This window comes from Mercenaria mercenaria, chromosome 9 (assembly GCF_021730395.1).
Source record: "Mercenaria mercenaria strain notata chromosome 9, MADL_Memer_1, whole genome shotgun sequence".
In the NCBI taxonomy this organism is placed as follows: Eukaryota; Metazoa; Mollusca; class Bivalvia; order Venerida; family Veneridae; genus Mercenaria; species Mercenaria mercenaria.
In genome coordinates, this window is record NC_069369.1 from 71,570,705 (window position 1) to 71,818,953 (window position 248,249).

Consider the following 248,249-nt stretch of genomic DNA (forward strand, 5'->3'; position numbering starts at 1 on the left):
TAATGTTATAATGGTAACAACAAAAAAATCTGCACATACAGTGTATCCCTATGTATCCTATGTAACCAGGATACAAAAAACGAAGGGTGTGGAAAGTGTTGTGTTTTTGGGTCATATATGTTTTTGGCTTATGAACACTATAGAGATCACACTTTGCAGTCAGCATAAATCAAACTTGCACACAACTTGTATTGGCATAATATCTCAGTTCCTTTCGAAAATTGGCCAGATCACATCATGGGTTCCACAGTTATGGCCCCTTATAGGTCCAAAATTTGCTATTTCAGCTTTTGCAGCCATATAGAGACTTCATTTATGGTTTGATTTGATACAAACTTGCAAAATATCTTCAACAACAATAAATCTTGTATTCCATGATGAATCTGTCAGAGCCAATCATAGGTTCCAGAGTTATTTTATATCTGATTACCTCCCCTGATTTTAATCAAAATGGATTTATATCAGTAAGTACTTACAGGACTGATTTGAAATTTCATTATTGTCATTAGTTGGACTGAGACAATCAGGGTAGATAACTATGGACTGATTTTATGTCAAATTACCTCCCTTTATTTCAAATTAAAATGGGTATATCTCCGTAACTAATGAAGACATATATGGCCAAAAATAGCAAATTTTGGTCCTTTCAGGAGCCATAACTCTGAAACCCATGATGGGATCTGGTCAGTTTTCTGAAGGAACCGAGATATTATGCCAATACAACTTGTATGCAAGTTTGATTAAAATTGATTGCAAAATGTGTTCTCTATCGTGTTCACAAGCCAAAAATAGTAAATTTTGGCCCTTCCAGGAGCCATAACTCTGGAACCCATGACGGTATCTGGCCAGTTTTCGAAAGGAACATAGATATTATGCCAATACAAGTTGTGTGCAAGTTTGATTAAAACTGTGGTCTCTATCATGTTCACAAGAAATTGTGGCAACGACGGACGGACGGACGAAGGGCGATTGCAAAAGCTCACCTTGTCACTATGTGACAGGTGAGCTAAAATAAATCAGCATATTAAAAGCATGAAAAGTAAGACATATATAGTTTTCCGTCATATTAAATGCTGACATGTTGACGTATTAAGCTGCTAGAGAAATTTGGTTAATTTCAGATTTTCTTATTGGAGAAAAAAAACAACAACATTTTGTTCTATGCACTAAGTTTGGAAATTTTCAACTTTTGAACATAAATAAGCGTTTCTTCTTTCATCGATTCTATTACACACATTTTATGTCAGATCTGAATTATTATTTGTACAATACAAATTCAATTATTGTAATGTAAAACAAAATCAATAACTTCCTAATATATTGCAACATTATGTGTACTGTTAATCATGGAAGTGGACTACCCCCAATAAATTTGAGTGAAAATGCCATTTCCTACAAAACACATATATGTAAGGGAAATTTTTCACCAGATATCATACATTAATCTCAATTCATCCAAAGGTAAACATTGATAGTCTTTCAGTGAATGGAATAAATCTTTCCTGTTTTCTCTTATATCTCAGTGAAATAATTTGGTCATTTGCTTAACCGGAACAAACTTTCCTTAGTATTTGACCCATTATCACCAAATTTTAATCAAGTAATTTTGTTTTTATTGGGTTTAAAGTCACACTGACAAAACTATGGGTCACATGGCTACTTTCATGGTAGAAGAAATCCCCAAGTTATCCTCTGGACATTATTTCAAGCAATGGCATGCACCTGGTTGGAACCATCGGCCTTCCTCACTTTCTCACATGAAAACATCTACATAAAAAGCGAGCTTTAGAGCCCATAGCAATTCAAAGTCAATGACCTTAACCACTCGAACGCTGGAGGCCCCTAAGATCATGCAAATACGGTTCTTTATGATTATGGCGTTGTAATAAAGCTCCGCATAACATTTCAATATGCCCAGTCAAATTTTTTTTTTTTGCTTGGATGCATTCTACGCTTGCATAGGCCCTTCTTATAGACTTTGTTTTGTCATAATAGTGGATTGGGTTCATTGTAAACTAGAGTTGTCACAGGAGTGACGAATTATACCCCCCACAATATGGCCTTATCACAGAACTAAGCCAATGTCAAAGCTGAACTTGCTTGACCTTTGACCTACTGAACTCAATATCAATAGAGATCATCTGCTGGTCATGATCAGCCTCCCTATGAAGTTTCATGATCCTAGGCCCAAGGGATCTCATATTATTGTCCAAACAAGAGGACCATGATGGTCCTGAATCGCTCACCTATCCCCACATGACCCAGTGTTGAATGAACTGAGTATGACGTCGTCTATTATTTGACATAGTGACCTAGTTTTTGAGCACACGTGACCTAGATATCATCAAGATAAAAAATTCTGACCAATTTTCATGAAGATCCATTGAAAAATATGGCCTCTAGAGAGGTCACAAGGTTTTTCTATTATTTGACCTAATGACCTAGTTTTTGAAGGCACGTGACCCACTTTTAAACTTGACCTAGATATCATCAAGATGAACATTCTGACCAATTTTCATGAAGATCTTATGAAATATATGGCCTCTAGAGAGGTCACAAGGTTTTTCTATTTTTAGACGTACTGACCTAGTTTTTGAAGGCATGTGACCCAGTTTCGAACTTGATCTAGATATCATCAAGATGAACATTCTGACCAACTTTCATAAAGATCCCATGAAAAATGTGACCTCTAGAGTGGTCACAAGCAAAAGTTTACGGACGCACGTACGGACGACGGATACCGCGCGATCACAAAAGCTCACCTTGTCACTTTGTGACAGGTGAGCTAAAAATGGTAACATATCCTGCACTACTTTTGGAGCTAGGCGCGACACAACACTAAAATGACCAATTTCTACAAAATCAGGGGCCATAACTCCTACAAAGCTGAATGAATCCAGACGCAAAACCCCAGGTGCACAACTACACATGCTGACCAACATTCCTGTAAAGTTTTGTGACTCTACGTCAAATACTTTTGGAGCTAGATGGACAAGGGCAAATCTATATCCCCCCCACACAAAAGTGGGGGCATAAAAAACAAAGTCCCGTAACTCTGCAATTTTTTTTTCTGAAAGAACCTTACATGCCCCATGCACAATTACTGTTGTTACTGATCCTTTGTGTGAGGTTTCATTAAACTGTGTCAAGGGGATGAGGAGAGATGGTGCGCACAAGATTGTGTCAATGTATATAGTATAGTAACAAAAAAAAAAGTCCCGTAACTCTGCAATTATTTTTTTTGAAAGAACCTAACATGTCCCATGCACAACTACTGTTGTTACTGATCACTTGTGTGAAGTTTCATTAAACTGTGTCAAGGGGATGAGGAGAGATGGTGCGCACAAGATTGTGCCTATGTATATAGTATAGTAACAAACAAGAGCTGTCAGTGGACAGCGCGCTCGACTATTCTCAGTGCTTGATAGTATAATATAAGCAATGAGTGAAACTTTAACATTACAATAAGCATATTCCAAGTCGAAAAGGGGCCATAATTCAGTCAAAATGCTTGATAGAGTTGTCTCATCCTTTTTACAGACTGGGGTCATGATGGTAAACAAGTATGCAAAATATGAAAGCAATATCTCAATGGACTGAAAATATTTGTGGTGGTACGCAAACTTTAACATTTATTCTAAGTCAAAAAGGGGCCATAATTCAGTCAAAATGCTTGATAGAGTTGCCTCCTCCTTTTTACAGACTGGGGTCATGACGGTAAACAAGTATGCAAAATATGAAAGCAATATCTCAATGGACTGAAAATATTTGGGGTGGTACGCAAACTTTAACATTTATTCTAAGTAGAAAAGGGGCCATAATTCAGTCAAATTGCTTGATAGAGTTGCCTCCTCCTTTTTACAGACTGGTGTCATGACGGTAAACAAGTATGCAAAATATGAAAGCAATATCTCAATGGACTTTGAAAATGTTTGGGGTGGTACGCAAACTTTAACATTTATTCCAAGTTGAAAAGGGGCCATAATTCAGTCAAAGTGCTTGATTGAGTTGCTTCCTACTTTTTATAGACTGGGGTCATGATGGTAAACAAGTATGCAAAATATGAAAGCAATACCTCAATGGACTGAAAATATTTGGGGTGGTACGCAAACTTTAACATTTATTCCAAGTTGAAAAGGGGCCATAATTCAGTCAAAATGCTTGATAGAGTTGCCTCCTCCTTTTTACAGACTGGGGTCATGATGGTAAACAAGTATGCAAAATATGAAAGCAATATCTCAATGGACTTTGAAAATGTTTGGGGTGGTACGCAAACTTTATCTTTTATTTTAAGTCAAAAAGGGGCCATAATTTAGTCAAAATGCTTGATAGAGTTGCCTCCTACTTTTTACAGACTGGGGTCATGATGGTAAACAAGTATGCAAAATATGAAAGCAGTATCTCAATGGACTTTGAAAATATTTGGGGTGGTACGCAAACTTTAACGTTTGTGTGACGCCCACCCTAACGCTCACACTAACGCCAACGCCCGGGCGAGTAGGATAGCTCCCCTATTCTTCGAATAGTCAAGCTAAAAACAAAGTCCCGTAACTCTGCAAAAAAATTTTTCTGAAAGAACCTAACATGTCCCATGCAAAACTACTGTTGTTACTGATCACTTGTGTGAAGTTTCATTAAACTGTGTCAAGGGGATGAGGAGAGATGGTGCGCACAAGATTGTGTCTATGTATATAGTATAGTAACAAAAAACAAAGTCCCGTAACTCTGCAAAAGAAATTTTTCTGAAAGAACCTTACATGTCCCATGCACAACTACTGTTGTTACTGATCTCTTGTGTGAAGTTTCATTAAATTGTGTCAAGGGGATGAGGAGAGATGGTGCGCACAAGATTGTGTCTACAGACAGACAGGCAGACAGACGGACAACCTGAAACCAGTATACCAGCCCCCCTTATAACTTTGTTGTAGGGGGGTACAAAAACAAGTTTTAAAACAGTGTGTAGCTTCGTTATTAATTTATTTTCAATCCGGCTTGGTTGCACATCCAAGACAGGCAAAGGGAGGTTTTTTTACAAATACATATTTCTTATAAATTTCAGCTAGATATATAATATTTACATCTTCAAAACTATAACACAATAAATCTTATATTCATATTATTCCTTAGCGTTAACAAATGTACATTTATGCTCTGCTCTATAAAACTAGAGCTACCACTAAAATCAATTAATACTTCCAGATGCCAGTTTGATACAGTGAAATAAAATGCTGTGATAACAACATTTGACTTCCGAGTGTGGTTCTGACCTTGGACCTAGTAACCTGTGTTGTATCATCCTCAAGTCCTCTAAATGAGGTTAACAAATGATGCTTGTGTTCTGAAAAAGGCCAAGGGCAACTGGACTCATACTAGGTGGTTTTATACTCATATTATACTTGTACCACTATTGCAAAAATTAAAATTTTGGTAAGCGGAGGTGCCCAAATTTTGATAAACTGAAATTAAAAACAACAACAACAACAAAAAACAATTCTATCTTCTTAAAAGTCAATGTCACTAGGGGGACAGGACTCATGCATGGAAATGTAAAATGAGTTTTTGAAGCATCCTATAAGGTTGAAAAGCAATAAATGTAACAGTTTTTGAGAAATTGTCAATTTTGTGAATTTTCAAAGGCATAAAAATTTTTTAAAAATGTTACCTTCTTCAAGGTCAATGTCACTAGGGGGCCCAGGACTCACCAAGGAGCTGTAAAATGAGCTTTTGAAACATCCTACAAGGTTTCAAAACAATAAATGTAACAGTTTTGAGACATAGTAATTTTTGTGCATCAAAAAAATCAAGAAATGCTAATTTCTACAAGGTCAAAGTCACTACTGGGTCAGGACTCACTGTAGGGGTTTAAAATTAATTTCTAAACTAGAAAATGCTTTTGTAAAAAAGCGCATGTCTCCCCCAATGCAAAGTCCTATAGGCAAGAAGTCAATAGGGGTCAGGAGCAAAAGTCAAAGAGACACTGATGGTTGGCTGCAGTAGGGATCATCTACTTGGCATGTCCAATCATCCCGCTAAATTTCAACACTCTTGGCCTAGTAGTTCTCAAGTCACTGTTCAGGCTTCTGTGACCTTGACCTTTGATCAAGTGACCTCAAAATAAATAGGGGTCATCTACTCTGCAAGTCCAATCATCCTATTAAGTTTCAACATTGTAGGTCAAGTGGTTCTTAAGTTATTTCCAAAAAATGATTTTACATGAACAGGCCACTGTGGCCTTGACCTTTAATAGACTGACCCCAAAATCAATAGGGGTCATCTACTCTGCGTGTTCAATCATCCTATGAAGTTTCAACATTCTGGGTCAAGTGGTTCTCAAGTTATTGATCGGAACTGGTTATCAATGTTCAGGCCCCTGTGACCTTGACCTTTAACCAAGTGACCCCAAAAACAATAGGGGTCATTTACTGTGCATGAACAATCATCATATGAAGTTTCAACATTCTGGGTCGAGAGGTTCTCAAGTTATTGATTGGAAATGGTTTTGCATGTTCAGGCCCCTGTGGCCTTGACCTTTAACAGAGTGACCCTAAAATCATTAGGGGTCATCTACTCTGTATGACCAATCATCCTATTAAGTTTCAACATTCTGGGTCAAGTGGTTCTCAAGTTACTGACCGGAAATGGTTTTCAATGTTCAGGCCTCTGTGACCTTGACCTTTAATGGAGTGACCCCAAAATCGATAGGGGTCATCTACTTTGCATGTACAATTATCCTATGAAGTTTCAACATTCTGGGTCAAGTGGTTCTCAAGTTACTGACCGGAAATGGTTTTCAATGTTCAGGCCCCTGTGACCTTGACCTTTAATGGAGTGACCCCAAAATCGATAGGGGTCATCTACTCTGCATGTACAATCATCCTATGAAGTTTCAACATTCTGGGTAAAGTGGTTCTCTAGTTATTGATCGGAAATGGTTTTCCATGTTCAGGCCCCTGTGACCTTGACCTTTGACAGAGTGACCCCAAAATCAATAGGGGTCATCTACTCTTCAAGACCAATCATCCTATGAAGTTTCAACATTCTGGGTCAAGTGGTTCTCAAGTTACTGACCGGAAATGGTTTTCAATGTTCGGGCCCCTGTGACCTTGACCTTTAACTCATTCTGCCCTAAAGCGTTATCTCCACTTCTACTCTGCTGATATTTATCTGTCGGCCACCTAGGAGGCTGATAAGCCGATCTACCCTGAATACCTAGAGATGTTTTGAGAGATAACATTGATTTTGTAGTTTTTTGCTTGGGCTATTGTTGTTAATTAGTGAGATATGACATCAAATATGTGTTAATAGTTATGGAATTTGCACTTTGTAAGTAAATTGAAGTAGCTACGCAACAAAGATAATTTCATGCAGATGTGTAATACATTCATTTCAACAGACTGTTGAATAGACACAAAACATCAGATTTTGTTTAGGCTTAACAACATTTATAAAATGCTAAATTTTATCATGCACGGACTTAAACAACAAATAAGAACAATTCTTAAAATATTTTTAAATAAATACGATTGTCATTTTCTAACACTGATTTTACTCAGTTATACGCATCCAGACAATTAAAACGCATCAAAATAAAGTTATTTCTCATAAAAAATAGTGTATTTATCTAATATGAAGATGTAATTAAATGAAAATAGATTAATATTTTAACTATTTTAGACAAAAACTACAGCGCTGAAAATGGGATTTATTTATTCATTTATTTATTTACTTATCTTTTTTTTTGTTTCGATCATATAAAGAATCATCCGTAATATTCAGGCTTTCGAGAAATCACAAATTATAACTCGAACGACGCCCGGTTTTACAGCTTTCTTCAACGAAAGCATTTATTTTTCCACAACATCCGGTTTTATTTATGTTTTAAAATGTTACGCAACAAAAAATTTCATTGGTCCAATTTATTAGAAAGAACATTAAGATTTCATTTAAGACCAATGAAATGCGACGACTGAAAAAGTCACGCGGAATTCAGAGCTATTACTGTAAAGACGCATGTACGCGGCGTGCGGTTTCCAGATGTAGGTAACAACACCGCCTAGAAGCGGCACGCGGTATTCAGATAAGAATCGACCGATGCATAAATGCGTCGTGCGTAAAGAATGAGTTAATGGAGTGACCGCAAAATCAATAGGGGTCATCTACTTTGCATGTACAATCATCCTATGAAGTTTCAACATTCTGGATCAAGTGCTTCTCTAGTTATTGATCGGAAATGGTTTTCCATGTTCAGGCCCCTGTGACCTTGACCTTTGACAGAGTGACCCCAAAATCAAAAGGGGTCATCTACTCTTCATGACCAATCATCCTATGAAGTTGCAACATTCTGGGTCAAGTGGTTCTCAAGTTACTGACCGGAAATGGTTTTCAATGTTCAGGCCCCTGTGACCTTGACCTTTAATGGAGTGACCCCAAAATCGATAGGGGTCATCTACTTTGCATGTACAATCATCCTATGAAGTTTCAACATTCTGGGTCAAGTGGTTCTCTAGTTATTGACCGGAAATGGTTTTCAATGTTCGGGCCCCTGTGACCTTGACCTTTGACGGAGTGACCCCAAAAACAATAGGGGTCGTCTACTCCAGCAGCCCTATAACCCTATGAAGTTTGAAGGTTTTAGGTCAAATGGTTCTCCAGTAATTGCTCGGAAATGAAGTGTGACGTACGGACGGACGGACGGAAGGACGGACGGACGGACAGGGCAAAAACAATATGTCTCCTGGGGGAGACATAATAATCCTTAAAGATTTCAAAGCAATATATGTACAGGTTTTTGAGTTATTCTCAAATGATGACACCATCACTGCCGAAATTTAGATCACTTAGTCTGGCTTCAACTAAAGGTGGGCAAAACAACATCCATCCAGTGGTTACGGGGTTTAATTTAAGCTAATTGATCTAAAACCTCTAAATGTGATATTGACCTTATGACCCGAGATTTGCATTCTGTTTGTCATCTGGATGAGGTTAAGAACATATGCTAATTCTATGAAAATCCTTCCACATGGTTATAAAGATGCAGAGTGATCACGAATTTAAGCTATTGATCTTTGTCCTCTTAGTAAACCTTGACCTTGAACTTAATAAACTGGGTCATATGCTCTGCGTGTTGTCTTGATGAGGATACAAACTAATATTAGTTTTATGAAAATCTTTCAAGTGGTTCAGAAAACATGGAGCAGACACCAAGCTAAGCTATTCAATCTTTGAACTCTGACCTTGTGTGACCTTGACCTTGAAATTGTTTGTGTGTGCTGCATGTCACCATGAAGAAGTGTTAGTTACTGCTAGCTTTATGAAAATCTACCCAGTTGTTAACAAGATCTAGAGCGGAAATTAAGTTGAGCTATGAGACCTTTAATCTCAGTGTGACATTGATATTGGCTGTAGTGATCTAGTTTGTGTGCTCTGCACATGTCTTGGTAAAGTTAGTAATTGATGCTAGTTTTATGAAAATATTTCAAGCGGTTGAAGCGATATCAATCAGATAGGATGTTAAGCTATTTGACCTTCGACCTCAGTGTGACTTTGACCTTGAACCTAGTGACGTAGGTTTGCTGTCTTGATGATGGTAACAACTGATACCACTTTTATGAATATCTTCCCTGCAGTTTAAAAGATACTGGTATGGAGTGGACACTATGGGTACATGAATGGACAGATCAACAAACAGACAAACATGCGTGACTCCAATATAGCATATGTATCTGGAGATATAGTAACTCTATCTTGGTTGGGCAACCAAGATAGGAAAATCAAATTTTAAAAGTAACTCCAGTGAAAATCTCACAGGTATAAAGCATACGGTGAATATAATTACGAGCAAATGATCAGTTGTTAAAGCTTCAAGCAAATCCATTTCTTCACAAAAATCTGAATAATCACCTTTAAACCCAATTAAACTAAACATAACACTGGGTAGTATTTTATTATCAATTTTAATCATCATCATAATTCTGGGAAAGCTAAACAAGAGCTGTCTGATGACAGCGCCCTCGACTATTTGAAGAATTGATTGAAGAATGGGGTCATAATATTTCCACGGATATTCAGACAAAAGAAATAAATAGATTAGACAAACAATGTTCCTGTATTACTTTGATTTCAATAAGTCTTGCACTTAATGGCAATATATGAGCCAATTTCAAAGTCCAAAAAGGGCCATAATTCAGTCAAAATAGTTATGTACTCTTGCCTACAGATGTAAATCATAATGATAAGCAAGTGTTCAAAGTTTAAAAGCCATATGTCAAATAGTTTTGACAAAACATGGACTTGTATGAAAACAGAACCAATTTCAAAGTCCAACAAGAGCGCCGCCAAGCGGGGCAATATACGCCCAAAGGCTTACATCATAGGATGGGAGCAAAATTTTAAGAACTTGACTGTTGTAGCCCCAAAGGACTGGAACAACAAAAGGAAAACTTCAAAAAACAAATCTAAGTCCACAAAAAAAATATTCAAAGTCTACAAAAAAATCCTTATCAGGTACAGGTATGTAAAAATACACCTTAAAATTGGAGGTACCATCCATGTTGTACCACAGAAAAGTGGTCTCCGTTTTTCCCTACGGCCAATAATAAAAAAGTTTCAAAATAAGCTATTTATAGTAACATAAAAGGGAAGTAATTAAAACAAAAATTATTGTAAGTACAAAAAAGAGATCTGCCAAATAAAAACAAGAGCATTGCAATGCAGAGCAATATACACAAAGTCATATATGACCTTTGACCCTTAAGTGTGACCTTGACCTTGAAGCGAGTCATCCGGAACATGCGCTCTGCACATCGTTACAATGTGGTCAACATTTCTGCCAAGTTTCTTTGAAATCCTTCCAGCAGTTCAAGAGTTACAGAGCGGACACGAAACAAACTGACATGACATTTGACCCCTAAGTGTGACCTTGACCTTCAAGCAAGTCATCTGGAACATGCGCTCTGCATGTCGTCTTGGTGTGGTGAACATTTGTGTCGAGTTTCTTTGAAATCCTTCAAGGGGTTCAAGAGTTACAGAGCGGACACGAAACAAAGTGATATGACCTTTGACTCCTAAGTGTGACCTTGACCTTGAAGCGAGACATCCAAAACATGCGCTCTGCACATCGTCTCGGTGTGGTGAACATTTGTGTAAAGTTTCCTTGAAATCCTTCAAGGGGTTCAAGAGTTACAGAGCGGACACGAAACAAAGTGATATGACCTTTGACTCCTAAGTGTGACCTTGACCTTGAAGCGAGACATCCAAAACATGCGCTCTGCACATCGTCTCGGTGTGGTGAACATTTGTGTAAAGTTTCCTTGAAATCCTTCAAGGGGTTCAAGAGTTACAGAGCGGACACAAAATTGCTAACGGACAGACGGACGGACAGACGGACACCAGCGTCATAACATAATACGTCCCTTCGGGCGTATAAAAAGGGCCATAATTCAGCCAAAATAGATGACAGAGTTAATATGTTCTCTTTCCTACAGATAGAGACTATTATACTAAACAAGTGATAAAAGTTTCAAAGCCGTATGTCAAACACTTTACAAAAAATATTAACTGGTACGAAAAACTTAACCAAGATTTCTAAGTCAAAAGGGGCCATAATTCCGCCAAAATCCTTGATGGAGTTATGTACTCTTGCCTATAACTGAACATGGTGATGGTAAACAAGTGTTGAAAGTTTCAAAGCTTTATCTCAAAAGACTTTGTCTAAATATGAACTGGTACGAAAAACTAAACCAAGATTTCTAAGTCGAAAGGGGCCATAATTCAGCCAAAACCCCTGATGGAGTTATGTACTCTTGCCTATAACTGGAAATGGTGATGGTAAACAAGTATTGAAAGTTTCAAAGCTTTATCTGAAAAGACTTTGTCAAAATATGAACTGGTACGAAAAACTAAACCATGATTTCTAAGTCAAAAGGGGCCATAATTCAGCCAAAATCCTTGATGGAGTTATGTGCTCTTGCCTATAACTGGCCATGATGATGGTAAACAAGTGTTGAAAGTTTTAAAGCTTTATCTCAAAAGACTGTCAAAATGTGGACTGGTACGAAAAACTTAACCAAGGTGTGACGCCGACGCCGTGGTGAGTAGGATAGCTCTACTTATTCTTCGAATAGTCGAGCTAAAAATGATATGCATCTACAACATTCACACACCCCTTGTGTTCATCTTTCACTGGAAGATGCTTTTCAGAGACTAGTTTTTTCATACATTATTTTCAAATGGACAGTTTTCTAACCCATTTAGTACTGCTTGAAAAGCATCCTCTGGAGACAGTTGCTTCATTAAACAATAGGCGCATGACTGCTCTGAAACACTCACCCATCATAGTTCTTACGCTATATGACCTTGTATCCAATATGACAAAGCTCTAATGTAAAAAGAAACATTTTGACCATGCAAAATGTAAATCAGGTAGAAGGTGTTAACAAAACATGCCTATGCTTTGACTGAGTGATTTAGTTTTTGACCTTAGATATTAGAGTTTCAAACTTGACTTAGACTTGACCAAGAACATTCATAAAATGCGACCTTTAGTAGGATTTATTGATTTGACTTAGTTATTTGGCTTCTGATCTCAGCTGACCCAGTTTTGTAATCAACTTAGATTTCTTAAAGACAAACAGAGTGACAAAGTTTCATGAAGGTGAAGTAAAAATGTGACTTTTGGAGTGTTAAAACAGACTGTCTAGGATCTGCGCTAGTTTTTAACCCCAGATTGGAACCATTTGGACCTTGGTCTATATTTTATCATTACAAAAATTCTAACCAGGTTTTATATAGAACAAGAAGAAAATAATGCCTACATAGTGTTAACAAGGTTGCTCTTTAATTGAATCTAGTGACCTAATTTTTGACCCAAGGTTAAAAAATGTGACCAAGAGCTTTCTATGGTTCTACGTAATGACCCAGCTTTTGGTCCCATATGACCATGTCTCTAACTTGACTTGACTGTAAAGACTATCATTCTGACCAGGTTTCATACAGATTAGTTAGAAACTATGGCCTACAGAACATTAAATTTTTTTTATATATTTTGACCTAGTAACCTAATTTTTGCATCAATATAATCCAGTTTTGAAGTTAATCTAGACTTCATAAAGACAAACATTCTGACCAAGTTTCGCATAATTAATCTGTAAGAAAATATAGCCTGTGGATCGATGTATGTTATACCTTAGAAAATATTGCTTACAGAGTATCAAAAAGGATTCTATATGTTTAGACCTACCGGTAGTTACCTAGTTTTTGAATCCAGATAAACCAGAAACTGTTTCAAACCTGACCTAAATTTTATTAAGGCAAACATTCTGACAAATTCTCATTCAGAACAAATGGAATTTGGACCTCTAGAGTATTCACATTTTTTTATGATCAGACCTAGTAACATTGTTTTTAAACCCTGAAAAAAACAGCCTAAAGTTTGACTTAAATTTTATCAAGGCAAAAATTCGGAAAAAAAGTTCATAAAATTAAGAGTAAATATGGAGTCAAGTTTTCCTATGATACTATTTACCTAGTTTTTGTTCCCTGGTAAACCAGTTTCAAACTCATCCAAAATTGTACCCAGGTAAACATTCTGACCAAGTTTAATGTGTCAAATTTGTAACCGCTAAAATGCTATTAGTAAAATTATGGACAACGATGGACAACAGAAACAACAATAGCTCACAGTAGCACTCTGTGCTCAAGTAAGCTAGTAACAGTATCATCACAAAAGTTTGGCTACATACTAACAAAGGCCAATAAATCTGGGACTTGAAATATAAAGGGTGTTCATATGTGAAACGAAAGAGGAGTTCAACACATAGGATTTTACTCACATACACACTATTATGCAAATAAATAACAAATGCCTTCCCTTTGGAAGGACTTTATGGTAAAATAAAACAACATCATCATACCAACAAATACTTTAAATTCTGATTTCATTTCTGATCTGATAGCTTTGAATCCATCTACATTTTCTTAATTCATTTTAAGATACAATAAATCACTGCTATTTGGGCTATTATAAAAATCAAACCTAATTTAAATCTGTCTGAAATCAGAAGACAGCATTCTCTAATTATGTCAAAGTAACATCAAAAATAATACTGCAACTGAATGATATTTAACAATCCATTGCAAGCGGGTATTTTGACAAAACTTTAAAATTTAATAATCATACATAAAAGATATAATGTCTTTTGACAAAATCCTAAAATAAAATAAGCAACCGAGTTAATGATAGCCACATACCATCTGCAATAAAAATAAATGTAGAACTCCCTGTTTATCACTTCAATAGCAACAATTAAAAATATATATGCTTGATTCGAGCCTCTTAAATCTTTTATGGTTGTGCACATTTTTGTAAACCTGTTCAATTAAATAATTTTTGTTTTTTGTTACAAAAATATTTGCATTTAACAATGGACAATAAAGATTACAATGTTACCAATCTTTTATATGCACTTTTTTGCACGAGACTGAAGGAGGTCAAACTCCACATCATTTTAAAACTTTCTCATCGATTTGAGCCCTTTGTTTGGTAGGTCAATAAGTGTTAATGTTTGCACAGCCTATTTCCATAAAGCAAATTTCTATCAAGATTGACTTCATGTTCACTCGTTACAACAGTCGAAATATGCTCAGGATGCTTTTAATTTGAAATGGGCTCACAATATTACCCACTGTGTAATTTCTTTTTGATGCAAAATATTAAAACAGGTACTTACTCAATTTTTCAGCGGTTTCAGGGCTAATATTTTCCAAGGCATTTTAAAATGTAAATGACACAAGTTTCTGATGGAAGAACATGCTACATGAGCATGAATTTTACTAAAACACAAGAAAGCTCGAATCGACGAGAAACAGGCATATATATGGGCCGTTCCATGATGAAACCTGTTAGTGACAAAAAAATCAAAACTGAGATAACAAAATATTATCTTCACTATTTCAAGTCTCAATCCTTTTAAGTAAGTCATCTAAGGCATTTAGAGACATGACATTAAGATGTCATGAAAGCAGAATGACAACGTCGTGCATGGTGTATGTTTTTCATGTCCTTTGACAAGTTGTGCATATCACTACCTAAACATCATACATTTGAATATCTAGAAAGTGTTTAAATTAATTTTACTGAAAAATTTACTTAACCTAACACATAAACATATAATTTCTTGTAAGATCCTAATTTGTGGTTATTTCTGTGTATCACATGGACTTGTGTATAAATAGTGTTCAAACACAGTTTTGCTATAAATTATTTCTATTCTAATAAATCTTTTATTGTAAAATTTAGACAAAATATGAAAGAACTGTTTACTGATGCATGTATGTCGCCAAATGGTAGATCGTCACACTCCTTTGATTATACACGCCAGGACCGGAAATGGTAATACGTCTTGCGAAATAATTCATTACGGCGCAAATGATGGCGAATTATTCTGCACAGCTAATAACTGTGTGTGAGTAAATTAATAAAGACAGTTACGCTATGTGACGTTTCTTTTTAAACATGTATTTAAGTAAAATATTTGATGAATTTGAAAGCACTATTTCTTGATGGCACTTAACATCACATCAACGTGACATCAACACAATACTGTCGTGATGATTAAAGCATTGTTAGTCATATAAACTGATCCACAGTTGCAAAAATACATAAACAAACTAACATTAACCAAACAGGGGAAATCACTGCTCACTCCACTGTCGGAAAATACATCTCTTGTGAAAAAAAACATATGTAAATTTATCCTTTTCTCTTAAACTAAAATAAAAGTCATTCTAAAAACATTCCAAGATAAAAAAAAAAACAAAAGATAGGAATATCTAAAATCTCATAAACTTTATTTAAGACAATCCTGTAAGAATTTAAAGTAACTGTTAGCTGTCAATTTGTTTTAAAATAGATTTTTCACTTCTGACTGTACATGTACATAATTTATAAGATACTGTATTTTTTAAACACAGAAGGCCACATTTGGAACAATATATACATAACTGTATATTAATTAATGCTACCTGCCCTGCTTGGGTAAAAAATTTCAAAATATTTTTTTTTCCGCCAAGTTTTGCACAGAATGTATATATAACACTAATGATAAAGTATGTAAAATAAAAGTTAGATATTGCTAAAAATGCAAGAAAACTGTAACATTTCTGCATTATTTCAAAAGCGTTGCAAATACCACCTGGCTGCCCAGTAAATTCAATAAACATAACATTTTTTCAATAATAACAAGAATCTCCATAAAATGCAAATAACTTGAATCAATATATTAATTTAATATAAATAGCTGAGCGATATGTATTATAGAGATATGGTAATTTCTATACTATCATTACATCAGTCTAATTACATTTTTGTTGTATTTAAAGAAGCATGCCTCCAGATTTATGCAGAAGTTTTCAAATCATATAATTCTTTCATAAACTAGACATATAAACAGTATTAAAGCAAAGTAATTTAGAGGGTTCCAGTTATTATTTAAGGAACTGGATTAGTATTTTCCACTTGGGAATGAAATATATGGGTGCATTTAAAGTATGTAGATGCTAAAATCATAGTTTGCTTATGTTTGAAGTTATAAATCACTGGAAAAACAAATCTGACAACTAATGGAAGTTATTGGAAACAAGAAAACATTTTGACATTGTGTCACAATACATCCTTTTTGTAAGCACATTGTGACAACTGATTAAACAAACCTGACTAATCAAACAGTGTTACCTGTGAGGTATTTTGCCCTTAAGTTCAATACATTTCATAAGAACTGGAATGCAATAGCTGTACTAATAGTTTCAACAAAAGACTTTCTAAAGTTTGAAAGAATTGAAACAATAATGTACTAATAGTTTTAACAAAATATATATTATATTATACCAGATTTATATAGTGCCCTTTTAAAGATAAACACCTTCAAAGGCACTTTACATATAGCAAATGCAGCCACACAGGATGCAAAATTCTTACCTCTACTAGTACAGACACAGACGGATCTGACCAGAGGGACAGAGTGAGATAAAGCCCCCAGAACAGATAGAGAGAAATCCTTTTTAGATACAGGCATGTCCAACTAACTTAGCCTAGCTCTTTGCGAAAAGACAGTCTGGTTCTTTAACGTGCCCGGTGTATAGCACCGATACATGTGAAGCCGTCTTTCCTGGAAAGAACCAGTACAGGCCTCTTAGTTAGGTGGGAGACACTCAAGAGCATCTCAGAAATTTCCAGTGCCTTGACTGGGATTTGAACCCCGGACCTCTGGACTGACAGTCAAGCGTGTTACCACTAGACCTCCAGCCCACCAACAAAAGACTTTCTAAAGTTTGAAAAGAACTGAAACAATAATGCACTAATAGTTTCAACAAAAGACTTTCTAAAGTTTGAAAGAATTGAAACAATAATGTACTAATAGTTTCAACAAAAGACTTTCTAAAGTTTGAAAGAATTGAAACAATTATGTACCAATAGTTTCAACAAGACATTCGAAAGTCTGAAAGAATTGAAACAACTAGAGTTGTCACAGGAGTGACGAATTATACCCCCACAATATGGCCTTGTCACAGAACTAAGCCAATGTCAAAGCCAAACTTGCTTGACCTTTGACCTACTGACCACAAAATCAATAGAGGTCATCTGCTAGTCATGATCAACCTCCCTATGAAGTTTCATGATCCTCCGCCTGAGTGTCTCAAGTTATTGTCCGTAAAAGGTTTAATGACCTTTGACCTTTGGAACTCAAAATCAATATGGGTCATCTGCTTGACATGACCAACCTCCAGATTAAGTTTCCTGATCCTAGCCCCAAGCATTCTCAAGTTATTGTCCGAAAACTGTTTAAATGTTCCGGGTCACTGTGACCTTGACCTGTGACCTACTTACCTCAAAATCAATAGGGGTCATCTGCTAGTCATAACCAACCTCCCTATCAATTCTCATGATCCTAGGCCAAAGCATTCTCAAATTATCATACGGAAACCGTTTAACTGTTCCGAGTCCCTGTGACCTTGACCTTTGACCTACAGACCTCAAAGTCAAGCTTGACCTGCATTTCATGATGTTACACCCATGTACCAAAATTTATGACCCTAGGTCCAAGCGCTCTCAAGTTATCATCTGGAAACCGTTTAACTGTTCCGAGTCCCTGTGTCCTTGACCTTTGACCTACAGACCTCAAAGTCGAACTTGACCTGCATTTCATGATGTTACACCTGTGTACCAAAATTTATGATCCTACGCCCAACTGTTCTCAAGTTATCATCCGGAAACCGTTTAACTGTTCAGGGTCACTGTGACCTTGACCTTTGACCTACTGACCCCAAATTCAAACTTGACCTGTATTTTCTGATGTTACACCTGTGTACCAAAAATTATTTAAATTGGTCAAGCCTTTCTTGAGTTATCATCCGGAAACCATGCAACACCAACAGACCGACCGCCCGCCAAGCTCACTCCTATATACCTGCCTCAAACTTCGTTTTGTGGGGGTATAATAATGTACAAATAGTTTCACCAAGACTTTCTAAAGTTTGACAGAACTGAAAGTATGAAGCACATCTGGATACATGTGCCTTTAAACAAGTAATACAAATATATAAATGATTCATATTTTCAGTGTGGGGAATGGGGGTGAGGAAGGTTTACAAACTGGCTAAAAGGTGCAGAAGTATCTAACATAATGTACCAAAGATTATACCTTTGTGTAAAAAAAAAAATGTAATGAAGTTATGGTAATGCCCATCACAGGTTTAACCAATTAGGTCAATTGTCTGAAATGGGCACAGGTAATCTATGTAGTGTGAGGAGTTTAAAGAGACCTGTCTCTGACGTATCTATTGTCAATTTGAATTAATAACTTTAGATATAATTTCATGCTTTAGAAAGCTCTTACATACAATCTAAAATGTATGCCTTCCTTCTTAACCCGAGTAACTTAAAATCTTTTGCGACTCCTATGTATTATCTATTTTGTTGTTTAAAATCTGTTCTTTGTTTACTAACAATTGGAAAACCAGAAAGAAATCAATGTACATGTACATGGAATTTATAAAGTCTGTATAATACATGCCTAAAGAGCCACTCTATTTATATATGCATGTTCTAAATAAATAAAAAAATATTAAAAGCAAGTTGAAAGCACCAGTGCTTTACTATCTGTTCTTTTTTTTCAGACAAGATTGAAATTTCATTACTCTTCGAAGTATCACAGAACAAGAGGGCCATGATGGCCCTATATCGCTCACCTGTTATCATTGCACTTGAGGACAAGAAGGTCCTCAGTAAAATATCAAAGTCCAAAGGACAGGAACAACAAAGGGAAGAAATTTAACCAAAAAGAAAAAAAATCCTTACAAGGTATAGATATGTCAAAATACACCTAAAAATTGGAGGTACCATCCATGCTGTACCACAAAAAAGTGGTCTCGGTTTTTCCCTACGGCCAATAATAAAAAAGTTACTAAAAATAAGCTATTTATAGTAACGTAAAAGGGAAGTGATTAAAAAAATAAATATTGAAAGTGAACAAAAGAAGGATCTGCCAAATAAATCTGTTGACATAAATGAAATTTCAGATCAGTATCTTCATTAGTTATGGAGATATACCCATTTTAATTTGAAATAAAGGGAGGTAATGTGACATAAAACCAGTCCATAGTTATTTTCCCTGATTGTCTCTGTCCAACTAATAACAATAATGAAATTTCAAATAAGTCCTATAAGTACTTACTGATATAAATCCATTTTGATTACAATCAGGGGAGGTAATCAGATATAAAATAACTCTGGAACCTACGATTGGATCTGATTTGTCATGGAATCCAAGATTTATTGTTGTGGAAGATATTTTGGAAGTTTGTGTCAAATAAAACCATAAATGAAGTCTCTATATGGCTGCAAAAGCCAAAATAGCCAATTTTGGACCTTTAAGGGGCCATAACTCTGGAACCCATGATGGAATCTGGCCAATTGAAGAAAGGAAGCAAGATCACGTGGTGATACAAGTTGTGTGCAAGTTTGGTTAAAATCAAATCATAAATGAAGCTGCTATTGTGCAGACAAGGTCAAAATAGCTAATTTTGGCCCTTTCAGGGGCCATAACTCTGGAACCCATTGTGGGATCTGGCCAGATCAAGAAAGGAACTGAGATCTTATGGTGACACAAGTTTTGTGCAAGTTTGATTAAATTCATATCATAAATGAAGCTGCTATTGTGCAGACAAGGTCAAAATAGCTAATTTTGGCCCTTTCAGGGGCCATCACTCTGGAACCCATAACGGAATCTCGCCAGTTCAAGAAAGGAACCAAGACTTTATGGTGATACAAGTTGTGTGCAAGTTTAGTTAAATTCAAATCATAAATGAAGCTGCTATTGTGCAGACAAGGTCAAAATAGCTAATTCTGGCCCTTTAAGGGGCCATAACTCTGGAACCCATAATGGAATCTGGCCAGTTCAAGAAAGGAACCAAGATCTCGTGGTGATACAAGTTGTGTGCCAGTTTGGTAAAAATCAAATCATAAACTAGAGATGCTTTTGAGAAAAGCGCATGTCTCCCACAACTGCCCCTATGAAAAATGTTAGTTTCTCTAGATGTTTTAGACGAGTGGATCCAATTAGATGGTCTGGATGAGTGGATCCAATCAGTAATTCAAGGGCCATAAATCAAAAGTGCCTGGGCGGATTTGGCTAGTTATCGAACTTGGGTAAGGTCTTATGGCCAAACACATTTTGTTCAAGTTTGGTGAAGATCGGATGAGAAATGTTCGACTTAGAGAGCGGACAAGAGTAAACAGATGGATTTTTTCGGTAATTCAAGGGCCGTAACTCTAAAATGCCTGGACCGATTTGGCTAGTTATCGAACTTGGCCGAGGTCTCATGGTCAAACACATTTTGTTAAAGTTTGGTGAAGATCGGATGAGAAATGTTCGACTAAGAGTGTGGACAAGAGTAAAAAGGCCGATTTTTCGATAATTCAAGGGCCGTAACTCCAAATTGCCTGGACCGATTTGGCTAGTTATCGAACTTGGCCGAGGTCTCATGGTCAAACACATTTTGTTCAAGTTTGGTGAAGAGCGGATGAGAAATGTTTGATTAAGAGTGCGGACAAGAGTAAAAAGGCCAATTTTTCGATAATTCAAGGGCCGTAACTCCAAAATGCCTGGACCGATTTGGCTAGTTATCGAACTTGGCCGAGGTCTCATGGTCAAACACATTTTGTTCAAGTTTGGTGAAGATCGGATGAGAAATGTTTGATTAAGAGTGCGGACATGAGTAAAAAGGTCAATTTTTCGATAATTCAAGGGCCGTAACTCAAAAATGCCTGGACCGATTTGGCTAGTTATCGAACTTGGCCGAGGTCTCATGGTCAAACACATTTTGTTAAAGTTTGGTGAAGATTGGATGAGAAATATTCGAATTAGAGTGCGGACAAGAGTAAAAAGACCGATTTTTGGTAATTCAAGGGCCATAACTCAAAGACGCCTAGACCGATTTGGCTAGTTATCGAACTTGGCCGAGGTCTTATGGTCAAACACATTTTGTTCAAGTTTGGTGAAAATCGGATGAGAAATGTTCGACTTAAGAGTGCGGACAAGCTTTGTGACAGACACACACAGACACACGGACACACAGACACACTGGAGTAAATCAATATGTCTCCCACACCACTGTGTGGTGGGAGACATAATAAAGCTGCTATTGTGCAGACAAGGTCAAAATAGCTAATTTTGGCCCTTTCAGGGGCCATAACTCTGGAACCCATAATGGGATCTGGCCAGTTCAAGAAAGGAACCGTGACCTTATGGTGATACAAGTTGTGTGCAAGTTTGGTTAAAACAAGAGCTCGTCGAACACGAAATGCCCCCCTTGATGCATTTAGTAATTGCACAAGGAACAGAAATTATATGCACACTGTAAATAAGTATATGTAAACCATGTGACCCACAGGGCGGAGCCATATTTGACCCTTGGGGAATAATTTGAATAATCTCAGTAGAGGATCACTAGATGATGTCATATACAAAATATCAAAGCCCTAGGCCCTGTGGTTTTGGACAAGAGGTTTTTCAAAGCTTTTTCCTATATAAGGCTATATAAACCATGTGACCCTTAGGGGTGGGGCCATATTTGACCCCAGGGAAATAATCTGAACAATCTTGGTAGAGGACCACTAGATTTTGCTACATACCAAATATCAAAGCCCTAGGCCCTATGGTTTTGGACAAGAAGATCAGAAACCATTTAACTGTTCCTGGCCAATGTGACCTTGACCTTTGACCTAATGACCTCAAAATCAATAGGGGTCACCTGCTGGTCATGACCAACCTCCCTATCAACTTTCGTGATCCTAGGCCTAAGCGTTCTTGAGTTATCATCCGGAAACTGTTTTACTGTTCAGGGTCACTGTGACCTTGACCTTTAACATACTGATCTCAAAATCAATAGGGGTCATCTGCTGGTCATGGCCAACCTAACTATCAATTTTCCTGACACTAGGCCCAAGCGTTCTTGAGTTATTGCCTGGAAACCATTTTACTGTTCCTGGTCACTGTGACCTTGACCTTTGACATACTGACCTCAAAATCAATAGGGGTCACCTGCTGGTCATGACCAACCTCCCTATCAACTTTCGTGATCCTAGGCCTAAGCGTTCTTGAGTTATCATCCGGAAGTTGTTTTACTGTTCAGGGTCACTGTGACCTTGACCTTTAACATACTGACCTCAAAATCAATACGGGTCATCTGCTGGTCATGACCAACCTCCCTATCAACTTTCATGATCCTAGGCCCAAGCGTTCTTGAGTTATCATCCGGAATCGGATAGGTCTACATTCCGACCGACCGACCGACAGACCGACCGACATCTGCAAAACAATATACCCCTCCTTTTTCAAAGGGGGGCATAATAAAATCATAAATGAAACCACTATCGTGCAGACAAGGAATTGTTGACGCACAGACGCACGCAAGGACGGACGACGGACGAAGGGTGATCACAAAAGCTCACCTTGTCACTATGTGACAGGTGAGCTAAAAAAATGCAGACTTAAAAAGCAATGTTTTCTTAGTCCTCTATTATATTAAGATTTCCTGCCTGATTTCCTGTCTTTGGAGGTGGCGGTTTGGGTGGAGGGGCATTAGTATTTTCATGATCTGATTCTCCATCAGCTTGAGCAGAAGCGTTCTGTGGACTCGGAGCTCTATCTCTTCTACTATTCTTTCTTGGATTCACATTCTGTCCCCCTCCAAGACCACTAGAACGCTCACCACCACTATGAACCTCTTCTTCTCCTCCATCTTGTGACCTCGAAAAATCTGACTTTGGATTCGACCCAGACTGGCCCGTTTCTCTGTATGAATTAGAACCTTTTACTAGTCCAGCAGCATTGTATGTTCTGGAAGAGGACTCTCTTTTGCTCTGATTGAAGTCATTACCTGTCCTTCTCTCATCATCACCACTAGAAAATCTACTACCACCACCTTGGCTACCTCCTGAAGCACCTTGTTGGACACCAGCCCCAGTATCAAATACTTCTTCTAACATTTCACAAACATCTGGACTATTATTAACAAGGTGAATATCTGTCACTTTTGCTTTATTGCCACGATCTTCGAGAAAGCTATCAATGCCTTTCAAGAGTGCCACACAGCACTTTCTTAAATTATTTTTATTTGACTGAATAACTCCTGAAATGGATAAAAAGTTTTGTTTTCCAATACATGTTGGTTTGTTTTTACATTTACAATAATGTTGCAGTAATGATCTAACATATTTGTGTTTTAGTTTAAGGTAGTTCTGCAAGTTTGATAAACCGGAAGTGATGGCATAACATCATTTATCCTGAAAACGCAGAATAAAGCCTGGATTCGGCGTACGGAAATGAAAATCAGTTTATGAATTAATGTCAACCCGTGTTTAAATTTTAATATCAAATTGTAACAGTTACTATCTTTGTAAAGTTAAAATATGATATTAAAACATCTGACATGTTAAATAATTCAAAATAATGTCTTAAAATTAGCTTTAAACAGGCGGTTTACTTTAATCATCGTCAAATATCTCAGAAATAAGCACATGGACCTATACATTTTATTTCACTATATTACAGGCCATACGTTTGTTTACGACTGCGAGATTTATTAAAATCTACATTATGGAAAATTTTCTATTCGAGAAAATGTTATGAAAGTTGCTATTTTCCCATAGACTCCCATTATGAAACAAGAGTGACAGACTGTCACAAAATACACCAGTCATCGAACCTGGCCTAATTCAAGGGCCATAATCCAAGAGTACCTGGGGACATTTGGCTGGTTATCTATCTTGGCCAAGATATTATGCCCACAAACATTGTCAGCAAGTTTGGTGAAGATCGGATGAAAACTGTTCGACTCGGAGAGCGGACAAGTCTAAATTCGCATATTTCATGTAATTCAAGGGCCATAATCCAAAAGAACCTGTTGCGATTTGACTGGTTATCAAACTTTGCTGAGATATTATGTCCACAAACATTATCTGCAAGTTTGTGGAAGACTGAATGAAAACTATTCCACTTAGGGAGTGGACAAGGCTAAATTTGCAGTTTTTCGAGAAATTCAATGGCCATAATACAAGAGTGCCCGGGGCGATTTGGCTGGTTATCGAACTTGCCCAAGATATTATGCCCACAAACACTGTCACCAAGCTTGGTGAAGATCGGATGAAAACTATCTGACTTAGAGAGTGGACAAGCTTTTACACGCTGACCATCTGCCCGCCATGGGCGTTCACATAATACACCCCGCTCTTTCAGTGACGGGCGTATAAAAATGAGAGAGGTCCAAACTTTTCAAATCAGGCCAGCAAAAAATCAAGCACACGACCCTATCCTTTTTATTTGCTGAATTTTCTAGGTATATTCTGAAGTAAAGTAAACTAAAATAAGAGTTTCACCAAATTCTACTTTGTAGAAAAAATTTTGATCCAAATGTGCAGAACTACCTTAACTCGTATTCTCTTGCAGCCATCAGCTTAACTCAAAAGGGAGAGTCAGATCTACAGATCAGAAGGTTGTGAGTTCGATACCCAGGTGAGGGGTATGTTCTCCGTGACAATTTGATAAAAGACATTGTGTCTGAAATCAATCGCCCTCTATCTCTGATTCATGTGGGGAAGTTGGAAGTTACTTGTGCGCACAAGTTTTACTGCTACAGAATCCAGGAACACTGGTTAGGCTAACTTATTTTGTCTAGTTTAACATCACACCAACACAATTACAGGTAATATGGCAACTTTCCAGCTTTTATGGTGTAGGAAGACCCCAGGTGCCCCTCCATGCATTATTTCATCACAAGCGGGCACCTGGGTAGAACCACTCATTTTCCGTAAGCCAGCTGGATGTCTTCCTCAAGCCCCAAGTGAGGCCTGAACCCACACTGGTGAGGGGCAAGTGATTTGAAGTCAGCCACCTTAACCACTCGGCCACGGAGGCCCCTTGGTTAGGCTAACTTCCCACCATTACATACTGTTAACTGAATACTGTAGAACTAGAATGTGTCTATAGGACACAGGGTGTGCCCCCACTGGTATATTTGTCACAAATAAGGGGCAATAATTCGAATGTTTGCAGTCTTAAGGGGGTATAAATAAAACAAATATTTTACATAATGGATCCATTATTCTAGGCCATACTTTTTGAGCTATGAGCATCACAAACAAAATATCCACTATTTTGGCTATTTCAAGGGCCATAACTCTGTAATTAGCACTAAAATCTATGAAAACGAATGCCAAGCTTGCAAGGTCACATCATGATAAAGACTCATGCAAGGGGCATGAATTGACATCAAATACTTTTTAGCTAGGCAAAATACGAGGCGAAATAAGCATTTTTGACTATTTCAGGGCCATAACTATGAAGATAGGGGGTGGAGCCAGATGAAAAATAGGAGGTGCTTAAGTTCATATCATGATAAAGACTCATGCAAGTTTTCACCAATTTATATCTTTTACTTTTTGAGCTAGGCGCGTCACAAGTTTAAAATGTACATTTTTGACTATTTCAGGGGCCACAAATCTGGAAATAGGGGTCGGAGCCAGACGAAGAATAAGAGGTGTGCAAGTTCATCATGATAGAGACTCATGCAAGTTTTCATCAATTTGTATCAAATACTTTTTGACCTAGGCATGTCACAAGTTGAAAATGTGCATTTTTGTTAACTAGTTTTTCCTTTAATTTGACCTAGTGACCTAGTTTTTGACCCAACATGACCATGATTTGAACTTGACCTAAAGATCATCAAGATTAACATTCTGACTAAGTTCCATGAAGAAACAGTCATAAATGTGGCTTCTAGATTATTAACACACTTTGCTTTTGATTTGACCTGGTGACCTAGTTTTCCACCCTACCTGACCCTGATTGGAACTTAACCTTAAGATCATCAAGATTAACTTTCTGACCAAGTTTCATAAAGACACGGTAAGAAATGTAGTATCTAGAGTGTTCACTAGCTTTTCCTTTGATTTGACCTGGTGACCTACTTTGTGATCCCACATGACCAAGATTCCAGTTTAGTCTAAAGATCATCAAGATTAAGATTCTGACCAAGTTTCATGAAGATACAGTCATATATGTGGCTTCTAGACTGTTAACAAGCTTTACTTTTGATTTGGCCTGGTGACCTTATTCTTGAACCCGCCTTACCCAGATTGAAACTTAAGCTTAAGATCATTAAGATTAACATTCCGACCAAGTTTCATCAAGATACAGTCATAAATTTGACCTCTAGACTGTTAACAAGCTTTACCTTTGATTTGACCTGGTGACCTAGTTTTTGACCCCACATGACCCATATTCAAACCTGACCTAGAAGTCATCAAGACAAACATTCTGATCAATTCCCATGAGTTTTAAACTTACAATTAGGTCTCTAGAGTGTTAACAAGCTTTACCTTTGATTTGACCTGGTGACCTAGTTTTTAAACCCACCTGACTCAGATTAAAAATCTGACCTAAATATCTTCAAGATGAACATTTTGACCAAGTTTCATTAAGATATGGTCATAAATGTGGCCTCTAGAATGTTAACAAGCTTTTCCTTTGATTTGAACTGGTGACCTAGTTTTTGACACCACATGACCCAGATTCGAATCTGACCTAAAGATCATCAAGATTAACATTCTTACCAAGTTTCATTAAGATACGGTCATAAATGTGGCTTATAGTGTGTTAACAAGCTTTTACTTTGATCTGACCTTTTGACCCCACATGACCCAATATCTAACTTGACCAAGATTTTATTGAGGGTAACATTGACCTGGTGACCTAGTTTTTGACCCAGATGACCCGATATCTAATTCGTCCAAAATTTTATTGAGGGTAACATTCTGACAAAGTTTCATTAAGATTGGGCCAAAATTGTGACCTCTAGAGTATTAACAGTCAAACTGTTGACGACGACGGACGAACGACTGACGACAGACACAGGGTGATCACAAAAGCTCATCTCGAGCACTTCGTGCTCAGGTGACCTAAAAACTGTTACAAAACAAATGAATGTTACACATTTTACCTGTTCCAAACATTGGTATCACCAACTGTTTAAGATTCAACTCGCGTGCTTTCTCTAGAATTTTCTTTACTGCTGCTTTGTATTTCATAATTTCTCCCTCATTTGCATAGACAACTCTTTCCATCACAATAAACATAACATGATCGACTCCTAAATCTCCAGCTTCACATTTGAACACATCTAGTGTTTTTACTGAAAACTTGTATTTGTCAACCATTCTCTGCATACTGTTTTTAAATCTAGACCCTCCTGCCTTTTTCAGAGCCTCCATGATGTATCCACGTGCTTGAAGAGATTTGTCTGTCCCACAAACAACTGCATCCATGTTTTTGGCCTTATCAATTTCCCCTTTGAATACTTTTACTTTTATCTGACTATCAAAATCATAAACCTGGGCCACACCACCCCAGTGAAAGGTTTCTCTATCCGTCTTTTTTAAGGTACAATTCAAGCTGAATTTTGAATCTACTTTCATTCCATCATCGGAACTTTCATTGCTTTTGCCATATGACCCACTGTCACCACCTTGATTTGTTCCATGACCCCTGCTTCTACGTCCCCTATGCCTGTTGCCACTGTTATTACTTGAACCTGGGTATGATATAACATGTGGATTGTCCTTTAAATATTTTTCAAGTGTAACATCTAGTTTTATCGAGGATGGACTTCTCTGCCATTTTTCTACTGAAGCTTTAACGAGATGTAAGATGCTTTCATCCACATCAATAATGTGTAGCTCTTCAGGGCAGGCGTATTCACCAATACTTAACTTCTCACTAAAATCAACAGCAGCCTTTACATACATATCAGCACAAAGTTCTTTTGGAACAGCAAATATACCTGAAACAAAAATTTGGCAACTTTAAAATGTATTCTATATTATAATACCAATCACACATAATCTTTTCAAGCAAAATTATTATTTACCTGAAATCTCAGTTTTTCAACTATCACAATCTCCTCTTTAAATGCAGTTAAGATGTTTTTTTGTTAGGTAATACCAAATTGCACCATAGCCACAATCGCAGTATATTTACCTCCAATTGTACATGTTAGAAAGATGCAATACCATTTTGTTATAATAATAAATTTAATCTGAATCTGAATTATTTTGTTGATACATGTTTGTTTTTTTTTCAGGAAAAATGGCCTATAAACAACAAAGTATGTTTACTGCATTTTTTAAATAATCATGAAATGTAAACTGCCACAGGAAAAGCATTTTTAAAACATGTGCTTCTATATAGCTCTGGGCTGACAACTTGATAGTTCTGTACACAACAAAATACTACCAACTAGAGCTATCACTAAATGTGATTCATTCCCCCCACTAAAGGCCTTGTCAGAAAAAGTTATATTGGTAACAAATAATATTCACTACTTCATACTGTACATTACATGTTTAATATGTGCAGCAATTTTGCCTATATTCAAGAAAGAGTTAAGTGCTTGTGCTTTTCAGTTTACTGCAGAGGGTCACAGAAGGACCATTTGTTGAGCAATTTGTAAAGGTTTCCACTATACATTGTACACACCCTGCGTTCATGTTTTTTGAGGAGTCAGAACAATTTGAACAATATTGGTAGAGAGTCACACAAGGGCCATTTGTATAAAATTAGTTTACAATCAGACCAGCAATTTATTTAATACAATAGTACAAAAATGTATTTTTAAAGTTTCCGCTTTCACACATATGGGGAGAAGTGACCACACCCTCTTGTGGCCAAGTTTTTGGACCCATCGGTATAATTTGAACTATCTTTGTAAAGTACACAAAGGAGCATTTGTTTGAAATCATTTTAGAATTGGACCAACAGTTTAATATAAGAATTTTTTCAAAGTTTCCACTATATACATATAGGGAAAACTGACCAAGTTCCTGGGCGGCCATGTTTACTGATGAATCAAAACTATTTGAACAATTATGGTAGAAAATTACAAAAGGACCATTTGTGTGAAATTATCTTAAAATTGGACAAGCAGTTTCATACAAGAAAATTAAAAAATATTCTGCTATATGCATATATAAGGAAAAGTAACCACCCCATCTTGGGGCCATCTTCATTTATGAATCGGAGCAACTTGAACAACTTTTGTAGAGGGTTATTCAAGGACCTTTGTGCGAAATTATTATAAAATAAAGCCAGCAGTTTTCATACAAGAAGATTTTTAAAGTTTCCATGTGAGTGATCACAATAGCTAACCCTGAGCACAATCTTCGTAAAATAAGGATTTAGTTCAGTGTACCTGCACTTATAGCTGACATTCCAACTGTTCTAAACTTCCGCTGCTCACATCTTGTTAGAATTTTAAAAACGCAGTTATATAAGTCTTGTAAACAATCAGTTTTGTTGCTGAAATAAACAAAATGGATTTTGTGATATTTACTCTTGTCTTAATGATGAAACTTTGTCTGAAATTCCCATAGTCATGAAGAAAACTTGGTAATTCACACAATTAAAGAACTAGAGAGCTATGATGGCCCTAAAACACACACCTAAATTATGTTGCTAGCTTGAACAATTTTAGTAGATGGTTCTGCAAGGAAAATGTCAGTGAAATTATTTTGAAATAGTGAATAGTGCCAGTGTTTTTCAAACAAGAATATTTCAAAAGTTTCTACTAAATAAATACAAGCATGTAGTGAGTTTGTGCTATGGGAAGTGGTAGGGCATTGCTGAAATGATGACATAGGATACTAAGACACAAGAAGATTTTGAAAGTTTCCTCTTCATATGTATAGGGAAAATGACCACATCCCCTGGCCACCATGGTTTTTGACGAAACAGAATAGTTTGTACTATGTACAATATTCCTGAATGGTCACCAAAAAAAAAAAAAAATTAATAAAAAATAAAAGAACATTTGTGTAAAAATTACCTAGATCTACTGTCCTGACAAAAAGATTTAGATATTTCCAATATAAACATTCCATGCCCCCTGGTGGCCATGTTTTTTAACCAATCAAAATAATTTGAACAATCTTGGTAGAGTGTCACTAAAGGACCATTTGTGTGTAATTACTTTAAAATCAGGCCAGAAGTTTCTGACCAGGAGATTCTTAAAAGTTTCCACTATATATACATACATCCAAGACAAAAGTTGGAAGAAGACCGCCCACGGAACACCCAGGCCAAGTTTCATCAACTTCCATTAAAGGCTTTAAAGCAGCATGCCTCCAGTTTTGGCTAAAAAATAATCTTTCTTTCAAATTGAAGTCTGGTCATATTATGAACATTAGAATATGAATTTTTGTTTCTAAAATATTTTAAAAGTTCCAAATCAAGAAAAAAATATGACCGGGCCGGGAATCGAACCCCGAACCACCGCAGCAATAAAGTCATTTTTCTGTCGTCGTAACCAATAGCGCTATAGCTGAAGTAGTGAATAATGACTTCAAAATATAGATATTTATAATCGAGACAGTTTACCTGGAGTAAAAGCGTGACAAACGCTTTTCGATTTTCATCGTAAAAAGTAGTAAAAACAGCAAATTCTCAGTGTTTCCGTAACATAAAGTTTGTCAGTAATTAAGTTTTAAAGCCTTCTTAAGAAATATAGCATTTATTTCAAGAAATCTGAAAAAAAAATTAATTTTTTGTTGTCGAACGATCTGGAGGCATGCTGCTTTAAGAAGAGATGTTGTTTGAAGAAAAGTGCAGACAGATGGATGACAAATGAATGATGTGCTCCGGGGAGCTAAAATTCCGAAGACAGTTTTGCATTCAAATCTCCTAGCAAGCATATATTTTGTGTTAGTTATCGGTAACTAACAATTGCTCAAGAAAATGAATTTCCCATGTGTTAACCATGTGAAATACAACATTTTTTGTTCACTCAAGTGTCCAAACTCTTAAGTATTATTTGAATAACGTTGCACATTATCAAACTTGTCTGAGCTAAATGTTGTAGCCATAAACATTCTGTGTTAGTATATTGAAGATTGCTAAAACACTGTGCATCTAATATTGTAAAATTGTAAACATGAAGCACGGCAACACAATACAGGAGGTTTTTTTCAACATTTGACTTTGACTCCAGCAGCCCAAGATACAATCCACAATAGATCCCCAACTATGCTTGATGTACAAACCGGTCAGGATAAAGCATTCAAACTTAAGTTATTTGCAAGAAACAGTTTCCCTATTTTTAGCAATAATGACCTATACCTTGTCCCAGTGGTGAGAAGTACAACTCCCAGGTAGATCAGCACATAAGCTTGCTATGCACCAAGTTTGGTAACAATATATCAATCTGAACTAAATTTTTGGCAGGAAACCTGTGTTATATTTAGTAACAGCATCTTGTCACCAGCAGTCCTCATAAGCTATCTGTTAACCAACTTTCATCACAATACCTCACTCTTTAACATATGACCCTGCAATCTAGTTCTTGACCCAAGAAGAACAAGTTTAAACTTGACCTATCAAGACAAATGTTCTGACCAAGTCGTAAGTAGATAATTTCTGTGTTAACACAGTTTTTCTCTATTTTGACCTAGTGACCTAGTCTTTGATCTCAGATGGTCCAGTTTCATAATTGATCTAGATTTCATTAAAAACAAAATTAATATTCTGACCAGATTTCATGAAAATTGCTCAAGAAATGTGGCCCCCAATGTGTACAATTTGAAATATGACAATTTTGACTAATTCAAGGGTGATAACTCTGACTTAACTTAATTATGAAACTTGACTAAACTAGTGTAGCCATATACACTCAAGAAAAGTAAAAACACAGCATCTACCATTTGTTATACTGTCGAACTTCGATGGCTCGAACTCGAGGGTCCCGTTGAAATAAGTTCGAGTTTTCCGTTGTTCGAGCCATCCAAATGGCGGCCATTTTGAATTTGGAATTCAAGGGCATGATGTGTTACAAACCTTACGTCGTAATATATTGTCATATTGTACCTACATGTGTGTATGATACGATGATTTGTAAAAACAAACGCTGAAATAATCTTTATTATTTATTTTCAAACATGACATAGATACGAAAAAAACATAGATAAAACACTAATATATAATCATAAGAATTTGGTAAAGACAGCATCAAATAAGAAGACATGAATAGCAAACCTTTATGAATCATAGTCCAGTGCAAATATTTTCAAATATAAACACGTTAAAAGGCAAACAATTAATTCACGGACATGTACACAGAAATATTTGAAAACAGTACTACATGATGTCACATGTAGACATAGGCTATAAATAGACACAAGAAATCTACACAACTAATAAGCATAGGTCAGTTTATTCATAATATCAGTGAGTCATGTACAGTATACAGTTTTACAGTTGTTTTTTTTTTTAATAAATCCTTGATGGAGGACTGAACCGTCGAACGTTTGTTGAACTCTAATTTGGAAAGAGATTTGTACATAGTTCTAACACATGAGATTGAGTGTTCACATTTGATGATGGCGTTATATATTTTGTTTCTAAAGTTTTTTGATCTTATTTTCGTTTTGTTCCTTGCTTTCCAGTACCTGATTTTGCTATCCCCACGTTTCCGGGTCCTTTACTAAGTTATTCAGCCATGCTGAAGCAGTATGAAAGTTAACATCGAATCTCTCATTTTTATGCAGAAAAAATAAAGACAGACATTGCTCAATTATTTTAAATAATTTTATTCGTATTAATCAAAGCCCATTAAAGCACTGCAGTGAACGAAAGTCACTTTGTTTAATTTATTTGTCGTATACCGACGCTAATTACATAAGCGTGTGAAAATTACGCACGCGCCGGTTAAAGGGGAAGCTTGGCGAATGTCAGGCAGAGGTGTGAAAAACTTTGTAAACACAAGCCATTCCGGCGACAAATTGGCTGTTCGACTGAATAGGTGTAATTATCACTGTAATTGAGCCGAAGGGACCACCAAATGAGTTCGAGAGTTCGAATTTTCGAAGTTCGAGCGATCCGAGGTAGAACTATATAGAATAAAGAAGGAATAAATTCGGGACCGGGCGAAGAGTTCGAGCGATCCCTGGTGTTCGAAAGATCCGAGTTCGAGCCATTGAAGTTCAACTGTACTCTGTTTAGGACCAAAATAAGTTTTTTTTTCAAAAATCTTTTGTTGACTTAACATTTGGTTATTTTGGAATGGTAACTGAATTTATCAAAAGTATTCTGACTTTTTCAATATATGCATGTGGAGCTCGTATTCAGATGAATTTTATTCTGATATAGGGAAATTTGTCTGTCAGACTCAGTTACAAAAACCAAATATCCAGAACAGTTAAATTATTAAAAAATTGACGAAAACCTTCTGTCTGAGTTGTTTTTAACTTTGTGAAACCTTAACTTTATAATTTATAAGGCCTAAAAAAAATTCTTTGTTTACCGTAACATGCTAAAAAAAATTAGGGTAGGTAGGTCCGAAATTATTTTTGTTTTCGATTTCTTTTTAATAAGAGAGACTTTTCGGAAATTATTTTTGTGTAAAAAAATGAATACAAATAAGGGGGTTATGCCTTTAGTGCATCAGTAAGTTGATTTCTAACATCAATGACCATGGTTAAAGCATAACAAGCGTGCCAGACTGTCACAAAATAAGCCCGCCTAAATATTCAGTTACATATCATAAAAAGATTTCGAGTAATTCAAGGGCCATAATCCAAGAGTGCCTGGCTGGTTATCAGACCTGCCCAAGATATTATGCCCACAAATATTATCAGCAAGTTTGGTGAAGATCGGATGAAAACTGTTCAACTTAGAGAGCAGACAAGGCTAAATTTGCAGATTTCGAGTAATTTAAGGGCCACAATCCAAGAGTGCCTGGGGAGATTTGGCTGGTTATCAGATCTGTCCAAGATATTCCTGTGCAGAAATATTTTCCTGTTCTCTTAGCAAGGCTGCAAAAAAGTCCTGAAGACTGGACTTTAACACTAAAAGACAGGACTTTAACACTGAAGACAGGACTTTAACATTGAAAGACAGGACTTTAACACTAAAAGACAGGACTTTTGATAGAAAAATTGTCCTGTTCACAGGAAAAACACAGGAAATTTGCAGATTTCGAGTAATTTAAGGGCCATAATCCAAGAGTGCCTGGGGCAATTTGGCTGGTTATCTAAACTGGCCGAGATATCATGCCCACAAACATTGTCAGCAAGTTTGGTGAAGATTGGATGAAAACTGACTTGAGAGCAGACATGCTTTTGGATGCCGCCCACCCGCCGACAGATTTTGTTCTGATGATATTTTTGCCACATTATCTGAATATCTTTCTACGCATACAAAACTTAGAGATGAGACGAGAAAAACAAGAGCACCGCCTTGCGGAAGCTGACGCTCATCTGATTTTTTTGTATAATAGAAATATTGTCCTACCCATGATTTTCTAAGTCTAAAAAGGGCCATCTTTCTTGCAAAAAGCAGGACAGAGTTATGTTTCTTGATGTACAGCGTCCGCTTATGATGGTGAAAAACTGTTGCATGTTTTAAAGCAATAGCTTTGATAGTTTATGAGAAAAGTTGTCTTAAACATAATACTCAACCAAGAAAATGATTTTCTAAGTCCAAAAGGGGCAATAATTATTGCAAAAAGCGGGATGGAGTTATGTTTCTTGCTGTACAGGGTCAGCTTATGATGGTGAACAAGTGTTGCAAGTTTCAAAGCAATAGCTTTGATAGTTTAGGAGAAAAGTTGACCTAAACATAAAACTTAACCAAGAAATCTGATATTTTCTAAGTACAAAAGGGGCCATAAATCTTGCAAAAAGCAGGATGGAGTTATGTTTCTTCCTGAAAAGCTGACCTAAACATAAAACTTAACCAGGCAACACCGACGCCGCTCAAGTGATGACAATAACTCATCATTTTTTTCAAAAAAATCAGATGAGGTAATGATGTAAAATCTTCGATCTCTGTGTGACTTTAAAAATTGAGAGTAAGGCATACACATACGATCTACTTATGAAGAATATTGACTTCTCAACGGCTTTTGACTCAATTTCTTGGACATTTATGTACAAGGTCCTAAGATTTTTCAATTTTGGAGAAAATTTTATAAAATGGATTTTATTATTTTATACTGATATTGTATCAAGTGTAACCATTAATGGGCATTCATCAGATTGGTTCAGGGTCCAACATGGCTGCCGTCAGGGAGATCCCCTTTCCCCTTATATTTTTATACTTTGTGCTGAGATATTAGCAATTTTAATTAAACAGAATGAAAATATTAAAGGAATCAGATTAAACAACATAAAATTTTTACTATCCCAATATGCTGATGACACTACTATAATGTTAAATGGAACTGAAAAGTCTTTGAAAAATACCATGCAAACTTTAAATGTTTATGCTAAACTTTCAGGTCTTAAAATCATTGTAGAAAAAACTAAAGCTATATGGATTGGTTCAATGAAAAAAAGCAACTTAAGCATTTGTCCTGAACTCAATTTACAGTGGGAATCAGAATCTTTTAAGTTACTTGGAGTTATTTTCACTGTTGATCTGAGTAACATTATTGAAACTAATTATTTGTTGAAAATTGAAGAAATTAAGAGATTATTTATTCAGTGGCCAAAAAGAAAAATCACTCCAAGACGGTTCAAAAACTATATGCCTCCCTTCGGGGGCATAAAAAAGAATATTTACTTAAGATAGTCAAACAAAATATTTCACTATACCCGTAATCATGCCATATTGGTCCAACAGCATGGATGACACCTCTGTACGGTAGTTTGCCAGCAGTTGTTACTATATTCTCACTGACCTTTACTTGACCTCGTCTGTCCACATAATCTCTACTTTCTTTGTCTAGATCATATCCTGCCGCTTCTGAAATCACTCTGGCCACTCCGCCTCCATGCATCATAGTATCGTTAGCTGCATTGACGATTGCATCAACTCTGAGACGTGTAATTGAAGCCTTGTACACCTTCAAAACCAGCCCACCTTCCAATGTGGTCTCAAACTCAAATTTTTCTAATGATGAGGCTCTATATGAAGAAGAGCCTCTCCATGTTGATGACCCAGATGTGTTGAAATTGGTGGACTTACTACTATACCCCTTTGTCGAATTACCATAGCTAGAGTTTTTCTTTAGTAAAGGATCAATATTTGAATACGGTCTCTCACTTTTTCCATTTGCAACTATTGATGCATAGGAACTACTGCTGCCATCAGGGTCTGAAACCTGGCGATTAAATCTGCCACTTGTAGTAGTTATAACACCAGTTTTAAGCTGAAATAAATATAAACAAGCGTTGTTTGTAAAACATGAATGATGAATGCCCCAAAGGACTGCCTGTCCCATTTTTAGTCCTGGGATAACTGTGACCTTGCCGTCTGACCTACCAAGCCCCAGAACACTAACCAAAGGCAACCATTTTAAATCTGAAAACTGTAGGCAAAAGCAGCCTCCTGGTCCAGTTATCAACCTTTAACCAAATGTCAGTCCAAGGACATTGTGACCTCGACAAAAGACCTATGACCCCTAAAACAATAGGGATTATCTACTGATCGATGGCAGTCCTCCTAAGAAGCTGATGACTGGAGGCCAAAGCATTCTTCAGTTCTCAATTGGAAGCTATCTATAGCTCAGTCACCATGACCTTGACCTACTGATAAAGTCTGGAAAGTAGATCCCTCGGAAGTACCGAGACCAAGGCAAACAGTGAAAATTGCAGACTCGGTTTGATTGAATCTGTTCATGAGCAGTAATGGAAAATGCAACACTGCCCTCGCCCCCTAGCACCGGCTTAAGCAGTATTCAATCTTCAAATCTAAATGAGTGGAAATCAATGATACCAAAGTACCAGAAAATATAACAACACTGAGATGAAGTCGGGGCGACTTTTTACGGCCGCCACACAGCACTTAACACCCGCTGTTGTGAAGTAAATAAAATCTGGAAAGTGGATCTCTCGGAAGCACCAAGAACAAGGCAAACAGTGAAAATTACAGACTCAGTTTGATTGAGTCTGTTCATGAGCAGTAATGGAAAATGCAACACTGCCCTCGCCCCCTAGCACCGGCTTAAGCAGTATTCAATCTTCAAATCTAAATGAGTGGAAATCAATGATACCAAAGTACCAGAAAATATAACAACACTGAGATGAAGTCGGGGCGACTTTTTACGGCCGCCACACAGCACTTAACACCCGCTGTTGTGAAGTAAATAAAATCTGGAAAGTGGATCTCTCGGAAGCACCAAGAACAAGGCAAACAGTGAAAATTACAGACTCAGTTTGATTGAGTCTGTTCATGAGCAGTAATGGAAAATGCAACATTGCCAACGCCCCCTAGCATCGGCTTAAGCAGTATTCAATCTTCAAATCTAAATGAGTGGAAATCAATGATCCCGAAGGACCAGAAAATATAACAAAACTGAGATGAAGTTGGGGCAACTTTTTACGGCTGCCACACAGCACTTAACACCCACTGTTGTGAAGTAAATAAAATCTGGAAAGTAGATCCCACAGAAGCACCGAGAACAAGGCTAACAGGCAAACCCCTCAAAACAATATGAGTCATTATACTGGCAAAGGCAACCAACCCTAGAACTTTATGATTGTGGGCTAAAGTGTTCTCAGTTATTGAACAGAAAGAGATTTTCGGCTAAAGGTCACAATTACCTTGACCTCAGCTGACCTCAAAATCAATAGGGAACATCTGTATGTTACCACCAACCTGTCTACCAAGTTTGAGGTTCCTGCACTGAAGCAAACTTCAGTTATAGATTGGAAACAAGCAAATTCGATGAATTGGTATCCCCCGCCAAAAAGGTTTGTGGTGAGGAATGGCAAAAAAATATATCCGGCAGAAAGTTAAGGATGTTAATAAGAAGCAAATAATTTCATTAGTCAAAATCGATTTAACAAAAAACAAATGTTTAATTAAAGAGTACATAATAAATGTATGATACTTTGATCCTGACTACAGAATTTATTTTGAATGGGATATGCTTACTGTAATAAGCTTAGCTTTTAAAATTAAATGCAGTTAATTGAAATATGAGCTTGAAGTTTAACTGGAACGAAATATTGTCTTTGAGTGGTTTGGCACCAGGTGTTGCTGTTTAACATGTACATTTGAACTTAAAAGAACAGATGTCCTTAAGAGAACACAGGTAAGATATCTTGAACATGACTGAGGGCAAGGTTTGTGCAGTCACAATGTGTTGAAGGTTTGAACATTTAAAAACAAGAGCGCAAGAATGTCACAATATACGCCCGTCGCAGCAAATTAGCAAATAGCAGCTGTGTTTGCAAATGGAATCTTAACTTTGTGGTTGTTTAGTATTTATTGTATTTCTTTTGTTTTTCTATGTCCATAAAAAAACTCCTTACCAAGTAGAGATACCTTAAAATACACATAAAATTTGAAAGTAACATCTATGTTGTACCACAGAAAAGTGATCTTGGTTTTTTCCTATGGTCAATTATAAAAAAGTTACAGTATAGGTTATTTATAGTAACAACTAAGGGAAGTTAATCTTAAAAAAAAAAAAAAAAATCCAAAAAAAATTTGTAAGTCCACACAAAAATCCTTACCATGTAGAGATAGGTCAAAATACATCTCAACACTGGATGTAATATGCATGTTGTACTACAGAAAAGTGGTCTCGATTTTTCCCTACTACTAGTAATGAAAAGGTTGCAATATAAGCTATTTATAGTAACAACAAAGGGAAGTAATTCTAAAGAAGGAACCTGCGCATGACACTTCGTCTCATGATGGTGTAAAATTGTGCCAAGTTACATCAAAATCCCTCCATGCATGAAGAAGAAATGCTTCAGACAAAGTCATTCTTGTACATGTATCTGACCTTTGGCCTCTAAGTGTGACCTTGACCTTAGACCTAGGGACATAGTTCTTGCGCAAGACACTCCATCTTGTGATGGTGAACATTTGTGCCAAGTTATATCAAAATCCCTCCATGCACGAAGAAGAAATGCTCCGGACAAAGTTTTCATTCTTGTATCCTTTGACCTCTAAGTGTGACCTTGACCTTAGACCTAGGGACCTGGTTCTTGCGCATGACACTCCGTCTCATGATGGTGAACAATTGTGCCAAGTTACATCAAAATCCCTCCATGCATGAAGAAGAAATGCTCCAGACAAAGTTTTCATTCTTGAATATGACCTTTGACCTCTAAGTGTGACCTTGACCTTAGATCTAGTGACCTGGTTCTTGCGCATGACACTCCGTCTCATGATGGTGAACAATTGTGCCAAGTTTCATCAAAATCCCTCCATGCAAGAAGAAGATATGCTCCGTACAAAGTCATTCTTGAATTTGACCTTTGATCTCTAAGTGTGACCTTGACCTTAGACCTAGGGACCTGGTTCTTGTGCATGACACTCCGTCTTATGATGGTGAACAACTGTGCCAAGTTTCATCAAAATCCCTCCATGCATGAAGAAGATATGCTCTGGACAAAGTCTGTGGACGCCACCCACCCGCCAGGGGCATTCCCATAATACGTCCCGTTTTTCAAACGGGCGTGTATAAAAAAAAAAAACAAGAGTGCCAGAATGTCACAATATACGCCCGTCACAGCAAATTTCTTTACTCTAGCTGCTGTATTGCAAATGAATTTTAATTTTGTGGTTGTTTAGTAATCATTGTAAGTCTTTTGTTTTCCTAAGTCCACAAAAAAAAAAATTCCTTACCAGGTAGAGAGACCTTAAAATACACCTAAAATTTGAAAGTATAAAAAGGAATGGAAATATATATATGTATATATATTTATTTTTTTAGGGGGGGGGGGGGGGCGGGGGGAATGGGAGAGGAAACAAAATTTCACATGCTGATTATAAATATTGATGGAAAATTAAAAATGAAAAAAAAAAAAAGGGTAAAAGGGTGAAGTTGGGGGGGGGGGGAGGACAGAGGATGCATGATCAGTGGTGGGCATGACTGGGTGGAGGAGTGAGGTGGGGGAATGGTACAACTTGTATGTTGATAAATAATCATGGAAGGTTTGAAAAAAATCTAATTTTTTTTTTTGGGAGGGGGGGGGGGGGAAGGTGGGTTGGGAGGGGAGGGGGTGTGACCAAGGCAAGTGGGTGCGCAACTTCACATGTTTATAATAAATGTTCACAGAAAAGAATGAAAGAATTTTAATGAAATTCTGCCAAATGGTCAGTTTGTTATGTACAAATATGTGGCTTTTTAGACAATTAAAGGGCAATAACTCTAAAGTTACAGAAGAAATCCATAAGAAATTGTGTGTGCACAACCACGTTATAGTGCTCTAAATTCTGTTGAAGTTTCATACATGTAGTTCAAGGTCAAATATATCAAAAGTTATGATGCAGAAATTGCCATATCTACAGTACCCTATATATATTATAGATAACACTAGAAACTTCTAAGGGTTTAACTCTGGTGTTACTTGGGCAATCTGTCTGAAACTTGATGGGCCCCATAACATCATAGTGGTGAACATGTATATGAAGTTTGTTTGAAAAAAATCTAAAATAAAGAACGAATTTAAAAAAAAAAAAAAAAAAAAATTCTGGTGTGTGTGTGTGTGTGGGGGGGGGGGGGGGGGGGGGGGGGGATCGGATCGGGAGGGGGAGGGTGTGATCAAGGTAAGGGGGTGACCAGTGTGGGTACACAACTTCACATGTTTACAATAAATGTTCATGGAAAAGAATGAAAGAAATTTAATGAAATTCTACCAAATGGTAAGTTTGTTATGTACAAATATGTGGATTTTTATACAATTAAAGGGCAATAACTCTAAATTTACTAATAAATCCGAACGAAATTGTGTGTACACAACCACATTATGGTGATCTAAATTCTGTTTAAGTTTCAAAGTTCTAGGTCAAATATATCAAAAGTTATGATGCAGAAATTGCCATATTTACAGTACCCTATATAGTTAACACTAGAAACTTCTAAGGGCCATAACTCTGGTGTTACTTAGGCAATCTGACAGAAACTTGATGGGCCGCAAGAACTCATAGTGGTGAACATGTTTATGAAGTTTTAAATAATATTTCCAACCATTTCCTAGATATGGCTCCGGACGGACGGACGGGAAGACGGACGGAAGGACGGACAACGCCAAAATTATATCCCTCCGACTTTCGTCGGGGGATAACAAAGGGGATAGATAGACAGATGGACAGACTGATTACCTTCAGGAGGCATAACAAGAAATGTTTGGATGATAAATAAGTGTAAAGTTTTGCATAATTGAAAAACTCAATTCAATAATTTAAACAAAAATATCAGTTTCATGCAAATAGATTTTTATCTGGTCACTAGAGTGTTACAATAATTAGTATATATCTCAGGCTGGGTCGAAAGATTCAACATCTAGATGAAATTTATTTTGTAGGAAAATACAAGACTGTTAGCTCAGACAGTCACTTTAATTTGGTTACTCTCACTAAGGAAAGCTCTGTACGAATCACAAATTTACTACGGGAAAGGGAAAGAACTCTTTATGACAATCTGATAAAAGACTGCAACCATACATTCCTTCTTCAACGTAAGTTCCATGTGCAGAAGCTGTCTGATACTTGTAGTAAACAGGAATAAGAGGGCCATGAAGGACCTATATCGCTCACCTGACCTACTGATCTAAAGATCATCAAGATTAACATTCTGACCAAGTTTCATTACAATATGGTCATAAATGTGGCCTCTAGAGTGTTAACTAGCTTTTCCTTTGATTTGACTTGGTGACCTAGTTTTTGAAGCACATGATTCAGATTCGAACTTGACCTAAAGATTATCAAGGTTAACATTCTGACCAAGTTTCATGAAGATACAGTCACAAATGTGGCCTCTAGAGTGTTAACAAGCTTTAACTTTGATTTGACCAGGTGACCTAGTTTTTGACCCTACCTGACCTAGATTTAAACTTGACCTAAAGATCATCAACATTAACATTCAGACCAAGTTTCATTAATGTGGCTTATACAGTGTTAACTAGCTTTTCCTTTGATTTGACCTGGTGACCTAGTTTTTGGTCTCATCTGACCCAGATTTTAAGCTGACCTAAAGATCATCAAGATTAACATTCCGACCAAGTTTCATTAAGATAAGGTTATAAATATGGCCTCTAAAGTGCTAACTAACTTTTCCTTTGATCTGACCCGGTGACCTAGTTTTTGACCCCACATGACCCAGATTTGAACTTGACCTAAAGATCATCAAGACTACCATTCTGACTAAGTTTCATGAAAAATAAAGTCATAAATGTGGCCTCTAGAGTGTTAACAAGCTTTTCCTTTGACTTGACCAAGTGACCTAGTTTTTGACCCTACATGACCCAGATTCAAACTGGACCTAAAGATCATCAAGATTAACATTCTGACCAAGTTTCATAAGATACAGTCATAAATGTGGCCTTTACATTGTTAACAAGCCTTTCCTTTGATTTGACCTGGTGACCTAGATTTTTATCCCAGATGAACCAATATCGAACCCATCCAAGATTTTATTCAGGGTAACATTCTGACCAAGTTTATTAAGATAGGGCCAAAACTGTGACCTCTAGAGTGTTAACAAGCTTTTCCTTTGGTTTGACCTGGTGACCTAGTTTTTGAACCCAGATGACCCAATATTGAACTGGTTTAAGATTTTATTGAGGGTAACATTCTGACCAAGTTTCATTAAGATTGGGTCAAAATTGTGACCTCTAGAGTGTTAACAAGCTTTTCCTTTGATTTGACCTGGTGATCTAGTTTTTGACCCCAGATGACCCAATACTGAACACGTCCAAGACTTTATTGAGGGTAAGATTGGGCCAAAATTGTGACCTCTAGAGTGTTAACAGTCAAATTGTTGATGATGGACAAATGGATGATGGACACAGGGTGATCACAAAAGCTCACCTTGAGCACTTCATGCTCAGGTGAGCTAAAAATGTGAAAGTCTAAAAAGCTTGAGGCACAGGTTACCTTCAGCTTGTGGGCTGCCTTATCTACTTTGTCCTGATGTAGTCCAACAATCCTTACTTTGTCACTAGCTATGTCTGGAAGAACTAAAACATCTGGATTGTCTTCAAATTCTCTATAAAAATCAGCCAGACCACTCTTCTTATCAGCTGGAATAAGAACTTCTTTCTCAGCTAATTCTCTTACTTTTGACTTCAAGCCATCCACATGTGTTTCTACAAATTCAGCTTTTTTCACGTTATATTTGATAATCAAACGCTTTGTCGGTCCATCAGTTTGTGGTTCCTTTGTAACACGACCTTTGTAACCGATTTCAATCAAGTCGTTATTAAAAAAATGTTTAATAATTCTTGCATCATCTCCATCAAGTACTATTTCTCTATCCTTTTCTTCTTCTGGGACAGTTGGTTCTGAAATGGTAGAATGATTAAAGGATAAAAATTTAGCACAAATCTAATAAGGAACTACATTTTCTAAAATTTGATATAACTTAACCATCTTGTTAATAATAGTTGAAGTATTATTAACAAGAAATATCTTTAAAAAAGATGGTCGGCGAATTGTAATAAGGAAAGAAGTTTATGAAATTTTCATCTAACATTCATCTTTCATCTAACATTTTTCAAATTGCAAAACTAAACACCGCACTTTGTATGGTTCTCTTTTAATTTTTCACAAAGGTTTCGTAGGGTTGCAGTTTTGTTTCGTTTATCCTTAGACGAATAATTACAGCAGTAGTTTGATGAAGATTCATCAAGCGGTTCATGAGAAGAGGTCATTAAAACTGTTCATATTTTTAGCTAAATTGGTCCCTATCGCCGTCTGTAACAAAATAGCAGGAGACCTTACGATATTGTTACACACCAAGTTTGATAAAAATCCATTACATTTTAGTGGTTAATGCGAAGAAAGGCATATCTACTTTTAGCTACAGTGGTTCCTAATAGGGCCCAAGTTCCTATATAAATAAATTTGGAAGAGGACCTTATAATGATGCTCCAGACCAAGTATGACAAAGATCCATCAAGCTATTCATGAGACGCTGTCTAAAGGCATTTCTAGTTTTAGCTCTAGCAGCCCTATAAGGGGTCAAATGTCCCAAATGAACAAAGTTGGCTGCGGGCCTAATAAAGATGCTACAAATCAAGTTTGATGAGAATACATGGGAAACAAGAGGACCATAAAGGCCCAGTATCGCTCACCTGACCTATTGACCTAAAGATCATCAAGATTAACAGTCTGACCAAGTTTCATTAAGATATGGTCATAAATGTGGCCCCTAGAGTGTTAACAAGCTTTTCCTTTGATTTGACCTGTTGACCTAGTTTTTGACCCAATATGACCAAGTATCGAACTTGTCCAAAATTTTATTGAGGGTAACATTCTGACCAAGTTTCATTAAGATTGGGCCAAAATTGTGACCTCTAAAGTGTTAACAGTCAAATTGTTGACGACAGACGACAGATGGACGGACGACAGACACAGGGTGATCACAAAAGCTCACCTTTGAGCACATCGTGAGCTAACAAGGAAAATCTTTTAAAAAGCACTTCTCTACACAGAAGACTCTTATCACATCCTTATTCATGTTATACGCAGACCGTATTCAGCTCTTTCTTTAATTTGATATATGTTGGTATTTGAACAGGTTTTTATCATATTTATTAAACTTACGGTACTTATAATTTTGAGATATATCAATATTCTTGCTAAATATACTGAGCCAAAGTTAGCTTTAAAACTGTGAACAGCGTCGTTTAGGATAAACACTTTGTCTACATTTCACCCAGCGTAGCACAATCAGCAGAGTGAAACAAATTGACACTCTCGCCGTCCAATTAGGCAGAGTGTTGCATAAATCTTTCATTTTGATAAATTATCTATAATGCGTTATCAAGTAGTTTGATTTGCAAACTGAGGTCACGTGGCATGGGTCAGTCAAGGTCACGAATTCGTTCTTATAACGGCATTTGCCGAAAAACAGCTGTAAGATAGATAGCAAGGGGGCCAAGATGGTCCTAGGTCGCTCACCTGAGTAACACACCATAACAGTATAACATGTTTTACCTAGTGATTTCAGGGAGACAAATATTCTGACCAATTATCATTAGAATTGGACCAAAAAAAGTGGCCTCTAGAGTGTAAACAAGCATTTTCTTTGATTTGACCTAGTGACCTAGTGACCCAGATTCGAACTTGTCCAGAATGTTATGAAAACAAACATTCTGACAAAGTTTTGGGAAGATTGGAGCAAAAAAAGGGGGCCTCTAGAGTGTATACAAGCTTTTCCTTTGATCTGACCTAGTGACCTAGTTTTTGACCCCACGTAACCCAGATTTAAAATCATTCAAGACTTCATAATAAACATTCTGACCAAATTTTATGAAGATAATATCAACAAGAGGGTCATTGACCATAAAGTGCTCACCTTTGTACAAGGCTTCAAGTGTGTTTGTATAAGTACAGAGTTAGGTTTCTTCTGATAGCCTATATACATGTCACACACACTTTTGAACTTAGGGCAATAATTTGAACAATTATGGTAGACATTACAAATCTAGTATCACAGGCCAAATATCAAGGCTCTAGCTATTATTGATTCAGAGAAGAAAAGTGACCATGCATATAGGGAAAAGTGACCACGCCCTCTGGCGGCATTGTTTTTTGACAAATCAAAATAATTTGAACATACTTGGTAGAGGGTCACACAAGGACCATTTGCATAGAATTTTTCTAAAATTGGGAAAGCAGTTTAGGCCACACCAAATTGATAAGTTGTTCATCGGATTTTTTTCTGAAAAAATTGAGGCGGCGAGCGAAAAAATAATTTAAATATTTTTTTTTGGTTTTTGAGAATATCAGGAGCGAGCGAAGAGCGAAGAAATATATTTGTCTTCATTTGGCTCTCGGCTGACTAATAAAAACCTTAAAATAGAATGTATAGCCCTTTTAGATTAAAAAGTAAGTCCCAAAGGGATTGAGAAAACCTGACCTCCAGACACACAACAAAGCGAACTCGTGAAAAAAAGTAATAACATTGTCATACAGTACACTGTAATCAAATAATGCATGCTTTTGAAAATGCTGTTAGAAAATATGTAATAAACAACAGTGCATAACCTTACGCCATACGTATGTGAAAATGTAGCATTTTTAGCTGGCTTTACAATGTTTTTGATCCATCATAAATCTCTGTGAGTGTTACTAGATCTATTAAAGCTTTTGATTTGAAACTTAGAATAGTTATTTACTGTCAAAGTCTACACCAGGAGAAAAAATACTCAAGTCTTAATCTAAACGGAGTTATGCCCCTTTTTAACATAGACTATTTTTAATTAATTTTTATGTAATGACCAATAGCTCTGTTACTTTCAAAGCTTCTGACTATTATGCCCCTTTTACTGGCAAAGCTCTGATTCAGAAAAGTCGAGCATGATGTCTTATGCACAGCTCTTTTTCTAACTTTTATACACTTTTATGTCCGTAAAAAGTAGCGCACCAAAAAATTTTGGATTGATTTTTTTCAATGGGGCGAGCGCAAGCCAAAAACAAAAACAAAATATTTTTTTTGTGTTTCTGAAAATATAGAGCGGCAAATCCGATGAACAACTTTTTACTTTGGTGAGGCCTTAATACAAAAAGATTTTTAAAGTTTCCACTATATACATATAGGCAAAAGTGACCACGCCCTCTAGCAGCCATGTTTTTTGACGAATCCAAATAATTTGAACAACCTCGGGAGAGGGTGACATAAGCAATGTTGGGCGGTTAAAACCGCCCCCGGTTTTAACCAGCGGTTTTAACCGGTTAAAACCGCCCCGGTCAATACTCCCTGAAGTGGTCAATACCGGTCAATACTGGTCGATTGGTCAATACTGGTCAATTAGTCAATACTGACTGTTAAGATATTTTACAGAGTTTATGAACAATTAAAATAATGACTGTTTAGAGCTTGATGAAGGTGTTTGCATGCATTATATTTAGTTCAAGCAACCAAATTAATTCCCAAATTAGTCAGAAGTGGTCAGTTTTTCAGCACTGGTTGATACTGATCATTAGACTGCTAATTTAACTGAACTTCATTTGTAGAAAGTATTTTATAAACTGTAGCAGTTATTAAAAGTGTTTGATTCACAAGTGATAAATCTAATTATTTTTACTAGTATTTAATTCAATGAAAAATTGCTGCCTACAACTGGACCCTTTCACTGAAGTGGTTTAATTGTGTTTTGATAGCAAGTGTCACATAGCCTAATTGACACCATGTCTTACAATATACAACAGATTATATGTTGCAGGCCTGTCCATCTAGTTACTAATTAGCTGTCATGATCAATAATCCCATTGTATTAATGAGATGCTTGAACATGGTAACTTTATCTAAAAAATTAATTATGCAATCAAAGTATTTAAATGACCAGTATTGACCACTATATGTGTTGATCAAGGATACTGTGTAGGACCAAAATTTGAATTGACCAGTACTGTCCATTTCAATGAGTGTAACTTATAGTAATATATTTTTTTTAATTAATTTAAAATAAAGGCTATACTTTTAGGTGATAAAAGCATTTAATAAACTAGTATTGACCACTGACTAGTCTAAGTATATTGTCCAGAACTGAGCCTGACCAGGGCACATTGCCAAGGACCAAAACTGAATCGACCAGTATTGACCACTCATTCACTACATTTTTTAACAAACAAAATTATATATTATTCAGATTGCTTTATTATTTTTACAGTACTGTTACAGCTATTGACCGGCTTTTTGCCAACATTGGACATAAGGACCATTTGTGTGAAATTATTTCAAAGTCAGACCAGCGGTTTAGGAAGAGATATCGTTTGAAGCTTTTTTGTATTTTCAGCGCTGGCTGCCTCATGTGCAACCAAGCGAAATCGCCGTTTGAACAACTTTGGTCGTGGACCACCCAAGGAACACCGTGGCCAAGTTTCATCAAAATCCATTCATTGGTTTTAGAGGAGATGTCATTTAAACACAAAATGTTGACAACAGACGGACGGACGACGGACACAGCATGATCACAATAGCTCATGAGCATTTCGTGCTCAGGTGAGCTAAAATTGTGCCCCCCTAGGGTGTAACAAGCTTATTCTTTGATTTGACACGGTGACCTAGACTTTGACCCTGTATGACCCAGTTTCAACTTTGGATTAGAAATCATCAAAATAAACATTCTGACCCATTCTGACCAAGTTTCATGAAGATAGGGTCATAAATGTGGCCTCTAGATTGTTAACAAGCTTTTCCTTTGATTTGACCTGAATTGACCTACTTTTTGACCCAACATGACCCTGTTTCGATCCAGGCCTAGAGATCATCAAGATAATCATTCTGTGCAAGACTGCCTCATATCACAGCATAAATGAAACCTCTATATGGCTGAAAGGGTCAAAATAGAAAAGTTTGCCCCTTTCAGGGGCAGTAACTCTAGAACCCATGATGGAATCTAGCCCGTTTTCAAATGGAACCGAGATCTTATTGTGACTTTGTGAATTTGTGTGTAAGTGTGGTTATAATCAAATATAAAATAAAATGTCACTTCTATCGTGTTCACAAGGCAAAAACTAACAAATTTTGGCTCTTTCAGGGGTCAGTCAGGGGCCGTAACTCCGGAACCCATGATTGGATCTGACAGATCCATCATGGAATCAAAGATTTATTGTTGTTGAAGATATTTTGATAGTTTGTATCAAATCAAACCATAAATGAAGTCCATATATGGCTGCAAAAGCCAAAACAGCAAATATCTGCCCTTTAAGGGGCCATAACTCTGGAACCCATGATGGGATCTGGCCAGTTTTCGAAAGGAACCGAAATATTATGCCAATACAAGTTGTGTGCAAGTTCGATTAAAGCTGATTGCAAAATGTGGTCTCTATCATGTTTACAAGCCAAAAATTACAATTTTTTTGCCCTTTAAGGGGTCATTACTCTGAAACCCATGATGGGATCTGACCAGTTTTCAAAAGGAACCGAGATATTATGCAAATACAAGTTGTGCACAAGTTTCATTAAAACTGATTGCAAAATGTGGCCTCTATCGTGTTCACAAGTCAAAATAGCAATTTTTGCCCTTTAAGGGGCCATAACTCTGGAACCCATGTTGGGATCTGGCCAGTTTTCAAAAGGCACCAAGATATTACGCCAATTCCAGTTATGTGCAAGTTTGATTAAAATTGATTGCAAAATGTGGTCTCTATCGTGTTCACAAGAAATTGTGGACAGACGACGGGTGACGGATGGACGAAGGTTGATCAAAAAAGCTCACCTTGTCACTACTATAAAGCGAGGGTGGATATATGATTGGGGATTTATCCCTATCCCATAATTCCAAATGTCCTTGACCTTTGGGTCTCTAAATCAAAAGCAATCTTCCCTTTCACTACCACCTGTTCCTATAATTAGGAGTTTCAATAACAGGGGCTGTAGTTAAAAAGATTTTGTTCACAGCCAACTGTGCCAATAACAAGAGGACCATGATGGTCCTGAATCGCTCACCTCTTCCCACATGATCCAGTTTTGAGTATGACGTCGTTTTTTCTATTATCTGACATAGTGACCTAGTTTTTGAGCTCATGTGACCCAGTTTTGAACTTGACCTAGATATTATCAAGATAAAAATTCTGACCAATTTTCATGAAGATCCATTGAAAAATATGGTCTCTAGAGAGGTCACAAGGTTTTTCTATTATTTGACCTATTGACCTAGTTTTTTAAGGCACGTGACCCAGTTTCAAACCTGACCTAGATATCACCAAGGTGAACATTCTGACCAACTTTCATGAAGATCCATTCAAGGGTATGGCCTCTAGAGAGGTCACAAGGTTTTTCTATTTCAAGACCTACTGACCTAGTTTTTGATCGCAGTTGACCCAGTTTCAAACTTGACCTAGATATCATCAAGATAAACATTCAGACCAATTTTCATACAGATCCCATGAAAAATATGGCCTCTAGAGAGGTCACAAGGTTTTTTCATTATTTGACCTACTGACCTACTTTTTGACGGCACGTGACCCACTTTCAAACTTGATCTAGGTATCATCAAGATGAACATTCTGACCAATTTTTATGGAGATCCATTCACAAGTATGGCCTCTAGAGAGGTCACAAGGTTTTTCTATTTTTAGACCTACTGACCTAGTTTTTGACCGCGCATGACCCTGTTTCGAACTTGACCTAGATATCATCAAGATGAACATTCACACCAACTTTCATGAAGATCCATTGAAAAATATGGCCTTTAGAGAGGTCACAAGGTTTTTCTATTATTTGACCTACTGACCTAGTTTTTGAAGGCACGTGACCCACTTTCAAACTTGACCTAGATATCATCAAGATGAACATTCAGACCAACTTTCATACAGATCCCATTGAAAATATGGCCTCTAGAGAGGTCACAAGGTTTTTCTATTATTTGACCTACTGACCTAGTTTTTGATGGCACGTGACCCACTTTCAAATTTGACTTAGATATCATCAAGATGAACATTCTGACCAATTTTCATGAAGATTTCATGAAATAGATGGCCTCTAGAGAGGTCACAAGGTTTTTCTATTTTTAGACCTACTGACCTAGTTTTTGACCGCACGTGACCCAGTTTCGAACCTGACCTAGATATCATCAAGATGAACATTCAGACCAACTTTCATACAGATCCCATGAAAAATATGGCCTTTAGAGAGTTCACAAGGTTTTTCTATTTTTAGACCTACTGACCTAGTTTTTGATGGCACGTGACCCAGTTTCAAACTTGACCTAGATATCATCAAGATGAACATTCAGACCAACTTTCATACAGATCCCATGAAAAATATGGCCTTTAGTGAGGTCACAAGGTTTTTCTATTATTTGACCTACTGACCTAGTTTTTGATGGCACGTGACCCAGTTTCAAACTTGACCTAGATATCATCAAGGTGAACGTTCTGACTAATTTTCATGAAGATCTTATGAAATATATGGCCTCTAGAGAGGTCACAAGGTTTTTCTATTTTTAGACCTACTGACCTAGTTTTTGAAGGCACGTGACCCAGTTTCGAACTTGGCCTAGATATCATCAAGGTGAACATTCAGACCAATTTTCATGAAGATCCATTGAAAATTATGGCCTCTAGAGAGGTCACAAGGTTTTTCTATTTTTAGACCTACTGACCTAGTTTTTGACGGCACGTGACCCAGTTTCGAACTTGACCTAGAATTTACCAAGATGAACACTCTGACCCATTTTCATAAAGATCCCATGAAAACTGTGACCTCTAGAGATGTCACAAGGAAAAGTTTACGCACGGACGCACGCACGGACGACGGACGACGGACGCAGCGCAATCACAAAAGCTCACCTTGTCACTTTGTGACAGGTGAGCTAAAAAATATTTGACTCAAATGAATCTGACACTTATCTAAAATATGTCTGCCCATTAGGCCATGTAAGGTCATCATCGTCATCATCATCTTGAGTAATCACCTTACTCTAGAAGAGTGTACTTGCGAATTGATTAAAATACTGTACCTGTATAATGTTTGATGATAGATAATAAAAGCAGGGAAGATACAAAGAAATTGAACAATGTGCTACAAAGATGAAACCTGAAAGCAACACTAGCAAGATGAGTACGATAACCCTTTATATTATATACATACAACCTTTCTGTCCAAAAGTCCATTTTGGCTGTTGTATCACTAGAAAAAGGTACATGTATATGTATACAGTAGATTTCCACCTAATGGGCACGCCAAAACAACGGACAAGCCTAAATTGCGGCCACTTTTTCATAGTACAAAATAAATTTGTTCTTTATTTATTATACATATTGACCAGTACAGTGGGCACGTCGCTAATGCAGCATTGTGGCCACTTTTTGTGGAACAAATTGCTTATTTACTATGTGCTAACTGACCATAATTATGGGCAGACAAAAAGATGGACCCAGACATCCTTTGTTTATTCAACACATTGACCTTGTTTATTTAACAGAGTGTAAATGATCCCCTGCCTCTGGCAATTTACAACAAGGTACATCGATCAAAACGTGTATTTCAATCAGGTACATTTAATCGGTATGGCCTGGACGCTTTTTATACAAATGTAAGAGCAAATTCAAGCGTTTACAGATCCATGATGAAATGCTGAAATTATTTTGTCGATTTTGTTGTGAAAACTTTAATTGTTGAGCAATTAGCAGCAGTTATCCTGATCTAAGTATCATTTTAACCTTTTTGATCTCAAAGAAGAAATTAATTGTACTGAATGATACAATAATTGTGTCATTTATGCAGGGGATTTTTGTTCTTTAATTTGGTTTGTAGGCCTAATTAACTTTATTGAACATAAAAGATTATGACAGTTTGCACACATTCTTCAAAACATCATAGAAATTGATTCCTTGGGTCTTTTGTTGGAATCACTTGAGCAAGTCCAATTAATTTGCTGATTAAATGCATGCAGATTTTGGTTTCATTCTGCATTTTGCATTCTTACAAAATAGTCAATTACATATGATATTGTTCTCTGTCTAAAATCATGGCAAATAAACAAAAACACAAAGAATTAAATCTTCAATATGTATCTAGACAACTAACTACAATCTACATGTACATAATTGACCCAAAACATGGATTAAGATCAAACTCCACATCCAAATCAAACATAAATGAGGGATTTTAAGTATGACACTACATGGTTATATCTAGAAACATCATTATAACCTCATAGTACAATGGTTGTTGACCGATCAGGAACACGCGAAATCTCAAATTCACTATTAAGGCCAGACCACTATTAAGGCCACTTTTGGTCAGACCACTGGGTGCCCTTAATAGAGAGAATCTACTGTATAATAAAAGGGTCATTAAAGCAGTACCTTGATCACAAAGCCCCTCGTGGGACCCAGGACAGGCAAAGTTAACTTGAGCCAAATACGACATTGCAGATCACAGTACTACTACAGTAACCCTAATTTATTTCTGTTTTTAACCTTAAGCTTTTTCTTATAAGAAAATATGCTTTTAATATAAATAAATATCAAAACTTAAATAATATAGTACAGACTGTTTTTAATTACTTAATATCTATGCTGCTAGTTTGCAAATGAAACTGAAAGTAGCCCTGGCACTGATAATTTTCTGTACCTAGTGTAACAAACTGCATTAAAAGAAATGACTTAAATATTACCTTTTTATGTCTGAAAACAAAATCAAAATAAAACAGTAAATTTTGCTCATATGTTTTGTTTTATAAAATGTTTTATATTTGTCCAAAACCTAATAGGGATAAAGGACTTAATTTCAGCCTGCAGCAAGTGACATATTAATGTCCCTTGCATCCAATCTAGCCCAATACTGTCAGAAATTATATTACTGAATACTACAAACTAGTCATCATATACGTAGCAACCTGGAATAATCAACCTGGGTTATCAGCTTCACTCTCAAACCAGCTATTCACCTTGCCTTTGGTTTACTTTAAAATCATTTAATTTATTTACAATGCCATAAATGTATTGTTCATTTAAACTCTTTTTAATATGAATGCTCTCTTTCTACTTGATCTGCAAAATTAATGTCCGCTCACTTAGCTCAATAGGGAGTGTGCAGATCTATGGGTCACAGGGTCTTGAGTTCAATCCTTGGGAAAGGCCTATGTTCTCTGTGATGACAGACAAAAGACATTTTTGTGTCTGAAATTGTTCGTTCTCCACCTCTGAATCATTTGGGTAAGTTGGCAGTTATTTGTTAAGAACAGGTTAGTTCTGGTATATAACCAAGGAAAACTGGTTAGCTTAACTGCCTGTCGTCAAATACTGTTGAAAAACGACGCTGAACCTAAGCAAAACAAGAGCTCTGCCAGCAGGGCAATATATGCCATAAGGGTTATATCAGAGGAGGTCAGAAGCAAAGCTTAAACAAAAAGCAAAATTTAAAGATTTTTATTTTTTGGATGGGAGGTGTTGAGGGGAGGGGGAAGCAGGTTGTGTGTGTGTGCAGTGGTGGTGACAGGATACTACATGTATAGGGCAAGAAAATAAATAACCATCTGCCTGAATTCCACGTTTCAAGTCAATACCTTTAATATTTTTCAAGTTATGCTCTAGACACAAATATGATGGGCAGACCTTGCTGTGACCTTGACCTTTGACCAACCGCCCTAGTTCAAGCACTCTGCACATTGTCTAATCACCACCTACCTACATCCTACTACATCCTAAGTTTGAAGTCAATATCTTGTATGGTTGATAAGTTATGCTCCGGACATGAAATATGACAGACAGAATTGACATTTGAACTCAATCTGTGACCTTGACTTTTGACCTACCTACCCGGTTTATGTGCACATCATATCATCACCACCTACCTATGCCAAGTTTAAAGTCAGTAACTTTAATGGTTATAAAGTTCCAGAAAATTATGACGGACAGACAGAAGCACACGGCATCAAATTTTATAAGTCCAGTTTTTTACAAAACAGGCATGAAAAAAAAAAATCTAGCTAAAGCAAAATTAAAAGTTGTCTCAGCTTCAAACTACTGTTATCTGCTTAAATATTTATATCCAGTTACAACAGTTCTGTGGTAAGGTAACAGATGGGAGTGGGGATAATGTTTACAATGAAAACTTACTGGTTTCTTTGCTGTCATCATTATCTCCAATTATATTTAGGTTGCCTTTTTTATCAGCGGCCATGCTTGCATCTCACCGTCTGAAAAAAAAAATTAACATCATGCAAAAGCTTCCATGGCTGATTCACTCATGAATACAAACTTACTGTGTACATACAGGTCCTCTGACACGGCAACTTTCAAGTTTACATAATCATAATTTCCTGGTACAATGTCAAAAAATTCAGAAAAAATTAATTTGATGATATCCATTTGATAACTCAGCAACACAAATTGCGAAGCATGTACTGGTATGTTATTTAATGTTACTGGAAGCTGAGGTTTGCAAGAGGCTACTAAATGGAAACTATGACTGGAGTTGTTTATTTTTTTCCAGGATGTATCTTTATTTTGTTGGATTTAACATCACATTGAAACAATTATAATTTATATGGCTACTTTCCAGCTTTTGATGGTTGAGGAAATTCCAAGGTGCTGCTCTGTGTATTTTATCATCACCAACCTACTGTAAGCCAGCCGGATGGCTTCCTCACAGAAAGAATTCTATTTTTTACTCTAATGGTCCGTAAAAGGGGTCAAACAGAACCCATTTCATTATATTAGTAAGAGGACTTTACAAAGATGCTAAAAACAAATTTGATTAAGGCCCACTACGTGGTTATTGGAAAGATTAAAGCAGCCAAGCAGAACCATAGAGAGATTACTGCAAGGATGCTACAGACCACCTTGGTGATGGTCCATTTACTGAACATTGAGAACAATAGGGCCATGACTGCCCTATATCGCTAATACAGCATTCCCACTGACTTTTTGAAAAGTGGGTACATGTACCCACGAATGTGTCACTTTATGTACCAGACACTTTATGTACCAGCACTTTATGTACCACTTTGGACACCTTATGTACCACATATATGATATATAGTGGATGATCATTTTTGTATTGATTTGATGAAAATGTTACATTTTATGTTACTTGAAATGTTTTTTACTAAATTTAAGGTTAATTTTCATAACTAGTAAGGTAAAAGTTAACAACATTCTATGAACTTGAGCTGATTAAATCAAAGTTGTTTTCACAGGTAATTATCACATATTCACAGTGCTACATTATGAGACAATTACTATATAATATATAGGTGGTACACTAAGTGTCAAAGTGGTACATAACGTGTCTGGTACATAAAGTGACTGGTACATAAGGTGTCGCACCCGTACCCACATACTTCAGAAAATGTGGGTACATGATAAAAAAGTTGGGTACAAACCATACAAATTGAAGAAAATGTTCCAACTGAAAAAAATTTATAAAGAAGTATATGGGAAGTGCTTCTATTCAGCCTGTGTTATAATGACTTGGTTTGTTTTACACATGCACCACAGGGATACAGCGTAGAAGTCACTTCTCCTTATAGAAAAGTGGAGAGACTTCTAGTTGAAAAATAGAAATTTATCATTTCTAACTCTCAATATACCCCCTCCCCACCCCCACCACCACACACCCAGCAAGCTTGTGAAGCAGTTTGAAAAGATGGCTATAATTTTCTTGTTTATGGATAAAAACTATTGATGTGACCATTCATTTTCTTAGATGCATCATTTTTACATGCAATGAGTTTTTCTTTATTCCATAATTCTGAAAAAAAAGCTGTTTTCAAAAATTCAAGCAGACGCTGGTAGGTATCACCCGCCGAGTTTTTATAACATTTTTTTTTGCTGCTATATCTTGCTGCAACATATAGCAACAAAAAATTATAAAAACTCGGTGGGTAATACTTATTTAGCAGGAACAGTATCGGACTCGAATAAAAATGAAAAGTAATTTGTAGAAAATTGCCCGATGAAAGTCAGTCTGCCGGTCATTTTGTAAATATTTATAAACAAGCGGCTTACGAGTCTTTCTTTTACAATGGAGACCAAATAACTGTGTAGTAGATGCCAGCTGACCACTTAATTATTCAACAACTTGTTGAAAAAAACGTCCAAAAACATTGCACATGTTGACAATTATCGGAAAGTGTCAAAGATGTAAAAGCGTCGTTGATTGGCTATTACTATCGCGTCTAGTTTTACGAATAATTTGATTCGCTGTCACAGTTCTCGCGAAAATCTCACAAGTACCTGGAGTAGGCGTAGCTTAAATTATGCTATCGGCATGTAAATTCAACACGTCTTGACACATAGTAAATTGTCAACAGTGTGTAATGCGGTAATTTGCGTGTGCGGATCAAAAATAATGTCTGGTTACTTGAATTTCGGCTCTTTATGGACGAACAATGTATTTTCTGTCAGATTATTTACGCGTGCATTGTACCCGTGGAATTTTAAAACTTGCGCGCAAGTGACTTTTTATGCGTGAATTACGCGGATTTTTGCGTGAATGGGAATGCTGCGCTAACCAGAGTTGATCTGGCCTACTGACCAGTCTTTAATCCCAAATGACCCAGTTCAAAACTTGACCTAGAAATCATAAAGACAAACATTCTGACCAAGTTTCATAAAGATAGGGTCACAATTGTGGCCTCTAGTGTGTTAACAAGTTTTTCCTTTGATTTGACCAGGTGACCTAGTTTTTTACCCCACATGACTCAGATTCAAACTTGACCTAGAGGTCATCATGACAAACACTCTAACTACTTCTCAGGAGTTTTAAACTTAAATTGTGGGCTCTAAAGTGTTTACAAGATTTTCCTTTGATCTGGCCTACTGACCTAGTTTATGATCCCATATGACCCAGTTTCAAATTTGACCTAAAGGTCATCAAGACAAACATTCTGACCAAGTTTCATAAAGATTGGGTCACAACTGCGGCCTCTAGTGTTCACAAGCTTTTCCTTTGATTTGACCAGGTGACTGAGTTTTTGATCCCACATGACCCAGATTCGTAGTTGACCTATAGATCATCAAGACAAACATTCTAACTAATTCTCATGAGTTTCAAACTTAAATTGTGGTCTCTAGAGTGTCAACAAGATTTTCTTTTGATCTTGCCTACTGACCTAGTTTTTGACCCTACATGACCCAGTTTCAAACCTGACCTAGAAATCATCAAGATAAACATCCTGACCAATTTCATAAAGACAGAGTCACTAGTTTTTGACCCCACATGACCCAGATTCAAACTTGACCTAGAGATCATCAAGACAAACATTCTGAAAAAGTTTCATAAGATTGAGTCACAACTGTGGCCTCTAGAGTGTTCACAAGATTTTCCTTTAATCTGGCCTACTAACCAAGTTTTTGAACCTAATTCAGTTTCAAACTTGACCTAGAGATCATCAAGACAAACACTCTGCCAAGTTTCATAAAGATTGGGTCACAACTGTAGCCTCTCGAGTGTTCACAAGCTTTTCCTTTGATCTCGTTTACTGACCTAGTTTTTGAACCCACATGACCCAGATTCAATCATGACCTAGAGATCATCAAGACAAACATTCTGACCAAGTTCCATAAAGATTGAGTCACAACTGTTGCCTCTAGTGTGTTCACAAGGCAAATGTTGAGGCAAATGTTGACGGACAACGCACGCCGGGCGCCCCTGGACAATGACTGGTCACAATAGCTCACCTTGAGTTTGTGCTCTGGGGAGCTAAAAAGTCATTTAAAGGGATTTTTTTTTCTACTTTAAGTTCTGACTGCTCCTTAATGTGGCTGAGCAAAACCATTTAAACAAGAGCTCGTGGAACAAAAAATGGCCCCCTTGATACATTCAGTAATTGCACATTGAACAGAATTTTTTTGGTCTCTGTGCACTGGATACATGTTCGACATACTGACCTCAAATCAACAATTATGGATCAAATGTGATCTTAAACCAAAGCATTCTCTAGTTATCTGGCAAAAAAAGTTCTACTGTTTTGGGTCAATGTGACCTTTGACCTACTGAACTCAAAATCAATGGGGGTCTTCTGCTGGTCATCATCAACCTCCCTATTAAGTTCCGTGATCTTACGCCCAATCGTTCTCAAGTTATCATCCGAAAATGGTTTAACTGTTCCGTGTCAGTGACCTTGACCTTTGATCTCAAAATCAATTGGGGTCATCTGCTGGTCATTATCAACATCCCTATAAAATTTTGTGACCTTAGGCTCAAGTATTCTCAAGTTAATGTCCCGAAAGGGTTTAATTGTTCCCCGTCACTGTGAACTTAACCTTTGACCTACTGACCTCAAAAAACAATACGGGTCACCTGTTGGTTATGACCAACCTCTCTCTCAACTTTCATGATCCTTAGGCACAAGTGTTCTCAAGTTCTCGTCCCTGAAACGGTTTAACTGTTCCAGGTCTCTGTGACCTTGACCTTTGATCCACTGATCTCAAAATCAATAGGGGTCATCTACTTTGCATGTCCAATCATCCTATGAAGTTTCAACATTCTGGCTCAAGTGGTTCTCAAGTTATTGACCGGAAATGGTTTTCCATGTTCAGGCTTGTGACCTTGATCTTTAATAGTGACCCCAAAATCAATAGGGGTCATCTACTCTGCATGTTCAATCATCCTATGAAGTTTCAACATTCTGGGTCAAGTAGTTCTCAAGTTATTGATCGGAAATGTTTTACCAAGTTCAGGCCCCTGTGACTTTGACATTTAACACAGTGACCCCAAAATCAATAGGAGTCATCTTTAATAGTGACCCCAAAATCAATAGGGGTCATCTACTCTGCATGACCAATCATCCTATGAAGTCTCAACATTCTGGGTCAAGTATTTCTCAAGTTATTGATCGGAAATGGTTTTTCATGTTCAGGCCCCTGTGACCTTGACCTTTGATGGAGTGACCCAAAAAACAATGGGAGTTGTCTCCTCGAAATCCCTCCTAAAGGTTCTAGGTCAAATGGTTCTCCAGTTATTAATCGGAAATGAAGTGTTACAGATGGACGAACGGACAGGGCAAAAACAATATGTCTCCCCCAGTGGGTGGGGGGTTCAATAGCTCTACTTTTTCTTTGAAAGTCAAGATAAAAACTGTAATAATAGGCCCATGGGCTGCAATGCTTAAGTGACATCCTGAGTCACCCACTCCAGCTTCATAATCAGTTCGTTCATAATCATTTTTCCTTCTACTATAATTATGAATTCTTTAAAATAATATATGTCCTACTTATATGAAAAATACTATTGCACCAAAATGGAAATATTTTGACATCAAACACATATATGGCCAGCACTGAAACCAGAGGCCTCTGTAGGAAAGCGTCTCTGCCCTCTCAACCGATACGTCCACACATCAAAGTTTAACTGTGAATAAATAAAATTTTGCCTGCATGACAGTAAGCTTCATTTTTCGATTCCTAAATCTTAATTTTCCTTAAAATGTTAAGCCTTATAACTATGTGATCTGCTAGTGGCTATGATCCGCTATTGGCGACATGACTGTATTATTGTCAGGCTTTGCTTTATGGAAGAGTCTAGTCGTAACAGTTTGACCTGTCACAATATAAAACAAACTGTATGCGTCGAATTAGTTCTACTAATTGTAGAGGTGACATTGATGTAAATACTTATTGAAACTGGCGATTTAATACATCTGCTTTGTCCTTACTATCTGTATGGAGTTCATCATTCTCTAACAGTGGAAAAATACCCTTTGACAGGGATATAAATTAGCAGGGGCCCAGTAGACCATGATCCCTAGATTTTGGGCTGGGTCCCTAAATTGCTGGAGAAAATGCCCATATACCTAATGTTAAACATTTATTTTTGACACTTTGGGCCCCTAAATAAAAATAGCTAGTTTATATCCCTATGTGAACCCTGTTTTGCACTTTTTGTGAGGGAGAATAATTTTTTACAATGAAAGTTTTTACCTCTTTGAGGGTTATCTAAATCTATTTGATCAGTTTGAGATTGCAGGATATGTTCTTAAATTACATAATCATTATCTGCTCGATGTTTCTTTGGACTTGATTACTGAAGTTGTTATAATGTTGCTTGACCTTTAGACTGGCATTCTTTTTAAGCTTTTGATATAACCTGTTTCTTTTTCTTATTTGGCATTTTATGCTTTGGGAAATCCAGGGAAGGGTTGACTTTGAACTAGTCTCATTTTTTTTCACCTGTAAGGCACCGCTTCTACAGACTGACATTTATCGTATGTTTGCCTCTACTGACCTGTGCCAAAAGGCAGTGGCTACGATTACGGTACCGTAATCCTAGCCTCCAATTCTAGGGTTACGGAAGTTTCGTATTCCTAGACAATCCAATGAGGATAGGCTAGGATTACGGAAGTATGTAAGAGGCATCAAGTGTATTATAGAACATGCATGTTATAAACTTACTTATTTCACTTAAAATAGCGATTTTTCATGCCTGTCGTACATACTGGTGTTGATTTCGCCCAATTCTATATGCACGGAAATCTAAAGTGACAGGCAAAGACAAATCATACAATTTATAATAATGGTTTTGGAAAGAAAAACGTGACAAGCAAACTAAACTCATAAAACTTAAAGTATAGAATATTTTTTCAATCTAACTTTAACCCTCATATTTCTATAAGGCCAGAGTTTTTTTATTTATTGTTACTCGGATTCTGGGCAGAAAAATGTTGACAGGAGGGGGGAAAAAAAAGCAGTAAAAGTTACTAAAACAACAGACAATAAGTTATCACTTCAAATGTGTTGCCTGAAAGGATTTTAACACTAATTTAATACGCATTTAACCTGTAATACAAAGAAAATTACCACACTGTGTTTAACTTTTTTTATTATCTTGAACATAAAATTGATAATTTCAAAAAATTTAACAAAATCACTCTTAGGTCATGGGTACAATTTGCCCTGGTCATAATATCCCTGGTGAGTATTAAATTGATGACTTAATAGCAAACCATCTGTCATGGTCAATTTTCAATGGTCTGATCAGTTGGTTTCATTTTAAATATATTTAACATGTACATACTTTTATTTTTAATTCACAAACTTTTCTGACCAAGATCTTTATTTAATACATTTTAATATTTATTTGTTGTGTTTTAAGTCAAACTGACACAATTTTATAGGTCATATGGTGACTTTCCAGATTTAAATGGTGCAGGAAGACCCCAGGTACCCCTCCGGGCATCATCTCAGGCAAGAATGGGTATCTGGGTAGAACAGCCTACCTTCCGTCAGCCTGCTGGAATCTCACATGATGACCTGAGTGGGGCTTGAATCCACAGTGGTTAGGGGCAAGTGATTCAAAGTCAAGCCACTCTTTATTTTATATTCAATGGTCAGAAAATGACTGAAAGCATGAGTAGCTAGATAGGTCCCTGAAGGGGATTTGTATGCAATGGAATATACATGTATAGATAAATACCTCCAATCAGCCAACTTGTCATATGCCTTCATAAGCATACCACTGGGTTTTTTTCCCTTCATAATAGGGTCCTTCCCTCAGAAAATATCTTCTAAATTATGTAGTTTTCCCCAAAAATTGACTTTACATCAGGTTTTTTTATTTCCCTTTGCCCAAATACCGGGCTATTTTTGCCCCAAATCACAGGCCTGGGCCCATTTCCCTCCTGATAAAAAAAAAAACACCCCAAAATCTGAAACGGATGACTCCTTTGCTTGGAGCTCTTTGTTGCTCCTATACCTTATCCCCATGTTATAAAAAACTGCCAAAGGCATATCAAATTCACATTCAGTGTTGCCGTTGTTATTTACGTCAGGTAAATCTATGTTTTTCTAGCATTCTGAGACACCGTTAACTGACTGTAACCGTTTCGTTATCTAAACTTCGCTGAAGTTTTTCTTGCTTTCATCTTCTTGGCCTTTAAAGAACTTGTTCTTCGTCGTTTTATTGTCTATATACTAGATCACAAACCAAATATTCCGCTTTCCATCGCGCATAAATTGTTCAAAGACAATCTTAAATTCCATACAAGTTTTTATTTATGTACGGGAGACGCTTCCATTTGATCGGAAATTGCGCCTATATGACACTGACGGAAAATGCGGGGACGAATATCGATGCTGTCATCGTCAGAATGCAGCAAAACATTGATCGACGCCCAAAAATAATTCTGAAATTTTTTTTTCCAGAAAATGACGAAAAATAGGGTCGGCGGGTCGGAGTAACGAAAAATCAAGAACTCTGACCAAATATTTCCGTGCGCCGCCATTAATATATCATTTAAGATTATACTAACCCAAAATGGCAGATTGATAACACAAAATACATGTAATATGGTAGGCATGGAAAAATCGCTATTTTCAGTGAAATAAATAAGTTTACAACATCATTTATCCTTTCCGCAGCCTTAATATACTAAAACATATTAGCATCTGATGGCCCTTTCACGCTTCCGTAGAAACAACATTTATTACACGAAATTTATTTTGAAAATATTTCTGAAATGCCTAGGTATGCAGCTCCCAAATACGGTTATATCTTACATCTCAGAGGCATATACTGACACTGTCAGACAACATCAAAAATGACATTTCGAGCGATTTGATGAAGTTCCAAATTATCAATGTACCCTTAGTCCGTTACGGACTCCTGTGGGATTTGTCTTTATCCCAATCTCAAATATCTTTTTGTAGTTGAAAAGCTGACATGCCATACTAAAGCCCAGGTAATTTCAATTCGTAAGAAAGTGCTGAAAATTGACTTTCCAATAGCAAAAAAAAACAAGAGGGTCATGATGACCCTGGATCGCTCACCAGAGTAATATGTTTCAAATGTCAAACTGATGATTTTTAGAAAATTTTCCAATGTACAATCAAGTAACCCCTAGGGCGGGGCCAATTTTACCCCAGGGGTCATGATTTGAACAAAATTTGTAGAAGTCGCCTAGGCAATGTTACATATCGAATATCTAAGATCTAGGCCTTCTGGTTTATTTTAAGCAAATTTATGAAGATTTCCCTATGTACAATAAAGTAACCCCTGGGGCTGGGTCAATTTGACCCTGGGGGTCAAGATTTGAACAAATTTTGTAGAGGTCCACTAGGCAATGCTACATGTCGAATATCTAAGCTCTAGGCCTTCTGGTTTATTTTTAGAAAATATTGAAGATTTTTCTATGTACAATCAAGTAACCCCATGGGGCGGGGCCAATTTGACCCCGGGGGTCATGATTTGAAGAAATTTTGTAGAGGTCTACTTGGCAATGCTACATGTCAAATATCTAAGATCTAGGCCTTCTGGTTTATTTTTAGAAATTTTTTGAAGATTTTCCTATGTAAAATCAAGTGACCCCTGGGGCGGGGTCAATTTTGACCCTGGGGTCACGATTTGAATAAATGTTGTAGAGGTCCACTAGGCAATGCTACATGTGAAATATCTAAGCTCTAGGCCTTCTGGTTTATTTTAAGAAAATTTTTGAAGATTTTCATATGTAAAATAAAGCGACCCCTACGGCGGGGTCAATTTTGACCCCGGGGGTCATGATTTGAACAACTTTAGTAGAGGTCCACTAGGCAATGCTACATGTCAAATATCTAAGCTCTAGGTCTTCTGCTTTTTGAGAAGAAGATTTTTTAAAGTTTTCCTATGTAAAATCAAGTGACCCCATGGGGCGGGGTCAATTTTGATCCCGGGGGTCTGATTTGAACAAATTTTGTAGAGGTCCACTAGGCAATGCTACATGTGAAACATCTAAGACCTAGGCCTTCTGCTTTATTTTTAGAAAATTTTTGAAGATTTTCCTATGTAAAATCAAGTGACCCCTGGGGCGGGGTCAATTTTGATCCCGGGGTCATGATTTGAACAACATTAGTAGAGGTCCATTAGGCAATGCTACATGTCAAATATCTAAGGTCTAGGGCTTCTGGTTTTCGAGAAGAAGATTTTTCTATGTAAAATCAAGTGACCCCTGGGGCGGGGTCAATTTTGAATCCCGGGGTCATGATTTGAACAAAATTGGTAGAGGTTCACTAGGCAATGCTTCACACCAAATATCTAAGCTCTAGGTCTTCTGGTTTTTGAGAAGAAGATTTTTAAAGTTTTTCCTTTCGGTTGCCATGGCAACCAGAGTTCTGCATGGAATTCAATTCTTTGAACAATATTTAGAGAAGACCATCCAAGGAACATCCCTGTGAAGTTTCATCAAAATTGGCCTGTTGGTTTAGGAGGAGATGTTGTTTAAAGGAAAGTGTGGACGGACGGACGCCGGACGGTGAGCAATCACAATAGCTCACCCTGAGCACTTTGTGCTCTGGTAAGCTAAAAAAAAACAAGAAAGAAATCCACGTGCATACATTTAGACAGGGTGACCCCTGCGCGTGACCCCTAACTATATATCTATGAATCAAAATACAGCTTTCGTTTTCAGGTTAAGCATTTCTACTTTCATTTTTTTTACTTCCGGCAATAGCTGAAGGTTGAGTGACGTCATTTTCTGTGTTATCAAAAACATACATATGCCTGGTGAGATTGCATAAATATGTGCTGGCCGTCCTATTTAGGTTATGCATGTCCTAACTTATTTCCATAATCCTAGACTACCATAATCCTAGCCTATCCTCATGACCTATCCTCATAGGGTTGTCTAGGAATACGGAACTTCTGTAATCCTAGAATCGGAGGCTAGGATTTCGTACAGTACTGTAATCCTAGCCGCTGCCATGCCAAAATTATCACACTATCGCGACCAGCGTACAATTATTTGACAGCTTTTAGCACTTTAGTTGGGATGAATAATTTCATTCCTTCATGAAGTACTTCCTTAAATTCTGGGAATTGGCTATTCCTACGGTCCCGTAAGAATAGCCTCACAGGCTATTCCTACGGCTCTCCCGTAAGAATAGTGAAATAGCCCGCAGGTGGCTATTCCTACGGCTCTAAAGACAGTTTTGTAAGTCCATATTGTATTGCATTGTACTGAATTAATTCAATTGGTATATTTTCGAACAGCCTTTTCCATTATCAGGTCTTTGAAAGTGACATATTTACAGATTATCTGTAAATTTAAAGATAATCTATAATTTTACAGATTTTTCGATCTATAAATTTACAGATCAAATGTTTGAAAACTTCTAAAATCAATTTCATCAATTTTCGTACACACAATCTGTAAATTTACAGAGAAAAATCTGTAATTTTATAGATTATTTGTAAATTTAGAGATAATTTGTAAATGTACCACTTTCCTAGACCTGATTATTCGATATCACTTCCTGTTCTCCCGATGTGATAGTGAAAAGTAAACAATTTCTTCTAAAATATATCTTTTGAATTAATTAAGTACAATGCAATTCAAAATGGACACACAAAACTGTCTTTAGAGCCGTAGGAATAGCCACTTGCAGGCCATTTCACTATTCTTACGGGAGAGCCGTAGGAATAGCCTGTGAGGCTATTCTTACGGGACCGTAGGAATAGCCACTTCCTAAATTCTGACCTCCACTGACTTTGTCAAAGTTTGTGTCATAACCTGTGAATAAGGATGGGGACATGTATAATAAATTGCTGAAACTTGACCCAATCTGATTTTATCTGTTTATGTATAAGGGAACTAATCGGGGTTTTTGTTTGTTTTAACATCCGAGAACTGTGTAAACAAGTGTTTTAAATGATATTCCTACGGTTGATATGCGGGTTGGTTGTAGTGACTGCATCATGCACTGAGAAAAAACTGTCTGAGAAAACCTACTTTGACGAAATACAAGTTCTACCGTGGAATAAAACCTAACCTTTCGTCTCTACTTTCGTTTTCGCCGGACTGACCCCTGGAATGTCCGTTGCCCAGAATGCAATGCTAATGGTACCGGGCTTCAAATCAGATAATGATTACAGTTTTACAAATGAACCGGATACCATGTATACATTGACAGATGGCGCGTAAACATGTCAGACGGGGAAAGTCCAAATATTTCTAAGAATAGATATGTAACTCTCCATCTAGTTTCTCTTCTGCGCAGACATTTTGTCATCTACAAAAATTGGTAAGCTTTTTTTTTTAATTTACAGAGTATAAACTGTCAGTTTTGTTATTTGATTAAGTAAATTAGTTTTTTTTAAATTGCGGTCCAAACTGCATCAGTCCGGGAAATGTTAAAATTCGACAACGTTGTAGTTTTTAATATTAAAATTAATGAAAAGTGCTGCTATTGATCAATGCTGATGCTTGACGTCATGGTCCTCCCTGCAAACTTGCAAAGGTAAACAGTGTGGGGGTGGAGGGGACAAAATACCAAGGTACCATTTTGGGATCGAACCCAAATCCAACAAATTTGACACAATCTTAGGAAATATTGAGATAACAATGGGCAATACCTCCAGTCGTGTCAAACACTTTAGTCTACTGGTTTCGAAGCAGTTTCCGTCGGCTAGTAGTATCCGTCAACGCGTTATTTTACGTTTCGTGACGTTCTTCACAATGAAGTCGAGATTGTTTCCATAACGCTACCCTGCAATCCAGAGCTCTGTGAAATTTCAGCAACAAAGGGTAAAAACTTTCCAAGAAAACTCGAATTGTTCATTCCATAATTGTTTTGTTCACATTCCGCACATGGGGGATTTCACGTGCAACCAATGCGCATGCGCAAAGAATAACTCCGTAATCCCCAATTAAGTTGAAAGTTCCTCCTTTTGGCTGTCGAAACCTGATGATTTACCAAAAATACATAATAAAGATAAAAATGAGTCATTTTTGTGCATCGGTAGAACATCGGCTTCACAAGCATGAGATCGCGAGTTCGAGTCTCAGGTTTTGCTTTTCTTTTTTACCTCCTATTTTCAACAAGCCTAATTTAACACATGAACCTTCAAATTTCTTAAAATTGTATTAATTAATTTCACCAGAAAGATTAAAAAAAACACGGATGGTGCTTTTCTAGTCGTATTCACTGTAAAAATGTACATAAATATCAAAACAAAAACTGATGACGGAAACTGCTTCTGTAGTCAACCGATTCAGCTCTATTTATTCACCCCTTTTGGAGCCCCTCTGCGTGTTATCACGTGCGCTAGACACTATTGATATTCATGTTTTCGTAAAGCAGAAGAGCTAAGGTGTTTTCTTTGGGAGCATTTTACGGAACTGAAACGTTCAAGAAAAAAGATATTTTAAAAACCTTCATTTTATGAAGGAAACTGCTTCGAAACCAGTAAAGACCAAAATACTGTACGAAAAAATTATTTCATTGCTGAAATTTTCATTGCTGCCGATTTTAAATGCCGATTATGTCACAAATTGACCATAAATTCAAATAATTATTAACTTAGCTTATCAAAAGGGAAAACAATTCCTCATTGATTTATATAAAAACTAGATCTGCTTTTGAGAAAAGCGCATGTCTCCCACAACTGCCTAAATAATCATCTGAGTAGTAAGTCTGTCTTTATATACTGTTTACTCACAGAAAATATAACTTTGATAGTTTTGGAGTAAGCAGCCTATCGGTAATTCAAGGGCCATAATTTCGAAGTGCCTGGGCCGATTTGACTAGTTATCAAACTTAGCTGAGGACTTATTAGCAAACACATTTTGTTCAAGTTTGGTGAAGATTGGATGAGAAATGTTCAACTTATAGAGCGGACAAGATTTGTGACGGATGCACTCACACACAGACAGACAGGAGTAAATCAGTATGTCTCCAGGGCTCCAGATCATTTTTCATGCAATGAGTTTTTCACTACTTGATTTTTTTCGCAATTAGTTTTTTCACAACCAGATTTTAAATTCAATTAGTTCTATTAAATTTTCAATTAGGTTTTCATCGCAAAAGTTGAACCTTTCAGTTTTTTTAGCTCACCTGAGCCAAAGACTCATGGTGAGCTTTTGTGACTGCTCATTGTCCGTCGTGCGTCATGTGTCCGTCAACATTTTCTAAAAAAATCTTCTTCTTGAAAACCACTGGGTAGAATTACACCAAACTTCACAGGAATGATCCTTTGGGTGGCCCCCTTTCAAAATTGTTCAAAGAATTGAATTCCATGCAGGACTCTGGTTGCCATGGCAACCGAAAGCAGACATCCCAACTCTCCTGATTCTGGTTGTAAAACCTGTTCACCCCGATCAGAAGTGTCAATCTGAAATTATCCACTTCTTTGCGCCTATCTGATACTGTATCACTACTGACGAGTTTGTAAACAACAGCTTTCGGATATTTTCACACCTTATTCTACCCTTGCTGATTGTTGTTTATTACACGATTTAACAAAGCCAGGTGTTGATTAATGTGTCACAATTGAAATTAAAATCCAGACAACAGATATCTACTTAAATTCAATCAAATTTAGATTAGAAATTATACTGGCTTTACCTTTTTCTGTAAGTTTTCGAAATTGAAAGTAGATGGTCACGGAGTCAACCTGCTGGGTTTTAAAAAACATTTCTCTTAAAATCATTTTAATAAGAGGAAATATCATGGTAAATTTTAATATCACTTACTATCAAATGCTGTTAAACTGTCTTTGCATCATCGCAATTTGCCAAACACATCCTTTTAATTGGAGATTTAGGCAATGTCTACGAAAGTGTAACAATACCCAGACATTCAATTTTGGATAACAGGATTTTGATCAATAAAAGTATTTGAGCTAAGGGTTTTAATTACTGGTTGACAGGGATGAGAATCAAGCAGTAAATTTTCTATTGCTTGAACTTTTATTCTTTTTAATATAGCTATATACATTTTGTTTTTACAGTTCTAACAGTTGCACTGTTCGTCATGTAAAAATTCACCTCAGAGTCTTCTTTCCAACAAAAGAAATAAAAGTGCAGGTTTAATTCTCTGAGGAGTTTTGAATATAGACATAGTGCTTCAAGTACCATAAATATTTAATTTTGCAAAGAAGGCTTCATGTATATTTGTTTCAAAACATTAAAAATGCATGAATAATAAGATATAGACATAAGTGAAGACTAGTGATTTTATATAAGGGCAAATAAGTTTATTAACCAGGTTTTCAACGAAAACCTGAGTTATTAGATTGGGGTATGTCGTTGGTCGGGCGGGCGGCGTCAAACTGGTGTTTCCGGTCAATAACTTTTGTTTCGGTAAAGATATTTGAATAAAACTTGTATGTAGCTTATATCAAGACAAAGACTGGGATTGATTTTGGGGTTTCTGGGGTCAAGGTCAAGGTCACTGATACTTAAAATAGAAAAAGGGTTTCCGGTCAATAACTTAACTTAGGAATGAGCTATCATGATGAAACTTGGTATGTATGTTGCTTATATCAAGACAAAGGCTGGGATTGATTTTGGGGTTTCTGGGATCAAGGTCAAGGTCTTTGTTACTAAACATAGGGTTAGGTTAGGGTTAGGGTTAGCATATCTTCTACATGCATGGAGGGATTTTGATGAAAGTTGGCACAATTGTTCACCATCATGAGACGGAGTGTCATGTGCAAGAACCAGGTCCCTAGGTCTAAGGTCAAGGTCACACTTAGAGGTCAAAGGATACAAGAATGAAAACTTTGTCCGGAGCATATCTTCTTCATGCATAGAGGGATTTTGATGTAACTTGGCACAATTATACACCATCATGAGACGAAGTGTCTTGCGCAGTTCCCTTCTTTAGAATTACTTCCCTTTGTTGTTACTATAAATAGCTTATATTGTAACTTTTTCATTACTAGACGTAGGGAAAAATCGAGACCACTTTTCTGTAGTACAACATGCATGTTACATCCAGTTTTGAGGTGTATTTTGACCAATCTCTACCTGGTAAGGATTTCTGTGTGGACTTACAATTTTTTTTTTTTGTATTTTTTTTTTTTTTTTTTTTTTTAAAGATTAACTTCCCTTAGTTGTTACTATAAATAACTTATATTGTAACTTTTTTATAATTGACCGTACGAAAAAACCAAGAACACTTTTCTGTGGTACAACATAGTTGTTACATTCTAATTTTAGGTGTATTTTAAGGTATCTCTACCTGGTAAGGAGTTTTTTTGTGGACTTAGAAAAACAAAAGAATTACAATGATTACAAAACAACCACAAAATTAAAATTACATCTGCAAATACAGGTGCTAGAGTAAAGAAATTTGCTGTGACGGGTGTATATTGTGACATTCTGGCACTCTTGTTTATTCTTATGAAAAGTGTTGAAAACCTGGTTTCGTGGCATTGCCGCGTTACTTGTATTATCATTAGATTTGTTAAATAATCTTGTTTCGAAAATGGTTTTGTTTTGGTGTCCGATTTCAGTGTGGATTAACTTCATACATACAGTAGTCTGAATAGAGTCTTCATCAAACTATAAAGAGGGGTTCCAAATTATCAGGCGTGAAATGTTTGAAAAGCACTTGTTGCTACGCTGTCCTTTCACATATATTGCATCCACAAATTATTAGAAATCACTGACCAGTGTTTTACATTTAGGAAAAAAAAATGTTGCTGTACAAACGAAAACTTATATTCCACCCCTACTCTAAAGAGATGATAAGTATAAACCTTTAAAAAGCCCTAGATCTAGACTGTTAGCAGTTTGGAAAATTAAACAGAGTTTCGAGAATTTCTATGTTCAGTGTTTTTCTCTGTGTAAATCTCTGATTAATAACTTCTTAAAAAGTTCTTGTTTTGAATTTCTTTTCAGACAGAATTTTGATTTTCTTCACAGGAGTATCTAGCCCTAGTTAGCAAAGTTGGTCAGGCGTTACTGTGAAATCATTTAATTTCATCGGCACGAAATTTCGTGGTTTTGCCCAAAACGGCTGATTCATGAGGACATAAATTCGTGGATTTTCAATTTTTGTAAAAATAAAAAAAAATATAATTTCCACAGGAATAGATCTACTAGTACTTCTGTCCTTACATGTGCAACCTAGACGTGTCAAACAGCGCTACCATGGTTACTGAAATTGCCATCTACGCCGTGGGAGATTAGCGAGTGATCATGTGCCAGTTAACGATCGTGTTATCCATAGTTATACAATCCCTAATTTGCAAAACTTTTTAAAACTGTGAAATATTCAATAAGAAAAGTTGGCGCCAATTAAAAAGTGTCAAAACCATAGCACCTTGCACAATTAGCATTCATAATCGAAACAAATATACAAGTTGATTATTGATCATTTCATCGTGTTTTAAACAAGAACTAGTTATTGTACTGCAAATTAAAACAAACTATTATAGAACAAGAGGACCATGATGGTCCTGAATCGCTCACCTCTTCCAACATGACCCAGTTTTGAGTATGACGTCGTTTTTTCTATTATTTGACATAGTGACCTAGTTTTTGAGCTCATGTGACCCAGTTTTTAACTTGACATAGATGTTATCAAGATAAAAATTCTGACCAATTTTCATGAAGATCCATAGAAAAATATGGTCTCATGAGAGGTCACAAGGTTTTTCTATTATTTGACCTATTGACTTAGTTTTCGAAGGTACGTGACCCTGTTTTGAATTTTACCTAGATATCATCAAGGTGAACATTCTCACTAAGTTTCATGAAGATCTCATGAAAAATATGGCCTCTAGAGAGGTCACAAGGTTTTTCTATTTTTATACCTACTGGCCTAGTTTTTGACCACACGTGACCCAGTTTCGAAACTTACCAAGATGTCATCAAGATGAACATTCAGATCAATTTTCATGAAGATCCATTGAAAAATATGGCCACTAGAGAGGTCAAAAGATTTTTCTAATTTTAGACCTATTGACCTAGTTTTTGACCGCAGTTGACCCAGTTTCAAACTTGAACTAGATATCAATAAGATGAACATTCAGACCAACTTTCATACAGATCCCATGAAAAGTATGGCCTCTAGAGAGGTCACAAGGTTTTTTTATTATTTGACCTACTGACCTAGTTTTTTAAGGCACGTGATCCAGTTTCAAACTTGACCTAGATATCATCAAGGTGACCATTCTGACCAATTTTCATGAAGATCCATTCAAGGGTATGGCCTCTAGAGAGGTCACAAGGTTTTTCTATTTCAAGACCTACTGACCTAGTTTTTGATCGCAGTTGACCCAGTTTCGAACTTGACCTATATATCATCAAGATAAACATTCAGATCAACTTTCATACAGATCCCATGAAAAATATGGCCTCTACAGAGGTCACAACGTTTTTAGCTCACCTGTCACAAAGTGACAAGGTGAGCTTTTGTGGTCGTCCGTCCGTGCGTAAACTTTTGCTTGTGACCACTCTAGAGGACACAGTTTTCATGGGATCTTTATGAAAATTGGTCAGAATGTTCATCTTGATGATATCTAGGTCAAGTTCGAAACTGGGTCACGTGCGGTCAAAGACTAGGTCAGTAGGTCTAAAAATAGAAAAACTTTGTGACCTCTCTAGAGGCCATATTTTTCATGAGATCTTCATGAAAATTGGTCAGAATGTTCACCTTGACTGTATCTAGGTCAAGTTCGAAACTGGGTCACATGCGGTCAAAAACTAGGTCAGTAGGTTTAAAAATAGAAAAACCTTGTGACCTCTCTAGAGGCCATATTTTTCAATGGATCTTCATGAAAATTGGTCAGAATGTTCATCTTGATGATATCTAGGTCAAGTTTGAAACTGGGTCATGTGCGGTCAAAAACTAGGTCAGTAGGTCTAAAAATAGAAAAACCTTGTGACCTCTCTAGAGGCCATATTTTTCAATGGATCATCATGAAAATTGGTCAGAATGTTCATCTTGATGATATCTAGGACAAGTTTGAAACTGGGTCACGTGCGGTCAAAAACTAGGTCAGTAGGTCAAATAATAGAAAAACCTTGTGACCTCTGTAGAGGCCGTATTTTTTATGGGATCTTCATGAAAATTAGTCAGAATGTTCATCTTGATGATATCTAGGTCAGGTTCGAAACTGGGTCAACTGCGGTCAAAAACTAGGTCAGTAGGTCAAATAATAGAAAATCCTTGTGACCTCTCTAGAGGTCATATTTTTCATGAGATCTGCATGAAAATTGGTCAGAATGTTCTTCTTGGTGATATCTAGGTCAGGTTTGAAACTGGGTCAGCTGCGGTCAAAAACTAGGTCAGTAGGTCAAGTAATAGAAAAACCTTGTGACCTCTGTAGAGGCCATATTTTTCACCATCTGCATGAAAATTGGTCAGAATTTTTATCTTGATGATATCTAGATCTAGTTTGAAACTGTATCAACTGCGGTCGAAAACTAGGTCAGTAGGTCTAAAAATAGAAAATCCTTGTGACCTCTCTGGAGGCCATATTTATCAATGGATCTTCATGAAAATTGGTCAGAATGTTCACCTTGATGATACCTAAGTCAAGTTTGAAACTGGGTCACGTGCGGTCTAAAACTAGGTCATTAGGTCAAATAATACAAAAACCTTGTGACCTCTCCAGAGGTCATATTTTTCATGGGATCTGCATGTAAATTGGTCAGAATGTTCATCTTGATGATATCTAGATCAAATTTAAAACTGGGTCATGTGCGGTCAAAAACTAGGTCAGTAGGTCAAATAATAGGAAAACCTTGTGACCTCTGTAGAGGCCATATTTTTCATGGGATCTGCATGAAAATTGGTCAGAATGTTCATCTTGATGATATCTAGGTCAAATTTGAAACTGGGTCACATGCGGTCAAAAACTAGGTCAGTAGGTCAAATAATAGAAAAACCTTGTGACCACTCTAGAGGCCATATTTCTCATGGGATCTGTATGAAAGTTGGTCTGAATGTTCATCTTGATGATATCTAGGTCAAGCTTGAAACCGGATCAACTGCAGTCAAAAACTAGGTCACTAGGTCTAAACATAGTAAAACCTTTTGGCCTCTCTAGAGGCCATATTTTTCAATGGATCTTCATGAAAGTTGGTCAGAATATTCATCTTGATGATATCTAGGAAAAATTTGAAACTGGGTCACGTGCGGTCAAAAACTAGGTCAGTAGGTCAAATAATAGAAAAACCTTGTGACCTCTGTAGAGGCCGTATTTTTTATGGGATCTTCATGAAAATTAGTCAGAATGTTCATCTTGATGATATCTAGGTCAGGTTCGAAACTGGGTCAATTGCGGTCAAAAACTAGGTCAGTAGGTCAAATAATAGAAAATCCTTGTGACCTCTCTAGAGGTCATATTTTTCATGAGATCTGCATGAAAATTGGTCAGAATGTTCTTCTTGGTGATATCTAGGTCAGGTTTGAAACTGGGTCAACTGTGGTCAAAAACTAGGTCAGTAGGTCAAGTAATAGAAAAACCTTGTGACCTCTGTAGAGGCCATATTTTTCACGGGATCTGCATGAAAATTGGTCAGAATTTTTATCTTGATGATATCTAGGTCTAGTTTGAAACTGTGTCAACTGCGGTCGAAAACTAGGTCAGTAGGTCTAAAAATAGAAAATCCTTTTGACCTCTCTGGAGGCCATATTTATCAATGGATCTTCATGAAAATTGGTCAGAATGTTCACCTTGATGATACCTAAGTCAAGTTTGAAACTGGGTCACGTGCGGTCTAAAACTAGGTCATTAGGTCAAATAATACAAAAACCTTGTGACCTCTCCAGAGGTCATATTTTTCATGGGATCTGCATGTAAATTGGTCAGAATGTTCATCTTGATGATATCTAGATCAAATTTAAAACTGGGTCATGTGCGGTCAAAAACTAGGTCAGTAGGTCAAATAATATGAAAACCTTGTGACCTCTGTAGAGGCCATATTTTTCATGGGATCTGCATGAAAATTGGTCAGAATGTTCATCTTGATGATATCTAGGTCAAATTTGAAACTGGGTCACATGCGGTCAAAAACTAGGTCAGTAGGTCAAATAATAGAAAAACCTTGTGACCACTCTAGAGGCCATATTTCTCATGGGATCTGTATGAAAGTTGGTCTGAATGTTCAGCTTGATGATATCTAGGTCAAGCTTGAAACCGGATCAACTGCAGTCAAAAACTAGGTCACTAGGTCTAAACATAGTAAAACCTTTTGACCTCTCTAGAGGCCATATTTTTCAATGGATCTTCATGAAAATTTGTGAGAATGTTCATCTTGATGATATCTAGGTCAGGTTTGAAACTTGGTCACGTGCGGTCAAAAACTAGGTTAGTAGGTCTAAAAATAGAAAAACCTTGTGACCTCTCTGAAGGCCATATTTTTCATGAGATCTTCATGAAAATTGGTGAGAATGTTCACCTTGATGACATCTAGGTCAAGTACAAAACTGGGTCACATGCCTTCAAAAACTAGGTCATTATGTCAAATAATAGAAAAACCTTGTGACCTCTCTAGTGGCCATATTTTTCAATGGACCTTCATGAAAATTGGTCAGAATTTTTATCTTGATGATATCTAGGTCAAGTTCAGAATTAGGTCACATGAGCTCAAAAACTAGGTCACTGTGCCAAATAATAGAAAAAACGACGTTATACTCAGTTCATGTGGGGACAGGTGAGCGATTCAGGACCATGATGGTCCTCTTGTTTCATTATTTGACCTACTGACCTACTTTTTGATGGCACGTGACCCACTTTCGAACTTGACAGAGATATCATCAAGATGAACATTCTGACCAATTTTTATGGAGATCCATTCACAAGTATGGCCTCTAGAGAGGTCACAAGGTTTTTCTATTTTTAGACCTACTGACCTAGTTTTTGACCGCACCTGACCCTGTTTCGAACTTGATCTAGATATCATCAAGATGAACATTCAGACCAACTTTCATACCGATCCCATGAAAAATCTGGCCTTTAGAGAGGTCACAAGGTTTTTCTTTTATTTGACCTACTCACCTAGTTTTTGATGGCACGTTACCCACTTTCGAACTTGACCTAGAAATCATCAAGATGAACATTCAGACCAACTTTCATACAGATCCCATGAAAAATATGGCCTCTAGAGAGGTCACAAGGTTTTTCTATTATCTGACCTACTGACCTAGTTTTTGATGGCACTTGACCCACTTTTGAACTTGACCTTGATATCATCAAGTTGAACATTCTGACCAATTTTCATGAAGATCTCATGAAATATATGGCCTCTAGAGAGGTCACAAGGTTTTTCTATTTTTAGACCTACTGACCAATTTTTATAAGGCACGTGACCCAGTTTCGAACTTGACCTAGATATCATCAAGATGAACATTCTGACCAATTTTCATGAAGATCTTTTGAAATATATGGCCTCTAGAGAGGTCACAAGGTTTTTCTATTTTTAGACCTACTGACCTAGTTTTTGATGGCACCTGACCCAGTTTCGAACTTGACCTAGATATCATCAAGATAAACATTCTGACCAACTTTTATAAAGATCCCACAAAAAATGTGACCTCTAGAGTGGTCACAAGCAAAAGTTTACGGACGCACGGACGGACTACGGACGCCGCACGATCACAAAAGCTCACCTTGTCACTTTGTGACAGGTGAGCTAAAAATAATGTTGTTTTTATTCCGTAGTACTAGTATAACCCTAGTAATCCTTACATAAACTATTATAAACTGGTCCGGTTTTATTTTTAGCTCACCTGTAACATAGTGACAAGGTGAGCTTTTGTGATCACCCTTCGTCCGTCATCAGTCCGTCCGTCCGTGCATCAACAATTTCTTGTCTGCACGATAGTGGTTTCATTTATGATTTTATTTTAACCAAACTTGCACACAACTTGTATCACCATAAGATCTCGGTTCCTTTCTTGAACTGGCCAGATCCCATTATGGGTTCTAGAGTTATGGCCCCTGAAAGGGCCAAAATGAGCTATTTTGACCTTGTCTGCTCAATAGCAGCTTTATTTATGATTTGATTTTTACCAAACTGGTACACAACTTTGTATCACCATAAGATCTTGGTTCCTTTTCTTGAACTGGCCAGATTCCATTATGGGTTCCAGAGTTATGGCCCCTGAAAGGGCCAAAATTAGCTATTTTTACCTTGTCTGCAAAATAGCACAACCTGTATCACCATAAGATTTTGGTTCCTTTCTTGAACTGGCGAGATTCCATTATGGGTTCCAGAGTGATGGCCCCTGAAAGGGCCAGAATTAGCTATTTTGACCTTGTCTGCACAATAGCAGCTTCATTTATGATTTGAATTTAATCAAACTTGCACAAAACTTGTGTCACCATAAGTCTTGGTTCTTTTATCGAACCGGCCAGATCCCATAATGGGTTCCAGAGTGATGGCCCCTGAAAGGGCCAAAATTGGCTATTTGGACCTTGTCTGCACAATAGCAGCTTCATTTATGATTTGATTTTAACCAAACTTGTACACAACTTGTATCACCACAAGATCTTGGTTCATTTCCAGCGATTTTTTTTGCCATTTTGGGAAAGCGTCCGCGTCCGGACGATTTGGGAAAAATAGCGTCGTCTTCATCCTAATTGGGAATTTTGTGTAACATACAAAATTACAATAACCCCTTTCCTGGATCTAATTGAGTTACACTAGAGCTAGTGTTCTGATCATCACAACATGATACAGTGGCCTGACTCTGAGATAACGATGGTTGTTCTAAAGGCACACACTGGCACAAATTCAACCGGAGTTACACAAGAGTTCTCCTGACTCTGACATGAAAACGACACCGATGTCGACAATTCAACGGACGTTTCCTCAGTCAGAACAGGCTGTGAAGATGCCCGTGAGAATCTGAACTCCACAAGGCTTTTGCAGCCAGCAAGCTTGGATTTTGTTAGCCTTTGAACATTATATTTGCTGTTGTAACTCATTGTTCTCACAGTTTGTCACTGGTTCTACAGAAAAAGATCGTGGAAACCGGTTACCGAAAACAATGCATGGTGCGATTGATTAAATTCGCACTTGTGATGACAGAGAACGTGCTCTGAATTTTAATCGAGTATTTGCCCTTTGGTCAAAATTAGCGAACACTCGATTAAAATTCGGAACATATTTTCTATAATCGGCGAATTTCACGATGCCGGGACAGCAGCCGTTTCAAAAATGTTTGTAGGTCATTTTTGGGAATAATTTGGTCTGAAATTGGGAAAAATGGTCATTATTTTCAATTGGGAAAGGGTCCGTTTTACGGACCCTATTAAAGAAGGAAAAAAATCGCTGATTTCTTGAACTGGCCAGATTCCATCATGGGTTCCAGAGTTATGGCCCCTTAAAGGTCCAAAATTGGCTATTTTGGTTTTTGCAGCCATATAGAGACTTCATTTATGGTTTTATTTGATACAAACTTCCAAAATATCTTCAACAATAATAAATCTTGGATATCATGACAAATCAGATCCAACCGTAGGTTCCATAGTTATTTTATATCTGATTACCTCCCCTGGTTGTAATCAAAATGGATTTATATCAGTTAGTACTATTAGGACTTATTTGACATTTCATTATTGTCATTAGTTGGACTGAGCCAATCAGGGTAGATAACTATCGACTGATTTTATGTCAAATTTCCTCCCTTTATTTCAAATTAAAATAGGTATATCTCCATAACTAATGAAGATACTGATCTGAAATTTCATTTATGTCAACAGATTTATTTGGCAGATCCTTCTTTTGTTCACTTACAATATTTTTTTTTTAATTACTTCCCTTTTACGTTACTATAAATAGCTTATTTTTAGTAACTTTTTTATTATTGGCCGTAAGGAAAAACCGAGACCACTTTCCTGTGGTACAATATGGATGGTACCTCCAATTTTTAGGTGTATTTTGACATATCTGTACCTTGTAAGAATTTTTTTTTCTTTTCAGATAAATTTCTTACCTTTGTTGTTCCTGTCCTTTGGATTTAGATATTTTTTCTGAGGACCTTCTTGTCCTCAAGTGCAATGATAACAGGTGAGCGATATAGGGCCATCATGGCCCTCTTGTTTATATAATTTTTTTTTGTTGTTCTGATAAAATTACAAGCTGTTGAACTTTTGCATGTGTTATTTCCTGCCGAGAAACGTGTAATGTGAATTAAGTACTAATGTATCGGACGCAAATCTAGCAATTAGATTGTCTAATAGCTCCAAAGTCGTAGTATTTTACTACAAAAAATAAAGGCTAGCGTATTTATATACATTGCATAGAGGCGCCGAAAAAATCAAATAACAGCCGTATTATAGCGACACTACGTCAAACTGCTATTTTTAGTATCTACTTTTACTTTGACAAGCATGTCATAAACACACCACGGGTACATTTCTAAATGAAATAGTCGGTTTTGTTTTCACGCATGTCAATGTTTATCTTTGATGGAGCCTCCATAAACTATACGAAAGCTGCAGGTTAGTACTGCCGCATGCATACAACTATGGATCAGATCGAACGGCTTTTTGGCGACTTTGCGTACAATTAAAAATAAAATTATCGTGGGCACAATTTGTTCGTTGGGACTTAAATTCGTGGTTGAGCTCAACCACAAAATCCACGAAAATTAATCCCCCATGAATAATAATGATTTCACAGTATTTCTATTGTTTGATGGTCGCATCTGATAACTGTAGCGAGATCCGTATCTGTACATAAACTCTCTAAAGCTGAAATTGTATTGTTCTTGCACTGTATGTCTAAAAAAGTGTTTGTTTGTCTTGGGTTTAACGCCGTTTTTCAACCGTATTTCAGTTATGTATCAGCGGACAGTTAACCTAACCTAAGAATAAACTAGTGTTCATGGATTCTGTTTGCCACTTTCCAGGACAACCGTCCTTCATTGCTTTCAGCCCTTTGATTTTCGTTTTCGGCGATTTTATGCGTTTTTTGAAACGATTGACATTGAAAATCAATTCGTTTTTGAATGACAGGGTTTGGAATTTAATTTGTTTTTTATGAAAATCATGTTTATATATTGTACACAATTGACATTTACCATGTCTACATGCCAATATGCACAAGCGATAAAACCAAACAATACAGGCACTCTAACCATTTAACCGCTTCACTAAAAAGTCATCTCAACAGCAATGTTGTGCCTAGCCTTACTTATTTGGCTTATAGCGATGACTTGCTTTTATAATATTATATGCCTGTCTGAAAGACGGGACGTACATTTTTGTATTATGGGAATGCCCTTGGCGGGTGGCGTCCACAAACTTTTTTCAGAGCATTTCTTCTTCATGCATGGAGGGATTTTGATGTAACTGGGCACAATTGTTCACCATCATGAAACGGGAGTGTCATGTGCAAGAACCAGGTCCCTTGGTCTAAGGTCAAGGTCACACTTAGTGTTCAGGGGTCAGAGACAAGAATAACAGTATGGCAGTAATCAGCTGGCTTCTTTATTAATCAACTTCTTTAGTTACATAACTCAATATCATAACAAAGATAAAGGAGGTGACATCCGAGGCATCAGGCAATAAACCATGTCAAACTTTAAGTTACACAATAATGGGCACAGTTTAATTCCCACATTCTGGGGACCATGATGAAAAGTTAAAGTTATACAAACAATGCTTCATGGCTGAAATAATTAATAACTAAAACTGCTTATGTAACAGTTTCTTAAACATGTATTAAAGCCCAGAATGTTTAAAGTCACTTTGCACATTTAATGAATTTTCTTCATACCACATTTTAAACTCTTGTAATTTCGAGTCAAACACTGTCTCTTTGTATCATAGCAGGCAAAAAGCTGCCTTTACACATATACGCAGCTGTGTTATGAGAATCTGGCAAGCAAACTATAAAATTGCTATTCCAAAGTATCATATCTGTTTTGTTACATTAAAGCAGCATGCCTCCAGATCTGGCTAAAAAATAATCTTTCTTTCAAATTTGACTGAAGTTTGTTCATATAATGAACATTAGAATATGAATTTTTGTGTCTAAAATATTTTAAAAGTTCCAAATCAAGAAAAAATGATGACCATGTTGGGAATCAAACTCCGGACCACCGCGGCAATAAAGACATTTTCCCGTCGTAACCAATAACGCTATAGATGAAGTAGCGAATAATGGCTTCAAAATATAGGTATTTATAATCAAGACAGTTTACCTGGAGTAAGAGCTTTCATTTTCATTGTAAAAAGTAGTAAAAACAGCAAATTCTCAGCATTTATTTCAAGATATTTAAAAAAAAGTATTTTTTTGTTGTTGTGGAACGACCTGAAGGCATGCCGCTCTAAGTAGTCTATACATTGTAATCATGCAATGGAGATTGCTCGGTATACAATCACTGCTTGCTTCCTTTGGAAGTTTGTATGCAGTCTTTTGTTTGAAGTATGCATACATTCTTAGTTACAGTGATTCAAAATTTTCAGGATTTTCAAATGAAATATAGAAGACAAGACCTGTGCTTATAGACCTATCATGAAAGTGACCGTAATCTTGTAATATCAATGATTAAATGATAATTTGATAAGGCATCATGCACCCGGTAGTGAATAAATTAGTTGCTTTCTGATTTACAGAGAAATAAAATAGTATAAAGTCTAATACCTACATTTATCGAAAAATAGAAATTTTTCCCTTAAAAACTGCAAATTTAAAGGGGGTCAATTACGGGAAGTTTTCGGCCCCCGTATATTTCAAAAATAGGGAGTTTTACGGGTTTTATATTAAAAATTTATACGGACCAAAATACGATCCCGTTTTCCGGAAAAATCGGGTATACAGGGAACCCTTTTTATTTTTCATGCAAAAAGGGGAATCCCGTATACCCCGGAAAATACAAAAATGTTTTTTTCCCGTTTTATATGCAATAACGAATTTTAAAAAAAAAACCCCTAGAAATGGTGTTTTTATTCGTCCGGGTTTTTAAAACAAAAGTTTCATTTTCAGAATTCAAAGGGGCCCTTGAGCCCCTTTTTTTCCCTTATACTTTCCGTTTTTTAAAGGAATTTTTAGGAACCTTTTACGAGCCTTATTTTTCCGAATAAAACGAAAGTAAAGGGACCCGTTTTTTTGTAATATAGGGACTTGTTTTTCATTTTTTTTAAACGGGGCATTTTGGGACTTGTATTTTCTAAAAAAACGGGTTTCGGTTTTTTTTCCGTATACCTTTTGATAAACTAAGTATGGGAAACCCGTACTTTTGCAAAAGGGGGCATATACAAAACTGTCCTTTTTGTATAGGGGCCTACGGACTAGTCCCGTTTTTCCAGGGGGTTAATCCCGCAATAAAGGGACCCAACTTGTGTATTTTAAGGGGGAATTTAACGAAACTGTTTTTTTACTATACGGGCCCGGGAAAAAGGCCCCTTAAAAGCAGGGTATACGAAATTTTAAAACGGACCCCCGAACTTGTTCATCTAGGGGAATGAAAAAATTTGCTTCTGATAACGGGATATACAACCGTAGTTTTTGAAAAACGGGCCGGGGTTTTTCCCCATTTTTTGCAAAAAAACCAGTGTATACAGTTTCCCAAATATTTTTTTTAAACTTTTGGGGGGGTATTAAACGGACCAGAAATTTCAAAAAGTTTACATTTACCGGGGACTTTCCCGTATATTCATTTGTGTAGTATACAAAACCTGAATTTTTTTTTTTTTGTAAAACTGATTTTAAATAGGGGCCCACACACTGAAAGATGAAAAAAAAGGGTTTGACAGCCATCCCCTCCAGCAATACGGTATTTTAAAGGAAAAAAGCAAGACGAAGACAGGGAAAGGGAAAAATTCTTATTTTTAAATTTTTTGGGGACATGTCAGTTTAAATTTAAAAATTTTTTAAATTAAACTTTCAAATACTTTTTTAAATCATTTTTCAAACGATTATGAATCATTTTAAATTTCATGTCCAAAAAATGGCTAATTTAAAAATGTGAGTAATAAATTGCAAAACCTTTTCTTAAAAAACTGAGCCGCCCCATGAGAAAACCAAAAAATAGGGGGTTTGCGACCAGCATGGCCCAAGACCACCCGCATTCATCAGTCTGATCGGGATCCCTTTTTCGCTAAAATTTTTCGGTAATTGAAAATAGATTTTGAAAGCAAAAAAGCATGGATCATGCCCAAAAACTGCGCGGTTTTGCGCGGCTTGTCTAAATTTCCATGCTGGCGCAAACCCACTATGGGGTTATCTCATGGCAGGGCTCAATTATGTTCATTTTTTTAAATTAAAAAACTAGAAAATTCCACATTTATTTCTGCCCCTTTTTGACTCAAAAAATCATTGAGTATCACTTCTTTTACTTACTGTTTTTACATTTTTTCTTTAAACCCCAATGAATGTTGTTTAACCGCTTGGTTTTTTCGTTTTTCCCCGTCGTAAGAAACCCTTTCCCCCCTTTTTCTAATGTCTGAAAGTATTAAAACCCCCCTTTTTTAAAAAACGCATGTTGGTTCTGTGCTGGAACCCCTATGTAAGCGGGTTTTACAAATGATGAACCCCATGGAAATATTCAGTTTCTGATCTAAATAAGAAATAAACTTTTTATCTGTTGTTTCGAATGTCACGAGAACAAAGGGCTCACCGGGGCCCTGCCCGCTCATCTGTTTAAAAAAAACTAGTAAAAAATTCACACATAATATATTCTTTTTTGGGAAAAATTTTCCCGGGTTAAAAAAACCTCTTGGGGTCAACCGGAAAATAAACAAAAAATGGAGCATTAAAAGTTATAAAAATGGACTCTTGAAATTTCATAGATCCTGTTTAATTTTAAAAAAAAAAAATGTTGTAAAAATTATGACGAATAAAATGAAAAGTGGGCAGGGATGCCCCGACTAAAGTGTCAAAACGCACCAAAACTCTTTTCGCGAGGGAAAAGAAATTAGTTTAAAAAAAATTTCCTTTTGATTTTTAATTTAAAAGTTATCTACAGGGGTTTTTTTTTTTTTTTTTATTTTTTTTTTAGTTTATTAAACAAAATCTATCTCCCAAATTATTTTTTAAAAAAAAATGCAGGGGTGTTCTTTGTGGCGCCCACACTTTTTTGGGGCCAATCCTCCCCTCTTTTTTTGATGGATTGTCTTAAAACGAATACAGTAATAAAATAATTAGGGAAAGAAAAAATTTTTTTTTCAAGATAGTTTTCCCTGTCACAAAACTTAAAAAAGCACAAAAAGTGGGGGTTAATGGGTTTAAATAACACCCCCCATTTTTTTCCCTCCCAAAAAATTTTCAGTTTTTCCCCCCGGGAAAAAATTTAAACCAACGCTAGGTTAACGTAAAAACTATGCTAAATTAGGGGTTTCTTTAAACTGCCGTAAATTACGCAACCCTCCGGTTTTTTTAGAACTTAAAAAAAATCAAAATAAATCTTTTGTACGTTTTGATAAATATATCAGGGGGTGCCCAAAACCCAAGTCGCGTTGTTAAGTTTTTAAAAAATTTTAATTTTTCAAACATCTTTTTAAAAAATTTTGTGACTAAACAAGTTTGAACGATTTTATTTCCCTTTAAACATTTTAATATTTTAAAAAATTTAAAGGGTTTTCCGGGGAATTTTCCAAATTTTGGGGGGGTTCAGTAAAAAATTTTCATCAAAAACGTCTAACTTTTTAAATTTTCAAATAAATGTAATGCCCCCCGGGTTTTTAAATTCAGAAAACCCAGTTTTAAAAGAAATAAAAATAGAAAAAAACTGTAAATCTGGATTTAAAATTACCCAAAATTAAATAGTTTAAAACCTAACAAAAAATATAAAAAAAAATTTTTGAGACAATATATTTTAAAATTTTCATTTTAAAAGGGAATATTCGATAAAAATTATGAAACAGTGAAACAAAAGTCTAACCCTGCATTTAAAATAAAAGAAATGGTACTAGTTTGTTTGTTTGTTTGAAATCAAATTTTACAGACATACCGATTTCATTTCAAAAAAATGACCACTTTTTTTTCAGAATGTTTGGGTTTTTTCAGGGAGCGCATGCTAAGGCACTGGAACCCGGCCTGGCTAGAGTAACAAAAAAAAAACGGAAGACATGCAAAGTTTGGCCTTTCCCCGGAGATGTTTTTTGTTCTCAAAATTTTGTTTTTTTCAAAATTTTATCGCCCCTTAAAAAACCCTTTTTAATATTCCTTAAAAAAATTTTTCAAAAATTGCACAGGATAAAATTTTTAACAAAAAATTCCCAAAAATGCCCTCTACGGGAAAAATTTATTGAAAGGAGGTTCGTTTTAAAAAGCAGAATTTACAGTTAAACAAGGATCCTTTTAAGCTGAATTTGTAACTTTAAAGAAACTTAAAATGGGAAAAATTTTCTTTTTTTTAAAAAACTATTAAAAAAACCTATATAGAAAAAAGTTGGTCCCGGGGAAAAACAAACCCCTTTCCCGCAGCAAAATTTTAAAAAAGGGTTTTCCGCTGTCTTCCCACAATGGGGGGTTTTTAGTGTTTAATGCGCTTTAAAATTATACAAATTTATCAAAAAAATTTAGTTAAAACATCTAATTCCCATGTGTTTCCCCCAACATTTTTGCTCCCCGTTTTCTTAGCAATACACCTTTTTTTTTCCCCTTTAAAATACTTAAAAAATAAAATGCCGTGCCAAAAAAAACCCAAACTTAGGGGGTTTGGGGCCCAAGCATGGATCGAGACCCCCTGCGAATCGGGATCCATCCCTTTTTCGCTTTAAAAGCCTTTTGGAAATTTTAGAGAAACTGTTAGCAAAAACAGCAGGGAAATCTTGAGCAACTGCGGGGATGCGCGGTTTGGGTCTCGATCCATCCCCTATTTCGAAAAACCCACATATTTTGGGTTTTCCCTCGGGCCCGGCGGCTAAAATTATAAAAAAAAAAATTTTTCCCTTGGGGACGTTCTGGAGGCCAATGCCTTTTTTTAAGTTTTCCCTTTTTAAAAATTGCTTTTATTTTTTAAATTTATTTTTGCCCCAAAATGCATATGGGTTTCATTAAAAATAAAAAAAATTTAAATTTTGTCAAAATTTTTAAACACCCTTTAAATTTTTATTGTGTATTACAATATTGCCTGGGGTAAGAATTTTAAGCTGGGGCCCTAAAGGGTAATTTTTAAACCCCATTTCTACAAGTGATAGGGAACTTTTTATGGGTTTTTTGCTTTTTGCTTGAAAAATTTCATATAAATTTTTTTTTTCTGTCTTTTTTAAAATCTTTTTTTCTTTCCTCGGGGGGAGCTTTCCTGATTTTTTCACTCATGCAGGGAAAACTTATGACAGAAGGAGGGGAAAAAAATCCCAAAAATATTACCCGCCTTTGAATTTAAAAGTAATAAGATTTCGTAATTTTGGGCTTTTAATAGAGTGGAGCCCGGGAAAAGCGCAGGGTTTAGCGCGTTTGCTTCATAGCCGGGGGGTTCCCTGAGTTCAAGCCCCACCCACGCCCCTTGGTATGCCTTAGGGAAGACCCTTTAAAAAACCCCACATTTCCCCTCCCCCCGGGGGGGGTTTTTTTCTAGAGTGAGATTAAATGTCTACGTCCCGACAAAGGGGTTTGAAAAAAAAAGGGGGGGAAAAAATAAAAAAAATAGAGTTGCAAAATACGAATGGAAAATTTTGAACCCGTAAAGTCATGGGCCCAAAATTTTGCGGAAAAAAACTTTAAAGGGTTTTTTAAATTTTTTCTGGGGTAGGGGGGTAAAAACATGGGGGAGGGTAATTTTAAAAACCCCAAACCCCCTTTTTGCTGAATTTTTTGGATTATATAGAAACGCTACTTAGAAAAACCCGTTTAAAACATCCATTTTGCGCCCTGTGGGAAAAAAAAAAAGTTTTTTTGGGCATATTTGAAAATTTTCAGCTGCAAAATGGAAATAAAACAAGAAATGAATAAAAACCATCAATCCCGGAAAAAATCGCAACTTTTAAATTTTTTTAAAAAGTCATAATGGGCGTTAAAAATCGATTTAAAACAACAGACAAAAAAAACTTAAATTTTTTGTAAAAGTTTTGGTCCCAATGTAAAAATTTTTTGTTTTTGATGTAAATTTTGCAACGCTTTTTAAATATGTTTGGGAAAAACCCAAATTATATTTTCAAGAAATAAATATTACTTTTTTTGACAATAAATATGAAATTTAAAAATATTTTACTTTTCCCCAATTTTACTTAAAAATTAAATTTTAAAATTCCCTTTAGTAAAATCTTTTAGTAAACCGTTCGCCGAAAAACAAAAGTAAAAAATTTTTTAGGAAAACCCAAAGGGTAAATTTTTTTTTCGATTTTTAAACCCCCCCCTGTGTTACTTCAAACAACAAAACTTAGAAAGGAAATGACAATTGGATTTTTTGTTCTTTGGGAAAGCTCCCCCGCTTTATCGGTTTTTTAAAAAGTTAAATAAAAGTTTGGGTTTTGCCAAAAAAACTATATATGTATGCATTTTAGGTAAATAAAAATTCTTAAAACTTTTAAATTTTAAAAAAATTTTTACATAATAAAAAATTTTTTTTATTACCTACCTTTTTTTTATATTTAAAACTTTAAAAAAAATAATAAGCATCACAAACCCCTTACATAGACTTTCAAAAGTTGGAAAATTCAAATAACGGGAATTTGTATTAAAAATTTTTTCATACCCACACGAAATTTTCGAGAAAAAATTTTTTTTCTCCCAAAAAAAAGAGGCAAGAGATGTTTTAAAATTTTTTTTTTAAAAAGTGCCCCTAGGGAAAAGCGTTAATTTTTTTCAGATTAAACCGGGAAACCCCTTTTTTAAATAAAAAAAATTTTAATTTTAAAATTCATTAAAAGCTTTTCCGGGGATTCCCGTTTTGGGGTCCAATGAATGTGCGTGCCCCCTTATTCAGCTACCTAGCTTCCCACGAAATAAAATTCTATCAGGGGTTGTTTTTTTTCTTGCAAAATTTAATCTCGGTTTTAAATTTTCCCCCCAAGCTATTCATCAAAAGAAAATTTTTTCACAATATTTTTTTTATTTCCCCCCCCAAAAACCCCTTTCAAAATCCCCCTTTTGGTGCTGACATCCTTGTAGACTAATTTGGGGAAAGGAAAAAATGAAAAAAATTGTTAAATGGGTTAGTTGTGAAAAAAAAGATTTAATCGAAAAAAAGAAAAATGGGAAAGAAATTTTTAAAAGGCATTTAAAATTTCTTTCTTATACAAGATTTTCAAAAATTTAAATGACCTTTTTTTTTGGCGCCTTTGGGAATTTTTTAAAGGGAAAAAAATGCCAAAACCCCTGTCTCCGATTAATTGAAATATGGCTGGTTTTTTCACAAAAAAAACATTTTTTTAAAAAATTTAAAAAAAAAAAATTAAAAACAAAAAGTACTTTCTTGACTTTCCTTTCCCCCCTTTAAATATCAGTATACAAAATTATGCGGCGGTCACTTTTACCCGAAGTTTTTCGCCCGGGGAAAGGGAAAGGGGGCGAAGCGTGTTCCCCAACTGATTGGACGGAAGAATCATGCATTAAAGATCCCACTTAATTTGCTCTAATTTGTTTTAATTGGCATTCATCGAGTTTCTGAAATTGTCAATTTGCAGGTAGAAAAATGTTAGAAATTATCATATTGGATTACCAGGCTTAGGGTACATGGGCTATCTCAGGGGTCACACTGGGAATTTTTTTCTCTGAGCCACTGCTTTTTCCGAAGATAAAATTCTGAGGCCAACAACGGCGAAGCGCATAGCATTGACGTTCTTGTAGGACTACATTATATGTACCAAAGTACTCATACTACTCGTACTACTCAAGAAATTAATGTAGTTATTACATATTTCTTAGTAACCCTTTAAAAAGCTATTTAGAAAATCAATTTGTGTTAATTTCTAAAATTATCATTTTTATAAACATCTGCCATTTAATAAAAAAATTCTGAAAATCACATTTAAAATAAAGATGTCAAAAAAGAAAAAAAATGGTTTTAAAAAAAACAGTGTCTTATTTTGCACATTGCCTATAAGTGGGTGGGGTTCGATGCCTTCGCATGTTTTATTCTCGAAAATTACTTCAAAATAAGAGCTCCTTTTGCAATATTTGTCATATTTTTCTTAAATGTAGACTTTTTATTGGTTTTTTATTAAGATTGCACTAAAAAATCTCGCCAGAAATGACAGAAATATCCGAAAATCACGGTCGCGAAAACGGGTGACAAATTCGGAAAACGTAAGTTAGAATTAAATATTTGATAAAATACTATGTTTTATTGTCTTTTCTATCATCATAGCTATTCAATACTTACAATTTCTGCTTGTCTAAAGCATTTTTATTTGTTTTTGCCCAAACTAACCCTCGGCCCAATCATAGAAAATTTGTCTAAACGGCCGACTGCTCATAAAATCGTATCAAGTGCACAAAATGAAGATTATAATTATCCAGTTTGTTATTCAATAATCTAATTATCGCCAATTAACTACCTGATCAAATAAAAAATTGCAAATTGGCTCCTCCCTTTCTATAACGGATGTTGTGTCTACACAGATTATCGATTTTTCACACCTTTTGGTTCGTAAAACTGGCAATATCCGTAGTTTTGCTGACAGACATAGCTTCGGGCCATTTTCGCCAATTAGAAAATTTCGGAGCCACATTTATTTTTTTGTCGCAAATGGCTCAAGTGGCGATCGACAGCGTGACCCCTGCTATCTATCTTTCCATGGGAAAGTTAAGTTTGTAATGTTGACTGCTGCTTTGTTTGTGGCATAAAATCAAATTGAAAAGTATGGCGTGCATGAGAATTTGAAGTACTTTACTTTTGCGAAAGAATTTTTAAGATAGCATGTACAGAAGTACTTGCTGTTTTTGCTACATATTGGCGTGGCAAATTAAAATTGGCGGCCATTTAGTATGCATACTTTTATTATCAATTAATGATGCAGTAAAACTGTTCGGCAGAAATTATATGTACAGTTTATTTTCGTGGAGATTGGTAAATCCAAAGAAGTATAAAATATTAAACATTATAAATATTATATTATTTTTATAGCTCTTTGGTTAATCAGTGTAAATGCTTATATCATTTGATTTAATGAAAGGCACTCATTAATCTTTGTCAATAGTTTTCGAGCGTTTTCGTTAATTTTAAGCAATATTTGTATTTTATACAGTTAATCTGTGTCACGCCATCCACGTTACCACGGTTATCATTTCTTTAAAGTAAAGTAATGTGATGTTATCGCTACCTGTTTTATCTTTATGAATTTTAATTATTTTCTCTTAAAGTATTTAGTACGCTTGTGACAGGTAATGTGTCTTTTTGTCTAGAATATTTTAAATAATCGACATTTTTACAACGGGCGAATATGATAACTTTTAATAAATGGACCATAAATATCACGGTGCGTTTGACAAAAAAGTGGAAAGTTTGCAAATAAAATTTAGGGGAAAATGTATGGCCCAAACTCGAACCCACTACCCTGATATTGGCAGCTAAACGCTTTGCCGCTCAGCTACCTGCACATGCTACAGTTTATTTATTTTTGGATTTAACGTCGCAGCGACACAAATATAGGTTATATGGCGACTTTCCAGCTTTGATGGTGGAGGAAGACCCCAGGTGCCCCTCCGTGCATTATTTCATCACGAGCAGGCCCCTGGGTAGAACCACCGACCTTCCGTAAGCCAGCTGGATGGTTTCCTCACATGAAGAATTTAACGCCCCGAGTGAGGCTTGAATCCTCATCGATGAGGGGCAAGTGATTAGAAGTCAGCGACCTTGACCACTCGGCCACGGAGGCCCCCATGCTACAGTATAATATCAACTAAGAATTATATATGTAATATTTGCAACGCTATTTATGTTAAGACATTGAAAATGAATTTACGGAAATATACGAAATATTCAGATGTGCTAGGTCAATACTAAAGGACACTACATCCACGAGAAATAAAATAGTCTTGGAACAGTGAATACTACGATGGAATAGAGGGGACATACGAAACATTTTATTTATCACGTGCGCACGTGTTAGCACCACATTCGCACATGTTAGATACCACGTGCGTATGTGTTGATTAACACGTGCGCACGTAATAACTATCTTACCTAACACGTTCGCATGTGATAGCTATCACGTTCGCAGTTGTTAGCAGACACGTGCGAACGTGAAAAATTACCAATGAAACTAATCGAGATATCAGCCTTTTTTTTTAAAAAAAAACAAGAAACACTTACTTCGTAAATTACAGCTAACTATAAATGCGTACCTGGTAGTATAACGTGCGAACATGATAGCTGTCACTTGCGCACGTGATAGTTATCACCCGTGCACGTGTGAATTACCACATACGCACGTGGTAGCTAACACGTGCGCACAGAAAAAATAAAATATTTCCTATGTTCTCGCTATGCCATCGTACTATACATAGAACATCTGCAGAATTACTTCGAAACAAAAATTAACGGATATGAAAATATTTTTTGCTTAATTAAGTAACAGCTGAAAGTGAATATTGAACAAAAAGGTATAAAATACATATTTTATAGCTCTTTGAATTATATTAAACTGAATGACTTCGGTTAATTATGTGCTTTCTTTATTACCAAATGCTATGTTATCTACATGTTGATTTAAAGGTCCGACCTACCCGGAGTGGGTCTCCGTGGCCGAGTGGTTTAGATCGATGACTTCAAACCAGTTGCCCCATAACCGATTCAGAGTGTTGAATTCTCCATGTGAGGACGGCATTAAGCAGGTGCTCGCTCGTGATGAAATAATGCACGTTAGGGCCTATTCCTTCACCAAGAAAACTGGAAAGTCGCTAAAGGACCTATAAGTGTGTCAGCGCAACGTTAATCCAAACAAAAAAAAACAAACAAACTAAAAACGACCTACTCTGTCGCTAGCAGACGATACTGTATTAAATCGAACGAAAGGCGTTTGTTCGAATCTTTGGACGCAGACGCATTATATCGATTATTTTGCGTCTGTAAAAAAATTAGAATTGATTTCATAAGTAAAGTATCAATACATGTCTTATATACTTTTTCAGTACAAAATATAAATGAATTAGTTCCTCTTTTTTCTATATGTATGTGGATTGTATGCACAAGCGTTGGAAATGTGCAGAAAAAGAGTTAATTTATGCTTGCATTTGATTATTACAATGCCGATGATCCACGGATGTATTTATCACTGCAAATAAATAGGAATGAATTGATTATTCTTTTTCTTTTCTCAATCGGCTATTTAGATTAAATGTTAAAATAAATCGGGAACGCGCTAGATGAAATGATGGATTCATTCATGTTTGATTTTATACCTGTTTTGATCCGTGAATACTTTTTTTCAGTTCATGTCATATTATTAATGAATCGCGATAATTTCATTTTAACGGTACTCGGTAAAATCCAAAAACAGGTAAAGCAGGTATGTTATCCGATAAGTGGTGTTAATTTGTATATTGTAGTATTCTTAACTCTAAATACGATCCTTTATTCCAAAACAGATTTGTAGTCTAGTGGATAGTGTGTCGGACATCTATTCTTTTTATATTTGTATGGTGTAGGTTCGAGCCCTTCTTTTTTTAAAATGATTTTTACTTATTCTATTTTGCAGGTTTTTGTTTATATCGTCTTTTGTATTTTTTCTTTCATTTTTTTTATTTATGTATTTGTTTAATTATTATTGCAATGTATTATAGATTCAATGTCTATTCTAATAAGAGATCCTCTGAAAAATGTCATAAGTACTCATAAAAAGTGCACGAGAAAATCATGATATAAATAGTTTTTCATGAATTCCTTCTCCAGGTAAAAACATGCTGGAAAAATTAAAAAAAGTAGCTCGTCCTGTATTCGAACCAGCAAGTAACTTACAAATCATACGTGTTACCACTAGACCACGCCGCAACTTGCATTGGTTTTGCGATATAAGATATTTGTCATATAATGTGTCCACCTTATTCCCTATTTCATTGTTATGGGTTAATCCGGTATTAGTAAATAAAGGCCACAGTTATCGCGTTTTGTTAATAGTATTAAACATTTCTTTCTTTCCATATTGGCATTCATTCTACATACACGTACAAGTTCGAAAACATGCAAAACGTTTGACCTTTGAAATGGCCGGAGAATATAATTTTCACTACACATATTGATTGCATCCCGTATTTTTGAAATGCCTAAATTATTTAAAATCCCGTATTTCCGGCATATACGGGAAATATACAGGGTAGTATACCAAGCATATACGGACATATACGTCCCATATTTTCGAAATATACAAATTATTTAAATCCCGTATTTCCGGCATATACGGGAAATATACAGAGTTGTATAAGAAGAATATATGGGAAATTTAATCCCTGTATTTTCGAAATATACAAACTATACATATCCCGTATATACAGAATATATGGGAAATATACGGAGTTGTATACAAAGAATATACGGGAAATGTAAGTCCCGTATTTTCAAAATATACAAATTATTTAAATCCCGTATTTCTGGCATATACGGGAATAATACGGAGTTGTATACCAAGCATATACGGGAAATGTAAGTCCCGTATTTTCGACATATACAAATTATTTAAATCCCGTATTTCCGGCATATACGGGAAATATACGGGAAATTTAATCCCTGTATTTTCGAAATATACAAACTATACATATCCCGTATATCCAGAATATACGGGAAATATATGGGGTTGTATATGAAACATATACGGGAAATATAAGTCCCGTATTTTCGTAATATACGGATTTATGTATTCCCGTACACCAGACATATACGGGAATATACGGTGTTGTATACGATCAGAATAACCCTTTTTAGAATTTCCCGTATTTCAATAATATACGGAGTATCGTATACTAAGAATTCCGTATTTCATAGTATACAGAAATCCGTATTTTATTAGTATACGGACATTTAAATATACAAGCCCCGTACATGCCCGTATTTTAGTTTTCCCGTATTTCTTCCCGTATACGGGTAATATACGGGATCCCGTACACTCCCGTATATTAACTCTTTTTTCGCAGTGAAAGGCACTGACCTCCAGATTTGGCTAAAAAATAATCTTTCTTTCAAATTGAAGTTTGGTAATATTATGAACATCAGAATATGAATTTTTGTTTCTAAGATATTTTAAAAAGTCCAAATCAAGAAAAAAACATGACTGCATTGGGAATCAAACCCTGGACCGCGGTGGCAATAAAGACATTTTCCCGTTGTCATAACCAGTAGCACTATAGCTGAAGTAGTGAATAATGACTTCAAAATATAGATATTTATAATCGAGACAGTTTACCTGGAGTAAAAGCGTGACAAACGCTTTTCAATTTTCATCATAAAAGGTAGTAAAAACAGCAAATTCTCATGTGTTTCCGTAACATAAAGTTTGTCAGTAATTAAGTTTTAAAGCCTGCTTAAGAAATATAGCATTTATTTCAAGATATCTAAAATAAATATTTGTTTTTTGTTGTCAAACAATCTGGAGGCGTGCTGCTTTGAAGGACATTGATATATCTCATTTTAAGGTATTCTAACTATTTTTCAGTACGAAAGGGAAGTACTCCGAAAATCTTTGAGAACTCAATCGGTCTGAAACATAAATCATGACATCGGCGCTACCCCACCCACCGCATTACCAATATACCATATTTGTAAAACGTGATAGAGTAAAGAAATAAGCATGTCATGTATTAAGAATGATTTACTGGTCACCGCAAGTTACCATACAATGAAGACAGTTATTCAGTGTTATATGTGATAGTTACTTTGTTTAAATTTCGATGTTTTTCCAAGAAAATATTTGCAGGGATAAACTTGCCGAGGCATTGACACCGTGTAACTAGTCTAAAAGCCAATGCATGTGACTTTGGTACCGTATTCGTGGCAGATACTTTGTGATGTTTCCTCATCCTTTGACGGAATTTTATAAAATACAATACGTCAAAGTGACATATTCTCTGCCAAACATCCTCAGTTTTTTTAAGAATACTCTGTCGCGGACTGAATGTGTACGTTATGTGATCGCTGAGATCGAATTTCCCGCATGTGTAGTACCAAAAGGTCAAGCGGGTTGGACACGAATATTTTATTTCACTGGCGTTGTACTTTTATAAAGTTATATGTTCTCTTCTGATGTTAACAAAATTTCATTTTGAAATGTTTTTTAAAAGACCGATTTGCCATTCTGGTTTTCTTTATCATTCGGGTTGACCAGTCCATTTTTTTTCTTCTTCTTTTTTTTTTTTTTTTGTACAGTCGGTTGCAAAGACGATTTTCTAACTTATTTCAACTGGAGGCCCAACAAATGAATCATGTAATTTTTTCAAATCAAGTAATTATAAAATCTATTTATATCGGTTTCCCGTGTGATGTCTCATTAAATGCAGTGACCGTTTGTTTTTTTACCAGTGATTAATCATAGCCTTTTGAAATAAACCATCCGTCGGATTCTAAACCCCGTCGAAAGCATTTGGATCCAGTCAGAAACATTTGGAAACCAGTCAAAAATGTTTAATACATCGCCTTAATACATTGAAGTCGGCTGTCTGCAAACATTAAAGGATGTGCCGTGGGAGCACTGATTGCGTCACGTGCTAATTACGGACCGATTATCAAGGTGACAATCAGACCGTTTGACACGTTTATTGATTATCTGAGGGTGCTATTAACAATTTCCTGCTTGGCAGGTGGTCATGTATTGAGATTTCAGACTGAAATTTATACTTTTCTCCATTTTTACGGGACCGATTTTTTTCATTTTTTCACTTCACGAATCGGTCTGAAAAGTCAAAAATCGGTCCCAAACCGGCAAATTTCCGGAGCCCTGCTATTCGCTAAGTTGACGTCATGAAAATGTTGCTGTTCTTAAACGAAAGATAACAAATGAAACATTTTGCAAAGGTTACAGATTTTGTTCAGTTGTTGCATAAACATTATCTTTCAAAATTATGAGTTTGTTGACTACTCAGTTTGAAGTATTTATGACACAAGTCTCTGTAACAATCGTAGTATCTATACTTGTGGACTTACAAGACCATTTTATATATGATATGTATCTTGAAAAGTATATTCAATAATATGGTATTTGAATTTATTACAGTCAACCATCTGTTCTGTATAAATACTGTACACAAATATACGGGGAAAGTCACTAACGACACATTGTACTTGTGTATTTCAGCATGTGCTATGGACTCCAGACACAAAGAGATCCTGACAAGGAATTTACCAGACTTTGTGGACCAAGTGAATCCTCAACAACTGTTAACGTATCTGCCATGTTTATCACAGTATAGCAAGGTACATGTATACTTCTGTTTTGAAGTCAGCAATGTTTTTGTATTTTAAATGATGGGATGGTCTGTTAGTAATGTTTACATATCAGTATGATTCAATACGATATATATGGGATAATGATTCATTTAAACTACAAAAAAAATGTACCACCTTAATAGTCGTGACAGTAAAAGGAAGTGTTGTTTTTAGTGTTGTGACCGCTTGATGTCTGTCGTCCATCAACAGTTTCTAAAAAAATCTTCTTCTTCAAAACCACTGGGTAGATTTACTTGAAACTTCACAGGAATGTTCCTTGGGTCGTCCCCTTTCAAAATTATTCAAAGAATTGAATTCCATGCAGAACTCTGGTTGCCATGGCAACCGAAAGGAATTTTTTAAAAAATCTTCTTGTCCAAAACTTAATAAGGCCTATGGCTTTGATATTTTGTATGTAGCATCATCTAGTGGGCCATTACAAAAACTGTTCAAATTATCTCCCTAGGGTGAAATATGGCCCCGCCCCGGGGGTCACATGGTTTATGTAGACTTATATAGGGAAAAACTTTGAAAATCTTCTTGTCTAAAACCATAAGGCCTAGGGCTTTGATATTTATTATTCAAAGAATTGAATTCCATGCAGAACTCTGGTTACCATGGCAACCGAAAGGAAAAACTTAAAAAATCTTCTTGTCCAAAACTATAAGGCCTATGGCTTTGATATTTAGTATGTAGCATCCCAAAGTAGGTCCCAAATTTTACATATTTTTTTTTAAATCTTCTTGTCTGAAGGTTCAAGGCCTATGCCTTAGATATTTTGTATTAATCATTGCCTAGTTGATCTCTAAGAAGTTTGTTCAAATTATGCCCCTGGGGTGAAAGAGCCCTGGCCTCAGGGGTCACTTGATATATGAGTTATATAAGAAAAATACTTAAAAAATAATCAGATCTTATTTCCTAGACTGTTTAATTATAATTACCTGATAACCCCAAATGATAAGGGTCACTGGACTGTGACCTTGACCTACTTTCTTCTTTTTTAAGATACAGCCTTGAAATTTGGATGACATGCACAATTTTGCACACCGATCGTAAAACTGACTTTCATTGACCATGAATATGACCTACTGACCTGATTTCTTGTTTTTAAAGCTTTAGCAAAGAAATTTGTTCAAGCGAGCAACTTAACTCAGGTGAGCGATATAGGGCCTTCATGGCCCTCTTGTTTAAGATACAGCCTTGAAATTTGGATGACTTGTATAGTTTTGCGTATCGATCTTAAAACTGACTTTCAGTGACCATGAATGTGACCTACTGACCTACTTTCTTGTTTTTTAAGATACAGTCTTGAAATTTGGATGACATGTACAGTTTTGCACATCGATCTTAAAACTGACTTTTAGAGGCCATGAATATGACCTACTGACCTAGTTTCTTGTTTTTTAAGCTTTAACAGAGGAATTTATTCAAGCAAGCAACTTAACTAAGGTGAGCGATATAGGGCTATCATGGCCCTCTTGTTGTGAGACAGTGAGCGTGAGTTTGATATCTGTCAGAGTTGCAGTATTTTTTTTTAAGAGTATTTTATTCTCTTTAACTTAGCATTGTGTAAATTTAATCCGTATATTGTGACTGTGCAGTATAATATGCAACCTTATGTATATTAATATTAGGTAATTCTTTATTTGTTCAGGAAAATTACACATGTCTATGAGGTCTTCAGTATGTTTTTAATAGGGCAGAATCTCACCATGTGTTGGGTTATCTCACTTTAATTTGTTAAAAATATTTAACTTCCTATGCTTAATTTATGCTTAATTTCACAGTGTAAACACATGTAGCAGCATTTCTTGAACAGTCATATCCTCTCCCCTCCCCCAACACACACACACATGTACACATACATGCACACACATCTCACTGTGCCGTATTTATTTGTTAGGGCATAACAAATCAGCTACTGTAAAATCATTTCATTTTGTGGGCATGAAATTTTGTGGTTTTGGTCAAAACTGCAATTTCGTTGGAATATGAATTTGTGGATTTCAACTTTTAAACATTTATATAAAATGAATGGGAATTTTACTTGTTTGTTGGGATAAATTTTGTGGATTGACTCAACCATGAAGACCACAAAAATTAGTTCCTCATGAATATTAATGATTTCACAGTATTAGTAAAAATGATAAGGTCTCAAGTTAGAAGGTTTGGGTAAAATAATACAAATTAAGAGTTAAGCCTTCTACAGTGTTCATTATACTTTAAATTAAACCTTGAATAACTTACTTGGAAAAATATTTAAGTGAGGGATAGTGACCTATAGGGTAGGTAGGTCGGAAAAACTTTTTTTTTGGATTTTTTTAGCTCACCTGAGCACGAAGTGCTCAAAGGTGAGCTTTAGTGATCGCCCTGTGTCCGTCGTCCGTCGTCCGTCCGTCCGTCCGTCCGTCCGTCCGTCGTCAACAATTTGACTGTTAACACTCTAGAGGTCACATTTTTGGCCCAATCTTAATGAAACTTGGTCAGAATGTTACCCCCAATAAAATCTTGGACGAGTTCGATATTGGGTCATCTGGGGTCAAAAACTAGGTCACCAGGTCAAATCAAAGGAAAAGCTTGTTAACACTCTAGAGGTCACAATTTTGGCCCAATTTTTATGAAACTTGGTCAGAATGTTACCCTCAATAAAATCTTGGACGAGTTCGATATTGGGTCATCTGGGGTCAAAAACTAGGTCACCGGATCAAATCAATGGAAAAGCTTGTTAACACTCTAAAGGTCTCAATTTTGGCCCGATCTTAATTAAACTTGGTCAGAATGTTACCCTCAATAAAATCTTGGACGAGTTTGATATTGGGTCATCTGGGGTCAAAAACTAGGTCACCAGGTCAAATCAAAGAAAAAGCTTGTTAACACTCTAGAGGTCACAATTTTGGCCCGATCTTAATGAAACTTGGTCAGAATGTTACCCTTAATAAAATCTTGGACGTGTTCGCTATTGGGTTATCTGGGTTCAAAAACTAGGTCACCAGGCCAAATCAAAGGAAAAGCTTGTTAACACTGTAGAGGCCGCATTTATGACTGTATCTTCATGAAACTTGGTCAGAATGTTAATATTGATGATCTTAAGGTCCAGTTTGAATCTGGGTCATGTAGGTTAAAAAACTAGGTTACCAGGTCAAATCAAAGGAAAAGCTAGTTTACACTGTAGAGGCCACATTTATGACCTTATCTTAATGAAACTTTGTCAAAATGTTAATCTTGATGATCTATAGCTCAGGTTCAAATCTGGGTTAGGTGGGGTCAAAAACTAGGTCACCAGGTCACATCAAGGGAAAAGCTAGTTTACACTGTAGAGGCCACATTTATGACCTTATCTTAATGAAACTTTGTCAAAATGTTAATCTTGATGATCTATAGCTCAAGTTCAAATCTGGGTTAGGTGGGGTCAAAAACTAGGTCACCAGGTCACATCAAGGGAAAAGCTTGTTAACACTCTAGAGGCCATATTTATGACTATATCTTCACGAAACTTAGTCAGAATGTTAAACTTGATGGTCTTTAGGACAAATTTGAATCTGGGTCATGTCGGATTAAAAACTAGGTCACCAGGTCAAATCAAAGGAAAAGCTAGTTAACACTGTAGAGGCCGCATTTATGACTGTATCTTCATGAAACTTAGTCAGAATGTTAATCTTGATGATCTTTAGGTCAAGTTTAAATCTGGGTTAGATGGGGTCAAAAACTAGGTCACTAGGTCATATCAAAGGAAAAGCTTGTTAACACTCTAGAGGCCACATTTATGACTGTATCTTCATGAAACTTAGTCAGAATGTTAATCTTGATGATCTTTAGGTCAAATTCGAATCTGGGTCATGTCGAGTCAAAAACTAGGTCACGGGGTCAAATCAAAGGAATAGCTAGTTAACACTTTAGAGGCCACATTTATGACCATATCTTAATGAAACTTGGTCAGAATGTTATTCTTGTTGATCTTTAGGTCAATAGGTCAGGTGAGCGATACAGGGCCTTCATGGCCCTCTTGTTTTTATTAAGGGAGACTTTTCAGAAATTATTTTTGTGTCAAAAAATGAATACAAACAAGGGGGTTATGCCTTTAGAGCATCAGTAAGTTGATTTCTAACATCACTAAACATGTTTAAAGCATAAAAAGTGCAGTTTTGCAACTTTCTATCAAAAAGTTGAAAAAAAAATCTCCAAGGCCATAAAAACATTTAGGGTCGGGCCAAAAATTTAGGGTTGGTCGGGATACCAGAAACAAAAAAATTTTTTTTACGCCTGATGAAAAAGGCCGAGCGTGTAAAATTGTAAAACTTTTCTTTGTTTTCTTACTCTAGGAAGAGATAGAGACAGCACAGAACTCAAAGTCTAGAAGTTACGCAGCTCAGGTGCTGCACAATCATCTGATAAGAAAACCAGAAGCATTTGAGCAGCTTATTGCGGCACTGAGACACGACAGCGTTGGCTGTACAAAACTTGCAGATCGTCTTGATCCAAATCATTCATGTGATTATACTAATGGAGGTAATGATAGAACTATGAAATATTTTATGTTAGTAGAGGACTTCTTGTTTGTGGATATCAAGATTTGTATTAATACATGAAATGAAGTCTGAGAAAGAAATAAGTTTCCCATTGGATCTGAAATCATTTGATCTTGTGACATTTTGTGATTTTGGCAGAAACATAAAGTGGATTACAACTTTAAAAGACGACATGGATGAGATTTGTTGCTATCACAAAATCTTTGTGAATGAGTCCCTCATGAATATTAATGAGTCAACAGTAGTTTGTCTTTGAAATTTTGAAAGTATAAATTTATGCCTCCACTGAAAAACTGTTTTAGCTGCAACCAAGAAAATTTTTGGTAACAAAATTGAATGATTTTACAGTATTTGATTTGTTTGGTTTCACTTTTGTGTTTATGAATTATGTTGATTAAAGTTTTCTTTGACCAACATTTAAATTTTGACTTTTTTGTAAGAAGTAGAACAGAAAAGTTTTTCATAATGACTTTGGAAATCAGCTTATGAAACAGTATATTAAAATAAAACCTTTGAATTGAATCAGAATTGATTTTGAGTTGATGCTCATTATTAGTTTGTGTGTTGATCCCGACCTCATGACTTCTGAAGTACCATGTGAAAATCCATCTTGTTTTGTTTTTGTTAGCAACAGGTGGACAGGCTGATAGAAGACAGAGCCAAGCAAAGAGTTGCCATGTACCACACAGTAGTCCACCAGTATCACCTGGTGCAGAGGGCTGGTGTCCTAGTCCACAAAGGGCAGTTGAGATGCAGGCTATGAATGGCAGACATTTCGGATCACCATCAAGGTGTGATCTTGATACACCCTGGGAAAAATTGCCTGCTGGGGTAAAACCTATTCTGAAGAAATTTGATGCTCAGCAGTCTTTGAAGAAGATAGATGATTTAGCAGATAAATTGGGTAAGTTTCAGAGTTTTAGGATCTTTGGTTGTCAACCATCTGTCTTATCCATGAACAGTTAGATTGTTCATTCTTCAGCATTAACATTGCTGAAGCAATTTTAATCAACTTGGACACAAGTTTATTGGTCATAAGTTTTTGGTCAAGAAGGATTATGGGATAAATGTATTTGGTGAGGAATTATGGCCCTTGATCTGCTGGGGAGTTGGTTGGAGAGAAGCATTATAGTTACATACTAAACACCTCAATTTCTCGACCAGTACTAGATATATGAGAATAACCTTAAGACATCTCTCAGACAGGGTTGGAAGGATTTCAAAAAAACATGGTAGAAATATTAACTTTCATAGGGCCAAAATTAAAATTAGGTTTGTTTGCTGTCTCCCGACCGACCCGCGAAAAACACCGCGATCCGAATTTTTTTATTGGCCCACTGAGCAGAATATATTTTCTTATCAGTTCCGATCAGCTGCAGAACAATAACCCAAACTGCATTCACGTGATAGAGCAGCACTTTCAATTAACCCCGAATGTCTATCACTTTCAGTTAACCCCCGAATTTCTATCACTGGCCGATAATTACATCAGCCAATGTGTTTGCATCACAAGGTGTGAAAAATATATTAGATGACTGATGATTGCTGCATTGACAAGCTTACAAAATTTATTTCATGTTGCTGACGAGTGCAAAAAGCTCATTTTCAAAGCACGAAATACCATACTTAGTCAGACTGTTAAAATACTTTTCTAGATGTAAAATGCTATTTTTGCTCCTACATTCCAATGATTATGTTGCAAATAAGAATCAATCTTTTATAGAAAGCGTCGTAAAAAAGAAACAACTATTCACGTGCACAAAGTCGTCTGCTGCGATATTGCTGTCCGTTTTAAAAAAAAACTTATTGAACCGCAAAAAAAAAAAAAAACTATGTAAAAAACTAAGAACCTCTAGTTCAACATCTTAGAATACTTTTGGTGAATTTGACATGAGATCAATTGTGCACGCTTTTGAAAATATTTACGCTGTAGGTACGTAATTATAATTTTGGCGGGAAAGAAGCACGTGCGTTTCATGACTGATACTGTTTTGCGGAAGGGTTACTCCAGTCTCTTTTTCAGGTCAATATGAATCAAAAGAGTATTTACATCAGGAACTATTATTTTCTGTCCATTTCTGGTTCTGAGAAGGGTTACCTGTCTTATTCATTCTATACACCTCTCCCGATTAAACTCGTAGGCGCTGCCACCGAAAACGTTATGGATGCCGCCATTTTTATGCCGCCCTTCGAAGAAGTGGGGTATATTGTTTTGCAGATGTCGGTCGGTCTGTCGGTCGGTCGGTCGGAATGTAGACCAATCCGTTTCCGTATGATAACTCAAGAATGCTTGGGCCTAGGATCATGAAAGTTGATAGGGAGGTTGGTCATCACCAGCAGATGACCCCTATTGATTTTGAGGTCAATATGTTAAAGGTCAAGGTCACAGTGACCCTGAACAGTTAAACGGTTTCCGGATGATAACTCAAGAACGCATAGGCCTAGGGTCACGAAAGTTGATAGGGAGGTTGGTCATCACCAGCAGATGACCCCTATTGATTTTGAGGTCAAAGGTCAAGGTCACATTGACCAAGAACAGTAAAATGGTTTCCGGGCAATAACTCAAGAACGCTTGGGCCTAGTGTTAGGAAAATTTATAATTAGGTTGGTCATGATCAGCAGATGACCCCTATTGATTTTGAGGTCATTAGGTCAAAGGTCAAGGTCAGATTGGCCAGGAACAGTTAAAACGGTTTCTGATCTTCTTGTCTAAAACCACAGAGCCTAGGGCTTTGATATTTAGTGTGAAGCATCATCTAGTAGTCCTCTACCAAGATGATTCAAATTATTGCCCTGGGGTCTAATATGGCCCCGCCCCGGGGGTCACATGGTTTATATAGACTTATATAGGGAAAAACTCTGAAAAACCTCTTGTCCAAAACCATAGGGCCTAGGGCTTTGATATTTGTTTGTGACATCATCTAGTGGGCTTCTACTAAGATTGTTCAAATTATCCCCCTAGGGTCAAATATGGCCCCGCCCCGGGGGTCACATGGTTTACATAGACTTATATAAGGATAAACTTTGAAAATCTTCTTGTTCAAACCACAAAGACTAGGGCTTTGATATTTGTAATGTAGCATCATCTAGTGATTCTCTACCAAGTTTGTTCAAATTATCCCCCTAGGGTCAAATATGGCCCAGCCCTGGGGGTCACATGGTTCATATAGACTTATATAGGGAAAAGTTTTTAAAGTCTTCTTGTCAGTAACCTACAACATTTAAATTTTGACCACATGTATGGTTTTGAGTTGCAAGATGAACCTTGACATGAGTTGACGTTGACCTTCACCTAGTGACCTACTTTCACATTTCTGTAGCTACAGCCTTCAAATTTGGACCACATGCATAGTTTTGTGCACCGAAAAAAATTTTGACCTGGACATTGACCTAGTGACCTACTTTCACGTTTTTGAAGGTACAGGCTTCAAATTTGGACCACATGCATAGTTTTGTGTCAGATTAAACCAGAATTGTAGAACTTTTGTTTACAGTGAGCATATAATTTCTGTTCCTTGTGCAATTACTAAATGCATCAAGGGGGGCATTTCGTGTTCGACGAGCTCTTGTTATTCAGTGTCGCTGCGCAAAATTCATCAATTTATTGGATGTTAATATGAAAGTAGCTCAGAATCTCATGTTTCACGATTTGAAATACAGACATAAACAAAAATCCTGAACTATGAGCACTAAAATGAATTTATTGCTGAAGCACTCCGTATGATATTTTGGCGGGAAAACAATACATGTGCGTTTCATGTCCTAAGTTTTCTGTTAATTAAATGTGTGAATAATTTCCTCGTAACATATGCAAATAGATTTCAACATTTAGAGGCTTATGTAAATTACTTTAAGTAAAGTTTCAGAAATGTAGATTGTCTTAGCACACAGTATTTATAGAAGGAAATTTTTAGATTGACGTCTGGAGATTGGGAGTGTGACTTTTTTCGGTGAATCCTTTTAAACTACATTACCATGGATCCGTAGCCTCATCAGATATCACTCTCTCTCCCCATACATTAACTTCATCTATTAAAAACACACATTAGCAAAATTAAATTATCAACAACAAAAAATCAACCCTACGAAATGAAATACGTTTTACACCACCACACATCCTACCCAGACTGAGGTCCACCTCTTCCAAATAAAATGATAACAACAATTTAGAATTTCAGTCATTGTTGTAAAAGAGCAGAAAGAAGTTTAATTGTATCTTTTAAAATTTTTTTTTTAAATATTCGCAGAAGTATCAGCAAATCAGATATAAAATGACATAAGATATGTTTTCATATTTTATTCATTTATCTTCATGAGAAATATAAAATAATTAGTTTTAAGTAGCACTGGAATAGAAAAAAATAATTTGCCTACCTACCTACCAGGGCTTCGGAAATTTGCCGGTTTGTCGGTTTTGGACCGATTTTTGACTTTTCAGACCGATTCGTGAAGTGAAAAAACGAAAAAAATCGGTCCCGTAAAAATGGAGAAAAGTATATTAAAATTTCGGTCTGATATCTCAATACACGATCACCTGCCAAGTAGGAAATTGTTGGTCGCACCTTCAGATAATCAATAAACGTGTCAATCGGTCGATTGTCACTTTGATAATCGGTCCGTAATTAGCGCGTGACGCAATCAGTGCTCGCGCGGCACATCCTTTAATGTTTGCAGACAGCCTACTGCGGTGTATTAAACATTTTTGACTGGTTTCCTAATGTTTCTGACTGGATCCAAATCATTTCGACGGGGATCCACTTCTTTTATTTAGAATCCGACGGATGGTTTATTTCAAAAGGCTATGTTTGATCACGGTAACAAACAAATGGTCGCTGCATTTAATCAAAGAGCTATAATTGTACATTATAGGTCTTTGATTTAATGAGACATCACACGGAAAACCGATAAAAATAATTTTTATATTTACTTGATTTGAAAAAATTACATGATTCATTTGTTGGGGCTCCAGTTGAAACAAATGCAGAAAATCGTCTTTGCAACCCGACTGTACAAAAAAGAAAAGAATGGACGGGCAACCACGAATGATAAAGAAAACCGGAGTGGCACTGTTTATCAAATCGGTCTTTTAAAAAACGTTTCAAAACGAAATTTTGTTTACATCAGAAGAGAACATATAACTTTATAAAATGTAGTTGCTTATTGAAGTACAACGTAAGTGAAATGAAATATCCGTGGCCAACCCGCGTGACGTTTTGGTACTATACATGCGGGAAATTCGATCTCAGCGTTCAAATAACGTACACATTCGGTCCGCGGCAGAGTATTCTTTAAATACTGAGGCTGTTTAGCAGAGAATATGTGTCGTGTAACTCACTTTGACGCATTGTATTTTATAGAATTCCGTCAAAGAATGAGGAAACATCACAAAGTATCTGCCGTGTATACGGTATCGAAGTCACGTGCGTTGGCTTTTAGACTAGTTACGCACACGGTGTCAATGCCTCGTATTATCTCGGAAAAACATCGAAATTTAAACAAAGTAACGATCACACATAACACTGAATAACTGTCTTCATTGTATGGTAACGCGCGGTGACTGGTAACTCAGTTTTAATGCATGACATGCTTATTTCTTTATCCTATCACGTTTTACAAAATATGTAATATTGGGAATGCGGTGGGTGGGGTAGCGCCGATGTCAGGATTTTCGTTTCGGACCGATTGAGTTATCAAAATTTCCGGAGCCCTGCTACCTACCCAACTTCACAGAGGAGGCTCGGGAGACAGCAAACAAAGACTTTTTAGCTCATCTGATTTTTTGAAAAAAAAATGATGAGTTATTGTCATCACTTGAGCGGTTGTCGGCGTCGGCGTCGGCGTCGGCGTTGCCTGGTTAAGTTTTATGTTTAGGTCAGCTTTTCTCCTAAACTATCAAAGCTATTGCTTTGAAACTTGGAATACTTGTTCACCATCATAAGCTGACCCTGTATAGCAAGAAACATAACTCCATCTTGCTTTTTGCAAGATTTATGGCCCCTTTTGTACTTAGAAAATATCAGATTTCTTGGTTAAGTTTTATGTTTAGGTCAACTTTTCTCCTAAACTATCAAAGCTATTGCTTTGAAACTTGGAATACTTGTTCACCATCATAAGCAGACCCTGTACGTCAAGAATCATAACTCCATCTTGCTTTTTGCAAGATTTATTGCCCCTTTTGGACTTAGAAAATCAGTTTTCTTGGTTAAGTTTTATGTTTAGGTCAGCTTTTATCCTAAACTATCAAAGCTATTGCTTTAAAACTTGCAACACTTGTTTACCATCATAAGTTGACCCTGTATAGCAAGAAACATAACTCCGTCCTGCTTTTTGCAAGATTTATGGCCCCTTTTTGACTTAGAAAATATCAGATTTCTTGGTTAAGTTTTATGTTTAGGTCAACTTTTTCTCTTAAACTATCAAAGCTATTGCTTTGAAACTTGCAACACTTGTTCACCATCATAAGCTGACCCTGTACAGCAAGCAACATAACTCCATCCTGCTTTTTGCAATAATTATTGCCCCTTTTGGACTTAGAAAATCATTTTCTTGGTTGAGTATTATGTTTAAGTCAACTTTTCTCATAAACTATTAAAGCTATTGCTTTAAAACTTGCAACAGTTTTTCACCATCATAAGTGGACACTGTACATCAAGAAACATAACTCTATCCTGCTTTTTGCAAGAATGATGGCTCTTTTTAGACTTAGAAAATCATGGGTAGGACAATATTTCTATTACACAAAAAAAATCAGATGAGCGTCAGCACCCGCAAGGCGGTGCTCTTGTTTAAATGTGGCCTAGGGCAATATGGCCCTGCAAGTTTCATTAAGGTTGGCTGAGGAAGACAAGATTTATGGCCCTTGTATACGTGTATAGTTAGTACATAAATAGTCCATTTTCTGTCCATTCAAAGTCGTATCTCAGGCAAGGCTAGAAAGATTTTAATAAAACATGGTAGAAATGTGAACTGCTATAGGATTATGCTGCCCCTGGAAGTTTAATTCAGATTGGTTGAGGAAGACAAGATTTATGGCCCTTTGCAATTATACATATGTAGTACATGTATAGTGTTTTTATTAGACTTATATCTCAGAATTGGTTAGTGTCATTTCAGTAAAGCAGCAATCTTAACTGCTATTAAGAAATGCAGCCCTGCAAGTTTTAGTTTGATTGCTTGGGGAAGATAAGATTTGTGGCCCTTTGTACTTTACTTATATATATATATAGAGAGAGAGAGAAAAAATAAACAACATTACATGAGTAACATTATATTTGCCTACCGGTTTCGTTTATACTCATCGGGGCAAATAAAACAATATGGCGTCAATAAATGTGTAATTGCTAAGCAACGTCATTTTTGCGTACACATGTGTACACAACGTTAATATTGTAACGTCATCAGTTTTGGTTAAGTTTCGGTTTAAAAATATCAATGAAATAGCGTTCTTTAGATAACCTAGCTGAAACATCATTACTATGAAATTTGTAAAAAGGAAATATAGAAAATTTAGGAACGGTTTTAGAGCATAAATCTAAATGAGTACTTAAAGGTAATTGTCTTGTTGATGGGTCTCTTATTTGTTGGTCATGTACTGTCCTTCTATTTCTGAGTTTATCTCCTGTTTGACCAATATAAAATTCATTACATCCATTACAAACCAATACATATAATACATTTCGAACAGTACAGTCCATGCTTTCTTTAACATGAAATATTTTATTATTTAAACTGAAAGATGACCCTTCAATAATACAAATACATAAACTACATCTAGGGTCATTACATTTTTGTACTGATGGAAAAGTTCTGTTTTCATTAAATTCTGATTTAATAAGAATACTTTTTAAATTCGGAAGTTGTCTTTTACATTTTATGATTTTCGTGTCGTTTAGTATTCTTTTCATAGTATCATCATTTTTTAAAATATCCAAGTTACTTTTTAATATCCCAAATAGCTCCCTGCTTTTAGGATTGAATGTAGAAATGTATGGTATAATATTTACACTTTTATTATTCTGAACGCTTAATAATGTACTTCTAGGTATTTGTATGGCTTTAATAATTCCTGTTTTAATAACTTGTAATGGGTATTTTCTTTCTACCAGAACCGCGGCCAATTCTTTCAAACGTGCTTTAAGTATATTTTTGTCTGAAACAATAGTACATATTCTCCTACCAAAGAAAATGGAATGTTTGTTTTTGTGTGTTTAGGATGGCATGATTTGAAATTTAGATACTGCTTTGAATCAGTTCTTTTAAAATATATATCAGTGATAATTGAAGTTCCATTCTTAATTATCATTATATCTAGAAATGGTAATTTAATTGTGCTCTGTTGCATTATGAATTTTATATCGTTATGTAATGAATTTAAAGTTTTTTCAAAATAAAGTAAATCTAAAATTGACTTTTCCCAAAATACAAAACAGTCGTCTAAAAATCTTTTCCATTGTTCTTGAACATATTTAGCAAAATTTTCATCTTTTTCTTGTTTGATCTTTTCGTATAGTTGTTCTTCCAAGTAACCGAAAACCAGAGTAGCATAAGTTGGAGCAACTTTTGTGCCCATGGCTGTACCTTTTGATTGATTAAAATATAGTTTATCAAATGAATATCAAATTTAATAAGAATACTAAACGACACGAAAATCATAAAATGTAAAAGACAACTTCCGAATTTAAAAAGTATTCTTATTAAATCAGAATTTAATGAAAACAGAACTTTTCCATCAGTACAAAAATGTAATGACCCTAGATGTAGTTTATGTATTTGTATTATTGAAGGGTCATCTTTCAGTTTAAATAATAAAATATTTCATGTTAAAGAAAGCATGGACTGTACTGTTCGAAATGTATTATATGTATTGGTTTGTAATGGATGTAATGAATTTTATATTGGTCAAACAGGAGATAAACTCAGAAATAGAAGGACAGTACATGACCAACAAATAAGAGACCCATCAACAAGACAATTACCTTTAAGTACTCATTTAGATTTATGCTCTAAAACCGTTCCTAAATTTTCTATATTTCCTTTTTACAAATTTCATAGTAATGATGTTTCAGCTAGGTTATCTAAAGAACGCTATTTCATTGATATTTTTAAACCGAAACTTAACCAAAACTGATGACGTTACAATATTAACGTTGTGTACACATGTGTACGCAAAAATGACGTTGCTTAGCAATTACACATTTATTGACGCCATATTGTTTTATTTGCCCCGATGAGTATAAACGAAACCGGTAGGCAAATATAATGTTACTCATGTAATGTTGTTTATTTTTTCTTTATAATATACTTGATCCGGTACAAACTTTTGCATTTTTTATATATATATATATATATATATAGATAGATAGATAGTCAATTTTCTTTCAGTCTGAAGTCATATTCCAGACAGATTTAAGTCAAATCTCAGTAACATACAGTAGAAATGTTAAATGCAGTAGAGAAATGCATCCCTGCAAGTTTCAGACAGATTGCATTAAGAAAACAAGATTTCTAGCCTTTTGTACTTACATACTTAGTAATCCCCCGCCACAAGTGGTAACACTCGTGTCCACTCCATATCTCCTATACCTCTTGAAGGATTTTCATGAAACTTTGGTCAAATGATGACCTCATCAAGACGATGGGCAGAACTCATGAGTCAGCCATGTTGGCTTAAGGTCAAGGTCACAACTAAAGGTCAAAGGTTTTAGTCTTCAATTTCGTGTCCACTCTGTATCTCCTAAACCCCTTGAAGGAATTTTTATGCCCCCCTTCGAAGAATGAGGGGTATATTGTTTTGCAGATGTCGGTCGGTCTGTATGTAGACCAGTCCGTTTCCGGATGATAACTCAAGAACGCTTGGGCCTAGGATCATGAAAGTTAATAGGGAGGTTGATCATGACCAGCAGATGACCCCTATTGATTTTGAGTTCATTTGGTCAAAGTTCAAGGTCAGATTGGCCAGGAACAGTTAAATGGTTTCTGGGCGATAACTTGAGAACGCTTAGGCCAAGGGTCATGCAAGATGATAGAGAGGTTCATCATGACCAGCAGATGACCCCTGTTGATTTTAAGGTCAGTAGGTCAAAGGTCAAGGTTACAGTGACCCAGAACATTTAAACCGTTTCCAGACAATAACTTGAGAATGCTTAGGCCTAGGATCATGGAACTTGATAGGGAGGTTGATCATGACCTGTACATGACCCCTGTAGATTTTAAGGTCTGTAGGCTAAAGGTCAAGGTCACATTGAGCCGGAACAGTTAAACACTTACCGGACAATACCTTGAGAACGCTTGGGCCTAGGATCACTACACTTAATAGGGAGGTTGCACATGACCAGCAGATGGCCCCTGTTGATTTTGAGGTCAAAGGTCAATGTCACATTGATACAGAACAGTAGAACTTTTGTTTACAGTGAGCAATTAATTTCTGTTCCTTGTGCAATTGCTGAATGCTTCAAGGGGGGCATTTCGTGTTCGACGAGCTCTTGTATAAAACTTGTGTCAAATGATCACGTCATCAAGACGATGTGCAGAACTTATGAGTCAGCCATGCTGGCTCAAGGTCAAGGTCACAACTTAGGGTTAAAGGTTTGAGCCTTCCATTTTGTGTCTGCTCTGTATCTCCTAAACCCCTTAAAGGATTTTCATGAAATTTTGGTCAAATGGTTACCTCATCAAGATAATTTGCAAAACTTACGAGTCAGCCATGTTGGCTCAAGGTTAAGGTCACAACTCTGGGTCAGATGTTTTAGCTTTCCACTTTGTGCCTGCTCTGTATCTCCTAATCCCCTTGAAAGATTCATATGAAACCTGGGTCAAATGATCATCTCATCAAGATGATGTGCAGAACTCAAGAGTCAGCCATGCCAGCTCAAGGTCAAGGTCATAAAGATTTCAGCCTTCCATTTTGTGTCCACTCTGTATCTCATAAACCCCTTGAAGGATTTTCATTAAACTCTGGTTAAATGATCACCTCATAAAGAACTCATGATTCAGCTATGTCAACTCAAGGTCAAAGTCACAACTCAAGGTCAAAGGTTTGAGGTCTGTATCTCCTAAACCCCTTGAAGGATTTTCATGAAACTTTGGTCAAATGATCACCTCATCAAGATTAATGCAGAATTCATGATTCAGTCGTTTCAGTTCAAGGTCAAGGTCACAGCTCAAAGTCAAAGATTTACCCTTTCACTATGCATAACAGTGGCGGGGGGATTTATCTGTCTTTGAGACTGCCTTGTGTTACTTAAATATTTTTTTCTGTTTTCTAAGCATCCAAAGTCATATCTCAGACATGGTTTGAAGAACTTCAATAAAACATGTGATAATGCTAAATGTAACTAGGAAATGTGATGATGCAAGTATCAGTGAAATTGCTTCAGGTGAGTGATCCAGGGTCAACATGACCCTCTTGTTAAAGATGTCAATTTCTGCCCCTTTCTGTTTCAGAGGTAAATTTACTTTGAACAGCAAGAAATCACTTCAAATGAAAAAAAAATCACTTTTATACAATAAATTAATAAGAAGTCTTGAAACAAGAGGGTCATAATGAAACTGGATCGCTCACCTGAGTAATATAAGCTACATGTATCACAAGTCAACCTGATGCGAAAATATAAAGAAAGTAGGTAAGTAGGTCACATTCATGGTTACTGAAAGTCAGTTTTAAGATCAGTGTGCAAAACTGTACATGTCCAGTGTGCAAAACTGTACATGTCACCCAAATTTCAAGGCTGTATCTTAAAAAACAAGAAAGTAGGTCAGTAGGTCAATTTCATGATCACTGAAAGTCAGTTTTAAGATAGGTGTGCAAAACTGTACATGTCATTTAAATTTAAAAGCTGTATTTCAAAACACAAGTAGGTCAGTAGGTCACATTCATAGTCACTGAAAGTCAGTTTTAAGATCAGTGTGCAAAACTGTACATGTTATCTTGGTAGAGGACCACTAGGCAATGCAACATGCCATATATCAAAAGCCTAGGCTTTCCAGTTTCAAGCAAGAAGATTTTTAAAGTTTTTCCTATATAAGTGTATGTAAAACTATGGACCCCAGGGCAGGGCCTCTTTACCCAGGGTAATAATTTGAACAATTTTGGTAGAGGTCCATAAGGCAGTGCTACATACAAAATCCCAAAGCCCTAGGTCCTGCTGTTTTGGACAAGAAGTTTTTCCCTAAATAAGTCTATATTAACCATGTGACCCCTGGGGTGGGGCCATATTTGACCCTAGGGGTATAATTTGAACAAACTTGGTAGAGGACTATTTGATGATGCTACATACCAAATGTGCCCTGTGGTTTTGGACAAGAAGATTTTCAAAGTTTTTCCCAATATAAGTCTGTATAAACAATGTGACCCCCGGGGAAGGGCCATATTCAGCCCTAGTGGGATAATTTGTATTATTTTTACAGTAGAGGACCACTAGATAATGTTACATAGAAAATATCAAAGCCCTAAGCCCTCTGGTTTTGGACAAGAAGATTTTCAAAGTTTTTCCTATATAAGTCTATGTAAACCATATGTCCCCCAGGGCAGGGCCATATTTGACCATAGGGGGTAATTTGAACAAACTTGGTAGAGGACCATTAGATGATGCCACATACCAAATATCAAAGCCCTAGCTACTGTGGTTTTGGACAAGAAGTTTTTCTTTTCAGTTGCCATGGCAGAGTTCTGCAGGATTTCAGTTTTTTGGGGCAATTTTGATAGGGGGCCACCCAAGGATCATTTCTGTGAAGTTTAGTGTAAATCTGCCCAGTGGTTTTGAAGAAAATTTTGAAGATTTTTGAAATTTACAATATAGCCATATAGGATAAATAAGCCCTGCCCCATGGCGGCCATGTTTTTTACCAAAACAGAATGGCTTAGGCAATTTTGGTTACCTAGAGATCATATCTACAAAATAATTTTTAAATCTGGCTGATTTTCCTTTCCGTTGCCATGGCAACCACAGTTCTGAATGGATTTCAATTCTTTAGGCAATTTTGGAAGGGGGTCACCCAAGGATCATTTCTGTGAAGTTTAGTGTAAATCTGCCCAGTGGTTTTAAAGAAGATTTCAAAGATTTTTGAAATTTACAATAGAGCCATATAGGATAAATAAGCCCCACGCCCTGGCGGCAATGTTTTTTAGCGAAACAGAATGGCTTAGGCATATTGGGTTACCTAGAGATCATATCTACAAAATATTTTTGAAGTCTGGCTGATTTTCCTTTCCGTTGCCATGGCAACCACTGTTCTGAATGGATTTCAATTCTTTGGCCAATTTTGGAAGGGGGCCACCCAAGGATCATTCCTATGAAGTTTGGTGTAAATCTGCCCAGTGGTTTTGACGAAGATTTTTTTACAAATTGTTGACACACGATGCACAATGCAAGATGGACATCAAGCAGTCACAAAAGCTCGCCTTGAGCCTTTGGCTCGGTTGAGCTAAAAAAGTAAAAACGTACTGGAAAAAAAATGGAATATAATGGGGGAAAAATTTGGTCCCAGTGGAGCTTGAACCTATGGCCCCTGAAAAATTTAAGTCAAATTAGGTGAATACTATCAAAAAGGAAGTATACCTGGTCCATTACTTGGGTCATACCTTAACTCTCTTGACTGCTAAATTTATAAGATGGTTATTTTAGACACATTCCTTGAGCAGATCATAAATAATAGGGGTATACAGATATTGCAGATGAAGGCCAGACTGCATGTAAGACCAGGCTGGTCTTAGTGTATACTATAATCACAAATAGGCAGGCTGTATCCCCAGCCAGCAGGAGTGAAGTACTATAACAAGCAAATTCAATGAATTGGTATCCCCCGCCGAAAGGGTTTGTGGTGAGTAATGGCAAAAAGATATATCCGGCAAAAAGTTAAGGATGTTAATAAGAAGCAAATAATTTCATTAGTCAAAATCAATTTAACAGAAAACAAATGTTTAATTAAAGAGTACACAATAAATGTATGATACTTTGATCCGGACTAAAGAATTTATTTTGAATGGGATATGCTTACTGTAATAAGCTTAGCTTTTAAAATTAAATGCAGTTAATTGAAATGTGAGCTTGAAGTTTAACTGGAATGAAATATTGTCTTTGAGTGGTTTGGCACCAGGTGTTGCTGTTTTACATGTACATTTGAACTTAAAAGATCAGATGTCCTTAAGAGAACACAGATAAGATATCTTGAACATGGCTGAGGGCAAGGTTTGTGCAGTCACAACTTAACATGTTGATGGTTTGAACATTTAAAAAAAAAAAAAAAAGGATGGAAATATATATATCTATATATAGATATATGTATATATTTATTTTTTTAGGGGGTGGGGGTGCAGGGGAATGGGAGAGGAAACAAAATTTCACATGCTGATTATAAATATTGATTGAAAATTAAAAATTAAAAAAAAAAAGGTAAAAGGGTGAAGTTGGAATGGGGGGTGGAGGGGGGGGGGGGGGGCAGAGGATGCATGATCAGTGGTGGGCATGACTGGGTGGAGAAGTGAGGTGGGGGAATAGTACAACTTGGAAGGTTTGAAAAAAATCTAAAATAAATGAAAGAAAAAAAAAAAAAAATTTGGGAGGGAGGGGGAGGGGGTGTGACCAAGGCAAGTGGGTGACCAGGTGTGAGTGCGCAACTTCACATGTTTATAATAAATGTTCACAGAAAAGAATGAAAGAAATTTAATGAAATTCTGCCAAATGGTAAGTTTGTTATGTACAAATATGTGGATTTTTAGACAATTAAAGGGCAATAACTCTGAAGTTACAAAAAGAAATCCGTACAAAATTGTCTGTGCACAACCACATTATAGTGCTCTAAATTCTGTTAAAGTTTCATAGTTCTAGGTCAAATATATCAAAAGTTATGATGCAGAAATTGGCATATCTATAGATCTATAGTACCCTATATAGTTAACACTAGAAACTTCTAAGGGCCATAACCCTGGTGTTACTTGGGCAATCTGTCTGAAACTTGATGGGCCCCATAACCTCATAGTGGTGAACATGTATATGAAGTTTGTTTGAAAAACATCTAAAATAAGGAATGAATTTTTTTTTTAAAAATTTTTTGGGGGGGGGGGGTGTCGGGGGATGGGGGGGGAGGGGTGTGATCAAGGTAAGGGGGCGACCAGGTGTGGGTACACAACTTCACATGTTTACAATAAATGTTCATGGAAAAGAATGAAAGAAATTTAATGAAATTCTACAAAATGGTAAGTTTGTTATGTACAAATATGTGGATTTTTATACAATTAAAGGGCAATAACTCTTAATTTACAAATAAATCCAAATGAAAGTGTGTGTACACAACCACATTATGGTGATCTAAATTCTGTTTAAGTTTCATAGTTCTAGGTCAAATATATCAAAAGTTACGATGCAGAAATTGCCATATTTATAGTAGCCTATATAGTTAACACTAGAAACTTCTAAGGGCCATAACTCTGGTGTTACTTGGGCAATCTGACTGAAACTTGACGGGCCACAAGAACTCATTGTGGTGAACATGTATATGAAGTTTTAAATAAATATTCCCAAGCATTTCCTAGATATGGCTCCGGACGGACGGACAACGCCAAAACTATATCCCTCCGACTTTCGTCGGGGGATAATAAAACAAAAGACAGGCAGTTCCCCCAGCAGGAGTGGAAGAGTTAACAAACATTGCCATATCCGTTAGTATATACAGTCGAAACTCGGTATCTCAAACTCGCTTACCCCGAAATTCCGCTTAAGTCGAAGAAATTTTCAAGTCCTATCAAATTTCCTTTTTTGTATGTATAATTCAACTCCGGTTACGTCAAAATTTGACTTATCGAGACTCTGGGTTTCTCGAAAGGGATTTTCAGTCACGTCAATAAAATTCAAGTGCATTGTAAACTCGATAAGTCGATTTGAGAAAAATATGCGATAAATTTCACACATCTCATTGTGAATGTGGTTGTTTTAAACACATGTCCATGGTTACTGCCTAAGCAGAAAGCATCAGAGGTGCGGCAATTATCAAAGTGAGATGATGTCATACTTATTTTCACGTGCCATAATGACAGTTCTTTGAAGTAAATTTCTTTAATTAGCGGTCATTTGGGAGAGAAACGTTGTACAAAAAGGAAACTAGACTCATTTGAGGTCTATATCATATTTATTCTTCGAAAAACTGAAAACTTAATTAGCGGTCATTTGTTTTTGAGACGTTATGAAAGTTGCATTTAATTTAAACTAGTGAATTAATTACTTTTAACAGTTGGGATCTTTAATAAGGATTAATTAGAGGTAATGGTGATGCAACTGTATAAAAACTGAACTTCTTCGGGGAAAGCATCATTCGTTCAAAATGTCAGGTCGAAATGCTATCAATCCTTCGGGAGAGAAACGTTGTACAAAAACTCATTTTTGGTTTGTATCATATTTATTCTTCGAAAAACTGAAAACTTTGATAAACACAAACTGTACGGAATCGTGGGCGCGTAAAGAACCGACAGCGTATACACGGCATGAAGGACACAGTTTGTATTTTTAGCTCACCTGAGCACCAAGTGCTCAAAGGTGAGCTTTTGTGATCGCCCTGTGTCCGTCGGCGTCGGTGTCAACAATTTGCCTGTTAACACTCTGGAGGTCACAATTTTGAGCCAATCTTAATGAAACTTGGTCAGAATGTTACCCTCAATAAAATCTTGGACGAGTTCGATATTGGGTCGTCTGGGTTCAAAAACTAGGTCATGAGGTCAAATCAAAGGAAAAGCTTGTTAACACTCTAGAGGTCACAATTTTGGCCCAGTCTTAATTAAACTTGGTCAGAATGTAACCTTCAATAAAATCTTGGAAGAGTTTGACATTGGGTCATCTGTGGTCAAAAACAAGGTCACCAGGTCAAATCAAAGGAAAAGCTTGTTAACACTCTAGAGGTCACAATTTTGGCCCAATCTCAATGAAACTTGGTCAGAATGTTACCCTCAATAAAGTTTTGGACGAGTTTGAAATTGGGTCATCTTGGATCAAAAACTAGGTCACCAGGTCAAATTAAAGGAAAAGCTTGTTAACACTGTAGAGGCCACATTTATGACTGTATCTTCATGAAACTTGGTCAGAATGTAAATCTTGATGATCTCAAGGTCCAGTTTGAATGTGGGTCATGTAGGATCAAAAACTAGGTCACCAGGTCAAATCAAAGGAAAAGTTTGTTTACACTGTAGAGGCCTCATTTATGACCATATCTTAATGAAACTTGCTCGGAATATTAATCTTGGGGCTCTATAGGTTAAGTTCAAATCTGGGTCAGGTGGGATCAAAAACTAGGTCACTAGGTCAAATCAAAGGAAAAGCTTGTTAACACTCTAGAGGCCACATTTATGACTGTATCTTCAAGAAACTTAGTCAGAATATTAATCATGATGATCTGCAGGTTAAGTTCGAATCTGGGTCATGTCGGGTCAAAAACTGGGTCACCGGGTCAAATCAAAGGAAAAGCTTGTTAACACTGAAGAGGCCACATTTATGACTGTGTCTTCATGAAACTTGGTCAGAATGGTAATCCTTATGATCTTAAGGTCCAGTTTGAATCTGGGGTATGTAGGATCAAAAACTAGGTCACCAGATCAAATCAAAGGAAAAGCAAGTTTTACACTGTAGAGGCCACATTTATGACCATATCTTAATGAAACTTGGTCAGAATGTTAATCTTGATGATCTATAGGTCATGTTCAGATCTGGATCAGGGGGGTGAAAAATTAGGTTACCAGGTCAAATCAAAGGAAAAGCTTGTTAACAGTGTAGAGGCCACATTTATGACCATATCTTAATGAAACTTGGTCAGAATGTTAATCTTGATGATCTTTAGGTCAATAGGTCAGGTAAGCGATACAGGGCCTTCATGGCCCTCTTGTTTATTAAATCTTTTCATAACTTAACCAACAATTTTTTTTCATCATTTCTTCCATGTACGTTCCTCCTCATAACTTGAAATTCGAGATACCGAGTTTCGACTGTATTTTTATGCCCTCCTTCAAAGAAGGAGTGGTATATTGTTTTGCAGATGTCGGTCGGTCGGAATGTAGACCAATCCGTTTCCGGATGATAACTAAAGAACGCTTGGGCCTAGGATCATGAAAGTTGATAAGGAGGTTGGTCATCACCAGCAGATGACCCGTATTGATTTTGAGGTGTGTATGTCAAAGGTCAAGGTCACAGTGACTCTGAATAGTAAAACGTTTTCCGGATGATAACTCAAGAACACTTGGGCCTAGGATCATGAAAGTTCATAGGGAGGTTGGTAATGACCAGCAGATGACCCCTATTGATTTCGAGGTCAGTATGTTAAAGGTCAAGGTCACAGTGACCCTGAACAGTAAAACGATTTCTGGATGATAACTCAAGAACACTTAGGCCTAGGGTCACGAAAGTTTATAAGGAGGTTGGTCATGACCAGCAGATATTCCCTATTGATTTTGAGGTCAAGGTCACAGTGACCAGGAACAGTAAAATGGTTTCCAGGCAATAACTCAAGAACGCTTGGGCCTAGTGTCAGGAAAATTGATAGTTAGGTTGGCCATGACCAGCAGATGACCCCTATTGATTTTGAGGTCATTAGGTCAAAGGTCAAGGTCACATTGGCCAGGAACAGTTAAACAGTTTCTGATCTTCTCGTCCAAAACCATAGGGCCTAGGGCTTTGATATTTGGTATGTAGCAAAATCTAGTGGTCCTCTACCAAGATTGTTCAGATTATTTCCCTAGGGTCAAATATGGCCCCACCCGGTGGGTCACATGGTTTATATAGACTTATATATGAAAAAACTTTGAAAAATCTCTTGTCCAAAACCACAGAGCCTAGGGCTTTGATATTTTGTATAAGACATCATCTAGTGGTCCTCTACTAAGATTGTTCAAATTATTCCCCTAGGGTCAAATATGGCTCCGCCCTTGGGGTCACATGGTTTACATAGACTTATATAGGGAAAAACTTTGAACATCTTCCTGTCCAAACCACAAAGACTATGGCTTTGATATTTTGTAATGTAGCATCATTTAGTGGTTCTCTACCAAGTTTGTTCAAATTATCCCTCTAGGGTGAAATATGGCCCCGCCCCAGGGGTCATATGGTTCATATAGACTAATATAGGGAAAAACTTAGAATCTTCATGTCCATAACTTACATCATTCAAATTTGGACCACATGTATAGTTTTGAGTGGCAAGAAGAACCATGACATGAGCTGACCTTTTTATTGACCTAGTGACCTACTTTCACATTTTTGAATGTACAGGCTTCGAATTTGGACCACATGCATAGTTTTTTGTTCCAAAATAAAATTTGACCTTGATTTTGACCTAGTGACCTACTTTCACATTTCTCAAGCTTCAGCCTTCAAATTTGAACCACAAGCATAGCTTTTTGTACTGAAATGAACTTTGATCTTGTGATTGACCTAGTGACCTACTTTCACATTTCTGAAGGTACAGGCTTCAAATTTGGACCACTTGCATAGTTTTGTGTTCTGAAATAAAATTTGACCTTGATTTTGACCTAGTGACCTACTTTCACATTTCTCAAGCTTCAGCCTTCAAATTTGAACCTGATGCATAGTTTTGTGTACCGAAATGAACTTTGATTTTGAGATTGACCTAGTGACCTACTTTCACATTTCTCAAGCTAGAGGCTTCAAATTTGGACCGCATGCACATTTTTGTGTTCTGAATTGAAATTTGACTTTGATTTTTTAGCTCACCTGTCACAAAGTGACAAGGTGAGCTTTTGTGATCGCGCGGTGTCCGTCGTCCGTCGTCCGTCCGTGCGTACGTGCGTCCGTGCGTCCGTAAACTTTTGCTTGTGACCACTCTAGAGGTCACATTTTTCATGGGATCTTTATGAAAGTTGGTCAGAATGTTCATCTTGATGATATCTAGGTCAAGTTCGAAACTGGGTCACGTGCCATCAAAAACTAGGTCAGTAGGTCTAAAAATAGAAAAACCTTGTGACCTCTCTAGAGGCCATATATTTCAAAAGATCTTCATGAAAATTGGTCAGAATGTTTATCTTGATGATATCTAGGTCAAGTTCGAAACTGGGTCACGTGCCATCAAAAACTAGGTCAGTAGGTTTAAAAATAGAAAAACCTTGTGACCTCTCTAGAGGCCATATATTTCACAAGATCTTCATGAAAATTGGTCAGAACGTTCACCTTGATGATATCAAGGTCAAGTTCGAAACTGGGTCACGTGCCTTCAAAAACTAGGTCAGTAGGTCAAATAATAGAAAAACCTTGTGACCTCTCTAAAGGCCATATTTTTCATGGGATCTGTATGAAAGTTGGTCTGAGTGTTCATCTTGGTGATATCTAGGTGAGGTTCGAAAGTGGGTCACGTGCGGTCAAAAACTAGGTCAGTAGGTCTAAAAATAGAAAAACCTTGTGACCTCTCTAGAGGCCATATATTTCATGAGATCTTCATGAAAATTGGTCAGAATGTTCATCTTGATGATATCTAGGTCAGGTTCGAAAGTGGGTCACGTGCCGTCAAAAACTAGGTCAGTAGGTCAAATAATAGAAAAACCTTGTGACCTCTCTAGAGGCCATATTTTTCATGAGATCTGTATGAAAGTTAGTCTGAATGTTCATCTTGATGATATCTAGGTCGAGTTCGAAAGTGGGTCACGTACCTTCAAAAACTAGGTCAGTAGGTCAAATAATAGAAAAACCTTGTGACCTCTCTAAAGGCCATATTTTTCATGGGATCTGTATGAAAATTGGTCTGAATGTTCATCTTGATGATATCTAGGTCAAGTTCGAAACTGGGTCAACTGCGGTCAAAAACTAGGTCAGTAGGTCTAAAAATAGAAAAACCTTGTGACCTCTCTAGAGGCCATACTTGTGAATGGATCTTCATGAAAATTGGTCAGAATGTTCACCTTGATGATATCTAGGTAAAGTTCAAAACAGGGTCATGTACCTTTGAAAACTAGGTCAATAGGTCAAATAATAGAAAAACCTTGTGACCTCTCTAGAGACCATAATTTTCAATGGATCTTCATGAAAATTGGTCAGAATTTTTATCTTGATAATATCTAGGTCAAGTTCAAAACTGGGTCACATGAGCTCAAAAACTAGGTCACAATGTCAAATAATAGAAAAAATTACGTCATACTGAAAACTGGGTCATGTGGGAAGAGGTGAGCGATTCAGGACCATCATGGTCCTCTTGTATCTATTACCTACTTTCACATTTCTCAAGCTGCAGCCTCCAAATTTGAAGCATATGCATAGTTCTGTCTACCGAAATGAACTTTGACCTTGAAATTGATCTAGTGACCTGTTTCACATTTCTCAAGCCACAGCTTTCAAATTTGGACCACATACACATTGTTTTTTACCGAAATGAAATTTGACCTTGATTTTGACCTTGAGCTAGTTTTGATGTTTAGAACATTCAAAAATGGCTCAGTGGATGGGGCCAAGATCACTCTGTAATCTCTTGTAAGGTTAATAGGTTAAAGGTCAAAGTCAGATTAAACCAGAATGGTAGAACTTTTGTTTACAGTGAGCATATAATTTCTGTTCATTGTGCAATTACTGAATGCATCTAGGGGGGCATTTTGTGTTCGATGAGCTCTTGTTAATAAAGGTGTTATAAAATTAGGAAGTAAAATTTAAAGTAGGTGGAGGTTGGCTGAACGGGAGGAAGGAGGTCGACATATACAAACAAGTGAATGAAGTATTGCCATGCAATACAAAGTCCCCTACTGGAAGGCACCTTATTTTTCACTGCAGTAAAACATAAAGAACTGATATCTGTCAGTGGTGTATAAACAATATTGTACTGTATATATATAATATGTTATAACAAAACACTAGGATTAAAATTTGCATATATAAAAACCTACAGTTGTTTTCATATGGAATTTTTTTGGCCGATTATAAAAAAGTTATCATATAAGTTATTTATATTAACAACAAAGGGAAATTAATCTTAAAATACATATATAGAGCCAAAGGCTCCATAAATCTGGGCAGATTCTTTTGAATTCCAGTACCGTTAGTATGCCAACATTTACGGTTCCATTTCTTTAGTATCTGCCCACTTTTACGGATTGAATCTTAAGATCTTAAGATCAAACATATATCTGCCCTATATATATAAGAAAAAATAAACAACATTACATGAGTAACATTATATTTGCCTACCGGTTTCGTTTATACTCATCAGGGCAAATAATACAATATGGCGTCAATAAATGTGTGATTGCTCAGCAACGTCGTTTTTGCATACACGTGTACACAACGTTAATATTGTAACGTCATCAATTTTGGTTAAGTTTCGGTTTAAAAATATCAATGAAATAGCGTTCTTTAGATAACCTAGCTGAAACATCATTACTATGAAATTTGTAAAAAGGAAATATTGAAAATTTAGGGACGGTTTTTGAGCATATATCTAAATGAGTACTTAAAGGTAATTGTCTTGTTGATGGGTCTCTTATTTGTTGGTCATGTACTGTCCTTCTGTTTCTGAGTTTATCTCCTGTTTGACCAATATAAAATTCATTACATCCATTACAAACCTGAGTACATATAATACATTTTGAACAGTACAGTCCAGGCTTTCTTTAACATGAAATATTCTAGTATTTAAACTGAAAGAAGACCCTTCAATAATACAAACACATAAACTACATCTAGGGTCATTACATTTTTGTACTGATGGAGAAAGTTATAGACTAAACAGGAAAAAAATCCTATTGACCTTTGATCTCAAAGTGTGACCGTGACCTTTAAGCTAAGGTCCTGGGTGTTACACATGACACATCGCCTCATCAATAGGAATATTTATGCCAAGTGATATTGTAATCCCTTGATGGATGACAGAGTTCTGGACTGGACAGGAAAAAAACCCAACTGAACTTTGACCTCCAATTGTGACCTTGACCTTTGAGCTAGGGGTCCGGGTTTTGTGCATGACACGTTGTCTCATCATGGAAAACATTTGTGCCAAATAATATCAAAATTCCTTCATGGATGGCAGTTATGGACTGGACAGGAAAAAAAAACTGTTGACATTTGATCCCCAATTGTGACCTTGTCTGGGATTTGAGCATGACACGTCGTCTCATGGTTGTGCCAAATGACATTAAAATCTCTTAATGAATGACAGAGTTATGGACCGGACACGAAACAGACCCTGTACATGCCATGTTAACATTTGACTGCTAAGTGTGACCTTGACCTTTGAGCTAGGGGTTTGAAAGTGTGCATGACACATTGTCTTATCATGAGGTACATTTGTGCAAAGTGATATTAAAATCCCTTCATGGATAGGAGAGCTATGGACCAGACAGGAAAAAAGTCCTTTTGACCTTTGACCTCCAATTGTGCTTTGAGCTAGGGTTTTGAAAGTTGTGCATGACACATCGTCTTATTATGAGGTACATTTGTGCCAAGTGATATTAAAATCCCTTCATGGATGGGAGAGTTATGGACCGGACAGGAAAAAAGTCCTTTTGACCTTTGACCTCCAATTGTGACCTTGACATTTGAGCTAGGGGTCTGGCTTTTGCGCATGACACATCATCTCATCATGGGGAACATTTGTGCCAAGTAATGTTAAAATCCCTTAATGATTGACAAAGTTATGGACCGGATACGAAATTGCGGAATGACAGACGGACGGAAAAGCGCATTCCTATAGTTTTCAACCAGTAGGGGACTAATAAATCTTGTTAACATGAATGAAGAAGTTTGGCAACATATAATAATGGTCAGTGAAAATTAAATTTTGGTCAGGGGAAAGTCAGGCAAGTTTAGTTCTCCTAATTTGTGGAAACCCTGTAGATGTGAAAATCTGTTTCCAGACACATACATTGAGCTTGAGTAAGAATTTTTAAGAGTGCAAAAAAACTCCAAATTATTTAATTACAAAAAAAAGTGATGGAAAAACCCAAACTTAAAGTATCCATCTTCTTTTACTAAGTTTGATAATTGGGGCCTCCGTGGCTGAGTGGTTAAGTTTGCTGACTTCCAATCACTTGCCCCTCATTGATGTGGGTTTGAGCCTCATGTGAGGAAGCTATCCAGCTGGCTTACGGAAGGTTGGTGGTTCTACCCAGGTGCCTGCTCATGATGAATGCACGGAGGGGCAGCTTGGGTCTTCCTCCACCATCAAAGCTGGAAAGTCGCCATATAACTGACCTTAACTGTGTCGGTGCAACATTAAACCCAACCAAAAAATAGTAAGTTTGATAAATGTTCAAAACACAAGATTCATCCGACTGGTTTTCTTAGGGCACCTGGGATCTTCTTGGTCGAAACTGGAAATTCACCATGTGACCAACAATTGTTTTTTGTGTTGTTAAATCCAATGATATCCAGATTTCTTGCTGAAATACTGTTGTTTGTATTCTTATAACTTCAGTATTATCTCTTTTTTGCAGATTTTAATGTTGAAGAAACAAGTGTGATAAAAGCGGAGGTGCCACCAGGAGAAAGTTTAACATTGGCCTTTTTAGAACGTTGGATAGGCAGGCAATCCAATTCAGTGACACTTAGGGTTATCATGAAAATATTTTATGACCTCGAAAATATACATATTGTTCATGAGTTGGAAAGAAAGACCGGTGTTAAGTTCGATGGACAAGAAGAAAGTGATGTATCTCCAGAAGGAGGTACTTTTTCTCAAGGTGGGGCAGGACTTTCAGGCCAAGAGAGAAATAAAGTTGTAGATGGTAGAACTCGTTATAATCCTAACATCAACATGCCCGATGAAAAGAATTCTGAAACTGACAAAAGAGTGTTGGATGTTGCAAAAAACAGGCATATTTCAAACAGGCAAAGCCCACATGAGGTGTGTCCTGGCAACACAAAAAGTGTACAAGGATTGAGCTCAACATCCTCTGAACACGATAACAGAAACTGTAGGCAAATGTCGCAAAATGACAGTGCAGATAGTATTGAGGAAACAAAAATGGATAATTTGGAAAAGTTCAATGGTTACAGAAAACAAGATATTTTACGAAATAGCTGGGATGATGCGCATAACCAAAGAGATGTTCAACATGTTGGGAGAGACGAAAGGTTTAAGGTGATTAGTAAAAATGTGACCTGTAAACATACCAGGGAATTGCCATCTAGACGAGCCAATGAAGGTTTCCTAATACATCGGACCAGTCAAGATGATGACCAAATTAAAGTGGAGAAAAATAACCTGGATAGATCTGACTCAAGTTGCAGTTCAAATACTGAAAATTCAGCATACGACAGCATGCCCGATAGCAGTAATGTGAATGACCTTGATTCTGGAGATAACAAAAGGTCAGTCAATCACCACTCATCCAACATCAATAATACAGGTGATGAACCAGAAAATGCAAAAAGCGCTGCAGGTAGTGTTGAAAAAGTAACTAAAGGGAATTCAAAAGAAGATATGATTATTCACAATTTCAAAGTAGAAAAAACAGAATGTTCTGAGAGATTGGCAGAAATGAACGCAGTTGTAGACAATTCTGAAAATCTTTTACATCATTCAAAGCACATTAATGGTGACGAAGATGTATTAAAAGCTGAATTTTCGCGGATAGCATTTGAAGAAAAGATATTGAGAGCTGGGCAGAATTTTAGTGACATTATCAGTCAAAGTGATCCACCAGAATCAAGAGAAACTTCTATATCTGGTATTTCTGCATCATCATCTTCACCTGCGGAAGGTAAAATAAAAATGCCCTCAACAAAACCGGATTTAAATAGTTCAGAAAACTTTGTAGACCATTCTTTGGAGGATGATAAGCAGGCTGCTCCAGAAGAAACAAATTACTCAAAAGAATGGAACAGCATTGAAAATAAGAAAGCTGGAAAAAAATTGCCAGGACATGACATATCATTTAGTAGTGCTGGTGTAGAGATTAACAATAGTTTTGGTGTAGAGATTAATAATGGTTTTGAAGATCTTACTGGAAGTTTTAACATTGACTGGAATCTTTCAAGAAATGAAGAAGAAGCAGTTTCTATGGATGGAGAAACAGGTACAAGAGATGACAAAACTGAACAGCCATTGTTAGCAAATCAGCTATCGGACCAACAGCTTGATCAGTCAAGTCATGAATTTTGCAATCTGGCTCTACAGCGTACTGGTAATGAGGAGATGGAAGTAACAAGAAGAGGACCATTGTCTCTGGATTTTCCAGAAAGTGCAAGTAATCAGGTGCACAAATTTAAAAATGTTGGTGACACTGTAGGAAGAAACATGTCAAGTGAGGGAGATGTTATAGGGAGCACAACAACATGTTCAGAACCTTTGACAATTTACACAACAAGCGCCGAGTCTGTGTCATTTAACTGCACAAAAGGTGAAACAGTGACAGTGAACACAGAGCATTTACAAAGCAGTCTGACTGAAGCAGAAAACGAAGTGCCTGATGCAGTCATCTACAGAAATAACTTAACAGATAAAGACCCCAAGGAATTTAGTCTGAAAGATTCATTTAAAACTATGTACCATTTTGTAAAAGTAGCTTATGATAGTTTTTTGTAATGGCTATGTTGTACAGTTGTGACAAGAAGTACAGAATTGTAATTATTACGTGCATTATTAACTGTGATTAAAACTTTATTGGGGATAATGGTAGATGTATATTTATAGATTGATAGACCCCCATGCTGTAAAGGTCAAGGTCACTCTCATCTGTCAAAGATATTAGGTCATTTTTTTTTTGTCCAGACTGGATGGACACTTAATAACTGGGCACAAACATTAACAGAACAAGATGTGTCATGTGATGTGTGCAAAACCTAGACCCAAAAGGTCAAAGGGGATATTGATTTGTGGTTTAAGATCAAAGAATGGGATTTTTATGCCGCATGTGGATTTGCCCTTGTCCGTCCATCTGTTCGTCCTTCTGAGAATGTTGTGTCACGTCTGGCTCCAAAAGTGTTTGATGTAGAGTCACAAAACTTTACAGGAATGTTGGTCAGCATGTGTAATTGTGCACCTGGGGTTTCGTGTCCAGATTCATTCAGTGGTGTAGGAGTTATGGCCCCTGACTTTGTAAAAATTGGTCATTTTAGTGTTGTGTCGCGTGTAGCTCCAAAAGTATTTGACCTAGAGTCACCAAAGTTTACAGGAATGTTGGTCAGCATGTGCAGTTGTGCACCTGGGGTTTTGCGTCCAGATTCATTCAGTATTGTAGGAGTTATGACCCCTGACTTAGTTAAAAATGGTCATTTTAATGTTTTGTCGTGCATAGCTCCGAAAGTATTTGACCTAGAGACACCAAAGTTTACAGGAATGTAAACCAGGTCAAATCAAAGGAAAAGATTGTTAACACTCCAGAGGTCACAATTTCGGCCCAATTTTAATGAAACTTGGTCAGAATGTTAATCTCAATAAAATCTTGGAAGAGTTTGATATTGGGTCATCTGGGATCAAAAACTAGGTCACCAGGTCAAATCAAAGGAAAAGCTTGTTAACACTCCAGAGGTCACAATTTTGGCCCAATCTTAATGAAACTTGGTCAGATTGTTACTCTCAATAAAATCTTGGATGAATTTGATATTGGGTCATCTGGGTTCAAAAACTAGGTCACCAGGTCAAATCAAAGTAAAAGCTTGTTAACACTCTAGAGGTCACATTTTTGGCCCAATCTTAATGAAACTTGGTCAGAATGTTACCCTCAATAAAATCTTGGATGAGTTCGATATTGGGTCACCTGGGGTCAAAAACTAGGTCACCAGGTCAAATCAAAGGAAAAGCTTGTTAACACTGTATAGGCCACATTTTTGACTTTATCTTCATAAAACCTGGTCAGAATGTTAATCTTGAGGATCTCAAGTTCCAGTTTGAATCTGGGTCATGTAAGATCAAAAACTAGGTCACCAGGTCAAATCAAAGGAAGAGCTAGTTAATACTGTAGAGGCCACATTTATGGCCATATCTTAATGAAACTTGGTCAGAATGTTAATCTTGATGATCTATAGGTCACATTCAAATCTGGGTCAGATGAGTTAAAAAACTAGGTCAAGTCAAAGAAAAAGCTTGTTTACACTCTAGAGCCCACATTTATGTCTGTATCTTCATGAAACTTGGTCAGAATGTTAATCTTGATGATCTTTTGGTCAATAGGTCAGGTGAGTGATACAGGGCCTTCATGGCCCTCTTGTTTTAAATAGCAACATATTGTTTTCCCAAAGTTGATCTGTGTCCTTTGTCATGTAGTGGGGGCATCTGTGTCCCATGGACACATTTCTAGTTATTTGTTCATTAGGATCTAATTTCATGGACTTGCACAATGTTGATTATTTTAAGTACATAGAAATTCTGGAGCTTAACATTATATTTTAATAAATAGAATGTAAATAATGTTAAAAAATACATTGTACTGCCCCAATATCCAGACAGGATCAGTTTTTAGACATATATTATCAAATAACCACTTCATTAATAACTACTTCAGTTAAGTGTTATTCAGGTGATCATTGTATCACATCATTTAGATGTTTGCTCTTCATTTCCATTAAAAACACTTCGATGTGTGTTTGAGCCTCACTCTCGCCGTTGAATTCTTCATGTGAGGAAGCCATCCAGCTGGCTTACGGAAGGTCGGTGGTTCTACCCAGGTGCCCGCTCCTGATGAAATAATGCACGGAGGGGCACCTGGGGTCCTTCTCCATCATTAAAAGCTGGAAAGTCACCATATGACCTATCACGTGTCGGTGCGACTGTATTTACATTAAGTTTATACTGTTTACTAAACATCCTATGGTGGTATGGAGTTCGTATGGGGCATACCTAATAGTTTTAATTTGTTGAGGTATCAAGTGGGGAAGAAGTAATAAAACTACGTATTCAATTTTTGCTGATGGTTATATTTTTTTCTGATGACATAGGTTACTTTTAATTTCACCATAAAATTTCCCATAAAATTCAGGGCTGTCTGTTTTTGTGCTAATTTTATTCAGTATTTATTTGAATTATCAGGAATTTGTGTAGGATGAATTTCTAGTTACCGAGAGTTAGCTTCTCTTTGACAGGTGCTTTTGGAACTTTTGTTCTTTTTAATGTACTGTTGGAATGATTAATGATAATAGGATACTTGAAAAAAGTTAATTTACTTATTTCTGTATCAAAATAACAGCAAATCATTTTCAAAATATTTGTACAGCTACTTATTTACAACACAGGGAAAATATCTACTCTTTAAAAAATTAATGACCATATTTGAAGCAATCACTGTGTGATGCTAACATTTTGGATGCAGTAGGAGCTTAGTTTATGCAGGGTGGGCTTCATTTAAATCATTTAATGTTTTTGAGAAAATGTTGGAAGAACATGTTGCTAACAATCTACAGGCTGCATTTTCTACATCATCTATATGAAACGTTGTCAGAATGTTTGTTTATAAAAAAATCTAGGACATGCACAAAACTTCATTACCCAGGTAAAAAAAATGGCACTTGATCAGATCATAGTAAACCCTTGCTACATTTTCTGTTCTGATCCAAAAATTTTGTCAGAATGTTTGTCTTTATCAAAACTGGGTTATATGAGGTCAGAAACTAGGTCACTAGGTCAAATCATGGAAAGACCTTGATAACACTCAAGAGGCTACATTTTCTACTTAATCTTTATGAAACTACCTCAGAATGAATTTATTAAATATAGGTAAAATTCAAAACTAGATTATCTAGGTCAAAAACTAGGTCACTGGGTCAAATAATAGATAGATATTGTGAACACTTAAAAAGCCACATTTTTATGCCCCTCTTCGAAGAAGGTGGGGTATATTGTTTTGCAGATTATGTCGGTCGGTCGGGCTGTCTGTCCGTAAACCAATCTGTTTCCGGATGATTACTCAAGAACGCTTGGGCATAGGATCATTAAAGTTGATAGGGATATTGGTCATGACCAGCAAATGACCCCTTTCTATTTCAGACTCAATAGGTCAAGGTCACAGCGACTTGGAACAGTTGAACGTTTTCCGGATGATAACTCAAGAACGCTTGGGTCTGGGATCATGAAAATTGATAGGGAGGTTGTTCATGACCAGCAAATGACCCTTCTTGATTTTGAAGTCAGTAGGTCAAAGGTCAAAGTCACAGTGACTCGGAACAGTAAAACGGTTTTTGGAAGATAACTCGAGAATGCTTGGGCTTAGGATCATGAAAGTTGATAGGGAGGTTGATCATGACCAGCAGATGACCCTTATTGATTCTGAGATTAGTAGGTCAAAGGTCAAGGCCACAGTGGCCCAGAAAAGTTAAACTGTTTCAGGATGATAACTCAAGAATCCTTGGGCCTAGGGTCATGAAAGTTGAAATGAAGGTTGTTCATGACCAGCAGATAACCCCTATTGATTTTGAGGTCAGTAGGTCAAAGTGACCTGGAACAGTTAAACCTTTTCCGGACAAAATTTGAAAACTCTTTGGCCTGGGATCATGAATGTTGAAAGGGAGGTTGGTCATGACCAGTAGATGACCCCTATTGATTTTGAGGTCAAAGGTCAAGGTCACATTGACTGGGAATAGTTAAACCGTTTCAGGATAAAACACAAGAACCCTTGGGCCCAGGGTCATAAAAGTTGATAGGGAGGTTGGTTATGACCAGCAGATGACCCCTAATGATTTTGAGGTCAGTAGGTCAAAGTCACAGTGACCTGGAATGGCTTAACCATTTCTGGATGATAATTTGAGAACACTTGTGCCTAAGGATCATGAAAGTTGATAAGGAGGTTGGTCATGACTAGCAGATGACCTCTATTGATTTTTTATATCAGTAGGACAAAGGTCAAGGTCACAGAGATCCAGAAGAATTACACTGTTTCTGGATGATTATTTGAGAACAGTTGGGCCTAGGATCACGAAACTTTATAGGAATGTTGATCATGACCAGGAGATGACCCCTAACATTGTAGAGGCCACTTTTGAGGTTAGTCATCAATTTTAGGTCAAGTTTAAAAATGGGTTATCCAAGGTCAAGAACTATGTCACTAGTTAAAATAATTGGAAAACTTGGTTAACATCTATCTGATTTACATAAAACATTGTCAAAATGTTTGTATGAAAGTCAGGCCAAATTAGATGCTAGGTTTTTTCTGGGTGAAAAATAGGTCAGGTGAGCCATACAGGGCATTAAGGGCCCTCTTGTTTTATGAATATGAATTCATTATAGATTTTAGCTTGCCAGAACTGAAGGCTCAAAGTGAGCTATTAATATTGGTGGATTATCCACAATTTACATAAGCATCTCTGGCACTACTGGTCAGAATTACATCAAACTTGGTATGTTGCATCCTGGGAAGGTCTTCCTTCAAACTTGTTTAAATGATAATAATTATGACATTTTCTCATGAACTGATTAATGAATCTTCATCAGCTTGGCCTGTAATGTCATTTTTAGGTCCTTTTCAAATTTGTTCAACTCTGGTTGCTTGGCTTTTTAGGCTTCTAGAGCTAAAAAGAAAACATTATGAATTGCCTTATGGATCTTCATCACACTTGGTCTGTAGGATCATTATAAGGTCTTTAAATGAGGGCACTTAGCCCCTTCTACCGGCCACAAGAACTAAAACAGAAAAAGCTTTAAAAGACATTTTCTCAAGAACTGCTTGATGGATCTTCATCAAGCTTCGTCTGTATCATTGTAAGGTTCTCTCTCAAATTAATTCATACGAGAGGCACTTTGCCCAATGAAGGGACCGCTACAGTTAAGAAATAAAAACTTAAACAACTTTTTTCTTGTGAACGCTTAATGTGTCCTCGACAAATTCGGTTTATAGCATCTTTGTAAGGTCTTCTCCCAGATTTTTTAGCTCACATGTCACAAAGTGACAAGGTGAGCTTTTGTGATCATGCATCGTCCGTGATTGCGTCCGTCCGTCCGTAAACTCTAGAGGTCACATTTTTCATGGGATCTTTATGAAATTTGGTCAGAATGTTCATCTTGATGATATCTAGATCAAGTTCGAAACTGGGTCACGTGTGGTCCAAAACTAGGTCAGTAGGTCTAAAAATAGAAACACCTTGTGACCTCTCTAGAGGCCATATTTTTCGATGGATCTTCATGAAAATTAGTCAGAATGTTCACCTTTATGATATCTAGGTCAAGTTCGAAACTGGGTCACGTGCCGACAAAAACTAGGTCAGTAGGTCAAATAATAAAAAAACCTTGTGACCTCTCTAGAGGCCATATTTTTCATGGGATCTGTATGAAAATTGGTCTGAATGTTCATCTTGATGATATTTAGGTCAAGTTCAAAACTTGGTCAACTGCGATCAAAAACTAGGTCAGTAGTCTAAAAATAGAAAAACCTTGTGACCTCTCTAGAGGTCATACTTTTGAATTGATCTTTATGAAAATTGGTCAGAATGTTTATCTAGGTCAAGTTCGAAACTGGGTTACATGCCTTCAAAAACTAGGTCAGTAGGTCAAATAATAAAAAAACCTTCTGACCTCTCTAGAGGCCATATTTTTCATGGGATCTGTATGAAAGTTGGTCTGAATGTTCATCTTGATGATATCTAGGTCAGGTTTGAAACTGGGTCAACTGCGGTCAAAAACTAGGTCAGTAGGTCTAAAAATAGAAAAACCTTTTGACCTCTCTAGAGGCCATATTTTTCAATGGATCTTTTTGAAGATTGGTCAGAATGTTCAACTTGATGATATCTAGGTAAATTTCGAAACTGGGTCATGTGCGGTCAAAAACTAGGTCAGTAAGTATAAAAATAGAAAAACCTTGTGACCTCTCGTAGAGGCCATATTTTTCATGAGATCTTCATGAAAATTGGTGAGAATGGTCATCTTGATGATATCTAGGTCAAGTTCAAAACTGGGTCACATGCCTTCAAAAACTAGGTAATTAGGTCAAATAACAGAAAAACCTTGTGACCTCTCTAGAGGCCATATTTTTCCATGGATCTTTATGAAAATTGGTCAGAATTTTTATCTTGATGATATCTAGGTCAAGTTCAAAACTGGTTCACATGAGCTAAAAATCTAGGTCACTATGTCAAGTAATAGAAAAATACTCAGTTCAAAACTGGGTTATGTGGGGACAGGTGAGCGATTCAGGACCATTATGGTCCTCTTGTTCATAAGGGGCACTTGGTACCCTTTAGGGACCTTTGAGATTAAAACAGAAATATCATTTAGAAAGGACTTGATGAATCGTCAGCAGACTCGGTCTGTAGCATTCTTATAAAGCCATCTGTTAAATTTCTTCAATTAGGGGCACTTGGTCCCTTTAAGAGGACATTAGTGCAAAAATATAAATATTTTAATGACTTTTCTGGCAAATCTTCATTAAATTTGGTACATAGCATAGCATCCTGTCTCAAATTTGCTCAAATGGAGCCACCTGACCTGTTCTATCTTTATACTAAACACATTTAGTTATCAATTATTAATAGTCAATTTCAGATAAGCGACTTAGAACCATTTTAGTACTGTTGTAATTGTTGGTTGTTGGTTGGAATATATATATATATATATATATATATATATATATATATATATATATATATGTTTTTTTTTTTGTTTTTTTTTTTTTTTGATTGATTCAACTTTGATATCCATAAAAATCATCCCCTGCGATTATCAATGATTCCACAGTATGTTTGTTTATACAGTATTTTATAGGGATACAACCTTGTAAATGGACATTTGATCTGTTTAATGCTTTGTATCAAATTTATGTGATTATGTTATATTATGTTTTTTGCCATTGAAAAAAAACCAAAGGGATGAATATGGATTTTAAGCATAAGCTATAAGCATAAGTTATTAAGTAGAAGCATGCAGTGATAGTGTTAATTCAGTACCATGAAATGCAGATGCCCCAATGAATTACTTCCTTTTAACAGGAAAAGAGACTAGTATTTTCCATTTCTTTCACTACTTCCAATTAGCTTGCAAACTAATATTTCAAATTTGTGTGACTATTCTTTTGATCAAAAAAAAATGTTCCCTTTGATTTGGAATAATCCATAATATTGAAATCAATTGCATTGTGATTCGTGTTGCCCTTGCCATTTGTATTTTTTCTATTTTCTGTATTTTTTATACACTCATTTTGCTACCATGGAAAATATGCATCATTAGGTAATATTCTTGTTAATCATTTTGTAATATTACATAAATTTGATTCTGATATATGTAATCTCCACAAGTTCATAGAATGTAGAAACATTAATGTATATACAATGTAGCTTAATGAAATTGAAAATAATCAGCCAACAATGATGAAATTTTACTCTTCAGTTGTAAACAAATTCTAAATGACTTTAACAATGTTATTCATTTAGCTTGATGAATTTCAGTGTATTTGTTAAAGAATTTTTATTTCATTTGGTGTGATTTTGCTGATGTTGCAGGGTATGATGTTGAGGGAAATTTCAAGTTCTTTGTGTGCTTTATCATTTCAGACATTTTTATGTAGTTTCTTGCTTCAGGGTGTTACCTATGGTGCTTATTTTTTTGTATAAAAAAGAAGTGCAAAATGTTTAGGATATTGTCTGTCTTCATTGTTTATCAGAAAGTGATGAACAATAAGAGAGGGTAACCTGTTTGTTGCCCTATCACTTACGAAGATTGGAATTCTTTTATCTCAGAGAATAATGTGTTTTGAGGATACATGTTATCTCATTTAATTACCAGTTAGGTGTCATGTTTAACTTATTAATTGCATGTACATTATGAACTAGAGCATTGGTGCTTTATTTTGTGTTTAAAGTGAAAACATGTTACAAAAGATAAAACTTAAAAGGAAAAAAAAAGGAATCGTTCATCTGTATAACATTTGTTGTTGCTTTGGGTTGTTTGTATCTTTGTATAAATAAATTGTACTTGTAAAATGTATGTAAATAGAATGTTTATAGTGTTCTCAGGTTGTTGTGATAAGGAACGTATTTGTAACCTTAACCGTTACCCTACCATTTTCTATAATGAACAGTACCATTAACTGCTTACCAGAATGGCGAACAGAGCAAATCATGATCAGACTGCATGGATGTGCAGTCTGATCATGATCTACACTGGTCGCAAAGGCAGAATAAAATGTTTTCAGCATGGTAAGGGTTAAAATAGAAAGCAGATAAGATTATGTTCAAAGCAGTTAACCATATGAGCCGTGCCATGAGAAAACCAACGTAGTGGCTTTGCGACCAGCATGGATCCAGACCAGCCTGCACATCTGCGCAGTCTGGTCAGGATCCATCCTGTTCGCTTTCAGAGCCTATAGCAGTTAGGGAAACTGTTAGTGAACAGCATGGATCCTGACCAGACTGCGCAGGCTGGTCTGGATCCATGCTGGTCGCCAACCCACAATGTTTGTTTTCTCATGGCACAGCTCATATATATTTCTGTGATTGTATCAGTTAGATCTGATCAAGAATTAGGAAATAGTTGATTGAAGTTTATGAATTAGCTAGTTAATTAGGAGACATTCTTCTATTAATAGGATTATGATATCTCCTGAAGTGCTTGATTATCAATCTAGGTGAAGGACTTTCAGTTGTTTTGTACATGTGCCAGTTCCCAATACATTTCTTAGAATGAGGCAAAAATTAAGAATTTCACTTTTGATCTGCTAAGGAGGCCATCAAAGGATTGGCCACAATTTTCTAAAACAAAAAAATTATGAGTATTTTTCAGTGTTGGCATCTTATAAATATTTTTTAAAACATTACCTTCAATCTGTGCTTTTTGGTAAAGTGTGTAAACTTGGAGCAACTCTGTTTTTTATACATTTTGCTGTCCTGAAATTAAAAGCAAAACAATTTGAACAGTTGTAATTATTTCATTATTGTATACTAAATATAAATGGAAATGTTATTATAAACTTACATGACTTGTGTGGTAACTGTTATAGACTGTTTTTTGTGATATGAGCCGTGCCATGGGAAAACCAACATAGTGGCTTTGCGACCAGCATAGATCCAGACCAGCCTGCGCATCCGCGCAGTCTGGTCAGGATCCATGCTGTTCACTAACAGTTTCTCCAATTCCAATAGGCTTTAAAAGTGAACAGCATGGATCCATGCTGGTTGCAAAGCCACTATGTTGGTTTTCTCATGGCACGGCTCAATTATGTTTGTGATAGGATATTTTAACCAGTAATGCTTATGTGAGAATGTTGATTTCATATTAAACATTAAAAGAATGTAGGTGTTTTGCTTTCTCCATCCGAGACTTGTCAGTCTGTCTACATTGTGATACTTTTCAGCAGTGTCATTGTGGAATACATACACCAGATTCCACCACTGTACCAAAAGTCCTATTTTGTCACCAGTTTTCATCATCACGATCACCTGAATTGAAATAAAAATGGCATACAGAGGTGCCATGCCCCTGGTGTCGAAGAATCGGATGGGATATGTTTGAACTGTTCGTCCGTTCGTCTATCACATTTCTCGAGTAACCAACTTTTACAGTTTTCTTCCAATTCAAATGAAACTTGGTAAGCATCATCACCATGAAGTGTGCATGAGCATATTATAATTGTCTTGACTTTCAGAGCTCATATATTTCGATCTTTTCAAATCGTTCTTTCCACTTGAACGTTTCGGAGGGGGCTCCGTAGCCGAGTGGTTAAGGTCTCCGACTTCAAATCACTTGCCCCTGATCGATGTGGGTTGGAGCCGCCTCACTCGGCGCGTTGAATTCTTCATGTGAGGAAGCCATCCAGCTGGCTTACGGAAGGTCGGTGGTTCTACCCAGGTGCCCGCCCGTGATGAAATAATGCACGGAGGGGCACCTGGGGCCTTCCTCCACCATCAAAGCTGGAAAGTCGCCATATAACCTGTGACTGTGTCGGTGCAACGTTAAACCTAACAAAATAAATATGAACGTTTCGGCCTGGGTGGTTCCAATACTTTTGGGTATTGTATAATCACCGACTGCTTTTTAATTTTGTCTTTTGGCAGTTCCTGTGATATGCAGGCTCCGTAATCTTAACTCCTGCCCATTGTTTTATCGTTTAGGGCAAGTCATTATTTTAACTGGGGACCATACGCCGCATTTTGTGGAATTACGCACTAGTGTATCATTGAAGGTTCCATGTGCACCGCCGTATGAACACATATGCGGATGTCTCTTGTTTTTGGTGCTTGTAACATGTGTAAATATTAAGTTCTGCTCAACCCGAGGCTAGAGGGCATGGGCGGTAGCATGCATTTTCACTACGGTCCATGAACAGGCTCAATCAAAACGAGAATGAAACATTTTCGTATTTGTCCTAATTATTCTTCGTGTTTGTGAAAGCCATATTACAACTACATTTGTACCTTGTGTACGGTTTCCATCAAATCGGAATCCATCATAGACATGGTTATAGTTTCAGATTATTTTTGAGTTCGTCCCTTTTTTGACTTTATTCTGCATTTTAGACATTTGTCATACAATGCTGACATTATTCTTGTCTCAGTTGGTTATCGGTCATAGTTTTTACATGATGTTATCCAGAGGCAAAGTTTTTACAAGCACCGAAAGCTCAAAGACAAGCCAGACCACTCTGCCATTTATGTTGTATCACCATAACTAAACTGCCATGCTTGGTGCTGCCTCTCTCCACTCCCCGCTCCCCCACCCACCCCACCTTGCCAATAGTGTGCCCCTATGTAGATGCTGATGTTGGTATGATGTATATCCATATTTCAGTGACATCATTGAAACGTTTATAAGAACTAATATCTAGAAAATAAAAGGAGCTGCTGCTGATTTCCATATGAGGTGTTGGGCTGCCGCTCCTCAAGTGCAGAGTCATTAAATACTTCACTAGAAGCTTAAAATAAAATAAAAATGGCCCCACTATTAAAGAAAATGTGACTGACTCTTGAATAAATTAGAACTACGGATGTGCAGGCCGGTTTTCGTCTGCACTGGTCGCAAAGGAAAAATCACTTGCCACCAGCAGGTTAAAGGTTAAAAATGTATTTATTTTTTTTGGTCCAAGCTAGTCGGACCGGCACGTATATTCTGGTCTTGTATTTTTTGCGCGCATGTATATCAAGTACAACCTTACTTTAGATCATCCGCCGGTAAGAAACTTTTAGTTAACGTTCGCATTCTAACATATATTTCTTAGTTATCAGAGACAAGACCCTTTTTCCTTTTCGCATCACCATGTACAAATTATGTTGTTTTTTTCCCCTCAATGTCTTCGGTCGTGAATCTACTAAGAAGGAAGTTGAGTATATAAGTAAATAGACATTCATTTGAAGAAAAGAAAAACATAATACCTATATGTTTCTTTTTTTTTTAAAAATCAAAATTGTTCCACTGGTTGAACTGTCCAGGCATAATCACACTCATTTTAATGTTAAATTTCTTTAATTTTCGTGAAAAGTTTAGATATTGCTCCATGTAGAATCCCATAAACTGCTAAGTTGCATGCCATGAATGAGGACATTCTGAAACTTGGAGGATCTTCATCAACACATCAGGGTGTGTCATGCATTGCTTTTTATCTGGCAGTTTTTCGTTACTCGAACGGTGATGTCCGTTAAATGTCCGTTAATTGTCCTGTACATGTCCGGGGTTTGTGCGGACATTGTGCGTTTTATGCCTACCGGCCGCGAGAGCCTCGAGCAGCAACGAGAACGACTTTCGTCACCTTATAAGTTTACAAGCAATTCTTTTTAAACAGGAGGGCGATGATGGCCTTAGATCGCTCGCCCGAGTTCCATATGTCAAACAGATAGAGTCATCACCAAATTATTTTCTATCATAGCCATACAGAGAGTACTAGCCCCATATTCAGATGTCAAGTTTTTTACAAATCAAGATGTCTTAAACAAATTTAGTAGAGGGTAACCGAAGAAATTATTTTCAAAGCCCGAACAGTGGTATAGAGGGCGATGGCGTATGAATATTTTTTATTCTTAGCTCTGGCTGCCACGTATTTGGCTAATCTAAATAATTAGAAGGTCACCCGACATATTCAGAAATGTGGAAACAAATAAGATCAAGGAGATCATTGTGGGTCTAGATCGCTCATCTGAGACACACGGCTCAAACAGGTAACAATTTTGGTAGTAATCTGCCAACCTTTACTTTGAAAACTTGGACTATAGCCTTACCCGTTTGGCTTATCGGGATGACTTATTTTAAGATCTGATATTTTATAGTTGTCATCCCTCCAACGGAGACAGCGGCAGTCAAAAGTTATCACGCTGTCCCGAAACGTCCTATTATTTGGGCTAGTGAGGATGCCGTCCAGCTGACTTACGAAGATGGGTGATTCTATCCAGTTGCCCGCATGCAATGAAATAATATACGGAGGGACACCTGGGGTCTTCTTCACCATCAAAGTAGTTGGAAAGTCGCCATATAACCTATTATTGTGTCGAAGTGACGTTAAACCCAACAAAAAAGAGAAAAAACACGCGCCCCCCCCCCCCCCCCCCCCCCCCTCCCCCCACGCACACATACAAAATCCATCAAAACACCACTTTTAAAATTAAATAGCGATATGTATGAACACAGAGGCAAAAACTGAAGAGTTATGCATTATTATAGATTTTAGAAATCTTCAGTTGTTTAAAATAATATTTTATTTTAGTATATACGTCAATAATAAGAGAGAAAAAGAAACGCTTACCAAAAAATGATTTTATTATCCCATCTTTTTATCCATTGTTTTTAGAAACAGAGTGATATCCATCAAGTATAAGGTTGAAGATGTACAATGTGAAAGTATGGTAAACCGCTGGCAATATTACCTGCTTTCTACCTATTTTCGAAAAAATATAGAAAGCACTTTCCGAAAATCTTGTAATATTCTTTTGTAATCTTTGGCACAGGTCACTCAACGGTTTAAAGGTAAACCCATAGTGGACTACATTATTAACTATTTATACTACTGTATACACATAGCACATGATATATTTGCCGTGTATTTCGCAAGTATTATTCTTTGATTTATTATTCGCTATGCTGATTAAATAACCTGTCTCATAAAAATCCCAGTTTTTGTATGATTTTTCTTTCGCTTGATTGGATTAGGAAATTGTTGATGTCACTCCAGAAGAGACTTTTTCTCCAATGGAGGCTGAGAAAATGTTACTAATACTGAAACTGAAATAGTGCCTTGAAATCTTTGGTTTTTACAAGATACGGACACCAATTTTCAGCGTAACGCCCGTTAGGCCTACGTCATGAACATCAGTTAGGTCGAAACTTTTCACATGCATCTTATTCAGATCTCTTAATGTTCTTTTTTTTTATTTCCTTAACTTTTAATGTTTTCTTCCATTCATAATGTAGACATTCTCATCCATCAGATGTTCGTCAAAATCCCGAGACGAATCCGGGGAACCACGGTAGACCTCTGGTATGCGAGAATGAATGTAGAAGATGGGATGAAATGTACAGCTAATAACACAGAACAGGCTCATAAAAGTATGTCAATTTGATGAATTGGTATCCCCCGCCGAAAGCGGAAAGGGCTTGTGGTGAGGAATGGCAAAAAAAATATATCCGGCAAAAAGTTAAGGATGTTACTAAGAAGCAAATAATTTCATTAGTCAAAATCATTTTATTTATTTATTTATTTATTTATTTATTTTTTTGGAGGGGGGTGGGGGCAGCGGGGGTGACCAGGTGAGGGTACAAAAATTCACATATTGATTATAAATATTGATGGAAAATTAAAAAGGAAGTGTCTAGGGGTACGGATCCGTACCTCTAGACAAGCCTGTTAGGGGTTTTCTAGGGGTACGGACCTCCTTTTTCTAGAGATTTAGGGTTATTTATATCTTAAATTTGGTTGAAAATGAAATAACAAGTAAGACTTAAACAGTCTTCACTTAAAACTTGGATCTAATTGGTTTACAGGCACCAGTGCTTACAATAGCACATTCTCTAATCAGCCCCTGTGTCTATTTTTAGAATGACCTGATAAAACCCAGGTTTATGGTTTTAGAATTCGGAAAAACATTCAGAGAGATGTGTGTTATTTATATAGACTCAATGAATGTTATGTGATGGTTGAATATTGTTTTACACATTATTTTTTTCTGTTTAAGAACTTAAATGGATTCAGACATGTCCTAGCTAGAACTCTTTTGACTGAATTACTGAAATATCTACTTTACATGATGTTATTATAACATGCAGTAAACTGTTTTCACACCAAATTAGATTACTAGTATATCTTGTTCGTGTTGAAATTTAATTAGATTGACTATACTGAGAGCTCCCTATGACATTAGTTATAACGAATAATAATTCAGGAAAACTTGATGAATAAAAAATAACATTAAAATTTGGTTTTAACCAGGAAGGTCTAATATATCTAGTATCAATTGTTCCAGTTTCAACTAAGATTATCATAAAATCAAATGACATATTGTTCTGTATTATCATTGGTGAATGTAAACAACAGATGACACCGATAGGAAAATAAACCATCTGTTATTGAAGCCTTAGATTGAAATCTATATCAATAAAAAATACTTAATATGAAAGTTACATAATGTGATCTGTCAGTATAAAACAATTTTCCCTTTTTTTGAGAACCAGAGTGGGGAGATCATGAACAACTGTCTTAACTTTGTTAGAAAATTATTTTTTTTTTGTTTAAACTAAAACATACTCAGTATTTTAGCCAACTCAGTGTGACCAATCCAGATGTTGCGAATTTGATCTCGGGGACACTGACTAGTAGAGAGAGTAAATCAGAAATAATTTGTTCTGAATCCAAATTTTGTGGGGAAGTTGTATGGCATCAACAGGAAATGCCGGTAATGGAGCCGGTAATGGAGCGTACAATATACCATGTATGTAGCGTACCCGCCGTAAATGCGACGTATACGTTGGACACGGTGTAATTTTTTAATTTAAACTATCGTATATATATAAAATCATGCAAATGTTCTTATTTTAACTGCCCATTTCGCCAATTGTTAAGTCATTTTTAAGCATTTTTTTTTACTAAGAATATAATCAATTATTACATGTATATTCCATCCATGATTATATTAAAAGATATGAACAAAATGCACCAAATATTCAACCATCTCAGTTAATATGCATTTTAGTGTCTTAAATATAAACAAATTTTGCAACACTGACCAGGTACATTATTTACTGTGAGATAAGAATGTGCAAATGCAATCCTTACACTAATTAACTCTATGTGATATAGAATTCTACTGTCCGAAAATCTCTCTGCCACGAGTGTTGGTTACTAATAATAGGGATGAGCGCATTGAGTGTGACGTAGTGATACCTGTAATCTGAAAATCATTCTCATCCATCAGAGGTTCGTCAAAATCCCGAGTTCATCCGGGGAACCACGGTAGACCTCTGGTATGCGAGAATGTCTGAAAATGTGCTATACTACCGATTGTTTATCTTCCCTTCCAATACCTAAATAACCGAGGAATTCCAAATCAACACACTCGCTGATCCGTGCCAATTTACTGTTGATAACAGCTAGATTAATGAATGAATCTATCTCTTAAATGAGTTCTATTTGAAATTTAGCAACAAAAAAAAAATATATTGGGCATAATAATATGCACCTATTTATTTTGTTATTTAACAAGGTATAATGATAATCGGCATGGAACTGATTGTTTAATAATCAATTAAGCGACATTAAGTAAAAGAAACTGTTTGTAAAAACGTCCCTTGTATCTCGTAACGGCTACCAAATATGTGAAAAACATAAATACACTAAGAGTTAATTAGAAATTAAAACAAGAGGGCCATGATGGCCCTATATCGCTCACCTGTTATCATCACACTTGAGGACAAGAAGGTCCTCAGAAAAAATATCTAAATCCAAAGGACAGGAACAACAAAGGGAAGAAATTTAACCAAAAAGAAGAAAATAATTCTTACAAGGTATAGAATTGTCAAAAAAACACCTAAAAATTGGAGGTACCATCCATGTTGTACCACAGAAAAGTGGTCTCGGCTTTTCCCTATGGCCAATAATAAAAAAGTTACTAAAAATAAGCTATTTATAGTAACGTAAAAGGGAAGTAATTAAAAAGAAATATTGTAAGTGAACAAAAGAAGGATCTGCCAAATAAATATGTTGGCATAAATGAAATTTCAGATCAGTATCTTCATTAGTTACGAGATATACCCATTTTAATTTGAAATAAAGGGAGGTAATTTGACATAAAATCAGTCCTAGTTATCTACCCTGATTGTCTCAGTCCAACTAACAACACAATAATGAAATTTCAAAAAAGTCCTATAAGTACTTACTGATATAAAATCCGTTTGATTACAATCAGGGGAGGTAAACAGATATAAAATAACTCTGGAACCTACGACTGGATCTGATTTGTCATGGAATCCAAGATTTATTGTTGTTGAAGATATTTTGGAAGTTTGTATCAAATAAAACCATAAATGAAGTCTCTATATGGCTGTAAAAGCTAAAATGGCCGATTTTGTACCTTTAAGGGGCCATAACTCTTGAACCCAAGATGGAATCTGGCCAGTTCAAAAAAAGGAAGCAAGATCTTGTGGTGGTACAAGTTGTGTGCAAGTTTGGTTAAAATCAAATCATAAATGAAGCTGCTATTGTACAGACAAGGTCAAAATAGCTAATTTTGGCCCTTTCAGGGGCCATAACTCTGGACCCCATTATGGGATCTGGCCGGTTCAAGAAAGGAACCGAGATCTTATGGTGACACAAGTTTTGTGCAAGTTTGATTAAATTCAAATCATAAATGAAGCTGCTATTGTGCAGACAAGGTCAAAATAGCTAATTCTGGCCCATTCAGGGGCCATAACTCTGGAACCCATAAAGGAATCTCGCCAGTTCAAGAAAGGAACCAAGATCTTATGGTGATACAAGTTGTGTGCAAGTTTGGTTTAAATAAAATCATAAATGAAGCTGCTATTGTGCAGACAAGGTCAAAATAGCTAATTCTGGCCCTTTCAGGGGCCATAACTCTGAAACCCATAATGGGATCTGGCCGGTTCAAGAAAGGAACCGAGATCTTATGGTGATACAAGTTGTGTGCAAGTTTGGTTAAAATAAAATCATAAATGAAGCTGCTATTGTGCAGACAAGGTCAAAATAGCTAATTTTGGCCCTTTCAGGGGCCATAACCCTGGAACCCATAATGGGATCTAGCCAGTTCAAGCAAGGAACCAAGATCTTATGGTGATACAAGTTGTGTGCAAGTTTGGTTAAAATAAAATCATAAATGAAACCACTATCGTGCAGACACGAAATTGTTGACGCACGCACGGACGGACGCACGGACGGACGACGGATGAAGAGTGATCACAAAAGCTCACCTTGTCACTATGTGACAGGTGAGCTAAAAAGTTTTATCCCAACATATGTAACATTATTTTGTTTAATCTTTATATCTTTTTTCTGCCAGTTCGAATCCTCGTGATTTATTTGGTGTTCCTCGGTTATTTACGTTACGAAAGAAAATGTAACAAATCGGATGATTGTTGTTTAAAATCTGTAAACCATTTAGATCCAAGTTTAAGGTGAATTTTGATGAAGTGTTATTTGTTATTTCATTTTCAACAAAATTTGAAATGTAAATGACCCTTAATCTCTAGAAAAACGGAGGTCCGTACCCCTAGAAAACCCCTAACAGGCTTGTCTAGAGGTACGGATCCGTACCGCTAGAATCAGATTCTAGAGATACGGATCCATACCCCTAGACACTTCCAATTAAAAGTCCACAAAAATTTCTTACCAGGTAAATTTATGTCAAAATATATCTAAAAATTGGATGTACCATCAATGTTGTACCACAGAAAAGTGGTCTCGGTTTTTCCCCACTGCCAATAATAAAAACGTTTCAAAATAAGCTATTTATAGTAACAAAAAAGGGAAGTAATTAAAAAAAAGTATTGTAAGAGAACAAAAAGGGATCTGCCAAATAAAAATTAGAGCACTGCAATGCACAGCAATATACACAAAGCAAAGTCATATATGTCTTTTAACCCCTAAGTGTGACCTTGACCTTGAAGCCAGTCATCCAAAACATGTGCTCTGCACATCGCCTCAGTGTGGTGAACATTTGTGCCAAGTTTCTTTAAAATCCGTCAAGCAGTTCAAGAGTTACAGAGCGGACAAAGCAAACTCATATATGACCTTTCGCTCCTAAGTGTGACCTTGACCTTGAAGCTAGTCATCCGAAACAAGCACTCTGCACGTCGTCTCAGTGTGGTGAACATTTGCGCCAAGTTTCTTTGAAATCCTTCAAGCAGTTCAAGAGTTACAGAGCGGACATGAAACACACTTATATGACCTTTGACCCCTAAGTGTGACCTTGACCTTGAAATGGGATATCCAAAACATGCCTTCTGCATGTCGTCTCGGTGTGGTGAACATTTGTATCAAGTTTCTTTGAAATCCTTCAAGGGGTTCAAGAGTTACAGAGCGGACACGAAATTGCTAACGGACGGACGGACAGATGAACAGACAGACACCGGGACCATAACATAATATGTCCCTTCGGGCATATAAAAAATGGGTGGGGGGATGGGGATGCATGATCGGGGTGGTGGGCAAGACTGAGTGGAGAGTGAGGTGGGGGAATGGTACAACTTTGCATGCTGATAAATATTCATGGAAGGTTTGAAAAGAAATAATAATAAAAAGGAATAATTTTTTTTGGGGTGGGGGAGGGGGTGTGACCAAGGCAAGGTGGTGACCAGGTGTGGGTACAAAACTTTACATGTTTATAATAAATTTTCATGGAAAAGATTGAAAGAAGTTTAATAAAATTCTACTAATTTGTTTGTTTGTTATGTACAAAACTGTAGACTTTTAAACAATTAAAGGGCAATAACTCTAAGGAAAATTTACCAACTGAAAAAAAAAAGACAGGCATCATCGAAGTATGTTGGTTCATATTTATATCAAGTTTCATGAAATTCTACCAGCTTATTACTGAGAAATGGCTACAGACGTGGATTTTTCATTAAATCAAGGGCAATAACTCTAAGGGAAATTGACCAATCCAAAAAGAAACTTGACGGGCATCATCGCAGTATGTTGGTGCATGTTTATTTCAAGTTTTATGAAACTCTACCTGATAGATACTGAGGAATGGCTGCGGACAGCCATTTTTCATTAAATCAAGGACAGTAACTCAAAGGGAAATTGACCAATCCAAAAACAAACTTGACAGGCATCATCGCAGTATGTTGGTTCATGTTTATTTCAAGTTTCATGAAATTCTACTGGCTAGTTACTGAGAAATGGCTGCAGACGGATGGACGGAAGGACAGAGGGATGGACGGATGGAAGGACGGACGGACGGAGACCATTCCTATAACCCCCCACCACTTGTGGCGGGGGATTAATAAATCTGTAATAAGACCCTTTTGAAGCACAGAATGCAAACAAGCGCTCAGTTTGAATGAGTCTGTTCCAGGGAGGTAATGGAAAGTGCAACAGCCCTATTATTTAAAATTATTTAACACAGAAAAAAAACTGTCAAAATTACACATAGCTCATAAAATTGTGGCACACTGGAAATTGCTTTACATATGGAACATCCTTCATAGATCAATCACAGGAAATTAAAAGTGAAAGTGATGTAGCCAGTTGTCTTACAGTAATTATAGTCCTTAAAACTATGTTAAAACTATTATAGACTTTGAGTTTTATTGTAATCGTGGTAAAAACCAGTTTCGTAAGAGTCTGGGAAGTTTTTGAAATATAGAAGATAGTCAGCATTTTATTTTGCTAATTTTCACTTAGGCGTAAAAAATTTGTTGTTTTTGTTTCCAGTAACATGCTAAAACAAGAGGACCATGATGGTCCTGAATCGCTCACCTGTCCCCACATGACCCAGTTTTGAACTGAGTATAACGTTGTTTTTCTATTATTTGACAGAGTGACATAGTTTTTGAGCTCATGTGACCGAGTTCTGAACTTGACCTAGATATCATCAAGGTGAACATTCTGACCAATTTTCATGAAGATCCATTGAAAAATATGGCCTCTAGAGAGGTCACAAGGTTTTTCTATTTTTAGACCTACTGACCTAGTTTTTGACCGCAGTTGACCCAGTTTTGAACCTGATCTAGATATCATCAAGATGAACATTCAGACCAACTTTCATACAGATCTCATGAAAAATATGGCCTCTAAAAAGGTCCCAAGGTATTTTTATTATTTGACCTACTGACCTAGTTTTTGATGGCAGATGACCGAGTTTCGAACTTGATCTAGATATCATCAAGGTAAACATTCTGACTAGCTTTCATGAAGATCCATTGAAAAGTATGGCCTCTAGAGAGGTCGCAAGGTTTTTCTATTTTTAGACCTACTGACCTAGTTTTGGAGTGCACGTAACACAGTTTCGAACTTGACCTAGATATCATCAAGATGAACACTCTGACCAACTTTCATAAAGATCCCATGAAAAATGTGACCTCTAGAGTGGTCACAAGCAAAAGTTTACAGATCCACGGACAGAAGGACGACGGACGCTGGCAGGGGTTCCACTAGACCCGAAAACCCAAGAGTCCCAGGACCCTTGGGCCCAAATTTTGAAGGGTTCTTTTTCAAAATACAAGAGTCCTGTCCCAACACGTCCATATAATTGACTGTATTTTCTTATTCAGTAATACGTAGATCTTTACCTAAGAAAACAATAAACCCAAGATCATGTTACAGCATAATAAAAATATCAGCTTCAGGTCATATAGTCTCATATTGTAAACTAATATTTATCAAAATTCATGTTATTTTGATTAGGTTTTTCTTCAATATTTCGTTTTATTTTTAATAACAGAACAGTGCTATAACACTCTATAACAAGAGGACCATGATGGTCCTGGATCGCTCACCTCTTCCCACATGATCCAGTTTTGTGTATGACGTCGTTTTTTCTATTATTTGACATAGTGACCTAGTTTTTAAGCTCATGTGACCCAGTTTTGAACTTGACCTAGATATTATCAAGATAAAAATTCTGACCAATTTTCATGAAGATCCATTGAAAAACATGGTCTCTAGAGAGGTCACAAGGTTTTTCTATTATTTGACCTATTGACCTAGATTTTTAAGGCACGTGACCCAGTTTCAAACTTGACCTAGATATTATCAAGGTGAGCATTCTGACCAATTTTCATGAAGATCCATTCAAGGGTATGGCCTCTAGAGAGGTCACAAGGTTTTTCTATTTCAAGACCTACTGACCTAGTTTTTAATCGCAGTTGACCCAGTTTCAAACTTGACCTAGATATCATCAAGAGAAACATTCAGACCAACTTTCATACAGATCCCATGAAAAATATGGCTTCTAGAGAGGTCACAACGTTTTTTCATTATTTGACCTACTGACCTACTTTTTGATGGCACGTGACCCACTTTCGAACTTGACCTAGATATCATCACGGTGAACATTCTGATTAATTTTTATGGAGATCCATTTACAAGTATGGCCTCTAGAGAGGTCACAAGGTTTTTCTATTTTTAGACCTACTGATCTAGTTTTTGACCGCACATGACCCTGTTTCGAACTTGTCCTAGCTATCATCAAGATGAACATTCAGACCAACTTTCATGAAAATCCATTGAAAAATATGGCCTTTAGAGAGGTCACAAAGTTTTTCTATTATTTGACCTACTGATCTAGTTTTTGATGGCACGTGACCCACTTTCAAATTTGACCTAGATATAATCAAGATAAACATTCAGACCAACTTTCATACAGATCCCATGGAAAATATGGCCTTTAGAGAGGTCACAAGGTTTTTCTATTATTTGACCTACTGACCTAGTTTTTGACGGCACGTGACCCAGTTTCAAAACTTGACTTAGATATCATCAAGGGGGAACATTCTGACAAATTTTCATGAAGATTTCATAAAATATATGGCCTCAAAAGAGGTCACAAGGTTTTTCTACTTTTAGCCCTACTGACCTAGTTTTTGACCGCACGTGACCCAGTTTCGAACTTGTTCTAGATATCATCAAGATGAACATTCAGACCAACTTTCATACAGATCCCATGAAAAATATGGCCTTTAGAGAGGTCACAAGGTTTTTCTATTATTTGACCTACTGACCTAGTTTGTGATGGCACGTGACCCAGTTTCAAACTTGACCTATATATCATCAAGGTGAACGTTCTGACCAATTTTCATGAAGATCTTGTGAAATATATGGCCTCTAGAAAGGTCACAAGGTTTTTCTATTTTTAGACCTACTGACCTAGTTTTTGACCGCACGTGACCCACTTTCGAACTTGGCCTAGATTTCATCAAGATGAACATTCAGACTAACTTTCATGCAGATCCCATGAAAAATTTGGCCTGTAGAGAGGTCACAAAGTTTTTCTATTAGTTGACCTACTGACCTAGTTTTTGAAGGCACGTGACCCAGTCTCGAACATGACCTAGATATTATCAAGGTGAACGTTCTGACCAACTTTCATGAAGATCTTGTGAAATATATGGACTCCAGAGAGGTCACAAGGTTTTTCTATTATTTGACCTACTGACCTAGTTTTTGATGGCACGTGACCCAGTTTCGAACTTGGTCTAGATATCTCAAGATGAACATTCAGACCAACTTTCATGCAGTTTCCCATAAAAAATTTTGGGCCTGTAGAGAGGTCACAAGGTTTTTCTTTAGTTGACCTACTGACCTAGTTTTTGACGGCACGTTGACCCAGTTTCGAACATGACCTAGATATTATCAAGGTAAACGTTCTGACGAATTTTCAGAAGATCTTGTAAAATTTATATGGCCTCTAAAAAAGGTCACAAGGTTTTTCTATTTTAGACCTACTGACCTAGTTTTTGACGGCACGTGACCCAGTTTCGACCTTGACCTAGATATCATCAAGATGAACATTCAGACCAATATACATACACACACTGGATAACCGGCTATCTTGACGCCCGCTGGAAATGTAACACAGCTGGAAATGTAACGCAGCTGTAATAGGTAGGTAAAGTTTTTCATTTATTTTATTAAAACGAAGCCAATTCTTGCAAACAACTTGACAGTTTTTATCAAGGAAATGACCATTGCTTACATTTACAATTTCTGGGCCAAAAACGATCGTTATGTTTTGAGATATTTCGCTAACAATTTCTTCACTTTGAAAAATCGAGCAAAAATCCAAAGTTTTGCGCAAATTGTTTTGTTTATGAACAACCTGTGAACAAATTTATCATCTGGTTGAACAGATGTGTCCTTTCGGAACACCTGTGTGAAGTTTCCGGGTTCTACGTTATTCCTGAAAAAGTATATTAGCCGTTAAATATGCATGGTCGAAAAAAAAGGACTGTCGAAAACGGCCGCCGTTGTTGCAAAAGGCAGTCGTTGAAGTCAGCTGTCGACTATCGAGAATACAGCTGTATCAAAGTAAAAAAAATGTCTTGTAGACATGTAATATGCCCCGTAGAGTCTCTTCTTTATGTATATTTTGGATCTGTTTTGTCTGTCTGTGTTTTTGCGACTTCTTTCGTCTTTAATTTGTGTAAAATGTGTATACTTGCAGTCCGTAAACAGTTTGAATATACTTATGTTTGGTCCTTATTGCCTTGTTGAGTAATTCTGGTTGATTTCATTATCATTGTCCGTTTGGTTTAGGGTCTAAAAGTTGCTTAGTTCCTTTCGTCTGTCCGTTCGTCCGCCCGCAGTGTCTTGTCCGGAATCTGATTCTACATGCATGGACTGATTTTTAACAAAGACCTATAATACTTCTTTGTTTTTAAGTATTAATTTTTAAACTTCAAACATGTGTTACCAATGATACAAGTATTGCTGAGGCCCATTCATTAATGGCCACCTCCAATGTCAGTATAACAAAAAAAAAATAACACAGACCTATATATAAGTATTTTGTGTCAGACTGGCAATTTCTACATGCATAGACAAAATTTCAAATACATGGTATTAATTTCATTTTTTCCATAGGTTTATAAAGCAACATTTTGTTTTGTCTGGCGTATGACTTTATCATTCATCGAGAGATTTTGAAATATGTTACGCAAATGTTTACTACAGCCAAATTATCTTAGACATGCAAGAGTCGTCATCCTTCCTTGAAAATTAAGGTCGCAGTTTCGAGTCCGGTCTCCAAGCAACAATTCGTGTCCGGAGCATAACTTTGTTACTCAGTGTGGTATTTTGAATTAATTTTATATTATTAATTACACAGTGAAACTCAGGAAGGTCAAGGTTGCATTTTTGATTAATGTTTGTACTATAGTGTCGTATAGTAAAACTTTTATTTGCATGTGGTTTTATTTGATTGCAAACTATGTATTGCAGGGCAATTTAACTTGTTTCAATATGTCCTTTTCCTTACCTTTTTTTCAATAGAAAAATATGCTGGATGAAGTAGCTGATTTACAGTTGGTATGCAATGATATAATGGGTTTATTTCTTTTTTTCACGTAATACATGATTTATAATTTCAAAATTCAATTCAATTCATTGTTATATTGTTTATGGATCATGCATGTACTTATTTATTAAGTTGCCAGTCGTTTCTCGATAATGTATATACACGGTGGGGAAACCAAGAATGCAACGTCATCAAAACCCAGCGCAAATGAGCTGACCACACACAAATTTACGTCGATTCAGGTCAGAAAAGTCTTGTAACTTTTTTATTACTGCAGCTTTCGACTCGAGATAAAGAGCACCGTACCCGGCCTGGAGTATACTATTCTGCGGTAGTGTTCCATATTGTACGTATAGCTTGGTTTTTGCTCGAAAACGCGAACGGTTGGCAAAGAGGGTATGAGCTGTACCACACTTTTGTCTAAGAAAGTGAGTTTTGACCGTATTTTCGTAAAATGAGGACAGATTTGACGCTCATTTATTATCAGTGACGAGCATAATAGTCAATCATTGTTTTATTTTGCGATTTTCAAGGATATCTGACGATATTTTATTCAAAACAAACAACATTATTAAAATGAGAACATCCACACTGACGACTTTGTTGGAGAACATCCACACTCTTAATTACCATTATTGCAGTTATGCGTCCTAAAATCTATGTCTAAGGCAGTCAAGCTACGTTGTTCAACAACAAATGTCGTTGGGAAATTAATTTTAGTAAATCAACATTTACTTCCAGTCGTTTATTAACCCGGTAAGTCACATACTGTACGCGGAGCTTAAATTTGTTAACAAAAATAATTTTAAACACTAAACAGGTTAGCCAATAATTAGAAAAATAAAACTTCTCATTCCATTTAAATAATTTTGGCACCAATTACATATGCGAGATAACAAAGTATATGTAAATTTCTTTTGCCAAACCACAAACCTATACTTAAACACCCTTACAATTTTCCTGGCTGAACTACTATTAACGAACAATACGGCTCAACCTTTATAAAAGAGTTTGAAATTTTAAGATCTGCTAATGTGAATAGGTGTTCGCAACTAGTAAATTTATTAATACAGTTGTAACAGTATTTAGTGTTTGAAATTATTTTTTGTCCAATGGAATTGCAATACATTTCAAATTATGGGAAATTTATTTTAATAAATCAGCATTTGATTGAAGTGCGATTTTTAGCCGGAAAACCTGCTCTGCGGGAACACTTAAGACAGTCACAGCGGAGAGAGAAAACCAAGGATGTGAGGAGTGTGGAAAGGTATATAAATACTGACGAAACATGAAAATCTTTCCCGTATGATGCCTAAAGTTCTACAAGTTCGGATCGATTTTTTTTCTTCACTGATTTAAAATTTGATTAAACTCCGATTTTTTTCCCAAGTTATAGAATAAACTTGCAACTTTTGGCAAATGTAAATTGATAGTGTCATGTGATTTTTCTGCTTAACAAAATGTTTTGACCTAAAGTAACTTTTTGTAATATGTGCCTATATGAAATCATCTTTTCAAAAGTAAATTATCCCCAATGAAGCTTTTAATGAATCTTCTCAGTCGAAAATATAAGCTACGGTCTTACGTGTGCCTTTATTTTAGTTTATACAGAATTCATTTTAGGTCGATTGTGAAGGAAGTTCTACAACTTATATTATTCACTCTCGACCCCTCATTCCTGATAGGATCAATCGCCACGAGGGTATGAGAGAAGAGGCCAGTTTCCCTTTTAATGCTGAGCGCCAAGCAAGGGAGCTACTGGTACCATTTTTCACGTCTTTGGTATGACGCGGCCGGGGATCGAACCCACGACCTCGCGCGCTCGAAGCGGACGCTCTACCACTAGGCTATAGACGTTGCCTTTATTTTAAGAGATCAGCGCATTTCAAGCTGATTTAAAGACACTATTTAGAACTATTTAATGTTCGAACAATTTTATTATCACGTTTTATCTTTAGAAATATAATATTGTTGTCATGGGATTGCCATTCAATAAATGAATTTCGGTTCCGTATGCAGAACCCAGGCTCTAGTCTACGTAATGATAATACATTGTATGCCTTTCTGCCGGTTTATCAAATGTGCATAATCACCTTAAGTGATAATACCCTTTTTATGTATAAGGTTGGATTGTATTTGATATTTGAAAGAGACTTCCATTTGCTGAAATAAGATTTAAAATATCTTACAGTTATAATATTTAGTTAAAGTACTAACTATCCGTGTTTTATGCACTTTGGGGTGGATATAGTTAAAAACAAAATAACAATACAATAACTATTCCAGTCCTCTATTTGCTTTTAAACTTTGTTTGCAGGACTTTTATGCAAATTTGTCTTGTTATCTTAAAATAATGTTTTTCCTAAAATGCAATCAATCTTAACACCGTGTCCTTATGCCACACTATACACAGAGATTAATGTTAGCCTAACATGTGCTCAGCCATTGCTATATGATTTGGCAGATCTATTTTAACTGGTCTATAGCCTCGCGGTAAATGGTTAGAACTGCTCATTGTACGTATAGACGAAATTTGTTGTTGAACAACGTAGCTTGACTGCCTAAGACATAGATTTTAGGAAGCATAACTGCAATAATGGTAATAAAGGTATTAGGCCCCTAACAGTAATGTTTAAAAAATGGCATTTGTTTGGTATATTCTTACAGTTGACCGTGCTTTACATTGTGTTGCACATTTTTAAAAACTTTTACCGTGCCGTTTTTTATCAATTTTGTGTAATTTAAGGTATTTCCTCAAATTAAGTAGAGACAAATTTCAAAGTGATGGCCTTTATCTAAAACGTTTGCAGAGAATTCATTATACCATTTTTTTATGAAAGAAACATCAAACTATTGGTAAACAATTACTTTAAAAAAAACTATCAATATGATTTTTTCTAAGGTGCCTCAAGTAAACGGATTTAATGAGACAGAATTCTAACTCCAACATTGAAAAATTATGGTCGAATGCTGTGGGTCTGTTTTGAATTTTGCTCACTTCACTCAAAAATAAGCTTGGGGCAGAAGTAAAACCTACCTATATTTCTTCCACAATATGTAATCTAAAGAATGAAGGCAAAATAAAGAACTTTTACCGTATGTAACTCAGTATCTTTAAAGATGTCTAACTCTACCCCTTCTGTTTCAGAGGTAAATTCACTTTGAACAGCAAGAAATCGCTTATCAAATGATATTTTTTTTCCACTTTTATGCAATAAATTAAAAACAAGTCTTGAAAGAAGTGAAAACTTACTAGAAAAAAGGAAAATAAGGGGAAAAAATTTGGTCCCAGTGGGGCTTGAACCTACGCCCCCCTGAAAATTGCAGTCAAAGTTGGTTTATAGTAGGAATTGATTACTCTTCAAAAAGAAGGTACTCTATTATGAGCCTAATACCTTAAGAGTGTGGATGTTCTCCAACAAAGTCGTCAGTGTGGATGTTCTCATTTTAATAATGTTGTTTGTTTTGAATAAAATATCGTCAGAAATCCTTGTAAATAGCAAAATAAAACAATGGTTGACTTTTATGCTCGTCACTGATATTAAATGAGCGTCAAATCTGTCCTCATTTCACGAAAATACGGTCAAAACTCACTTTCTTAGACAAAAGTGTGGTACAGCTCATACACTCTTTGCCAACTGTTCGCGTTTTCGAGCAAAAACCAAGCTATACGTACAATATGGAACACTACCGCAGAATAGTATACTCCAGGCCGGGTACGGTGCTCTTTATCTCGAGTCGAAAGCTGCAGTAATAAAAATGTTACAAGACTTTTCTTACCTGAATCGACGTAAATTTGTGTGTGGCCAGCTCATTTGCGCTGCTTTTTGATGACGTTGCATTCTTGGTTTCCCCACCGTGATATAGTTTACATTTGATTTCAGAATGATGTACATCTGTTACTATTGTTCAGCGGTGTATGAGGTGTACAGAGACATTATACACATAATACTGTGTATGCGTAAAACTTTTATTTTTAAACAAAAAGACATTATGTATGTGAAACAATATACAATACCTAGCGTTGTACAAAATAACAGTGTAAGACAGAAAGAGCAAATGCGTAAACTGCACAAAAGGGGGATAACTCTTGTGACATAAATTCTGGGATCCGTTATCGTAAGATCGTAAACAAGCAAAGAACAGTTCCGATCTACCTTGTTATATGTTGATTAAAGCTACATGTGGCTGCCATGCTAAGAAATAACTAATTAACATTCATGTGAGATTTTGCAAAGTACTGCTTATTTAGATTTGAAACAATCGTTTTCAATCGTTTGCCTCTATACATCAACAACTTGCAGTTTTAGACCATGAATAAACTGGTATTTGTTGAAAGGGTATTTATGAATAAAACAAAATAGCAGATTTACATTAGGAGCAATTAAATAATTATGTATGAGCAAATAATATTATACACCATCTAGCACCATCAAGGACTGACGGCCAGAAGCAATCATTTGCACTTGCAAAACCCGAGGTGAAATTACTTTCTGTAGTAGCCCGGAGGCACCTGTAGTGGTTTTCCTCCACCATCAAAAGCTGGCAAAAATTGCAATATGTACTATATTGCTTCGGTGTAACTGCAAAAAAATATATGGTTGGCTTTCGCATGCTGGAAAAATGGCAAGAACGCGTGAACTACGTTTAAATTCAGCCCGGGTGTGAAGGAATATAGTCCTAAAGCCTCTTGAAATGAAAGTGCCAATTTTAAAAATAATTACGTTTCCGTCAAATCACTGCCAGTAATACTTTTTACTTACAAAAGTATTCAAAATCATCGGAGTTAATGGATAGTCTATAAATGCTAACATCTGAGTTCAACGACAGCACTAGCGGCCGTTTTCGACAGTCTTTTTTTCCGACCATGCATATTTAACGGCTAATATACTTTTTCAGGAATAACGTAGAACCCGGAAACTTCACACAGGTGTTCCGAAAGGACACATCTGTTCAACCAGATGATAAAATTTTTCACAGGTTGTTCATAAACAAAATAATTTGCGCAAAACTTTGGATTTTTGCTCGATTTTTCAAAGTGAAGAAATTGTTAGCGAATATCTCAAAACATAACGATCGTTTTTGGCCCAGAAATTGTAAATGTAAGCAATGGTCATTCCTTGATAAAACTGTCAAGTTGATTTGCAAGAATTGGCTTCGTTTTAATAGAAATAAATGAAAAACTTTACCTACCTATTTACAGCTGCGTTACATTTCCAGCTGTGTTACATTTCCAGCGGGCGTCAAGATAGCCGGTTATCCAGTGTGATACAGATCCCATGAAAAATATGACCTTTAGAGAGGTCACAAGGTTTTTCTATTATTTGACCTACTAACCTAGTTTTTGATGGCACGTGACCCAGTTTCGAACTTGGTCTAGATATCATCAAGATGAACATTCAGACCAACTTTCATGCAGATCCCATGAAAAATTTGGCCTGTAGAGAGGTCACAAGGTTTTTCTATTAGTTGACCTACTGACCTAGTTTTTGACGGCACGTGACCCAGTTTCGAACATGACCTAGATATTATCAAGGTGAACGTTCTGACGAATTTTCATGAAGATCTTGTGAAATATATGGCCTCTAGAAAGGTCACAAGGTTTTTCTATTTTTAGACCTACTGACCTAGTTTTTGACGGCACGTGACCCAGTTTCGACCTTGACCTAGATATCATCAAGATGAACATTCAGACCAATATACATACAGATCCCATGAAAAATATGACCTTTAGAGAGGTCACAAGGTTTTTCTATTATTTGACCTACTGACCTAGTTTTTGACGGCACGTGACCCAGTTTCGAATTTAACCTAGATATCATCAAGGTGAACGTTCTGACCAACTTTCATGAAGATTTTGTAAAATATATGGCCTCTAGAGAGGTCACAAGGTTTTTCTTTTTTTAGACCTACTGACCTAGTTTTTGATGGCACTTGACCCAGTTTCGAACTTGACCTAGATATCATCAAGATGAACATTCTGACCAATTTTCATGAAGATCCATTGAAAATTATGGCCTGTAGAGAGGTCACAAGGTTTTTCTATTTTTAGACCTACTGACCTAGTTTTTGAAGGCACGTGACCCAGTTTCAAACTTGACCTAGATATCATCAAGGTGAACATTCTGACCAACTTTCATAAAGATCCCATGAAAAATGTGACCTCTAGAGTGGTCACAAGCAAAAGTTTACGGACGGACAGACGACGGACACCGCGCGATCACAAAAGCTCACCTTGTCACTTTGTGACAGGTGAGCTAAAAAATTAGGGAAGGTAGGTTGGTATTTTTTTTTTTAAATGTTTTTTTTTATATTTTTCTATTAAGTGGGACTTTTCAGAAATTTATGATTTTCGTGTCAATAAATGAATACAATTAAGGGGGTTATGTTTTTAGAGCATCGGTTAGTTTATTTTTAACATCTCTGGCCATGTTTAAAGGATACAAAGTGCAGTTTTGCAACTTTTCGTTAAAAAGTTGAAAACAAGAGCTGTCACAGGAGACAGCGCACTCGACTATTTCGATGCTGGATAGTGAAACTTGGCACATCTGAGGAAACTGGAGCTGTCACTGGTGTGTTTAATGATTCCAATGGTGGATGAAGATATTGCACAATAGCTTGAGTCTGAGTCAAAAATATTAAGTAATAAGAGATGTAAAGATAATGTGTATCAAAACACTAAATAAGTATAATTCTAAGCAAAACGGGGGCATAATTCATAAAATATTGGTGCAAGATTATACACATTGTGTCATATGATATGGAACAACAACTTCAAGTTTGAATCAAATGCATTTCGTAATAACTGAGATAAGTGAAAATGCATCAAAAGTGCCATTAAATTCCAAGTAAAAAGGGGCATAATTCATGACAAAATTGGTGCCAGAGTTATGCACCTTTTTCCATATGATGTGGGTGATAAAGTGAAAAAAACTTTTTTAAGTTTGAATCAAATCCATTTAGTAATAACTGAGACAGAGTGAAAGTGTATCAAAACTTTAACCTGAACTTTTAAGTTTAAAGCAAAAACAGAGATAAGGAGAAAAAAGAGAAAGTGTAAAAGAAACTTTAACCAAGGTGGGGAGGCAGAAAGACACCAACACAGACACTGACACCGGGGCGGGTAGAATAGCTATCCAAATACTTTGTATAGTTGAGCTAAAATTTTCTCGAAAACATAACAACAATTAAGGTTGGGCCAAAAATTTAGGGTAGGTCAGGATACCGGAAACAAACAATTTTTTTTTTTTACGCCTTATTTTCTAATTTATAAAATGACAAATTAACATTTTATATTGAAATTTGTACATTAAACCGAAGAAATTCAATTGTTCTTAATAATGAATGGGTAGATTAAAAGACAAAGGCGACATCATACAATCCCTACCACTTGAAAAAGTTTCAAGATCAGATGTTTCTGGGGAAGTGGTCATTTGAAAGACAAGTCCTAACTTCCACAAGCTTGGCTGTATTAATATTAAGGAAATGTTCCTGTGTGGAAAATGAACTGAAACTGAATATTCAGTTGACAAATTTCAGTAGACATCCTACTGGATGGAAACATTAACACCATAACATAGAGTGACTAGATTCTTAATGTGCAAGGGTTACCCCTCTTAGCTGTTTTATACAGTTTGTATATGACTCTTTATGTGGCTAGACACCTAAGAGATTTTAGCCACACAAGTATTAAAAATACATAATTATAGCCACATATGTATCTAAATGTAAACACGGATGGACAACGCCATTTCAATACCCACCTCTCGATTTCATCGGCAGGGGATAATAAAACACTAGCATATTATACAATATTAAATAATAGAGCCAAACCATTAGAAAACTAACATAGCGTATTTGCGACCAGCATGGATCCAAACAAACCTGTGCATCCGCGCAGTCTGGTCAGGATCCATGCTGTTCGCTTTCAAAGCCTATTGCAATTTTAGAAACCGTTAGCGAACAGCAGGGATTCTGACCAGACTGCGCGGATGAGCAGGCTGGTCTGGATCCATGCTGGTGGCAGATGCACTAGTTTCTCATGGCATGGCTCAGTTATAATAGAGGCATAGCTCGAGAGGGCCAAGACTCTTTCCTATGGAGGTGAAGGTTCTGGGTTCGATTCCTGGCAACTTGCATTGCGGTGTGTCCTTGGGCAAGACACTTAAATTGCGATTGCTTCATTCCATCTACCAGTAAATTAATGGGAGTAGGGTATAATTGGTTTTAACTGTTAAAATTAGGGTTGCTCAAAAGCTCTACAGAGCATGTTCATTGTTTCACAAAGCGACTTTATCCCTTTATTTCAGTGCAGCAGATTATCCGTCCGATTTTATGTTGTGCACTTCTCGAAAAGCATTTGACCTAGTCATGCAATTTTATAGGAACAGTATACAGTATGTGACGTTGTGCACCTGGAGTTGTAGTTGGAATTTAACCATCCCTTTGCTCTTTCAGCTTCTTGCGTCTTGTGTTCCTTGACGATTTTTTGTACATGATAGCATCAGTACTCGTCCCATTCCAACCCTAATGACCCATACACCTATTCCAGGATAATGTGAACGGTTTATAAAGTCTTTTGCATTGTCAACATGAAACATATGACTTTACGTGTGTCAGGATTGGGGGACACACATCTAGTTTCAATATATTCTATCTCTATTTTTTTTTAGAACTTTGCATTATTGCTTATTAGATATTAAGACAAGCTACTAGTGTGATCTTAAGTTTTCATTTTCAGTCAATGAACTTTCATTCTGTTAAATGTGTATGCGTATGGTCCAATTACATCTTTGAATAAGAGTAGCAGTAGCTTGTACTTCAATGTTTTATCACAAAAATTCCAGTACAGTGAAGTTTCTTTTACTGTAGATTAACCTATTTCCTTAAAATGTTCTTGGTGTCCTTACACTTTTCATATTAAATCATACATGTTCATAAAAACTGAAATCAAAACAATATTGCTGAGTTTGCACATTTTTTATTTATCACCATGTTGTCATGGCTACGGTTGGTTCCCGACTTTCTACTGACATGATTATATGTAACATGGTACAAACGAGTAACAAAATGAGTTTTACAGCATTTTTTGAATATCTGTGGCATGCCATTGACAGCTAGAGCAAAACTAAGTATCAAAATACAAATATTTCTTTTAAATACAACATAATTGTTTATTTTGTTTCATATAAAACGCAAAAAGGCAAAATCCTCTAAAATAAATATTATGTTTGAAAAAAATCAGTAAAATCATTTTGTCTGCAAAATTAAAAAAAAAAATTTAAGGGGGAAAATATCACTGTACTTCCTTTTAAAATTTCTCTATGTTTAATGCTAACAGTTACTTCTTTATCCATGATAGTTCTAATGGACTACTTTTCTCATATTATATTTTGCTGCTTCAGAATATCTCTAAAAAGGAGTTTAAAATGCCTCAAATAAATATAACTGCACTGTTAAACTTTAAAAAAAAAACCCAAAAAAACTTTTTTTCTCTCTCAAAATTATCAACTTTTTGCAGAGTATTAAAGAAGGTTTATATAATGACCCTTTCTACATCTTCTGCAATAATTAGGACATTTTACAATTCATAATAATTACCTTGAATGGATTTATACTTGAAACTAAAAGGTATTTAATTTTTAAGTCAAATGAAATGATGGACATATCATACAAATTATGAAACAAGAGGGCCAAGATGGCCCTAGGTCGCTCACCTAAGAAACACACCATAACAGTGTAAAACATGTTTGACCTAGTGATTTCATGGAAACAAATATTCTGACCACTTTTCATCAAGATTCGACCAAAAAATTGGTCTCTTGCGATAAAACAAGCATTTTCTTAGATATGACCTAGTTTTTGACCCTAGATGACCCATGTTCAAACTCGACCTAGATTTTATCAAGGCAATCATTCTGACCAAAATTCATGAAGATCAATTGAAAAATACAGCCTCTATCACATACACAAGTTTTTTCTTTGATTTGACCAAGTGACCTGGTTTTTGACCTCAGATGACCCATATTCAAATTCGACCTAGATTTCATTAAGGCAATCATCCTGACCAAATTTCATAAAAATCAATTGAAAAAAACAGTCTCTATCGCATACACAAGATTTTTCTTTAATTTGACCTAGTGACCTAGTTTTTGACCTCAGATAACCCATATTTAAACTCGACCTAGATTTCATCAAGGCAATCACTCTGACCAAATTTCATGAAGATCAATTGAAAATACATCCTCTATTGCATACACAATGTTTTTCTTCGATTTGACCTAGTGACCTAGTTTTTGATCCAAGATGACCCATTTTCGAACTCGGCCTAGATTTTATCAAGGTAATAATTCTGGCTAAATTTCATGAAGATCAGTTGAAAAATACAGCCTCTATTGCATACACAAGGTTTTTCTTTGATTTGACCTAGTGACCTAGTTTTTGACCCCAGATGACCCATTTTCGAACTTGATCTAAATTTCATCAAGGTTATCATTCTGACCAAAATTCATGAAGATCAATTGAAAAATACAGCCTCTATCGCATACACAAGGTTTTTCCTTGATTTGACCTAGTGACCTAGTTTTTGACCCCAGATGACCCATTTTCGAACTCTGCCTAGATTTCATCAAGGTAATCATTCTGACCAAAATTCATGAAGATCAATTGAAAAATACCGCCTCTATCGCATACACAAGGTTTTTCTTTGATTTGACCTAGTGACCTAGTTTTTGACCCCAGATGACCCATTTTCGAACTCGGCCTAGATTTTATCAAGGTTATCAATCTCACCAATATTCATGAAGAATAATTGAAAAATACAGCCTCTATCGCATACACAAGGTTTTTCTTTGATTTGACCTAGTGACCTAGTTTTTGACCCCAGATGACCCATTTTCGAACTCGGCCTAGATTTCATCAAGGCAATCATTCTGACCAAGATTCATGAAGATCAATTGAAAATTACAGCCTCTATCGCATACACAAGGTTTTTCTTTGATTTGACCTAGTGACCTAGTTTTTGACCCGAGATGACCCATTTTCGAACTCGGCCTAGATTTCATCAAGGTTATCATTCTGACCAATTTTCATGAAGATTAATTGAAAAATACAGCCTCTATCGCATACACAAGGTTTTTCTTTGATTTGACCTAGTGACCTAGTTTTTGACCCGAGATGACCCATTTTCGAACTCGGCCTAGATTTAATCAAGGTTATCATTCTGACCAATATTCATGAAGATTAATTGAAAAATACAGCCTCTATCGCATACACAAGCTAAATGTTGACAGACGACAGACGCCAGACGATAGACGACGGACGCCGGACATTGAGCAATCAGAAAAACTCACCTGAGCATTGCTCAGGTGAGCTAAAAACTTACGCATGTATATTACTACACACATGTTCTAACATATTTATTAAAATTAAATGTTTAAGACAGCAGTTTATTTGATCTAGTTGAATGAGTTATCAAGGATAAATTATATAACAGTCTACAAGACCAGTGTAAAATACACAGTGGTGTATAGCAGATAGTAACTCTCACCATGCTTCATTTCTATAATGAACTTGTCCATCTTTCAATTTGGACATTACCATTAAGTACTGAAAGGGGTGCTTGCCAAAAAAACAAGAGCTGTCCGTAAGACAGCCAAGCTCGACTATTCGAAATATTGTCCCAGAGGCAGGAAAATATTACCTAAAAAGGTTAAATATCAAAAGAGTTTTAAGTTCAAAAGGGGGAATAATTTGACCAAAATGCATATCAGTTATGGGACTTGCTGCTATCAACTAGTTTTATAACCCCTAAGGCACATGTGAAGTTTCAATTCAATATCTGCATTAGTTTTGGAGATAGAAACTCACATGTAAAACTTTAACCAGAATTTTCAAAGTCCAAAAGGGGGCATAATTTGCCCAAAATACATGCCAGAGTTATGGAACTTGATCCAGTGAGGTTATTAATTGATCTAGAAAAAGAAAAAATAAGTTTCAAATCTATATGCCTTTTAGTAATAGCTGTATGTACTTGCACGCAAAACTTTAACCAGAATTTGCTAAGTCCAAAAGGGGGCATAATTTGGCCAAAATGAAGGTCAGAGTTATGGGACTTGCCGCTATCAACTAGTTTTAAAACCCCGAAGACACATGTGAAGTTTCAAATCAATATCTGCATTAGTTTTGGAGATAATAACTTGCATGTAAAACTTTAACCAAAATTTTCTAAGTCTAAAAGGGGGCATAATTTGCTCAAAAAACATGTCAGAGTTATGGAACTTGACCCAGTGAGGTTGGTAATTGATCTTGAAAAAGAAAAAATAAGTTTCAAATCTATATGCCTTTTAGAAATAGCTGTATGTACTTGCATGCAAAACTTTAACCAGAATTTTCTAAGTCCAAAAGGGGGCATAATTTGGCCAAAATGAAAGTCAGAGTTATGGGACTTGCTGCTATCAACTAGTTTTATAACCCCGAAGACACATGTGAAGTGTCAAATCAATATCTGCATTAGTTTTGGAGATAGTAACTTGCATGTAAAACTTTAACCAAAATTTTCTAAGTCTAAAAGGGGGCATAATTTGCTCAAAAAACATGTCAGAGTTATGGAACTTGACCCAGTGAGGTTGGTAATTGATCTAGAAAAAGGAAAAATAAGTTTCAAATCTATATGCCTTTTAGAAATAGCTGTATGTACTTGCATGCAAAACTTTAACCAGAATTTTCTAAGTCCAAAAGGGGGCATAATTTGGCCAAAATGAAAGTCAGAGTTATGGGACTTGCTGCTATCAACTAGTTTTATAACCCTGAAGACACATGTGAAGTGTCAAATCAATATCTGCATTAGTTTTGGAGATAGTAACTTGCATGTAAAACTTTAACCAAAATTTTCTAAGTCCAAAAGGGGGCATAATTTGCTCAAAATACATGTCAGAGTTATGGGACTTGTCCCAGAGAGGTTGGTTATTGACCTAGAAAAAGAAAAAATAAGTTTCAAAGCTATATGCCTTTAATTGATGGCTGTATGTACTTGCATGCAAAAACTTAACCAAGGTGTGACGCCGACGCCGACGCCGACGCCAGGGTGAGTAGAATAGCTAGACTATTCTTTGAATAGTCGAGCTAAAAATCCTGTCTGAATGGCGGACAGTGCAGACCTTGATCAGACTGCATGGATCTGCAAGCTGATCATGACCTACACTGGTTGCAAAGGCAGAATCAATGGTGTCCAGCATGATAAGGCCCCGTTAAAGGGTTAAGGATAAATATTCATTCTTAAAAGGCAAGCATTTAATTACTGTGTTTTGATTTTTGTTGTGTTTAGAATGTGTTTAGAGTCACATCTGACAAAATATATATGAGCCGCGCCATGAGAAAACCAACATAGTGGCTTTACGCTCAGCATGGATCCAGACCAGCCTGCACATCCACGCAGTCTGGTCAGAATCCATGCTGTTCGCTTTCAAAGACTATAGCAATGCATTATAGAAACTGTTAGCAAACAGCATGGATCCTGATCAGACTGTGCGGATGCGCTGGCTGGTCTGGATCCATGCTGGTTGCAAAGCCACTATGTTGGTTTTCTCATGGTGCAGCTCATTATCAAGTGGCGACTTTTCTAGCTTTTGATAGCGGAGAAAGATCCAGGGTGCATGTCCGAGCATTGTTTCAGGCAAGGGCTTCCTCCACTGAAAGAATTTTACATCCAACAAAAAGATTTTAACCCACACATTGTCAAGTGAGTGGCAAGTGACTTGGTTAGCAACCTTCAACATATAACCTTGCAGTCCCCTTTTCAAAAATAGCACACAAATTACAGAAACGCAGGCCTATTTAACAGCATTTTCTCCAAAAGAATAACAAGACTATGAAGCATGAAATATTTTTTTTTTTTGGATTTAACGTCGCACCGACACATCCAGCTTTAATGGTGGAGGAAGACACCAGGTGCCCCTCTGTGCATTATTTCATCATGTGCGGGCACCTGGGTAGAACCACCGACCTTCCGTAAGCCAGCTGGATGGCTTCCTCACATGAAAGAATTCAACGCCCCGAGTGAGGCTTGAACCCACATCGATGAGGGGCAAGTGATTTCAAGTCAGCGACCTTAACCACTCGGCCATGGAGGCCCCCATGAAATATTAACAACCACAACTATGACTGTTGTCTATAGAACTGAAAAATAACGGTGACACCAAAATTGTCTGGTTTACAGAATACAGTCATGTTTTACAAGTGTGAGAAGTGCAGAATATGGTCTGAAAACAGGTTTACTTGGCATGTACTGTAAATGCATTTTAGAAATACAACCCTGTTATAATATTTATGAAAATTCTCTTTAAACAAAACAAAACACTGTTTCATCCTTTTTATCTCTAAAAATGTTTTTAAGAAGTTCTATTAAATGACATATCTTAAAATGACATGTGTGATTTATTTTCTAAACTGACCTCTTTTCTTTCCCCTTAAATAACATAAAAAGCCCCTTGTATTTCAGTATTTCATATAAGACAAACATCACAGCACAATGCTAAAATATACAGATCATATTTAGTCTTAAATCAAAAATACACCATTTCAATGCAGCAGAAAGAAGCCAAATAGGCATAGCCTAAAAATATTCCATTTTACATATTCCAATAATAAAAATCTTAAACAATAATTTTTTAACAGTACTCAAATATCAAGATTATAAATTAACCATATTTGTATCCATATCATTTTTCTAAAAAAAAACAAACAAAACACATCATCAGTTTATTAGAAGCTGGGTCAGTACCTGCTATTGATCCCCGTCTGACAAGAGCAAATATTTTAAATTTAAAAATGTGAGCACAATTATATGCACGGTTTATACACACATACTATAAATACACATGTAAGCTGTTGGGTATAAATTATTTACAGGTGAATTAGTATAACTGGATGTTAACAACTGAAATATTCAAACTAATTTTGGAAATATGCCGTTTTTTTCACTGAAACATTATTTCTTTTGGAGGGTGGTGTGGGTGGGGGTGGGGGGTGGGGGTTAAAAAATGTTACATTGGTTTGTGTAATGTTTGATACCATTTTCAGTATATCATTTAACCATTTTACAGCGTTTCAAGCCAGTAAAACCTTGCTTTAAATATGTATCATGCTATTTTCAGAAGTGGCATCAAATACAACTATGATAGTAAAACTGGTACAGAAAATAGTCCTGAATATGAAACTTGATCCCCAAGCCTATCACTACTGACCTAACTTTTTTAGGCAAGTACGTTTCACAACAATCAACAAAACATTTTGTTTTCCTACTGTAAAAATTGAAACAGTAAAGATGATAAAAATATTTTCTGTAAAAGTGTTATTCTATGATCAACGCACTTTAATAAATCCCTTAAATGTTCAGCTATTCATCACTACATGCATCAGACATTATTATTTACACAATATAAAATTTCTTTGGTGTGTTAATTGACAGAACCTTTTTTTAAGCTGTATTTGGCACAAAATGCATGCTGTAAAAATACACTGCAGAAAAGCGTGCAAGTCAATATATCGTCAATTCATCGCAAATTATACCTTATTTTTTTTAGCAATATCGTCACCTAACACGATTTTGACTATTCTTATGTAAAAGGTTTTCTTTAACATAAAATCAACATTAATAACTATTCAGTTTTAAAAAAAATTCAACACAGAAATGTTGTGTCACTTTATCAGAAATGTAAACAATAAATCCACCTTCTCCAATCGAAAAAGCGAAATACTGGAGAATGCCAATTCCATTAAAATGTTTCTTTAAATTTACTGATTGAGGTCTAGTTATTTACAGAATAAAACTTGTTAATTAGAAAACTCAAGTAAGAGTTAAAATGTTGGAGAATTACTCTCACAGGATTGATAATATATAACTAACACACCTATCTCCCTGTTCTAAAAGTTTCTAGTTATAATGAAAATATTTTAGGTACTTTAAGCTGCACAACTCAAACATTTTTTTCACACATATAAATAAGCCGTGCCATGAGAAAAACAACATAGTGGCTTTGTGACCAGCATAAATCCAGACCAGCCTGTGCATCCGCATAGTCTGGTCGGGATCCATACTGTTTGCTGTTTCTGTAATTGCAATATGCTTTGAAAGCGAACAGTATGGTCCTAACCAGACTGCACTGATGCGCAGGCTGGTCTGGATCCATGCAGGTCGCAAAGCCACTATGTTGGTTTTCTCATGGTGCGGCTCATATGTCTTAAATAAAAAAAAATCTGTCTAAAATATATCAAAGCCTTGTAATATGTTCTGTATATTATAAAACATTTAGATAAAATATTTTACACGCACAACTACAATTATCGACTGGTGACAAATAAACGTACCTTGGGTATGTATGGTTTATAAAAACAAGAGGACCATGATGGTCCTGAATCGCTCACCTCTTCCCACATGACCCAGTTTTGAGTATGACATCGTTTTTTCTATTATTGACCTATTGACCTAGTTTTCGAAGGTACGTGACCCTGTTTTGAACTTTACCTAGATATCATCAAGGTGAACATTCTCACTAATTTTCATGAAGATCTCATGAAAAATATGGCCTCTAGAGAGGTCACAAGGTTTTTCTATTTTTATACCTACTGGCCTAGTTTTTGACCGCACGTGACCCAGTTTCCAAACTGACCTAGATATCATCAAGGTGAACACTCAGATCAATTTTCATGAAGATCCATTGAAAAATATGGCCTCTGGAGAGGTCAAAAGATTTTTCTAATTTTAGACCTACTGACCTAGTTTTTAACCGCAGTTGACCCAGTTTCAAACTTGATCTAGACATCATCAAGATGAACATTCAGACCAACTTTCATACAGATCCCATGAAAAGTATGGCCTCTAGAGAGGTCACAAGGTTTTTTTTATTATTTAACCAACTGACCTAGTTTTTTAAGGCACGTGACCCAGTTTCAAACTTGACCTAGATATCATCAAGGTGAACATTCTGACCAATTTCCATAAAGATCCATTCAAGGGTATGGCCTCTAGAGAGGTCACAAGGTTTTTCTATTTCAAGACCTACTGACCTAGTTTTTGATCACAGTTGACCCAGTTTCAAACTTGACCTATATATCATCAAGATAAACATTCAGACCAACTTTCACACAGATCCCATGAAAAATATGGCCTCTAGAGAGGACACAACATTTTTTCATCATTTGACCTACTGACCTACTTTTTAAAGGCACGTGACCCACTTTCGAACTTGACCTAGATATCATCAAGATGAACATTCTGACCACTTTTTATGGAGATCCATTCACAAGTATGGCCTCTAGAGAGGTCACAAGGTTTTTCTATTTTTAGACCTTCTGACCTAGTTTTTGACCGCACATGACCCTGTTTGGAACTTGATCTAGATATCATCAAGATGAACATTCAGACCAACTTTTATACAGATCCCATGAAAAATATGGCCTTTAGAGAGGTCACAAGGTTTTTCTATTATTTGACCTACTGACCTAGTTTTTGATGGCACGTGACCCACTTTTGAATTTGACCTAGATATCATCAAGATGAACATTCAGACCAACTTTCATACAGATCCCATGAAAAATATGGCCTCTAGAGAGATCACAAGGTTTCTCTATTATTTGACATACTGACCTAGTTTTTGAAGGCACGTGACCCACTTTCGAACTTGACCTAGATATCATCAAGGTGAACATTCTGACCAATTTTCATGAAGATCTCATGAAATATATGGCCTCTAGAGAGGTCACAAGGTTTTTCTATTTTTAGACCTACTGACCTAGTTTTTGACCGAAGTGACCCAGTTTCGAAATTTACTTAGATATCATTAAGATGAACATTCAGACCAACTTTCATACAGATCCCATGAAAAATATGGCCTTTAGAGAGGTCACAAGGTTTTTCTATTATTTGACCTACTGACCTAGTTTTTGAAGGCACATGACCCAGTTTCGAATTTGACTTAGGTATCATCAAGGTGAACGTTCTGACCAATTTTCATGAAGATCTTTTGAAATATATGGCCTCTAGAGAGGTCACAAGGTTTTTCTATTTTTAGACCTACTGACCTAGTTTTTGAAGGCACGTGACCCAGTTTCGAACTTGACCTAGATATCATCAAGGTAAACATTCTGACCAATTTTCATGAAGATCTCATGAAATATATGGCCTCTAGAGAGGTCACAAGGCTTTTCTATTTTTAGACCTACTGACCTGGTTTTTGAAGGCACGTGACCCAGTTTCGAACTTGACCTAGATATCATCAAGATGAACATTCTGACCAACTTTCATAAAGATCCCAAAAAGAAAAAGAAAAATGTGACCTCTAGAGCGGTCACAAGCAAAGTTTACGGACGGACGCACAGACGGACGACAGATGCCGCGGGATCACAAAAGCTCACCTTGTCACTTTGTGACAGGTGAGCTAAAAATCTGTACAACTTATACCTCAAAAAAGAAAAGAAAAAACATTGGCCTTCAAATTTATATTTGAATATATATATATATATATATATATATATATATAATATATATAAAATATACTGTTTATGTAACTTTCAATACAGGTAATATTTCAACATTCATACCTTTGTTTTGAGACAGTTTTCAACAGGCTTAATTTTAGATGTTCAAAAAGTATTCTTTAAAACAGTATGCACATTTTTTTAACTTTCCCAGTACCTAAAGCAGATTTTAATGTCTGTAATACAAAACAAGCATATCTAAATAACACTGAATTCATTAGTCATTTGACAGTAAATCTAGTCACCTAGATCATTTTTCTTGCCAAAATTATTTTAAACAATGCACATTTCAAATAACAGTTCCTTGAAAACTGATAAGTATTTTTTTCTATTTTACTGGCACAGTTTAAACACATTTTTCAGTCCAAAAAAAAAATGCCCTTTGAAAAGTCTCATACTTGCTGTCATTTTATGAGAGTGAATTACTAATGTCAAGTCATTTATGTGTGACACAATTATTAAAAGTTATATTTCTAAAAATTCCTCCAGAATGCACTGAGCTGTCTCTCTGAACATGAAAGGTGACAAGCCACATACGGGAATCTGCTTCCAGAAAAGCTTCCATAAAAGTTGCCGAGAAATTCCCTATCTCTGCAACAAGCCGCGTATGTCATTTTGTATATACCTATTCCAAGGAAGCTGCAGCTCCTTTGTTAAATAAGCTGACAACAAATTCACCAGCATGGTGTAGATTCATCAGCCTGAATATAAACCATCAGTTTCTAGTGGCTGACAACTGACTGACAAGTATTCCTCTGAAAGGTTTATTTCCTGACAATCAACTTCACATGCCTGACAATAATCCATCACCCTGACAATAACTCTGTTTCTACCAGCTGACAATAAACTGATAACAATTAATCTTGAAGATTGTGATTTGTCATATCAGAATGACTGACAATTCCGAATGCCTGACAAATTTAACATTAGCACATTTTGGCTGACAAAAGTATATCTGAGTCTGTGGGAATTCACCGTCAACTCAAAGACGTAGATCTCAGACTACCAGAACTTGAGGAGGACGTGGATTTAATGCTGCCGCTATATATCTCTTTGGCTTCGCCCATTAGCGTGTGCAACATCTGACTCAATTTGTCATCTTCTACTTTCAACTCATCTGAAAGACGTGTGGGTCCTGGAAAAAAAGCAACTCCATATACACAAGAATTTTTTCATTTTAACAAATACTGAATTAAAATATTTCTTGTACACTGTCTCTCAAATAGTGACTTCAGACACAAAACAAGTCAAAGATATTCAGTTCTAATTATACTTAAAATGTTTTTACATATAAAATTGCTTTATAGCTTTTTCAAATTATTTATCATACAATCAGAGACTCGAGTTGAGATTAACATGCATACACATAGCTTTCTTAGCTTGTACAGTGATACTGACTGATTACGCTTTGTCATATATTTACAGGATATTAGATTTGTATTGAGAAATATGCACAAGTTTCTGAGCAGATATATTGTTCCACTGTACGAGTATAATAATACTCTGCAAAAGAAGAAGTGCATATTCCTTGATTAATCTTTTATTACATACATGCTGACACATAAAAATAACGACATGTATATAACAGGAATACCCAGAAATTGAAAATATTTATGTCACAATCTATTTTTTCCCTGACATTGGTGCATAATCCAGCCTACTCAAATACAATCATTCAAAAGAAGATTCAAAACTACTTGAAACATTTTTTCTAGCATTTCTTCTATTTTGTGTTCAAGAATACTATTCCCTACCTGCAAGCGGTGTGTCATCATATATTGACGTTTTACGTCCCATGATCATAGACTTTCTGTTACTCAGAGCTCGTCGTACATCCATCACATATTCACATGCATGTTTCCAAAATGCTGAAATTAATTACTACAGAAATTAGTAAAAAATCAAATGTAACTGTATCATTAATTGTTACCTTCAAAACCATGTGTAAAATTCTGAACACTGAAAGAGTTATTAAGTCTTTCCTTTCAATCCATAACATGTGTTACTTTTCACAGAACAAATCCAAATTTACTTAGACAACTAAACAGAAGACCATTTTTTAATTTATGCAAACAATTCTTTTTTTTTTCACTCCATCTGTTAACTTCCTGTGCAGCAATGTAGACGTGTATGAACAATGATTTACTTTTCTTTTGGTTGCTTTTAAATACACAAAGACACAATTTTATGCCATATATCAATTACCTTGCTTTAATGGTGGAGGAAGACTCCACGTGTTCCTCCAGATATTATTTCAGGCATAAACAGACACTTGGTTTAAACAACTGACCAACTGTACGCTGGATGAATTCCTCACACTCAAGAATTCTATAACCAAAGCAGGATTCTGAACAGCAGCGAAAGAAAGGCGATCTGAAGTCAGCAAAACTAACCACTTGGTCAGAAAGTCCCTCGTACAGAGAAAGAGAGATACAAATAATTCTAATTGATAATAACAAGCTCTTTACCTTGATCAAGTAAATGCTGTTGAAGACCGTCCCACCACATGTTCATCTGTTCCTTGTTATCGGCTGCTAACGTAGTCTCAGACAAGTATCTCTCACTTAATATCTCTATTTGGAATGTGTGAGCACGCTCTATAGATCTCGGGTCAGCTTCACTGATCTGAGTATTCTATATAAAGAAGGGAAAAAGAACGTGAAACTTTTGTTTTTTTTTACGACAGAAACTGCAAAATGTACACTAGCTAGTTTGTTTACTGTTGTTTTGTTCAAACGTAGTTAAGGTCATAATGGCATCACAGTATGTATCCAGCATGAACATGGCTAGTACTGGTACCCTCACACCTTTGCCTCTGGAAAGATTTATACAAGCAATAAACACAGTCTCTGCTGTAAGGAACAAATGACGATATATGACTGCAGATCAAAGAACAAATTCTAACACAACCAGCAAATACAACCTACATACATTGCAGAGCAAAATCTATCTTGAGTTATTCTGCAATAACCTACGTGCCTGCAATGACGTCATCCGATCCAGGTGTGTCATCCGATCCAGGTGCGTAGCATGGTCGTAAAAAGCAGTTACCATTTTTTTTCTAACACTGTTGATACTAGTATGTCGTGTTAGAATCGAAATAACAAGTTCCCAAGTGTGATTTATCGTAGAATAACCTTAGTTTTTCATTCTTATGCGACATCCTTTGTGATATATTCTTATGCATAAGAACTCAAAACATGGGTTATTCTACGATAAACCACGATTGGGAACTTATTATTTCTTAAATAACTTCAATTTTCAGGCTTACCATGCAATATCTTCACAAATATCTGATATATTCATGACCTTGGGGCAATAATGGTATACCATTTTTCCTTACCGTCACTGACTTCACAGACAGATACAGACCTCTTATATATTCTTGGCTCTTTCGAGAAAAAAGGGACATAATTACACCTAATCTGAATAGCCTCAGGAGTTATCTCCTGTGAACAAAACACAGAGTCATAACACAGACAAGGTAGAGACATGAATTTATCAAAATTCAAGTTATTTTACCTTTGTGACCTGTATAGTGACTAGGGGAGCAGTAACTTCTACATCATCTGGGGCAGACCAGCACGACAACTGTAGATTCTTCAAGACACACCAATACCTCTTCCACTTTGACAGATCATCCTCCTCCTGTATATAACATCAATAAAATCACGTAGTCATAAACTAATTTGTATCCAGAATGGCCATTTCCCCTGTTTTGTTCAAACGAAATGAGTTAACACCATCTTTCAACTGTATTTCAGTTATGCAATAGCTTCAGTCAACCTACTGTGTGATCCTGGATACTGAATCAGTACCAAGTTTTTCACATTTTCTGCAAAAATCAGGCTGTGTGTGTGTGTGGGGGGGGGGGGGGGGTATTTTTTAGATTTTGTAACAGAATTGTATGCATTTTGTATTTATATAATGAATATTGTCACCACATAGCTTTGTGTGTCTATTTCTAACATCTAATTGAGGCTTTCGTACATAAAATAGCAAGACAAACTTACATATAAATTGAGGTAGCCAGTAACTACTGGCTGTACAAGACAGTGAGGTAGTGCGGCAAGACCACAGCAGTAATGGCCAAACAACGACAACTCACAATGCAAGCCATCTGTAAAATTGAAAAATAGTAAAAATATAGCCAATAAAATATGAAATTTAGAATTTTTGTTACAATTTAATTCGAAATATACAGTAATCAGACTAGCAGTGAAAAATTATGCCAGCAAGATGGGTTTCTGACTAGTGACAGCGGAAAACACATTTTTTCATTTCATTTCCAGGAATCATGACCATCCATAATCAGCTGGATATCTCCCTGGTGAGGCTTGAGCCTACACCGGTGAGAAGACTATGGTTTAAAGTCTGTGACCACGCAACAACCTGGCTCATTCATATAACAGTTCTTGTAAAGCCATCAGTCAGAGCCACTTGTCACATTAAATGTCATTTATTGCAAAGACATTATTCCTTTGGGAATAATTTCCACGGATTTCTGTTCATTAACAGAATGTTTCAGAATTACTCTCACAAGAAATAGACAACCAGCTTATTTTATTATTACGTTTCATGTGTAGAAACAGAAAAATGTATCAGACTGCACTAATCAATAGAAACTTGACATATCACAGCCAAGCTGGCGGGAGTAACAATCGGAACACTGCAATCAGATGTCTACACAGTGACAATTTGTTCAAAAATGAACATTTAATAACATTAAACAAGGCCTTAAATTTTTAAGCCTTTTGTTTACTTTGGAAGTTTTTATGTTCCTAAAATCCTGAAATAACAGTCTTTGCGTAAAAATTGTGGAGACAGGAATTCAGTTTCTTTTCCAGCAGAGTTATAATGGAAACTGCTAAGAACAAAAAAACAGAAAAATTTCAGACATTTCCTGCAAAAAAGGGCAGAGTTAGCACTAACCTGGTTGTTCTTCTAATTTGAGATCAAAAGTTCTAACCACATCATCTACATCCTGTAGATTTAATGTGCCTGTAGCCACCAACTCAAACTTTGGACCTCTGAAATACACATAAATATACAATTACTCACATTTTGTCAAATTTTTAACAACTGTTGGCTGAAATATCTAATCCTTAAGACTTACTTACACAGCAGGCAGTAAACATACACTAACGCAATGCATAATTATTCTATCAAGTAGGTTTAGAAAAGTGTGTATTTCAATGAAAAACAAACAATATTTCTAATGTAACAAATTTGACTATACTTTGGATTACCTCCTTTACCTGCCCGCTTAGTTCAGTAGGGAGAGCGTTGGTCTACAGATGGCGGGGTAGCGAGTTCGATCCCCGGGCGGAGCGTATGTTCTCTGTGACGATTTGATAAAAGACATTGTGTCTGAAATCATTCGTCCTCCACCTCTGATAATTCATGTGGGGAAGTTGGCAGTTACTTGCGGAGAACAGGGTTTGTACTGGTACAGAATCCAGGAACACTGGTTAGGTTAACTGCCCGCTGTTACATGACTGAAATACTGTTGAAAAACGGTGTTAAACCCAAAACAAACAAACAAACTTCCATGAATTTATTTGAGTGTTTGTTTTAACAAAAACAAGAGCTCGTCAAACACAAAATGCCCCCCCTTAATGCATTCAGTAATTGTACAAGGAACAGAAAGTATATGCTCACTGTAAACTAAAGTTCTACTGTTCTGTCCAATCTGACCTTGACCTTTAATCTAACAAGAGATCACAGAGTGATCTTGGCACCGACCACTGAGCCATTTTTGAATGTTCCAAATTTCAAGACTAGCTCAAGATCAAAATCAAGGTCAAATTTAATTTCGGTACAAAACACTGTGCTTGTGGTCCAAATTTGAAAACTGTGGCTTGAGAAATGTGAAAGTAGGTCACTAGATCAATTTCAAGGTCAAAGTTCATTTTGGTAGACAGAACTATGCATGTGCTTCAAATTTGGAAGCTGTAGCTTGAGAAATGTGAAAGTAGGTACTAGGTAAAAATCAATGTCAAATTTCAATTCAGAACACAAAAATATGCAAGCAGTCCAAATTTGAAGCCTGTACCTTCAAAAATGTGAAAGTAGGTCACTAGGTCAATCTCAAGATCAAAGTTCATTTCGGTACACAAAGCTATGCATGTGGTCCAAATTTGAAGGCTGTAGCTTGAGAAATGTGAAAGTAGGTCACTAAGGTCAAAATCAAATTCAAATTTATTTGGAACACAAAACTATGCGTGCGGTCCAAACATGAAGCCTGTACCTTATAAAATGTGAAAGTAGGTCACTAGGTCAATAACAAGGTCAAAGTTTGTTTCAGTACACAAACCTACATGCATGTGGTCCAAATCTGAAGGCTGTAGCTACAGAAATGTGAAAGTAGGTCATAAGGTCAAGATCAAGGTCAACTCATGTCATGGTTCATCTTGTCACTCAAAACAATACATGTGGTCCAAATTTGAATGATGTAGATTATAGACATGAAGATTCTAAGTTTTTCCCTATATAAGTCTATATGAACCATGTGAACCTGGGATGGGGCCATATTTGACCCTAGAGGGATAAGTTGAACAAACTTGGTAGAGAACCACTAGATGATGCTACATTACAAATATCAAAGCCCTAGTCTTTGTGGTTGACAAGAAGATTTTCAAAGTTTTTCCCTATATAAGTCTATTTAAACCATGTGACGCCCAGGGCGGGGCCACATTTGACCCTTGGGGAATAATTCAGACAATCTTAGTAGAGGACTACTAGATGATGTCATATACAAAATATCAAAGCCCTAGGACCTGTGGTGAAAATATTAAATGCTCATAACTTTATGCTTCTGGTTAAGATATTGTCAATATATCTATTTTTGAGAAATATATGGACATTTGCCTTCATTTCAAAGCTTTTTAACTTCGTCCCTTTGATTTTGAAAAATTTGGTACTATCTCTATATGATGAAATATTTAAACCTGTCCGATTCACCAATAGTGGGTCACTTTTGCCAATAGGGGGTCACCTAGTTTATCATATTTTCTATCCATTTAAAATAGTCTTTTTTTCTGACAAAACATGGCTGTGGTATTGGAAATAAACATTTCAAGGAATCAGTATGTTTACATTTCAAATGGGAGATACTAGGTAAAAAGAACATAGCGCTAGTTTTCACAGTTGTATTTCTAAGCATAATTAGCACCAACTACCGGTATATCTAAAACTAAAATCAAAATATTGATGCACAGAATCTTATTCATTTTCTCTTAATTTGCCAGTTCAAACCATTATTACATCAAATCAACCATGATTTGTATTTTTAAGCAGAATAAACAATCTTTTGATTATCCCTGATATGGGTGATCCTTTATTGGCTAAATGGCCGCCTCTGCTTGATGGCACTTTTTTTCGTCAAATTTTTCGTCAAAGTCAATCTAAAGTTCATACTGATATTATTCCTATGAAAGTGTGTGTTTCACTCTTCAAAATGGTACCAAATTTGTGTGGTTTTATCTAAGAAACTGTGAGGTATTCTCAAAAATTTTCAACTCCGAAGAATTCAAGAGTGCTAGAATCCAAGTCAGGAAACATGGTTGCAAAAGTTCCTCCCAAGACTTTTCACCCCCAATTTGGGGGTGAAAAGTCTGGTGTTTTATAACATATGAAGACTTTTCACCCCCTTTTTGTTTTTATTATTAAATATGACTATAATGGGTTTTTTGGGGTGGAGGGGGATGTATAGTTATGAATAATTTCATAAGTATTATAATGCGGTTAATACATTAAAAAAATATTTTATGATGTTTGTTAGTAGAGATGACCATAAACTTTAAACGCAAGTTATTTACAAGGCTATCTTTTAATCCATTTGTCTGTTCAATGATTGAAAATGTGACTTTGATGATTAAAGGTACTTTTGATAATAGTTACAAAACTAAAAAAATATTTTAATCCCTTTGACTGAAAAAAAAACAAACTATTTTTGATTAATAATAACTACAAACTAAAATATTTTCTTGATGTTAAAATTAGCCTTGTTGTTTAAGGTTTGAAAGTTTGCTATCAATTAACAGCATTGTGACATAAAGAAAATACATTGCTAAAAGCCGCTATCAAATAATTAACATCATAGTATAGAAATATATAAATATCTGCAAATTTTGTACAATAAATTATCAATGGTAAAAAATAAGACTGAATAAAAAATGACCCATTTGTCTTGTTTGTTATATTGTGAGAAAATAAATTATATAGATCTAAGTCAATCAAGTGTTAGAAGATTAATGATTTGGCTGATTAAAACAAAGTTTGGGGAATTTGGACTTTAATTTTGTCCAAATATTATGCTGGTTTTGTATAGGAAATAAGCAATAAATCTATTGTGGAAAAAATGTTTAATTAAAATTGTTTATATTGCGCACTGTTTGTTGTTGACAACTAAATTGTTAGTTTTTGTAAAATAAATTAAGTCTATCAAGCGTTAATTAATTGGCAGCATTCTCTCGCATGTTTTAGTATATTTTGTCCTTATAATGATAAACTATACAATCATGTTCAAGTTATATCAATAAATTGAAATAATAACAAATTCTCGATTATCTAATAATGCTGCGTTTACACTTAGCCACGATATCCACGATTTAAAGAAAAGCTCGGAGCTCCACGATTTATTGCACAAATTTTGTATTACTACGCTTTCCTACACTTTCTTACGCTCTTAGTACGTTTTGTTACTACCTGAAGCATTTTATTACGAAACCAACACGATTCTGGTCGAGATCTGCCACGATTTTCATCACATTCTCTCAAGTTCTCTTATGATTACCACGATATGCTATCACGCTTTGTCACGTTCTGTTTAGATTCCTCATGTTATCAAGTTTTGTTAAGCTCTCCGACGATTTATGGCCATGATTTGATCAAGACTGTCACGTTTTGAGCATGATTGGAGTATAAATAGGAGTTATGGGTCATCCTCTCATTCTCTCCAGAAATTCCAAAGAGGAACGAGCTATGCATCAAAGAGCTGAACAAGATGCTGAATTTGCTTTTTTCGTGTATGCCTATAATAGTTACTCGTCGGCAGCAGCAACAAGGGAAGGAATAGGGCAGGATATAAAAGAGAGAAATGAGAAGAAGAAATAGAAAGCCTAAGACCTGGTGGGAGAGACCATGGTTAAGTGGAAACCAAAGGCACCGATTGGGACAATACTCTCAACTTTTCAACACAGAACTCAGGCGTGAAGATGTTGGCTCCAACGTCAATATCAGGATGCCTCCAGATCTAGTTGAACTTAGAATCATGTTTCCAAGTTCACCAAGATCCCCATACGATGGAGCATCAAGGTCTGATGCGCTACGTTAAGGTCTGTTAAGCTGCATTATGCTCTACAACGATTTCCATGTTCCATCACCCTCTCTCAAGATTTAAGATAAATCGGGATAATCGTGGCAAAATTTTTGACTGTCAAAAATTTTGCCACGATCCTTACGATCATCCCGATTCCACCAAGTTCCCTTAAGATCACCACGATTCAATCCCACGAGCCCCCACGCTTCTCTCAAATCATGGACATTGTGGCTAAGTGTAAACACAGCATAAGTCGAAATGGTTTGATGAATCTTGTTACATATAGCAAAAAATAATTTCAAGAAAGCAAGAAATACATTTGTGAAAAACAAAAATGAGGGATATAGAATTAAATTTACAAGCATGCATACTAAGTATAATAGAATAAGAAAAAAAGGATAAATATGGTACACTTCTGGTTCCGTTTACTGAATTCGAAGAAAACTCACTACAAACAAGAGCTGTCTCCATAGGATGACACATGCCCCCGATGGCATTTTGAATGAATAGTTATGGCCGATGTTAGAGTTTAGGATCTTTGACCTACGGAGCTGGGTCTTGCACACGACACATCGTCTAACTGTGCCACACATTCATGCGTAGTTATTTTAAAATCCATGCATGAATGACAGAGATATGGACCGGACACGCCCATCAATGCACTATCATGAAAAATGACCTTTAACGTCTAAGTGTGACCTTGACCTTTGAGCTACGGACCTGGGTCTTGCGCGCGACACGTCGTCTTACTGTGGTACACATTCATGCCAAGTTATTTGAAAATCAATCCATGGATGACAAAGATATGGACCGGACACACCCATCAATGCACTATCCTTTAACGTCTAAGTGTGACCTTGACCTTTAAGCTACGGACCTGGGTCTTGCGTGCGACACGTCATCTTACTGTGGTACACATTCATGCCAAGTTATTTGAAAATCCATCCATGGATGACAAAGATATGGACCGGACACGCCCATCAATGCACTATCCTTTAATGTCTAAGTGTGACCTTGACCTTTGAGCTACGGACCTGGGTCTTGCACTTGACACGTCGTCTTACTGTGGTACACATTCATGCCAAGTTATTTGAAAATCCATCCATCGATGACAAAGATATGGACCGGACACGAAAATTGCGGACAGACTGACAGACCGACAGACGGTTCAAAAACTATATGCCTCCCTTCTGGGGGATAAAAAGAATCTATCATATGCTGTGTAACAATGCAAACAATAACATTACAGTATATATAATAATTCAAACTGGGCGTTTCAAATACAAGAGGGCCAAGATGGTCCTAGGTCGCTCACCTGAGGAACACACCATAACAGTGTAAACATGTTTCCCAGATGACCCATATTTGAAATTGGCCTAGATTTCATCAAGGCAATCATTCTGACTAAATTTTATGAATATCCAGTGTAAAAAGCAGCCCCTATTGCATACACAAGGTTTTACTTTAATTTGACAGAGTGACCTAGTTTTTGACCCTAGATGTCCCATATTCAAACTCAAACTTGATTTCATCCAAACAAATACTCTGATCAAATGTCATGAAGATCCCGTGTAAAATGCAGCCCCTACTGCATACACAAGTTTTTCTTTGATTTGATCAAGTGACCTACTTTTTGACCCAAGATGACCCACATTCGAACTTGACCTAGATTTCATCAAGGAAATCATTCTGACCAAAATTCATGAAGATCAATTGAAAAATACAGCCTCTATGGCATACAAAGTTTTTCTTTGATTTGACCTAGCTTTTGATCCCAGATGACCCATATTGGAAATTCTCCTGGATTTCATCAAGGTAATTATTCTGACTAAATTTTATAAATATCCAGTGTAATATGCAGCCCCTATTGCCTACACAAGGTTTTTCTTTAATTTGACTGGGTGACCTTGTTTTTGACCCCAGATGACCCATATTTAAACTTGACCTAGATTTCATCCAGAGAAACATTCTGATCAAATTTCATGAAAATTCGGTGTCAAATGCAGTCCCTATTGCATTCACAAGCTTTTTCTTTGATATGACCTAGTGACCTAGTTTTTAACCCAAGATAACCCATATTTAAACATGACCTAAATTTCATCAAGGCAATCATTCTGACCAAAATTCATGAAGATCAATTGAAAAATACAGCCTCTATCGTATACACAAGGTTTTTATTTAATTTGACCTAGTGACCTACTTTTTGACCACAGATGACCCATTTTCAAACTTGGCCTAGATTTCATCAAGGTTATCATTCTGACAAAATTTCATTAAGATCAGTTGAAAAATACAGCCTCTATCGCATACACAATGTGTTTCTTTGATTTGACCTAGTGACCTAGTTTTTGACCCCAGATGACCCATTTTCGAATTTGGCTTAGATTTCATCAAGGTTATCATTCTGACCAAAATTCATGAAGATCAATTGAAAAATACAGCTTCTATCGCATACACAATGTTTTTCTTTGATTTGACCTAGTAACCTAGTTTTTGATCCCAGATGACCCATTTTCGAACTTGGCATAGATTTCATCAAGGTAACCATTCTCACAAAATTTCATGAAGATCAACTGAAAAATACAGCCTCTATCGCATACACAAGCTAAATGTTAACAGACGACAGTCAGACGCCGGACATCGAGCGATCACAAAAACTCACAGGTGAGCTAAAAAGCAGAATAGGATATCCCCCGTATACTCGGTGCTTTGTCTAAAAATCTCTCAGTAAATGTTTGTCCCTAAAATTGCCTAATTAGTAATTTGAATCAGACAAAATAGGTTTTATCTGGGTACAGTGCCCTTGCTTATAAATAATACGGTCGATATGAGGTGTGTAGTAAACGCATCCTGAATCGAAAAAAATGTGCAATGAGAAATCCCACAGGAGTCTGAAATTCTATCAATAAGACCAAAGAAGTCTATCTTTACAAAAAATACCCCCTATATATATAAAATAAATATATAGGGGGTATTTTTTGGTAAAGATAGACTTCTATGGTCTTATTGATAGAATTTCAGACTCCTGTGGAAATCCTAACTGAACGAAATAGAAACATTACCGTAGCGCTCCTAAAAGGCATACAGACACTAAATAGAAAAATGGCGCGAAAAAAATGGCGGATACAAATAGTCCTTAGTTTTTTTGCTCTGTAGAGCTATTTTCCTTCTTTTCTTTGCATTTTTTTTTGCTAAAATCACATGACAGATCTACATGTAGGTAATATAACATGACAAAATTTTTCATGGAAACTTAGATCATACACCACCAGTATAATTTGGGGTCTCATTTTTTAGCTGATTTTGCAGTTTGTGTGTTTTGACTGAAATTATTTTTCTTGCATCAAACATGACCCCCACTTTTCTTTTGATTTTTAGTTAGCACTGACAATATTCTTCAAGAAAATGTAAGTTACAGAAATTTAATATGGGTCCTGATGTGTGCTGCGGTCATTGGAAATAGGTCAATTTTATATAGAATAAAGAACAGCAACTATTTAGTGGGTTATAACCAAAAACCTTACACTTTCGTCTCTACTTTCGTTTTCGCCCTTGAATTACCCTGGAATGCCCGTAGCCCAGATTGCATTGCATATGGTACCCAAATACTTATACAAAACTTGATAATTTAGTAAATGTGAACCGAGTACCATATCCTGACAGATGGCGCGAAATCATGTCAAAGAGGGGAAAAAAGTCCGAAAATTTCTAAGAATAGAACCCAAAGGAACTATATCCATCTAGTTTCCCTTTTGCGCAGACATTTTATCAACAAAAATTGGTAAGTTTTTTTTTTTAATTTGTAGAATATTAATTGTCATTTCTTTTATCTAATTAAGTAAATCAGTTTTTATGAAATTGCAGTCCAGGTTTGGGACAAGCGGACATAACAACATAACAAGCTGACATTTAAATTTCGTTTTTTTGTCTACTATTGATGGGGCTGTCATTGATAAATGCCAATGCTTGATGACATGGTTTTCCCTGCAAACTTGTAAAAGTAAACCTTGGTGAGAAAATACCAATGTGATAGAACTCGGTGTTTTTTTTTCTAGCCAATTTGGGGCCGAAATAGGGCCCAATGGCAAATAATTTCAAGGCTAAAATTCCCAAAGTTAAATATATATATTTATTTTTTTCAACTTTTTCAAACAAAACTAAAACCATAAACATTTTAAACATAAGACAGTTTACTAAATTAATGTATAATGATAAATTATGGCCATTTTTTCTCTTAAATGTGACATTTTAACAGAAGATATGACTTTTATTATTAAAGTTTTAACAATTCCCAATTTAGGCATTTTCCCGATGTATTTTTCCCAATTGTAAAGGCCTTGGCCCCATTCCCAAATTGGTGGGAAAAAACACTGGAACTCTTAGGCTGATCGGCAGTATTTAGACACCATTATCTTCACTGTCGACTCTAGACCAGGACAAAACAATTTTTTTAACTCATTTGTCAAGTCAAATAGGACAGTAAATAGTAGTGTTGCTCCTCTTAAAAGTGAAGGTGAAACACAGAGCAAAAGCAATATACTCAATCGGCAATTTGAGTCAGTCTTCTTACGGCCTCAGCCCCTTAGCCTCGCCCAGTCATGCAAACAGCTGTTAACACCTGTAAATAAACCAGTCATGCCTAAGGTCAACATATCCCAGGACGGTGTAGAAAAGCTCCTTAAAAACCTTGATCCAAGCAAAGCCTCTGGCCCAGATGAACTGACACCTAGGTTAATGAAGGAACTGTACTTAGAAATAGCCCCTGTCCTTACCTACATATTCCAGATCTCCCTCAATACTGGTGTTGTCCCCAATGACTGGAAGCATGCAGTCATTGCCCCTGCATATAAAAATGGCCCTAAGTGTAAACCCTCTAATTATAGCCCCATATCCCTCACATGTATTGCCTCAAAGTTAATGGAACACATCCTTGTCTCCAACATCATGTCCTTCTATGATCAGTTTAACATCCTCAGCCCTTACCAACATGGTTTCAGGTCAAAACACAGCTGTGAAACCCAGCAATAAGTTTTTCCCAAGAAGTCAGTGACAGCTTAGAACTAGGTCAACAAACAGATATCATAGTCATGGACTTCAGCAAAGCTTTCGATAAGGTAGATCATCACAAACTAGTCCATAAGATACAAAGACTTGGTGTCATCCCACAGGTCACTTCTTGGGTCAAATCCTTCTTTCAGGGTCGCAGTCAGCAGGTTGTTGTCGAAGGTCACAATTCAGACAATCTCCCTGTCCTCACTGGTGTCCCACAAGGCTCGGTCCTCGGACCTTGCCTCTTAGTCTCATACATAAATGATCTGCCTGAAAGTGTTAAGGGCAAGGTGAGGCTGTTCGCAGATGATACAATAGTCTATGTTATGGTCAAATCAAACAGTGATGCCCAAGCTCTACAGCAAGACCTTTTAAGTCTCGAAATCTGGGAGTCTGATTAGTCCATGGAATTCAGTCCAGATAAGTGCAAAGTCCTAAGAATCAGTCGCAAAAAAACCCCCTGTAATCTTCCCTTTTAAGTTGCATGACATCAAGTTAAAATCGGCTTATTCTGCCAAATATTCAGGCGTAACCATTAGTAAAGACCTATCATGGACCAATCATATCAACAACATAACATCCAAAGCAGAAAATTCCCTAAGATCCCTCAAACGAAATGTCAAAACCCCAAATAAAAGAGTCAAAGAGGTTGCATATAAAACCTATGTTGTACCCCAGTTAGAGTACTGTTCCACCATATGGCATCCATGGCAAAAATACCTAACCCATAAAATAGAGCAAGTTCAAAGATCTGCAGCAAGATATACATGTCTATAATGACTACAATTACACCAGTAGTGTCTCCAAAATGTTAAATGAACTAAACTGGAAAACCCTAGAATAATGCTGTAAGATCAGCGCAGTTATTATGTTGTACAAGATCCAACAACACCTTATTTTTGTTGACCACAGTCACCTTATACCTGCTAGAAACTTGAACTACTTGATACCGTATTCAAAGACACGTTATTATGCAAACTCCTTCTTTCCCAGAAGCATACGTCTGTGGAACAGTCTCCCTCAGTCTTTGCAAGCTAGTCCCAGCTTAACCTTAAGCCTGCTAAATTTCTAAAATGAACTAGTCCATCATTCAATTTGGGCAGTAACATTTATTTTTCAAAGGGGTGTTCACTGAAAATTTACTGACTGAATAGCGAACAGTGCAGACCATAATCAGACTGCACAGATGTGCAGGCTGATCTTGGTCTGCACTGGTGGCAAAGGCAGAATCACTTGCTGCCAGCAGGCTAAAGGTTAAAAGTATTTGCTGGGCAGCTACCACCCTTCTGTCAGTTCTAATTCAATTTTCCTGCTTTTAGTTTTTAACCTGACCTGTAAAATAGTTCTTTTACTTTGTCTTTGAGATGCACATAATCTCTGTATTCTTATTATTTTTAACAGCTGTCCCTGACAACGCGCCTGCTAGTTATATTCGATAAGGATTGATAAGCAGTATAACATAGACATAGACATATGGAAAGGCAGTGGCTAGTGAACCGTCACTGGTGCAGCAGACCAGAGGTCTAGTGCACCGTCACCAGTGCAGCAAACTTTAGGTCTAGTGCAACGTCATTTTTGTTATAGATAAATACTTTGAAGTATAATTATAACATCATGTCACCAGTTATATAATATGACCATTATTAAAAGAAAGAAGTAAGATAAACCTTGACTTACCTCTTAATTTACCAATTTAATTCAAGCGCTATCTTCATTCTCCAGCAACAGTATTATCCACCATTTACTAAAATACTTCTGAATAAAAACATTGTGTCGCTATTGGCAACGGTCTGTTATTAGAAAGTTTATTATGACAGACCTGCCAACACAAAAGACAAACACGCCTAATCCTATCATTAATTAATTAACTTTAACAAGCAACCCAATAATGCCTACATTTGTAGACCTCAATTCATTATCTTAATTTAATCTTTATTGTCTTTCACAGTTTTATCATGGATTTCGTGAGATGTACCTATTGTAATTAATAATATAACAAATATTGAAATTATAAACAGTTCTCTACATTATAAAATATTTGCTTGAAAGATGTCAATATTTCCGAATTTCAGGTTCCATGAAGAATTAATCATCAGTTGTCACTGGCATAATAAATCTGAAATTAAGATCAAATTTCAGTTTTGATATAAGTACGTATATATCCAAATACAGACGTTAATTAATCTTATATATTCAACTTAAATTGACAAAATTATATAGTATTCATGAAAAATTCTTAGTAAATGACGGTTACTTCTGTTGCCGAAGACCAAGGATCAACGCTTAATTTGAGGTAAAACTGTAAATTTACAGGTTAGTCAAGAATTACCTGACTTCATTCTTTTAATGAAAATGTTCTTGCATATTACTGGTGAAAATATCTTTTAATTAAACTTTACATAAAGACTTTATTTTATATATAACAAAAATGACTGTGCACTAGACCTCTGGTCTGTTGCAACGGTGATGGTGCACAAGACCTCTGGGACTGAGTTCTGCTGCACCGGTGATGGTTCACTAGCCACTTCCATATGGAAGCTCTTAACCACGTAGGGAAAGAGTAAACTGGGCAGCAAGGATGTTGGAAGTTGCAAACAAACAAAATGTCATTATACTCATGCGTGGATCCAGAGGGGGGGTGGGGGGAGGGGGCGGATCCCCTTGGAAAATCCTGAAAAAAGGAAAGAAGAGAAGAAGGAAAGAAAATGGTTTTTCGAAAATGGCAACATTAGGACTGCATTCAAAGTGTAGCTACATAACTTCTTCATGATTTTATGATACATGTATAGTTATGATTTATATACATTGTTAGTATGTTGCACCCCCCCCCCCCACCACACCACACCCTCCTCCTTACTTAGACATGTAATATGTTTTGTGATAAATGTCCCTGGGTGGGTGACATTGGTAACTCTGTTACAAATTCGTGTTAAAATTAAATTTGATTTCCCTATCCTGGTTGCCCAACAAAGATATATGAGCCGTGCCATGAGAAAACCAACATAGTGGGTTTGCGACCAGCGTGGATCCAGACCAGCCTGCGCATCCGCGCAGTCTGGTCAGGATCCATGCTGTTCGCTAACGGTTTCTCCAATCCCAATAGGCTTTAAAAGCAGAACAGCATGGATCCTGACCAGACTGCGCGGATGCGCAGGCTGGTCTGGATCCTTGCTGGTCGCAAACCCACTATGTTGGTTTTCTCATGGCACGGCTCATATTTATTTGACATGTATGAAATTAATAAACATACTTTACCTAAGGAATGATATGATAATGAATACAAGATATATTATGTTATATTTGTCAAAGATGTATATTGAGCAGAAATTCTTTAGAAATGCAAATCAAATGAAATGATCCACTTTTTGAATACTTTCATATGAAAGGGGAGTAATTACACAATTTCATAAAAATAATAAAAGATACATTTCTAATAGGGAACTAACTCTTTGTAATGGGTCTTTTGTCTATTGAATAAATTTCAAACAGAATATACTAAAAATGAAAAAGTTAAATGCAAAGTATCATCCACAATGCTTCAGTAGCGGTAAGTTTTGCAAGCTAAAAAACTTGCGCAGCACAATTATTTCTAGGCAAGGCCTGTGCCCCACTGTGTTCCTTTGTTTGTTCATTTTGTCCTAATGTGTTGGCTTTGTGTGTGCGCGTGTATGTGTACATGTGTGTTTGTGGTGCACGCATCTGCGTGCTGTGGATTTCATTTTGGGGAGGCTGTGTTTTTGGTACGTCACCGGGATTCCCTGTTTGATATTTGTCTTTGTTTTTTTAGCTCACCTGTCACAAAGTGACAAGGTGAGCTTTTGTGATCGCGCAGCGTCTGTCGTGCGTGCGTCCGTCCGTCCATGCCTGCGTAAACTTTTGCTTGTGACCACTCTAGAGGTCACATTTTTCATGGGATCTTTATGAAAGTTGGTCAGAATGTTCACCTTGATGATATCTAGGTCAAGTTCGAAACTGGGTCACATGCCATCAAAAACTAGGTCAGTAGGTCAAATAATAGAAAAATCTTGTGACCTCTCTTAAGGCCATATTTTTCATGGGATCTGTATGAAAATTGGTCTGAATGTTCATCTTGATGATATCTAGGTCTAGTTTGAAACTGGGTCATGTGCGATCAAAAACTAGGTCAGTAGGTCTAAAAATAGAAAAACCTTGTGACCTCTCTAGAGTCCATACTTGTGAATGGATCTTCATAAAAGTTGGTCAGAATGTTCATCTTGATGATATCTAGGTCAGGTTCGAAAGTGGGTCACGTTCAAAAAGTAGGTCAGTAGGTCAAATAATGAAAAAACCTTGTGACCTCTATAGAGGTCATATTTTTTAAGGGATCTATATGAAAGTTGGTCTGAATGTTTATCTTGATGATATATAGGTCAGGTTTGAAACTGGGTCAACTGGGATCAAAAGCTAGGTCAGTAGGTCTTAAAATAGAAAAACCTTGTGACCTCTCTAGAGGCCATACCCTTGAATGGATCTTCATGAAAATTGGTCAGAATGTTCATCTTGATGATATCTAGGTCAGGTGTGAAACTGGGTCACGTGCCATCAAAAACTAGGTCAGTAGGTCAAATAATAAAAAAAACCTTGTGACCTCTCCAAAGGCCATATTTTACATGGGATCTGTATGAAGGTTGGTCTGAATGTTCATCTTGATGATATCTAGGTAAAGTACTAAACTGGGTCAACTGCGGTCAAAAACTAGGTCAGTAGGTCTAAAAATAGAAAAACCTTGTGACCTCTCTAGAGGCCATACTTTTCATGGGCTCTGTATGAAAGTTGGTCTGAATGTTCATCTTGATGATATCTAGGTCAAGTTTGAAACTTGGTCAACTGCGGTCAAAAACTAGGTCAGTAGGTCTAAAATTTGAAAAATCTTTTGACCTCCCTAGAGGCCATATTTTTCAATGGATCTTCATGAAAATTAGTCAGAATTTTTATCTTGATGATATCTAGGTCAAGTTCAAAACTGGGTCACATGAGCTCAAAAACTCAAATAAAAGAAAAAACGACGTCATACTCAAAACTGGGTCATGTGGGAACAGGTGAGCGATTCAGGACCATCATGGTCCTCTTGTTTCACGCCATGTACCCGGATAATCTTAACTCTGTTCAGCGACCCTAACTCAGTGCCAACATGGCTGACAGAAAGACGATGTATGTAGTTAATTTCCTTGTCTTTTTTCATGTTTTTTATGTGAGTATGCAATGTTAGCGTAAAACTTTTGATAGTCATAATATCCTTTATTGATAACATGTTTTGTGTACTAAATATTTCAATCGAAATGTCACATTATGTGGCTGGAATTCATTAAAATGTACTCAAAAAAGTCTTCAAAATGAACATGTTTTATGTTTCTAACTGTTTTAAAGTACCAGAAATTGCAGTAAGACCTTACTTATTAAATGTATTAGTTCCATAAATATCTCTTTGACAATGTTGAAAAATATCAAAGTTTGAAATTGATTTTTATAGCTTAAAAATTGTATTGATTTTGAGGTAGGTTTAAATTTGGGGATAATTCCTAACTGGTATAGGAAACAGTGCTGGATAAATACAAACTTAGAATGGATAAACACCTAACCAAACGAAAACGGTTGTTCGTCTGTGCTTTTTTATGGACTGTTGATGCTCGAAGTTCTTTGATCTACCCACCCCTGCAGGGATGTGGGATTTCTATGTCCAACTTATCCGACTCGTGATTTTTTGCCGGCGGACAAGTGCATTTTTCATTCTGTGTGTCCGCGGACAAGCATACTTTTTCGAGTATAAAATGAGAAAACATAAAATATCATTTAGATTGTGTGTTGCTTCAAGTGTATGGAGGTGATAAAGATAATGGGTTCTTTGACTAGGTCTCGCGCACACTATGATAAAGTATCAGAGAAGATTTAGATACAAGAAGATTTATTTAACGTCGGATAAGTATAAACATATAACACTAGCTTAAAGCTATTTTCCGACAAACACATGCTAATAAGCTCAACATAAGTAAAACAGCTGTAATAAAATGCAAATATGTTAAAGCACATTAAAGCAAAGAAAGCATCTGGCTCTAAGTAGATAAGAAACAAATCACAACTTATCACATACATGTTACAGCGCATTAAAACAAAATAGCACATAGGTACTTGCAAATAAAAGTAAAAAGTAATTTACCACATACAGATTTAGCACATTTAAAGCAACAAAAAAAAAAAAAGATTAGCTGACACTACACAAAAATAAGAAGAGTCACATTTTACAATATGCATTTAAAAAAAAAAAACAGCATAAAAGAAGAAATCATATACATGCTAAAGGGAACATAAGAACTACTTAAAGTAGCTGAAGAAAAATATTTGCATCATCAGCATATAGCATTCTGTAACTAAAACTAAAAAAGGAAAACAAGGGTTACACACAGAGAACTAAAAGGGCCTTTAAAGACATCAGAAACGTAAACAACTTAAAAAAAGTATTATGACAAGTTTGTAAGTAGAATTCCAACTGCTGAGACAATAAGTCACTGTCAAAGGAAATATTTGAGCCAGTAGTCAGCCAAATTAAAATCAAAAGCACACAGAGATCGCAAGTATGACTAAAATAAGTCGGAACGTTTTAAGAGTCTTTCTCTGAATTCATCTGGCTTTGCACCATTCCGTGGGCAGTGTTTCGGGCATGACCCCAAAAGATCCCGAACACTGCTTACGCGATTTCAGACTTTTATAAACGTTAAAAGGCAAATATTTCAACAGCTTATTTTTTACCACAGTTACTGTGATATGATTTTCTATTTTATTGTTCTAAATAAAGAACTCGATCTCCAGTCTATTTGCGCTTTCATGAAGGTTTAATATTACAAATCAGAGCAAGTGAAATTTGACTATGGACAAGTGGATTTTTAAGTGTCCGTGGACAAGTGAAAAATGTAAGGATACCCACACCCCTGTCCCGTCAGTCCATGCATCACTCCCCCCTCCCCCAACACCACACCACACACACACACTTTTCTTCCCTATTTACCGTCTGAAAAATATCATATTTAATAATTAATCATAAATCTAATCCAATTTAAACAATATCAAAAATATTCCATTAGCACCTCTATAAAAATCTCTTACACTATACGATATACAAGATTTGAAACAAACACAATTCTTCTGAAACAGTGTGTGTGTGTGTGTGTGTGCGTGCGTGCGTGCGTGCGTGCGTGCGTGCGTGCGTGCGTGCGTGAGAGAGAGAGAGAGAGAGAGAGAGAGGAGAGAGGATTGGGGACTACAGAACTTCGAACATCGGTGGTATTTAATAAATTCTTATATAAATATAATAATTTTGACTTTTATACTGAGTAATTTTTGAGGGTTTATCCAGATTTTTCCAAACATTGCTATTTGCATAAATATTAAAATTATGAAAAAATATTTGACTGTAGTGGGCATACATATAACATCTTGTAAAATTAATGACACAGTTTGAAGACAATACCGCTTATAAAGTATTGTTTACAATAATCAGACCATGTACATGTCAACTCATTCATTTCTATAGAATACTAGTCAGTTAGGTGTTTATCCGTCACGCAATTTCGTGTAAGTTAGGTTTGTATCCATTCCTTATGTAAACTGAGTTCGGTTTTTATCAAATCAAAGTTAGGTTTTTATCCCTTTTCTCGCTGTCAGTACATTTAAACATGTATTGTGTCAACATGTAGTGGGTTAACAACATAGTGTAAACGGGCCTATAAAGCAGTATACCTTTGCTTTCAAACAACAAAATAGTCGAGGCATCAAAAGCATAGAAGTATTTTTAAAGATTTTTTGTCAAAGTTTTCATTGAAAAAGTTGCCTTGTTCGTCGTTTTTCCACCTGAAAACACAAGGATTGATATATTTAACATGATACATTTTGAAATAAATATATACTTGATCAATGGAGATAGATATAACAACAGAAAATTCCTTTATACATCGTAATTACACAGAAAACAAAGTTGTATCGGCTTTACATCCGCCATGTTGGCACTGAGTTAGGGTCGCTGAACAGAGTTAAGATTATCCGGGTACATGGCGTGTGTTTGATATACTTATAACTTATTTCATTTGCACATGTGTAGTCAATTTGATTGTTTATTCTATAAAATATTTTATATTTTTTTAAATAAAAAGATAGTACAATATGCAACAGACTGCCATATTATTTCACTTTATCTGTATCTTGGGAGAACATACAGATTCACATAATACTATATGCTAAAGATGAAAATTTCCTAAAAAAAATTGCGATGCTGACCATTATCGAACAATCATCTGTAAAATACAAAAAGTACAATGCTTGTACTTAGCTGTGTTATCATTGCTATTTACGTGGTACATAATTGTGTTGCCAAAATTAATTATTACCACATATATCTTATTTACTCATACTAATTTGTAAACATTACCTAACTATCTGACCATTCCATAATTAAAAGTACAAGAAAATTGCTTATCTAACAAACCAAATTATATTAGTCACTATACTGATCATGTAAAAATACAAGAGTTTAGATGTATTGACCTTATTTATAAGGTACTTTTGTATTTCAGAAGGTGTTATGGACAGTGCACACCAAAAGATACTGCTAAGTAATTTGGGCTACTTTGTGAAACAAGTGAACTCTCTGCAATTATTGATATATCTGCCATGTTTATCAGATTACAGCAAGGTATGTTTACCTTGTTTATCATAGTATAGAGATATAACCATTGTACTTTTACCATATTTATCAAGGTAAAACAAGGTACATGAATTTGCCAGTGTAGGAAAATAATTTCACCTTGTTTTTAGCTCACCTAAGCCAAGGTGAGCCTTTGTGACCACTTGATGTCCATCGTCTGTCCGTCAACAATTTCTAAAAAATCTTCTTCAAAAATGGTAGGCAGATTTACACCAAAATTCACAGGAATTATCCTTGGGTGGCACCCTTTCAAACTTGCCCAAATAATGAAAGTCCATTCAGAACTGTGGTTGCCATGGCAACCAAAAGGAAAATATTTAAAAATCTTCTTCTCAGAAACTGTTCGCGGGATTTCAAAAATATTTTGTAAATGATCTGTAATTGATTTTCTACCAAAATTGCTCAAGCCATTCTATTTCGTTTTAAAAAACATGGCCACCAGGGGGCAGGGCTTATTTTCCCTATATGTCAGTATTATGAATTTCAAAAATCTTCTTCAAAACCACTGGGAAGATTTACACCAAATTTCACAGAAATGGTTCTTGGGTGGCCCCCTTTCAAAATTGCCCAAAGAATTAAAATCCATTCAAAACTGTGGTTGCCATGGCAGCCGAAAGGAACAATCTTTAAAAATCTTCTCAGAAACTGTTAGCCGGATTTCAAAAGTATTTTGTAGAAATGATCACTAGATGTTTTCCTACCAAAATTGCTTAAGCCATTCTGTTTCGTTAAAAAACATGGCCGCCAGGGGAGTGGGGCTTATTTTCCCTATATGACTATATTGTAAATTTCAAAAATCTTCTTCTCTGAAACCTGAAGACCTAGAGCTTAGATATTTGTTATGTGGAATTGTCTAGTTGACTTTTACCAAGATTGTTCAAATTATAATCCCAGGGTCAATATTGGTCCCGCCCTGTGGTTCCTTGAATTTACATAAAGTTCTAAAGGAAAAACCTAAAAAAAATGTACTTCCCTGGAACTGAGAGGCACAGAGCTTAGATATTTTACATGTGGCATTGTCTAGTGGTCCTTTACTAAGATTGTTCAAATCGTGATCCAGGGTCTATTTAAAGCCCCGCCCTGGGACCGTTTAGCTTTTATATGAGTTCTATCGGAAAAATACTTAAAAATTGTCTGATCATATCTCCTAGACTGTTTAATCATAATTGGCCATTATGGCCCTCTTGGTTATGATAAAGAACAATACATTTGTTTTTATATCAGTTTTCCCACTCATTTAAAAATGAAATTTTGTTTTTAGTAAGATGATTGGTATTGATAGATACAAAAAGCAATTAACATTTGTAGACAATGTTGAATGCAACCTCGGCACAAGTTATAACAGTTACTGCCAAAATTGCTGAAGCCATTCTATTTCATTTTAAAAAGCATGGCTACCAGGGGATGGGGTTTATTTTCCCTATATAGCTGTTTTGTAAATTTCAAAAGTCTTCTCAAAAACGACTGGGAAGATTTACACCAAACTTCACAGAAATGGTCCTTGGGTGGTCCACTTTCAAAATTGCCCAAAGAATTAAATTCCATTCAAAACTGTGGTTGCCATGGCAACTGAAAGGAAAAATCTTTAAAAATCTTCTCAGAAACTGTCAGCCGGATTTCAAAAGTATTTTGTAGAAATGATCACTAGGTGTCTTCCTACCAGAATTGCTTAAGCCATTCTGTTTTGTTAAAAAACATGGCCGCCAGGGGAGTGGGGCTTATTTTTCCAATATGACTTTATTGTAAATTTCAAAAATCTTCTTCTCTGAAACCTGAAGACCTAGAGCTTAGACATTTGGTATGTGCCATTGTCTAGTAGACTTTTACCAAGATTTTTCAAGTTATGATCCCAGGGTCAATATTGGTCCCGCCCTGTGGTTCCTAGAATTTACATAAGAGTTCTATAGAAAAAACCTAAAAAAAATGTACTTTTCAGGAACTGAGAGGCACAGAGCTTAGATATTTTACATGTGGCATTGTCTAGTGGTCCTTTACTAAGATTCTTCAAATCATGACCAAGGGTCCATTTAAAGCCCCACCCTGGGGCCATTTAGATTTTATATGAGTTCTATTGGAAAAAGTACTTCAAAAATTATCTGATCATATCTCCTAGACTGTTTAGTTATAATTACCTGATGACCCCAAGTAATTAGGGGTCACTTGACTGTGACCTTGACCTACTGACCTACTTTCTTGTTTTTTAAGATACAGCCTTGAAATTTTGGAGGACTTATACAATTCTGCACACAGATCATAAAACTGACTTTCAGTGACTATGAATGTGACCTACTGACCTACTTCCTAATATTTTAGCATCAGTTTGACATTTTAAACATGTTCACACATCTGGGAAAAGATTTCTATTTGACTTTCTTACCTGATCTCCAAACTTGTCTATGTAGCTCATATTACTCAGGTGAGCGATCCAGATCATCATGACCCTCTTGTTTAAGTAAATATTATAACATGAAATCATTTATATTTGTGATTAACTAATTTTTGTAGTTTTGTGGAACCCATGAAATGATATATATATAAAGAAATAGCTTGTTAACACTTTAGAGGCCAAATTTATGACTGTATCTTCATGAAACTTGGTCAGAATGTTAATCTTGATGATCTCAAGGTCCATTTTGAATCTGGGTCATGTATAATCAAAAACTAGGTCACCAGGTCAAATCAAAGGAAAGCTAGTTAACACTCTTGAGGCCACATTTATAACCATATTTTAATGAAACATAGTCAGACTTAATCTTGATGATCTATAGGTCAAGTTCAAATCTAGGTCAAGGTCAAGGTCAAATACCAGGCCTTCATGGCCCTCTTGTTTACAGTACTATAGCAGTGTACATGTTCAGTATCATGTCAGGCATTTGCTGAGTTTACTTTGGTACAGAAGTGTACAAGTTCCTTATCATGTCAGGCATCTGCTGTGTTTACTGTGGTATAGCAGTGTACAAATTCCGTATCATGCCAGGCATCTGCTGTGTTTACTGTCCTATAGCAGTGTACAAATTCCGTATCATGCCAGGCATCTGCTGTGTTTACTGTCCTATAGCAGTGTACAAATTCCGTATCATGCCAGGCATCTGCTGTGTTTACTGTCCTATAGCAGTGTACAAATTCCGTATCATGCCAGGCATCTGCTGTGTTTACTGTCCTATAGCAGTGTACAAGTGCCATATCATGCCAGGCATCTGCTGTGTTTACTGTGGTATAGCAGTGTACAAGTGCCATATCATGCAAGGCATTTGCTGTGTTTACTGTAATATGGCAGTGTACAAGTTCCTGATCATGCCAGGCATTTGCTGTGTTTACTGTAATATGGCAGTGTACAAGTTCCTTATCATGCTAGGCATTTGCTGTGTTTACTGTAATATGGCAGTGTACAAGTTCCTTATCATGCTAGGCATTTGCTGTGTTTACTGTAATATGGCAGTGTACATGTTCCTTATCATGCTAGGCATTTGCTGTGTTTACTGTAATATGGCAGTGAACGCATTTGCTGTGTTTACTGTACTATGGCAGTGAACACGTTCCTTATCATGCCAGGCATTTGCTGTGTTTACTGTAATATGGCAGTGTACAAGTTCCTTATCATGCCAGGCATTTGCTGTGTTTACTGTAATATGGCAGTGTACAAGTTCCTTATCATGCCAGACATTTGCTGTGTTTACTGTACTATAGCAGTGTACAAGTTCCTTATCATGCCAGACATTTGCTGTGTTTACTGTGGTATAGCAGTGTACAAGTTCATATCATGCCAGGCATTTGCTGTGTTTACTGTGGTATAGCAGTGTACAAGTTCCTTATCATGCCAGGAATTTGCTGTGTTTACTGTGGTATAGCAGTGTACAAATTCCTTATCATGCCAGGCATTTGCTGTGTTTACTGTAGTATGGCAGTGTACAAGTTCCTTATCATGCCAGGCATTTGCTGTGTTTACTGTAATATGGCAGTGTACAAGTTCCTTATCATGCCAGGCATTTGCTGTGTTTACTGTAATATGGCAGTGTACATGTTCCTTATCATGCTAGGCATTTGCTGTGTTTACTGTAATATGGCAGTGTACATGTTCCTTATCATGCTAGGCATTTGCTGTGTTTACTGTAATATGTCAGTGAATGCATTTGCTGTGTTTACTGTACTATGGCAGTGAACACGTTCCTTATCATGCCAGGCATTTGCTGTGTTTACTGTAATATGGCAGTGTACAAGTTCCTTATCATGCCAAGCATTTGCTGTGTTTACTGTAATATGGCAGTGTACAAGTTCCTTATCATGCCAGACATTTGCTGTGTTTACTGTTGTATAGCAGTGTACAAGTTCCTTATCATGCTAGGCATTTGCTGTTTTTAGCTTGACTATTCGAAGAATAGGGGAGCTATCCTACTCGCCCCGGCGTCGGCGTCAGCGTCAGCGTCACACAAATGTTAAAGTTTGTGTACCACCCCTAATTTTTTTTAAAGTCCATTGAGATATTGCTTTCATATTTTGCATACTTGTTTACCATCATGACCCCAGTCTGTAAAAAAGAGGAGGCATCTCTATCAAGCATTTTGATTGAATTATGGCCCCTTTTCGACTTAGAATAAATGTTAAAGTTTGCGTACCATCCCAAATATTTTCAAAGTCCATTGAGATATTGCTTTTATATTTTGATTACTTGTTTACCATCGTGACCCCAGTCTGTAAAAAGGAGGAGGCAACTCTATCAAGGATTTTGACTGAATTATAGCCCCTTTTCGACTTAGAATAAATGTTAAAGTTTGCATACCACCCCAAATATTTTCAGAGTCCATTGAGATATTGCTTTCATATTTTGCATACTTGTTTACCATCATGACCCCAGTCTGTAAAAAGGAGGAGGCAACTCTATCAAGCATTTTGACTGAATTATGGCCCCTTTTCGACTTAGAATATGCTTATTGTAATGTAGTTTTACTCATTGCTTATATTATACTATCAAGCACTGAGAATAGTCGAGCGCGCTGTCCACTGACAGCTCTTTTTACTGTAATGTGGCAGTGTACAAATTCCATATCATGCCAGGCATTTGCTGTGTTTACTGTCGTATAGCAGTGTACAAATTCCGTATCATGCCAGGCATTTGCTGTTTTTACTTTACTGTCGTATAGCAGTGTACAAATTCTGTATCATGCCAGGCATTTGCTGTTTTTACTGTAGTATAGCAGTGTACAAATTCCATATCATGCCAGGCATTTGCTGTTTTTACTGTAGTATAGCAGTGTAAAAGTTCAGTATCATGCCAGGCATTTCCCGACTGTTTACTGAAGTAAAGGTTGGATACACGAGTTACTTTTTCTGGAGCATTACTTCTTCATGCATGGAGGGATTTTGATGTAACTTGACACAATTGTGCACCATCATGAGATGGAGTGTCATGCGCAAAAACCGGGTGCCTAGTTTAGAATTACTTTCCTTAGTTGTAACTATAAATAGGTTATGTTGTAATTTTTTAGCTCGACTATACGAAGTATAAGGAGAGCTATCCTACTTGACCCGGCGTCGGTGTCTTTCCGTGTCCCCACCTTGGTTAATTTTTTTTTACACTTTCTCTTTTTTCAACTTACCTCTGTAATTACTTGATGGATTTGATTCAAACTTGAAATACTTATTCCTCATCATCATCCACATCATCTGACATAAGGGCCATAACTCTGGCACCAATATTTCATGAATTATCCCCCCTTTTCACTTAGATTTTCAGGTTAAAGTTTTGATGCACTTTCAATCTATCTCTGTTATTACTGAATGGATTTGATTCAAACTTAAAATAGTTGTTCAACATCATCACCCACATCATATGACACAAGGTGCATAACTCTGGCACCATTTTTCATGGATTATTCCCTTTTTTACTTAGAATTTCAGGTTAAAGTTTTATGCACTTTCACTCTGTCTCTGTTATTACTGAATGGATTTGATTCAGACTTAAAATAGTTGTTCAGCATCATCACCCACACCATATGATGCAAGGTGCACAACTCTGGCACCAATTTTTCATTAATTATTCCCCCTTTTTACTTAGAATTTAGGTTAAAGTTTTGATGCACTTTCACTCTGTCTCTGTTATTACTGAATGGATTTGATTCAAACTTAAAATAGTTGTTCAACATCATCACCCACACCATATGACACAAGCTGCATAACTCTGGCACCAATATTTAATGAATGATGCCCCTTTTTGCTTAGGATATACTTATATAGTGTTTTGATACATTTTATCTTTACCTCTCTTATTACTTTAAGTTGATATTTTTGACATAGACTCAGGCTATTGTGCAATATCTTCTCTGACAATTGGAGTCATTAAACACTCCAGTGACAGCTCTAGTTTCCTCAGATGTGCCTAGTTTCACTATCCAGCATCGAAATAGTCGAGCGCGCTGTCTCCTGTGACAGCTCTTGTTTATTATTGATGGTAGGGAAAAATTGAGACCACTTTTCTGTAGTACAGCATGTATATAATGCATCCAATTTTGAAGTGTATTTTGAGTAAGAATTTTTATGTGGACTTAGAATTTAAAAAAAATAAAATTTATTATTAACTTCCCGTAATTGTTACTATAAGTAATTTATATAACTTTTTTATAATTGTCCGTAGGAAAAAACCAAGACCACTTTTCTGTGGTACAACATAGCTGTTACTTTCAAAGTTTAGGTGTATTTTAAGGTATCTTTACCTGGTAAGGAGTTTTTTTGTGGACTTAGAAAAACAAAAGAATTACAATAATTACTACACAACCACAGAATTAAAATTCCATTATTTTGCAAATACAGGTGCTAGTGTAAAGAACTTTGCTATGACAGGCGTATATTGTAACAATCTGGCACTCTTGTAATGCATACTTCTGACTAAGTCAAAGGCCACAACTGGTTTGATTGTGTGAGATCCAAATGCACAAATTCCCATGCTAAATAATTATCCTGTTAATCTAAAACTTTTCACAGGCATTGTCTCTCATCTGTAATTGATTTACACTATTTTTTACAGCTGGACAGCAGTGTGTAACATTTTGCTGTCTACATCAAATCTTACAGAAATATCTTAAGAAGAGCTATTGGTAAAAATGGTAGGATCTAGTAAGAAGTTTTAGGAGCTTACAGCTTTTTTACATCATTCATCCTGGAAAAATATTCAAATGAACCATAAGTGCCATTGTGTCCCTCTTGCAACAAAAACATTGTGAACCTGTAAAATCTAAGAGTGAATTTTTTTCTTATTGCAGGATGAGATAGAAACTGCATATAATTCGAAGTCTAAACATTATGCCGCTCAGATTCTGCACAGTCACCTGATAAAAAAACCTGATGGATTTCATCAGCTTATTTCAGCACTGAGACATGACGATGTTGGCTGTACGGAACTTGCAGATCGTCTTAATCCAAATCATACAGTTGATTATGATAAAAGAGGTAATACTAGATTTTGTTTTCTTTTTGTTAGTTTAAGATAACACCAACACAATAGTAGGTCATATGGCGACATTCCAGCTTTTGATGGTGGAGGAAGATCCCAGGTGCCCTTTGGGCATTACTGTTCCCCACCTTTTTCGAAAAAAAAGGAGGACATAGAAATAGGCTGCGTCCTTCCATCTGTCCGTCACACTTCGTTTCCGGGCCGTAACTCTGCCATCCATGAAGGGATTTTGAAATAAGTTGGCATAAATTTGCAAGGCCTAGACCCCTAGCTCCAAGGTCAAGGTCACACTAAGAGGTCAAAGGTTAACAGGGCTTGTTTCCTGTCCGGTCCATAACTCTGCCATTCATAAAGGGATTTTGAAATTACTTAGCACAAATGTTTGCCATAATGAGACGACGTGTCATGCACAAGTCCCAGACCCTTAGCTCCAAGTTCAAGGTCACACTTTGAGGTCAAAGGTTAACAGGGTCTGTTTTGTGTCTGGTCCATAACTGTGCCATTCATGAAGGGATTATGAAATTGCTTGGCACAAATGTTCCCCATAATGACACGTGTCGTGCGCAGGACCCAGACCCCTAGCTATACTGTCAAGGTCACTCTTAGAGGTTAAATGTTAACATGATCTGTTTCTTGTCTGGTCCATAACTCTGCCATTCATCAAGGGAATTTGAAATAACTTGGCACAAATGTTCCCTATAATGAGTTGATGTGTCATAGGCAAGATCCGGACCCCTAGCTCCAAGGTCACCTTTAGAGATAAATCATTTTTATACGCCCGTTTGAAAAAACGGGACGTATAATGGGAACGCCCCTGGCGGGCGGGCGGCGTCCACAGACTTTGTCCGGAGCATATCTTCTTCGTGCATGAAGGGATTTTGATGAAACTTGGCACAGTTGTTCACCATCATGAGACGGAGTGTCATGCGCAAAAACCAGGTCCCTAGGTCTAAGGTCAAGGTCACACTTAGAGATCAAAGGTCAAATTCAAGAATGACTTTGTCCGGAGCATATCTTCTTCATGCATGGAGGGATTTTGATGAAAGTTGGCACAATTGTTCACCACCACGAGGCGGAGTGTCATGCGCAAGAACTAGGTCCCTAGGTCTAAGGTCAAGGTCACACTTAGAGGTCAACAGATACAAGAATGAAAACCTTGTCCGGAGCATTTCTTCTTCATGCTTAGAGGGATTTTGATATAACTTTGCACAAATGTTCATCACCACGAGGCGGAGTGTCATGCGCAAGAACCAGGTCCCTAGGTCAAAGGTCAAGGTCACACTTAGAGGCCAAAGGTCAGATACAAGAATGACTTTGTCCGAAGCATTTCTTCTTCATGCATGGAGGGATTTTGATGTAACTTGGCACAATTATACACCATCATGAGAGGAAGTGTCATGCGCAGTTCCCTTCTTTAGAATTACTTCCCTTTGTTGTTACTATAAATAGCTTATATTGTAACTTTTTCATTACTAGTCGTAGGGAAAAATCGAGACCACTTTTCTGTAGTACAACATGCTTGCTACATCCAATTATGAGGTGTATTTTGACCAATCTCTACCTGGTAAAGATTTTTGTGTGGACTTGCAATTTTTTTTTGGATTTTTTTTTTTTTTTTTTTTTTTTTTTAAGATTATCTTCCCTTAGTTGTTACTATAAATAACTTATATTGTAACTTTTTTATAATTGACCGTAGGGAAAAAACAAGACCACTTTTCTGTGGTTCAACATAGATGTTACTTTCAAATTTTAGGTGTATTTTAATGTATCTCTACCTTGTAAGGAGTTTTTTGTGGACTTAGAAAAACAAATGACTTACAATGATTACTAAACAACCACAAAATTAAAATTCCATTTGCAAATACAGGTGCTAGAGTAAAGAAATTTGCTGTGACGGGCGTATATTGTGACATTCTTGCACTCTTGTTGATGGTCTGTAATTATGTCTCCCACCACACAGTGGTGTGGGAAACATATTGATTTACTCCAGTCTGTGTGTCCATGTGTCTGTCACAAAGCTTGTCTGCACTCTAAGTCGAACATTTTTCATTCGATCTTCACCAAACTTGAACAAAATATGTTTGTCCATAAGACCCTGGCCAAGTTGAATAACTAGCCAAATCAATCCAGGCATATTGGAGTTACGGCCCTTAAATTATCAAATATCGGCCTTTTTACTCTTGTCCGCACTCTTAAGTCAAACATTTCTCATTCGATCTTCACTAAACTTCACCAAAATATGTTTGACCATAAGTCCTCAGCCAAGTTTGATAACTAGCCTAATCGGTTCAGGCATTTGGAGTTATGGCCCTTGAATTACTGAAAATTGGCCTTTTTGCTCTTGTCCGCACTCTTAAGTCGAACATTTCTCATCTGATCTTCACTAAACTTGAACAAAATGTGTTTGACCATAAGACCGCGGCCTAGTTTGATATATCGGTCGAGGCATTTTGTAGTTGCGGCCCTTTAATTACCGAAAATAGGCTTTTTTGCTCTTGTCAGCACTCTTAAGTTGAACATTTCTCATCTTATCTTCACCTAACTTCAACAGATTGTGTTTGACATAAGACCTCTGCCAAGTTCGATAATGAGCCAAATCGGTCTAGGCATTTTGGAGTTCTGGCCCTTGAGTTGTAGTGAGTAAACAGTATATAAAGACAGACTTGCTATTTGGATGATTAGGCAGTTATGGGAGACATTCGCTTTTGTCAAAAGCAGCTCTAGTTTTTTTTATGTTTTTGTATATATTTAAATAATTTGGCAAAAATATTCACCATTACAAGAGATTATGTCATGTGCAAAGGTTAAGGTCACATGCACTCTTGTTAACTTCATTTTTTTGTTTGAACCTTTAATTATCTCCCTTTTCAGCTTTTTATACGCCCGTTTGAAAAACGGGACGTATTATGGGAACGCACCTGGCGGGCGGGCGGGCGGCGTCCACAGACCTTGTCCGGAGCATATCTTCTACATGCATGGAGGGATTTTGATGAAACTTGGCACAGTTGTTCACCATCATGAGACGGAGTGTCATGCGCAACAACCAGGTCCCTAGGTCTAAGGTCAAGGTCACACTTAGAGGTCAAAGGTCAAATTCAAGAATGACTTTGTCCGGAGCTTATCTTCTTCATGCATGGAGGGATTTTGATGAAAGTTGGCACAATTGTTCATCATCATGAGACAGAGTGTCATGCACAAAAACCAGGTCCCTAGGTCTAAGGTCAAGGTCACACTTAGAGGCCAAAGGATACAAGAATGAAAAATTCAAGAATGACTTTGTCTGGGGCTTAAAATAAAATTAAGTTTGTTTGACCTTTACCGACCGACCCGAAAAAATTGCCCCGACTCAAATAATTTTATTGCATTCCAGAGAAAAAAAATATTTTTATTTTCATAACAGTGACAGTATTACGGCATTTGACAGGCGAGTGGTGGGAAATTTGATTATCTGTGAAAATATATTATGAACTGACTTAATTGTTGATTTCAAAATGTCTTTAATCAGAGATCGTTTTGAAATGCATTTGTTCGAAGTGAGAAAATCTCAGTTTCCGAATTTCAAGAATTTGACACAAACGTAAATGTTTTGAAATATGACAAGCTAGATAGTTTTAATATTTTAATTTTGTAATGCCAGAACAAAGAGGTATAATAATAAAAATCTTATACTTCTTTTGCCAGGACAGTGGCATAATAAATGTCTGATGTCGGGGAAACCCAATCTTGTTTCTGTTCTTAGTAACATGACCAATACGTGCAAGTAGCTTAAAGCTAAAAAATCATCACTTTTGCTTGCATACTGCCATAACCGTTGTAAAAACCTTCTAAAACTCATAAAAAGCTATTGAATTAAGCATCAAACACTTGTTGAAAATAAGCTGTAATTCAGTAGTGTGTTTAGATGCCAAATATTTTCCCGACTATATCGTTTTGTACTTTTAAGCGCAGATGTAGTGAAAACATTTTTGATATATATATATATATATATATAAAGAAAAAGTATAGACATGAAAGATACTACTTTGCCTTATGTGCAAATTAAGTCTGTGCCCATATTGTGTGTGCATGAATAGGGCTAGGGGTTTATTACAAGCATACATTTAACAGAGCATCTTCCAAGATTATCTACAAGCAATAGGTATTAATAAATAGACTTCAATTTTTATTATTACTGAGACAACAAACATTAAAAAAAAACTAAAATATAATAAAATTATTTACCTACCTACCTACCCACTGTAAAAATACTGGGTCGGTAAAGGTCAAACAAACTTAATTTTAATTTAGGCCTGGAGCATATCTTCTTCATTCATGGAAGGATTTTGATGTAGCTTGGCACAGTTGTTCACCATAATGAGACGGAGTGTCATGCGCAAGAACCAGGTCCCTAGGTCTAAGGTCAAGGTCACACTTAGAGGTCAAAGGATACAAGAATGAAAACTTTGTCCGGAGCATATCTTCTTCATGCATGAAAGGACTTTGACGTAGCTTGGCACAATTGTTCACCATCATGAGATGGAGTGTCATGCGCAAGAACCAGGTCCCTAGGGGTAAGGTCAAGGTCACACTTAGAGGTCAAGGATACAAGAATGAAAACTTTGTCCGGAGCATTTCTTCTTCATGCATTGAGGGATTTTGATACAACTTGGCACAAATGTTCACCATGCGCAAGAACCAGGTCCCTAGGTCTAAGGTCAAGGTCACACTTAGAGGCCAAAGGTCAGATACAAGAATGACTTTGTCCGGAGCATTTCTTTTTCATGCATGGAGGGATTTGATGTAACTTGGCACAATTGTACACCATCATGAGACGGAGTGTCATGCACTGGTCCCTTCTTTTGAATTACTTCCCTTTGCTGTTACTATAAATAGCTTATATTGTAACTTTTTCATTACAAGTCGTAGGGAAAAATCGAGACCACTTTTCTGTAGTACAACATGCATGTTGCATCCAATTCTGAGGTGTATTTTGAGCTATCTCTACCTGGTAAGGATTTTTGTATGGACTTGTAATTTTTTTTTCTTGAGTTGTTACTACAAATAACTTACATTGTAACTTTTTTAAAATTGACCATAGGGATAAACCAAGACCACTTTTCTGTGGTACAACATTGATGTTACTTTCAAATTTTGGGTGTATATTAAGGTATCTCTACCTGGTAAGGATTTTTTTTTGTGGACTTAAAAAAATAAAAGAATTACAATAATTTCTAAAAAAGAAAAAAACAAACATTGTAAACAACTAGAAAATTAAAATTCCATTTGCAAATACAGGTGCTAGTGTAAAGAAATTTGCTGTGACGGGCGTATATTGTGACATTCTGGCACTCTTGTTGAGCTTTTGTGACCGCTTGATGTCCATTGTACGTCCGTCATCTATTTCTAAAAAAATCTTCTTCAAAACTACTGGGCAGATTTACACCAACCTGCACTGAAATTATCCTTGAGTGGCCCCCTTTTAAAACTGCCCAATAAATTAAAATCCATGCAGAACTTTTGTTGTCATGGCAACTGAAAGGAAAATCTTTAAAAATCTTCTTCTCAGAAACTGTCACCCAGATTTAAAATATATTGTGTAGAAATGATATCTACCAAAATTGCTCAAGTCGTTCTATTTCGGTAAAAAACACGGCCACCAGGGATCAGGGGCATATTTTCCTCATATGGCTATATTGTAAATTTTCAAAAATCTTCTTCAAAACAACTGGGCAGATTTACACCAAACTTCACAGGAATGATCCTTCGGTGGTACCCTTTCAAAATTACCCAAAGAATTAAAATCCATGCAGAACTGTGGTTGCCATGGCAACCGAAAGAAAAAACTTTAAAAATCTTGTCGACATACTTTGACCTAACAAACTAACCATTTGGTAGAATTTCATTAAACTTCTTTCATTTTTAGCTCACCTGAGCATGAAGTGCTCAAGGTGAGCTTTTGTGATCACCCTGTTTCTGTCATCCATCTTTGTCAGTCGTCCGTCATCAACAATTTGACTGTTAACACTCTAGAGGTCACAATTTTGGCCTAATCTTAATGAAACTTGGTCAGAATGTTACCCTCAATAAAATCTTGGACGAGTTCGATTTTGGGTCATCTGGGATCAAAAACTAGGTCGCCAGGTCAAATCAAAGGAAAAGCTTGTTAACACTCTAGAGGTCACAATTTTGGCCCAATCTTAATGAAACTTGGTCAGAATGTTACCCTTAATAACATCTTGGACAAGTTTGATATTGGGTCATTTGGGGTCAAATACTAGGTCACCAGGTCAAATCAAAGGAAAAGCTTGTTAACACTTTAGAGGTCACAATTTTGGCCCAATCTTAATGAAACTTGGTCAGAATGTTACCCTTAATAAAATCTTGAAAGTGTTTGATATTGGGTCATCTGGGATCAAATACTAGGTCACCAGGTCAAATCAAAGGAAAAGCTTGTTAACACTCTAGAGGCCACATTTATAACTGTATCTTCTTGAAACTTGGTCAGAATGTTACTCACGATGATCTCAAAGTCCAGTATGAATCTAGGTCATGTAGGGTCAAAAACTATGTCACCAGGTCAAATCAAAGGAAAAGCTTGTTAACACTGTAGAGGCCACATTTATTACCTTATCTTAATGAAACTTGGTCAGAATGTTAATCTTGATGATTTATAGGCCATGTTTAAATCTGGGTCATGTGGGATCAAAAACTAGGTTACCGGGTCAAATCAAAGGAAAAGTTAATTAACACCCTAGAGGCCACATTAATGACTATATCTTCATGAAACTTAGTCAGAATGTTATTCTTGATGATCTTTAGGTCAAGTTCAAATCTGGGTCATATGGGTCAAAAACTAGGTCACCAGGTCAAATTAAAGGAAAAGTTAGTTAACACTTTAGAGGCCACATTTATGACCATATCTTAATGAAACTATCTTGATGATCTTTAGGTCAGTAGGTCAGGTGAGTGATACAGGGCCTTCATGGCCCTCTTGTTTTCCATGAACATTTATTATCAACACATGAAGTTGTGTACCCACATCTGGTCCCCCCCACCGCCTTGGTCCCCGCCCCCACTTCCCCCCCCCCCCCCCCCATTTTTTAGCTCACCTGAGCACGAAGTGCTCAAAGGTGAGCTTTTGTGATCACTCTGCGTCCGTCGTCCGTCGTCAACAATTTGACTGTTAACACTCTAGAGGTTACAATTTTGGCCCAATCTTAATGAAACTTGGTCAGAATGTTACCCTCAATAAAATCTTGGACGAGTTTGATATTGGGTCATCTGGGGTCAAAAACTAGGTCACCAGGTCAAACAAGTGAATGAAGTATTGCCATGCAATACAAAGTCCCCTACTGGAAGGCACCTAATTTTCCCTACTGCAGTATAACATAATAAACTGATATCTGTCAATGATGTATAAACAATATTGTACTATATATACAATACAATATAATATAACAAAGCATTAAAGTCTTGGATTAAAATTTGCATATATAAAAACGTACAGTTGTTTTCATTTGGAATTTTTTTGGCCTGTTATACAAAAAGTTATCATAAAAGTTATTTATAGTAACAACAAAGTGATATTAATACAAGTACACAAGAAAATCTTTACCAGGTAGAGGTAGATCAAAATACACCTAAATATTGGATGTAACATGCATGTTGTACCACAGAAAACTGGTCACGATTTTTCCCTACGGCCAGTAATTAAAAAGTTACAATGTAATCTATTTATAGTAACAACAAAGGGACGTAATTCTAAAAAGGTGTGCCACATGGTGGTGAACATTTGTGCCAAGTTACATCAAAATCTCTCCATGCATGAAGAAGAAATGCTCTGGACAAAGTCATTCTTGAATTTGATCTTTTACCTCTAATTATGACCTTGACCTTAGACCTAGCGACCTGGTTATGGCCCAAGACAATTTGTCTCATGGTGGTGAACATTTATGCCAAGTTACATTAAAATCCCTCCATGCATAAAGAAGAAATGCTGCAGACAAAGTCATTCTTGAATTAGACATTTGACCTCTAAGTATGACCTTGACCTTTGAGCAAGGGCTCCGGGATTTGCGCATGACACGTTGTCTCATCATGGAGAACATCTGTACCAAGTAATATTGAAATCCCTTAATGAATGACAGAGTTATGGACCGGACACGAAACAGACTCTGTTCATGCCATGTTAACATCTGACTACTAAGTGTGACCTTGACCTTTGAGCTAGGGGTCTGAAAGTTGTGCATGACACATCGTCTTATTATGACGTACAATTTTGCCAATTGATATTAAAATCCCTTCATGGATGAGAGAGTTATGGACCGGACAGGAAAAAAGCCCTGTTGACCTTTGACCTCCAATTGTGAACTTGACCTTTGAGTTAGGGGTGCGGGTTTTGCGCATGACACGTCGTCACATCATGGGGAACATTTGTGTCAAGTAATAATAAAATCCCTTCATGGATGAAAGAGTTATAGACCGGACACGAAACAGACCCTGTTCATGCCATGTTAACATTTGAATACTAAGTGTGACCTTGACCTTTGAGCTAGGGGTCGGAGAGTTGTGCATGACACATCGTCTTATTATGAGGTACAATTGTGCCAAGTGATATTAAAATCCCTTCATGGATGGGAGAGTTATGGACCGGACAGGAAAAAAGCCCTGTTGACCTTTGACCTCCAATTGTGACCTTGACCTTTAAGCTAGGGTTCTGGGTTTTGCACATGACATGTCGTCTCATCATGGGGAACATTTGTGCCAACTAATAATAAAATCCCTTCATGGATAAAAGAATTATGGACAGGACACGAAATTGCGGACAGACGGAATGACAGAATGACGGAAAAGTGCATTCCTATAGTCCCCAAAACTGGTTTTCAAGGAAAAGCTTGTTAACACTATAGAGGTCACAATTTTGGCCCAATCTTAATGAAACTTGGTCAGAATGTTACCCTCAATAAAATCTTGGATGAGTTGGATATTGGATCATCTGGGGTCAAAAACTAGGTCACCAGGTCAAATCAAAGGAAAAGCTTGTTAACACTATAGAGGTCACAATTTTGGCTCAATCTTAATGAAACTTGGTCAGAATGTTACCCTCAATAAAATCTTGGACGAGTTCGATTTTGGGTCATCTGGGATCAAAAACTAGGTCGCCAGGTCAAATCAAAGGAAAACCTTGTTAACACTCTAGAGGTCACAATTTTGGCCCAATCTTATAGAAACTTGGTCAGAATATTACCCTCAATAACATCTTGACCAGTTCGATATTGGGTCATCTGGGGTCAAAAACTAGGTCACCAGGTCAAATCAAAGGAAAACCTTGTTAACACTCTAGAGGTCACACTTTTGGCCCAATCTTAATGAAACTTGGTCAGAATGTTACCCTCAATAAAATCTTGGACGAGTTTGATATTGGGTCATCTGGGGTCAAAAACTATGTCACCAGGTCAAATCAATGGAAAAGCATTTTAACACTCTAGATGTCACACTTTTGGCCCAATCTAAATGAAACTTGGTCAGAATGTTACCCTCAATAAAATCTTGGACGAGTTTGATATTGGATCATCTGGGGTCAAAAACTAGGTCACCAGGTCAAATAAAAAAAAAAGCATTTTAACACTCTAGAGGTCACAGTTTTGGCCCAATCTTAATGAAACTTCGTCAGAATGTTACCCTTAATAAAATCTTGGACGAGTTTGATATTGGGTTATCTTGGGTCAAAAACTAGGTCGCCAGGTCAAATCAAAGGAAAAGCTTGTTAACACTTTAGAGGTCACATTTTTGGCCTAATCTTAATGAAACTTGGTCAGAATGTTACCCTGAATAAAATCTTGGACGAGTTTAATATTGGGTTATCTGAGGTCAAAAACTAGGTCATCAGGTCAAATCAAAGGAAAAGCATGTTAACACTGTAGAGGCCATATTTATGACTATATCTTCATGAAACTTGGTCAGAATGTTAAACTTGGTGATCTTTAGGACAAGTTTGAATATAGGTCATGTCGGTTCAAAAACTAGGTCACGGGGTCAAATCAAAGGAAAAGCTAGTTAACATTTTAGAGGCCACATTTATGACCATATCTTAATGAAACATGGTCAGAATGTTAATCTAGGTCAGGTGGGGTCAGAAACTAGGTCACTAGATCAAATCAAAGGAAAAGTTTGTTAACACTCTAGAGGCCACATTTTTGGCCTAATCTTAATGAAACTTGGTCAGAATGGTACCCTGAATAAAATCTTGGACGAGTTCAATATTGGCTTATCAGGTCAAATCAAAGGAAAAGCTTGTTAACACTGTAGAGGCCACATTTATGACTGTATCTTTATAAAACTTGGTCAGAATGTTAATATTGATGATCTTAAGGTCCAGTTTCAATCTAAGTCATGTAGGACCAAAAACTAGGTCACCCGATCAAATCAAAGGAAAAGCTAGTTTACACTTTAGAGGCCACATTTATGACCATATCTTAATGAAAGTTGGTCAAAATGTAAATCTTGATGATCTATAGCTCAGGTTTAAATCTGGTTCATGTGGGGTCAAAAATAGGTCACCAGGTCAAATCAAAGGAAAAGCTTGTTAACACTCTAGAGGCCATATTTATGACTATATCTTCATGAAACTTAGTCAGAATGTTAAACTTGATGATCTTTAGGACAAGTTTGAATCTAGGTCATGTCGGGTCAAAAACTAGGTCACGGGGTCAAATCAAAGGAAAAGCTAGTTTACATTTTAGAGGCCACATTTATGACCATATATTAATGAAACTTGGTCAGAATGTTAATCTTGATGATCTTAAGGTCCAGTTTAAATCTGGGTCAGGTGGGGTCAGAAACTAGGTCATTAGATCAGATCAAAGGAAAAGCTTGTTAACACTCTAGAGGCCACATTTTTGACTGTATCTTCATGAAACTTAGTCAGAATGTTAAACTTGATGATCTTTAGGTCAAGTTCTAATCTGGGTCATGTCCGGTCAAAAACTAGGTCATGTGGTCAGATCAAAGGAATAGCTAGTTAACACTTTAGAGGCCACATTTATGACCATATCTTAATGAAACTTGGTCAGAATGTTAATCTTGATGATCTTTAGGTCAATAGGTCAGGTGCGCAATACAGAGCCTTCATGGCCCTCTTGTCTTTTTTTTAACCTTAAACCTTCAATGAATATTTATCATCATGCAAAGTTGTAACCCTCCCGCCACCACCCAGTCACCCCCCCCCCCACCCCACCCCTCCACACACCAACCCACCATTTTTGTGCCCCCCATGAATGGTGGGGGCATATAGATTTGGTCTTGTCCGTGTGTCCGTCCATCTGAAGCTCGTGACGCGCCTAGCTCAAAAAGTATTTGATATAAATTGATGAAACCTTGCATGAGTCTTTATCTTGATATGAACTTGTGCACCTACTATTTATCGTCTGGCGCCGCCCCCTATTTTTAGGGTTATGGCCCCTGAAATAGTCAAAAATGCACATTTTCACCTTGTGACACACCTAGCTCTAAAAGTATTTGATATAGATTCATGAAACCTTGCACGAGTCTTAATCATGATATGAACTTGCACACCTTCTATTTTTAGCTCACCTGAGCAAGAAGTGTTCAAAGGTGAGCTTTTGTGATCGCCCTGTGTCCGTCGTCGTCTGTCAGTCTGTCGTCGTCAACAATTTGACTATTAACACTCTAGAGGTCACAATTTTGGCCCAATCTTAATGAAACTTGTTCAGAATGTTACTCTTAATAAAATCTTGGACAATTTGATATTGGGTCATCTGGGGTCAAAAACTAGGTCACCAGGTCAAATCTAAGGAAAAGCTTGTTAACACTCTGGAGGTCACAATTTTGGCCCAATCTTAATGAAACTTCGTCAGAATGTTACCCTTAATAAAATCTTGGACGACTTTGATATTGGGTCATCTGGCTTCAAAAACTAGGTCACCAGGTCAAATGAAAAGAAAAGCTTGTTAACACTCTAAAGACCACATTTATGACTGTATCTTCATGACACTTGGTCAGAATGTTAATCTTGATGATCTCAAAGTCCAGTTCGAATCTGGGTCATGTAGGGTCAAAAACTAGGTCACCAGCTCAAATCAAAGGAAAAGCTAGTTAACACTTTAGAGGCCACATTTATGACCATATCTTAATGAAACTTGATCAGAATGTTAATCTTGATGATTCCTAGGTCAGGTGAGTGATACAGGGCCGTCATGGCCCTCTTGTTCAATTTGGTTTGCCCCCTATTTTCAGAGTTATGGCCCCTGAAAAAGTCAAAAATGTACATTTTCACCTTGTGATACTCAAAAAGTATTTCATAAAGATTAATTAAACCTTGTATGAGTCTTTATCATGATAGGAACTTGCGCATCTCCTTATTTTTGTCTGGCTCCGCCCCCCCATTTTCAGAGTTATGGACCCTGAAATAGTAAAAATGCATATTTCACCTTGTGATGCGCCTAGCTCAAACAGTATTTCATATAAATTGATTAAACCTTATATGAGTCTTTCTCATGATATGAACCTGCGCATCTCCTATTTTTGTCTGGCTTCCCCCCTAATTTAAGAGTTATGCACCTGAAATAGTCAAAAATGCATATTTTCACCTTTTGACGCACCTATCTCAAACAGAATATAATGTAAATGGTTGAAAACTTGCATAAGTCTTTATCATGATATAAACTTGCACACCTCTAATTTTTTGGCTGGCTCCACCCCCTATTTTTAAAGTTATGGCCCCTGAAATAGTAAAAAAATGCACATTTTCACCTAATTATGTGCCTAGCTCAGAAAGTGTTTAATGTAAATTCATGAAACCTTGCTTGTCTTTTTCATGCTGTGACCTTTCATACTTGGCATTCTTCTTGAGAATCTTTGCGCTTATTACAGAGTTATGGCCCTTGAAATAGTCGAAATAGTGGATTTTTTTGTTTGTGATGCTCATAGCTCAAAAATATATGGCCTAGAATAATCAATCCGTTCCAAAAAAGTTTGTATAGGCTAAATTCCATTAACACTGCAGACATTTGAATTATTGCCCCTTATTTGTGACAAATGTACAAGTTGGGGGGGGGGGGGGGCCACCCTGTGTCCTACAGAAACATTCTAGTTTTTCCGTTTTTATAGACGTGTTGAAAAACGGGACGTATTATGGGAACGCCCGGTTGGGCGGGCGGCGTCCACAGACTTTGTTCGGAGCATATCTTCTTCATGCATGGAGGGGTATTGATGAAACTTGGCTCAATTTTTCACCATCATAAGACGGAGTGTCATGCGCAAGAACCAGTCCCTAGGTCTAAAGTCAAGGTCACACTTAAAGGTTAAAGGTCAAACTCAAGAATGACTTTGTCTGGAGCATATATTCTTCATGCATGGAGGGATTTTAATTTAACTTAGCACAATTGTTCACCATCATAAGACGGAGTGTCATGTGCAAGAACCAGGTCCGTACATCTAAGGTCAAGGTCACACTTGGAGGTCAAAGGATAAAAGAATGAAAACTTTGTCCCGGGCTTTTCTTCTTTATGCATTGAGGGATTTTGATGAAACTTGGCACATTTGTTCACCATCATGAGACGGAGTGTCATGCACAAGAACCAGGTCCCTAGATCTAAGGTCAAGGTCACACTTGGAGGTCAAAGTATATAAAAATGAAAACTTTGTCCAAACCATATCTTCTTCTTGCATGGAGAGATTTTGATGTTACTTGGCACAAATGTACACCATCATGAGATGGAGTGTCATGCGCAGGTCCCCTCTTTAGAATTACTTCCCATTGTTTTACTATAAATAGCTTATATTGCAACTTTTTCATTACTAGTCGTAGGGAAAAAATCAAGACCACTTTTCTGTAGTACAACATGCATATTAATCCAATGTTGAGGTGTATTTTGACCTATCTCTACCGGGTTAGGATTTTTGTGTGGACATACAAAATGATTTAGGATTTTTTTATTGTTTTTTACTTCCCTTCATTGTAGCCTATATTGTAACTTTTTTTTATAATTGACCGTAGGAAAAAAACAAGACCACTTTTCTGTGGTACAACATAGATGTTACTTTCAAATTTTAAGTGTATTTTAAGGTATCTCAACTTGGTAAGGAGTTTCTTGTGGACTTAGAAAAACAAAAGAATTACAATAATTACTAAACAACTACAAAATTAAGATACCATTTGCAAATACAGGTGCTATTTGCTAATTTGCTGTGAAGGGCGTCCTTTTAAGTACAAATGTACTTGTTAACATCCTTAACTTTTTGCCAGATATATTTCTTGCAATTCCTCACCACAAACCCATTTGGCAGGTGATACCAATTCATGGAATTTGCTTGTTTTTGTTAGAAACTGGTAGACAAGATGATAGAAGACAGAGCCAATCAAGAAGTGACTATGTACCACATAGTAGTCCACCTGATGCAGAGGGCTGGCATGCTGGTCCACCAAGGGCAGTTGACGTGCAGACCAGGCCTGCCAATATGAATGGCAGACATTTCAGATCACAATACAAGTGTAATCTTAATACACCCTGGGATAAATTGCCACCTGGGGTAAAAACTATTCTGAGGAAATTTGATACCCGAGAGATAGATCATTTAGCTGAATTATTGGGTAAGTTTAAAATTTTTAGGATCTTTGGCTGTCAACCATGTTTGTCCATGAACATCTGGCTTGTTTATACTTCACTATTTCTGAAGCAATTTTAATCAAACTTGGACACAAGCTGGCCAGATCCTGACATGGGTTCCAGAGTTATGGCCTCTTACAGGGCCAAATTTTGCTATTTTTGGCTTGTGCAGTCATATAGAGATTTCATTTATGGTTTGATTTAATACAAACTTGGAAAATATCTGCAGCAACTATAAATTTTAGATTCCATGATGAATCTGTCAGATCCAATCATAGGTTCTGGAGTTATTTCATATCTGATTACCTACCCTGATTTTAATCAAAGTGAATTTGTATCAGTAAGTACTTACAGGACTCTTTTGAATTTCATTATTGTCGTTAGTTGGACTCAGACAATCAGGGTAGATAACTATAGACTGATTTTATTTCAAATTACCTACCTTTATTTAAACTTAAAATGGGTATATCTCCGTAACTAATGAAGATACTGATCTGAAATTTTATTTATGCCATCACATGAACTTGGACAGTCAGTGAAGATACATCTTGACTGAATTTATGACAAATTACCTCCCTTTATCTTTTATGTAAATGAATATGCAGCTTCTAATGAGATTGGTTTGAAACATTATTTATGTCTTCCATGGTAAGAAATTCCTACTTTTACTTACTTTTCTAATATATTGTTGTAAAGGCTTGTAAACTATATCTTCTACATGCATATACCAATGCATGATTACCTCCCCTGATTTTAATAAAAATGGAATTATCTCAATAAGTATTTATCTGACTTGAAATTTCATTATTGTCATTAGCTGGACTGAGACAATCTGGGTAGATAATTATGGAATAATTTTATGTCAAATTACCTCCCTTTGTTTCAAATTAAAATGGGTGTATTATAGTGGACACCACTTGACCCCTGATGGTTGACCTTTGTATTACAATACATAATGAGGCACAACCTATTATTGAAAATGAGTGTACGAAAACGCTTCATCTCTTTGCATTCATAAATGTGTTGAAAAAACACGAGTGCACGGGAAAAAATGGAAGTATAAATTTGTGTAAATATAAATTGTAAGTGTATTGGAAAGTTTTAACTCACCAAATGTAAGTGTACATACTTTGATATTGTACTGTATACAAACTAATTCCATATAAATGTACACAGCTACCCTAAGCACCCCTTATTTCTACAATGAAATAATCGTTATGAATAATCAGCCTAAGGTCAACCATCGCGGTCAAGTTGCAACTACTATATCTCAGTAACCAATGAAGATACTGATTAGAAATGTCATTTATGCCATCAGATGGACTCGGGAAATCAGGGTAGATAACTTTTGACTGAATTTATGACAAATTACCTCCCTTTGTTTTATGTAAATGAATATACCTCAGCAGCATCTAATGAGATTGGTTTTAAATGTTATTTAAGTCTTCCAGGGTAAGGAATAGTAATGCTAGAACAAAAATGCAGCATTTAAGCCAAGGACCCTCAAACTTGGTATGGAGATTGGTTATGACTAGTATGTGAGCCACAGGTCTAAAGGGACTGTTCCAAAAAATATTTATCCTTATGATATTTAAAGCGTATGTCTATGTGATCATGATGGCCAATCCTAATGATATTTAACCTTTAGCCTGCTGAAGGCAAGTTATTTTGCCTTTGCGACCAGTGCAAACCATTAGATCAGTCTGCACGTCTATGCAGGCTGATCATGGTCTGCACTGTTCACAATTCAGACAGTAAATTTTCAGTGAACATCCCTTTGAATGATAATGCCCAAATTGAATGATAGACCAGTCATCAGTCATACTTCATTGCAGACCTAATCTGACAGCATGGTCTAAGAATTATTTAATTGCATTTATTTAACCACCCTAACATTCTTAACAACTTAATTTTTATCAGTCCTAACCATACATAAAACAAATATCAATAAACTTTTGTCAAGTTGTATAATAGGCACGGTAGAACCAATTATCTTAAGTTAAATGCCCTTGTTTCAGCAAAAAATAATTGTTTTATCATACATCAGCTATTGATATATACCAGTAATTTCTTCCTCTCGGATCATACTCTGAATGTGTATTCCTGTGAGCAGTCTAGGGCCATCATGTTCCTCTTACTCAGGGATCTGTCCACATTTTATACACTGTTAGTTTTTATCCCCTGCCGAAGGCAGATGGATATAGTTTTGGCATTGTCTATCCGTCTGTAACCATATCTATGTCATGGTATAGAGTAAGTTTCATTTAGACTGGTTGTGGAAGACAAGATTTATGGCCCTTTGCATAATGCAATTATATATATATATATATAGTAGTATTTGAGAGAATTTATACGAACTAAATCATCACCACAATATACCAGACCAATTACGGCAAAGCGCCTAGCAGTACAAACAAACAGGTACATGCCACAGCAAGTCCACTAACCCAATAAGGTTAGTTTCGATGCTGCTTTATATACGAGCCCGAATTGTACAACACATTCGTACTGGTTCAGCATTTGCATATATATACACAAATCTCTGTTTTCATGTCTCATAAATCAGTAGTGACATTTTAGTCTTTTTAACTGATTGGGGCCAGAGAAGCTATATTTTCTCTCTCTGAAAGTTAACTGGATCTCGAGGATACATTGAATATATAGAGATAGTTTCCATTAAGAGATAACTAAATTCAGAACAGTTGACTTTCCCATACGTGAGATCTGCTAGGATACAAGCTCGCATTATATATTACATATACAGTGTCTTTATTCCACATTTTGTCCGTCCGGAGTCTCATTTCTCAGAATTGGTTAGTAGGATTTCAATAAAACATTGCAGCAATGTTAATTATAACTGCTATAAAGAAATGCAGCCCTGCAAGTGGATTGCTGGAGGAAGACAAGATTTATGACCTTTTGTACTTGTATATGTAGACATAAATGGTCCATTTTCTGTCCGTCAGGAGTCATATCTCAGACATGATTTAAATGGATTTCAATAACACATGGTAGAAATGTTAAATGCTGTAGAGAAATGCGGCCCTGTAAGTTACAGATATATTGAATGATAACTCAAGAATGCTTGGGCCTAGGATCATGAAAGTTGATAGGGAGGTTGATCATGACCAGCAGATGACCCCTATTGATTTTGAGGTCAGTATGTCAAAGATCAAGGTCACAGTGACCCGGAGCAGTTAAATGGTTTCCGGATGATAATTCAAAATTGCTTGGGCCTAGAATCGTGAAAGTTGATAGGGATGTTGGTCATCACCAGCAGATGACCCCTATTGATTTTGAGATTATTAGGTCAAAGGTCAAGGTCACAGTGACCAGGAACAGTAAGACGGTTTCCGGGCGATAACTCAAGAATGCTTGGGCCTAGGATCAGGAAAATGGATAGGGAGATTGGTCATGATTAGCAGATGACCCCTATTGATTTTGAGGTCATTAGGTCAAAGTTCAAGGTCACATTGGCCAGGAACAGTTAAAAGGTTTCTGGACGATAACTTGAGAACGCTAAGGCCAAGGTCATGAAAGATGACAGAGAGGTTCATCATGACCAGCAGATGACCTGTATTGATTTGGAGGTCAGTAGGTCAAGGTTACAGTGACCCGTAAACATTTAAACAGTTTTCAGACAATTACTTGAGAACGCTTGGGCCTAGGATCATGAAACTTGCTAGGGGGGTTGGTCATGACCAGTAAATGACCCATATAGATTCTGAGGTCAGTAGGCCAAAGGTCAAGATCACATTGACCCGGAACAGTTAAACCCTTTCCGGACGATACCTTGAGAACTCTTGGGCCTAGGATCACGAAACTTAATAGGGAGGTTGATCATGACCAGCAGATGACCCCTGTTGATTTTGAGGTCCGTAGGTTAAAAGTCAAGGTCACATTAAGCCAGAACAGTAGAACTTTTGTTAACAGTGAGCAAATAATTTCTGTTCCTTGTGCAATTACTGAATGCATCAAGGGGGGCATTTCGTGTTCGACGAGCTCTTGTTGCTATTGGATATTGTGACCAAGCTTAGTACATACCTGTATATAGCTTTCTTGGAAACTGTTTTATAATATGTGTTTTGGTCACTGGGGTCAAGGTCAATGTTGTTGTTACTAAAAATATAAAATTGTTTCTGCTCAGTAACTTTTGTAAGGAGTAGGGTATTGCGTCCAAACTTGGAATTTAGGAAATTGCATGGAGACCATGGTTTTAGATGTATTTTGGGTTGCTTAGGCCAAGGTCAGATCATTGTTGCTTAAAATAGACAAGTGGTTTTCTCACGATAACTTCATTTAGGAATGAGGTAAGAAGATCTAACTTGGTAAATAAGAAACTTTCATTGAGACCTCTCTTGAGAAGTCTTTTTTTTTCATTTTTTGGTAGGATAGGTCAATGTCATTGTTACTAAATTTAGAAAAACAGTTTCTATAAATGATTTAGAATGGGTAGTTTTCAAAAAGACTGAAATTCAATTGCATTTAAGTGCTTTTTGCAGGCAGAAAATGCTTCTCCAAGGGTAAAACCTTTATCCCATTCGGCAGGGGATACCAGTTCACTAAATTTGCTTGTTATTCCAAATATCTTAAGATTGTAGGTTACGTCAGAAATGAGAATTCCTTTCTGGTTTGCATTTTTAGCCCGACTATTCAAAGAATAGTCTAGATATTCTACTCACCCTGGCGTCGGCGTCGGCGTCACACCTTGGTTAAGTTTTTACATGCAAGTACATACAGCCATCAGTTAAAGGCATATAGCTTTGAAACTTATTTTTTCTTTTTCTAGGTCAATTACCAACCTCTCTGGGTCAAGTCCCATAACTCTGACATGTATTTTGAGCAAATTATGCCCCCTTTTGGACTTAGAAAATTTTGGTTAAAGTTTTACATGCAAGTTACTATCTCTAAAACTAATGCAGATATTGATTTGAAACTTCACATGTGTCTTCGGGGTTATAAAACTAGTTGATAGCAGCAAGTCCCATAACTCTGACCTTCATTTTGGCCAAATTATGCCCCCTTTTGGACTTAGAAAAATCTGGTTAAAGTTTTGCGTGCAAGTATACAGCTATTTCTAAAAGGCATATAGATTTGAAACTTATTTTTTTCTTTTTCTAGATCAATTACCAACCTCACTGGGTCAAGACCCATAACTCTGACATGTATATTAGCAAATTATGCCCCCTTTTAGACTTAGAAAATTTTGGTTAAAGTTTTACATGCAAGTTACTATCTCAAAAACTAATGCAGATATTGATTTGAAACTTCACATTTGTCTTCGGGGTTATAAATCTAATTGATAGCAGCAAGTCCCATAACTCTGACCTTCATTTTAGCCAAATTATGCCCCCTTTTGGACTTAGAAAATTCTGGTTAAAGTTTTGCGTGCAAGTACATACAGCTATTTCTAAAAGGCATATAGATTTGAAACTTATTTTTTCTTTTTCTAGATCAATTACCAACCTCACTGGGTCAAGTCCCATAACTTTGACATGTTTTTTGAGCAAATTATGCCCCCTTTTAGACTTATAAAATTTTGGTTAAAGTTTCACATGCAAGTTATTATCTCCAAAACTAATGCAGATATTGATTTGAAACTTCACATGTGTCTTCGGGGTTATAAAACTAGTTGATAGCAGCAAGTCCCATAACTCTGACCTTCATTTTGGCCAAATTATGCCCCCTTTTGGACTTAGAAAATTCTGGTTAAAGTTTTGCATGCAAGTACATACAGCTATTACTAAAAGGCATATAGATTTGAAACTTATTTTTTCTTTTTCTAGATCAATTACCAACCTCACTGGGTCAAGTCCCATAACTCTGGCATGTATTTTGGGCAAATTATGCCCCCTTTTGGACTTTGAAAATTCTGGTTAAAGTTTTACATGCAAGTTTCTATCTCCAAAACTAATGCAGATATTGAATTGAAACTTAACATGTGCCTTCGGAGTTATAAAACTAGTTGATAGCAGCAAGTCCCATAACTGATATGCATTTTGGTCAAATTATTCCCCCTTTTGAACTTAAAACTCTTTTGATATTTAACCTTTTTGGGTAATATTTTCCTGCTTCTGTGACAATATTTCGAATAGTCGAGCTTGGCTGTCTTATGGACAGCTCTTGTTTTTTACCGAGTCCAAAGTTGTTAGGTAGGTAGGAATTTTGTTTTTGTTTGGTTTAACCTTGCACTGACACAATTAAAGGTCATACGGGAACTTTCCAATATTTGATTGTGGAGCAAGACCCCCAGGTGCCCCTCCTTGCATTATTTCATTACGGGCGGGCACCTGGGTAGAACCGTCAACCTTGCGGAAGCCAGCTAGTTTGCTTCCTCAAATGAAGAATTCTATGCCTCAGGTGAAGCTCGAACCCGCATCTGTGAGGGGCAAGTGATTCAAACTCAGCAATCTCGGCCATGGAAGCCCATAAATGTAAGGTAAGAAATGCTAAACAGGAATGTTACTCACAAACCAGCCCCTGTTACAAAATAAGATTATATTCATAGGCTACTAGTTTTGTTTGGAGAAAAATACACAAGTTTTGTATAAGAGATATTGTGCAACTAAAGGAGCCCAGTATTGTTCTACAAAAACACAGAGTGCACATTTTTTGATGCAAAGTTAATAATGTTTCTCTTATATAAACATCCACTCTTATATTGATGATATAAATTCTTTATTTAGTTCTGATAAAAGTGAAAATATCACAGTTAATGAACCTTATTAGTGTGATACACATTAAAATGACGTCATATACCAAAAATGAAATTGTGTATGGAAAAATATTTATGTCTTGGGTCCAGTTTTTAGCATGCGGAGGATTAAAACATGTGTGACATAAGATAAGAAAATTATTTGATTCAGTTTTTTTTTTGTTTATTTGGGATAAAGACGTTAAATGACTTCTATAGATTGGCCAATGTGCACTATGCTGTTTTTCTTAGCAGTGCAAAAAAGGAATATAAAAAAGGTCAGGGTTTCTATGGTCAGCAAAAAAGTTGGTGGAGTGAGGGGGCAGGGGAGGGCTTTGATTTTTTTCAAGGTCAAACCCGGCTGTATATATTCCAGAGTAACTGTGGAAAAATTGCGGACGAATGCAAAACTTCCATGGAATGTAGGTACTTTCCATGGAATAGTCAGGAAAAGTCACCTGTTATATAACATGTCCAGAGTGATTGCAAATTGAATATTAATCGACACTGCGGAAATGTAGCACTTTGAAAAAATTCTGGTCATTTAACTCTGGAAAATAACTCTGTCATTTTCTAAGGGATTCTAAACACATCAGAAAACAATTAGCATCAGACTGGGAATACCATGTGATCCAGCTCAACCAATTAGATGAACTGATCTTACAGAGGAATTTTCAAAATGTGTAACTGGAAGTCTATGTTAACAAGTTGTGTAAAAATTAGTGAAACTTTATTGTGTGAGGTAATTCAGTTCAAAGTTAATATTGAGGATTCTTGAAATTGCTCAAGTAAGTTTTGTTTACATAAATGACCAATGAAACAATACATACATTTGTAATTATGCTAATTAACACATGCATGTATATTTGTACATCAGTCATTATATAGCATAAAACAGTGAATGCTAAAGTATAACCAAAGGCTTCACAAAAATTTTATAAATAATATGCATATATGAAAACAGATATCTTTAGGTACTTTCTTTGAATGATTTCATCATTATTTAAGTGTAACTAATCTTTGTTCGAAACTATGTATATGCTTAAAATATAATCTAATCGGTCACTTTTAACTGGCAAAGATTCATTTTCCTTTTTCTTATATATCATATAGTGTTTAAAACTACAAAAGTGATCACATGCAATAAAATCATATTGCTTGTACTGAAGTGTTATTGCTCACTATACATGTACTGCAAAAAAGTCTGTAAATCACATTTATTGCTATTGAATAATACTGTCAGCAGAACTTCCTGGACGACTGCGGAATAACTCCGGAAAATTGTTCACGGACGTCCGTGGAATCACTCTGGAAAATTGTCCATGGAAAGTTCTCCGGAAATCCCTGGACATTTTTCCGCAGTATTCCATATCAAGCTCCGGAAAGTTTGTCCGAATACTCCAGAGTCCAGACTTCCATGGAAATTCAAAGACATTCCATGGAAACTTCTGGAATTTTGACTGCCGGGAAGTATTATCAGGGAATTTTGAATTTGGTCAGTGAATTTTCAAATTTCAATAAAAGTCAGGGAATCTTATCATTTCAGGCTGATGATCAATAAAAACATGTAGTTTGAATGCTAGGGCAGTTTCTTCAAATTTTTCTCATTAAAGATAGTATATTTCTGTTCTTTCGTAAGTCCTATGATCGAAGGTGGGTATATGAAAATCGCACTGTCCGTCCATGCGTCCGTGTAATTTCTTGTCCGGTCCATAACTCTACCATCCATGAAGGGATTTTGAAATAACTTGGCATAAATGTTTACCATAACGATGTGTCATGCGCAAGACCCAGACCCCCTAGCTCCAAGGTCAAGGTCAAAGAAGTCAAAGGTTAACAGGTGTCCAGTTCATAACTCTGCCATGGTCTGTTTCTTGTCGAGTCCATAACTCTGCCATCCCTGAAGGGATTTTAAAATTACTTGGCATAAATGTTCCCTATAATGAGATGACATGTCATTCGCAGGACCCAGACCCCTAGCTCCAAGGTCAAGGTCACACTTAGAAGTCAAAGGTTAACATGGTCTTTTTCTTGTCTTCGAGTGGCAAGGGAGATCACTGCTTAGGAGTTTGCTATATAAGAAACTGTTTGATTTCGTCTAAAAATGGACTAGATTTTTGAATTACTTCCCTTTGTTCTTAAAGTTTTCCTATTTTAGTACAGCTTTGATAAAGACCATTGTAACTTTTTGCATGAAGGCACTTTACTCGCGAACCACTGCACCCAGGACCTTCAAACTTCACATGCTGATAGTACTTATTGAGTACACCACCCCTACTGACTTTGGGGTCACCAGGTCAAAGGTCAAGGTCACAGGGGCCAACGTTAACTTTTTGCATGAAGGCACTTTACTCGCGAACCACTGCACCCAGGACCTTCAAACTTCACATGCTGTTAGTACTTATTGAGTACACGACCCCTACTGACTTTGGGGTCACCAGGTCAAAGGTCAAGGTCACAGGGGCCAACGTTAACTTTTTGCATGAAGGCACTTTACTCACGAACCACTTCACCCAGGACCTTCAAGCTTCACATGCTGTTAGTACTTATTGAGTACACCACTCCTACTGACTTTGGGGTCACCAGGTCAAAGGTCAAGGTCACAGGGGCCAACGTTAACTTTTTGCATGAAGGCATTTTACTCGCGAACCACTGCACCCAGGACCTTCAGACTTCACGTGCTGATAGTACTTATTGAGTACACCACTCCTACTGACTTTGGGGTCACCAGGTCAAAGGTCAAGGTTACAGGGGCCAACGTTATCTTTTTGCATGAAGGCACTTTACATGCGAACCACTTCACCCAGGACCTCTAAACTTCACATGCTGATAGTACTTATTGAGTACACCACCCCTACTGACTTTGGGGTCACCAGGTCAAAGGTCAAGGTTACAGGGGCCAACGTTATCTTTTTGCATGAAGGCACTTTACATGCGAACCACTTCACCCAGGACCTCTAAACTTCACATGCTGATAGTACTTATTGAGTACACCACCCCTACTGACTTTGGGGTCACCAGGTCAAAGGTCAAGACGCTGCGGGGGCATTTGTCACCATTAGTGACAGCTCTTGTTTTATCTGAAAATTGCGGAAGAAACAACAGCAGGATTTTGGGGTAGATAGGTCCAGTTTCCCGTTTGGTGGATCCCACTGACTTCTACTGTTGTTTTAGCAGGGTCGGTCGTTTGTCGAAAAGTTTTTAACAAGGTAGCGGAGTTTAAAGGCAACAACCCATGAATTAAAGAAGTGGGGTTGCAACACTTTTAATGTATTGGTGTCATGATTAAGTCGTGACATCAATACATTGTATTGCTAGAGTCGGCTAAACTAGAAGTTGATTTCACATAAATGTGTAGAATTATACAACCTGTGCTCCAAGAATTGTGAAAGTTGGTGTATTATGTGATATCATGTTGAATTTTGAAAAAAAATAATTAGATTTTTATATTCTACTAGATACTTTCAACCTAGCTACATGGAAATACTTTTAAAAATATGTCTTCTAGCTTATAGTTAAGAATAAAAGAAGGAATCCATGATCCTTATTTGTCAAAACATTATTCTGTATATCTGAAAATTGTGGTTTTGTTTTGTGGAAGTCGACACAATGGCTATTCTTAATTATTAGCCTTATTTATTTAATACATAACGTTTTGTCAAGAAAACATTTACTCAAATATTATATGTACAATAGACTGGTGAATGTAGAAAGTAGCTTGATTACGTCAAAAATATATATTATTTGTTATTGATATAGCCCGCTGCCAACTGTAGATTTGTTCGTTATTTTTCGAAACGCTATAACATACAACTTGAAACCTGGCAAACATTGATAGTCTTGGGAGTTGAGCAAATTTATAATCTTGGAGACATGATTACTGTGAGAATCATCTTGGAGTTGAACTTTTGAGGTGTTGAATTCTTGGAGTTGAACTTTTCTGGGTGTTGTGGCTGCAGTAAGTGCATGGTACTGTACGATGTGCATTGCCTGTAGTCGTCTAATTCTACGATATTATTTTCATATCCTTCTAATTTACGCTTGATAATTCTTTTGATTTACTAATTTATCACCACAACTTAGTAATTCTTGGAAATACGCTTCAACTTACAATTATAAAAAAAACTTGACACATAGCAGACATTAATAATATTGGAGTTGAACTGCTGGAGATCTGATTAATTGGAGAATAGTCTGATAACCTTATGAGCAGTAGGACCACAATGACGTTTTTGTTTGTTTTATCTTTCTTAAATGATATGCGCAGTTTGGGAACACCGGGAGCGCATTTATGTACACAATGATTTTGTAGTTACTGTTGAATAAACATGGTTTAGAAAACATCGTCTGCTACTGATTAAGTCATACCTAAGAGAGTCCGTCACCAGTGCCTTTGTTTAGGCTTCGTTGACATACCCTCCATTGTTCTCATTGTTCAGGGTGTACAGACATTGACTTACTCTCTATTTTTCTCATTACACCGTCTGCTCAGATTCTAGATCGATATCGGAGATATATTTTACTACTTTATTACATGTTAAACCTAGCTCTTTGTGTAGAAAAAGATCTGAGGAGATGCACATGGCTACCTATGGGAGTCAAGCCATGGTCACGTAGCTTATAAACATCAGCAGAATTCTTCTTTACAATCGAGCACCAATAAAGCTGATATTTGACATGAAAATAGCCTTTACTAGTCGGGAAAGTTGCACTATGTACTAATATGGACTACAGTTGAGTAGACCACAGTGGCATATCCGGCGAATAACTACCTTCATTCCTTTAATACCAGTTCCTTTGAAAGTGAAGGCTACATACACACTTCTTCCCAGAACAACATGTATTTCTTCAGATTATAATTTGTTAACAGCATACTGAAAGGTTTCAACCTTTCTGTGCTTTCAGCGCTTTGATTTAAGTAATATAGTTTAAAAATTGGTGCTATCATATCAAAATCCTCTGCATGCATTCTGTTAGACTTAAATATTAATTTATTACTTTCATTTATAACTGCACTTAAATCATTTTAACTCCTTGATTGCTAAATTTGTTAAATAGACACTTCCACATGCTCATTTTAGTCTTTCCGTTTGCATTTTATCACATTCCTTGAGCAAGGGGCTTCCTTTGCCGAGTACTTAATGTCGCTGACTTCAAATCACTTGCTCCTCGCTTGTGATGAAATAATGCATGAAAGCTGGAAAGTTGCCATATGACCTATAATTGTGTCAGTGTGATTTATACCCAACACAAAAAAGCAAATTCCTTGAGCAAAACATTAATAATATACAAATAGTGCAGACCAAGATTAGACTGCATGTATGTGTAGGCTGGTCTTGGTGTATGCTACAATCACAAAAAGGCAGGAGGCCAATATTTACAAATAAATCTTGTTAACGTAACTGAAGAAGTTTGGCAACTTACAAAAAATGAAAATGGTCAGTGAAAATTGATTTTGGTCGGAAAAGTCAGGGAAATATAGTTCTCCTAATTTGTGGAAACCCTTTTCATGTAAAACCTGTTTTTAAACACATTTTTTAATAGTTCAAAAAAACTTCAAATGATTAAATTTAAAAAAAAATAAAGTGATGGGAAAAACCAAATTTACAGTATCCATCTTTTTAGCTCACCTGTCACATAGTGACAAGGTGAGCTTTTGTGATCGCCCCTCGTCCGTCGTTCATCCGTAGGTCGCCCGTTCACAATTTCTTGTGAACACGATAGAGACTACAGTTTGCAATCAATTTTAATCAAACTTGCACACAAATTGTATTGGCATAATATCTCGGTTCCTTTCGAAAACTGGCCAGATCCCATCATGGGTTCCAGAGTTATGGGCCAAAATTTACTATTTTTGGCTTGTGAACACGATAGAGACCACATTTTGCACTCAACTTTAATCAAACTTGCACACAACTTGTATTGGCATAATATCTTAGTTCCTTTCGAAAACTGGCCAGATCCCATCATGGGTTAGAGTTATGGCCCCTTAAAGGGCCAAAATTTGCTTGTGAACATGATAGAGACCACATTTTGCAATCAACTTTAATCAGACTTGCACACAACTTGTATTGGCATAATATCTTGGTTCCTTTAGAAAACTGGCCAGATCCCATCATGGGTTCCAGAGTTATAGCCCCTTTATGGGCTAAATTTGCTATTTTTGGCTTTAGAACACAATAGAGACCACATCTTGCAATCAGCTTTTATCGAACTTGCACATAACTTGTATTGGCATAATATCTTGGTTCCTTCTGAAAACTGGCTAGATCCCATTATGGGTTCCAGAGTTATGGCCCCTTAAAGGGCCAAATTTTGCTATTTTGGCTTTTGCAGCCATATAGAGACTTCATTTATGGTTTGATTTGATACAAACTTGCAAATTAACTCTGACCCTAACCTGTCAGATCCAATCATAGGTTCTAGAGTTATGGCCCCTGAATGAACATTGAAAGTGCCAAAATATGTTAATTTTTACCTTGTGAACATGATAGATGCCACATTTTGCATTCAACTTTAGAAAATCATGCACAGAACTTTAATCACAATAAGGTATCGGTTCCCGTTGCTTGAAGGTCAAGGTTACACATTGAGGTCAAGGTCAGCACTCATCCATAAAATGGTTATATTTCTGCAACTATTGATGGTATTGGTTTTGAAACTTAATGTACATCATCAGGTTGACTTAGACACTATGCACTTATTTTATATCTGATTACCCCCCCCCCCCACACCACCACCTCGATTTTAATCATAATGGATTTGTATAAGTAAGTAGTTATAGGACTCATCTGAAATTTCATTATTGTCACTAGTTGGACTGAGACAATCAGGGTTGATAACTATGGACTGATTTTATATCAAATTACCTCCCTTTATTTCAAATTAAAATGGGTATATCTCTGTAACTAATGAAGATACTGATCTGAAATTTCGTTTATGCCATCACATGGACTTGGACAATCAGTGTAGGTACATATTGACTGAATTTATGACAAATTACCTCCCTGTTTTTTTAACTCACCTGAGCACAAAGTGCTCAAATGTGAGCTTTTGTGATCGCCCTGTGTCCGTCATCGTCCGTCCGTCCGCCGTCCGTCGAATGTTACTCTCAATAAATCTTGGATGAGTTCGATATTTGGTCATCTGGGGTCAAAAACTAGGTCACCAGGTCAAATCGAAGGAAAATTTGTTAACACTAGAGGTCACAATTTTGGCCCAATCTTAATGAAACTTGGTCAGAATGTTACCCTCAATAAAATCTTGAACGAGTTCGATATTGGGTCACCTGGGGTCAAAAATTAGGTCACCAGGCCAAATCAAACATAAAGCTTGTTAACACTCTAGAGGTCACAATTTTGACCCAATCTTAATGAAACTTGGTCCGAATGTTACCCTTAATAAAATCTTGAACGAGTTCGATATTGGATCATCTGGGGTCAAAAACTAGGCCACCAGGTCAAACCAAAGGAAAAGCTTGTTAACACTCTAGAGGTCACAATTTTGGCCCAATCTTAATGAAACTTGGTCAGAATGTTACCCTCAATAAAATCTTGGTCGAGTTAGATATTGGGTCAACTGGGGTCAAAAACTAGGTCACCGGGTCAGATCAAAGGAAAAGCTTGTTAACACTGTAGAGGCCACATTTATGACTATCTTCATGAAACTTGGTCAGAATGTTAATCTTGATGCTCTCAAGGTCCAGTTTGAATCAGGGTCATGTAGGGTCAAAAACTAGGTCACCAGGTCAGATCAAAGGAAAAGCTAGTTTTCACTGTAGAGGCCACTTTTATGATCATATCTTAATGAAACTTGGTCAGAATGTTAATCTTGATAATCTCTAGGTCACGTTTTAATCTGGGTCAGGTGGGATCAAAAACTAGGTCACTAGGTCAAATCAAAGGAAAAGCTTGTTAACAGTCTAGAGGTCACAATTTTGGCACAATCGTAATGAATTTTAGTCAGAATGTTACCCTCAATACAATCTTGGACGAGTTTGATATTTTGTCATCTGGGATCAAAAACTAGGTCACTAGGTCAAATCAAAGGAAAAGCTTGTTAACACTGTAGAGGCCACATTTATGACTGTATCTTCATGAAACTTAGTCAGAATGTTAATCTTGATGATCTTTAGGTCAAGTTCGTATCTGTGTCATGTGGAATCAAAAACTAGGTCACTGGGTCAGATCAAAGGAAAAGATAGTTAACACTTTAGAGGCCACATTTATGACCATATCTTAATGAAACTTGGTCAGAATGTTAATCTTGATGATCTTTAGGTCAATAGATCAGGTGAGCAATACAGGGCCTTCATGACCCTCTTGTTTATGTAAATGAATATACCTTAGCAGCTTCTAATGAGATTGGTTTGAAACATTATTTATGTATTCCATGGTAAGAAATAGTCATGTTAGATGACTCTTGATTGAACGCTTATCAGTATGAATACTTTTCTAATGTATTGTTATAAAGGCTTGTACTCTTCTACATGCATATACCAATACATGATTACCTCCCCTGATTTTAATAAAAAATGGATTTATCTCAGTATGTATTTATAAGACTCATTTGAAAATTCATTATTGTCATAAGTTGGACTGAGACAATCAGGGTAGATAACTATGGACCGATTTTATTTCAAATTACCTGCCTTTGTTTCAAATTAAAATAGGTGTATCTCAGTAACCAATGAAGATACTGATTTGAAATTTCATTTATGCCATCAGATGGACTCGGACAATCAGGGTAGATAACTTTTGACTGAATTTATGACAAATTACCTCTCTTTATTTTATGTAAATGAATATACCTCAGCAGCATCTAATACAATTGGTTATAAATGTTATTTATGTCTTCCAGGGTAAGGAATAGTCATGCTAGTACAAAAATGCAGCATTTGAGCCTAGGACCCTCAATCATGGTTTGGAGATTGGCCCTGACTAGTGACCCATAGGTCAAAAGGGACTGTTACAAGAAAATATTTATCCTGATCATATTTAATGTATATGCCTATGTGATCTATGTCAAAACTTGACCTTATCATTAACAGCAATGGTACTCAGGTGAGCGATATAGGGCCATCATGGCCCTCTTGTTTACTAAGTTTATAATTGGGCAAAACACAAGATCCATCCAGCTGGTTTTCTTAAAGAACCAGGGATCTTCCTCAATGGTCGAAAGCTGGAAATCACACCATATGACCTACATTTGTTTTGGTGTGATGTTAAATCCAATGAAACCCAGATTTTTTGCTGAATTACTGGCCGTATTGTTTGTATGCTTATAACTTCAGTATTACCTCTTTTTGCAGGTTTTGATATTGGAGAAACAAGTGAGATAACAGCTCAGGTGCCACCAGGAGAAAGTTTAACATTGGCTTTTTTAGAACGTTGGATACCGATGGAATCCAATCCAGTGACACTTGGGGTTATCATGGAAATATTTCATGACCTCAGAATGGAATATATTCTTCGGGAGTTGGAAAGAAAGACCGGTGTTAAGTTCGAGGGACGAGAAGAAAGAGATGTTTCTCCAGAAGTAGGTACTTTTTCTCAAGGTGGGGCAGGACTTTCAGACCAAGAGAGAAATAAAGTTGTAGATGGCAGAACCCGTAATAATCCTAATATTAACATGCCCACTGAAAAGATTTCTGGAACTGACAAAAGTGTGTTGGATGTTGCAAGAAACAGGCATATTCCAATCAGGCAAAGCCCAAATGAAGTGTGTCCTGGCAACACAAAAATTGTACAAGAATTGAGGCCAACTTCCTCTGGACAAACCAATAATGACAGTGAAGGTTTCCAAATTCAAGCAGAGACAAATAACCTGGGTAGATCTGTCTCGAATTGTTGTTCGAATACCGAAAATTCGACATACGACAGCATGCCCAATAGCAGTTACATGAATGACCTTGATTCTGGAGATGACAAAAGGTCAGTCAATCATCACTCGTCCAACATCAATAATACAGGTGATGAACCAGGAAATGCAGAAAGCCCTGCAGGTAGTGTTGAAAAAGTTGCCAAATGGATTTCAAAAGAGGATGGAATTACTCACAATTTCAAAGTAGAAAAAACAGAATGTTCTGAGAGATTGGCAGAAATGAATGCAGTTGTAGACAATTCTGAAAATCTTTTACATCATTCGAAGCACATAACTGGTCTGCGGACATGCGAGTGGTCAAAAATGGATTTTGACGAAGAAAAGATATTGGGAACTGGGCAGAACATTAGTGACATTATCAGTCAGTGTGATCCACCAGATTCAAGAGAATCTTCTATATCTGGTATTTCTGCATCATCATCTTTGCCTGTTGAAGGAAAAAGAAAAAAACCTACAACAAAAGCCATTTTTAATAGTATAGAACACTATGTAGACCATTCGCTGGAGGATGATAAGCAGGCTGCTCCAGAAGAAACAAATTACTCAAAAGAACTAAACAGCATTGAAAAGAAGGCTGAAAAGAAGTTGCCAGGACATGACATATCATTTAGTAGTCCTGGTGTAGAGATTAACAATAGTTTTGGTGTAGAGATTAACAATAGTTTTGAAGATCCTACAGGAAGTTTTAAATTTGACTGGAATCTTTCAAGAAATGAAGAAGCAGTTTCTATGAATGGAGAAACAGGTACAAGAGATGACAAAGCTGAACAGCCATTGTTAACAAATCAGCTATTGGACCAACAGCTTGATCAGTCAAATCTGACTCTTCAGCATACTGGTAATGAGGAGATGGAACTAACAAGAAGAGGACCATTGTCTCTGGATTTTCCAGAAAGTGCAAGTAACCAAGTGCACAAATTTAAAGAAGTTTGTGACACTGTTGGAAGAAACATGTCAAGTGAGCGAGCTGTTATAGGGAGCACAACAGCATGTTCAGAACCTGTGACATTTAACACAGCAGTTATTGAGTCTGTGTCATATAACAGCACAAAAGGTGAAATAGTGACAGTGAACACAGAGTCTTTACAAAGCAGTCTGACTGTCGAAGAAAATGAAGTGTCTGATGTAGTCATCTATAGAAATAACTTATCAGATTAAGACCCAAGGAATTTGGTCTAAAAGAATCATTTAAAACTATGTACACATTTGTAAAAAGTGTTGTTATATTTTCTGATCATGGATCATGGAGTCCATTCATTATCTATAATACGGTTAAAGAAAGAAGAAAACTGGAGTGTAATTCAATATCTATGCAATGGAATTCCACTTTATCTGGTGCTAGGGGGCGGGAGAGGTGTTGCACTTAGAACAAGATGATGTGTCATATGATGTGTGCAAAACCTAGACCCAAAAGTCAAAAGGTCAAAGGGGATATGGATTTGTGGTTTGAAGATCAAAGAATGGGAGTTTTATTTGTTCATTAGGATCTAATTTCATAGACTTACACAACATTGATGATTTTAAAGTACACAGAAATTCTGGTTTTTAATAAACAAAATGTAAATAATACTAAAAAATACATGGTACTGGTTGGGAACCAGTATCCAGACAGGACCAGTTTCCAGACATATATAATAACCACTTCATTAATAATCACTTCAGTTAAGTGTTATTCAGGTGATCATTGTATCCCATCATTTAGATGTTTGTTCTTCGTTTCTATTAAAAACACTTTCTCAAGACTGTATTTACATTAAGTTTACATTTACATTAACCTCACCTGTGTTTACAAAACTTCCTATGGTCACATAGTGGTATTGAGTTAGTATGGGGCATGCCTAATAGCTTTAATTTGTTAAGGTATCATGTTGGGAAGAAGTAATAAAACTACATATTTCATTTTTTGCTGATGACATAAATCAGGGCTTTTTTTGTGCTAATTTTACCACACGAACAACGAAGCTGTAAGTGGGGATATACTGGTTTCAGGTTGTCTGTCCGTAGACACAATCTTGTGCTCACCAACTGTCCTCATCTCCCTGACATTTTAATGAAACTTCACACAAGTGATCAGTAAGAACTTTGTTTTTTGTTACTGTACTATATACATAGAGTCTGCATATGCAATCTTGTGCGTGCTTAATCTCCAGAACCCATGCACACAATTTAATGAAACTTCACACAAGTGATCAGTACCAACCCTAGCTGTGCATGGTGCATGTTAGGTTCTTTCAGAAAAAAAATTCTGCACAGTTATGGGACTTTGGCTTTTGTTACTATGCTATATACATAGTCTGCATATGCAATCTTGTGCACGCTCAATCTCCTGAACCCATGCACACAATCTAAAGAAACTTCACACAAGTGATCAGTACCAACCCTAGTTCTGCATGGTGCATATTAGGTTCTTTCAGAAAATCATTCTGCACAGTTATGGGACTTTGTTTTTTTGTTAATATACTATTTAATGAAATTTCACACGAGTGATCAGTACCAACCCTACTTGTGCATGTCAGGTTCTTTCAGAAAAATATTCTGCAGAGTTATGGAACTTTGTTTTTTTGTTACTATACTATATACATAGAGTCCATATACATACAGTTCACATAATTATGCAATGTTGTGTGTGTCAAATTGCAGTGTACTGTGTCAGTGCATGCTGGGGGCAGGGGGTGGTTAGGGGTACATTCATCACCTTCAAAGACAGCTCTAGTTTTGTTCAAAATCTGTTTGAATTATCAAGAATTTGTGAATTTCTAGTTATCCAGAGTTAGCTTCTCTTGCTTTCATAGCTGCTTTTGAAACTTGGGTTATTATAAGCCCGAAGGGACGTATTATGTTATACCCCCGGTGTCCGTCCGTCTGTTAGCAATTTCGTGTCCACTCTGTAACTCTTGAACCCTTTAAGGATTTTGAAGAAACTTGACACAAATGTTCACCACATCAAGTTGATGTGCAGAGTGCATGTTTCGGACGGCTTGCTTCAAGGTCAAGGTCACTCTTAGGGGTCAAAGGCCATATGACTTTGTTTCGTGTGTATATTGCTCTGCATTGCGATGTTCTTGTTTTTATTGGGCAGATCCCTTTTTTGTTCACGTACAATAAAAAAATTTGAATTTCTTCCCTTTTATGTTACTATAAATAGCCTATTTTGTAACTTTTTTTATTATTGGCTGTAGGAAAAAAACTGAAACCATTTTTCTGTGGTACAACATGGATGGTACCACCAATTTTTAGGTGTATTTTGACATATCTGTACCTGGTAAGGATTTTTTGTGGACTTTGAATTGTTTTTGTGGACTTAAAATTTTTTTTGGAAATTCTTCCCTTTGTTGTTCCTGTCCTTTGGGCTTCAACTGTCAAGTTCTTTAAATTTTGCTCCCATCCTCTGATATAACCCTTCGGGCGTATATTGCCCCGTTTGGCGGAACTCTTGTTTTTAATGTGCTGTTGGAAAGATTAACGATGATAAAAGATAAAATCCACAAGAAGATCCTTTGGAAGCACAGAATGCAACCAAGTAGAATAATAGCCGACTCGGTTTGATTGAGTCTGTTCATGAGTGGTAATAGAAATTGCAACACCTCTCATGCCCCTAGCATCGGCTTAAGCAGAACTCTATTACACAGGTATTGAATGTACTCCATGATCGCAAAGGACCAGAAAATGTAACAACACTGAACACTAAGATTTGTAAAAAAAATAATTTACTTATTTCTATATCAAAACAACAGCAAATTATTCTCAAGATATTTGTCCAGCTACTTATCTACACCACAGGGAAAATGACTACTTTTTATACCCATCTTCAAAGGAGGGATATATTGTTATGCAGATGTCGGTCGATCGTTATGTCGGTTTGTCGGGTTTTAGACCAATCGGTTTCCGGATGATAACTCAAGAACGCTTGGGCCTAGGATCATGAAAGTTGATAGGGAGGTTGATCATGTCCAGCAGATGACCCCTATTGATTTTGAAGGTAGTAGGTCAGATGTCAAGGTCACAGTGACCCGGAACAGTTAAACGGTTTCTGGATGATAACTCAAGAATGCTTAGGCCTAGGGTCATGAAAGTTGATAGGGTGGTTGATCATAACCTGCATATGTATCTTTCAATTTTGAGATCAGTAGGTCAAAGATCAAGGTCACAGTGACCAGGAACAGTTGAACGGTTTCCGAATGATAACTTGAGAATGCTTGGGCCTAGGATCATGGAAGTTGATACGGAATTTGTTCATGACCAGCAGATGACCCCTATTGATTTTTGAGCTTCTTACAACTTTGTCAGAATATTAGTCTCTATAAAATCTAGGTCAAGTATGAAACTTGGTTATCAGAGGTCAAATACTAGGTAACTAGGTTAAATCATTGGAAACCCCTGTTAACTTAAGTTCAAAGCTGAATTGCTTGAGGCCAATAACTGATTACTAAATTAAATCATAGAAACACCTTTTTAGCTCACCTGAGCCAAAGGCTCATGGTGAGCTTTTCTGACTGCTCAGTGTCCGTCATTTGTTGTGCGTCTGTCAACATTTTCTAAAAAATCTTTGGGATCACCAGGTCAAAGATCAAGGTCACAGGGGCCAACGTTATCTTTTTGCATGAAGGCACTTTACTCGCAAACCACTGCACCCAGGACCTTCAAACTTCACATGCTGATAGTACTCATTGAGTACACGACCCCTACTGACTTTGGGGTCACCAGGTCAAAGGTCAAGGTCACAGGGGCCAACGTTAACTTTTTGCATGAAGGCACTTTACTCGTGAACCACTGCACCCAGGACCTTCAAACTTCACTTGCTGATAGTACTCATTGAGTACAGGACCCCTACTGACTTTGGGGTCACCAGGTCATAGACAATGTCACAGGGGCCATCGTTACTTTTTTGCATGAAGGCACTTTACTCGCGAACCACTGCACCCAGGACCTTCAAACTTCACATGCTGATAGTACTCATTGAGTACACGACCGCTACTGACTTTGGGGTCACCAGGTCAAAGGTCAAGGTCACATGGGCCAACGTTCACTTTTTGCATGAAGGCACTTTACTCGCGAACCACTGCACCCAGGACCTTCAAACTTCACATGCTGATAGTACTCATTGAGTACACGATCCCTACTGACTTTTGGGTCACCAGGTCAAAGTTCAAGGTCACAAGACAGGGGCCAATGTTAACTTTTTGCATGAAGGCACTTTATTCGCGAACCACTGCACCCAGGACCTTCAAACTTCACATGCTGATAGTACTTATTGAGTACACGACCCCTATTGACTTTGGGGTCACCAGGTCAAAGGTCAAGGTCACAGGGGCCAATGTTAACTTTTTGCATGAAGGCACTTTACTCGTGAACCACTGCACCCAGGACCTTCAATCTTCACATGCTGATAGTACATATTGAGTACACGACCCCTATTGACTTTGGGGTCACCAGGTCAAACGTCAAGGTCACCAGCTCAAACGTCAAGGCGCTATGGGGGCATTTGTCACCATAAGTGACAGCTCTTGTTGCTTTTGAACCGCTTGATGAATCCTCAAAATTTGTTTAGTTTGTAGCATCATTGTTAGGTTATCTTCCAGATTTTTTTCCAGTGGGTGCATTTGGCACCCTTTAGGGACCGTTAGAGCTAAAAAAACAACAGAAATACCTTCTAACAACTTTTAAGCACTGGATGGATCTTCTTCAGACTTGGTGTATAGCATTTTTATAGAGTCCTCTGTTAAATTTCTTCAAATATGTAGGTGCACTTGACCCCTTTAAGGGTACATTAAAGTTAAAAAGAAAAATATTTTAATGGCTTTTCTGCCAGATCTTCATTAAATTTGGTTTGTTGCATCTTTGTAAGGTCCTATCTCAAATTTGTTCAAATGGAGTCACTTTCGCAGTTTTGTTTTTTGAGCTTAACTATTAATTCAGAGTGTCATACGTATATTTAAAGTCAAATAGTCAATTTCAGGTGAGCGACTTGGGACCATTTTGGTACTCTTGTAATTGTTGGTGTAATTTATGCAACCTTGATATCCATGAAAATCATTCCCCTATGATTATTAATGATCTCATAGTAATGTTTATTCAGTGTGACTGTATATTTAAGGTCAAATAGTCAATTTCAGGGGAGTGACTTAGGACCTTTTTGGTACTGTTGTAATTGTGTGTTGGTAGCTAATATTTGTTTTGGGCGGTGAGGGGACTGATGCTACCTTGATATCCATGAAAATCGTCCCCTTAGATTATTAATGATTCCATAGTAATGTTTATTTATACACTCAGTATTTTATATGGATACAACCTTGTAAATGGACATTTGATCTGTTTAATGCTTTGTATCAAATTTATTTGATTATGTTATATTGTTCTTTTTTATTTGCCATTTTAAAAAAATTAAAGGGATGAATATGGATTATAAGCATAAGCTATACTGTCATAATGTAGCAGCATGCAGTGATTGTGGTAAGTCATTACCATGAAATGTAAATGCCCCCAGTGAATTACTTCCCTTTATAGTATTTTCTATTTCTTGCACTATTTTCCTTTAGTTTGCATACTAATATTTCAAATTTGTGTGAATACTGTACATATAAGACAGACTTGATCAGAAAAAAAGTTTCATTTGATATGGAATAGTCCATAATATTTAAATCAGTTGCATTGTTTTCTAGTTGCCCTTGCCATTTGTAATTTTTCTATTTTCTGTATTTTTTATACACTCATTTTACTATCATGAACAATTTCATGTCCAAGTGGGTGTACAATGCATCAGTAGTGATAGTCTTGTTAATCATTATGTAATATTACATAAAATTGATCCTGAAATATGTATTCTCCACAAGTGCACAGAATATAGAAACAATGTATACAGTACAGCTTTAATGAAATAGAAAATGATGAAATTTTACAATTTTGTTGGAAACAAATTCTATGTTAACCATTTTGCTTAATTAATTTCAGTGAATTTGTTAAAGAAGCTTTAACAAATTTGTTTAATTTTGCTGATGTTGCAGGGTATAATGTTGGTGGAAATTTCAAGTTCTTTGTGTGCTTTTATACATTCCTGACATTTTTATGTAGTAATAGTGTTTTAGTGGTGTAACCTGTGGTGCTTTTTCTTTTTCTTTTTTTTATAAAATAGTGCAATATGTTTAGGTTACTGTCTGCCTTCAATGTTTATCAGGAAATGATGAACAATAAGAGAGAGTGTAATCTGTTTATTGCCCTATCATCTAATTGAACACTTCTGAAGATCCCAAACAATAATGTGTTTTGAGGATACATGTTATCTCATTGAACCTTTACCCTGCATAATTTCTAAAATGGACCCATCCATCATTCAATTTGAGCAGTTCCACTTATTATTATGTCTCCCCCAGGAGACATATTGTTTTTGCCCTGTCCATCCGTCCGTCCTACCGTCCGTCCGTACGTCACACTTCATTTCCGAGCAATAACTGGAGAACCATTTGACCTAGAACCTTCAAACTTCATAGGGTTGTAGGGCTGCTGGAGTAGACGACCCCTATTGTTTTTGGGGTCACTCCGTCAAAGGTCAAGGTCACAGGGGCCTGAACATTGAAAACCATTTCCGATCAATAACTAGAGAACCACTTGACCCAGAATGTTGAAACTTCATAGGGTGATTGGTCATGAAGAGTAGATGACCCCTATTGATTTTGGGGTCACTCCATTAAAGGTCAAGGTCACAGGGGCCTGAACATGGAAAACCACTTCCGATCAATAACTAGAGAACCACTTTACCCAGAATGTTGAAACTTCATAGGATGATTGTACATGCAAAGTAGATGACCCCTATCGATTTTGGGGTCACTCCATTAAAGGTCAAGGTCACAGGGGCCTGAACATTGAAAACCATTTCCAATCAATAACTAGAGAACCACTTGACCCAGAATGTTGAAACTTCATAGGATGATTGGTCATGAAGTGTAGATGACCCCTATTGATTTTTGGGTCACTCCGTCAAAGTTCAAGGTCACAGGGGCCTGAACATGGAAAACCATTTCCGATCAATAACTAGAGAACCACTTGACCCAGAATGTTGAAACTTCATAGGATGATTGTACATGCAAAGTAGATGACCCCTATCGATTTTGGGGTCACTCCATTAAAGGTCAAGGTCACAGGAGCCTGAACATTGAAAACCATTTCCGGTCAGTAACTTGAGAACCACTTGACCCAGAATGTTGAAACTTAATAGGATGATTGGTCATGCAGAGTAGATGACCCCTAACGATTTTGGGGTCACTCTGTGAAAGGTCCAGGTCACAGGAGCCTGAACATTGAAAACCATTTCCGGTCAGTAACTTGAGAACCACAAGACCCAGAATGATGAAACTTCATAGGATGATTGGTCATGCAGAGTAGATGACCCCTAACGATTTTAGGGTCACTCTGTTAAAGGTCAAGGCCACACGGGCCTGAACATGGAAAACCATTTCCGGTCAATAACTTGAGAACCTCTCGACCCAGAATGTTGAAACTTCATAGGATGATTGTTCATGCAGAGTAAATTACCCCTATTGTTTTTGGGGTCACTCCGTTAAAGGTCAAGGTCACAGAGGCCTGAACATTGATAACCATTTCCGATCAATAACTTGAGAACCACTTGACCCAGAATGTTGAAACTTCATAGGATGATTGAACATGCAGAGTAGATGACCCCATATTGATTTTGGGGTCAGTCTATTAAAGGGCAAGGTCACAGGGGCCTGTTCATGTAAAATCATTTTTTGAAAATAACTTGAGAACCACTTGACCTACGATGTTGAAACTTAAGAGGATGATTGGACATGCAGAGTAGATGACCCCTATTTATTTTGAGGTCACTTGATCAAAGGTCAAGGTCACAGGAGCCTGAACACGGACTTGAGAACCACTAGGCCAAGAGTGTTGAAATTTAGCGGGATGACTGGACATGCCAAGTAGATGATCCCTATTGCAGCCAACCATCAGTGTCTCTTTGACTTTCGCTCCTGACCCCTATTGACTTCTTGCCTATAGGACTTTGCATTGGGGGAGACATGCGCTTTTTTACAAAAGCATTTTCTAGTTTGAAGGGGTGTTCACTGAAAATTTACTGATTGAATAGCGAATAGTGCAGACCATGATCAGCCTGCACGATGTGCAGGTTGATCTTGGTCTGCACTGGTCGCAAAGGCAAAATCATTTGCAGCCAGCAGGCTTAAGGTTAATTACCTTGTATGTGTCATGTTTAACTTATTAATTGCATGTACATTATGAATGCTTGATTTTATGTTTGAAGTGAACATGTTACAAAAGATAAAACTTAAAAGGAAAAAAAAGGAAATCACTCGCCTGTATAACATTTGTTGTTGTTTTGAGCTGTTTGTATCTTTGTATAAATAAATTGTACTTGTAAAATGCATGTAAATAGAACTTTAATTGTGTTTATAGTGTTCTTAGGAACTTATTTGTCACCTTAACCCTTACCCTGCTTAATTTCTATAATGAACAGTACCATTAACTGTTAAAAGAGGTGCTTACCAAAAAGATACTGACTGAATGGCGAACAGTGCAGATCTTGATCAGACTGCACAATTTGATGTGCAGTCTGATCATGAACTACACTGGTCGCAAATGCAAAATCAATTGTTTCCAGCATGATAAGGGTTAATATAGAAAGCAGATAAGATTATTCGAAAGCAGTTAACTGCTATATTCAGGAGTTAACAGCTATATTCACAGAGTTGACCATATGTCCATCTCTTACTATAAAATCGTTGTGCATATATATTTCTGTGATTTTATCAGTTTGATCTGATCAAGAATTAGAAAAAAAGAGGATTGAAGTTTATGAATTAGCTAGTTAATTAGGAGACATTCTTCTGTTAACTCTTACCCTGCTAAATTTCTATAATGAACTTGTCCATCTTTCAATTTGGTCAGTACCATTAAAGTTCTGTTAAAAGGAGTGCTTACCAAAAAATACTGACTGAATGGCTAACAGTGCAGATCATGATCAGACTGCACGCATGTGCAGGCTGATCATGATCTTTACTGGTTGCAAAGGCAGAATCAATCGTGTTTTGCATGATAAGGGTTAATATGAATATGATATTTCCTAAAGTGCTTGAGTATCAATCAGGGTGAAGGACTTTTCAGTTGTTTTGTACACCTGCCAGTTTACCAATACATTTCTTAGAATGAGACGAAAATTAAGATCCACTTTTGATCTGCTCAAGAGGGCATCAAAGGATTGGCCATAATTTTCTAAATATTTCTTTTTATTTATGAGTATTTTTGTTGGCATCTTATAAGTATTCTTTAAAACATTACCTTCAATCTGTGCTTTTTGGCAACATGTATAAACTTGGAGCCACTCTGTTTTTTCATTCATTTTGCTGTCCTGAAATTAAAATCAGATCAATTTGAATAGTTGTAATTATTTCGTTTTTCGTTAATGTAAACTAAAAATAAACCTTTAGCCTATTTTGCCTTTGCGACCAGTGCAAGGTCTGCACTGGTCGCTATTCAATCAATAAATTTTCAATGAACACCCCTTCGAATAATAAATGGTACTGTCCAAATTAAATGATAAACTAGTGCATTTTAGAAATTTAGCAGGGTATTATAAATGGTATAATATCAGTTTTATATGACTTGTGTGATAACTGTTATAGACTGTCCTTTGTGATATCTTTATGATATGATATTTTTAACCAGTAATGCTTATGTGAGAATGTTGATTTCATATTAAAAATGTACGTGTTTGCTTTCTCCATCCGAGACTTGAAAGTCCGTCTACATTGTGATGCCTTTCAGTAGTATCCTTGTGGTATACAGACACCAAATTCCACCACTGTATCAAACGTTGGCCGTCGGTCTAGTGGTAACACGCTTGACTGTCAATCCAGAGGTCCGGGGTTCGAATCCCGGTCCAGGCACTGGAAATTTCTGAGATGCTAGATATTTCTAACTTAGAGGCCTGTACTGGTTCTTCCCAGCAAAGACGGCTTCGCGTGTATCAGTGCTATACACCGGACACGTTAAAGAACCAGACTGTCTATTCGCAAGAGCTAGGCTAAGTTAGCCGGACAAGTCTGTATCTGAAAAGGATTTCTCTCTAGCTGTTCTGGGGGCTTTATCTCACTCTTTCGCTCTGTGTCTGTACTAGTAGAGGATGAATTTCGCGCCCTGTATGGCTGCGTTTGCTATATGTAAAGCGCCTTTGAACGTGTTTATCACGAAAAGGGCGCTATATAAATCTGGTATAATAATAAAAGTCCTATTTTGTCACCACAGTCGCCTGAATTTAATAAAATGGCATACAGAGGTCCAGTCTAACTTACGTAAACACCATGCCCCTGGTGTCGAAGAACCGGATGGGATATGTTTGAACTGTCCGTTTGTCCATCACACTTCCAAATTAAACTTAGTATACCTCATCACCATCAAGTGCACATGCGCATATATTGTCTTTACTTTTATGTCGGATTGCTATTCTTTGAGCTATACTATGGGCGGCGGTTACCGCCAAAATTAGTAAATATACAATCCATTAATAATCAAGTCAGTCAGTGCAGTGCATTTCAACGCCGTCTAGTCTAAAACTCCATCCCGTCCAATAAATTTGCATTCAACGCATTGTATTTTGAAAACATTTAACAAACAACTTCATTCCATCCATCTAAACATGGAACCATGCATTGAAAAACTTGTTGCGATGCACCGTACTATGAAATCATCCAGCAAAACATGATACCATCCAGCTCAATGTGACGCCGTTTAACACAACATGTGTACGTGCAGTGTAAAATGAAATGATTTATTACAACTTGACGCCGTCCAATGCATATTGAAACCGCTTTGTGTAATTAAGAGCGGTGAATGATAACTTGATGCCATGCAGTCCAATGTGAAGACGTTTAACGCAACATGAGTTCGTGCAGTGTAAAATGAAACGATTCATTAAAGCTTGGCGCCGTCTAATGCATACTGAAACCGTGTTGTGTGATTTGGAGCGGCGTATCAAAATTTGATGCGATGCAGGCTAATGTGAAGTCGTTTAACGAAACACGAGTACGTGCATTGTAAAAGGTTCATGAGACTATCAGTTCATAAGTTTGCTCTGTTATAAATATAGATTCTAGATCAGTTTTACATAAGAATATCTTAAAATTTGCCCTAAAACCGACCTTGTGGTAAAATACTAACATTTAATTTGACACTGTTCCTGCGATTTATCTGACTTATTTTCATGAAACATTTTTCTTCTTAGTTTAAGCTTTGTCAGAAGTATGCTTTGTGAAACAGACTCAGTAATAGAAGTAATAATGACAAAATTAACAAACACTAAAAGTCTAGGACAAATTTTAAGATTTTCTTATGTAAAACTGATCCAGAATCTATATTTATAACAGGGCAAACTTATGAACTGATAGTCTTATTAACATTTTACAATGCACGTACTCGTGATTCGTTAAACGGCTTCATATTTGGCTGCATCGCATCAAATTTTGATACGCCGCTCCAAATCACACAACACGGTTTCAGTATGCATTAGACGGCGCCAAGCTTTAATGAATCGTTTCGTTTTACACTGCACGAACTCATGTTGCGTTAAACGTTTTCACATTGGACTGCATAGCATCAAGTTATTATACACCGCTCTTAATTACACAAAGCGGTTTCAATATGCATTAGACGGCATCAAGTTGTAATAAATCATTTCATTTTACACTGCACGTTTTTCAATGCATCGTTCCATGTTTAGATGAATGGAATGAAGTTTTGTGTTAAATGGTTTCAAAATACAATGCGTTGAATGCGAATTTATTGGACGGGGTGGAGTTTTAGACTAGACGGCGTTGAAATGCACTGCACGTACTGACTGACTTGTTTATGAATGGATTGTATATTTACTAATTTTGGCGGTAACCGCCGCCCATACTTTTAGAGAAAGCCATGTTACAACTACATCTATACTAGAATTCTACGGTTTCCAATTCAAATGGAATTTGATGTCCATCATTGTCATAAAGTACACATACTCGTTCTATTGGGAATTTCTTTTCAGATTATGTTTGAGTTCGCCCTCTTCATTTAATTTATTCTGTTATATATAAGCATTATACAATGTTGACATCATTCTTGTCTTCAAGAAGTTATCGGTCATAGTTTTACATGATGTTATCCAGAGGTAAAGTTCTGACAAGCATCGCAAGCGACCACTCTGCCATTTATGTTACATAAACTAAATTGCCATGCTTTCCTTCAGCTCCTCCTCAATATTGTGGCACCATAGGGTATATAGTTGCTGATGGTGTACTTTGTATCCATAAACTTTAGAACGCTAAAGAATACAGCAGTCTTCATACAATAATGGTCTATGGTCAGCTTTTGAGAGTCAGTAGGTCAATACAATTTGTATGATCCTTTGGAAGCGTATGACGCAACCAAGCTAAATATTGTAGCAGACTGTTTGATATCGTCTGTTCATGAGAGGTAATGAAGTTTGCAACACCTCTCACGCCCGCTAGTACCAGATTAAGCAGAATTCTAGTATAATAGTACTGAATGTAGTCTGTTATCCAAAATGACCAGAAAATATAACACTGAATCCAAGTAAGGGGATGGTCTCCGTCAAAGGCATCCGCTGGATGTACGGTAGCTTTACGCTGGCAAGCATTTTGTTTGGAACTCGTGCGTTCCCTGCCTTGTACTTGCCCAGTTAGCCAGTTAGCGTCCTTCGACGCCCAGTGAACCTGATTATCTGCCGAACTACTACCTAGTATGTAACGGGTCAAGCAGAGGTTAAAATGTTTTTGTTTGGTCGGGTCCGCTCGTATATTTTGGTCTAGCTACGACCTTGTAATTTTTGCGCGCAACGTAGAATAGAAGAAAGCCTCGTATGTAATGTACAATCTTATCTTAGAACCTCATAGGTAACGTTCGCCTTCAAACATGTATTGCCTAGTCAACAGAGACAAGACCCTTTTTTCCTACAGCTCAGACTTTTCGCCTCACCTTGTACAAACTATGTTTTTCACTTTACCTTCTGCCGTGAAAGTCGTTAAATTGTTCTATAGAAGTCGAGAATATAATTAAAAAGAAAACAAAAACATATTACCTGTCTAACCCCTTTAAAAAAATCAAAATTGCTCCACTGGTTGTGTTGTACAGGCATAATAATAATTATTTTGAAACTTTTAGAATTTTTTTCCACGGAGAATCACTTCTCCCATAAACTTTGAAGCTGCGTGTCATGGGTGAGGACATTCTGAAACTTTCAGGACCTTCATCAACATATCAGGGAGTATCATGTTAGAGTCCGCCTGCGGTATCAAGCGGTCCTGATCCAGGCACAGAGTGACCAGGTAAATACCAATCTGATCATCTTTTCAAGGAGAAGGGAACAGCGAAAATGGTGGTCTAGGGCTTGGCTGAGCCCTTAGAGGTGGCGAAAGTATATCCGTTTTTGTCAGTCAGTTGACCGGTACAAAAACGTTAGATCTCATGCGCTGCACTTTATCCGGTAGTTGTCGGTTACTCGAACGGTGATGTCCGTTAAATGACCGTTAATTGTCATATATGTCCGGGGTTTGTGCGGACATTGTGCGTTATATGCCTACCGACCGCGAGACCCTCGAGCAGAATAACTTTCTGTCGCAAGTTTTCTATCTGTGTGACGTCTATTTACGCTATTCGGCAAGGTGTTACAGGTTTTTAAACCCGAATAACATAAGCAGTGACCGCCGGGTCGGGGGTGGTAAATATGTTTTTTAAACAGGAGGGCCATGATGACCGTAGATCGCTCTCCCGAGTTTCATATTTCGAACAGGTAGATTAATCACCAGATTATTTTCTATATAGCCATATAGGGAATATTAGCCCCATATCTAGATGCCAAGTTTTTACAAATTCAGTAGAGGGTGACCGAAGAAATAATCATCAAAGCCCGAACAGGGGTATAGAGGGCGATAGTGTATGAAGATTTGCGTTTCCCAAAAGTTCAAAACTACCTGTTTTCAGTAGACTATGCATTAGGTTAAAGACCAAGATCACAGAAAATTACGTTATAAGTTACACTTATAACAAGCCTTATGAGCATTATTTGCAAACTACGGGTGTACTTTCAAGCCACGTCAGAAAATAATGATATTCGTGTTCATTGTGGAAAAATGAAGACTCCATTTGTCTGAATAAATTATATGTTTAGATTGTCTGATGACACAATAGCAATTTCTTCAGGAAATGTAGAATATCGTCGAGGAAAAAGACCACAATGCAACAGATAAAACAAAACATATCACGATGAG

At 36.6% G+C, this 248,249-nt stretch overlaps 4 protein-coding genes across 8 annotated transcripts; 2 read left to right on the forward strand and 2 right to left on the reverse strand.

The window, feature by feature from the left end:
- Positions 1-15,564: 15,564 nt before the first annotated feature.
- Positions 15,565-66,752, reverse strand: LOC123547427 (uncharacterized). 2 transcript variants are annotated; one of them, XM_045334531.2, is made up of 7 exons: positions 66,705-66,752; positions 55,080-55,159; positions 43,437-43,843; positions 36,194-36,750; positions 29,800-29,906; positions 27,553-28,392; positions 15,565-23,685 (listed from the first exon to the last, which is right to left on the reverse strand). In XM_045334531.2, the coding sequence occupies exons 2-7, from the start codon at positions 55,141-55,143 to the stop codon at positions 23,063-23,065; spliced, it is 2,598 nt and encodes an 865-aa protein (XP_045190466.2). In that variant the 5' UTR covers positions 55,144-55,159; positions 66,705-66,752; the 3' UTR covers positions 15,565-23,062. The 2 variants fall into 2 exon arrangements, with proteins under 2 accessions (XP_045190466.2, XP_045190465.2); XM_045334530.2 differs by having other exon boundaries at positions 66,665-66,731.
- Positions 66,753-66,773: 21 nt separating this feature from the next.
- Positions 66,774-134,896, forward strand: LOC123547426 (dentin sialophosphoprotein-like). 3 transcript variants are annotated; one of them, XM_045334527.2, is made up of 5 exons: positions 66,774-66,956; positions 96,793-96,911; positions 101,243-101,429; positions 102,084-102,353; positions 125,847-134,896. In XM_045334527.2, exons 2-5 carry the CDS (start codon positions 96,801-96,803, stop codon positions 127,937-127,939), a joined length of 2,661 nt encoding a protein of 886 aa, XP_045190462.2. In that variant the 5' UTR covers positions 66,774-66,956; positions 96,793-96,800; the 3' UTR covers positions 127,940-134,896. The 3 variants fall into 3 exon arrangements, with proteins under 3 accessions (XP_045190462.2, XP_045190461.2, XP_045190463.2); XM_045334526.2 differs by having other exon boundaries at positions 66,775-66,956; positions 102,078-102,353; XM_045334528.2 differs by having other exon boundaries at positions 66,777-66,956; positions 101,243-101,411; positions 102,078-102,353.
- A 36,346-nt stretch (positions 134,897-171,242) lies between these two features.
- Positions 171,243-184,232, reverse strand: LOC123547429 (rhotekin-2-like). 2 transcript variants are annotated; one of them, XM_045334535.2, is made up of 7 exons: positions 184,096-184,232; positions 176,182-176,279; positions 175,263-175,369; positions 174,772-174,897; positions 173,718-173,883; positions 173,004-173,117; positions 171,243-172,366 (listed from the first exon to the last, which is right to left on the reverse strand). In XM_045334535.2, the coding sequence occupies exons 1-7, from the start codon at positions 184,158-184,160 to the stop codon at positions 172,227-172,229; spliced, it is 816 nt and encodes a 271-aa protein (XP_045190470.2). In that variant the 5' UTR covers positions 184,161-184,232; the 3' UTR covers positions 171,243-172,226. The 2 variants fall into 2 exon arrangements, with proteins under 2 accessions (XP_045190470.2, XP_045190469.2); XM_045334534.2 differs by having other exon boundaries at positions 171,244-172,384.
- Positions 184,213-243,701, forward strand: LOC123547428 (uncharacterized). Its single transcript, XM_045334532.2, has 5 exons — positions 184,213-184,352; positions 194,203-194,321; positions 201,587-201,773; positions 216,101-216,367; positions 232,388-243,701. Exons 2-5 carry the CDS (start codon positions 194,211-194,213, stop codon positions 234,115-234,117), a joined length of 2,295 nt encoding a protein of 764 aa, XP_045190467.2. The 5' UTR covers positions 184,213-184,352; positions 194,203-194,210; the 3' UTR covers positions 234,118-243,701.
- The last annotated feature ends 4,548 nt before the right edge of the window (positions 243,702-248,249 follow it).

What these genes read in the sequence shown, in the direction of transcription:
- LOC123547429 (XM_045334534.2), bottom strand. Translation starts at nt 184,160, where the DNA reads ATGCAATCTGGGCTACGGGCATTCCAGGGTAATTCAAGGGCGAAAACG. An exon ending in CAAATTAGAAGAACAACCAG is followed by an intron (nt 175,370 to 176,181) that starts GTTAGTGCTAAC and finishes TCAATTTTACAG; the next exon opens with ATGGCTTGCATTGTGAGTTG. An exon ending in TGATGACACACCGCTTGCAG is followed by an intron (nt 172,385 to 173,003) that starts GTAGGGAATAGT and finishes CTTTTTTTCCAG; the next exon opens with GACCCACACGTCTTTCAGAT.
- LOC123547426 (XM_045334526.2), top strand. Translation starts at nt 96,801, where the DNA reads ATGGACTCCAGACACAAAGAGATCCTGACAAGGAATTTACCAGACTTT. An exon ending in ATGTGATTATACTAATGGAG is followed by an intron (nt 101,430 to 102,077) that starts GTAATGATAGAA and finishes TGTTTTTGTTAG; the next exon opens with CAACAGGTGGACAGGCTGAT. An exon ending in TGATTTAGCAGATAAATTGG is followed by an intron (nt 102,354 to 125,846) that starts GTAAGTTTCAGA and finishes TCTTTTTTGCAG; the next exon opens with ATTTTAATGTTGAAGAAACA.
- LOC123547428 (XM_045334532.2), top strand. Translation starts at nt 194,211, where the DNA reads ATGGACAGTGCACACCAAAAGATACTGCTAAGTAATTTGGGCTACTTT. An exon ending in GTTTATCAGATTACAGCAAG is followed by an intron (nt 194,322 to 201,586) that starts GTATGTTTACCT and finishes TTCTTATTGCAG; the next exon opens with GATGAGATAGAAACTGCATA. An exon ending in TCATTTAGCTGAATTATTGG is followed by an intron (nt 216,368 to 232,387) that starts GTAAGTTTAAAA and finishes CTCTTTTTGCAG; the next exon opens with GTTTTGATATTGGAGAAACA.
- LOC123547427 (XM_045334531.2), bottom strand. Translation starts at nt 55,143, where the DNA reads ATGGCCGCTGATAAAAAAGGCAACCTAAATATAATTGGAGATAATGAT. An exon ending in AGGCAGCCCACAAGCTGAAG is followed by an intron (nt 36,751 to 43,436) that starts GTAACCTGTGCC and finishes TATTTATTTCAG; the next exon opens with CTTAAAACTGGTGTTATAAC. An exon ending in CCAATATGGCATGATTACGG is followed by an intron (nt 29,907 to 36,193) that starts GTATAGTGAAAT and finishes TGTTTATTTCAG; the next exon opens with CAACAAAACTGATTGTTTAC.